The following is a 288,358-nucleotide window of genomic DNA, read 5'->3' on the forward strand; positions in this document are numbered from 1 at the left end:
GACATTTGGAAAGAAACTGAAACCATGTGAATCAAAGAAGATGGGAACAAGAATAATGAAAGTTGACTTATGTGAAACCCACAAATCTCTCCTAGTTTTAACCCAAAGAGTCATGTAAGATGACTGCTTTCCTCTCCAACCCCTCCATTCCCCGCCCCCCCAGCACACCACAACACCCCTACCAGTAGATTTTGCTGTTTTATGTGATGGCTACTAGACTGAAAATTCTTACCTTTATCCCAACTTTTGAGAAAATGAGGAAACACTAACCACCTGGTCTAATAATTACCAGTTCCAAAGAATGATATCCTTTGCAGAGAGTGCCCAATTATTATTGATTAAGTCTACCAACTCCTACTGAGGGGATTACTTTTTCTTGAACGTTAGCAAATCCTGCCTGTATCTACACAACACCACAAACCAGTTAATAAGAAAATTCAAACACTTAAAAGCTATTTTGTCCATGTAGTGGTATGCAAACGGTTTTTGGTTTCAGGAGGTTTTGTTCTCTTTTCTCTTCATTTCAAATATTTTTTTTTTCCACTGAATTGACCCTGAATGGGGTATCATTTAGACACAGATTAGGTCAATAGAAAGTGAGTATCTTTTTTAAGGTCACACAAATAACGGATAGAATTCAGATAGCAAGGCAACAGCAAGTACAGGGGTGAGGGAGGCTACTCTCCACAGAGCACTGCATAACAAACAAGAAATAGGAGTCAAGAATCTTATCCTCAAGGAATTTAACTGGGGAGATAGAGCACATAAAACCATGATGGGTCTCAACCCTGTTACCCTTGTCTGTTTGACTTTGGGCTTGTCACGTCACCTCTGTGGGCCTTCACGTTAACCTTACCTGTAAAAGTGATAGAGTGGGATTTAATCAATCCAAGTTTAGCTCAAAAACAGGGACTAGGAGGCAAAATGTAAGGGGGTGCCAAAAAAATGCAATAATCAGGATAAATAATCGTTTATGTGATTTTGTTAATGAACAAACTATGCCCCAAAGCCTACCCGCCTTTTTTTAAATAAAGTTTTGTTGGAATCAGGGCCAGAATCAGGGTGAAGTGAGTGAGGCAGAGTTGTTCAAATGCAGGGTCAGATCCTGTCTTCATTGAAAATTTCCACACAGTGTTTATCAAGGGTTTTTTTTTCTTTGCACTAATTTTGATTTTTTTAAATATTGCATTAAAATAGCATTTATCTTTATTACTGAGGTTTTTGAAACTCTGTTAAATTCTGTGCCCGAGATGAAGGGCTCACTCACTTTACCTTAAATCCAGCCCTTCAAGACTCTAAGAAATACTAAAAATAAAATACTAGGAAAAATATGAAATGCATACATAATAAATTATTGAAATCATTGGCCAGCAAGTACCTTTAGTATCTAATAGATATACATTTTATCTTAAACATACAAATTCCACAAGCAGCCTGATACTATAAAAGCTCAAAGCAGGAAAATTATCTCTACAGGCAGAATGGCAATATATGAAAACATTTTTACTCATAAAATACTGACAAATCCAGAAGCTAGTGCTTGGTTTTCTTCCCCTCATGGTATGGCTGGGCTGTGTTTAGTCTGGCCATTCCATTTCATAGCCAAATCTCTGCATGTTAGAAAATGCAGACCGAGACACCTCAGCTTCCACCTACTGCTTAGTGTTGTTGACCTGAAATAAACAGACTACCAGATATCTCTCCTGCAAAGATGGGTTTATTCAGGATCAGCAGAGAATTGCAACTCGTGGTCTGCAACCATGGCGAGCCACATGCAAGTCCCCACGTGGCAAGGGCAGGAGAACACTTTCATAGGGAGGAAAAGGAAGTTGGGAGGGTTATAGTAAAGCAGGGTCCATGGTTTTTCATTGGCTGATTCCTTGCCAGGAAAGAAAAGGAGTCTTTCTTCTTCTTCTTGGGCTCTGCTATCATCACAGGGTGTGAGAGCTCCTCATTCTATTTAGTTGGGGTTTCTGTTTATTATTTTTTTTATAGTATGTTGAGAAGAATAGTCTTTTTAGAAAGGTACAAATAGTGTCAAGTATATCTTTTTTTAAAATTTTATTTATTAATTTTATTTTTGGTTGTGTTGGGTCTTCGGTGCTGTGCACTGGCTTTCTCTAGTTGTGGCGAGCAGGGGCTACTCTTCATTGCGGTGCATGGGCTTCCCATTGCAATGGCTTCTCTTGTTGTGGAGCATGGGCTCTAGGCGTGCGGGCTTCAGTAGTTGCAGCACACTGGCTCAGTAGTTGTGGCTCATGGGCTCTAGAGCGCAGGCTCAGCAGTTGTGGCACACGGGCTTAGTTGCTCTGTGGCATGTGGGAACTTCCCAGACCAGGGATCGAACCCGTGTCCCCTGCATGGGCAGGCAGATTCTTAACCACTGCTCCACCAGGAAAGTCCCTCAAGTATATCCTAAGTTGAATTTCTCGCCTTTCTTAAAAGGCAAACCCTTCCTTGACTCCTTAGAAATGCCTGATTTCCCTGGTTTTGCTTCTGTCCAGAGCTAGCTTTCCCACCCTGCATAGGCCTGTCTCACAGGCCATACCTGTGAAACTGGTCCACTCAGAAGTCAGTAAAGCATGAACTCTAAGGCCTAACTTAACGGAGGTGTCATGCTCACACTGGAGGGATGGGGAAGCATGGGGTTTGTGAGATGTGAGATGTAGAGCTCTTGAGAACACTGTGTATTTCCCCTTTATATTGATACATGCAAGGCCCCAACTGGTATTTCCCTCTTTTAATTCATCTACCATAGGTATAAGTCCCCTGATGTACAGTTCAAGGTTAAAGAGAGTAGCTTGAATTAGTATTTACTTACTGCATAAACAAAATCAACTCCTGTTGGAATTATAAGCAGTAGAGCATTACCATCAAAATTACAACAGCTTCTAATGAACAAACAAGCATGTGTGAGAACTTACAGAAACCCTCATCTCTAAACACAGTTGAGGGAGAATTAAGGGGAACAGTGTCAGAGCAGATCAGATTGAAACTCCACATCTTGTCACAACAAGAGAGAAAATGTGAACATGTCCTAAATAAAACAGTGTATCTCTTTATTTATTGATTTATTGATGCTTCTTCAGTTGCCATTTTCTTTTTACCTTCTAAATATCTGAAAAGTAGATAATGAAAGAGGTAGAGTGAATAAAGAAGTGGCTGGAGTATATCTAGTTATTGCCAATAGCTATCTTCCAACCTCTTGCTCAACCACAAGTCCAAATATTGGAACAATAATTATCTAGTATTTCATTAGTATACTCTAACACAAATCCCCTGCAAAACTTACAAAGAGTGGAAGGTAAAATAAAATTTTCTTCAAAAACAATTACCATTTCACCTCCTAAAAGATAATTCTTCTATCATGTACAGCTCTCAAGTTCAATCATCCTTACTTTTCCAACCTTACTAAGGTTTATCCTAAGAAATCTTTAGATCAGAAAAATAGTCATCAGTCCCCAGAGAGATAATTAATGAAAACTAAAATATTTTATCTGAGGATACACAGACCTATAACTTTCTGTAAATTTATCTTAATTTCACCCCAATATTTTTCTTAGATATTAATATAATTTCATGCCTTTTATCTTTATGAATATCTATATGAACCTAGTGAAAAAAGAAAAATTATGGGAAAGGTAATGCATTTGTTTATGATCCTGCTGTAATTATTTTAAATGTCCTTAAAAAGCTTTCCACAACCTAAATGTCCATCAATAGAGGACTTATTGAATAACTATGGAACATCTATTCCATGGAATACTATGCAGCTACAAAAAGGAATGAGGTTGATCTCTGCATATTATTAGTCAGTGATTTCCAGAATACATTATTAAGTAAGACCAAAAAAAGGAGGAAAGTGTGTAGAGTGTATTACTGCTCATCTAAGAAAGGGTAGATATAAATATATTCACATTCCTGAAATAAAAGATGAAGGCTTAAATTACAATTTTTTAAATAAAAACTGATAAGGCAATAGAATTAAGGAGATATGGTACGAAGCTAAATTTTTTTTAATATACTGTGTTTTGTGGCTATGACTCTGGGGCCACATAAATACATAATTATAAAATGAAACTACAGTTTAAAAAATTGCTAAAAATAAAAGGAAACAAACAAATAGAAATTTGCATCCTTTTTTGACAAAACTACACAGAAACTATTTAAAATAACCCTGTAACACAATAGTATATCATCAGTGACGGAGACTCTAGGAATAAATATATAAACATGCAAAAATGAAACCAAAGGTGAGTGCACCTTTTCAATAATAATTTCATTGCTGGTAGGTTGCTATTGTTATCCTGAAATTATTATGTGTGTATCGTGGAATAAAAGAAACCAGTAGTTATACTGGTGTCATTGAGAAGAAACTAGATTTTCAATTTTAAAATATAAATAAAAAGCCCAATCAGAGGCAACCCTGTAGCCCTGATTTTAAATTGCATGTATCAGGATGAACTCACAATGCAGGGTTTTGTTTTTTTTTAATCTAGATTTCTAACTCTGTTTTTGTAAAGTCTAGAAACAATGACCAACCAAATAGCAAAGATCACCATAGTACCTAGATTATATGTTCTTGAAATACCATTGACCACTAAATGGAACCAGAGCATCTTAGAAAATGGCTAATTTCAGATATGAGGCATCATATGTCCAAGATGATCCTGAAATACCTGATTGCACACCAGAACGCCGTAACACTATCAGAGACTCGTAGGATCGTAGCAAGAGTGCTCAGGAGATAGTCTGAATAAACCCCCTCTGGTCAAGGATGAACCAATTTGAGCATAAACAAGAATAACTACAATAAATTAAAATGCAAATTATGACTACATAACAACAACAAAAAACACATGAGGATGAGGACGCATCACTTTTGGAGAATGCTAAGGAAACAATTTATTATTTTGACAGCTGATAATAGAGAGTAAGAATTAAAGAATTTTTCTGTCTTTTCTGTATAAACTGAAACTCATAGTAGCAACATAGCTGTTAAGAGGAAGTTTCTCTTTACAAAAATATTCCAGCTAATAAGTAAAGAAAAAAATAATAGAAATAATAGCATTATCATTTTGCAGCCTTTAATGAATTAGTGGGTCTGCAGCTATACTATCCAATATGGTAGCTACTAGACACAAGTGGCTATTTACATTTCAATTTACAGTAATTAAAATTTTTTAAATTAAAGATTCAGTTTCTCAATCACATTAGCCACATTTAAGAGCTACATGTGGCTAGTGACTACTGTATTAAGATATAGAACAGATATGGAGCATGTAGTACAGATATGGAACACTTCCATCACCACAGAAATTTCTGTTGGAAAGTCTACTCTACCCCTCAATGAACTTCAATTGCTATGAGACACTGAGTGACAGAAGTACACAATAGCACCTTGCAAAATATTAACAATGACAATGTTCTTCAACTGCTAGACAATGAACTTCAATTGCTACCAGATATTGAGTGACAGAAGTACACAATAGCACCTTGCAAAAAAACAAAAGAATAAAAACAAAAAAAGAACAACAACAACAAATAAAACCTGAATAAAATGAAGCCTCTGGATCTAACTACCAATTTCCTGTATTTACAGGAAACACAGGGGACAGAGGAATGAGTTACACAACACTATGGGGATCCAGTCGGCAAATTCCAGACCGTGGAACCCTGCTCAGAACAAATGATGCACTTTTCTTAACAAAAATAATACCCAAGAAAACGGATGGAGGAGGAAACAAATCTCATAAATTCCATGAAATGTAAGAAACATATCAAACAAAATTACAATCCATAGCCCTCATTAAAAGCCTGTTTCAAACAGACTGTAAAATAAATAATTACAAATTTTAAAACAAGCGTGGAAATTTGAACACTGACTGGATATTTGCTGATATTAAGGAACTATTGCTAACTTTGGGCATGCTTAAAAATAGGGATATTTGAAGCATCCTTACCTTTTAGGTACACACTGAAACACCAATGAAGTGATACAATGCTTGGACTTTGCTTCAAAGTGATCTGGATGTGGGACCTTGGGGAAGTAATAAATAAAACAAGATTAGCTGTGACTTGTTTGTTGGAGCTGGATGATGGGTACGTGGAAGCTCATTATATTTTTCTCTCTACTTTTGTGTATGTTTGAAATTTTCTATAATACAGACTTAAAATTTTTCATTGTGTCAGCCAATTATAATCCACTGTCATATAAAATCTGCTAATTACAGAGGAACTAGCAGAAATATTTAACCGTTCCTCATCTGTGATGAAACAATTTATACTCCAATGTACATTCCAAATCTTGGTAAAGCTCATTGCAACACAAACCTCCAATACAGGATGCTTAAACTTTAGATTAAGTATAAGATTTTTTTTTTTGCAAACAACAAATGAAAATATTTGTCTTAATTAAAACGTTTCTCAGTTAAAAGAAAAAAAAAAAGTTAGACATCACTCAATATGACACCAGTAGGGGGAGATAGATGCTGGATTTCCTCTGAAATTTTTTTTCAAAAAATAACCTAAATTCAATATGATAGTCTGGATTATTTGGGGGTTGAGGGGGTGAGGAGAGAACATTCTCCTGGGTTTTCAGTAAAAAGCATGTCTCCACCCTCAATTCTTTTCCCTTCATTTCCAAGAAAGGAATTGCTGTTCACTCTGCATCATTACAATCCATTTGCTAGCCTAAATACATGTTCAAATTACGGTAATAACACTGTCCAAACTGTCCTTCTGCCACTTTTATCTCTTTAATGGACTTTCTAGATGTTATTTAAGTGTTTTTTAAGTACCCCTTTTACTCTCCCATGTGTAATGCTAACGTTACATTTGGCTCAAACTAGTACTCTAGTAAATAATGTCATTCATCTATGCAATTATCTCTTGAATGTCTACTATGTGCAGGGTACTACGGTCAGAGCTGGAATTATCATGAAGAACAAGAATTAATTTCTACCCTCAAATAGTTTACAGTTTAGTAGGAGAGCACAGTACACAGTAGGATAAAATAGGGGAGTACAGGATTGTATGGGAGCCCATGGAAGGGCAGTTAACCCATTTGGAGAAAGACTTCCCAAATGGAACATACATCTACATCTTTCATTTATTCATCAATTTGTTTAATTACTCAACATATACTGATTTCATCCACCCAATACATGCATATCGAGCATCTTTTATGAACAAGATATAGTGTCCTCTTGATTCAGACCTCCATAAACTTTTCCTGCTCAGGATACACCATCTTTGACAGAGTGTACCTGCCTGCAACAATATTTTCAATATAAATTCTTCCTTCTGCTAGAAAACCCCAGTGGTATTCATATATTACTTCTGGGAATTGTGACCTAATTTTTAAAAAAATTTTATGTTAGACCCTTATATAAAACTAACCGGATACACTCTTTCTTTACTGATTACACAATTTCTTATGTTCTTTAACCAATTCATTTAAAATATTCTTCTTATAGTATGGTACTGGCACAAAAACAGAAATATAGATCAATGGAACAGGATAGAAAGCCGAGAGATAAACCCACACATATATGGCCACCTTATCTTTGATAAAGGAGGCAAGAATATACAATGGAGAAAAGACAGCCTCTTCAATACATAGTGCTGGGAAAACTGGTCAGCTATATGTAAAAGAATGAAATTAGAACACTCCCTAACACCATACACAAAAATAAACTCAAAATTGATTAAAGACCTAAATGTGGGCTTCCCTGGTGGCACAGTGGTTGAGAGTCCACCTGCCGATGCAGGGGACATGGGTTTGTGCCCCTGTCCAGGAAGATCCCACATGCCGCGGAGCGGCTGGGCCCGTGAGCCATGGCCGTTGAGCCTGTGCGTCTGGAGCCTGTGGAGGAGGCACAGCAACAGGGGTGCGGAGGAGAGCAGAGGAGAGCATAGCAACAGGGGTGCGGAGGGCAAAGCAGAGAGAATCCCGCACAAAGGATCGGTGCCGACCAGCACTCACCAGCCCGAGAGGCTTGTCTGCTCACCCACCGGGGCGGGCGGGGCTGGGAGCTGAGGCTCGGGCTTCGGTCGGAGCGCCGGGAGAGGACTGGGGTTGGCGGCTCAAACACAGCCTGAAGGGCGTTAGTGCGCCAAGGCTAGCCGGGAGGGAGTCCGGGTAAAAGTCTGGACCTGCCGAAGAGTCAAGAGACTTTTTCTTCCCTCTTTGTTTCCTGGTGCGCGAGGAGAGGGGATTAAGAGCGCTGCTTAAAGGAGCTCCAGAGACGGGCGCGAGCCGCGGCTAAAAGCACGGACCCCAGAGACGGGCATGACGTGCTAAGGCTGCTGCTGCCGCCACCAAGAAGCCTGTATGCGAGCACAGGTCACTCTCCACACCTACCTTCTAGGGAGCCTGTGCAGCCCGCCACTGCCAGGGTCCCGGGATCCAGCGACAACTCCCCCGGGAGAACACACGCCGCGCCTCAGGCTCATGCAACGTCACGCCGGCCTCTGACGCCGCAGGCCTGCCCCGCACGCAGTGCCCCTCCCTCCCCCAGCCTGAGTGAGCCAGAGCCCCCGAAGCAGCGGCTCCTTTAACCCCGTCCTGCCTGAACGGGAACAGACGCCCTCCGGCGACCTACACGGAGAGGCGGCGCCAAATCCAAAGCTGAGCCTCTGGGAGCTGTGAGAACAAAGAAGAGAAAGGGAAATCCCTCCCAGCAGCCTCAGAAGCAGCGGATTAAAGCTCCACAATCAACTTGATGTACCCTGCATCTGTGGAATACATGAATAGACAACGAATCATCCCAAATTGAGGAGGTGGACTTCGAGGGCAAGATTTATGATTTTTTCCCCTTTTCCTCTTTTTGTGACTCTGTATGCTTCTTTTTGTGACTCTGTATGCTTCTGTGTGAGATTTTGTCTGTATAGCTTTGCTTCCACCATTTGTCCTAGGGTTCTATCCGTCCGTTATTTTTTTATTATTATTTAAAAAAATTTTTTTCTTAATAATTATTTTTTTATTTTAATAACTTTATTACATTTTATCTTACTTTATTTTATTTTACTTTATCTTCTTTCTTTCTTTTTTCCTTCCTTCCCTCCTTCCTTCCTTCCTCCCTCCTGCCCTCCCTCCCTCCCTTCCTACTTTCTTTCTTTCTACTTCTACTAATTCTTTCTTTCTACTTTTTCTCCCTTTTATTCTGAGCCGTGTGGATGAAAGGCTCTTGGTGCTGCAGCCAGGAGTCAGTGCTGTGCCTCTGAGGTGGGAGAGCCAACTTCAGGACACTGGTCCACAAGAGACCTCCCAGCTCCACATAATATCAAACGGCGAAAATCTCCCAGAGATCTCCATCTCAAAACCAGCACCCAGCTTCACTCAACGACCTGCAAGCTACAATGCTGGACATCCTATGCCAAACAACAAGCAAGACAGGAACACAACCCCACCCATTAGCAGAGAGGCTGCCTAAAATCATAATAAGTCCACAGACACCCCAAAACACACCAACAGACGTGGACCTGCCCACCAGAAAGAAAAGATCCATCCTCATCCACCAGAACACAAGCACTAGTCCCCTCCACCAGGAAGCCTACACAACCCACTGAACCAACCTTAGCCACTGAGGACAGACACCAAGAACAATGGGAACTACGAACCTGCAGCCTACAAAAAGGAGACCCCAAACACAGTAAGATAAGCAAAATGAGAAGACAGAAAAACACACAGCAGATGAAGGAGCAAGATAAAAACCCACCAGACCTAACAAATGAAGAGGAAATAGGCAGTCTACCTGAAAGAGAATTCAGAATAATGATAGTAAAGATGATCCAAAATCTTGGAAATAGAATGGAGAAAATGCAAGAAACATTTAACAAGGACCTAGAACAACTAAAGATGAAACACACAACGATGAACAAAACAATAAATGAAATGAAAAATACTCTAGATGGGATCAATAGCAGAATAACTGAGGCAGAAGAACCGATAAGTCACCTGGAAGATAAAATAGTGGAAATAACTACTGCAGAGCAGAATAAAGAAAAAGTCTCGGAGACCTCTGAGAAATATTAAACACACCAACATTCGAATTATAGGGGTTCCAGAAGAAGAAGAGAAAAAGAAAGGGACTGAGAAAATATTTGAAGAGATTATAGTTGAAAACTTCCCTAATATGGGAAAGGAAATAGTTAATCAAGTCCAGGAAGCACAGAGAGTCCCATACAGGATAAATCCAAGGAGAAATACGCCAAGACACATATTAATCAAACTGTCAAAAATTAAATACAAAGAAAACATATTAAAAGCAGCAAGGGAAAAACAACAAATAACACACAAGGGAATCCCCATAAGGCTAACACCTGATCTTTCAGCAAAAACTCTGCAAGCCAGAAGGGACTGGCAAGACATATTTAAAGTGATGAAGGAGAAAAACCTGCAACCAAGGTTACTCTACCCAGCAAGGATCTCAGTCAGATTTGATGGAGAAATTAAAACCTTTACAGACAAGCAAAAGCTGAGAGAGTTCAGCACCACCAAACCATCTTTACAACAACTGCTAAAGGAACTTCTCTAGGCAAGAAACACAAGAGAAGGAAAAGACCTACAATAACGAACCCAAAACAATTAAGAAAATGGGAATAGGAACATACATATCGATAATTACCTTAAATGTAAATGGACTAAATGCTCCCACCAAAATGCACAGATTAGCTGAATGGATACAAAAACAAGACCCATATATTTGCTGTCTACAAGAGACCCACTTCAGACCTAGAGACACATACAGACTGAAAGTAAGGGAATGGAAAAAGATATCCCATGCAAATGGAAACCAAAAGAAAGCTGGAGTAGCAATTCTCATATCAGACAAAATAGACTTTAAAATAAAGACTATTACAAAAGACAAAGAAGGACACTACATAATGATCAAGGGATTGAACCAAGAAGAAGATATAACAATTGTAAATATTTATGCACCCAACATAGGAGCACCTCAATACATAAGGCAAATACTAACAGCCATAAAAGGGGAAATTGACAGTAACACATTCATAGTAGGGGACTTTAACACCCCACATTCACCAATGGACAGATCATCCAAACTGAAAATAAATAAGGAAACACAAACTTTAAATGATACATTAAACAAGATGGACTTAATTGATATTTATAGGACATTCCATCCAAAAACAACAGAATACACATTTCTCTCAACTGCTCATGGAACATTCTCCAGGATAGATCATATCTTGGGTCACAAATCAAGCCTTGGTAAATTTAAGAAAATTGAAATTGTATCAAGTATCATTTCCAGCCACAACGCTATGAGACTAGATATCAATGATAGTAAAAGATCTGTAAAAAATACAAACACATGGAGGCTAAACAATACACTACTTAATAACGAAGTGATCACTGAAGAAATCAAAGAGGAAATAAATGACAATGGAAACAGGAAGACCCAAAATCTATGGGATGCAGCAGAAGCAGTTCTAAGAGGGAAGTTTATAGCAACACAACCCTACCTTAAGAAACAGGAAACATCTCGAATAAACAACCTAACCTTGCACCTAAAGGAATTAGAGGAATAAGAACAAAAAACACCCAAAGTTAGCAGAAGGAAAGAAATCATAAAGATCAGATCAGAAATAAATGAAAAAGAAATGAAGGAAACGATAGCAAAGATCAATAAAACTAAAAGCTGGTTCTTTGAGAATATAAACAAAATTGATAAACCATTAGCCAAACTCATAAAGAAAAAAGGGAGAAGACTCAAATCAATAGAATTAGAAATGAAAAAGGAGAAGTAACAACTGACACTGAAGAAATACAAAAGATCATGAGAGATTACTACAAGCAACTCTATGCCAATAAAATGGACAACCTGGAAGAAATGAAAAAATTCTTAGAAATGTACAACCTGTCAAGACTAAATCAGGAAGAAATAGAAAATATGAACAGAACAATCACAAGCACTGAAATTGAAACTGTGATTAAAAATCTTCCAACAGCGCTTCCCTGGTGGCACAGTGGTTGAGAGTCCACCTGCCGATGCAGGGGACACGGGTTCGTGCCCCGGTCTGGGAAGATCCCACATGCCGAGGAGTGGCTGGGCCCGTGAGCCATGGCCGCTGAGCCTGCACGTCCAGAGCCTGTGTTCCGCAACGGGAGAGGCCACAACAGTGAGAGGCCCACATACCGCAAAAACAAAACCAAAACCAAAAACATCTTCCAACAAATAAAAGCCCAGGACCAGATGGCTTCACAGGAGAATTCTACCAAACATTTAGAGAAGAGCTAACACCTATCCTTCTCAAACTCTTCCAAAATATAGCAGAGGGAGGAACACTCCCAAACTCATTTTATGAGGCCACCATCACCCTTATACCAAAACCAGACAAGGATGTCACAAAGAAAGAAAACTACAGGCCAACATCACTGATGACCATAGATGCAAAAATCCTCAACAAAATACTAGCAAACAGAATCCAACAGCACATTAAAAGGATCATACACCATGATCAAGTGGAGTTTATTCCAGGAATGCAAGGATTCTTTAATAAATGCAAATCAATCAATGTGATAAACCATATTAACAAATTGAAGGAGAAAAACCATATGATCATCTCAATAGGTGCAGAGAAAGCTTTCGACAAAATTCAACACCTATTTATGATAAAAACCCTGGAGAAAGTAGGCATAGAGGGAACTTTCCTCAACATAATAAACACCATATATGACAAACCCACAGCCAACATCGTCCTCAATGGTGAAAAACTGAAAGCATTTCCACTAAGATCAAGAAGCTAATCAACAAGACAATGTTGCCCACTCTCACCACTCTAATTCAACATAGTTTTGGAAGTTTTAGCCACAGCAATCAGAGAAGAAAAGGAAATAAAAGGAATCCAAATCAGAAAAGAAGAAGTAAAGCTGTCACAGTTTGCAGATGACATGATACTATACGTAGAGAATCTGAAAGATGATACCAGAAAACTACTAGAGCTAATCAATGAATTTGGTAAAGTAGCAGGATACAAAATTAATGCACAGAAATCTCTGGCATTCCTATACACTAATGATGAAAAATCTGAAAGTGAAATCAAGAAAACACTCCCATTTACCATTGCAACAAAAAGAATAAAATATCAATGAATAAACCTACCTAAGGAGACAAAAGACCTGTATGCAGAAAATTATAAGACACTGATGAAAGAAATTAAAGATGATACAAATAGATGGAGAGATATACCACGTTCTTGGATTGGAAGAATCAACATTTTGAAAATGACTCTACTACCCAAAGCAATCTACAGATTCAATGCAATCCCTATCAAACTACCACTGGTATTTTTCACAGAACTGGAACAAAAAATTTCACAATTTGTATGGAAACACAAAAGACCCCGAATAGCCAAAGCAATCTTGAGAACGAGAAATGGAGCTGGAGGAATCAGGCTCCCTGACTTCAGACTATACTACAAAGTTACAGTAATCAAGACAGTATGGTACTGGCACAGAAACAGAAAGATAGATCAATGGAACAGGATAGAAAGCCCAGAGATAAACCCATGCACATATGGTCACCTTATCTTTGATAAAGAAGGCAGGAATGTACAGTGGAGAAGGGACAGCCTCTTCAATAAGTGGTGCTGGGAAAACTGGACAGGTACATGTAAAAGTATGAGATTAGATCACTCCCTAACACCATACACAAAAAGAAGCTCAAAATGGATTAAAGACCTAAATGTAAGGCCAGAAACTATCAAACTCTTAGAGTAAAATATAGGCAGAACACTCTATGACATAAATCACAGCAAGATCCTTTTTGATCCACCTCCTAGAGAAATGGAAATAAAAACAAAAATAAACCAATGGGACCTAATGAAACTTAAAATCTTTTGCATAGCAAAGGAAACCATAAACAAGACCAAAAGACAACCCTCAGAATGGGAGAAAATATTTGCAAATGAAGCAACTGACAAAGGATTAGTCTCCAAAATTTATAAGCAGCTCATGCAGCTCAATAACAAAAAAACAAACAACCCAATCCAAAAATGGGCAGGAGACCTAAATAGACATTTCTCCAAAGAAGATATACAGACTGCCAACAAACACATGAAAGAATGCTCAACGTCATTAATCATTAGAGAAATGCAAATCAAAACTACAATGAGATGTCATCTCACACCAGTCAGAATGGCCATCATCAAAAAATCTAGAAACAATAAATGCTGGAGAGGGTGTGGAGAAAAGGGAACACTCTTGCACTGTTGGTGGGAATGTAAATTGATACAGCCACTGTGGAGAACAGTATGGAGGTTCCTTAAAGAACTGCAAATAGAACTACCATATGACCCAGCAATCCCACTACTGGGCATATACCCTGAGAAAACCATAATTCAAAAAGAGTCATGTACCAAAATGTTCATTGCAGCTCTATTTACAATAGCCTGGAGATGGAAACAACCTGTGTCCATCATCGGATGAATGGATAAAGAAGATGTGGCACATATATACAATGGAATATTACTCAGCCATAAAATAAATGAAACTGAGCTATTTGTAATGAGGTGGATAGACCTAGAGTCTGTCATACAGAGTGAACTAAGTCAGAAAGAGAAAGACAAATACCGTATGCTAACACATATATATGGAATTTAAGAAAAAAAGAATGGTTACGAAGAACCTAGGGGCAGGACAGGAATAAAGACACAGATGTAGAGAATGGACTTGAGGACACAGGGAGGAAGAAGGGTAAGCTGCGACAAAGTGAGAGAGTGGCATGGACATATATACACTACCAAATGTAAAATAGATAGCTAGTGGGAAGCAGTTGCATAGCACAGGAAGATCAGCTTGGTGCTTTGTGACCACCCAGAGGGGTGGGATAGGGAGGGTGGGAGAGAGACACAAGAGGGAGGAGATATGAGGATGTATGTATACGTATAGCTGATTCATTTTGTTATACAGCAGAAACTAACACACCACTGTAAAGCAGTTATACTCCAATAAAGACGTTAAAAAACAAAACTAATATTCTCATTGTCAATACCTTAACTCCACAGAAAAGACTTTTCTGTTACAGTTCTTCTGCACTAAACCTGAGTTAATTAGCATGGTCACCTCATGGTCAGTAAGGGGAAATTTTCTCTTCAAGGAATTACATCCCTTGGGTTATGGCCTTTTACCACGTTCTGGTATTCCTAAGTATTATCCCCTCCTCCACCCTAGCCTCAGTCCAACACAGGCACATCACTAACGTGCACATAGTCTTTCTATTTTGTGAGGAAATTTGAGTTGCAGAGTAGCCCCTACTTGGCAATAGTCTTGAGTATTCAGAATGTTCCACAAGGGGCTCTCTTGTACTACTTTTCTTTTATGTCCCCAAAGGCTCCTCTTTCTAGACTTCTAACTTAGTCTCATCTCCCTCCTTCCCTAGGTCCAAGCTGATATTTCACTCTGAGATTTTAGAGGGAGTGAGCAAGGGATCTTTACCCATTTGGCCCCAGACCTACCATTTCACTTCAAGTCAAAATGGCGTCTGAGCAGCTCACCACCACAGCCTGGGCCAGCATCTCCCTGAGTTGTCTTGTTAAGGAGTCTTTCATTAGCCTTTCATGTGCTTCTGGGCATAAAGCCCTACACTCAGTTTTCCTCTCTCCAAATTCGTTTCCCTCATACCCCTCTTCCTGATTTCGGTTCATAATCTGCCCTTGCTCTCAGTGATGTCAGCCTTCCATTATGGAGTATGCCCATCTCTCAAGCCTCCACCTCTCGGTTTCACTGACATGCCCTCTTATCTTCTCACAGGTCTGTCCTCCGAGCTCTTGAACCTGCTGGTCTAGCCTGCAGGTCGCCTCCTCGGACAGACGGTCCTCTTAGTTAGGTTCCCAGATACTCCTTCTCTTGCATAACTTCCAGCAACCACCAGACAACAACTATTTAAGAGGGGTGATTTTCTCTTCCAAAGACCACGCCTCTGAACTTTTTCCTTTCACTCTGGCCGTTCACCACACCCAGCCTGTCTACTGGGATCTAGCACGCACAGCCCCTTCAAGTGTGCAACTGTTTTTACTACAATAAAAAGGTCTGTTAGGATTCAAACTATATCCAGATGCGTGAAGTCACAAGTATACAGTTCTGTGCGACTTGGCCTGGCAGAGGTTGACAGCGTTAGCCTCTTCCAAGGCCTCTCTGCATTTCCACCATCATTGTCTCAGGAAACTCTCCTAGCCCTGATCTTTGGGGCTCACTATCCCCACTTGTTTCTTCTATTTTCACTCCCTGCTGCAGGTCCTGGCATTCCCTGGAATTGTTGGGTCATTTTCTGCCTTTACTTTAAGGCCCCTTGCTCAGCCTTAGGTCATAACTGTCCTTCTCAGATCATATACACTTAGGAGCACCCATATTATTGGTGGTTCACTCCTGGTTCCTTCTGACCTTTGCTCTTCATTTCAACAGAGATATATTCACTTTCCATTAGTTCATACTGAGACTCTGTCTCACCTCGCTCTCTCCCTCTCCCTTAACTTTTTATTTTTCCTAAAACCTTCACGCTTATTTGCAACTCTGCTGCCAGCATCCCTAACCTCTTGGATGCAAAGTCACCAGGGTCAAACCAGACACATCAGCATAATGAACTTTCAACCAACCTCACTCCTAAATTCTGATCAGGAATCTGACTGTACTAATATTGTTTTGACCCTAATTACATGTGTTCTTCAAAGAGTCTATCTCCATTTTATCACACCTAGTTCATAAATCACAGTGTTTTGAAGGGAAGTATATTTTGATTTTTTAAATTATTTTTGAGAATCCCTTTGCTGTCCTTTCATTATGGTGATCTGGGTACTTGGTGTAAATATACTGTATTTATTTGGAATAGATAAAGAAAAACAAACAAACCCCGTGGGTCAAAGTCGGCTGTTGCGCATCAGAACCACCTGTGGATCATTTGTAAGATGAAAAAGCTCTGCCTCTCCATCCTCCCAGGGATGCAGACTCAGGAACACCTTGGGGAACCTAGAGCCACTGATGTAAGTGATTCCTGAGACAGTGCCATCAATAGGCACAATGAAGATGTGAACTAACGTAAGTGCTAAGATGGGCCTTCTGTGATTTTGCTTTGCCCTCCTGTTGCCTCTCCTCCAAGAAGTGCACTTCACGTGTTTTTTCCCACTCCTTCCGAGTCCCATCCTGATGTTCCAACGTAAACTAATTTTTTTGATGTGAGTAAATGACCTACTACCCTTTGCCAAAGGGAAAGAAAGTGTGGAGGGGTATCTACCCTCAGTGCTTACATTCTGTTTTGTCATGTGAATGCATCTCCTGGGAGGTGTGAGGGCTTCTCTCTGCACTGGATGGCCCTTTAACTTATTACTCATCTAATAGTCTTCTTACGGTGGGGATGGCTGAACCAGGATTGAAAAAAGTGTTGGGGGGAAGGGGTCCCCGGCAAGAATGGAAGCAAAGAAAGTTACCAAAGGCCTAACTGGTTCACAGCACGTTTAGTGCACAACCACTTCTTCTTGTCTAGGGAATGTCAGACACCTGTAGCCCTTGACATCTTCTATGGTCAAACTTACCAGCCCTTCATTTAATTTAAGAGTCTGAGTTTATCAGAGAGAAAGGAAGGGGCAGACCTCGTTTCTTTATGCATTTGTCAGGTCCAATTTCTCATTATTCTACTCCTTATCACCCCTATTTTTATCAATTTCTTTCTATGTCATTTGCAGAGAGCAAAAGAGGGAGAACCTCTCTCTCTTTAAGAAATAACAAGGGATCTCAACTAATTATGCCTGTCATGTGACAGGTAATCTTGTTCTATTTTGAGCTTGGCTGTTGGATGGCTGGGGGTTCTGACATTGCTGATGATTTCTAGGTAATTTACATTCTCTGCAAGTTGGGGAAGTTACTCCCTAAACACTTGAGAAAGTACGGGTTAGAGAGGCCTAGAGCAACCAATCTGGTTTAATCCTAGCCTCATCTAACCATCTATGTGACCCAAGGGAAGCCCTATGTGCCTGAGACGCAACTGACCCCTCTATAAAATGGAGATAGAGACCTCCGGAAAAGGTGGGGAGGATTTTACACAATGTCCATTAAGCACCTAGCGTAGTTTCTATCTCATGGTCCATCACAAGATTATTATTATTCTCTACAACTCTTAAATGTCAGCAAAAGTCTTTGAGACTCCTATAGGACCAGCACCGTATGCCATGACATTTTAGAAATAAAAGAGTTTTGTCAGTAAATATATCGATGGCTCATAGATGAGCACTTCAAATAATCCATCACACAGCCACGTCACTCCCTATCGTGCTGTCAAAGAGCTCTTATCAAGCAAGAGGATGAGTCATGCAAAAGACACCAGATACACTGAACCATCTTACACGACTACCCTGTTTTATTTTTACCACTGAACTATTTGTCAGACTGAACGTTTTGTTTTGTTTTGTTTTCTGTTATTACTTACAGCTGGTCCAGGAGAAGGAAGAAAGGAACCCTCTTCCTTTAAAAGCTGAAACTTTAACTTGCATCTAATTTTTAACAGAAAGCAAGAAAACATCATTTATCTTCTCAGACTCCATTTCGGTGCACCCCGATTGTCTGAAGGACCCCTTGCCACCATCATCCAGAGATCATGGACCTAGAGTTAGGAGAGAAGAAATCTCCCTAATAGCAGACGTGCCTGGATACAAAAGAAGGGTATATTATAAGTGGCATTCATCCATTTATTTCCGAGTAAATAATCCCCCAGAAACTGGGAGGAAAAAAGTTAACCTACATTCTTTTACTTTACAACATGGTTCCAGATAAGGTTTTTTGTTTTATTTTTTATAAATAAAATGTTCTTAACTGCGTTTCAGTAACAGCATTCATTTGTATGGTTTAAAATATTGATGTTTAGGATAAAACTGATATTTCTATGAATTTCCAGCTGTTAGTTGGTTTCGTGAAGGTTTCTTCTAGTTCTAAAATCCTTTAAGGACTTAGAAATGACTCTTGATACAATTTCTTTGTATTGCAGAGCATATTAAATCTTCAGGGAGGCCCTTCTCCCTGTCCTGAGAGAAGCTCATTGGGAAGGAGGTGCTGTGTCGTCCAGAGAGGATCACCTACTGGTAATGATCAGAATAGTAACACCCATGCAAGGAGCACCTAATGCACCAGGCTAAGCATGTTACATCTAGTTGTATATTTACTCCTTCAAACACCCTGTAAAACAGGTTTTCATTTCCACAGGTTACGAGAGAGGCTTCAAGAGATTCATTAAGCTGCTGCAGGTCACAATTTGGTAAAATCTGGAACTAGGAAAATCTGTATCTCCCTGGCTCCAAACTTGTGTTCTTTTCCTTCTGTCAGACCACCTAGAATAAAAAGTAAAATGTGTAACTATTATGCCACTTGACGGCTTTAGAATATAAGAAGCTGCGAAAGGCAAGGTCTACCCGTAGTGAATCAGGGGCAGAGCCTGGGGGTTGGACACTGGCGTCCCCAAGCGTTCAAGAGCCATGTTTTGATTGACCTTCACAATGTTCGACTTCAATTCAAATTAAAAATTGCCAACATTTAAAACTATGCAGAATTCACATAAAAATCAGGATTGGGGAACTTCTACTGACAAACCAGAATATCTGGCAAAACTCTCCACATTCCCACATGGTAACTTCGGGGGCAGCTGAGCAGCAGATGCCTTTTCCGACAGACCACTCCCTCCCCTAGACTGCAGCCGACTTAGCTTGTGTGCCTGAGCCCTAGGGCTTTTGAGCTTGTGACCCTACCCCCCAACCCCGCCTCCTTTTCTCCATGGCACTCAGTCTAGAGAAACTAGAAGGGTAAAATGTTCTCAAACTTCGTAAACATACAGTGTGTCAAAAGCTATAAGAAAGGAGGTAACTTGTACCTTTTCCTCAATGGTTTCCTCTTGGGGAAGACCCAGAGATTGTGAAGGTTTTGAGAACAGCCTAGAGCTTTCAATTAAAATGGTTTTGTCTTTGGTTGCTACCGGAATAAACCTGTACGCAGACAGCTGTTTTATGCCAGCTAAAATTCTAGTCTTGGGTGGGATGGCAGAGGTTTATGACTTCAGATGAGAAACAGGCGGGAACAGATTATATTCCTAAGCCAAGTTTCTCCCTTTATTGCCATGGAAGCAAGAAGACAAATGCAGAAAGGGGAAAGCTTTGCTAGACCCGTGTTTCACTGAGACTTTCTGCTAGGCATCAGCAGCTGCACAAGATTTTGCAAACACTTTTACAGGAAAATCATGGCTATAGAAAACCTCTAAAATTAAAACAGAGCTGGAAAAGAATGAAGACCATGCGTTTGTCTTTAAACTCAGAAGTGGAACCCCTGGGATTTCGTATTCTATAACAAGACTGGAAACATTATTAATGTTAATAAATAAACATCTGGATTGACTTGCAGTCTAAATTTAAGTGTCCAAAATATTTTGGCTCTATTATAACTATACTGCATTTTCCTAAATTTTCCAATGTTTCTTCTGTCCTCAGCTTACACTTGATTTTCTTCTGACTCTTTCAACTCAGGTCTTGTTTTCCATGAAAATAGACCTTGTTATATAAATGTTTAAACACCAAAGGTCCACAAAAAGATACAGAATTGGTTTTGATTTCATCCCTGTATTTGCACAATGTGGGTCTTTAACACGCTCATGTCCTTTTAATTGGAACCATGGAATCACACCATTTGCTTCTCTTTCATTGATCTAACACTTTGTGCTATATCTAATTCCAAGAGAGCCGAATTTTACCAACAAAATTTTCATTGAGCTAAAATTAAAACTCAAGGTCATTATGAAGCTATCTGTTAGTTCCATTCTTTAATGTAAAATTTAGCCAGTTGTTAGCTCAGTTTTGGACAGTATAAGGGGGAAAACATGTAAAATATGGTGGCATAAACCAGATTAAGGCGTACGCATCGCCAAGTTTCACTTGGATCCTCCAAAAGCAAGAGTCCACGTGAAAGTGAAGGTCAGCAAAACACATCTCCACCAAGAAAAGTGCAATAAAACCAATGCAGAATTAAAATAAGCCAGCTACAGAGAATCCTCCTCATAAACCCAGTGCTTAGACTTGATCAGTTCCTCACCACCTTCATTTGAGTGTTGGTCTCAGGTCCCCGGGCTGCTGTTGCTGCCTTGAGCCTTTTTCTAGTTGTAAGCCAAGGGGTTGCTATGCAGAGTCCCAATGCATGGAACCAGAGTTAATCATTCACAGGCCCTTTTGCCTGAAATAAGATGCTTTTCATTTCCCTTGGCTTATGTGAATAATGAAAAAAGAAAACAAACAAAGGAGATAACTGCACTATGTTAAAAGATAATCCCTTAGCATAACTATTGTCTAGAAGGCTGAGCACCACGGGCAGGCAAAAATCCAGTCTGCGTTCAGTGACTACGGTGACATTTATTTATAAGAGATTATGCCATGACAGAGCTTCAAGTCATTTAGAAATGCTCCTATTCCCCAAGGCCTCCGCTATATTTATATGCAGGATCCCATATTATTTTTCCTGCTGTTATGGCAACAAAGATTTCAATGTTTACAGAGCTATCAAGTTCTGACAGGCCAAGCTGGGGACTCTGCATCACTGGCTCGAATGAAAATGGAGCAAGGGACCCGGGGAGCCAGCACAAGCTCGTCTGTCTGAACACCGAATACCTGAGCAGAAGGGAGGTACAAAGCAGACAAACTGTGCTAATCAGCCCGCAGGGCCACTCTCCCCAGGGGAGTTTGCCTTCAGGATCCTGTGGTTTCGGGGATACATTACGAAGTACCTGAACCTAGTAAGTCACGAAACCCGAAAGAAAAGCAAACCCCCAAATTCCTACTACAGTTTTGTACTCTGCATGGATATTTAAAGCTCTTTTAAATATGGGATGATAGGGTCCAGTATTAGACCTCTGGGGTAGTGGAAGAGGAAATGAAAATGCAGTGGGTGAAGAAAGGGCAGAGCAAGTACTTTCTCTGTGCCCACTTTTTGTTTTTAACTACACAGTGGAGAGCATCCCTGCTTACCTTCACACCACGTTTAATCATTGCCCATGGCTTGGGAGTTTCTAGAATACTCCAGTGCTGGGGCTAATTACCGTATGGAGCCGGCTATAAAAACGTCCTAGAAATACTTGTATCTATCTCACAGACAAGGTTTTCTTTAGAACTTGCCACCTGCCCCATGGAAATAACTGTGTGTAAATGGGACCTCATGGTCTGAGGTTCTCTGCCTCAGAATGAGTTGCTCTTTGGAGTGGACCCAAACTCCTCCATACTCTGTGACTGAGACACTGGACTAGAAATCATGAAAACACAAGTCCTTCCAAACACGCTCCTTGGATATCTTGGTTCTAGTGGAAGCAGGAAATAAAAGTCACAAGCGTAGCCTCAGATGCAATCAGCCACCACTTTCCAGGCCTAGATGTGGACCAGGAAAACAATATCAAGTCACAGTGAAACGGAGCAAGAAGTTCTAGGCCAAGTTCCTTTCTTTTTTTCTTTTCTTTGTGTATGTGTGTTCATAAGGGTATTGGTGTTTATTTGCTTACAAAAGTGTAGGATGGACTTCACAAACGTGTCGAAATTTTTTTTTTTTAATTTGAGGTTTTGTTCTGTTTAAAATTGTAAATAGCAGGAAATATGCATAGTCCCTAATGCTTAAGATGAACATGGCAACAAATAATAAACTGAGACTTATCATATAATATTGGACAGGTGAAAAAAACTGTTTACATGATACGGACTTTCAACTTACATAAAATAAATGTTAAAGTATGGAGGAAAAGGTATTAATAATAATTGCGATAAATGCCTCTATATGTCTTTCTTGATAAACTAGAGCTAGAAATGAGTGATGTATGGCCTTTCCCTTTGGAAGGGCTGCTTCCCAAGGCCATTGTAAAGACTAGTTGGAAAGCCTGGGAGAGGAGAGCAGGGCTTTGAGCTCTAATAGACATCAGGCCATCCAGTGGTAGCAACTGTGACCACTATTGGCAATTCCTGTTGCCATCAGCGACTTGGCTTTTCTTTCTCCATGAACTAACTTTGCTCATAGTTTGCTCCCTTGGGATCCTGGCCCCCAGACAAGATTATCTGTGGCTGGGCTTCCCAGCAGTCAGAGATTAAAGGATACTGTTTGAAGCTGTGCTTCAGCGTGTCTCTCTGTCTCTTCTGGTCAACCCACTTCAGTTTACCCCACAGCAGCAGGAAAGGCAGCTCATGTTATCATCTTCATGATCACAACAGTCTTCGTCATCATCAAGAAAAGAATTTATTACAAACACAGTTAATGGCCCAGATCTCATTCCTAAGTACTCTTTCAAGATAATTATTTAACCGTGAGTCTTACCATGAGCTCTGCAAACGTACTATTCCTTCGTTTAACAAATATTTCTTAGCCCCTAATTTATGTGTGGCTCTGTACAATACCCTAGAAGTGCAGTGATATGCAAGATAAACAAGGTCTTTGCTTGGACTGAGCTTAAATTTTATGGGGAAACAGTAAATAAACACAAGTAAATCAACCAGCAATACGACTGTTAGCATCAAATATGATAAAAAGGAAATTAAGAGGCTCTGACAGTAGAAATCATGGAATATCTTCATATATTGGGTGCTTAAGAACTTCTTCCCTGATTGACATTTAAGAAGGGACATGTTGGATGTGAAAACAGTTCTGAAACTAAACACACTGGAAGTGTTCCGCTGATGGTAAACCTAATGATGTTTGGGGCTCTCAGTGACTCTACTTAAAAAGTCAAATAAAATATTTCTGGTACATTTTAAATCTCTCAGTCTTCTGGAAGACCCAATAGGATGACCTGGGGGAAACCTTATGTCTTAGTTTTAACTTGATACTACATTGTTAACTAATTCCATCTGTTGGCTTCTTGTGGAATTTTGGCTGCCACAACAAAACCAAGATCTTCCTTTAACGAAGGAAGATAGAGAAAAGGGTTTTAACGTGGCAGATTAATGAGGGATTTTTCCTTAGTATCTGTCCTAAATTTATTTGCAAAATAAACTATGTATGGTTCATATATACAATTTACTAGTGCGAACATCTTGCACTTTCATCAGATTTTTAAAGGGTTCTGTGACCCAAAAGAAGGACATGGCCACTCAGACAGAATGGATCTAAAGCAGTCCATTGATCTGGAATCTTTCAAAGAGTTGAGTTTTTCTATCCAGGCCTTCAGCTGATTGGATGAGGCCCACCTGTATTACAGAAAGCAATCTGCTTTACTCAAAATCCACCAATTTAAATTTTAATCTCATCCAAAAACAACCTCACAGAAAAATTCAGAATAATGTTTGACAAAATATCTGGAACCATGGCCTAGAAAACTGACACATAAAATTAACCATTACAAGGTATATACTGCATCCTGAAAGGCAGAGGCCCATACTCACAAGGTATCATTTCAAAGCTGATGCCTTAGCTATACCTATAAGAGACGATACCGAAGTTTTATCAGGCTGAAGCTTCTGGGTGATGGATGATGTAGTATGTGGTAGGATGGGGTACCATGGTCATTTATCTTTTGCTACACCTCCTTTTCTGTAAGGTGGGTCCCTTGGTTCAAAGAAATGTCATGCCAGATCTCATGTCGATAAATCAGATAGTCTGTGAGCCCTTGGATAACAGAAAAGCTGAGGAACTGCAGGCAGGAAAGAATATCCATACCTGGAAATACATGCAAATCCTAGTCACAACAGATCACTGCCCTCTCCATGACACAAAGTGTCCAATGTAAATAACTTGCCACTAAGAGGCTTGTTGGCTTCCTTGAGGGATAGCATTACATTTGGGGCTCAGCATCGTATTATATTAGGAGTCTCTCCTGCTGACAAGTTGCACATTCAGCAGCAGTAGCTAGGAGAACATATGCTTTTTGTCTCTGCCACCATGTCTACCCAGTTCATGGGCACATTTTGGTAGCCAAAGACAAGACACCGGGGTAGCCAAAGACAAAGGATGGCTGGCTTCTCCTGGATGAATCACCCTATCCACCTGCTGCTCTACCATTGGATGGTCTCTGGTGGGCATTAACATGCAATAGGAAGATTGCTTTGTGCCCACTCCCATTAAATCCACCCAACTGCCTCTCACCCGATCTCCTTGTCCCCAATCTTCCAATCTTGCTGCTTTCAGACCCCTGACTAAATAGGCAAACCAATCTCCACTACCTGGGAGTTTGTATATATCCTTACATTGGGCTACTCTTCTCTCCACACAAAAGGGATAACAAGCTACCCTGCCTGGAGTCCTGCCCACGGGAAGAATTTCTTTCCGCCACTGTCCTTCTGGGCCATCCAAGAATAGGCCCAACTGAACTAACGTACTGAGCTGACCTATCTGTGAACCAAGCTCAGGATTTTTTCCTCTTCTAGCAGTTGATTATGGAGCTGAAGGTGTAAACAAAGGGAGAAGCATCGGTGCCATGGGGGTAGGTGACATGGGGATTTGAACCACCTATTTGTCAGAATTACATGTGCCTTTAGGACCTGCTGGCACCTGATTCTGGATATACCACTTTCATTGTACAATGGATTGTTGCTGGGCCCACCTAAACTTACGAACTAGTGGGTCTGAAAGCAGCCGACTCAGGATGGGCAGCTCTGGTCGGGTAGTCATTTGATGTCCTGTGTTTAGATGGCCAGTACCTACCAGATCCAATAGCAGATCAGCAGCTGCTTCGTGAATGGTGTATAGTACTCAGTTGTAGATGGCTTCTCCAGAAACTTGGGTTCTGCCCTGTGATTCTTCTACTAGAACTTGCCAGAGACTCCATATAGTGTCTATATTAGTGTCGTGTAGGATATATAATGTATATTTATATTCAAATATGTATATTCAAATGCTAATCTCATCTGGAAACACCCTTACAGAGATACCCAGAAATAATGTTTAATCTGGCATCCCATGGCCAGTCAAGTTGACATATAAAATTAGACATCACGAGTCTACCCCTTGTCAGCTTGGCAGTCATACACATCTCCTTAAACCATACTTAATCTCCAAATAAAGACAATAACAAAATCACATTTCTGTCCAACATGATACAACTATCTGGCCTACAACCAAAAACATACTAATCTCTTCCCTAGAAGAAGACGTAGAGTCCTTCAATGATGCTTACCCTTTCCTTGATATCCTATAACTTAAATGCTATGATGTAAAATTAACAATACTTAAATACTGTGATATAAAATCAACACATCTTATATTACATAACAAAGGAGTAAGAGAGAAGAGAAAACAAAGGTCGTAGCTGGTATTTATAATGACCTTCTTCCACTATCCATTCTGTATTCCCTTTGCCTTCAGCAAGCACCTCAGCTGATCATGGTTCTTTACCTGGTGGGGTGACCCGAGCCTTCATTCCTGAAGGATCTGGGCTATTGGTAGTCCTGCCTGGGTCAGGTCGTTGTATTTTTCCATTGACCTTAATCACTAGGCACGGTAATACTAAGAGATGTCCTAAGGGATCTCCTGTATCCCGGACACACTCTTCCTTACCTTCACTGTGGAGTAGTAGTCCAATTTCCCCTTGGTAATCAGGATCAATCACCCCAGCCAGCACAGTAACTCCCTTCTTTGTCTGTTGATTCAGAGGCATCGGGAGCCCACAGTGGCTGGGCAGCAATCTTAACTTACAGTTCAATGGAACCATTGTTGTGTCTCCTGGTGGAATCATTCCTCCCTCTGGAGCTAAGAACTTTAGGCCAGCAGAGCATAAAGTTGCAGAAACAGGAGGCAAAAATTTTGCTAGTGGGTCACTAGATATAATTGTAAGTGGTACCACTCCCATTTCCACTCCTTGATTCCTGGACCTGTGAATCCTGCCTGTTGGAGAAACAGCAACATATACTGGACACCGATTCGGAGCTTATACAGCCTTCTGGAGGACCTTGCCCCAAACCTGAAAGGTACTTCCACCTAGTTGATGCTGTAACAGAGTCTTCAAAAGGCCATTTCACCATTCTCTCAAACCAGCTGCTACAGGATGGCAGAGAACATGGTAAGACCAAGGAATTCCACGAACATGGGCCCATTGCTGCACTTCTTTTGCTTGTGAAGTAAAGTCCTAGCATGTCCCAAACTGGTGGAGCCTTAAAACCTTTACTGGAATGACAGGCTCCTGAATCTCTGTAGAGTTTCTCTCAATCTCTGGAGTACACATGTCTTCCCAGGGCATCCCAAGTACTTGCCACTTCCTGCTTAGGTATGATTAACTGCCGTCACCCGTATACAGGACCAAAGTGGTATTTTGTGGAATGACCAGAAGATCAAGGTCCCTTCAAGCTCCATTGTGACAGAGCAGGAGAGTTAACTTGGGGCTAGGGCAAGCCTGTGAATATACCCTGTTGTCCACCCTGGCGAACTGTCTCTGATCCTCATTCATAACGGGTATTGGAAAGAACACATTTTCCTGTTCAACAGCCGCATACCACAAATGAGAAGCAGTGGTAATCTGTTCTAGGAAAAATACCACATGCAGCGTAGGAGCCACATTGGGGATGCCACTAGGTTACGTTTCTTCTAGTCCACGGCCACCTGCCGTGATTCATCTGATATATGCAGGAAGGAAAATGCTGTGTTAAATGGGGATATAATGGGGTTGCCCATCTATGCTGGTTTCATTAAGTCTTCAAGGATGGTGCTAATCGCTGCCAATTCACACAGGAGTTGGGGGACAGAATTATTTTTGATTTACCATCTTGGCCTGCGTGACCTCCACTTGGTCTTTGCTACTACAATAGCTCTTACTCCACAGATTAGGGAACCAACGTGAGTCTTCTACCAGATGCTAAATATGTCCACCCTGATTATTCAGTCAGGAAATTGGAAGATGATTACCAGATGAGCCCAGAGGCCCACTGGACCCAATCTGAGTTGGTTCCATTGACCACCTGACCTCTATTCTCCCTCACTGTAACAGAGAAGGCATGAGAGTGTTCAGGTTTCCCAAGGACAGTGTCTTATCAAATCCTCTATCCATCAGCTGTGTAAAATGTGTGTATTCCCCAGAATCTGAGACAAACATTCATGAGCAAATAACTTATTAAGAAAGTACCCTCAGTTTCCACTCCTGGGTATATACCTGAAAAAAAACAAAAATGCTAATTCAAAAAGATACATGCACCCCAATGTATACAGCAGCATTATTTACAATTGCCAAGACATGGAAAACACTTAAGTGTCCATCAACAGATGAATGGATATAGAAGATGTGGTATATATATGTATATGTGGTATATATATGTATATAAGAAATAATTATGAAGAATAGTTATTGGCAAAGTAGTTAATAATATAAGATATACATTTTATATATATATAATGGAACACTGCTCAGCTATAAAAAAGAATGAAATTCTGCCATTTGCAGCAACGTGAATGGACTTGGAGGACATTATGCTGCGTAAAATAAGTCAGACAAATAAAGACAAATACTGCATGATGTCATATGTGGAATCTAAAAAGTACAACAAACTAGCAAATATAACATAAAAGAAGCAGACTCACAGATATAGAGAACAAACTAGTGGTTACCAGTGGCGGGGTAGCGGGTGGGTGCAATATAGGGTTGGGGGGTGAAGGGTACAAATTATTGGGTGTAACATAGGCTCAAGGATGTACTGTACAACACGGGGAGTATAGCCAATATTTTGTAATAGCTGCAAATGGAAAGTAACCTTTAAAAATTGTAAAAAAAAAAAAATAAAAATAAAAAAGTTAAAGTGCCCTCAGAAAGAACTGCAAAGGGACTGGCAGAAGTAGAACGAAGAAACGGAAGAAGTGGAGGAGATGTGTAATTGCAGGCAAAATCCCAGCCTTGGACTAGTCTAACAGGGGAGCTTTCAAGTGGAAAATTATGACTGATGTATCCAGATGGGGGCAAGGGGGCTGGCCTGTCATATTCCTACATCAGTCAGTCACTGGTTAAATGCCACTGGAGGTAGGAGGAAGAGGGTCAGTGTAAGCTTCTGGACACCTCTGCTCTCTTGAAGTGGAGGCTTTGTGGCAGTCTCCTAAAGAGAGCTGCAGGTGTGGCTTCTTAGCAGCCAATGCACACACAGGCCAGGGAGGGTGGAACACAAACGAAAATACAAGAGAGCCAGCAGTTTCCAGTGACGCATGAGCTATATCCACTACAGTAGTTAAATGAGCAGACAATGGCCAAAGGGCAAGAAAAGGAGAAAAGGATGAAAAGGACAAAAACCTGGTGAAGAGGAAAAGTTAAGATAGGGAACGCTACGGCAGTGTAAACGGACGACCTAAGACAAAAGAAGAAGTGAGATCGGATCCCGATAGTCCAGAACGTTCACATCTCCCCTCCGCTTTCCCCAGCTGCTACAGACATGCCTGTGCCCCTCTCCCCTTCCCCGCACACACACCCCCTTAGAAAAATTAGCAATCACACAAGCACTGGCACTGTATTATCCCATTAAACTTGTTTCATTGGTTTACTTGCCTCTAAAGAGGAAACACTTCCTCAGTAGCACAGCAGAAACCCTGGTTTTCGGAAACTGAGTGGCCTTGTGCAAGTTGTTTAACCTCTTCAAGACTTGATCACATATTTTTAAATGCGGATAATAATACCCACAATACAAAGATTTCTGTAGATTAATTTTTTAAATCTACCAAGAAATTGCTAGCACAATGCCAGGCATACGATAAGTACTAAATAAACAATAGTTTCCTTCTTCCTTCAGATATGTTCCCAAACTAGACTGCACTTTTTTTCTGAAATTCTTGAGGACAACTGGATTCTTGGTGTTACAGTCCTAGCCTATCAAAAAAACAAAAAAACAAAGCCTGAGGAGTGCAATCTGGTATAACGCTGGCAGATCTCGCAAAAAGAAAGAACTCGTGGTTTTCCTTTAGTTCAGTTTCTATAATGAGAAAAGGCATACTTTTATAGAGTATTTGAACAGATAGAAGTGACTTACATTTTGAATAGGTAAAGCTGATTTCTTGTATGATTGTGTGTCGTAACCTCTGATATTTTAGACTGTTACCGTCGTTTTCCATTTGGACGTCAGGATGCTAAGTTTCAGCACATAAATGTCTAGGAAAGAGGTCTTGTAAAGTGTGGAGACGTGAGGCTGCTCTGACAATCTTCCCTAGGAATCTGTATTTCTATCTTAGTTAAGTATCTAAGTATCCGTTAGCAGTGAAGCAATGGTCCCATCTATAAAATCAGTCCTGAGAGAAAAAAAAGAGAAAGCACGTGACAAGGAGATGAAAAGTAAAAGTGTAAAAGACATACGGGGGGAAGGAACAGAGGAAATTGTGTGAATGAATAAGAAATAATTATGAAGAATAATTATTGGCAAAGTAGTTAATAATATAAGATATACAATTCAACTTACTACTTGTAATTTCTAATCTCAAAATCAGTCTGCCAGGGTGGATGAATGGATGGGTGGTAGATGGACGGAGAGATAGGCATGGATATTAAAGATATAACCATTGATGAATAGCTGTTGAAATGAATTATTAAGGGGGAACATATTCCAAATTTCTAAACGGTTATGCACTACAGTTCCCAGATGGAGGCTTTATTTTTCCATGTGTCTTTGTCATTTTCCTTCTCTGTATGACCACCTGGCACCCTTTTGTTCCCCAGCCTGGCCCCATAAGAATGCAAGTTGCTTAGCAACTGATCCATCCACTCAAGTGTCTCAAGGAAATAACCCCTGCTCCTAGGATGGGGCATGATCCGAGTTATTATAGTAAGCTCTAGTGTTTACACCTAAGCCCGAAGAGATAATCCTTGTTCACGGTATTTCCATTGCACTCTATGAAAACCCATGTACAAGCCAAAAAAGGTAAGTGAGAGCTACATAACCTGTTTTTTCTTTCAAGAACTATTAATTTGACAGTATATGAATAGGTGCTGGTGCAATTTGGTTGAATGCTGAAATATTCCATGGTCAGACATAACCAGGAAAATGTCTGGACATTTGTAGGCAACCAACCTGACAATGATTAGGTGTTTCCAATACCGTCACTAACAGATACCACTTAATCCATAAAATGTAATTGAAATGCTGTAGTTTTGTTTGGAATCTTCAGCCTTTCCAACCTAAATCTTACAAACACAAATATATATACACACGTACACTTCTAGCTGAAGTTGCTGTTTTTCATACTTTTAGAAAACGCAGTAAAGCACACAGAGGAAAGTGGTGTGTTGGCATTTGTTTCAAAGGTTTGAGGGCTCATGAGCTAGAGACAGAGGTGGTCTCTTCAAGAGCTACAGGCACGGAAAACGGAAAGCATCCATTTGTTTATATGGACATATTTATTAGCCAAAAGTCCATAAATCTGCACAGCAAGACACAAGAGGATGACTTAGAATGCTTCTGTCCCATTACAAAACAAATTATGTTTTACTATCCTGGAAGGAAAGCTCCCACACATAGCACAAGGGCCAGTCTCACCCCATTATACACATTACAATTAAAACATTGTCTATAAACTTATTCTTTCCCTTAAGACGCATGTTACTATGTGCAGGAACTCCTTATAAGATAATTATTCTCTTTCACCAAAATTTAAGCATTAAGACTCTCATATATCAAGCTTTCTTACAGCAAAGTACATATATCCTTATTATTTATTGTTGGTTTTTTTTCAAGCACAAGGGATTGAGTGAATAAAGCTCTACAAAAGCTTGTCCAAAACTAATGGATGCACAGAAGTATGGGGTCACTTGGAGGCAGTCTCCAGAAGTGATGTGATGAAGTTCTATTTTGGGAGGAGTAATTGTTTTATTTTTTATTTTATTTTTAACTAGGATGCAACAATGAAGTTTCCCTTATATTCCACGTGAGTAATATGATCCCGGTTCACCCAGAATCTAACAGAATCAGGACATTTCCGAGAAACCAAAAAGATTAGCATTTCCATGTACTATTAATAGAAGTATAATTCGATGTAAACTTTTTGAAGGAAATTTGTCCATATACATCAACTTTTTCAATATGCACATATTTTAATCTAGTAATTCTCTTTCTAGGAGTTGACACCTAGCAAAATTGGATACTAATAAAAAGCTGCAAAGATGTCCACACAAAGTAGTTTACAATAACAAAAGGGAACAAATTATAAGTTTAATAGGAGATTTGTTCAGGCATTCATTCAACAGTTTTTTTTGCACATACACCATACTTCTGGGGATATAGCAGTAAGTTAAAAAGTCATCTGCTTCCATGGAGCTTACATACAATGAGGGAAACACAATTAAAATCATATACAATTTATGAAAAAGACAGGAGCTGTTGATGCGATTGCTGAGGGGTATAAGAGAGGATTAGAGGGTGAATTCGAAGATCGTGGCCTGAGTAAATGAGTGAACAGCACTGGTGAATCTTGAAGACAGAAAATATCACTTCATCCCACCCGATGCTGTGTCCCCAGGAGACAGGGGTAATGAAAACCTCAGACAAGTTTGAGGGGGATCTAAAGAAAGAGGAAATGTGTGCCTAACTTCAGGGAAGCTGGTGGAAACAAGCTCCATAAGGAGGGTGATGAACAAAAGTGGAAAGGAGCACAATAGAGGTCAGCGGGTGCCCACGGAGGACAGAGGAAGGCTGTGGACGGAAGTCTGCTCCCCACGAGTGTCCTTGCACAGCTGTAAGCCCACCCCTGCCCCTATATTCAACACAGGAATAAAGACAGAAAGGACACCTGGACCGTGCTTGCCCCTGGAATGCCTGAATATCATTGAACTGACAGTTTACCAGAAATAAACCAGATCTACCATTCAGAATAAAGGCCCCAAAGAGACTAGATTAAGTTACAGAAAATTAATATTACTCCTTTTCTCTCCTTCCTTTCTTCCTTCCTTCTTTTCTTCCTTTCTTCCTTCCTTCTTTCCTTTTTCTTTTTTTTTCTGTCTCTTTGTATGGCTGAGTTGGAGGCTGATAAATCTCTACCAAAAATATAAAATCCAAATATCCTCTGGGTGCTCTAGCTTGCGGGCCCCAGGAGGGACCTGTTCAACAATTATCGCCTAAGACAAGAGTAAACAAATGTTGGCGAGATGTGGAGAAAAGGGAACACGTGCACTGCTGGTGGGAATGTACACTGATACAGCCACTATGGAGAACAGTATGAAGGTTCCTCAAGAAATTGAAACTTGAACTACCATATGATCCAGTAATCCCACTTCTGGGTATTTAACCAAAGGAAACAAGACCATTATCTCAAAGATGTATCTGTACTTCCATGTTTATAACAGCATTATTCACAATAGCCAAGTTATGGAAGCAAGAAATGTCCACCAACAGATGAATTGATCAAGAAAATATGATATATATATAAATATATCACATTATTCAGTCTTTAAAAAGAAAATTCTGTGATTTTCAACAAAATGGTTGAAACTGGAGAACGTTATGTTAAGTGAAATAAGCCAGACAGATACAGACAAATACTTCATGATATCATTTCTATGTGGAATCTTTAAAAAAACTCATAGAAACAGAGAGTAGAAAAGTGGTTGCCAGGGACTGAGGGGTGGGGGAAATAGGGATATATTGGTAACCTGGTATAAACTTCCAGTTTTAAGGTAAGGTCTGAAGCTCTAATGTATAATATGGTGACTACAGTTGATGACACTGTATTGTATAACTACAATTTGTTAAGACTGTAGAACTTAAATGTTCTCACCAGCAAAAACAGGGAGGAGGTAAATATGTGAGGTGACGGATGTGTTAATTAACTCAATATGGGGGAATCCCTTCAAAATGTGTACATATATCATCACATTATACATTTTATATATCTTACAATTTTATTTGTCAAGTATACCCTAATAAAGCTGGAAGTGTGGAGAGAAAGAAAGAAAGAGAGAGAGAGAGAGAGGAAGGAAGGAAGGAAGGAAGGAAGGAAGGAAGGAAGGAAGGAAGGAAGGAAGGAAGGAAGGAAGGAAGGGAGGAAGGAAGGAAGGAAGGAAGGAAGGAAGGAAGGAAGGAAGAAAGAAAGAAAGAAAGAAAGAAAGAAAGAAAGAAAGAAAGAAAGAAAGAAAGAAAGAAAGAAAGAAAGAAAGGAGGGAGGGAGGAAAAAAGGAAAGAAGGAAAGAATCCCTTAACCCTCTAACTCTTCAGTATCAACAGTTGTACTTCCAAGTAGTAAAATTTAAGCCCATGCCCATCTGAGTCTTTGGGAATTCCCAAGGAGGTGGCACCATGACACCAATGTCTATGTAGCCCTCTGCCCTGGCTGCTGCCCTCACCACACTGCACCACTGATCCCTTGCCCTTGACCCATCCAATCCAGTCTCAGTAGGGCGGTGTCAGTGCTCAGTTGTCCGTGTGCTTCTGATAAGGCAATGTTGGAATAGGAGGGAACTTTCATGACTCAATACCTGAAAAAAAAATAGACTGATTCATACTAGGAAGTGTCAACATCCTCAACACAAACTATAAGGTGCTTCTGCTTCTAGAGGATTTTCCCTACTTCTTCAGTATATGGAACGTCTATGGTGAGAGGGATAAATTTTAGGCTGTAATAGGTTAACAGAAATTCTCCCAAAAGACACCCCAGTGTTTTGGCTCCAGCTCTATCCTCACCTAGTATGAGGCAAGACCTTGCCCCAAGGTCAGATGTGCCTCCACTTATACATTAGAAAAGTGGGATTTTGATTTCTCAGTAAATCACTAGTAGAGTTAGCGACCATGAACAAATCCCTCAGAACCCCTGTTTCTGCAGAGCCAGAAACATCTGCAAAGATGAATACCAGAATGACCCACATCTGTCTTAGCAGTCAGGCTTCCTGGTACTTCACAACGGATTCTCAGAAGTTTTTGGAAAGGAAAGGAAAATGGAGCCTGATGGAACACCATCTTGAAAACAGCCTTTGAGCAGTAACAGCCCTGGAAGTTATGCCAATAACAGGCCTAAAGACTAAACACAATTAATTACAGTTTTGAAAGTCACAGACCCCAGTTCCCTCACCCAACTGTCAAAGACTTGGCTTTCCTAACCTTCTGAGAGAAAATGTGAAAAGTTCTCAAAATCTTAGTTTTTATTTCTGAGTTGATTACTCTAAAATCTCATCACCAAAAATAGAAAAGCATGAATGCTAGAATAGTATAGGTGAGTTGCACATCTTCCAATAACTCTGATTGCATTTTCACTCACCACGTATTTACAATTTGTAATTTTGTGCCAGATGATTCCTTTAGAAGGAAACAGATGATTATATAATCACTAAACCCTTTTTCCAACCTAGTATGAGATGTTCAACCACTTTAAGTTTATTTGGGGTGGGGTGGGGATATTTTTTTGGATTGATATTTGCTCTGTGCATAGCGTAACATTCTTTAAGCAGAACTTTCCACATGTTTGTTTCTGAGGTCCTGAAAAAGTAGAAAATAAGATTTGAAAAAGGTATCATAGGACACAGCTATCAGGAATCCAAAAATCACTTTGTACATATGTAGCACAATTTTTATAAGTATTCAGTCATATAGTCTGGTCGATGTTATAAGACTTTGTAAACAGTACAACCATTGGAAAGTTATGTGCTGTTGTGTGGTCTTCATCACGGCTGTAATAAGTTGCATGTAGGTATTTTTTGTTTGTTTGTTGATTTGTTCTTTTCTATCTCAGCTCTAACTTTTCATTTAAAGCCAAATAAGGACATCGAATTAAAACATTAACTTAAGAGACAGATCAGGCAGGAAATTCCAAAGTTAAGTTTCCCATTGTAATTTTAACTTTCCCATGATACACATTTTCCTCACTGGTTCGCATCTTGCATGTGCAGCTTTGTATAAAGAGCCAGATTCTGACCTCAGTCACACTCGTTTTATTTTTACTGAAAATGTAAGAGGGAGCAATGAAGAATCAAAGGAGGGCCAGAGGTCAGTAGACTGGAAAGCAAATGCTGAAGAAGAAGGTTGTGGGAAGCAGGCGAATATGGGAGGCTGGAAAAGGAAATACAAGGTGCAGATGGAGTTGTGTTAGTGGACGCACAACTGCATGTCAAGATTTCTTAATATGCATGTCTTCACATACTTCTTTTCAAATATCTGTTAAACAACAATTAAAACCACATTATTTTTTTATTTATATAGAACTTGAGCGTTTGGTTCTCTTTGATTTCACCTCTTGCTTTATAAATCTTCCAACCAGTCATTAACTGCTTGTAAAGCCCTGGCACCTCACATATTGTCACTTAATTATGTTATGCTACAGTGGGCTTCCTAGGAGGCAAAAATTCTACACAAAAACACTTATAAAGAAAGCCAGGGCAGACGGCCTGACTAAGCCAGTAAGAATAAAAAATTGTTGCTGACAAGGGAATAGAATTGACAACTAAAGCTTTCTGAACCAAAGGGGAAAATGAATAGCCAAGACATTTGAATTGTTGAAGGAAAGGATGTTTCAGATCTAGGCTAGGGGGAGGAACAGATCATAAAACTGGAAATAGAAGATTAACCACTAAGCCTGCTCAGAATGAATCATAAAGAGAGAAAAGGGATTATTAGCCCAAAGGATCTAGGCAGGAAGGGCCCAGGGCAAAGTCTCCTGGTGCATCCTGCCTTCAAATCTAAGATGTTGAAAACTGTACCCTGTTGGAAGAAGGGCTTCATTGCTGTGAGCCTGCCCAAGACATGAGGGAATAAGAAGGACTGGAGAAAAGACAGATTCAAATCACAGGGCACTATTAAATTGAAAAAACTATGATCATTTCCGTGATAACACTCAATGCTGGTGAAGATGTGGTAAAACTAGCACCCACATATTACTGGGGGCAGCATCAGTTGGGACAATTCCTTTGAAAATTAATTAAATAGCATATATCCAGAACCATAAAACTACTATTAGCTTTAATATAGAATTTCCTTTTTTGGTCATTTATCTTAAAGAAATACCTTAAGATACAGAAATATAGAAAAACCTCTGTTCATAGAAATAGTTAAGACAATACTATATATAAAGTTTTAAATGGAAACTAATTAAGTATGCAATAATAAAAGACAACTTAAGTATAATATTGTTGTATATACACTCAATGAAATAAAAAGTGACCATAAAATCATGATTATTGAAGTATACAGAAGTATGAAGTACTTCTGAAGTAAGTATGAAATACTCCTGCCCCCCCAAAACAAATTGTTGAACTTTAATCAAGCTTTTAGACAAAATTTCCAATTTACAGGAAATACCAGTTGTGAGGAACAACTTAAACTGTCCATAAGTAGGCAATCCAGAATTATCAAAAATTGACCCAATTTCTTCAATAATTCAGTGATCCTGGAGTAAGCAGGGTAAAGGTTCATCTTCTAGAGCCCAATGTCCAACAGAACTTTCTGCAATGATGGAAATGTTCTCATATGGCAATCGCTAGACGTGTGTAACTACTGAGCACTTGAAATGTGGCCAGTGTGACTTATGATCTGAATGTCTTAATGTCAGTTAATGTTAATTAATTTAAAATTTAAAAGCCACTTGTGGTCAGTGGCTACCATTTTGGATGACACAGTTTTAGATTAAAAACATTTAAGAGACACACAACCATATGCAATGTGTGGATTTTATTGGATTCTGAAAGCTACAAACCAATTTAGAATGACCTATCTGAGTCTTTGGGGGAAATTTGAATATGGCCTGAATTAGATGTTAGTTTTGTTCATTTTGATAAAGGTATTGTGGTTACGGTGACGTGGAAAATTATTTGAGAGACCCATGTTGAAATGTTTATGGATGAAATGGCAAAATATCACAATGTCTGGGATTTGCTTTAAGATGCTTCCACCAGAGAGAGAGAAAAGAGAGAGATGAAGCAATTGTGACAAAATGTGGATAATTGTTTAATCTGGGTGAGAGGTGTGCAGGGTTAATTATATTTTCCTCTTCTGTGTGTGTGTGTGTGTGTGTGTGTGTGTGCTTGAAATACTTTCAAAATAACAATTTCTAAAACACATAATTACATGGAAAATTCTTATAAATAATATTAAATGAAAAGACAGAATCAAACTCGCCCATTCAGTTGACGTTGCAAGTAATCTATTAAGATATTCAGATTTACAAATGATTTTACTTCTATTTCAGTGAAGAGGTAGAATATAGTCAACATATTAGGAAATGCTTATAGGAATATTTAGAACATGGTTAAGCAAACATCCATTAAGAATGGCAGGAAAGAGTAGTTTGCGAGTCACTGTTACTAACACATACACAAACCCGTACATGCTCATACACAAAAGAGGCTGGATGGAAATACACCATATAGTTTATTCCACAGTGGTGGTTTTGTTCACATGATTGAACTGAGTAAAGAACAGAAAAATTTTTGGATCATGGTTCTGTTACTTTTAAAATGAGATTAAAGCCACATTTAAAATAAACTTTTTAAAAAGTAAGGTCTATGGTTTACTACATGGAATTATTCTTAATAGCCCCAAAACCTTTTTCTGCCAAGACTCAAATCCATGCCTCCACACTTCACTGTCTTTTAAGTGTTTTCAGTGGCATGTAAATAGAATAAAATAAAGACATTCACAAACATTTGCAAATGTAATGTGAAGAGAAAATTTAATGTAATGTGAAGAGAAAGGGGCAATTTATTCTGCCTTAGAAGTGGAATAAATTTCTCCCTTCTTCTGACTTCAACAATAATATTTAGTATTATTTAATAATTAACTAACCGTCATTTTTAATATTTGCATTTATATAGCATATAATATACTGAACACAGTGAGGTGCTGTTTTAAGCACTTTATTTATTATTTATAGTAACTCTCACGACAACCCTTTCCGTAATGGGATATTACTGGCCCCATTTTGAAGCCGTTGACACACAGCTTTAGAGACATAGAGAAGTTAAGTAGCAAGTAAGTAGTGGAACCAAGATTTAAACCCAAGAATTCTGCTCCAGAGTCCATCCTTTTAAACACTGTACCACGTGAGCTCAGGAAAGAGCTCTACTGCCTTTTTTCATTTACAAGGAGAATCAAATATCTTTGTCTCTCACTGCAACCCACCCTCCTCTTTGCAAGCCAGGGAGCTAAGGACCTTCTGGCATTTTACGAAAAGCAAAGGTAGTGGAGTCAAAGAGACATTAGCTTGCTATTATCCAACTTACATCTGAATCAAATTCCCTCTCAGCGCTTGTAACTAAACTTCCCCTTCATGGGTGATCATTCTCATAGTCTCACCCTCAATGAGCCCAGGCTGTCCTTGACAGGTCAGTTCAGGTGATGCAACAGAGCAGACGAGCTTCTTGAATATGCTGGTTGCAGTGGTTTGTTTAGAAATAAAGTACTAATTTCAAACCTGGTCATGCAACAGATATTTCGCATGCGGTGATTTTATAAGAACACCTTAAGTCAACCTCACTGAGAAGAAAGGTTTTGGGCTGAGTCTGTTTTCTCAATAACTGAAGTTCAGTCCTTGAAGGAGACCCAATTCTTTTAGGTACATCTTTTTAAAGGATAGTAAGCAGAACACTGCCTTGTTAGACAAAGTATGTGGAATATACTACAATCTTATCTTATTACTGAGGTCATTTTGTAACAAAATATGCAGCATTGCAGCGTATTACCAATTCTTGGATTAGAGAGGCACACGGGGTATTTCAGCCCTACCTTGCATGGTCTTGGGCAGTTGTGTTTTTGAGTTCCCATAGCTGTCTCTTGTCACAGTTTTCTGGTGTCCTCAATGGAGCTTATCAATCGACATTCTTACTGTTCTTTCCCTAGCAGTCATCCCTCACCTTCTAACTTCCAGCTTCTAATTTGCTGTGGTTTTGAAAACCATTGATGTCACAAGCATGAATCTGTGAATGTACTAATGTACTAGTGAATTTATGAATGTGTGTATACATATCTCTTTCTACAAAGGATTTGTGACAGCTTTTTAAAATTATGCAATGAAAAATATAATGATTTTTGAGGGAATTTGAACAAAAGGAAAATAAGAATAGGCAAATAATAAAGCCAAGAGTCAGTAACATGCACAGATTGCCTTACGGTTGCTGGCACTAGGTAGCAAGTAGAGTTCTAAGCTTCCTGCAAGCAAAAGCAAGGATGGAAAGGTGATCAATTAGTTACAGGTTTACAACCATCAGAAAGTAAAAACAAGCCAGCTATATTAAAAAAATGCTACCACTCTTTTTTTTTTTTTTTTTTTTGCGGTACGTGGGCCTCTCACTGTTGTGGCCTCTCCCGTTGCGGAGCACAGGCTCCGGACGCGCAGGCTCAGCGGCCATGGCTCACGGGCCCAGCCGCTCTGTGGCATGCGGGATCTTCCCGGACCGGGGCACGAACCCGTGTCCCCTGCATCGGCAGGCAGACTCTCAACCACTGCGCCACCAGGGAAGCCCAAAAAAATGCTACCACTCTTGACATGAAGACCGAAGAGAATTTTTCTCATGGTGTTCATAATAAGGATGATGTAAGATAGAATAGATACCATCTTCAATGGTATTCTGACAGTTGCTAGTATAATACATTTCAAAAAGTGTTTCTTTTAAAAAGCCCTTAATATAAGCCAAAAGCAAATACCCAAGCAAAAAACCATGTCAAGTAAGAGTGAAAGCAATTGGACTAAGCAACTATGAGATTCTTAGGAAGGAACAGGCACAAATTTTAATATGTGAACTTTATGGTAACTATTTTCCTTGATCAGACATTGCGGGCACCTGCTTCCTGATTGATGGCCATGTTCCAGGTACATAGGTTTATAAACATTTTTACATGTTTTATGGGGAAATCTATTTCTTTTAGGTACTATCTAGTTAGAAACCATTAAATACCCCCAGGCATTAGATTTAGTTAATTCTCAATTCCAGCCTTGCTGCTATCTTCATTCTATTTAAAGGGACAAACAAGTCTTATTTGAACCCTCTTTACCGTCGTCAGCTTCCAAATGTTCAATAAAAAGATAAGATTGCCAGATTTTTAAAGAAAATTTCTAAACGTGTAAATTAGCAAGGTGAATTGAATAGACATACTCTCACACACTAACTAAAAGATATTCTTTCATTTTGAATCCTTCTCTGAAGTGAATTTAATCAAAGTTTATTCAGTGATTTTCAAAGCAAATCCACCAGCCCACTTTACTTTCCATTTAGGTCCCTAACAACAGGATTTGAGGACTGTTCCTTACTTTAATTCTTTACTTGTGCAGTGCCTACTGTATGTAGACAATGTTTGCAAGTTTGGACTCTGAACAACACAATGAATTCCCTATACCATACCACAACACAATTGCTCGGCTATCAAGTAAAGCTTTTTTATCCTGCTGAGTTCAAAGTTCAAAATTTATTTCTTAGCTTAATGCAAGGCTAGTGCAAGTGTGTTTAATATATTCATTCTAAATGCCATCAGAGGACGGTGGTGTCAACATTTTGGCTTTGTTTGGACAGCTTTTGTGCAAGTGCAAACACTGAGTGTATGAAATCTAATGAGATTAGGCGCTTACTGCAAAATTAAAGGCAGGCGACTAGACTTCAAAGATGTTACCGCAGCGCAAATTCCTTACTATATTTCTTAGGCCATTTCAGCAAACTAAAGTTTGAGAATCACCTTTACCAAAAGACTTTCTTCATAGCAACCCTTTAAGAGAACATTTGATATTAAATACCTCCTAAAGGGTACATGATTTTTTTTTTAGCTTTTTTTTTTTAACCCTCATTAAAAAGCACTACAGTTAAGGTGGATGAAATTGAATCAAGACAAGTAAGAATTAGCCAAAAGCTCTTTTACAGACCCAGACCTAAACATAACTCCTTTAAAAGCTGTGGATTTTGAGTGTGGTTTTGTTATGTTTTGTTTTTGCAGAAATATAGAAAACAGCAAAAGAAATTTGACCCCATCACGTGATAATGAATCTTCTCATTTTTTTTCAGCATAATTTACATTTTAAAAGGGCTTACTATGTCCCATGCACTGTTCTAAGTGATTTGTATGTATTAAATTAATTCAGCCACTACCTTATGAGACTGTTAATATTATTAGTCTCAATTTACAGATTAGGAAACTGAAGCTTACTGAAATTTAACTGTGGTTTATTATGCTAAAATAATAGACCCAGGGTAGAGTAGCAGACCTATGCTGAAACACTGAGCAAGAAAGAACCTTGTATCTAATCACAAGTATTTTTAACTTCGAACAAGAGATACAAAGGGCCCTCCAAAAAAGTGACAAGAAACAAACCCATATTACCCAAGAATCAGCGCTCCTGGACATAAATCAGGTTATACAAAGGGGTGTGCAAACTTCCTTATGGCATTCCAGGGATAACGTGGTTAGGAAGAAGAAAAAAACCAGAGAACAGCTATAAGCCTTCTTGCTTGCAGGGGAAACAGAGGAGGAACAGAGAGACAGATGAAAGAGAGTTCTGCTGCTACCCGTGTCTCCAATGTAACAAACCACCAAGCATCCAGAACTGCAATGGGAGTAAGAGGCTGGCTGGAGGAAATGAAGGCTGGGAGAAAGCAATAACTTCAGTTTCGGGACATAACTATTAGGTTGAATCATATAAAATAGTTCTCAGACCGTTTTTTATCTACTTTGGTTGCGTGGTGCAACAAAAGATTTTGAGATATCCAAATGGCGAGGTTTCCGATAACAGTGTATTACTCTGGATATATGTCTGCTACAGTAAGAGCTGCATATATGGATTTATGAGTCACCTAGACATGGCAGATGACTTGAAGCCGTGTCAGACGTTGTATTTCCTAGGGTAGAAAACAAAGAGGATGGCCAGGGATACTCACAGTTTGAAGAGAGAAAGAAATCAGTAACACGTGAGGATAAATAAGAAACTCTGCCATCACTAATGTTAGGCCAGAAGTGATGAACATTTCGAAAGGTAAAATCAGAAGCAAAAACTTTGGGCACAGACAAAAGATGACGATGGTATAAGGGATTTCTGTCAAATGGCAGATTGTAAGGGCTGGGGGTATGAAGGGTGGATGGTAGGGAAATACGCAGGTATAAAATGTATACATGCATTCCATGAGCTTACTCTTAGGAGGGAGATAAATACGCTTTTTTCTTTCTTAATGAGATGACATTATAAATAAGAAAGTGTGGAGATTGCTTGGTACTTTCTCGAAGACAAAAGAGACCCAGGTATTTTTTTTTTTTTTTTTGCGGTACGCGTGCCTCTCACTGTTGTGGCCTCTCCCGTTGCAGAGCACAGGCTCCAGACACGCAGGCTCAGCGACCATGGCTCACGGGCCCAGCCGCTCCGCGGCATGTGGGATCTTCCCGGACCGGGGCACGAACCCGTGTCCCCTGCATCGGCAGGCGGACTCTCAACCACTGCGCCACCAGGGAAGCCCGACAGTGGTATTTTAAAACATAATACCAGACGCCCATTAAACTACAACTCCCAGCCCCCAGAAGGCAGAGGCAACATATCCTGTCACCTCCATGTGAAACGATCATGTTCTTACCTGGACAGGAAAACACGTTCTTCACCTCTAGGCCCACCAAAACATCAAATATTTAATTATTTCACAGCTCTCTACTGCAGCTTCTCAGATGATGTTCAAATACCTCATAAGACTGAACTAGCAGCTGGGAGACATAACTGAGGAAGCAATGACCCTCCAGCCAGGAGATGAGAATAATCAAGCTCAAGATGCCAGGCCCTATAGGTGCACATCTAGTTACAGAATCCAAGGTCATTGCAAAAGGACTGTTGCATTTTAACTTGAAAAAAAAATAGATGAGTGGATTCTGCCCAGTTTGCCTGAAAACAAAGCACCTGCCCCCAAATGAAGAAGTACCCCACAAAGATAAAGTTCTCTTTTCTTCCAATGAGAACAAAGAATTGTAACTCTACCATATTTTTGGTATATCCTTATAGCAACACTATATTTAAGTGTAACCGGATTACACCTAAAGACTGTTAAAGGTTAACTGTCATCAACCAGAAAACTATTATTATTCTTGTTGTTTCCCACCTTTGAGCTCCCCCAATAGCTTAGGCTGGCTGAAATGTCCAATACTGCAACAATTTCTTTCGAGAATTCCAAAGCCTTTTTAAAACCAGAGGTTATTTTTTCTTCTCATTAGCAGAAGGGAAATCCTGTCCTTTAGTCAAAACCACAGAAAAGTATTTGGTGGATCACCATGAAACACAAGAAAAAAAAATGTAATGATTTCTCATCTGCAGAAATTACTTAGCATTTTGCTTACAGTTCAACTCAGAGAGAATTCTTTGCAGAAGAGCATAGGACAAGAGGTATATTTTCTCAGATTAACAGATGGAGGGGTGGGGGGGGATGCATACCACTCGTGTGTGTGTGTGTGTGTGTGTGTGTGTGTGCGTGTGTGTGATTTAAAGGAAGTCTCACTTTCACAGGAAAACCACCCGCGGTACTAATGATGATGACTCTGACCCACCAGGTTGGCAGCTGGGTGCCGATTCCTGGGAAACCAGTCTCTGTGGTTCACCTCACTCTCTGATAATGACAGGCCCTTGCCTTACTCTCAACCCTGAGAAAGAAAAAAGTCAACACTCTAAAAATAAGAAGAAAGAAAAGGGGAGTGAAGTTCTTGCCAATGCTAGTAACCAGGAGGTCTAGAAAGAGGCCACTGGATACCCTGCTATTTATTGCCCATTTCCACCCATAGGAAGCTGAGCTGAGAGCTTGCCAAAGGGAAAGAAAAAATGAAAATGTTCTCCATCCTTCCTGTTTACATTAATAGAACAGAGTCACGTACAGCATTCCAGCTCTATTATTTTCCCCTTCTACACAGAGCAGCTTTTTTAGGTCAAAGTTTTTAAGAAAAAAAATGTTAAATAATATCTTCAAGTTTTAAAACCCTACCTTTCCTGTATCTTATACTTTCTTCTATTACTCAGTTGAATTTATAGAAATAAAAGGTTGCTTTCATCACCTTATCTAAGGGGCCATGTTTGCTTATTTTAATGAATATAAGTTAAACAATTAGAAGTTCCCCGAGTCCACTGTTCCAGAGTGAACCAGCTAGTTAATGAAACTGAGTTTACACTTTTAAAGAAACTTCTTCCCAAAGGAAAAATAAGGTCAAATTCCTAGGATAAGAAACCATAAGAAATGTAACTTTACTGCCCAAGCCAGGGGTTTGAGGAAAGCTCAACCCAATCCCCTAAATCATTATATCTTTAAAACAAAGAAAGTAAACACTGTTACTGATGCACAATTAGTTGTAGAAATTTATAAATTATAAATTATAAATTTCTGAGTAGAAATTTTACCACATGGAAGGAGTCCCCTAAAAACAAAAGAATTTGACTTATTATAGACTGTAAAGCCTACAGAGAGATGGAGTGCTATCATGGGGGGCTTCCCAAAACTTTTTGTATATAGAGTATAATTTCCCCCAGAGTCTCAGGGCTCAGCCTTGCAGCCTTTTAGTCAGGTGCTGCACAGCATCTAGATCCTTGCTTCTAGAGGCTTTCACCACCCTGTTCCCTCAGCCTGGGTAGACCTTTCCTTCCCCCTTACCACTCCCTTGGCTTCTCCAACCCCTCTTGTCACTTCCTCAGAAAATTCTCCTTTGCCTCTCAGACTATATTAAATCCCAGGCTGCCCTGCCCTCACCTCCCTCCACCCCCCGCCATTCTTTGCTCTCATGCACTCTCACTTAGGGTCCAGAGCCCTTAAAACATTTGTGATAAATTAGTTCTTTGTGTAATCATGTAGTTAATGGCTATGTAATTTTTATGTAACGCCTGCCTTCTGCTCTTAATAAGCTCCCACGCAGCAGGGGCTGTATCTTGCTTGGTTACTGCTTGAGCATAATAGAGACACTCAGTGAAGTGTTCTGAATGAGGGACTGAAGTTTTGAGCAAAATATTCATTACGATTCTATCAACTCCGTATCCTTTTCAATTTTCCGGAAGCCCTAGAGAATAGGGTTGGGAATACTTCATCAGAAATCATCCTGTCTGAAGCAATAACATGAAAAAAGGAAAACAGGGCTTCCCTGGTGGTGCAGTGGTTGAGAGTCCGCCTGCCGATGCAGGGAACACGGGTTCGTGCCCCGGTCCGGGAAGATCCCACATGCCGCAGAGCGGCTGGGCCCGTGAGCCATGGCCGCTGAGCCTGCGCATCCGGTGCCTGTGCTCCGCAACGGGAGAGGCCACAACAGTGAGAGGCCCGCGTGCGGCAAAAAGAAAAAGAAAAAAGGAAAACAGTCCATGAATCTCTGACCTGTGGAAAAAAAGGATGGCCAATAAAATAAACCTTCCTGAACAGAGGGCCACTGATTGGGATGGATGATAAAGCTACAAATGCAAGTTGGGGGTGGGAGGGTCAGATTATGGAGAGTTAAATTCAGGCTTGAATGTAAACAAGCAAAAGTGTCTGCATAATAAAGTGACATGATAAAGTTGTGAGGTTTTTCCAGAGGTCAAATACAATATTGACTCAAGGGGTAGAGATTAAAGGCAGCAACCCATTAGGAAACTAAAATAGTCTAAGTTTGAGGCAAATAAGAACCTCAGTGATGGTGGCAGGTGTGGAAATGGGAAATAAAGACTGGATTATGAGAGATCATGAAAGAAAGACTGATAAGACCTGGTGAGGGAAGAGGGTGCAAAGTTCCTAGAGACATCAAGCCTGGGTGCCAGGGAGTGGGGATCCAGCACACAGAGGTCTTCCCTCTGTTCTCAACTCCCTGGGTAACCTTGAACAAGTCACTTAACCTCTTCAGCCTCATCTAATTAATGAAAAGATTGGACTAGATGATCAGCAACATTTCACATTCTCTGAAATCAGCTATTCACGGAAACCAGGGGACAGCAAGGGTCCTGGGCTGGGAAACAAAAGATTTGTGTTTCACCTTAGCTATGTTGAGCCCAAGGTAAAGTGAGACAGCCAGAAAAAGATCTCCATCAGGCAGCTGGGAATACAGGACAGATGAGCCCGGAAGGAAAGCAGGCTGGAGACACCGAGTTAAGAGTCAGGCGCCTCAAGTTTTAGTTGAGGTGATGGGAGTGAAGAAAGCCGCAGAGGAAGATTTTGAAGAGATGGGAGAAAGTACCCAGCTCAGATCCTCTCTAGTCCTAGGAACCTCAAGCTCAGGTCACTTGTGGCCATAAGTCTCTCCCGGGGGTTAAAGGGTTCATTTCTGCTCCAGGAATGGAAAGGTCAGGACAGGTCTTCTGAGCCCACTGTACACTTGGACCTGGTTTAATTCAGACAGGTAGTCAACTGTAACCCCTAAGTAAGGTGGGGTAGGGGGAAGAGTTAAGAGCTTGCACACCCTATTGGTCCTGTAGCAAGTGGAGAATCCCTGAAGTTGTGTTGCCAATGCAAAAGGGCTCTGTGGCCTTCAGTGCTCTCCACCAAAAAGCCAGTGAGCCATTGCGCCTTCTCGCTCCTGATGCCCCTGCCTGGGACCACTTCAGAGTGACCCAGCGGCACACCCGACCGTGGGGGAACAGCGGTGCGCGCACAGCATTCCCGCAATGCCGAAGGGGCAGTTCTGGGAAGAGAATCCCGGTCCTCTGCCTTTCAATCCAATTCTCTTTTCCAGTAATCATCCCGCCTATTAAAAGCATATGTGCTACACCTTAAAATTCCCATTGCCCTTAGCTGTGAATAGGGTTTCATTGTCCGCTGCCATCCTACCAGAGAGGGAGCATTGTGCACTTTGACAACACTCGCACCCTCGAGCAGCTGAGGGCTCAGTTTCCTCCAGTGATCCGCAGGCAGGCGATCATTGCCAAGGGCATGCTTGTATATTGGTTCTCCTTGAATTGAATATAGGAATATTGTTGCTATGTGGCCCGAGCCAAACAGTCCAAGTCACCTGACATCCTCCGTCCAACGTTTAGGAGTCATCAAACTTAATTTCCCCTTTGTGCAATAAAACACCAAGAGGAAGTTTTAATAGATTGTATTATGTAACGGTTCTATAAAAATAGCAGGCCAGCACTGGAGCACTTCCTTCCTGGGGCCCAGTAACCTATGCTGAAAGGATACACACTGGTTGCCCAGGCAACCATGAGAGATGACACTAGGGAAAAAAACAGCAACAAAAGGACCATTTTTTGGCTCAGTCAAATGAGGTCTGGCTTCAAGCTTGTGATACAGTGAATACAGACAGCCCAGCACAGAGAGAGGGAACCAGTTAACAATTCTACTCAGGCACCAGTAGCCTTGCAAAGCGGCCCCTGCTTTCATTTTTTCTTTTTTTTTTTTTCCCCTCTTGTTTCTTTAAAGAGGAAAAAAAAAAAAAAAGCCTTCCCCTAGTAATTTTTTTTTAACTTAAAAAAGCAAAATCTTTGAGTGGAGTTGAATTGTAGCAATCAGTAAACAATGATTATACTATTTTTTCTTTCTCTTTCCAGGGGCTTAAAAAATAATTTCAGTGACATGCAATTGTCTTTTCTCCTAGATTCTTGGGGATTTGATCATGAAGGAAACAACTAGTTTAGTGGCAGTAACCCTTATAAACAACCTCTAAATAAAAAAATAAATCAAGGACACTCAAGGAATAATGCATGATAAAAGTGAGAACCATTTCTGGAATCCCTCTTCACAGCAGACATCAAAGGACTGTTTTAACAGACTATAATCTCCTCTCTCCTGCTGTACTGAATTAGAACCCCTATATTTTATTAGCATCATTATCATCATCATGATTGCCTCGAAAAATGGACTGCCGTTTTAATTTCAGAAAATTGATTTTCCCAATATAATGAGACTAGTGGCAGAAGGTTCGTAAACTCCTGACATGCACCTAAACGTTTTTCCTCTTACACGGAGGAAATGGACCCTGAGGGATTTACAAACATGATTTGGAACCTCTGGAAAATAAAACCAAGGATGAATCAAATGGGATTAAGTTCAGATTTCTAATATAAAGCAACATCAATAGTTCTTTCAAAATGATTCTTGAAATCAGTGCTCATAAATATGTAATGCACTTTTTATCCAAAAGACCTGTTTAAATCCTCATATAGTAAATGATTTATTTCAAGATTAGGCACTCAGCACAAAGCAGGCACCCTCTGATCAAGTGGGAATAAAAATCTGTGAAAGCGAGTGGTAAAGCATTATGTAAATGTAAACGGCTGTGATGATGATTATCCTGTGAACTGGTATGTTTGAAGGAAGAAAACCAAAAAAAAAAAAAAAAACAAAAAAAAACACAGCTATGTATTCTTCAGAAAAATATTCACTATCTGTCCTTTCTTTTCAGGCTCTGTTCCTACCTCTTGCTGCCTTTCGTCCATTAATTCAAATCCTTGCAGCACCTTTTAATCATCTGCCTATTGGCAATTAACTAATTTTAAGACTGTCTCTACAAACCAAAGGGAAATGGAGATTTAGAAATTGTTCACTTATTTTTATCAATGTATGTTGCCAAACTGGAGATTTTTGTCTCCGAAGGGTAGGATTTGAGGCAAAATTCCAATCCTTCCCCATAAAGTTGGTTGAATCATCTCTATTTACTACATCTGGGCTCTCCTCAGGATGGATTTAGAGACAGATTAATCTTTAAACATCAGATGCTGTTGAAACACAAAACAGCCTTTATTATCAAAGTTGCAAACTTCAGGCTTAAGTCTTTTAAGACCCGAGACCCTGTATCTTTGGAGAAAACATATGCAGAATGCATGTGCCTTAAGTTACTTAGCCTTATTTTCCTTTTGTGCTAAGGGTTTTGAAATCAACAGGATTAAGTTGCAGATAGTTGGGTTTTATCCAGATCTTTATTTCTGACTCTAAAAAAGGATTGAAGAAGGCTTTGATGAAATGGACATAGAGTTAGCATTCAATAGGGGCTCAACTCCAGGGGAGAAGCCTGACTTCGAGGAAACAGAACAGTATATGTTGCTTGATTTTCTGGTCCGTGATTTCAATTCACTGATGCTTAAGCACATGCCACAAAATAAAGTGTACAGGAGTTATAAATCTTGGTATATGCCATTAAATCCATAAATCCTTTTCAGTTATTGAAGAAATACTAAATAACATGAAGCTAGGATAAGTATTTCCCAAGCTTCAGGTTTTCAATTTAGCGTCTCCTCTGATTGCTTCCTGAATGGACTACGTCAACATGAATAATGATGTTAATCATATGGCCATTCCTTTCAGAGGTTACAGAATCCACAGTACTCTACGTGTATTTATCTAGGAGGAAAAGTACATCATAAAGTATGAGATAAAGCGCTAGTGTTCATTGAAGCTTGCTATACGCAAGGCTGTTCTGCCTTGTAGGAGTTTACAGTGTAGATTTGGGTTTGGCACATAAACTTATACAAAGATAACTTCCACTACTAGGCACTCGGTAAGCCCTAAAGAAGTACTACAGCTAACAAATGCCAGAGGAGCTTTTCGGGTAACAGAGATCTCTGTGGGCTGGACGGACCAGGGAAGGCTGAGAAAAAGATAGAATCTAAGCAAATAAAGAGTAGTGAGAATGGGAAAGGACAATATACTAACAAAGGGGCCCAGATACTCACACTCATGGCATACTCACAGCACTATGGGGAGACAGAAGGTGTGGAGGTGAAAATACAGGCCTTGAGGGAGAGAAAGGCAGGAAATAGCATTAGTTGAGTTTATAGGAAAGAAAACGTAGACCATTCACCATGTAATACTGAGCTCCAAGGAAACTGAGAGATCATTTTCATGTAATTTGGGGCAAGAGTCTTAACCTGTGCTTGTCTCAATTTCCTTGTCTAGAAGACGGAGTTAATAACAGTAATAATGACACTATCTTATAATGCATTAAACAAATATTGGTTGTCATCTTACCCAGGCCCCTCAGCTTACATTTTCATTTCATTTCATTTCATATACCATTTCTGTGTTGATTTAATCAGTCTCAATGTGCGATGTCTACGCAGTGAGGCTAGTACCCCCGAATCCAGCCCACAACGTGTCCTCTTTAAGAGGAATTGAAGGCAGTAAATTCTCCCCACTGGCCGGGAGGAGAGAAGAGGCCCTGAGAGAACAGTGATCCAGTTTCCCAAAAAGATCACACCATTTACCCACTGAGGTTCTGATCCAAGGGTGGCCATGGGAGAAAAGCATCATGGCGTCAGATCAGAGGGAACGCCCGCCAGCACCTCCCCGCGGCCAGCCAGCTCTCTTACAGTTTGAGGTTGCTGATCAAATAGACCAAAGGCAGTGGATGCCTGGAACACGGACTCCCGCGTCTCGGGCTCCTCCAATGGCTCTGACAGCAGTAAAGTTACTCATTTTCCAACCTTGGCACCCTGTCAAGGGCCCCCAACAAGAGAGGAGACGCCCCTTTGCCCATTTCTTTCAGAGCATCTTGATTTTTTAGTAATGCCTCTCTCATCCCTGGAGCACATCAAGCCACAGACTCATGGAACCGTTTCCTTGCAACCCACTTCTTTTTGTTTACTTAAAGATTGTTTTCGTGACTTTTAAAAAGCCATGCTTGCATCTGGGATTTGTAATTCTAAGTCAGAGAAAGACAGTTGTTATGTATTGTTTAAAATTTGTTTAATAAAAAGGAATTTCTTTGAAAACATCAGGCCAAGCTTATGATGTAAATTTACTGTCTGTAAATTTACAGTGTAGTGACAGAAACTATAACACAGTATGTTAATTGATCAGTGTTGTAAGAAACATTCACTACAGCAATGAAAGAGTATAGGGTGTTTTGTTTAAAAGATATTAACTCAAGATGAGAAATAAGATGTTTTTCTTTGGGGTAATTTTCCCTTTTATGGTTTTTTATTTTCTTTTTGTCCATCTATATTTGCTAACTTTTCCATAACAAATATAAATGTCTTACATAATTAGAAAAGAAAAAGCAAATAAGATGTTGATAATACGACTTCAGACTACCCAGCAGGTGATCTTCAACTGAAAATTTCAACTGAAAATTAGAAATTAATCCTGGCCTTTGGCAACGGTTCTTTAGAAAAGGAAGTGACATTTCAAAGGAGCACTTCTCTTGATACACCAAGTCCGCAGTCTAGATTTCCATATGGCTCAAGCAAAAAGACAGCAGGAGACAGTAAGGTCTTTCAGAGACCTCACCTTGGTTCTGCATTACGTAAATGCTACCTAAGACTTTCTTTTTTCTTAATTTATTTCGTTGTACCAGGTCTTAGTTGAAGCACGCAGGCTCCTCGTTGTGGCATGCGAACTCAGTTGCAGCATGCACGTGGGATCTAGTTCCCTGACCAGGGATCGAACCTGGGCCGCCTGCATTGGGAACGTGGAGTCTTAACCACTGCGCCACCAGGGAAGTCATTCTACCTAAGACTTTTCGTCATATAAAAGCAAATCCTGGGACTTAAAACCTAAAATGCTCCCTAGCATTGGGGAGAAATCACTTGGCGTAGTCCTCTATTCAGTGAAACATGTACTGAGGATCTATGCTGATCATTGTAGGGAAAGGAGGGCAGAAAACACAGCCCTCATTCTGAAACCAAGGAGCCTATGTCATAGAAGGGCAGATAAAACATGAACTGTACCATGAGAAAATGGCCCCATGACACAAGGTAAGACCATGATTAGTGCCATTCCCAGATGACTCTGGGCCTCGTTCTTCCGAGCACTTGGTGGGATTGTTCCTCCCTGCCTCTTTGAAGTTAGCTGGGGCATGAGATTTGCTTTGGCTATTGAAATGCATATCACTTCTGAGCAGCAGCTCTAAGAACTAATGCACAGCTCACTCCATCCCCTTCCTCTTGCCACATTGACTGTGCTATTCCAGTTAGTGACAGTTCCAGCAATATGAACATTCAAGGTCCCTGAATATGAACATTGTAGAGCAGAGTTCCTGCCAGCCTGATATGGACATGGAGTGTGAGCAAGAAATAAAATTTTGTGGTTTTAAAACACTAAGATTGGGCTTCCCTGGTGGCGCAGTGGTTAAGAATCTGCCTGCCGATGCAGGGGACATGGGTTTGAGCCCTGGTCTGGGAAGATCCCACATTACGTGGAGCATCGAAGCCCATGCGCCACAACTACTGAGCCTGCGTTCTAGAGCCCGTGCTCTAGAGCTCACGAGCCACAAGTACTGAGCCCTCGTGCCACAACTACTGAGCCCTCGTGCCACAACTACTGAAGCCCGCACGCCTAGAGCCCGGCTCCGCAACAAGAGAGGCCACCGCAATAAGAAACCTGTGCACTGCAGCGAAGAGTAGCCCCCACTCGCCGCAAGTAGAGAAAGCCCGTGCGTAGCAACAAAGACACAACTCAGCCAAAAATAAATTTTTTTTAAAAAAACAAAAGACACTAAGATTTGGGTTTGGTTTTTCCAGTAAAATAACCTCACTCATCCTGATTAATGCACAGTTAATTGTCACACCAATTCTGTTAGTTACTCTTATTATCTCCATGTTACAACTTTAGGAACTGAGCCATAAAGAAAAGAAGCTTCCCCATGGGAGGTCAAATGGGGAGAGTTCCGAACCATAACCCATTTCATATTTAAGGAAACTGAGTATTATATATTAAATGGCCTGCCAAAGGTCACACAGACAATAAGTAAAAGGGTCATAGTCAAACCGGTTCTCTTCTCAGTGCCTCGCAGTAAGTGGTAATGGCCAAATGATTGGTTTAACAAGAGGTGGCCTAAGTAAGAAAGAACTCTAGACCTCAGAAATACGGCAGCTTTAGAAAAGAACTAGGATCTGAACTGGAGTCAGAATGGTCAAGTTTATTAAGCTGTGAACAGGCAGGAGAAACAGCGTCACGCCCAGGTAGAGATGTAGGGAGACCACTTGGCAACACTGGATCCAGGTCCCGATATAGGGGTGGTGGTAGAGGATTCTGAAAAGGCAATCTGGAGACAGATTATATAAATCCTTCAATGCCGTCCTTAGGAGTTTTGACCTATTTGCTGGCAACCGGGAGACACTGGATGACTTAAGGGAAGTGGTGGTTCAGTATATTAATTTACCAGTTAACCATTCAAGTGATACGTTTGAAGGGCCTGAATAGCATTTTAGCTTTTGCAATAGAGAGGAGAAGATCAATCTAATATACTTCATGGAGGAGGAATCCCAGGACCAGGCTAGTTGACTGATTAGAGGAGAGGCAGATGGGAATGAGCATGTAAATATCTGTGTTGAGTGGAATGCTGCTTTATAATTGCACCCATAGGGAATTTACTTAAATATCTAAGGCTATAAATTTACCAGATTCATCTATTTCACTAGCAGCTCAGACCTAGGAATTCTAGAAAAACAGACTGTAGGCATGGGTTTTCACGAAAGATTGGCTTGCCACTTACTACTTGTGTGACCGGGGAAACTTGGTTAAAGTTTTACAGATCTCAGTTACTGCATCTTTAAAATAGACGTAGTAAGACCACCTCAAGGGATTAAATACACAAGTACATATAAGGACCCTGCAAGGTTCCTGGTTCATAGCAGGCAACCAATAAACATCAGTTTCTTTCATTAGCATTCCAAACTAGATGGAGGTCCATTCTATTTTCCAACATTGTTTAATACTCCCTAAGAACCCACAATGTGGATTTTATAAACCTTGACTCAGCTAAACTACTTTGCAAAATTCTACTCATTTTTCTTATTTTTTTTTCTAAAATCTCTTACTATTAACTTACTCTGACTATTTGTACTTTAAAAATTGAAAAGTTTAGACATCATGGTAAAGTTGCTCCTTGACAACTTGGTGACATAGAAAGAACTGAATTAAGAACTACAAAAGGTCATTAAGCCTTTCTCCAATTTAGAGGATATTCCACAACAGACATTGACCATCCTGAGCAGAATGAGGACCTAGGAGAAGAGGCTAGAAGTCCTACAACTTCCTTCAGCCACACATTCAAGACTAACAATACGGGGCTTCCCTGGTGGCGCAGTGGTTGAGAGTCCGCCTGCCGATGCAGGGCACGCGGGTTCCTGCCCCGGTCCGGGAAGATACCACATGCCGCGGAGTGGCTGGGCCCATGAGCCATGGCCGCTGAGCCTGCGCGTACGGGAGCCTGTGCTCCGCAACGGGAGAGGCCACAACAGTGAGAGGCCCGCATACCACAAAAAAAAAAAAAAAAAAAAAAAAAGACTAACAATACTTCACTGTGAAAGATCAATCTCTCTCTAATATTTATGATAACCTATGACTGCCACCTCTTTCCCCAACCCTGATGCACATTAAGTTGGGCAGAGAAATGTTTAAAAGAGTGGTGGTCACACCATAGCAAAGGCGGCTAATACTCTGATCCACTACCATATTATCACACACAAAACCTCTTTCCAAGGAAGTGGTGTCTGGGGAAGACAGCCTTTCAACAGGAGAGACATACCTCCTGGAACATACTAAAACTCCTGTGCTAGAGAGTGAGTTCAGGCTTACATGTACTGAACATTAAGTAAATATACATTGTAAATATCTTGTTTTCCTATGCATTTTATTATTTCTCATAATAACATCAATGAATAACTGCTATTCATGTTTTAGACACTATTTTTAGCACTTACAAAGTAAACATACTTTTAAATTCTTTGGTATTGTAGGAAGGAGTTCCAGAAATTATGCTGACACTAGCACTGTATGTTGCTCTGTTGTATCAAGTATAACTTTCTCAAAGCCTTGAGAAGTTCTCAGTTTCTAGGGCTACAGCATAAAAGAGCGCCAAGAAATATTACAAGCTTAATTCATTTTTGAGCGATCAGTTGACATGGGGGTAAATAATTTTGCTAACACAATAATTTACAATAATTAAATAAGTTTATAATAATTTTATAACACAAATTCCCTGGCCAAATAAAATAAAATAAATAAATACCTCAAATACATTTCCATGCCTGAAGTTAAAAAGGCAACCAAACGCTATGGTGCATGCACCCAGAGATTCACTCACTGTGTGCATCTTACATCTTAGAACTGAGCTGCAATCTTGGTGCTGAGCTGCAATCTTGGTGCTGAGCTGCAATCTTGGTGCTGAGCTGCAATCTTAGAGCTGAGCTGCAATCTTGGTGGTGAGCTGCAATCTTAGAGCTGAGCTGCAATCTTAGTGCTGAGCTGCAATCTTAGAGCTGAGCTGCAATCTTAGAGCTGAGCTGCAGTCTTAGAGCTGAGCTGCAGTCTTAGAGCTGAGCTGCAATCTTGGTGCTGAGCTGCAATCTTAGTGCTGAGTTGCAATCTTAGTGCTGAGCTGCACTCTTGGTGCTGAGCTGCAGTCTTGGTGCTGAGCTGCAATCTTAGAGCTGAGCTGCAGTCTTAGAGCTGAGCTGCAATCTTGGTGCTGAGCTGCAGTCTTAGAGCTGAGCTGCAATCTTGGTGCTGAGCTGCAATCTTGGTGCTGAGCTGCAGTCTTAGTGCTGAGCTGCAATCTTAGTGCTGAGCTGCAATCTTGGTGCTGAGCTGCAATCTTAGTGCTGAGCTGCAATCTTAGAGCTGAGCTGCAATCTTAGTGCTGAGCTGCAATCTTGGTGCTGAGCTGCAGTCTTGGTGCTGAGCTGCAATCTTAGTGCTGAGCTGCAATCTTGGTGCTGAGCTGCAGTCTTAGAGCTGAGCTGCACTCTTGGTGCTGAGCTGCAGTCTTAGAGCTGAGCTGCAATCTTGGTGCTGAGCTGCAGTCTTAGTGCTGAGCTGCAGTCTTGGTGCTGAGCTGCAGTCTTAGAGCTGAGCTGCAATCTTGATGCTGAGCTGCAGTCTTAGAGCTGAGCTGCACTCTTGGTGCTGAGCTGCAGTCTTAGAGCTGAGCTGCAATCTTGGTGCTGAGCTGCAGTCTTAGAGCTGAGCTGCAATCTTGGTGCTGAGCTGCAGTCTTAGTGCTGAGCTGCAGTCTTGGTGCTGAGCTGCAGTCTTAGAGCTGAGCTGCAATCTTGGTGCTGAGCTGCAATCTTAGTGCTGAGCTGCAACCTTGGTGCTGAGCTGCAGTCTTGGTGCTGAGCTGCAGTCTTAGAGCTGAGCTGCAATCTTGGTGCTGAGCTGCAATCTTAGTGCTGAGCTGCAACCTTGGTGCTGAGCTGCAACCTTGGTGCTGAGCTGCAGTCTTGGTGCTGAGCTGCAGTCTTAGAGCTGAGCTGCAATCTTGGTGCTGAGCTGCAATCTTGGTGCTGAGCTGCAGTCTTGGTGCTGAGCTGCAATCTTGGTGCTGAGCTGCAATCTCATCTTTCCTCAGCACAACGTTTTCTTCCCTAGACCCCGACGTGTTGAAGAATAAAGAATCAGGTCACCATTTCCTCTGAATACCAAAATTTCACAGCCTAGCCACTCTTGTTCACTGTGGTCCAAAGCACAGTTAGAAATATGCAGCAAATTTTATCAGCATTTCACTCAGACATTAGTCTCCTCACTACTTAAACGAATGAAACTGTCTTAACCTGGAATTCACATGACAGGAAAAACAAAACAGTTCTGAATAGCCAAGCGAGTTATCCAATATCCTTATTTAAAAACAACAGCAACAACAGCAATAGTCAGGGAATCTAGTTAATGCGGGTAAGAGCATATTCTTTAAATTGTAAGATTCTTTTGCATAAACCAATTGCAGTTTAATGAGGTTTCCCTGTAGTTCATTTTCAGTGAGTTTATTATAAAAGAACATCTGCACTATTCCTACTTTTTAAGAATCCAATCGTTCTTATCTCTATCATGTTAGTTGTTTGTTATCATAAGTTTACCACTTTTTTATTAAAGATAATTGCAATAGAATTATTTCTTGAGAAAGGGAATAGGAAAAAATTAAATCCCAGGAGGAAAAAAGATTCTATCTGACTAACAGCATTATTATTAATAAAGCATGCAACAAGGAAACCAGAAAATATCTTGTTAATTAGAACTGCTCTCGAGTAAGAATTTTCCAAAGGATGTCATAGGCCTCAGTCATGACTGGTTCTTAAATTATATATGTTTACATGCACTGTGGTATTTTTTTAAAGTTTACCAATAACCCAAAAAGCTCTGGGCGCATATACAAAAAATAATTTTTTAAATACCACAATTAAATTAGATTCTGTGGTTAAAAAAAAGAAAATCTAAACCTTAAACTACCCCATAAAAGAGGAGGAAAGAAAAAATAACCCCACTGGATAGTCACAGAATGCCAAACCAAAACTAGATACTTTTGTCCCATGCCCCAGATGTCAAAAAACTTGGGATGAAAACAACCACAACCAGCCCTCATGCCACCTTCTATACCCAGCCACACTGCTGGCACACAAACCCCGCATGTGATGTTCCAGTGATAACCATATGTATACATCTGGTCAACTGCTTTCCAAACATAGGAATGACCTATAGACTTTATTCCATCTTTTCTGAGGAGAGAGGCAACATCCAGCTCTGAAACCACAAACCACACCCTAGCCACTTCCTAGCCTCAAACCCGCTGGCCAGCAAAACCTTTGGGAAATGGGCCAAACGGCTATGGAAACCGTACAACTTCAATGTTCTCTTCTGGTCCAGTCATTTACCAGAACTGTAACCCAGTAGCAAAACGCACTGGTTTGAGTCTCAGCATTTTTTGCTTTCCGTCTTCCACCCTCTGGTAGAGATGCTAAAGAGCAATCAAATCTCCAAGAGGCTGCCAGCCAGATAACAACACTGTCCCTCAGATAGTCCAGAGGTAACTGGGGCTTCTGGAGACAACAAAGGACATAAGCACACAGGATCCTACAAGAACAGGCTACAGCTGCAGCAGGACGTGAAACATCTTCGAGAGGAGATCACACCGTGGCACTGGGTATCGAAGGAATAAAATACATGCATTCTAAATGCCAAGAGTCCTTTCAAATATCAGATCAAGGTGTGACACGTCATCGGAGTTCCCTGGGGCTGAGGACACAGGAAAGCAGAGTGAAGAAATCTGGTAGTGGACAGCCTTCTTACATCTACCTTTCCAAAGTATAAGACAAAAATTGCTACATGATTTGTCCTTGATTTGTATCGTGATCAATACAATCCTGTAAATAGAGCTCTGGCACCACCTCTGGCTTAGGTAGGTGGTCAATAAATGATCAACTTGATTTATTCATTTCACAACTCTGACGGCACCTACTACCTACCTGGCAGTCCGTTGATCACCATGATTACAGAGACTAAAATACCTATTTCTTACCTTCAGGGATCTCCTCAGCTCTGTGATGCTAAAGGTCTTCCAGAGCAAAACCAGAAACTGGAGAAGGGCTGTAGAGTATGTAACTATTCCACCAACAGAGAGCTCGCCATCCCACAACTTGAATCCTCAACAATTCCAAAGAGAGTGTGAAAATGGCCAAACTCCAAGATTCCAGGAAATTCAGTATGAAGATGCTACTAAACAGAACAAAGGAGGAATCATCCCAGCACCGTCTGACGGTGGTGCATCTCAGCGTGCAAAAACCAGGTCTTTGTTGATTAACACTCCTGATAGTGGACTACAAATATTTCCTTTCATACTTCACGGTACTATACAAATTCAGAAGCAGGAGGGTCCTAGAAATTTAAGTTCTCATTTTAGAAATGAGACTCAAAGAAGTAAACACCCACCCTCAAGTACCTGTTAAGCAAGTGCAAACAGAGGAGTGCAAGGGAGGGAGATAGGAAGGGAAACAAATAGTATTTGCTGAGGGCTGACTGTTTTGCCAGACCTTGTTATATTACAAATATCTACTGCTCACAGCCAAATACCGCAAAGTAGGTAGGGATTCGTATCTCTATTTTACAGATGAGGAAACTGAAGCTCAGATAGTTTAAGAAACATGCCCAAAGCCACACAGCCAACAAACAGGAAAGCGTGTTCATTCAAAAACTCATGGCGCTGTCACAGGCCCCCTTGATCAAGGCTGCTCTTTTTACAACTGCCTCTTTGGAGTAGAAATCAGCTTATCATCCTTGGTAAACTCCCAGCTGCAGCTGACCCTGAATCTTGAGGACTGGTGTGATGTAAAAAAAGGAAAAACCATTCACTAAAGTTTAGTGATCTTTCCTCATCTAGAAAAGTTGATGTTGTTCGGATAACTGTCTCCCCTATAGGCTATCCTTCACAAGGTGTTCTATCTAGGTCTAATTTTCATCTTCACGGTCAACCTTGATATTCACCACGTGCAAGTATTTAGCTTCTAAACCACAAAATTATCAATCTCTAGCACGTTATTGTTCTTCAGCTGCCAGAAATCTCTTCAGAGGCCTTATCAGAAGTGGTGGTAATCCTTCAAAATGCCACCTGGCATCTTTTCCAAACTGTTCTGCAACGTTGTCTCAAGCAACATCCTCTCAAGCCACATCCTCCATGAAGACCTCCAGGAGGTAAGGTCAATACTTTACTGAAAGTCTTCACTACACATGTGGAACTAGCTACAGATGAGGGGCTGTAATATATTTAAGAGGTCACTGTAAGTGCAGAAAGGAAATAGCTGCGTATTCTACTCCCAAGACAAAGTCTGTTTATAGGAATTATTGATTAAAACTATTAAAACAACTTGGGTATCACAGAGTACCTTCCTTTCAGTGATAACAGTCACCAATAAAATTGGCGGTTAAAAGCTATCTTAAAATACGTCCCATGTTTAGATTTGAAAACACTTTAAGCAGAGCAGGAAATGTTGAATTGTTCTTAGGGGCGTTAAAAAGAAAAACCAATAAGAGGGTCGCATAGCGAGATTTCTTACCTTAACTGCCATAAATGAGACTGCATCTCAAAATCTTTTTTTTTTTAAATTTACCAAATTGCAGGGAGAATGGAGAAACTAGGACTCTGTTGTCCAGATTCTTAAACAACCTGTGCTGCAGTCATCAATGAATTGTTTAAGCCTCCACTTCCTTTGGTCTGGGTGTTGTTGGGTTGGGAGGGGAAGGAAAAGAGAAAGGGAGCACATCGAAAACAGATGTGGAAATAAATATTTATCAACACAAAATCTTGGCAAACCTTGATCTTTATGTTGCGCTTGCACTGTACCTTCCAAGTTCCCTAGCTCCCCCAATTCCCAAAGCATTTATAGCCAGAAAGGAAGGTCAAAACCTTTTATAGGTTTTCCACAGTGCGAGGGAAGCTTCTTTGGCGAATTCTGGATGCCTCTCCCTTAATCTAATATTAATAAATATTTTTGACCCAAGGAATTCCTGCCAGAGAATGGGAGGAATAAAAGGTTCATTTAGCTGGGTTGTCCTGTCCTTGGACTTCCAGGCAGAATAAACAGCACCTTGTGACAAAGGCGGACCACACGCTGGCAGAGCTCCAGGCAGACACTGGGGGATGCAGTCTGTTTATCAGGCAGCACATTGTCTTAACCAGGATGTGGTCGGCCTTTGTAACAAGAAGTATGCAAATGAGTTTCCCAGGGCCCCAGCACCCTGCCCCCCACCACCACCACCCCCAACCCCCCATCCACTTGTTCCTTCAGTAGACACAAGCCAACGGTGGCCGTCCTGAGAACAGAAGACAGAGCCACAGAAAGACAGGGGAAGAGGAAGCGGCCAGAATTAACCAGATTAGCCCAATGGCACTTTTCAAGAAACACACCGCAAAGAATGCACCTCCAAACCACCCTGCTTCCAAAAAAACAAAAACAAATTTTAAAACAGGATTGCGTGTTTTTTAAGGTTCAGGAACTAAAAGCATTCTGAAGCTGGCTGATTTATTCCCGGGGCAGGGGAATGCAGTGTGGCTTTAAAATGCTCCATTTTCTCACAGGAAAACTGCATCACCAGACTCTTTACGAAACAGCTGCAAGGGCATCCCTCTCACCTTCAGTGGTCTCGTATATAAAATGGTGCTGAGAAGAGTACCTGTGATATTTGGTTGCTGGGAGGATTAAAGGAGGTAATTAAAGGGAAACAACTTTTAGCACAACGCCCAGCACCTAATCTGGGCTCAGAAAATGTTGCCACGTTTTATATTATGCACATTGTTGAACCATGTATCATAACAGCACAAAGAGTGAGAGGAAAGTACCAAAGGAGAACAGGGGTGGGGAAGGCAATCCTGGAAAGGGAAACAGTACTCCGCCTTCTGGTTTAGAGAGTTTAATGAGTTACTAGCGGGGATAGACTCTGGATCCAGACAGGCCTGGTTTCACATACCCTTGGGAAAATTCCCTAACCCTATCTGAGTCTCAGTTTCTTGACCTGTAGTACGAGCACAACACTTCCTTCACGGGGTTAAACATATGAAAGTGCCTAGCGCTGCACCAGGCCAGTAGGAGCCACTCCACTGTGGTGATTATTTGCTTGTTTTAGTGACACAACGCTATGGTTGGGTTCAGATTCACACTCCGTAGCTGTGTGATATTCAGCAAATGGTTTAACCTCTCTGGGCCTCAACCTCCTCATCAGTAAGCCAGGGAGGATAATAATACCTACCTCACCAGGTTTGCAGTGAGGATTCAATAAACTGCAAGGCCCTTAGACTAGCTCCTGGCACGAAATGAAGGCTGGCCATTCTTGGTGGTGATCGTAGGCTAATTTATTACTTGACATGTACAGTTAATCTCATTTTACTGCTAAATTCATCGAGGCATGGGATGGCTACTTGGCATACCTGTGATCGAGCTGTCATTTCTGGCCATTAGAATTGCACCAGGTATCTTGGCAAACTTTCACATAATCCTAAACACTGACATTAATTATGCCTCATTATTTCAAAATGGTTTCTTCAAAGCAGGCAAATATCCTGATGGTTGGCCACACTGTCTTTACGTCCCTAAAATCCCCTTTCATCTTCTAAAACATCTCTCTCTTAGCCAGGGTCAAGGAATAGGAAAGCAATAACAAAATCATTTTGGAAAAAGAGTCCAGTCTTACAGACTTCTGTTTTGCAGTATGTTTTATACTGGAAAGCGTTTCATCTTGCTACCTCCCCGTTTCTACAGGAACGATGCCGGATACCTTTGTAAGCAAATGTAGATGACCCAACAAACACACGAATGAAGGTATTTCAGAATTTTCTAATGCATTTTAATAAAAGAAGATGTCCCACGTATATGATTTCCTAGCCCCCCTTTGATGCCTGGAATATAAAACTTATCAGGCTTTATTGTGGTTTTTCTTTCACTTGCCTATCTTTCCAACTACTGAGTATTCAAGAGGAGTGTCTCTGCCTTATTGGGATCTTTTAACTCCTGAGACTGCACAGCAGTGCAGAGTCTTTGCCGAGGTTCAAATCCCAACTTTACCATTTAATAGCCATGTGACCTTGGATAAGTCACTGAAATTCTCTGTGTCTCAGTGCTTTCAACTATAAAGAGAGGATAACAACAGTACCTCATGAGATTATAAGGATGATTAAAGACCTAATATTCGGAAAGGGCTCAGAACAGGACTAGACTGAAGGATCATAATAGATGCCATATTATTTTGCTGATATTATTAGTATTATTACTAGTGATAACTGACAGACATATTCCTACTCTCATGCAGCTTACATCTCACTGCTTGAGACCAATAAAGAAATATATCAAAAGAGTAATCAGGTAGTAAATGTACGGTAAAGAACATAAAAAGGGGAGTGTGATTAAATATCTTTGGAAGACTACTTAGATTGGATGGTCAGAAGACACTCTAACGACGTGACAACTGAAAGCAAGACCAGGGAGGAGCCAGCCTTAAGAAGTCTTGGAGAAAGAGCATTCCACAGATGGGGAAAACTAGCCCCAGAGCCATAGGCAGGAAGGAGCTTGTCTAGTTCCAGAGCAGAAGAATGTCAGTGTGGTTTGGCTGGAGTGTGATCAGCGAGGAGGAAAGGGGCAGGAGATGATGCTGCAGAGGTAGGTGTTGGCTAGAGAACAGAGCCCGTGTAGAATCAGGGAGAGAATCGGAATTTTATTTCAAGTGTAAAGAGATGTCTTTGTTGAGTCTTGCAGACTCACGTGATCTCATTCATATTTTTAAATAATCACTCTGGCTGCTCTGTAGATTAGAATCAGGAAGATAAATCTGGAGGCTCTTGCTTCAGACCCAAACAAAACAAACAAAAAAGAAGGTAGCTTATATTAGGATGGTAGTGGTGGAGACAGCCTAGATGGTGTTGGGATAGGTTTGGAAGATAAAATCAACAGGATGTGCTAATGGTTCAGCAACACAGGTCATTGAGGTAAATATACTTATTAAAGGAAAAAGATGTTCAGGTTACACGGTACTTTTCTTTACAACTCTGCTTTAGATTTATCTCTGACTTAAAGCACAAAGCAACTCAGAGAGTCAAAATTTCTAAAATGGACATTAAAAAGGGATAAGGCTATAAAAGCATTCTAATAAGTACGAGGAAAGCTGTAAACACCAGAGCTAGCAGCCCTCTTCCCCCGCCATGACCTACAGAAAGCTGCAGGCCTCTAGGAACACCCCCCTCATTGCCTAGTGCCATGTCAACATGACATGGGAAAATTGGCAACATGACTGATTGAGCGGGGGATGGTGGGCAGGGCTGGGCCCAGCAGCCTAGGATGGTGATGTTTCCTCGAAGTCTGCATATAGCTCGCAAGGACGAAGATGTTCCTATGTCCCCTAGTAGGGGACCCAGAAGAGCTAGACAGGCCAGTGGAGCAACAGAGATGGAGCATCAGAAAAAGTAGAGGCCACGGAATATGAAAACTTCTCACCCCAATGCCAGCACCCCCAAAAGCCCAGAGAGGACCAGTCCTACCTCATCAGACCCTTGCAACACAGACCAATAAGGATCCGGAGAATGGTGACGGATCCTGCCACGTTCCATAAAACAGCCTCTTACACCAAGATGCCGCCTTGAGGACACGCAGGGAGAGGCGAGGGGCATCCGAGAAACCTGCGCATTTACCCAAAAGAGCATGAGTAAGCAAGGGGCCTGGGATACCATTAATTAACAAAGTTCTGGTTTCCTTCCTTTCTAGCAGGGTAAATGGCCTATGAAGAAAATTAGCTCAGGTGTGGAAAATAAAGGAGCTGTGGTTTTCTTTGCTCATCTAATTTATAATTATTGCATTCGTAATACAATCATAAATGTTGGTCACAGTATCAGTACTAGGTAAGATTAAATTCAATCAAACATGTTAAGCAAAACAAAGAGAAAACTTTATGATAAAGAATACAATCGACAATGAGAGTATAGTTTAGATGCACAAAATAGTTATTTTAAATTCATATAGAGACCATGAAAAATGCAAAGAAAAATAGACCAAAATATAAGATTAGGGGACTTTAAATCACAATTTTAGTCCACGGAAACTCAATTAGAGAAAAAATAATTAAGCATGTTGGATGTCAATTAGATAACTGATGAACATGAACATAATAGATATATAGAAATTACTATCCTAATTTTTAAAAAATACATCTGCTTTACAAGAATTTATGGGACATTTATAAAATTCTGACCATAAATCAAACCAAAAAGAAATAGAAATAGCACAGAATACATAATCTGACTGTGACCTCCAGTGATATTAAACTATAAATAAAGAGGAGGAAAAGGAGAAAAAGAAAAGAAGGACAGGAAGAAGAAAAAAATTAGATCTCATAGAAATTAAGAAATTTACTTTGAATCAACACTTGGGTCAAAGAAAAAAACAAAACTAAAATTTCAAAATATCTACAAAATAATAATGGAATACATTACATACTAAAACATATGTAACAACCTAAAACTCTTAGGGTTTAAACCACAATCATAAACACATTGTTAAATAAGAAAGAATAAAAATAAATTGAGCGTTCAAGTCAATATACTAGATAAAGAACAACAAAATAAAATTAAGGAAGTGTAAAAAGGATGAAAAAAGTGAATTAGGGAAATTAAATTGGTTAATTTTACAATACTAAAAAATAAGAGTACTAGTGATAAATAAATCTAATAACTGATTCCTTGAAATAATTAATGAAATAACAAGCCATTAGCTGGCCTAACCCAGAAAAAAAGAAAGTTAACAAAATTAGAAAGAAGAAGAAATAGCCACAAATATGGAGAAATTTGAAACAATCATAAGAGACACTCAGACGAACGAATATGTATTTATTCATACTTTTGGAGTTGGTCTAAGACACTTCTCATATACTGCATTTCTTTTTGGTGTTCCTATTATCAATGTCAAAAAATGTCATAGCAAGGCAAAAGAATTTTTACATTATTAAATCAAGAAAAACTTCAAGGTTGTTTAAATAAAACTTTTGTGGATTTTTGGTTTCTGCTGTTGTCAGCGGCAATTTTTTTTTCTCAGAGCATCTCTCCCTGACTGGACTGATTACTTCATGGTCATAACAATGATTGGGTTACATTTCTTAAGTGATTTTATCCTAAATATAGAATTCTCTGATGGGGCTAAATCTTAGCATCAGCAGGAAATGATATGCTAAGTATATTCTCAGCCTCCAACCATCCCCAAAACTACCGGTCAAATAAATTCCACCAATTTACTCTAAAAGCTAAAAAGTGTCGTGTGTGCTTTAAACGTCAGCCAATTTTGAGGTAATTATACCTGAAAGCAGGAATCCATCAGGGTCTCTTTTTTTAGAATTAAATTCAGATGGGAAGTAAAGGAGTCAAGGGATGTTTGCACATAATTAGTTCCATTCCTATCTTCCTCTGCTGTTTATTGACAGTACAAGAATTGGTGCATTTTTGGAAAGATATATAAAGGGTTTTTTTTCTCATCTCCATTCCATTTCCTTCAACTGGGTCAATTTCATCGTGAATTTATATGAAACTGAGATTTCAGTTTGAAGGGGAAAATGCAACCTAAAATATGGGAATAAACCCTTACACTTGTAGAATGCTTTACAGTTCTCAAAGTGCTTTCAGAGACACCATCTCATTCCATTCTCACAATAGCTCTTAAGGTAACATCATCTTTATTTCAGATAAAGAGGATGAGAATATGCCACCCCAAAACAGCCCACTTTGGCATAAGGATTATTTTGTGCTGAACACAATCAAGAAACAACAGACAAGGAGGAACCTCTCTGCCCTCCCCCTTATTTCCTAACAGCAGAGCATCAATTTGTATTTGCGAAGTTGTCCTCCTTCCCCTCTCCCGTGCCAGGAAGAGGAGAATTTCTCAGTCACTGAAGATGGCACCCTTGAGTCTGCATAACAAGCCTTATTAAAATAACTCTTATCTTCCATTAGTTTCCCCCATATATTTACCTTCTTACAATTTACCGCCCCCTAGAAGCCCAAATCCCTTCTCCTTTGTCATTACTTTCCACAATTTACTGCCCTTTGTTAAATGATGTTTAATCTCCCAAGCCTAACCACTTCTATGGGTTTTCACTTCTTTTCTGTGAAGCTCCCATGTGCATGCAAAATGGACCTTTTCTCCTGTTAACCTGTCTTTTGTCAGTTTAATTCACAGGCCCCATTCACTAAACTTAAAAGGGTGGAGGAAAGGATTTTTTCCTCTTCTACAAGATCAAAACACTTGCCACAAGATTGTACCTCAAGCAAACTTACTGTGTGCACAATTACTTCCCCCTCACACACCTACAGCAGACATTACTAATTCATCAAGTTGCTCTTTTCTGCTGAGGCCAAACATTCCCAGAATCCTCAACAGTTTCCATGAAACCCCTTTGCTATGCCTGCATTAGTCATTTCAACATCAACCATAAGAAAGAGTCGTGGCATAGCTTAGAATGTTTGTCACCTGACATCTCAAAATTTTTAAAACATGCTGTAGGACCAGCTGGATGTCTCCAAAAGAGAGCTTGAATACTCAGAAGTACTCAGGAGTTTGATTTTAATTTCATAATTTGGGCGGGATATAGAGTAATACAAAAGGGAAAGGTACATAATAATTGAAAAGGTATCAATTCCTGCAGATACTTTTAAAATTTTAGGTACAGCTAAAGGTACACCTGCAGAATCAAAAGAGAATCTGTTTTGATCTTCATTACTATACATTATTAGTTTTCTCCTTTAAAAACTGGTCTTTTTCTGATGGGTGAGTTGATACCGAGTTGTGGGCCACAGGTGCTCAGCCTTCCTTCTCAACTGCAACACTAACTCTACCATAAATTGCATAATAGAGGTGCAAGATGTTTGTTATTGATAACGATGTGGGTGATCCCAATAATTTAGATCAGGGTTCAGGAAAGTATGGCTCCAAATCTAGCCCATGGCCTATTTTTCTAAATAAAATTTTATTGGAACACAGCACACCTATTCGCTCACATATCATTTATGGTTGCTTTCATGCTACAAAGGCAGAGCTGAGTAGTTGGGACAGAAATCTCATGACCCACAAGGCATAACAACATACTATCTGGCCCTTTAGCAGAAAAAGTCCTACAACTCTCAACCTAAAAGATCCCTTAGGAGTCATTAAATAAGTGGTAATTGTCACAAAGTGTTTTCATGTACAAGTCACAACATAAAAGTGTTCTTTAGAATTTGGTGTCTTGTAAGTCCGTCAGTCTCACTTTCAACCTCCCCCTGTGTCCAAGGCCCTGATCTCCTTGTTTGCCTCCCCTCCATATCTGGGGTTAGTCACAGAAGAACAGGACATAGGGCGCCATAGATTTTTCTTCCTTAGTAACCACAATGTAATGAATATTGAGGGAAAGGCAATGCTAAAAAGGTTCTTAAAATGCATTAGAAGTAAACAGCAGGATTGTAAGTAAACTTTTATTCTCATTTTAGATGGGCTGCTTGACATAACCCATTAAGCATCCCTCTATGACATACCTAAAGGCTGTTACTTTGAAAACTGAACTAGTAAAATCCAGGATGAAATATGATATACAGTTCAGCCTATGATCAGAAAGGCTTGCACTTCTGCCTTAACTAACCTGTCCCAGTCAAATGAATGATAGCTGATAGCAGAACCAGAATAATACAAAACAAACAAAAATATATTGCTTAGAATATCAAAGTCAAATGCAACACAAAGCCAAGGATAATGTACATTCTCTCGCAAGAAATCTTATCCCTGAGGTGTAGTAACTTTCCACATGATATTCTGGAATTCAAAAAAAATCTAAATATTGATTTTATGGGGTGAATAGAAGGTTTTCTTCTTTCCTCTGCAGTTGTTCCATTTGACATTCAAAAAACTCTCGTCCTTCTCTCAGAAGAGTTGGAAAATATCAGAATTTTGAACCGGAAGAATCTTCATCCAACCCTCTGAATTTGTCTGATGAAATTAAGGCCCAAACCACACAACTAGCTAGACATGGAAAGTGAACTAAAATTCGGATCTCCTGTCTTTAGTCAAAAACTCTTTTCTCTACATCACATTAGTTTAATTTATCTTCGCCTCTTGGATGGGGCAGTAGGCAAGTTACTTGGTGAAGAAAGTCTAAGAGGAAGTGTTGTTACATAACACTTCCTCTGCGGTGACGTAAGTTAAATTCTGGGCCCCCAAGCAAAACTTTTAGAAAAGGTCCCATCACTCTTGATTAACTGCAAAATAAGTGAAGAGTAAACAGCTGTGTAATGAAAAGTCCTCCCCACACGGCTGACCTCACTAAGATGCAGACACCCGTTCAGGCAGTAGTTACCACCATCTGCCTCTGGAAAAAACTTTTAGTTCTTTTTTTGGTTACTGTCACGGCCCCTCCTGTTCTCTAGAGTGCACGGTAAAGACTAGATGCCTTCTGTATAATGACTGTGGTCAACTATAAATATAAGGAAAATGAACATGCGCCATCTTGATGTCAAGCTAATTTTAGCTTAACAGTTTCATTTTAAGGATGCCCAACCTAGACTGGGCACATCATGGCTCAGCCAAAGAAGTTTTAAAAATGGAAATTACAAAACCACAGCATGGAACCAAAATTGTTCAGATGGTAGTAACAGTGATTGAGATGCTCTTAGCAATGTTGCCAAGAGAAGGCCTCTCGGTGCACAGCGGTGGGCTCTTAAACCACACGGATAAATAGATTCGGTCATCGCTCTGAGGTGAACAATAGATCCTGTGTTGTGGCCTTGGCTTTGTTGTAATGAATGTAAATAGTTTCTCACCATTCAGATGTGTTCTAGAGCACGTGCCGCGGGCAGGTGTGATCAAGGTTTCTTACCACGTCGTACGTACTGTCTTCTCAATATTTCACCTTAGCTTTAAGCGTCAGCAGCGTCTGACTACTGTTTTCAATCCACAGAACAGCTACAGAATATGTCTGAAGATTCCAGCCTGTTATTTTTCTTCAAATCTGGGTTTCAATCTTGGTTAATGTTTACCCAGAAATATGTAATTGCGGACTTCCTCCTCATAAACCCTTCCAGAGCGCTGGCTGCCCGCGTGCATACTATTATTATCTCTTTGCCTGGGGGCTAACGTAGGGTGTGTCCACATAGTCACAGGATGGATAACCTGCTCTCTGCCAGGAAGCCTGTATGGTTAGCAGCTGCAGCTAAGAGAAAACACAGCTTGCATGTTTCCAATAATATTTGTTTTTCTTCTCCTTTGGATAAACAAAATGGAACTGGTTTCTTTATTAAAAACTCACACTTGCCTTTCCCTATATTTTTTGGATCACTCCTCATTTACTCTGTTTCCATCAGTCACTGTGATTTGGATGTACTTGACCTACTCCCTCTCCCTCATTCAACCAGTCTTCCTGGGGAACTTTTTTTCCCCATCCATCACCTGTAGCTTCCTCTGCAAGGCCCTCCCCGCTTACAAGCTCCCATCCTCAAAGACGAGCACACACACAGACACTATTAGAGTTTATTGCAATCTTCTGTGTGCTACCCGAGCACTCTTATACCTCCACTTAAAAAATCCTGCTCTAACTTGTATTTAACTGTGTCCATCCAACCTCCTTCAGCCAGACTGATCTTACTGATCTCTTCATTCTCGGTGTTTAGCAGTTATCTCAGTCCTAGGATGAAACTAAATAATTTTTCGGTTTTGAATTCAGGTACAACTGACATATGTAAACTTCACCCTTTTTAGTATATGGTTCTATCATGCAGTTTTGGTAAATGCATACAGTCATGTAACCACGACAATCAAGGTATAGAGAAACTCCATTGCCCCCAAAACTTTCCTGTTCCCCGTGTAGTCAACTCCTCCCCTCATTCCCAGCCCCTGGAAACCACTTTTCTGTTTCTATACGGTTTCTGCAGGCCCACAAATGAAACAACACGGTTGCAGCCTTTTGAGTATGGCTTCTCTCACTTAGCATAACGCATCTGAGATTCTTCCACGTTATTACTGTGGCCGTTCATTCCTCTCGATTGCTGAAGAGTATTCCATTGATGAATATACCACATTTTTTACCCATTCACCAGCTGAGGGACATTGGGTTGCTTCTAGTTTGGGGCCGTTGTATGTAAATACAGCAGCTACAAGCATGCACATTACGGTTTTTGTGTGAACATAGTTTTTATTTCATCTGGATAAATAATTAGAAATAGGATTGCTGGGTCGTATGGGAAGCGTCTGTTTTACTTTATAAGAAACGGCCTGGCTATTTGACAAAGTGACTATTTCATTTCACTATCTCAACAGCTATATATGAATTCTAGTTTCTCCACATCCTCACCAACACTTGCTATTGTCTCTTTCTTTCTCTTTTCACCATCTTAACAGATGTGTGGTGGCATCTCATTGTGGTTTAAATTTGCATTCCCCTAGAGACTAAAAATGTTGAACATCTTCTAATGTGTTTATGTGATAGCCATACATCTTTGGTGAAATGTCTATTGAAATACTATTCATTTTTGGAGGGTTCTTTGTTTTCTTATTATTGGGTTTTGAGAATTCTTTTTATAGTCTGGATATTAGTCTTTTATCAGATATGTGAATTGCAAATATTTTCCCTCAAACTGTTTAATAAATATTTTTAAATAAATTGAAATCTCATATGGAAAAAATAGTTCTTTTGAAAAGGGCTTATGAGATTTAAACCTACAAAAGATGCAGCTCTGTACCTTCACCTCCTCAGGTGAGTCAACAAGACGCTTAGAATATTGTAATAGAAAAGTTGGTAGTGGCCAATCTAAATTAATAAGTCTGATTGGAAATTATTTAACTGCAGCACACAGGGAGATTTTATCTAAGGGTTATGGACATCCCCCAAATCACTAAAACAATGATTTATCATTTAAGGACTTTTTTTCTTTGAAAGAAAGTCATAATAGAAAATATACATTATGCACATTTTTCTGAGCAATTAGGTATTAGTTTTTCCAATAATTTCTACCATAGAAATCAATTCTTAGAATAGGTATATACCTCTACCAAGACAAGTCTGATGGGCAAACCACTCAGTATTGAAAGCTTCCTCCTCACTCCCATTGAAATCAGTCTGTTGAAAAGTATATTAAAGGATGATGCAGTCAACTTTTGTGCATAGATACGTATAGGCTATTCTTTACTTTGAGGGCCATGGACTTAATGTTCCTAAGAGGATCTTCAGTCCTATAATAAAATATTCCATTGTCATTCCTTGCTTGAAGGGAAAATTTTACAGGAATGGGAGGAAGTTTTATTACTATTTCTGGAAATGAGGTATTCTAACATCGAGTGAATACCTACTGGATGAAAGGACCCACAAGTGCCACAAAATGCTGCATTTTTCAGGCATATTTATTCCCAACCAATCACTAAGCATATACTATTTGTTCCATATTATGGACATCACAGAAGAACTACTAGATATAGTTGCTACCTTCAGTGGGAATTCCTCCTAGTGAAGGAGACAAGAAAATAACACAAAATATTAGCAACAACACCAGACAGTGTTGATTATTAGGTAAAGACCAAAGATAAAGAGAACAAGGGGAGTCCGCTGAGTGGAAGGAGAGGAAGCTATCCATACAGACTAGATATTTCTCTACTAACGATTCGAAAGGGCCACCCAATACTATTCTACTTGCAACAGTTCATTGGGACAATGAGGTTCAGGTCTAATGATATGAAGTCAACTCTTAAATCTTAGGTTTTCACCACTCATTCTGGCTGTAACTAATGTAGAGGTTCAGAAGAGGAATAAAACCAAAACCTAGAGGCATCAGAGAAAATTTCATAGAGGAAATGGGATAAAAGCTGAACCCTGAAGCATGGATAGATTCTGCTTAACAGAAGAGAAACAGGAGAGCAGTATGAAGGGACCAAAAGAACCAAAAGGGCAGCTGTGGAATTTGTCATTCTTGGGTCTCCCAGCATCTAATGTCCCTGATTATCATAGAAGGTAAAAGTGCCAGGTGTTTGCTTTCTGAGTCTCCCCGACTAGCACATCATGGCATAGGCTCTGCCAGTTGAATCACCTGCCCCAGACTTGGAATCACCATCTGGTGCTGTGTCGGGAGGAAGTAGGTAGCATGCAGCATGCACGTGGACCGTGTGTGGCTGGATCCTCATCCCAGAGGCAGCCAGAGCAGGGGCTCAAATAACAGGACCCATGTCAGTGAGGCCAGTGGTGTGGTTAGCAGCAAAGAAGTGTCTTTAGTGGGTCCAGCCCACAGTATGATTCGGGGCATTGCTCCTGGATACGTGGCCTCCAAGCCTAGGATTTTTCTGGAAGTCTGTGAGCCGTTCAGTATCTTTTTAAGAATTTTCTTTTCTACTTCAATCAGCTAAGATCACTTTTTGATACTTAGAGTAGTCATGGGCATTATATTCTAAGAAGCTCTTTATCAATTTTCATGTCCCCGTGTAAAGCATCCATTAGGAGTCCACCTTCATTTTTCTTAGCAGGCAGCGTAGCACAGGAGTCAAAGGCATGTCTCTGGAGTCTTGTGGCCCTGGGCCTAAACTCCAGCAACATGTGAAAACAAGTCTGTGGGAAATTCTGGGGCCCTCAGCAAGCTGTATGACCACATCATATACTTTCGCACCTTCCTCACTCGTTCCCAGTAAATATGTGTTTGTTGAATATGCATTCAAGGGTCCAAGATCCTTTCCATTCATAACTTTCATTAGAACCAATATAGATTTTCTGCCCATGCATAACAGAATTAAAAGATAATAAGATCAAACTCAGTGACCCTTGGTATAACCCACCCTTCTAGGCTCATTAAAACATGGCCCAGGGGGCTTCCCTGGTGGCTCAGTGGTTGAGAGTCCGCCTGCTGATGCAGGGAACACGGGTTCGTGCCCCAGTCTGGGAGGATCCTGCATGCCACGGAGCGGCTGGGCCCGTGAGCCATGGCCGCTGGGCCTGCGGGTCCGGAGCCTGTGCTCCGCAACGGGAGAGGCCACAACAGTGAGAGGCCCGCGTACCGCAAAAAAAAAAAAAACAAAAAAACAACATGGCCCACATTTAGCCCGCATTAGCACATTGCATTTCTTCTAGTGGTGTTTAACTTCTTGTTTGCTATTTAACTTCTCACCAATTGCCTCACAAATAATCTTGTTTCCTGGAAGACAAAGACTGTCTGTATCTTTGGATTTTACCGCTATACCCAACACAGGGCTGGGCATCTAGAAGTTACTCAATACCTATTTCCTGAATGAAATAAAGTCTGGGGAAGTACCTCGGAACAACCATTTTATTGTTTCTCACGATTTTGTGGGTCTGTGATTTGGGCAAGGCTCAGCTGGGTGATTCTTCTGTTGCATGTGTATCGATGTAGGTAATTCTTTGGTGTCCAAATAGCAGCTGGGCTTGTCTGCTTAACTTCCATGTCTTGCATCTTGGCAGGGACAGCTGGAAGGCTGAACTCAGCAGTAACTGTCAACCAGAACACTTAGGAGAAGCCTCTCCAGGATGATAGCTGCAGAGTGGTCACCTCTTGCTTGGCAGTTCAGGGTTCCAGAGCAAGTGTTGCAGTCAACAAAGCCAAAACTGCCTGTTCTTACAACACCTAGCCTTGGAAGTCTCACAGCATCACTTCTTTCACACTCTGTTTTTCAAAGCAGTCTTAAGTCTGTCCAGATCCAAAGAGAGGGGACGAGACCCCTCCTCTCAATGAATTTGCAGCCATGTTTTAAAACTGTCACAGTCCTCCCTCTGGCCACAAATGCCAACATACCTCCCACATTAAAAACAGACTCAACTCCCTCCCAAAACCCTCCATTATGGCACCAGATGCTGGCCTAGGCTCAGGATAGAAGTCCAGGATCTCACCATCAAAATCAAGTACTTATCAGGAGTTTCCTATAGGCGCCTCATTGATAAATCTTAAATCTTGTTTCTATGAACTCAGCTGAAAGTCAGGGATTAATCTGAAAAGTAAACTGAGAATTATATTTTGCGTAAAAAGATGGAAGAGACTAGAAAGAAGCATTTCAAGGAATGCTTTCAATTTACTTCAAATAATATATCAAATATTACCAACAATAAAACTCAAGGAGCTAAGGTCTCCCCTGGGCCTGGCCATAAACGAGGCACTTAGAAAAGCACAGTGAATCTGGAGCCACTAGGGGATCATTTGATGTTCCATTTAAGGCACATTCCTAAGCATCTTTCTTATTCCCAGGAACGTTGCTCATCAACTAACATTTATTCAGTGCTTAAAGGTTCTGACCTGTCGTTGGAAGTGCTATGGGGGTTCATTCAAATATGTTTAATCCAAACATGTCTACATTCTCTCCTTCACTCAGTGCCAAGGACCATGAACAAGTGACTCATAATGCAATTCTCACACTGCCCGTAGAAGCTGAAGTAGACAACAAAGAGGTCTGGGGGATTTTTAACATTATTTTGATTAAAATGATGAACAGCGCACATCCACAAACAAATGCATTAAATGGCAAATTAATGGGTCATCAAGGACTGCTGAGGCGGGAGAAAAAAAATGGCGGGAAATGGACCTGGGCCCCAGAAGCATGGATTTAGTGTCTGATTTCTGCCACCTTTGTGCTCTGAGCGAGGCTTTTCCCCTCTTTATGCCTCAGTTTCTATAAAATGAAGACTCTAGAAAAAAAAATGAAGACCCTAGGAGTTACTTTACCAAACCCTTCTAAAGATCAAATGAGGTAAAAAGGGGAATAAATGTTAAAAACTGTGAAGTGCTGAAATAAAGTGTCATTAGGGTTTTTTTTCTTAATTGGAGTATAGTTGATTAACAATGTTGTATTCGTTTCAGGTGTGCAGCGAAGTGATTCAGTTATACATATACATGTATCTATTCTTTTTCAAATTCTTTCCCCAATTAAGTTATTACAGAATATTGAGCAGAGTTCCCTGTGCTATACAGTAGGCCCTTGCTGGTTATCTATGCTACCTATAGCAGCGTGTACATTAGGTTTTGATTGACTTTAATAATCAACTTTCACTTAAAACTCCACACAGGTATGTAAATTTGTGGTGGCAATCTCTCCTCCCAGCGACCTAATACACATGGATATTTATTGAACACATTTATTCCTCATTTAACCTTGGACTTAATGTCAGTCCTCCATTCTTTCTATTAACAGGCACACAGATCTATTTGGTGACGTATGTCACAGTGTGTTACAAGTGCATTAAGTGTAATGTGGCAGAATGAGGGCAATCTGTCTCCGTGTGCTTCCTGTCATCACTTCCCCCCAATTCAAACCTCATCACCTCTCCTCTAGATCACTGGCCTCCTCAGGAGTTTTCCAACATGTGTTTCATCAGATTAAAATTGATCCACATTGCCAAAAATTAAGTACCTATTCCTTATTCTGGCACTCAAAGCCTTCCACATATGTCCCCCCAAATACCTTTCCAGTATTCTTTCTCAGAAACCCCCTAGAGAACACCTATACTCTAGTTAAACAAATCACCTGGCTTTTCCTAGGACACGCTCCGCCTCATTTTCTTGCCTGCGCTATTTGCTCCACTTGAAAACCTCTATACCCGTCTCCTGTTAAAATCTGACCAATACTTTAAGGCAACTTACAGACTTGGGAAAAATAAAATGAAGCCACATCAATAATGATAATACTCATACAGAAAGTCACAGGAACTAATCTGGTGTGCCAGGCAAGACCACAACGTACAGACAGCTATAGAACTGGGAAGATAATGTCAGTGTGTTACAGCTGAAGTTTGCATGGTTCCTGCCATAAGAATTTTGGAAAAGTTCCTCACCCCTGGGACTTTACTGTACTGAACAAGTAGACGGTACCCAAAAAGCTGTCAACTATGACAATAACTGGCTGTCTTTTATGTACAGTTCTCATCACATAAGCCCAACCTAAATGGTGCCAAAACAATCCATCATTTTGTTTTATTTGGTATTTTAATGCAAAACAGGTCTCCCAAAAATCTATCCAAAAGTTGTATTTTCCAGACCTTTGACAAAGAAACTTCTTGGTTGTTTTGTTTTTATGTCTTCTGAAACCTTGGTAAAGCGATTGCAAGCACATATTATCTTGCATTTTTTATCTTCACAGAGGCTTTAAAATTTTTTTTAACTTCTTAGCTTTATAAAGTTTGAGCAAAGGATCCACACACAAGTAAAAGTGAACTTAGATCAGATTTGCAACCACCTATGACTCGCAGAGAAATTGCCGTCTACTGCCCAAGACAGATTTATTTCAAAAAGGTTTCATTGGCTCCAACCATTTAAGAGTATGCTAACAATTGGAGAAAATGTCTGCAAATCACACATCTCATAAAGGGATAGTACACAGAACATATTTTTTTTTTTAAAAAAAAACCTCTTAAAACTCAAAAATATAAGAAACAAACAAATAAATAATAAAAGTATGCTAGCACTGAGTGGTGAACTCAACGCATAAAGTACTACAAGCCCATAAAAGTAACCCTCAAACAAAGGCTACATGAAAAAAGGCCATCCTCTGATGTAAACTAACCAGAATCCGCAGAAGATGGTTGGAATTAGTGATCCGCTGCTGAGCCACTCAGCTGCTGAGGCGGCACAGGGAGTCCCAGCAAGGACCACTATAATTTTTAAGCCTGTAAAATTGGCCAGCAATGACAGCATAACAATCACAGCCCTTCTCAGAAAAATAAATGAGCTTTTCCTTTCCTCTCATGGTAGCTTTTATATTACATACAAAATATTGACAAGCACTGATTCGCAAGATGACTTCCCCGAGGCAACCCAACCTACAATGTGCTTTGGAGATAATTTGCCACCAACAAAAGGATCTCACGCTGCATCATCAAGGAAAGGCCCCCCTAATATGAAATCAATTACCCAGTGCGTCCTGAGGGCCTATTATGTGCGATGCCTTACAAAGAAGATTAAGACAAGACAGGCAAAGAGGTCAGCCTTTACTCAGCACGTGGTACTAGGTATTCAGCCCAAAGTGCTTTCATAGCTACATCACTCAATCTCCATGAAACCCTGGAGTTAGGTATTATTACTCATATTTTTACAGGTTAAAGAATTGAGGCTCAGAGTAATTAAACAACTCTCCCAGGTCACAGACACATAAATTGTGGTCAAAAGTATCCAGTTTGAACCCAGGCCTCTCTTCCTTAAAACGCATGCCTCTTCCAGTGCACACCTGCTTTCCTGAAGTACAGCTCTTGCCCTCAAGGAATTTACCTTCTGGTAAATCTGAAACCTTTGAGACTCACAACATGTAAAGCGTGTTGGAATGAAACAGTTTGGTGGTCAAATGATATAAGCAGAGGAGTACCTTAAATATAAAAGGGGGAGAAAATAAAGAAATTTAGTGGTGTTTTGCTGACACTGTGGGTGACAGAAATGGTCTTCTCAAACTCGCTCTAATTAAAATAGATTGTCTACTTGACAAGTATTTCTATTTAGTGGAGAAAACTGATTCCAGAGAATAGCAGAGCTGGAAGAAAATATACTTTTAAAACCATCCAACAAAACTTCAACTATATTTACTATATTTCTAAGTGAGATTCTCAAACAGGAATGCATTGGTCAGCTGACCCAAACATCCAATTCATCAAGAAGTTAGATATTGCATTATAAATTCATAAACTGACCTTTTAAAAAGTAACACCTAGTCTCAAAAATTATATAAATAAGACTTGGGCTTCCCTGGTGGCGCAGTGCTTGAGAGTCCGCCTGCCGATGCTGGGGACGTGGGTTCGTGCCCCGGTCCGGGAGGATCCCACATGCCGCGGAGCGGCTGGGCCCGTGAGCCATGGCCGCTGAGCCTGTGCATCCAGAGCCTGTGCTCTGCAACGGGAGAGGCCACAACAGTGAGAGGCCCGCGTACCGCAAAAAAAAAAAAAATATATATATATATATATAAAAGTAAGACTCATATGCCCCTGCCCTATTATCTCTGGAAAAAATAATAAAGTCAAATATCCAAATCTGCTCAGTAGTGACCCCCACCAAGGCTCAGGAGTCTAAGCTCCACCAGGCAGAGTCCCAGCCTCAATTTTCTTGCTTCCTTCAGCACTGTCAAGGTACTCCGTGGAATCTAAATCTTCTCCTAGTTGCAGGGAGACATTCATGCACAAAGGAACAAAATCATCTCCCAATTAACATTCTAAGAACCTTAAGGAATGCGTATGCCATACATAACACTCTCAGTGAGGGAACAGACACTCAGAAGATCATATATAGGGCTGTGGTTTAAACCAGGATATTATAATTTTCTTTTCCAGTAGAGTGCATTTCCTCACCCATTTGTAACAATTTTTACTTGACTGTACTCCCTCTTAATTTCACACTCATAAGAGCTTGGATCCAAGGATGGCTGCTGAACATGGCTTTAAATTAGAGAGGCTGAACAGTATGAAATAGCCAATAACCATTTTTACATACAAAAAAAAAAGCAGTATCATATGTACAAACTAATAGAATGAAAAATCCCAAGGGTTTCCGGTGTGCTAAAGGGTCTTTAAGTAGAATCTTTTCTTTCTCTGGAGGATTTCAATGTTTCCCTGAAAGGCATCTCTAGGTTTCTTCCAACCCTCATAGCTATTTGTCAAAAGTCAATCCTCTAACTGCCTTGGGAGGTTTTGTTTCAGAGAAATTATACAGCAGAAAAATCCAGGCTTCTTTCAGAGGATAATTCCGAAACCATAGGAAATAATCCGATAAAAATATAGGACCTTTTAACTTGTGAAGGCAATAGAAATGCTTTCCGAAGTGTAAACAGTTTAAGACTCTGTAATACCTGGTTCTTCCACCTCAGCAAAGGAGTTTGTTCCATCTCTGCTGAAGAAAATCTCCATCAAGACATTACAGGTGATTTAGCTTGCAAACTAGTTTAGTCCTGTATGAGCTCCACCAAATTGTATTTATGGACTTTCATAACGTGAGAGCAACAAAGACGCTTCACCTGGGTCCCCAAGCTGGGCTGGCACAGGGGCCAGTGAAAGCAAATGCCTTATTTTAAGATCCCTACATTCACAGCCGTGCTGCTCTCCACCTCTCCCAGCCCCACCTCGCTGGGAAGTGTAGATGGAAGGATTTGGTTTTATCCCCCAGGAGGCCCAGTACAGACACACAGCATGAAAATAAAGCATACAGGATAATATGCTTATTCTCTGGGGGGGTAAATGTTTACACTACACTTGCTCCTTGCAGATCCTGCACTTCCTCTTACCTGCCCTCCTCAGGCCAGCATCCAACAGTGCTGCCTAAGAAGATCACCTAGGCCTTCTCTTGCAACAGCACAGAAATAACTCATCTTGACAACGATACGGATGTGGGGATGCAGGCGCAGGTAGACAGAAGAACGCATGTGCATAATCCTTTTTTCTCTAGGCTATGCCGGTTCTGGCCAGGATTGTGAAGGTTTTGTTACTATTTATAGAAGAGGCAACAGCAAAGAGGGTAAGAGGTCTGGCTGTCCCCAAAGGAAGCAATGATCATCGGTGACCGCTAAGATCACAAAAGGGAGACAACACTTACTAGGCACATCTTCTGAACTATTCTTGCTGAAAAAATAGAATATCTAACCTGAGTGAGGTCAACCTCTAAATCTAACTACCAGTTCACAGAAAATGGAGAGGGACAGAGGAACGAAAAGTAAAGCCACAGGTCCGACGTAAGCAGGAGGGTAGATGTGATGGTGGCAGCACGGGGAGTGCTCTCTAACCACTAGACAAACTACATGCCCAGCACGTGGATCCTTCTACGGTGTCTTGCCGTGCGGCCATTCCTTCACTGTGTCTAGAGGGATCCCACATTTGGGCAGATTTTATTTTATTTTTTTTTAACATCTTTATTGGAGTATAATTGCTTTACAGTGGTGTGTTAGTTTCTGCTTTATAACAAAGTGAATCAGCTATACATATACATATATCCCCATATCTCCTCCCTCTTGCATCTCCGTCCCTCCCACCCTCCCTATCCCACCCCTCTAGGTGTTCACAAAGCACGGAGCTGATCTCCCTGTGCTATGCGGCTGCTTCCCACTAGCTATCTATTTTACATTTGGTAGTGTATATATCTCCATGCCACTCTCTCACTTCATCCCAGCTTACCCTTCCCCCTCCCGGTGTCCTCAAGTCCATTCTCTACGTCTGCGTCTTTACTCCTGTCCTGCCCCTAGGTTCTTCAGAACCTTTTTTTTTTTTCAGATTCCATATATATGTGTTAGCATACAGTATTTGTTTTTCTCTTTCCGACTTACTTCACCCTGTAGGACAGTCACTAGGTCCATCCACCTCACTACAAATAACTCAATTACGTTTCTTTTTATGGCTGAGTAATATTCCATTGTACATGTGTGTTGGGCAGATTTTATATCACCCCTTTATTTCTTCCTCTCATTGAGCAAACGTCTACCTCTTTTTGTGCTGAGAGTGCTATAGTCCACGTGGTTAGACTGCCAACTACTCTGCCCGGATTCTCTTCCCTCCAGGGTTCTAGGTTGGAGTCACCAACAGAGACTTTGGACAAGACCTGAGAGGCACAAGTGAAGTCTTCAGTAGGACGTGGTGACAGAGGAACAAGTCCCAGGGGACCTCGTCCCCTCTTCTTCACATGTAGCTCTTTTTCCCAGTTGTGAGCCCTGCCGAGCACCAGTGTCCCACTACCAATCACGTGGTCACAGACCCTCTGCAGCTACCCAGAAGCAGCAGCTTCCCGAGGAAGCTTTCCACCAGTTCCCCCTTCCCAGTCCCACTTCAGCAGCCACATGGCCTGTCTCCTCAGATCTCCCCACAGCTCTGACTTGCCCCCTGGGCCAGTACTCCGCCCATTTCTTAAGGAAGTGACTCCTCTGACCTTCCAACTCCCCTTTCTGGACCTCCCCTTCCCCTGACCCTCCCACAGTGTGTAAGGTTTAGTTCCTATAGTAAATACCTCAGCCCACACTCAGAGGGCACTGTTTCCCCGGGGAACCCTGTATGACACACACCTATCAACTCCAGGAGCTGGATCGTCTTCCCAGAGCCTCCCAAGAAAGACAGTTCTAATCCTGCTCCAGGAGAGCCTGTGAGGCCTGGAGGGTGCCGGTGATTTCTCACCGTCGACCTCACTGCTGCCGGTGATCACACCCAGCACCTCAGCGTTTCTGCTGGGATGCGGCTTCACCCCTCTTACATCAGGTCACTCTCTCTCCGAAGACCACCCACGGCATTTAATCGGATTCTTTTGTTTAATTGGAGCTCATTTACTCTAGCTTTTAGAATCATTTTTCCAAGTGCTTTATTCCACACATTCAGTGTTTCTTCTAAATAGTCACATTTGACCAGCATGTGTTTACATCTTTATCTAACCCACTGATCCATGGGAAAGGGCCAAGGACAAATGGCTACTGTTACAGACTCCTCTCAAGGAGTCTCTTTTGGATATGACGGTCATGTCCAGGTTTCCACGGAACCCCAGGTAAATCAACATCTAATGCAGGAGACTTGGTCAAATGAGGTAGTGTAAAAGTTAAACAAATAAAGAGATATACCACCAGTGGCTTTAAATCTGGGAAAATAGTGCATCACTGAAAATAGGAAGAGACAATAGGGCAGGTGTTTTCACACTGTATGCAAGATATCCAAGATGATACATTTAATTTTAGATGCCTTAGGTTGGAGGTCTGTGGAGAAATACCTGAACTCAAATGGACACTTGCATAGGAGTGATACTGTATTTGAATACACAAGGGTAGATTCATTCTTTAAAAGGTAATAAATAGGTAAAGACAGAAAAAAGGGGGAGGCCAAAACTAGTACATTAGTAATGTCTGTGTCATATGCACATATGATCTCCTGAAAGTTAGGAGCTGCTCCTAGCACATTTCCATTTACATATGTAAATATGTAGATACCTGTAAAGTTAATTTACATACTTATACCAATTTGGATCTCCAGGACTAGGAACCACATGGAGAGTTAAGAAACCCCATGATTCTCCTATTATCACCTCCTGAAGCCCAGTATTGTTGAACAAGGAAGGTTCTCTTAACTTATATATACATGATGACCAGGAGAGTGACCCAAATTGTAGAACACATTTTATCTAAGTTTGCCCCTTTGCTGGAATGGGACTTTTTCCCCCCATTTAAATATCTTTAGACTTTGATCCACATATGGACAGAACTGTGAGACTGCCCATCACTCGGGGACTGGTTGAATAAACTCTGCAGCTCTCAAGGGGATGAGAAGCGTCTATATATCTGCTAAGTAGTGACTGTCAAGATACATGGCATAAAAATGTGAAAAGCCAAGTAGAGAAAATATGTATCTCAAGCTAACATTTATCTAAGAAAGTGGAGATGGAGGAGATACCCGTCAGCTACAAATTGGCCCTCGCCATCTACCTCTACAGGGATTAAATCACGTGCTGCTGCAGCTGCTGATTTTCAACACCCCCTGAAAGGAGTTCAGGGTGGAGAGCAGAAGTGAGGCACTCTGTGCTCTGGGAAAAACTGGCAGAACAGGTCTTCAGATAGATATTTTCAGGAGAGAATTTTATGAGCCCAATTCTTGTATACTCATATCTAGAAAAGCACTAAAATCCTTCATGGTGACATCTGCTCCCTGTGACTAGCAGTAACCTTCATGACACTAGCAGAAACCTCTGCAAAAAATATGTGCTTGATTGCATGCACTCTCCATTCACCAAAATCACCTTCCCCCCGCCTCTTTGGAGCAGTTTCTCCGAGCTATCTGAGATGCTGTCTCCCAGGCTATAGTCCTCATTTTGCCCCAAATAAACCTTAATTCACAACTCTCACATTGTGCATTTTTTTAAGTTGGCAACCAATAGCTACACATACTTGCTCCTATTAAAAAAAAAAAGAATGATAAACAATGAAATTTTAAAAATTACTTAATGGTGGATGGGGAGACAAAAATGGAAGCCAGACGTCTCTGAATAGACCTTGTTTTACATGACTTCAAAACAAAATTAAGAGAAATTTAAAATAACTACACTACAACTCTAAAGCAGAATGAAACAAATAAATTTAACCACCAAGCACATTTTTAGATTATACAGAGAACAGTTCATTTCAAGTGACTTTAAAAGACAATAATTTGACTGTACATCCCTAGTGGTATATACTCTAAAGATGAATTACACAATAAATTCAAACTGGTTTTGATAATCATATTTTAATACTATTTTATATTTTTATTCTGAAATATTAATTATATATATAGTTATATATAAATTTATAAAGAAAGAGAAAACAAATAATTAAGTATTGGTAACAACTCAATAAATTGGGTTACACAATAAATTCAAACTGGTTTTGATAATCATATTTTAATACCATTTTATATTTTTATTCTGAAATATTAATTATATATATAGTTATATATAGATTTATAAAGAAAGAGAAAACAATTAATTATTGGTAACAACTCACTATTTAGCTTCTCTTTATAAAGAAAGAAAAGGAAGAAAGGTGCAAGGGGGAGAGAGGAAGGAAGCAAGGAAGGAAGGAAGGAAGGAAGGGAAGGAGGGAGGAAAGAAGGAAGGAAAGGAAACAATGACCACCCTAGTAGCAATAAGCACCCCCCATACCCAGGCTGTGGTCTCTAAATAATACTGTTTCCCATGAAGGAATGCCAGCTCCTTGGAAAAATGCTTAATTCCAGGTTAGGGCAAGAAATACACAAGATAAGCCTAGAACATCTTGTCATACCAGAAAATAAGGGGGCTGCTGAATATGACTGAAGGACTCATAAACCAAACTTGAAGAGGCTCCCACTGACCCAAACGGGACAATCTGAGCATTGATAAGAAAAATCCATCAAAGAAGTACCAAATACGTTTACTACAACCATTAATATGTTTAAACATCCGTAAGTTCAATATGCTCCTTTAAACACATGAAGTGATCAACTTTGGCTGATGTGAAAAAACCAACTCACTGAAACTAGTAAAGAGAGAGAGAGAGAGAAATAGAGAGAGAGGCGCTTGTGAATCTAGCATCTATCTGGGCTTTCCTGTGCATACGATACATCAGGATAGCCAAACTGTTGGTATTGGGAAAGTATTACAGTAAATAAATGAAGAAGAAATGAAAGAATATCACAGATCTAGACAATCATCTTCCAAGCTGTTAATGTCACAAAAATAGAGACAATGTGCGTCTTATGGAAAAGTGTGTTTTTTTTAAGCCATTATTTTTTTAGCAGTACTTACTAAAATATTTATGGATGATATGTTAGGATGTCTGTGTTTTCTTGAAAATAATCCAGGAAGGGGGCTGGGAGACCACTAAGGAGGTTGAGATACAGATAGAACAAAATTGGCCAATGGGGCTTCCCTGGTGGCGCAGTGGTTGAGAGTCCGCCTGCCGATGCTGGGGACGCGGGTTCGTGCCCTGGTCCGGGAGGATCCCACATGCCGTGGAGCGGCTGGGCCCGTGAGCCATGGCCGCTGAACCTGCGCGTCCAGAGCCTGTGCTCCGCAACGGGAGAGGCCATGACAGTGAGAGGCCCGCGTACCGCAAAAAAAAAAAAAAAAAAATTGGCCAATGGTTGTGACAGCTGGGAGATGGTAGATGGAAGTTCATTGCACTGTTCTCTCTACTTTTGCATATGTTTGAAATTTTCCATAATCAATTTTTTTAAACTGATGAGGCTCTGAAGCAAAACTGCCTGGGTTTGAATCCCAATTCAGCTACTTAATAGAGATGTAATCTTGGGGAAATTATAGCAAGTTGTGTAACTTCTCTGTAACTCGCCTTCCCCATCTGTAAAAAGGGATGATACAAATGGCCTGTTATGAGGATCAAATGATATAATACATATAAAGTATCTAGAGTAATTCCTGATACACAGTAAACACTTAAATGTTAGCTATTATCATTTTTAGGATCCACAAAATTGGATGAAGTCTGGGCTTAGAGTTTCTGCATTGTTAAATGGTTACGATTGGCTCATGAGAAATTGTTATTCCTTCTCCTTACTGAGGAGCAAAACAGGCATCCAACAATCCCCTTTCCTCCGCACAACAGCTAAATAGACTACAAAGATTGACCAGTCTTTCAGTCTTCACCATTCTGATGCACTGCTGCTCCCAAAGAAGGAGAGGCTTCAGGTCAATGCCGCCACGTGCTTCTCTCCACTCCCCAAGGGACTCCTCTCTCTCTCCCAGCACCATGTCCAGGGCCAGCCCACAGTCTCTCGCTGAGACCTCTAGTGGTGGTGCAGTTTAGCAGAAAACCAGTAGACTGGACCTTCATCTTGTCTCTGTCCCTGAATAGCTGTGCAACCTTGGATAATGGCTTGATCTTCCCAGAATCTGGGCAACAAGATGTTGCCAACATTTTTGGAACTCTTGTCTTGAAACTCCCTTGGCAGACTATTAGAAGATTCTCGTGAGCCCCCTTCAATGACAGCAAACCTTCAGCCTCTGAGGGTAAAATCATAACCATACACAGCCAAGATGATGTGAATGAAGTACGTCATAAAGCTGGCTTTGGTTTAAAACCTGATGTAACTATTAATAAGGGAGATCAAGTTTCCTTTTAGGAAGCATATACTGACTTTTAAAAACAGTCCTGAAGAAGAGCAGTGACCAAATTCCCAGATTAAACATAAATGGCTTCTTCAGAAGATGTCTGCCTTACAAAACTTTCCTTGCGCTATGTTTGCTAATTTTTCTTTAAGCCAACTTTGTTACTTTTAAATCTCACCTTAAAAAGAATCATAGTCATGCCACCTACAAAGTACTTGAGTGTGTGGGCTTTGTCCTTTGTATAGATGTATTCACGTAGGTAAATTTACAAGTCAAAAAATCAGAAAATTATTCCTATTTCAATTTAACAGCTTAAAGAAATTCAGTACCAGTGGGAGCTTGACTGATTGTGTTTCATCCTCTGTAAAATGGGGCTCAAAGTAATATGCCTACCTCATAGGGTTGTTTTAAGGATTAAGTGAGTAAATATACGAAAAGTATTTAGACAAACTAGCTTATAATAGAAGCCATATATGTGTTAGTTACTATTATCCTTATTAATGTTTCACTGTTTCCAGTTCTCAAAAATAAAATGTCTCTCATTCAGTTTCATTTTTCATTCATCTTGTTTATGGCAAATGTATTGATAGATTCATACCTGAGTGCACACACATTTCTGAGGATTTGAAAGGCTCTTAAAATTTCTTCCTATATTTAGGCAGGCATTCTTATCTTGATAGATAAGCTTATATGCAAATACATGGGTTTCTACATAAGGGCTCCAACACAGACACTGATTATGGGATGACTACCTACTTCTGGTTTTCAGAAAATACCTATACATACCTATCAATCAGCAAATATTTACTGCATGCCAACTCTACCCAAGTTAATGTGGTAGGAAGTATGGAAATACAGGGAGAAAGAGGCACAAGCCTATTCCTGGGGAGGAGAGTATCCCAGTTGAAGAAGGAGAAACATTTGCATATGAATCTGGTGCACCAGTTATGGTTACAGGTCACCTGTGAGTGCTAAGTGACTGGGGCAAAGGTAATGATGTTCTTCCACCTGCAGTGGAAGAACAGCGGTGGGGAAAAGGCCAGAGAAGGCTCTAGCGACCAGGATAGTTCAAAATCCTTTAGGAGAAGATGGACCTGAGCCGAGGCTTTAGCGATGAGTAAGATTCAGAAAAGGGAAAAGGAGGGGGAAGGGCATGAACAAAGGGAAGGAGAGATTCCGAGTGGACACTGGGACGACCACACAGACTCAAGTAGAGAGCTGGGGTAAAGAAATCGTGGCAGAGAGAGTTAGCACAGGTATCCAGACTCTGACACCAGCCTAAAGAATTTCAACTTTATGTCAGAAAATGAAAAACAAATACCGTATGCTAACACATATATATGGAATAGAAAAAAAAAATGGTTCTGAAGAACCTAGGGGCAGGACAGGAATAAAGAAAGACACAGAGGTAGAGAATGGACTTGAGGACACGGGGAGGGGGGAGGGTAAGCTGGGACGAAGTGAGAGAGTGGCATGGACGTATATACACTACCAAATGTAAAATAGATAGCTAGTGGGAAGCAGCCACATAGCACAGGGAGATCAGCTGGGTGCTTTGTGACCACCTAGAGGGGTGGGATAGGGAGGGTGAGAGGGAGACACAAGAGGGAGGAGATATGGGGATATATACGTATATGTATAGCTGATTCTCTTTGTTATACAGCAGAAACTAACACATCATTGTAAAGCAATTATACCCTAATAAAGATGTTAAAAAATCTAAAAAAAGAATTTCAACTTTATCTCATGAGTGATACAAAGGTTATAAGGGTTTTGAACAAAGCTTTGACATGAGTCAAGTAGTATTTTAAGGAAATTTCTAGAATTGGGTCCAAAGAGCCTTCTGTGGCTGAACTATTTGCAGATATGGGCATTTGTGATTCCTTTCTCTCCCATTTTCAAGAATTCTGTGGCCCATTTGCCTGTGTTTACCACACTGTCGATTCATATAATCCCTCAGAGTTGAGTTCCCCTTTCCAAAACAGGACAAGACTGAGGTAGCAAGCATGTGATTTGCCAAAAACTAAATCCATCTCGTACTCAGACTGCATGGCCACGTGATCCTTCTAAATTGGGTACTGACAACTCCTCAGGCTCTGAAACTGTTAGAAGAGAGACACATGCATTCAAATGCCGGCTCTCTTCCCTTAGTAGATTGTTATGGAAATAGAGAAGCATTGCTTTTTTCTTTTTTCCTGACAGTAAAAATTTTTTCTTGTTTTTCCTGATTATATAAATAATACATGCTTACTGTCAAAAATTAAAATACATCAAAGAATAAGGAAGAAGTCACCTGGAGTCCCAATCCTTCTGAGACAACCATCATTAATATTTAGAGATTCACTTTCTAAGCACCTCAACGTGTACAAATACCTAAACCCACATATTTTGTAATTTAATCATGGTTTTCAGTAACGTGCTGGTAATGTAAATGCCTTACTATTTAGTCATTTTGTTGCCTTTCAACTTTCCCTTCTTCTCTTTCCCACCCCTCAGTCCTGCCCTTCCTATACCCAGCTTTACATACTTAGTGTGTATCTTCCTAATTTTATGCCCTTATAAACATACTACATATACATATATAGGATTTTTACATTTCATTGTTAAATTTATAAAAGTAGCAGCCATCAAATACATTTCTCTGCACATATGTCGCCCACTAAACGGTGCATGATGAAAATTCCTCTGTTAAGTGATATTTAATTCATTCTTTTCAATATGTCATGAGATAATAATATTTATTGAGTACTCACTGTGTGCCAGGGACTCTTTCCATATTATGTTGCCACTTTTACTTAATTCTCACAAAAACCTTCTGAGATTGGTATCGCTGTTGTCCTCATGTTACGGCTGAGAAAACAGAGGCATAGAAGCTTAGCACCATTCCCGAGGCCATTCATCATACATGTAAGAGGAATATAGGGATTAAAGCCCAGGCAGCCTGACACAAGAGCCGTGCTGTTCACCCCTATACCACACGGCTGAGCCAGGCATGGTGGGTCTCCCAACCAGCCCATCACTAATGGGCATTCTCTTGATTCCAGTTTTTTGCCACTACAATAATACTTCAATAAATATCCTGATCTATGGGTGCTTTATTTCTTTTATCCAACAAATATTTATTGAGGACCTACTCTGTGCCAGCAACTATTCCAGATGCTAGAGTTCCAGTGGTAAGGGAAACAGGTGCAGTACTAGTTTTCATAGAGCTCACATTCTTGCAGGAGAAGACAATAAATGAATGAATGAACAAACAAGTGAACAAATGAACAAGAAAAATAGCAGATGATGCCATTGAGTCATATGTAGAGAATTAAAATAGGGTAATGTGATAGAGAGCCACTTGGTGATAACTACAGATATTTCTTATATGACACAGATCCCCAAATGGGAGATTGCTGGGTTGAAAGATATGGGTTTTTTTAACTTTAATAATTACTGCTACTTTGCTTCCTAAAAGGCTTATTTCCAATAAATCTCATTTCTAACAACAGAAATACAGATTTAAAAAATAAACTTTTCTTGTCTTCCTTTTTGACTCACTAAGGAAAGTTTTTAAAGATTTTTCTTTCTCTGCTAACTCTGCTGACCTATTTCAAATTCAACATATATAAATGTACATCAGTTACAAGGTAAACATCAAAAATTATATTACTTTACGTACTTTTTAAAGCTTGTGTACTTTTTTTTCACATCTTTATTGGAGTCTAATTGCTTTACAATGTTGTGTTAGTTCCTGCTGTACAACAAAAGTGAATCAGCCATATGTATACATATGTTCCCATATCCCGTCCCTCTTGAGCCTCCCTCCTACCCTTCCTATCCCATCCCTCCAGGTCATCACAAAGCTGTGTACTTTTATATCATTTCGTGTATACTTTGTGTACGTGTGTATGGCTATTCCTATGAAATCAAGAATATGGGTCTCAAAGAACACTCTCAAAGGAAACATGTGGATTTGTCAGTGAGCTGGGGGTGGAAAACTGTCTTGCTCCTATTCTTAATACAGATAGTGAAAGCAAACATTTTTAAAAGCTAGTTGAACACCACTCAGCTTTACAAAATAGCAAGGAAGCAAGTCTTGTAGATTGAAAAGAGACGCCTATAAAAAAAATCTTGATAAACATTAAAAAGCAACCTTGAGGGGCTGAGGTATTTCAGGAGCAGCAATCAAAAGAATACCACTGAATCTGCCACCCATAGCCTAGGGAGCTAGACTTTCCCACCACATCCCTTTCCTTATTTATAGGCCTGTCTGGTTATCACAAGTTCTCAGGGACTGTCATTATTTAAAAGACTTATAAATATGCAACAGGTATTTCATGGGAGAAAATGCAACTGAATAACTTCCAATCACCCTGAGATGCAGGAAGGAGGAGAGCCTGTCCTACTGGCTCTCACCAGTTCCATGACCCTTCAGCCATGCCAGGGAAAAGTCAACAGCACTCGGATACCTCCTTTCTGCAAAATGCCCTGTCGGATCAGAGTGAGGGCATGGCAGCTTCCATACCTAAACCCAGCCCCTCCATTTTAAAGGGCTACACGCTCTGATTTGTGCAGGAAAGCAGGGTTTTAATTTAACCGTGTTCTGTAAGCAAAAGAAGTGGAAAGAATTCTACGCCTAATCGTTGTGGGGGTTTTTTTTCCTCCCTTGAAATTTGATCATATTCCTAACTTTAGTCATACTGCCTGGTTTCCTTTCCTTAATGGAGTGAAATTTATGTCTGTGATTAGAGAATTGGCTTGGGAAAACCATTTGAGTTTTTTAAGTTACATGTTTTAACAATAATAGATATGGGAACCCTGGAAGAAAACCAGTATGTTTTGGATGTTAATTCAGACATCATAATGACTTGCTATTTCAATCCACAGTTAGTAGGTAATGGTGGTATTAGACATATTCAAGGGGGGAAAAATTGAGTTGAAAGTTTTCAGAAGGATAGCATAGTGATAAATTTAAAATTATAGCCTAGATGTATAGCTTTTGGGCTGAAATGTCTGGAATTATTTTGAAAATAAAGAATAAGGCGACATGCATTAAAAGAGTAGCTTTTCGGGAAGTGCATTTACTACAAGCATGACATGAATTCTAACTTTCATCGACACAGGAAAAAAGAAATCAGATGTTCTGTGCTTTATGCAATAGATACGTTCCTTAATTCAACCGTATTTTTCAATGTATCAGGGAAACTCACTAGAAATGAAACGATGTGGTCAGACCTTTAGGGGAAGAGGAGCAAGGCCACGAAATGCCCTTTGCCCAACACAAACACGCTAAATACCTCCTGGCTGGAGGCTGCTGGGGGTGTCTAGGAGCTCTGTCCTCAGAGCTGCACAAATCTGCATGTAAATGTCTCTACCTTCTTGCTGTGTGACTTACTGAGCCTCATCTACAAAATGGGGTGTTAGCAGTACCTCAACTTCAGAGGACATTATGAGAATTAAATGAGATAAGGTACTAATGTACATAAAACAGAGAAGACATTAATTACATTTCAGTTCCTTCTTCCTTCCCACCCAGTTTTTATGTTGGCTCTGCGATACTTGAGTTGGAAGAAAGGACTCCCAATGGAAAAAAAAGAGGTGGATGTAGGGGTGAAAAGGAAGAGCTGCCTGGGAGCAGCCTGTACTTCACTTGGAAAAACAATCTCAATTAAAGAACCAAAGAAACACCACCCGTATCTGAAGCATAACCTGTGGCCAACCCTCTCTTGTAGCACAGAATGCTTTTTCTATATGAATAATTGCCTCCTAATGCTTTTTTTGGTTTTTTGGTTGTTTTTTTTTTTTTTTTGCGGTACGCGGGCCTCTCACTGTTGTGGCCCCTCCCGTTGCGGAGCACAGGCTCCGGATGCGCAGGCTCAGCGGCCATGGCTCGCGGGCCCAGCCGCTCCGCAGCATGTGGGATCTTCCCGGACCGGGGCATGAACCCGTGTCCCCGGCATCGGCAGGCAGACTCTCAACCACTGCGCCACCAGGGAAGCCCGCCTCTTAATGCTTTTAATTTCTAAGTCTTTCTGATCAAGGCGTACTTAGTCATTTACATAGCTGAGATGTTATAAATATGTAATTTATGTCACCCACTTCAATACTGTTCATTTAAATGCTACGGGCCTAGGATACTGTTTGTCCCCAAACAAGTATTAAAATAGTTATTAATTCTAACAGCATGATAGCCAAAAAAAAATTTCCAAAATATCATAAGCATAGCAAAAACGAAAAGCCAAATCTATGCTCGCAAGCGGTTATTTAACATACAAATTCTAAATTCTTAACTATCACGACAGCATATAGCATTCTCCATAACATGTAGGAAAGTACATTTGAGAAGTCTAAGTGACTCCTGAGGCTTCTTAAGAGGTTAATGACGTTAAAAATACAGGATTAAAAATTGTATAGAAGTATTTTCTGGCTAAGAACTTTCATTTTCGTAGACCCTCACTTGCCATTTCCATCAGTCTCTCGGGTGACTTTGGGTGAAGGTCCATTTTTCACAAGGGACCAAATGTTGATCACTTGACAAGAGCTGCGGGCTGCATCCGTCGGGACGCGTGAAGAACCGCAGAATCACCCTGAGGCGCTGGGCACTTTATTCGCTGCAGAAGCCACTTGTTCCCACACACGGGATGAAATGTCAGAGCTTTGGGCCTGACGGAGATTATACACCATCATGGGCTTTTAGGATACCTCGTGAGTAGGTGAAATTGCCAATATTATCTCCCTAAATGCCAAAGGCCAGCACTACAGATAGAGGAATCAGGATGCAATTAATCACACCTAGCACAGACAGGAACTGAGAGCAAGTAAGAAATGTTTTAAATCAACTTTAAACCTAGTGTCTTTTGCAGGCATCTCTCTTTTTTTGAACGCGGATGGGTAATAGTCAGACACCTGTGGGCCATCCATGCCCTGCCTTAAAGAGACCGGTCTGATGATAAAGCGGTCTTGACTTCATTCAACAATCTAAATTACCCAATCTCCTTACATGGTGTGAGAAGTCATTGGGCAAGGAGAATTTTCAAGTTCATTTCTTTCTTTGTTCTCCATGTCCCTGAGATCTACCTACAGAGCCTGGTTTTCTAGACCATTTGCCACAAGTTGTTTCTTTGTTTTTGTTTTGGTTTTTTAATTATAACTAAAGACTACTGAAATATTTGAGACTCTTTTTATTCCACATTGTAAAAACAAATAATCATTCACGCAAGTTACAAAATCAATTCAGTAAAGGGGGAAAATTATACAAACTCGTGATTTGCGTAACACAAGTCCACACAACTAGACTGTCTCCCATCTTCTTTTAAGCTTTTAACTAGTTCTTTTGGCATCATATTTAGATGGTTTTACATAGCACCAATCCTCTAATTAAAATATTTAAATAAGATTTCATACTAACATGGCTTTATCCTAACATTTCTTAAACGAATACAGAAAAAAAATCCATTAGAGTCAATTCTCGGCTCCCCATTTCCACCAACATCCACTCCATCACCACTGCCAGCCCCAAACTGCTTTATTGCAGTAGAATTATGTTATAATGTTAAATTGCTATAATTCAAGTTTCCAGACTAGAGGAAAAGCAGCCGTAGAGATAGTCGTTCTCAGGCGAATTAGCAAATGAAAAGAAGTGTGTTGTAGGAAAAGTCAGGGAGCTGGGGAAGGAACTCCCACAGGCTGTTTCCAGGCCCTTTTACCCACCTCTCACCCCCATCCCTCTGTGTCTTCCTGGGGTTTTGTTGTTGTGGATTTAAGCGTGTTTGAAGTAGTGGGAGGACAATTGAAAGGTGATGGCCACTTGGTGCTGGGACTAAAGAAACTTGAAGAGTTCAACTCGGGCTCCCACTACTGCCCACTCCGTCTCTCTCCTCAGCTCCTAACGCCCTCCATGCTCAGCTGGGTCCTTTCCAAGTAAAGAGTGGCTGAAGCAGGGACCAGAGAAAACATTTCTGGAAGATAATTCCTTGCTGTAGAAAATGAGCTGTAATCAAATCAATAAAGCATCATTCCTATGAGCCTCTACCTGACATAGAAATTACATTGTTCTACCGAACACTCCTTTGAAATGAGATGCCATCGCTCCCCACATCCCTTCATTGAATAAAGATTCATTCAGAATTATTACGTGTCAGGTCCTCTGCCAGACACAGGGGGGAGACACAAAGATGAAATGACAAAATGATGAGCCCTGCCCTCAACGTGCTGGGAAGGGGGTGGTGGAGGGAAGGAGTATAAACCCTAACTTCTCTTTGTAGCTCTTTTTCCCCTTTAATCAAGCCCACATGTTTAACGCAGGGGAACTGAATGTGGTGAGGAGGGAAGGATTATAAAAATGTTCACTTTCATCCTACAGATATGAGAAAATAAGAACATATTGCCATTACTCGACAACTTTATGGCTCCGAATAACGCCAGCACACAGTAAATCAAGGCAGCCTCGCATGGGCTTCACCGAACGGGCACCTCACGTTTGCTCGGGGAGGGAGCCCCGGTGATGCCAGCCCAGTGCCCGGCTGCCCAGGGCCCCAGACGGGAGGAGAAAGGGCCGAGGAAGACAGGAGCCCCATCTGCTCTCAGAGCCAACAAAAAGCCCACCAACCCCCAGGCCCTCCACAAACCTTCCTTCTCTTCTTAAGAAATGACAGAAATCAGGAAATATTACTTCAGCTTGCAGGCTTCTGTCCTGGCCTATCAAACCCACAGAGAAGTCCCAGCAAATTACTGGAAACTGCACTTTGAACTTAGCCCCTGGCAAGGAGCCCAGTCAAACACAAATGTAAAAAGTTCCTCTCCTCCGAGGGGCCCCTGCGCCAGGGTGTCCCTATAGACACTCGGAGAGCTGATTGCAACAGGTTGGAATGAGGCCCTGAGTCAGGAAAACAAGCCCTGACCAGTATGATTTCCTACTGCCTGTGTTGTTTCTCAAAAAAGTTTTTTTTGGCTTCCTCTCCCTCGTTTTGTTGGACTGGGTTACAGGCTCAGGTCCCATCGAGGAAAAGATTGGCACCATTTTCACAAAAATGCTGGATCGTGTTTGGTTCCCAAACTGCTCCATCAGCCCCGCTGGTAAGTCGGGTAATGTCAGGGGACAGCAGGGGTCGGGGGACCGGTCAGGCCAGTTGCTAAGCAAATTCTCTGAGCTCCTAGGGCCTCCAGAAGTAATTAGCTGGTAAACCCTGAGGATATTTCCACCTCCCACAGGGAGACAATCTTCCTCTGACCACTAGACTTCACTCCACGGTGTTAAAAGACACCAACAACAGGGGCTGTCAGAGCACAAGCACCTTCTGCGGTGCCAGGTCCCCTGGCTGCTTCTCCTTCTTCAGAGGAAACGACTAAAACACGGGCCTCTTTCTAGCTCTGTTCTATTTCTAAGAAAACTCAATTTGCACACACAAATAAACTGACTCATTATAAAACTAAGAGGTCGAAGAGAGACAGATAACACTGAAGGTTAGACAGCTGGAGAAACAAGCCTCTATTCCAGCTGCAGTGGGAGCTCCTTGGAGGAAGCAGTAAATCCCCGGGGGAGCCAGCAGCGACCTGCGAAGTGGAGAGGCTGCCCTCCTCCTCCACTTTCTGTCAGATCAAACATTCCTTTCCCCGGTACTGAAGCGGATGCAAATCACCGTCAGATCGGCCAGCAGTGACCTAACTCTCCTAACGTGCAGTTATTCTAACTGCTTTCTCATAATGGGGCTTTTCCCTATGATACTTGTATTGTTTCATAGGCAGGGTATGAAGAGTGCAGTGATCTACGCTTCTGATAATTTTATAAAGAAAATTCCCCAAAACGTGTTTTTTAAAGCCCTGTGTTCTCTCTACGGATCTCGCAGGGATTGCTAGAACTGCTTGTTCCATCTCTAAGCCCACAGCTTCCCCCCTTCCCTGACCTCTGACTGACCCAGTGCTACAATAACCAACAGTCAATGAGCACCACACCATTCCCCCCCAAAATGCTATTGGTAAAGTCTCCCTTATAAGGCACTCCTGGCTGGCCCTGGCATATTCCAGGGTGCTTCCCAGAGCTTGGGCACTGTGATTGTTAAAGCTGAACGCTACCATTTGCTCCCCCTCTCCTACCTCCCAGTGGTTCTAGGAGAAGTAACTCAAGAAGAACAATACACCCAGATCCCATATAAAGTCTATCAAGATGGTGCGTTCAGGTGAATCGCCCTCTCATCCATGCACTCAAAACGCATTTATAATGATTCTCCCTAACAAAGCCAATCTTACCACGTAGATCGCTCTCAGGCGCTGTGTCCTCATCTACAAAGTGACCTGGGAGAACAGTACCTAACACTTCGGGAGGTTGCCCCAATAGATGGCCAGGGTGAGCGGTCACACTCAGCATAGGGGAGAGGCCCAGGGAATAGCTGGAAAGAGGAGATTTGACGCAGGACGGGAAGGGAGCCTCTGGTGCCTCCCAGGAAAGTGAAGCCTGCCAGTGTATGAACCTCCCCCCATGAGAAAAGGGCAAAAACAAACAGCAGTGTCAGGAACTGAGTTTGGTGGGTATCAGGCATTAGAGCAGCGTGTCTTGAACTCAGGTGTCACAAGAAGCCCCAGGAATGCGTGATCAGCGGGCAGACTCCTCAGCCGTCCCCAGCTTACTCCCAGAGGTTCTGATCCACTTGTCTGGTCAGGCCCCAGGGGATTCTGATGCTGGACATTCATAAACCACAATTTGAAAAACACGAACTTAGAGAATGAAAGGAAGAAGAGGATCAGGAAGGGTGAAAACAGAGAGGCGTGGAAGGCAGCAAGAGACAGTCTAGAAAATGGAAGAACCAAGATGGTGTAGCGGTAGTTCAGAATGTAAAAAGAAGACAGGGGCTTCCCTGGTGGCGCAGTGGTTGAGAATCTGCCTGCCGATGCAGGGGACACAGGTTCGTGCCCCGGTCTGGGAGGATCCCACATGCCGCGGAGCAACTGGGCCCGTGAGCCACAACTACTGAGCCTGCGCGTCTGGAGCCTGTGCTCCGCAACAAGAGAGGCCACGACAGTGAGAGGCCCCCGCACCGCGATGAAGAGTGGCTCCCGCTCGCCGCAACTAGAGAAAGCCCTCGCACAGAAACGAAGACCCAACACAGCCAAAAATAATTAATTAATTAATTTTAAAAAATCTTTGCATACAATGTGATTTAAATAAAAAATAAAAAAATAAAATGAAGAGAGTTTGCCAAGAAGCTGGGGCAGGGGGGCGGTGGTGGGAGGGATAACGGGGTGGCCAAGGACATTTTTTTTTTTTAATTTATTTTTGGCTGCATTGATTCTTCGTTGCCACACACGGGCTTCCTCCAGTTGCCACAAGCCGGGGCTACTTTTTCTCGCATGCGCGGGCTTCTCATTGTGGTGGCTTTTCTTGTTGCACAGGCTCTAGGCACGTGGGCTTTGGTAGTCGTGGCACACGAGCTTCAGAGCACAGGCTCAGTAGTTATGGTGCATGGGCTTAGTTGCTCTGCGGCATGTGGGATCTTCCCGGACCAGGGATCAAACTCGTGTCCCCTGCATTGGCAGGTGGATTCTTAACCACTGCGCCACCAGGGAAGTCCCCCAAGGATATTTAGATCTCCAGCAAGGCCTGAGTCTCTATAAGACCAAGTCTCCATAAGACAAAGATAGGTAGTAGATTATTTTGGTTTATTCTGTTAAATGCTCAAAAATACAATAAACAAACAAGCATTCTTAAATTCGTATGATGCCAATATGATGTTCAAGTGAAAATATTCTAAAACTCAAATTAACTTTTTCAGAAAGACAGCTTTATTCAAGCAATATGGACAGTTGGCTGCCTGGAGGTATACAACTAAATCGCCAGGATCTGTATACGAATAACAACAGGTGATGCAATAGTAACCATCCACTTCTTCAATTCATTAGTTACATTAAGGACCCAGACACATGTTCTAAGCCAAGGAGACACAGAAAGCTGGAAGAACTGAGGCTGCAAAGAAGGCCTCCATCTCCATTCAGAAATCCAAGGAACCAATGAATTTCAGTTGTGTCAAATCACATGGAAGACTAGAGCCATGTGGCTGATGATTTAGTGAGGGGAAAATTCAGAGCGCTTCCCCACCAGAAAACGTCCTGGTGCCAAAAAGCCTTCCCACCCTCCCCCACTCCATCTCCATTCATTGGACCACAACCACCTTTTGAGGACAATAGAAAAAATTATTTTTACTTACCCTATAAAGAAGGCAATACAAAGATCCACAGAATATAAAGCAAAGGGATGAAAAACAGGAGAGAAAAGATGTCCAGGAGATCCACCGTGTGACTAATAGGAATTCCAGAGAGAGAGAACAGAGAATGTAGCATGAAGAAATTATCAAAGAGATAATACGAGAAAATGTCCCATACCTGAAGGACACAAGTGAGGGCCCATGAAGGGAGCATCACACTGAATAATAGAAGATTTACAGCAGAACACGTCAGTGTCCAGTTGAGAAGATCCTAAAAGCTACCATAAAGAAAAAAAAGGTCACAAATAAAGGACCAGTGGTCAGGATTGCTATCTCACTCCTCAGCAGCAACACCTTCACCCAGAAGACAAGAGAACAATGCCTTCAAAATTCTGAAGGGAAGGGATATCCAAAATCTAGGTTTATATAACCAAGCATACTAGTAACTAACACTCTATAGGACACGGAGGCTGGGTGGACAACTCTCTCTTCTCTCACTGAGCATGGCTTTTTTAAGGTCCCCCCCCCCCCGCTAGGGATTATCTGGCCCAGGTTTTCTCTATTAAGGACCTGCTTTTACCCAGGCAAGGTGCACTGAGAGCCCTCCCCATAATACCTGATGCTCAGTGGATTTAAACTCTGCTGCCTGACCTCACAACCCCTTGCCTTAATCTTTACTTTCTTGACCACCTTTACTAGTAACCTTGCTATCTGTCCCCACTCCCCATGCAATCTGGGCCCTCACCTCCACTTTTTTTTTCTTTTTCTGGCCACACCATGTGGCTTGTGGGATCTTAGTTCCCTGGCCAGGGATTGAACCTGGGCCCTCAGCAGTGAGAGCACAGAGTCCTAACCACTGGACTGCTAGGAGATTCCCTCCACATTTTCAACGTAAGCTTTTCTCCAGGACCCAGAGGTGCTGCACACGGCCCTTCACGTACACTCCTCCTAAATGCAAGGGCAGCCCCACCTAGCCTGTGCCACCCTAACAGTGGACCTAAAACAGGAAAGGTCAAGTGGGGCCCAATGGAGGCTCAGAGCAAAAGGGAAATAAGGGCACCTGCTACTAAGACATGCCCCGGGACGACAATGGAAGAGTGTTGTGTTTTGTCCGTATGTGAGCTCTCCAGTGTGGAAGAACACACAGGGATTCTGGGAAGAAGCTCTTTTAAGAAATAGGTATTTTCCCAGAACATCATCCTTGTCATAAATCTCAGGATCCTTAAGCCTAACGATGGAAAAGAATCTCTGTGGAGCTCGGGTTCAGCAGAGAAGACGTAACCCCGTTGCCTTACTCCATCATATTAACAGAACGTCCCTAAATAACAACATGTGCCCCAAAAAGCATCTGAGGCTTTAGGACATCCTAGATATTAGGATTTTAAAAAATTAGGTGAACTTCCTTTCTATTTGGAAATGTACAATACAAATTCCCCCAAAGCTCAGTCCTGGTGTACCACCAGCACCGTGCTCAACTTGTCCAAAACCTAATTCATGACCTCCTTCCCTAAAACTCCTCCTCCAACTTCCTTATTTCATTTACTGGCATCACCAGCATCCCTTTCACGTGCTTCTAAAATCGGGAGTGTTCTTTGCATCCTTCCACGTGCTCACACCCAGCTGATGAAATCCCGTCAAACCTGGACAGTCCTGTTGGCCCTCCTCTGCATGAGCTCCCCCTCATTCCCCTACCCGCCTTTCCAGGGTCACTCCAGTTTCAGGTTCTCATTCCCTCCACCTAGTCCATAGCTTCCCAACTACTGCCACTAACTAAATGAATCCAGGGCAGAGTTCTGATCATTTTCTGTAGCAGAGACCACACAAAGCTGCCTTCCAATAGCCACTTTCCCTTCTCTCTTAGTAACAGAACCCCGACTTTCAGCTAGTCACATCCCTGCCCAGAATAAAGTGTACATTTCTTAGGTTCCCTGAAACTAAGTGTGGCAATAAGACTCAGTTCTGGCCGATGAGATGTAAAAAACTGGGTCGTGAGGGACCGCTGAGAAGGCTGATTAAAGGGAGCTGACTCAGCTGGGATGCGTGCCCTTTTTCCTTTACACTCCTTCCAGCCTGCAATGCAAGCATGGTGGGTGGAGCCCAGCACCCATCGTGGGCCATGAGGTAACTGTGAGAAGGAAAGCCTGCTTCGCTAAACAGAAACGCAAAACACTAGGAGGGGTCTGGGTCCCTGATGGCTGCATGGAGCTCGCGTGCCTGCCCCAAGTTTGCCAATCTTGAAGGATCTTATATAAGGAAGTAACTCTTCTCTGCTTAAGCTACTATTTTTCAGGTCTCTGTTACTCACAGCTGCATGCAAAACATAACTGACCAAATTTTGCTCTCCAAAATCATTGTTGGCACCTGAATTCCAACGAAACAGTGTCCAGATTGGCCAAGCTCCCATGGCAATCCCAAATCTGGACTGAAACTTCCTTTCCAGCCTTGTCTTCCAACTTCTGTCCTTCGTGCAATTTATAATCCAGCCAAACGAAACAGCTGTGATTCCCAAGGAGCAGGGCCATTACCCACGGCCTTCAAGAGAACTGTAGAACTTTAGAGCTGAAGACCTCAGCGAGCCTCTAGAGCAGTGGGTTTGTAACAGTTGTTGTCGGTGAGTCTCCCTTTCCATTTAGTAAACAAATATCTTTCACAAAACTGCAATACCTAAAAGATGAGAGCAGAGCCGCTGTGATTTGAAAACCACTGGCCTGGTCCAAGTTTTTATTTTTTTAAAAGTGAGGAAACTGAGACCCATATGGATGGGAGTTGGTATCACGGGTCCCAGGCTGGCTAGCAGCAGGTCCGAAAACAGAACCCAGGCTTCCCAGCACCTACTCTGTTCTTTCATTATTTCTTACCGATAGGTGATGCAAAGAGAGGTGCTCAATAAAAGCACAACAAAGTGTAGCAAGTTTTCAGATAACTATTATTTCCGGTTAAAGGAAGACGAAATTATACTAAACAAGGATTTCTGGGCCTTCTCAATCCCCATGGACTAGGCTGACTAGGGATACAACATAAAGAACAGGGGACCCTGGGTTAATTCCCGTCAATCTGGAATTTTCTGAACACCATGTTTCCCATTCGGACCCATGGCCCAAGGAGCTGCTGTAATTAGCCCAGCGCCCAGAGATGTGGGATTATACACCAGGTCAAAAGACGTGTCTCCCCGTGATACTCATAAAATCCCATGGACCAGTGTTTTACACTATTAGAAATGATCAAGATGCTGGCTTCCCTGAGAAAGCCACATTCTGTTTCGTCCTTTAGTCCCCATGAGTGGCAAACTGAGTTGAAGATGCTAAACTGTGAGCCCCGCCTTTGCCTTTGGGGTACTGGTAAAACCCTGACTCTACCTGACTGTGTTTAAGGAAGGTCACTGCTCCATGTAAAACAGAGAGGGAAGGAATCACTGAAAGGAAGGAACCTCAGAGACCATCAAGTTCCGCTTCATGGAGGTGAAGTTCTGCTTTGTACACTTACTCGTTTTGAATTAGGTCCCTTCTATCTACTTGGATAATAAAATCACGGAGGACAAACAAGAGGCATGTACAAGGTTAATGTCGCCTAAGGAAAAAAGAACTGGGCTGTGATTGCTGAGCAGGAAAAGACAGAGGAAGGGGAAGAAACAGAACCTGTGTAGGGTCCCAAAGGGTACTGGGGGCTAAAAACGTTCCTCCGGGCAGTTGGCCTGCTCTCCAGAGGGAGGGCAAGGAGAACAGTCTCGGCACCGGGGCGGAGAGGATGAGGCCAAATGCAACGGACCGCTCACCATCACTGCATGTTCAACAGACTTGGGTTTGCAAACGCACCTCTCTCCTCCGGAGTCACCAGATCTGATGCACACACAGCCTGACTGCGCACACGGTGTGACCGGGGGCACGTGATCTCGCTAAAACATCTGTAACATGGAGATGATAACACAGTACCTATTTGATGGGCTGTTATGAGGAATAAAGGAAAGTACCACACAGAACGTGGCACACGGGAAGTACTCAGTAAATGTTAGCTATTACCGCGTCGTACACTCAGATATATTCCATCTCCCCAGCTAAACCGTAAATCCCTTAAAAGCAGAGACCATGCTCTTACTTCTCCAATGCACACAGAATCCACACTTAGATGCTTTCGGTGTTGGTTGATAGATTAATGGGCACTGGAAGAGGAGGCCAAGCTCATTAGATTACATGTGACAGCATGTTTCTTCCAGAAACTCCCTATCAGCCCTTTATTTGGGGGAGAAAGCTGCAAATCCCCGCGCCTTTTAAAAAATATCAAAGTGTCCCCTATCTTCTCCTATTTTCCAGATCAAAGAAGAGAGCTGTCAAGGGCACGCTAGGGACGGCAGAGCCGGGGAAGTGACGGAGGCATGCGGTTCCAGTCTGAGGCCTGCAGCTCGGGCTCCTGCCAGGGTGGCTCGGCCCTCCCCGCGTGCTGCCTCCGTGTCCAGACTTGTGCCGCAGCTCCTGGGACACCCGCTCGGCCTTCTCCTCCGCAGACCGCGCTGCCTTTGTCGGGCAGTTCGGTTCACGCCAGAAAACCCCACGGCCGGCCGTGCCTTTTCACTGGTAATGATCAAAGTGGAGGCCGTCGGGGTCGGAGGCAAGCACCCTTTCAGGAACTCTGAGTGCTTCAAATTCAGATTCAAAACAGCACTCCGGGCTCGCCCTTCCCGAGTTTTCGGACACAGGGGCGCCTTCCCGGGGTGGCAGGTGAGGTCACGTGGCTGCCTTCCCAGAGGCCCTCGCCCCTCCCATCTGGGGAATCTGGTTACCTGGAAGGTCGGGCCACTTCTCCCAGTCTGGGTAGAGGCCGGAGGGACTGGATGCGGGGGGTGGAGAAACCAGAACCCTAGGAGGAGGGAAACAGGTTTCCTTTTTGGGGGGCACCCGTGCTGCAGGCGCATGTGGCTGGGAGGAAGAAAAATGCCAGTTACCTTTGTTCGTCTTGAAACAAAGACAGAAAGGGGGTGCTTCCCCGCAGCCTTGCCTGCAAATGCAGGTGACATGCGTACCTGAAGGTGTCCTGGGTGGGCACCAAAGACGCTGGCAGCCACACGCTGATGGGGCAAATCACAGGGTCATTGTGTAAGCAGTGGCTACTGAGGATGGCTATATAATAGGCGTATGATGGACAGCACACCTGGCTCCTGCAGAGCCGGGGAGTGAAAAATTGCTTTTACGGAGCCATTAAGTGAGCAGTAGGCTGACGGGCTTCCACTGTGTCAGAACGAGGTTGTGCACCGTATACAATTGCAGGTATCGTGCGAGGTCTTCACGGAGCCCCACGTACAAACAAGTGTACGTGCCAACCGTATGGGTCTTAGGAATATCCCCGCTATTTTTCCTTAAGACAAAGGAGGAACCATTTCCCTCCACTCCAGTATTTGGGGAAATCAGACTCTGCCAGGCCAGTTCCTCTGTCGGTATCTTCTGAGTTTACAGTCAGCAATCTGGAAGTTTACCCTCTAGGAAGGCAGACACCTCCACGGGGGAAATGGGACACCTTCGAGATTAAAACCACCAGAAAAGGAAGAAAAAGCAGATAATATCCTTTCTGCCATCCCCTAATACCTTGAGGAGTTCAAAGGTTTTCGAAGCCTGCGGGCACTTGGCAATTATAATTACACAGTAAAATACCTAAGGTTAATGAATAACCTCTAAAGGAAGTTACTTCACATAATGACAGCAATTTCTCTGAACTAAATGTTAATAATAAGGCCTGTAATACTATGAGAAGGAAATGGTGGCAATTGGCAAATGGAGCTATGTTGCTTGGTAACAAGACCTGAGGTATGAACATTCTCTTTACCTCATGGGAAAGGGGTGGGTGGAAAGATTGCAGCTCTAGCCTGAATGGTTTGAAAGGCAGGCAGTTTATGAAGCCACCGGCTGTCCAGGGGTACGTAAAGTGGAAGCATATGTGGCAGATCACTCTGTTAGCGGAGAGAAGTTTGAGGGGGAATAATTCCCTGAGAATTACTTAGCAGCACAGTAAAGGAAATGGGGTGTAATCTGCAAAGAGACTGAGGGCAACCTAGTTCACATTACCTGGTACAAATCGCTGCTACTCAAATAGAACAGTTCAGCGAAATCCACCCAAGAGCTGAATCTTCTCCCGTGCCTCTCTGCCGCTGTTTGCTCCAGCAGAGACATACACTTTGATCCTCTTGTTTGTTTTTTCTGTTTTGCAGCAACTGTGGCATTTGAGAGATGAATTAGGAAAGGAATGCAATTAAGGCAACCTAAGAGTGCAATGTTCCTCACAGAGGAAAACGGGACACATTTGAACTGCAGGCGTACCTTTAGTTGGGTAATTATTGGCAGTCTGAATTGAAAGATCCTAGAGACAACTTCTTCCAGCTGGTCATTAATCAACAGGAAAGAGCCTCCAACAAGGTCATTATTACCTTAAACCATTACAGGAGCATATTCAGTGAGAGGCTGAGATAAGACTGAAAGTTTTAAATCCCTGTTTGTTTTATGGCAGTGGTTCTCAGATCCGTCAAAGGCCCCATATCACCTGGACAGCCTTTAAAAATACAGCTTTCGGGCTTCCCTGGTGGCGCAGTGGTTGAGAGTCCGCCTGCCGATGAAGGGGACGCGGGTTCGTGCCCCAGTCCGGGAGGATCCCACATGCCGCGGAGCGGCTGGGCCCGTGAGCCATGGCCGCTGAGCCTGCGCTCCGGAGCCTGTGCTCCGCGACGGGAGAGGCCACGACAGTGAGAGGCCCGCGTACCGCAAAAAAAAAAGAAAAAAAAAATACAGCTTTCTGGGATCCCACGCCTGGATATTGAGAAAGTAGGTCTAGGATAGTACCTGAGAATGTATACGAAATTCTCCATGGTATTCAGATCATTGGCCAAGTGTGAGAACCACTGCTCTATGTTAGGAGGAGTTTCTGGCTGGACAAAAGACAGAACGTGAGAGTGTATACTTTCTTGCACTTGGAATTTAATGCAGTTCAATTATTTCCCTAAGAGAAATTTTTAAAATTTTTAAAAGAAACTTAAATATACTCATTCTAAATGCATTGTTTCATCAAGTTTCCTTTTTTTAATATTAAAAACGTTTTAGAACGGATTGTAATACCAAAAATAAATTTGCTTTCTGACTATAGCAGCATTTAATTTGTGGCCATTGACTGTAACTTCAGTAGCCAAATAAAATCATCTGCCCTATCCGCCTTAAAAGGCTCACCCTATGCAAAACCATAAAACGGGCCAAGTTTGCCCCCAGCCTTGGTTATTTTTTCACGGGGCTCCTTATCAAGAGTTGGCCGGTGCTTTCTAGAAGCCCTCAGCAGATTTCCCTTTCCCAAATTTTCCTTCACCACATGCTCCCTCTGACCTCTACCTTGGGATCTCTGATTTCTTTAAAAGCAGGAATAATCCTATGTTATTTAGCTATGGTTCTTAGTGGGCTAATGTTACAATGGCCAAATTACACAAACATATATTTACAAAAATTGGCAGGTGGGGGGAGAGAGGACTTCATTCAAAGGACTCTTGTATAGTGAGAAGATGTTTGAAGTAGATTGGGCTTCTGGCCCTGAAAATGACGATGTCTTACACTTAGATGGAGCCCTAAATCCTTCGAATCTCTGCATTTACTATGCACGGTGCAAGGAATCACATACGATTCAGACTTTCTATGTTCAAGGAAATTAAAAGCCATCCACTAAATAATCAAGAGAAACACCATCAAAACAATTAAAAATAAGCACCAGTGGAATGTGTGGATCTCTTGAACCACCAGAAATGTTCCCTCACAAAGCGTGGAATTGACAACTAGACAACAGTCATTTCCACATCTCCCAAATTGCATAGGGGTCATTAACATGATTGTTCTGAAGCCGGAAGCAGTTTTACCTTAACCTCAAATCCTAATTTATTGGAAAGTTCTTTAAAAAGAAATCACTAGCACCATTACATCCATATTCTGGGATGAGTAGGAACCTCTGGAAAGCTCCACTGCGGTGCATCTCTTGATGTTTAGAAGAACAACACCTCTCAGTCCTGAACGCAAGGACACATGCCTAAAAGATCACAGGGACGTGCTGATTCACCAGCCAGCTTGAATTGAGGTCGCCTAACGTAGCTGAAAGCTGTGAGAGCTATTTACCCTCACGTCTCATGGTCTGAATAATGTCGGTCGTACAGAAACGTGATGGTCAGGCAAAAGGAAGCTACGCCTTCCCTGTAACACTGCCACCTCCCCCCTCCCCCCTGCCACCTCCGTCTACGCTCTGGGCACCTGTGCATGACTCCAGTGATGCCTTTGCCATGCTCCCATGCTCGTGTTGACCTATCTGTCTTCTGTGACGGAAGACAGGCTCGCTGAGGGCAGGAAGTGGATTTTACTCAGTCTCACTTTGCAGGGTTGAGCACGGTACCATAGGTACTGTCGGGGCGGGGGGGGGGTAGGAATTTTACTTCTACCCTCTTTGAGTCCCTGGCTGGGCCTGAGAATTAAATTGACATAAGATAGATTAACGGGAGAAAGGCATACAGGTGTATTTAATACAAGCTTTACAGGATACAGGAGCCTTCATAAGGAAATGAAGACCCAAAGAAGAGGCAAAATCTAAGTGCGTTTATATACTAGGTTGAACTAAGAGGCAATTGTGGAAGAATAACTGAAACATACGGGGAGAGCAAAGGAAGATCAGAGTTATTTTAACAAGGTCTGTTTGTACAGAGTTCTCTTGGCCTCCACTCCCCGCCTCTGGTGATAAGAATGTTCCTTTCCTTCTGGTACCGGGAGGGCATCTTTCACATGAGAGTTTTATCTCCTGCTTTGGGCAAGAAAAAGGAAGATCAGAGTGTCCTTCTTGCCCATATGCCCAAGTGACATATTTTGAGGAAGCACATTCTGCCATCCTTCAGTACCAGGTACATTCAAGAGTTAGGTACCAAAGACTAATGAATGCATAAAGATCTGTGCTGCTAATGGTCGCTTTCTCTGGGTTAGCCATTGTCTTCTATCTTTTTTTTCTTTTGAAAATAAAAAACGTTTAGCGACGCACTTAGCAGTTAAACCTTGGTATGAGCCATTACAGTTGGTGATTCTTGTCCAGATTGGAAGCACTGATGGACTTGAAAATATAGGTAGAGAACAGGGAAACCAAAGTCAGAGTGAAGAACCACAACTCTAAGGGGAAACCTTTTACTAACATTTCACTCTGTCCGCTGGGCGATCCTGAAGTGTCCCCATTCCAGTGCCTTCCCAACCCAAAGCAGAGATGGTGATGAAGTGGCTTGGTGATTAGCTGAAATGAGTTTGTCTCGTGAGCTACCTCTAGGATACTGAAGATACAGTGAGCGTCCTAACTGAGGCCTGAAATGGGTAGCAATAGTTTCTCGGTGAATTACTTGTCCTTGCAAAAACGCACCCCTCAGAACCATCCTATGGCAATCCTGGTGCGCACTTGTAATGGAGTCACGTGGAGAGGGAGAGAGGTGTGGGCAAGGTACAGAGGTTTGATCTTGGAATCTGGAGTCAGAGAGACCTTTGTTAAATTTCTTGTTCCGTCGTTTACCACTTGGATGACCTTAGACAGGTTATCTAAGCCCCAGATTTTTCATTTGTAAAATGGTAATAGTAATACCCTTACTTTCTTGCAGAATTGTTGAGAATCAGAGATTGCATATGTAAAACAACAGGCACCCAGGCACGTAACCACAGTAGGCATGATATTACTATCATGTGCTTCATGAATGTTCATGAAATGGAATGGAATGGAACGGAACGGAACGTACTTTGGAATCCCTCTGGTCCAGATGCCGTAACCCATGGCTTTTACTTCTAGGACACACAGCCCACTTTAGGCTTCCCATTCTTAATGCATGAAAGAGTGTTAAGTTTTGCTAAAGACTGAGTCTTTGTAACACAAAATGAATACGAGATTCAAATATTTTCCAGTTAATTTGATCAGTAAACATGGTTAGACCACAGAATTCAAACTCTTTTTTGGTGTGACTGATTGAATATGCTCAAAACTGTAAAACTGCATCTGCTGGTGAGCATAGGGACATAGCACTAAGAAACCTTATTCTTTAAAAATCATGGCCCGGGCTTCCCTGGTGGCGCAGTGGTTGAGAGTCCGCCTGCCAATGCGGGGAACGCGGGTTCGTGCCCTGGTCCGGGAGGATCCCACATGCTGCGGAGCGGCTGGGCCCGTGAGCCATGGCCACTGAGCCTGCATGTCCGGATCCTGTGCTCCGCAACAGGAGAGGCCACGACAGTGAGAGGCCCGCGTACCGCAAAAAAAAAAAAAAAATCATGATCCTTGAGAAACCTCGCTTTTTGAAATCCTATCTGGGATTATATGACCAAAATGAAACAGCTTTAAACTGAGTAGAGGCTAAATCAGCCCAGCTTTGGCCCAAGAGCCGATCAACATTATTCCCTGATTCTGTTAGAATTAATAAAAAGGTTTCTCTCTTCTCTTAGAACGAATCAAAACCCTCTGTACTCACACAGAAACGTATATATAAGTCCTGCTCAAGCAATCTTCAAGTAAATTGTGTTCCAATATTCTATCTCCCTTGCTCAACAAGATAAATTCAGCTGCTTTTTCAGAATTGACAGTCTTATTATCTGAAACATAGAGCCCATAGGATTTATAGTTCTCAAAGCCTCTGTGAAGAAGCCCTGATCTTCTGAATGTCCATTTTTAGGTAACTTTATGCCATTATTACCTCAAGAATTGAGGGGTTTCTCCTCCAGAGACCATGCTCCTGAAATATTCTTATTCCTATGGTACCTACCCCTGTACCATGTCCTCATATGGTCACTGCTTAGAGAAAATTCTGAACACTGAGGTGATATCACAGGATACAAATTAGGTAATTTCCAGATACCTAGGCTTATTGAACTTGACCTAGGCGGGCACACATCAGGATTGTAATGACACTGGTTCACCTTCAAATCTACTTCCCAAGGACTGAACATGATTCTCTTGGTCCTCATGGCCTCTGGAGGGGGCTGGGAGTGAGGGATAACTCTCTGTACCTCAATTCCAGGCCTACCCCCTTGTTTCCAGTTGAAACCATCTTTCTTCTAGCCACCCAAATCAAAACACCCAGTGGATAAGGGGGACAGAGATAAATTGGGAGACTGGCATTGACATATACACACTACTATATATAAAATAGATAACTAATAAGGACCTACTGTATAGCACAGGGAACTCTACTCAATACTCTGTATTGACCTATATGGGAAAAGAATCTAAAAAAGAGTGGAGATATATAGAGAGATATCTATATATAGATATCTATATAACTGATTCACTTTCCTGTACACCTGAAACTAACACAATATTGTAAAGCAACTATACTCCCATAAAAATTTTTTTAAAAAGAAAAAAAAAACCTCTGCAGCTTTCCTGGGTTACAGTCATTTTTCCATTTTTCAGGAACAGAACTCAGGTCTATTACCAATGCTGCCCCTGCTGCATGGCTTCCGCATGCTGTCCCTGAGCCCAGGTTCTTTCAAGCTCCAGGTCCCACCCCCTACCCCCTGCCCCCCAGCTCTTCTCTCTAGTCACTTTCCCACCATCACCTGCCTCTAACCACTTATCTAACGTTTTAGTCTCACGTCTTTTTCCTGACTTTTGGGAACCACTTCTTTTAAGGAGATTACCAATATTAGCATAAACATTTCTAAAACTGATGACAGTATTAGCATAAACGTGACTAAAACCAATCACATTTCATTATTAATCAAGGATGGGTGACTCTCTAACTCCTCATGACTTTTAAGCAAAGCCATGATCCTGCTTTCCTGAATTGCCAGTGGGTACTGGTAGTTTCAGGTGGTATCCCAGATATAGCAACAAAATGCCACAACCTAATTCACTCGCAGGTTGTTTGCTAAAATCAACATAAGAGGTTTCAGATTTCCATTTAGTGTCTTGCAGACATAACTGGTATCAACACTGACTAAATGAAACACTTTTTATCTCTTTAAAAATAATATATTTTGTCATTTATAGACAGTTATTGTAGCTGATGCTGTTATTAAAGTGCTTCATCTTCAAGAAGAGTCATAGGAAGGCTACAGAAGCAGTTACAACAGCTCCATATCAAGACGATGGCTACTCGAGGATTCAGGGATTCCAACCCTCTGACTCGAAACAAGAAGCTGTCCTGCCCCTGGGGCCCCTAGATCAGCATCCAGAGATTTTTACTCCCTGACAGGCAGGGTTGACGTCCCTACTCAGCCCTGAAGCAGCTACAGAAGACAGACCGTCGCCCCTCTGCTTCCCATAAGGCTATGGAAGTAAAATCTCTGAGGGGGGAATGAGACAGGAAGGCGGCAGGGCACAACCTTTAAAAGAATGACATAGCCGTTGAGGACACGACATAAACTGATTAGAACCAACCAGGTCCAAGATGGCAGACTAGTTGACTTCCAGTAGACCTTGAGCCTCACTGTAATACATCAGCTAAATGACACACCCACAGGTGCCATGACAGTTCCAAGGCCGACCATAAAAGGCCAAAAAGTGGGCAGTGGCCCAATTCCTGGAAATCCCACCCCTTCCCCAAAATAGTTGGAATACTCCTCCCACTCATTAGCCTATGAAATTTCCCACCCCTATGAAAACTAACAACCCTGTACCCTGGGGCCTCTCGCCTTCTCAGATGGCCCATACTCTGTCTATGGAGTGTGTATCTCCCTGAATAAACCTTCTTTATCTTTAAAAATAAAAATAATAATAATAATAATAATATATTGGGCATATGCTGCATGTAGCACACGGCAAGCTGTGTGTAGGTGAGGAAAAAATCCTTTCCTGTACTCTCTCAGGTGCAATGACTAGAGTCTGAGAATTAAACTGACAAAAGACAGATTAGTAGGAGAAAAAAGGTATTATTTCATGTGCATGTGGGGACTTCACAGGAAAGAAGAGAAAACCCCAAAGAAACAGTTACACCCAGTGTCTTATATACCATTTTAACAAAGGGTGATAAAGTGGGATGAAGGGAGTAGACAAAAAGGAGAGGGTGGCCAGTCTGGGCTTCTGGCCTGGGGGTATGGTTTAGAAGACTAGGAAATGTATGATAAATAAGGGTTGTTTAGGAAGGTTTGTTATGCAGACTCAAGTTATCTGAGGTGATAAGAGATATCTCCAGAGATTTACAAAAGAGGAGAATAACTTTACAAATGGAAACTTTCTTTACAAATGGAAATTGTCTTTACAAAGGGGGAATTTATGCCCTGCTTTTAGACAGAAAGGGGGAGGGCAGAGAGATCTTCTTGTGTTCTCTGTTTCTTAATCGCCTTAAGCTCAAAATGGTCCTTATGCCAAAATGGCATACTTGGGAGTGGCATTTTCTGACCCCCTTCATATGCAAAGATGAATAGCACGGTGGCCTTCCCCTCAAAGAATTTATGCAAAACTGAAATCATTACATTCCTTTGGATTAGATATTCTAGGAGAAAGAATGATGGGGTCTGGGGCATCACACATAATGCACTATACTTCAGCTATGAGGCATTTGCTGTGGTTTAGTCAAAATAATACCCAATTTTAATTAGTTTAGACAGGAATGCCTCATTATCCAATCCTGAAAAATATGTTGCCTAGTAAGTTAATGCTTTCCCCAAAATGGGTTAGCTAGTTTTTGGATGATAGGAACTATATACATCCATTATTTTTAATATGAAAAAGAATATGTTCCCAGTGTGTCTGAAAAGCCCAACTAATTTTCCCAAACATCACTGAAACACTCTTAGACATCTACATAACAGTGCATCAAGGGTTCCTGCACGCTACCAAACGTGTAAAAACACCAATTATCTAATTATTTAACACTTAATGAACTCATTAGTGGATATATTTGTATGCAGTACTCCCTGATATTATACAGAATCAGATATGAGTTATGTTTTTCCTTCTGTGCTGCCACAAACATGCACTGTAAGCTAAATGAACAATGAAGTAATACGTTAAAGATACACAAAAGTTCAAATAAGACTCAGCGAAATAAAATAAACAAGACAACTACTTTGGAATGGCTACTGCTTGAAGGTTTGGTGGCAAGGGGTGAAAGGCAGTCTGTGGTTGCCATTGCTTTTTGGAGGTAAGAGAAGGTGAGAAGGGATCGAGAAGGCATGCTTCATCACCTGAAGCTTTTCTCCTAAGATATAGCTTTTCTAGTCTTCTGGGTCTCAACCAATTTCCTCATAGGCTTTTGCACTATCTGGAAAGATATTTCGCTTAATAATGTGGTTAAAGTGAGAGCAGTAATGCACAGTACGTTTCATCGACACACAACCTGATTCTCTTGAGAGAACAGATGAAAGGAGTCTCGCTCAGACTCCAGGACAACTTAAAGTGTTGCTTGCTTCTCTGTGGACCGATTATAGCAAGTTGTAATTCAGATAATGAACTTCCTAATGCAGGAAGTTCTTAATTCAGGAAACAGGAGTTGGTGAAATTGAAACCAATTTATTAAATAAAAGGAAAAGCACATACAGCCAAGTACTTAGAAGCTAGAACACTCAGTTTTTAAGGTCCGAAATAGAATAGTGTGGGAACTAAAATTCTTCAGTTTTTATACTGTACTATCACTCTGATAATTTGTTCTAATCCTCTGAAGTTGTTTAGAAAAATGCAACAGAGATCTGGAGAAATCTGTATTTTTAAACTTTAGCTCAATGTTTAGCTATACACACAGATATTTAATGGCATAAACTGGTAACAGCCTACATAATGGACAAGGCTTATATTTACCTAGAGAGCACCATATTTTCCAGTTTTCTGGGACGAGCCTCCCCCAACTCCCTACGAGGAAAAACTGTGCCTCCCCCCCATTTGAATGGGTCTATAAATCCCACCTGTCCCCTTGACCACAGGGAGGTCCATGACCAAGGCCAAGGCAATTGGAGTAATGCCTGCTGGCACTAGCGATTGGTCCAAGAGTGAGCACCTGCCCAAAGGTGAGCCTTTCTGTTCCAGAGATTTCCCCAACCTGAAGGTGAGAGAAAGAGCTTCCTCTCCTCTGGCATTGTTAAGCCTTCCCCAGGGACTGTCCTGTAATTCTGGAGCTGCCTGTGGTCGGCTGCATTCAAGGAGCCATCTGAAGTGACAGAGAATGACTGTACCAAAGAAGCCAAGACTTAAGGCAGAGAAATGGAAAGACAGTCCCGATACTTCCAGTTCTGGATCCAGATGCCTCTGAGGCCAACCCTACCTCTTCCCTCCCTATATCAAGAGACACCAAATTCCCCTTTTTGGATAAACTTTTGATATCAGTTTCCAAAACTGCAACTGAATGCATTCTGACCAATACACCTATATGTCCAACAGGATTGGTTAAGCAAACCACAGACTCAAAATTGTGTGGCCATTAAAATTATCTTACCAAAGTGTAACTCAGTAAAAATTAAATGAATAGATGGCATGCAAAGATGATCTGGTGTATTAAGTGAAAAAAAGCTAGTTATAAAACAATATTCATAAAATAGATGAACAACAAGGACCTACTGTATCACACAGATATATTCAATATCTTTTAATAACCTATAATGTAAAAGTATATATATGTATATATATATGTATATATAACTGAATCACTTTGCTGTACACCTAAAACATTGTAAACAATAACATGTCAATTAAAAAAATATTATTCACAGTATCAACAAATTATGTTCAAAATAGATGGATAAATAAAGATAACATTTTAATGGTGGCTTTTTTTCTGAGTATTGGGGCATATGATTTTTTTAAATCACTTTCCTTATTTTATAAGTTTTACTTTTAGAATAAGAAAAATTATTCTAGAAACTAAGCCTTTGGTTCCATCTTTTTACAGGTCTGTGTACAAATTAAAACATAATCACCCACCGATTCACTCTGAGCTTTACCATGCCCCTTTGTTTCGAAATAAGCTTCCTTTAACATGGTGACACAGCATCCCTTTTCTTTTTCAAGCACTGGGACTTTAAAGATGACATTTATAAGGACGGTAAATAACCAGCACCGTCCACCAGCATAGTTCATGGCTTTGGGGCTAGTACAGCAATGCACAAAAGAAACATTTTGATCTAAATGAAATCACTCAGTAACTTTCTATTTTTCTCCATAGTAACACATATAAAATATGAAAAATGTTTATTCAAGTTTTTTTCTCCTCTTTCATAACTATTTCAAAAGGCCTTAAGTGTGTTTTATACCTCCTTAAAAATTTCACCTTATAGATGGGGTTCCTTTTAACACTGAAGTCTGGGGCTTTGCTCCAATAGCTTTGACTCTATTACTGCATTCCTGATGAAAAGCACTAATAGCTTAAAATGTTTCTTTATTGAATTTTTTCTTACGAAAATGACTCTGAAAGCTTTGGAAGGCATTTCTAAAATACGATCATCCGAAAAGTCAGCCTTTTATGCGACTTCAGACCGCAGAAGAATCCCATGGACTTTTTACCTAATATAATTTAACCCCTTCATTCAAGCACTTAAGAGCTGGAGTGTGGTTTAATAGGTAGATTTAGAGGATTCTGTGCCTCCGTAATCCTCCTTTCATCAAAACAACGGCTATAGTTCACATTTATGATTTTGCCTTTCACATCAAATGACTTCACATATTGTTACCACAGGACTCATGACACTCACTAATGATGTACTGTAGAGAAAATTACAATCACCTCAAATTTACTTCATAACGATGTGGCTACAAAGGAGGGGTGGAGATGACTTGACCCATTCAACTCCCTTGTCACCCAAAGAATGACTCACGAATAGGACATCAATCAGGCTGAGTCCCCAAAGCCTGCCTAGCAAGATCACATTTTTTCAGTATGTCCTACTGTGATGTCATACAGGGATGTAGGCAAATTACAGCCTGGGGGCCTCTGCCCTCAATCTTATACACGACCTCTCACTTGACACCTCCCTACTCCCTTATCCCCCAGTGAATGAATTTAACATTTTTAAAGTATTGTTCTTTATAAAGGAAGAAAGGGAGGGAGGGGGGAGGGAGGAAATAAAGAAAGAGAGGGAGGGAGGGAAGGAGGGAGGAAGAATATGTGGCAGAAACTGTATGTAGCCCGCAAAGTCCAAAGTATTTATTATTTGGTCCTTTACAGAAAAAGTCTGTGACCCCCTTAGAATCTAAGGCATGTGAGAAAAGTCCATCCTTAAAACGTTTGCAATTCAAGCTGTAAACATTGTCTAACATTCATGAGCATGTCATTCAGGAACCTGGGCTTACTGCACACATAAATAGACTCTGTTGGAGCACATTGCAGGTATCACTGGACTTTTTTTTTTTTTTGGAGTCAGCACATTGCTCTGGATGAGGGGATACAGACTAACAAAGATTAAGTTCATGCACCAACATGTATATATGAACACTAAACACACACACAGGATATTCATCAACAACTGGGATCATCAAGTACTCCTGTTGGATTACAGCATCACTCAACAATAGCCCTGAAAGGGAAGAATAAAAAGGAACAGAAACCCAGCTGCTGGTGCACATTCGGGAGACCTACAGGCAAGACTGAGCCCATTCAGGTCATGACTGGACCAAAGAGAATGCCAGCGAAACAACAGCATGACAGCTGTACATCTTTTGTCTAGCTTTTTAGCTAGTTTTATCAGCTATTTATCTGATAGTTATTCAGAAGTCCAGCCTATCCTTACCAACAGTGAAGATATATTATTAGGTTCCAAATTATTAGTAACAAATGTTTTTTGTTTGAGGCATTGTGCTAAGTGTTCTACATATATTATGTCCTTTAAGCCACCAATAAGACAGACGTTGCTATCCTTTTACGAGGACTTTTAGTGGCACACCCCACACAATGGAAACCATCTGAAGTAACTTTAGCGAGTCTCCTGGGAACAGCTGCTGATTCATGTCAATCTTCCTGCCAAGTTCATTGGACATAGATCCCACATGACAGATTTTCCATCAAGAATCCCAAATAGTATTGAAAATTAAATGATACAATTTAGAAATTGTTCCTTGTCATCCCCATCTTTGGAAAAGGACAGTTTAAAAAAAAAGAAAAATACTTAACCACAAAAATGTGGTGAAAATGCTATTTGCATCATGATTTATAAGCCCATGCTCCTCTAACCCCCCCAGTGGGGACATGAGCAGATGACTAAAGGTGAATGGAAGTCCGAAGAAACTGAATTAAACACAGGACCAGAACCAAACTACTAGAGTTTCTTACATACTTTAAGGGGACCTAAGACCAATAGTTGGTGAGTCTGAGGGAATACCCACTGACCCACCCAGTTTCTGCTGTTTCTCCTATACAGACATATGTCAATATTCACATGCATGTTTGCCACACACCTGACAGCACTCCGCATTGTGAAAGTGTGGTCCGTTTCTTACTCTGGCATATTAAGTGAGTCTTTGTGCATCTCCGTGCATGTGGTGTGCTGCCCAAACATGATACCTGCTATGGTGTTTGCCTGTTTTCAGCTGCTACTGGATAGCTCTTCAGTTTTCATGGGGAATTCATACAGAGATAAGAGTTTCTTCAGTGACATGGGAGATTTGGGGGTTAGCTACCAAATTCCTATTTAATTCATAATTTAGCTGTCCAAGAAAACGAAGAATAATAACAGGAATTTTTGACTTTTAGAATTAATGCTACACCACTCAAGAAAAAACAAATTTTAAAAGGGAAAGAGATTCCCCCCACCTTCTTTTCTGAACATGAGGCCAGTACAAAGGAAAACTCTAAAATGGGCAAAGCTTGCTTTGACAGACACACATCATCCTTTCTACAACCCCACCCACTTCCGGAACACTAGAGTAAGCCTCCTCACTCTGAGGCTGCCATGTTCTCCAAAAGTTCCGTTTTCTCTCCCACTAACTCAGAGCTCCTTAAGAATAGGGACCAAGTGAGAGGGTGGGATCAAGACGGTGGAGTAGGAAGATCCTGAGCTCACCTCCTCCCACGGATACACCAAAACCACAGCTACATAGAGAATAACTCTCTCTGAGGATGACCTGAAGACTAGCCGAACAGCTCTTCTACAATTAAGGATGTTAAAAAAAAAACAAAACACCATCAACGACAGGTAGGAGAGGCAGAGACACAGTCTGGTCACCCCCACTGTAGCAACCTACAAGTGGGAGGGGATATCACAAACTTGGAGGTCATCCCTAAAGAGTGAGGGGTACGGCCGCACAGTGGGTACCCCAGCCCTCAGGACCAGCACTGGGAAGATAAGCCTCCATAATTGGCATTAAAAACCAGTAGGGCTTACAACCAGAAGAGCCAGAAGTCTGTAGGAAAGCAATTCACTGCTTTTAAAGGGCTCGTACACAAACTCACTTGCCCTAAGTCCCAGTACAGAGGCAACAGACTGAAAAGTGCCTCACCCTCTAGCTGGCCTGCCAAGACTGTCCCAGCACATCCTTAGACCCACACCTGGCTCCACCTCCAGCCCTCCTGCTAAGGCAGTGGCCCCTGGTGCACCCTGGGAAAAGCCCCAGCCCATGCCCACTCCAGCTCCAGCCCTTACACCAAAGCCACCAAGCACACACAGTCTACATAGGGTCCTCTGACACAAGACCAGGAGAGGTAACTGTTTTGCCTTTGTTTCATAGAAACAAAGACAAAGTCTAACAAAATGAGAAGGCAGAGGAATTCGTTCCAAACCAAAGAACAAGATAAACCCCCAGAAAAAAAAAACAAACAAAAAAAACAGTCTAACGAAACAGAGACAAGTGATTTAACTGATAAAAATTTTAAGCCAACGGTCACAAGAATGCTCACTGAACTTGGCAGAAGAATGGAGGTACACAGTGAGAACTTTAACAAAGAGTTAGAAAATATTTTTCAAAATCAGAGCTGAAGAATACAATAAGTGAAGTAAAAATACACAAATTGAGGGAATCAACAGCAAATTAGATGATACAGAAGAATGCACAAGTGATCTGGAAGACAAAATCACCCAATCAGAAGAGCAAAAAGAAAAATAAATTTTTTTTAAATGAGGATAGTTCAAGGGACCTCTGAGACAACATCAAATGTACTAACATTTGCATTATAAGGGTCCCGGAAGGAGAAGGGAAAAACGGGCAGAAAACATACTTGATGAAATAATAGCTGAAAAACTCCCTAACCTGGGGAAAGAAACATAATGATCCAGAACCTATGGGATGCAGCAAAGCAGTTCTAAGAGGGAATTTTATAGTGCTACAGGCTTATTTCAGGAAACAAGAAAATTTTCAAATAAACAACATCACTTTACACCTAAAGGAATTAGAGAAAGAAGAAAAACAAAACTGAAAATTAGTAAAGGGAAGGAAATAATAAAGATCAGAGCATAAATAAATGAAATAGAAAAGATCAATGAAGCTAAGAGTTTGTTCTTTAAAAAGATAAACAAAATTGACAAATTTAGCCATCAATTAAAAAAGATAGAGGGCTCAAATAAATAAAGTTAGAAAGGAAAGAGAAGTTACAACCAACAACATCAAAGAAATACAAACAATCACAAGAGACTACTTAGAACAATTATATGCCAACAAATTGGACACCCTAGAAGAAATAGTTAAGTTCCTACAAACACACAATCTTCCAAGACTGAATCAGCAAAAAAATAGAAATCCGAACATACTGCTTACCAGTAATGAAATTGAATTAGTAGTCAAAAAACTCCCAACAGAACCAGATGGCTTCACAGGGGAATTATATCAAATATTTAAAGAAGAGTTAATACCTATCCTTCTCAAAGTATTCCAAACAACTGAAGAGAAGGGAACACTTCCAAACTCATTCTATGAGGCTAGCATTACCCTGATGCCAAAAACAGGAAACACACTACAAATAAAGAAACTTACATGCCAATATCCCTGATGAACATAGATGCAAAAATCCTCAACAAAATATTACCAAACCAAATACATTAAAAGGATCATACACCATGAATTTATGGAATGTATTCCAGGGATGCAAGGATGTTTCAATATCCACAAATCAATTAGTGTGGTACACCACATTAACAAAATGAAAGATAAAAATCACATGATTATGCCAATAGATGCAGAAAAGCAACTGACAAAATTCAACATACATTTATAATAAAAACTCTCAACAAACTGGGTATAAAGGGAATATACCTCAACATATATGACATATATGTCATATATGACAAACCCACATCTAGCATCACATTCAACAGTGAAAAACTGAAAACTTTTCTGCCAAGGTCAGGAAAAAGACAAGGATGCCCACCCTCACCACTTTTTTTTTTTTTTTTTTTTTTTGCAGTACACGGACCTCTCACTGTTGTGGCCTCTCCTGTTACGGAGCACAGGCTCCGGATGCGCAGGCTCAGCGGCCATGGCTCACGGGCCCACCCATTCCGCGGCATGTGGGATCTTCCCGGACCGGGGCACAAACCCGTGTGCCCTGCATCGGCAGGCGGACTCTCAACCACTGCACCACCAGGGAAGCCCCCTCACCACTTTTATTCAACATAATATTAGAAGTCCTAGCCACAGACAAGAAGAAAATAAATAAAAGTCATGTAAATTGGAAGGGAAGAAGTAAAACTCACTATTTGCAGATGACATGATACTATAAAAGAAAACCCTAAAGACACCACCAAAAAAAACTATTAGAATAAATGAATACAGTAAAGTTGCAAGATACAAAATTAATATACAGAAATCTGTTGCATTTCTATACACTAATCAAGAACAGAAAGAGAAATTAAGGAAATGAGCCCATTTAAAATTGCATCAAAAAGAATAAAATACCTAGAAATAAATCTAAGCAAGGAGATGAAAAACCTATACTCTGAAAACTATAAGACATCGATGAAAGAAATTGAAGACAACACAAATACTGGAAAGATATACTATGCTCATGGTTCAGAATTAATATTGTTAAAATGACCATACTATCCAAAGCAATCTACAGATTCAATGTAATCCCTATCAAAATACACATGGCATTTTTCATAGAACTAAAACAAATAATCTTAAAATTTGTATGGAACCACAAAAGACCACGAAGCAATCTTGAAAAAGAACAAAGCCTTGATTTCAAACTGTATTACAAAGCTATAGTAATCAAAACAGTATAGTATTAGCACAAAACCAGACACATAGATCAATGGAAAAGAATAGCAAGCCCAGAAATAAACCCACACTCATATGGTCAATTAATTTATGACAAAGGAGGAAGGAATATACAATGGGAAAAAGATGGTCTCTTCAATAAATCGTGTTGGGAAAACTGAACAGCTACATGTAAAAGAACAACACAAGACTATTTTCTTACACAATACACAAAAATAAGCTCAAAATGAAGTAAAGACTCTGGAGCCAGATGCTGGAGGTTGTTTTAGCTCTGGGTGCCTTCAGGGTTCATGTCAGCACAGTCTTGCCTTGGTGCAGGCTGGCTTCCTTCCTGAAATAGACTTTAACCTCCTTGGAGGTATACAAAACCAAGCCAGATTGCAGGAAAGGAAAGGTGGTTTCCTTACTGTCACCTTTTATCATGCCCTTCCTTCCCATGCACATCATGCCCCAAGTTGCTTTTGCACAGCAAAGGAAATCATCAACAAAACAAAAAGGCAAGCTACTGAATGGAAGAAGATATTTTCAAATAATATGTCCAATTAGGAGTTAATATTTAAAATATATAATACAATTATAAACATACAATTCAATAGCAAAAAAAAAAAAAAATTAAAAAATGGGCAAAGGACCTGAATAGACATTCTTCCAAAGAAAATATACAGATGGCCAAACACGCATGAAAAGATGTTCAACATCACTAATTATTAGAGAAATGCAAATCAATCTGCAATGAGATATATTACACCTGTTAGGATGACTATTTTCAAAAAGACAACAAATAATAAGTGTTGGAGAGGACGTGGAGAAAAGGGAACCCTTGTGCACTGTTGGTGAGAATGTAAATTGGTGCAGCCACTATGGAAAACAGCATGGAGGTTCTCAAAACAAAAAGTTTTTGACTACCATGTGACCCAGCAATTCCACTTCTTGGTATTTATCCAAAGAAAACAAAAACACTAATTCAAAAGTTCATTCACTATATGCACCCCACTGTTCATTATAGCATTATTTACAATTGCCAAGATATGGAAGCAACCTAAATGCCCATCAATAGATGAATGGATAAAGAAGATGTGTACACACAAAAACACACTGGAATATTACTCAGCCATAAAGAAAGAATGAAATGTTCCCATTTTCAAAGACATGGGTGGACTTGGAGGGTATTATGCTAAGTAAAACAAGTCAGACAGAGAATGACAAATACTGTATGATTTCACTTATATGTGGAATCTAAAAAAACAAAACAAACAAAACAAAACAGAAATATACTCATAGATACAGAGAACAGCTGGTTTCCAGATGGGAGAAGGGTGGGGGATTATGTGAAATAGGGGAAAGGGATTAAGAGGTACAAACATCCAGTTATAAAATCATTAAGTCATGGGAGTGTAATGTACAACACAGGGAATACAGTCAATAACATTGTAATAACTTTGTGTGGTGACAGATGATGGTCAGACTCATTGTGGTGATCATTTTGTAATGTATAAAAATATCAAATCACTATGTTGTACACCTGAAACTAATATAATATTGTAAGTCAACTATAGTTCAATTAAAAAAAAAAGTTTAGTTAACATCCATCATCTGATATAGATACAGAGGAAAATGAAAAGAATAAAGACCAAGTCTTATCCACCTTTGCACCCCTAAAACCTACCACAGTCATTAGCACACAATAAAATTGATTTCCATTTCTACATTCCACAATCAAACTTACCATTCTTTCAGTGATGATACACCATTGACCTAGATATAATGGAAGGTGAGGTGGTTACACATACTAAATTGATTTGTGCTAGACATGGGATTAACACTTTAAAATCATTACCTTATTTAATCCTTTTATTTGTTACTTTTTATAATAGAAACTTTTAAACATAAACAAAAGTAGAGATAATAAATAATGAACCTGCCATACCCAATATCATACCATACCTCTCCCCAATACCTCTCCTCTCCCCTCTTGGTCCAATAGTGTATCTATATCTCTTACTCTCCCCACTCCCCTTCACAGTAAGTTATTTAAAACAAAATCCTAGATACCACATCATCTCATCTATAATTAATTATCTCCCTCATTTTTTGTTAACATTAGGCATTGATTTGTAAGTTAACTATAGAACTGGTTCTTTCATTCCAACTGCTATGAATTTCTAAGTATACAGTACCTCAGTCTTCAGTTATCAAGGATTAAGATATAAATACAATTAAGTTACTTTTAATCATCTCACAAATAAGAGGGATAAAAAAATTTTTGCTTGTATGTAACTGCCTAAATCTGAGATTTCACATTTTCCCATTACCACACTAACTTTACATTAGTTTTAAAGCTATTGTACAAATGTGTTTATTTTTAAGATAGGGAAAGAAACAAGTAGTAAAACAAAATGGGGGCTTCCCTGGTGGCGCAGTGGTTAAGAATCTGCCTGCCAATGCAGGGGACACGGGTTCAAGCTCTGGTCCGGGAAGATCCCACGTGCTGTGGAGCAACTAAGCCCGTGCACCACAACTACCGAGCCTGCGTCTAGAGCCCGCGTGCCTAGAGCCCGTGCTCCACAACAAGAGAAGCCACCGCAATGAGAAGCTCGTGAACCACAACAGAGTAGCCCCCGCTTGCCGCAACTAGAGAAAGGCCGTGTGCAGCAACGAAGACCCAACGCAGCCAAAAATAAATTAAAAAAAAAAAAGGCTTAAAAAAAATGGATAATACTATCTTTTATATACAAAGTTTTCACTTGTATTTAATACTGTATTTTAATCTTACATTCTAACAATTTTCTGGTGGGGAATTCCATTACTAAAGTTCATGATGATAAGTATAATATCCAACCTAAAGAGACAAAAATAAAAGGCACAGAGCAATAGTCTTTTCAATGTGTCAGATTTAAAAGCACTTTAAAATGCCTAATCAGAAGAATTTAAGCCCAAATTAAATTGTCATTTTTATATCTACAATTCCTTAAGCTTTGAAAGTTATTTTTAAAGGCCAATAGCTGAATTTTATTCACATGCTATTCAATATACTTCAAATCATAAATACTACATCTTAACCACCTGTATTCATTCTCTAATTTTTTTTTAAAAAAGGTTTTATCATCCTGGTTTTACAAAAGAAGAGAGATTCTCACGTGAGTAAAATCACTCATTATCACATGACCATTATATGGTGGAAACAGATTTGAACCCAGGGTGAATCAGGAAAAAATCCTTTTTTGTCCACATGCTGATGATTCCCCAACCTTCCAAGAGCCGGCTGCTTCCTTAAAATATACTCTTTTCTAATCTAAATAAATCTCTAACTTGGGGATCTACTTTCTCTTCCCAGGTCAGTTCCTTTAACACCATCTCACTTCTGAACCCACAGATTTTCCAGGATTCTCCAAGTTTGTCACCTAGAACAGAAACCGTGGCAGGAGTTAAAGCCCTTGGGCAGTTGTGGTGGCCTTTCCTGTAAATACACAATCCCACAGGTAGGAAGGGAAAAAAGCCTCATTCAACAGCTATACCTACAGAGGATTCAAAATAATAGGATTCACAATCAAAACTATAAATTAAGCAAGTCATCAGAGCTGAAAGTACTGGAAGAGAAAAATTCATCGCAAAGGAACTAATATCTTTAAAAAATTAGATTTATTTATGCATCTAATCTAACCAAGCATCTGCTCCATGGTTACATCATGAATCCTCGACCGGCTCAAAAGCCCAAGGTTGCTAACAACCCAATTCCATCCACAGCAGAATGGATTAAAATTCATGGCATATTTATACTGTGGAATATTATGCAACTACACACAATAAAACAGATGAATCTTACATAATGTTGAGCAAAAACAGAAAATCAAAAACAGAAGCATAATTCATTATGATTTTTCTTGATATAAAGTTAAGAGCAGGCAAAACTAAACAATGGTAGAGCAAGAAAGAAAAGAAAGGAAATGATTACCATCGAGTTATAATGGTGGTTACCTTTTGGTGGCAGGAAGAGGACTGCAATTCCATAAGGACACATACACGGGAGGGGTGAGGATGGGGTGTTCAGGTGTTAGTAATGGTCTGCTTCTTGAGTTGGATGGTGGTTACAACAAAAGTTCACTTTTTAACCATTTGTTAACACATACATACGTATTGTGCTCTTTCATGAAAGTATTTTATATTTCACACTGTAAAATGTTTAATTTCCTAAACTGCAGGATTGTTTTCCCATAGTTTGATTCTATAAAGCTATGGAGCAAGAAAAAGAAGTAAGTTACTAAAAATACTCCCAAGGCAAAGAAACTATGAACTATGTCTCTGTTCTCTTCCCTAGAGTCCAAGTTGCACCAGGGCTCATGGTTGCAATTCTTACCCACGGTGGACGTTAAGTAAATATTTGATGATGTTGAGGGCTTAAGTAATGATTTATGTAAACATCAGGAACTGCTGCACAGGACATATTCTCATGGCATAGTTTTAAACTGACCAGAGGGATCTCACTGTGGTATGTCTCAGACTAACTGTAGAATATAAGAAAGTCCCATTAACTGGTCAAGTTGACAGAGTTTGGGAGCTTGTTTTGCTGTTGCAAACCCACTGTTTGCAAAATGAGCATTCTAATATATGGTCAGTGGGTCTGCAGATTAGCACAACGTTTAAGAAGGGCAACTTTGGGGACTTCTCTGGTGGTCCAGTGGTTAAGACGCCACACTCCCATTGCAGGCAGCCCGGGTTCAATGCCTGGTCAGGAACTAAATCCCACACGCACGCCGCAACTAAAAGATCCCACACGCCTCAACCAAGATCCCACGTGCCTCAACTAAGACCCAGCGCAGCCAAATAAATAAACATTTAAAAAAAGAAGGGCCACTTGGAAATACTCATCAAAACCCTTCAAATTAATATGTTTTGATATTACACGTCTAAGAATCTTTAAAAAGTAGTCATGGAGTTTGTGTGCAAATATTTAACTATGAGGATATTTGGGTTAGCATTGTTTGCCAGAGTAAAACATGGGAAGCAACATAAATGTCCAATGATATTGGAGTTGTTAGATTGTGGTTCCCCTTCAATGGAATTCCAGGCAACCATTAAAATTGATGTCGTAGAGGATAATTTTAAAACATGAAAATATGTCCATAATATACTGTTATTTTTAAAATCCTCTGTGCACAGTTACAAAGCTCTGTGCACAATTTTAGATAGATAGATGATAGATAGATAGATAGATAGGTAGGTAGATAGGTAGTAAATAGATAGACAGATAGAAACAAACCACTCCAAAACTTAGTAGCTTAAAACAACTAGTTTGTTCTCTATTTCTTTTCCATTGGTTGCCTGGGATAGCAGTTTTTGTGTTAGTCTCACTTTGGAGAATACTATAGGCAACCAACTCATCCTGCTTTGCCCAGGACTTTCTCTGTTTTAGCACTGGAAGTCCCATGTCCAGGAAACTCCCCTCAGTACTGGACAAACTGGGACAGTTAGTCCAGGCTAGCTGCCACAGAGGTACACCCAAAATGACAACAGTGACTCTAGGTGGTGGGATTATGGGATTATGTGTGCTTCGAAAACAAAAAAAATAAAAATGAAATTTTAAACTAAAACTCTATTACCTATAATTCCAATCATTTATAACCATTTTAGTTCACCAGCCAGCTGAAGGTTTCTTTTGTGCCACATAGAAAGAAATTGAATGCTACAAATCAGATCGTCTGGAAGATGTTTAAAACTTTCCAATCTGGGTCAGTAGTTCCCAGTCTTGTTTCCTGCCCCACCCGAGTGCAGGTCTGACACACTCCCATCAGTAATCAGCTCACCTGGCAGTGATTCTAAACCACGTGCAGGAGGGTGGAGGACTGCCTGGTTAAAAAAGCCCCTAAATTAAGTCCAATGTGTTCTGGCTCATGTCTGTTTAGGGATAATTAAAGCATGTTTTTTACAGTCAGTTTTATCTATTTTTAAAAATAGTTTTTAAATATGTTTTACTATTCATACCCAAGTTATTCTTTCTCAGTTTAAATTTATGAAATTGTACTCTATTTTATGTACTAGCACATCTCATTCTAAGACTTCATGTCCCACAATACAAGAATAAAGAATAGGGTAATGTTTTAGGTACATGGGCTGACTGGGGTGAGGACTTCAGATGTTTTATATAGTTTAGCATACTTGTTATATGCAGTCTTCTTTCACCAGTTTGAAATTACCCTATTTTCGTTATTCATTAGCTGAGCAGCCATGGGCTAGACTTATTTCCTTTCTATAATGAATGTTCTTATAAGTTGAATCAGTCTAACTTTTTGATGACACAGGTGCAGAAATTAAGATAATAAACTTAGCTAGCATAATCCTCTCTTAGCAAACAGCCTTCAGCCTTGTTTCTCTCCTCTCTGAATTATGTGCAAACATACACACACAAGATTTTGTTTTCTGGGAACTGGACTTTCTGCATAAAGACTTCTGCCATAAGGCAATTGCATTGCCTTAAGAGAAATGCAATAAGAGTGAACGATAAGCTGTGATGGAGATGAGGGGAGAAGTAGGCATAATATTCTGGTTCTACGAGTGAACTAATCATTTTAGAGGGCATGAGCATTTTGATGCTAAAGCCGTGGTCTGTTCAGAATCAGCTATTTCCCTTCCTATGCGGGCAAGTCCTGCATAGGAAGAGAAATAAAACTCCAGGAGGAGCTTTAACATAAAGATACTGTATGCCAATAATTTAAAAACTAACAGCAACGTTGTTCCTCACTATCAAGGCTATGCAAGTTGTACCCATGTGGCAAAGGCATGTTCAACATTATAAAATGGAATGTTCTCTTCTCCAAGGTCCCTGAAAGAATTTCATTCCAGATGCACTGTTAGCTTCATTGGGGTTCTATCCTTACTGCCCGGGCAACAGAAGGTTAAATTAGAAAACCGGTATTTTTTTAAGTTGACCCTCCCACCTGGAGTTTTATTTTACACTGCCATGTCTTACGGATCTAATTTCCACTAACACAGAAAACAGGTCCTAGCCCTCTGGAAAGGAGCAAATAGAGGAATGATATCTCCTTCCATGTGGGCTTTGGCAGGACAGTCTGGCTTTGCTCAGGCTTGGGCCCTCAGCCTCCTAAGGTCCCTGATTTGAATCCCCTGCAGTTTGCTATGACCGTAACTAGGTCTAAGCAAGGGGTAGACCTAGTAGACCAACCTTTTCAAAAGTAATGAGCACCAATCTTTTCAAAAGTAATGAGCACTTTCACTTTGTTTCACAAAAACCTTCTGATCAGCTGTCAGTGGACTAGCCCCACCCCTTTTCAGGTGGTGGGTTGACACAACAGAGAGGAAGGGGGTTGAGCCCTAAACTCTGAACCATTTGATAAAGCTTATCTTAAATGCCCTTAAACTTTGTGTAAGGCATGGGAATCACATGTAAGTAGGATAAATATAGACCGTGAAGGGTAACACAAAGTCAGTGGGAAGAAAACCAGAAACAAAGAAGAATGACTAAAATGTTGGTTTCCTTTATAAGAGGTTTTCAAAATGTGTTAATTATTTTCCTGGATTGACCTTCTCTATCTTGAGATATTTCAAGACACATAGAGTTGGGCCTTCCGTATTAGCAGATTCCACATCCTTGGATTCAGCCAACCGTGGGTCATCTCTCGGATGCTGGAGCAGAGGATGCCAAGGGCCAACTGCTCTAGAGCATTTTATAAGAGGGATGGAGCATCCGGGAATTTTGTTGGGGGAGGGGGCGGGGCAGGATTGGCTGGGTGAGGGTTGGTCCTGGAACCAATTCCCCCCGCACCACCCCCTGGCGTGATACCCAGGGATCATTGCATTTGCCTGTTTTGCTATATAAGCTCATACAACCTTAGAGTTGAAAAAGATCATATAGGTCACCTATATGAGTATTTCACAAATGCTGATGCACGCCAGAATCACCTAGGTGAGCTTGGTCAAAATACAGATGCTCTGGGGCCAGGACATCTGTGAACAAGCTCCACCGCAACATTTGAGACTCACTCATCTAGTCCCAGGTCCTATCTCTCACAGGAACCTTCATACAGTTACTGAGAGACCATTCCTCACTGGCTCTAGAGGACAACTTCAAGAAATGTGAATTAATAGTGGATGGTTGGTAAATCATGGAAGTTCACAAAGTAACCTAGTGGTAACCTAGTGTGCAGGATATGCCTTTCCTGCTAGGTATGTATACGCCTAATGACACCTTCCTGATATGACTAAACAAATAGAAAATTATTTAAATGAATAGAATATGTATGAATTGTTTTTGGTTTTACTTTTATTTTCAAAGCAAATCTGTTCTTTTTTTAATTTATTGTTTTATAGAGCAGGTTTTTATTAGTCACCCATTTTATACATATTAGTGTATACATGTCAATCCAATCTCCCAATTCATCCCACCACCCCACCACCACCACCACTTTCCCCCCTTGGTGTCCATACATTTGTTCTCTACATCTGTGTCTCTATTTCTGCCCTGCAAACTGGTTCATCTGTACCATTTTTCTAGGTTCCACATACATGCGTTAATATACGATATTTGTTTTTCTCTTTCTGACTTACTTCACTCTGTCTGACAGTCTCTAGGTCCATCCACGTCTCAACAAATGACCCAATTCTTTTCCTTTTTACGGCTGAGTAATATTCCATTGTATATATGTACCACATCCTCTTTATCCATTCGTCTGTCGATGGGCATTTAGGTTGCTTCCATGACCTGGCTATTGTAAATAGTGCTGCAATGAACATTGTGGTGCATGTGTTTTTTTGAATTATGCTTTTCTCTGGGTATATGCCCAGTAGTGGGATAGCTGGGTCATATGGTAATTCTATTTTTAGATTTTTAAGGAATCTCCATACTGTTCTCCATAGTAGCTCTATCAATTTACATTCCCACCAACAGTGCAAGAGGGTTCCTTTTCTCCACACCCTCTCCAGCATTTGTTGTTTGTAGATTTTTTGATGATACCCATTCTAACTGGTGTAAGGTGATACCTCATTGTAGTTTTGATTTGCATTTCTCTAATGATTAGTGATGTTGAGCAGCTTTTCGTGTGGTTCGTGGCCATCGGGATGTCTTCTTTGGAGAAATGTCTATTTAGGTCTTCTGCCCATTTTTGGATTGGGTTGTTTGTTTCTTTAATATGGAGCTGCATTAGCTGTTTATATATTTTGGAGATTAATCCTTTGTCCATTGTTTCGTTTGCAAATATTTTCTCCCATTCTGAGGGTTGTCTTTTCGTCTTGTTTGTAATTTCCTTTGCTGTGCAATAGCTTTTAAGTTTCATTAAGTTCCATTCGTTTATTTTTGTTTTTATTTCCATTACTCTAGAAGGTGGATCAAAAAAGATCTTGCTGTGATTTATGTCAAACAGTGTTCTTCCTATGTTTTCCTCTAAGAGTTTTATAGTGTCCGGTCTCACATTTAGGTCTCTACTCCATTTTGAGTTTATTTTTGTGTATGGTGTTAGGGAGTGTTCTAATTTCATCCTATTACATGTAGCTGTCCAGTTTTCCCAGCACCACTTATTGAAGAGACTGTCTTTTCTCCCTTGTATATCCTTGCCTCCTTTCTTATAGATTAGTTGACCATAGGTGCCTGGGTTTATCTCTGGGCTTTCTATCCTGTTCCATGGATCTATATTTCTGTTTTTGTGCCAGTACCATATTGTCTTGGTCACTGTAGTTCTGTAGTATAGTATGAACTCAGGGAGTCTGATTCCTCCAGCTCCATTTTTTTTCCTCAAGACCACTTTGGCTATTCGGGGTCTTTTGTGTCTCCATGCAAATTTTAAGATTTTTTATTGTAGTTCTGTAAAAAATGCCATTGGTAATTTGATAGGGATTGCATTGAATCTGTAGATTGCTTTGGGTAGTGGAGTCATTTTCACAATATTGATTCTTCCAATCCAAGAACATGGTATATCTCTCCATCTGTTTGTGTCATCTTTAATTTCTTTCATCTTATAGTTTTCTGCATACAGATCTTTTGCCTCCCTAGGTAGGTTTATTCCTAGGTATTTTATTCTTTTTGTTGCAGTGGTAAATGGGAGTGTTTCTTTAATTTCTCTTTCAGATTTTTCATCACTAATGTATAGGAATGCAAGAGATTTCTGTGCATTAATTTTGTATCCTGCAACTTTACCAAATTCATTGATTAGCTCTAGTAGTTTTCTGGTGGCATCTTTAGGATTCTCTATGTATAGTATCATGTCATCGGCAAACAGTGACAGTTTTACTTCTTCTTTTCCAATTTGTATTCCTTTTATTTCTTTTTCTTCTCTGATTACCGTGGCTAGGACTTCCAAAACTATGTTGAATAATAGTGGTGAGAGTGGACATCCTGTCTCGTTCCTGATCTTAGAGGAAATGCTTTCAGTTTTTCACCATTGAAAATGATGTTTGCTGTGGGTTTGTCGATTATGGCCTTTATTATGTAGAGGTAGCTTCCCTCTATGCCCACTTTCTGGAGAGTTTTTATCAGAAATGGGTGTTGAGTTTTGTCAAAAGCTTTTTCTGCATCTATTGAGATGATCATATGGTTTTTATTCTTCAATTTGTTAATATGGCGTATCATATTGATTGATTTGTGTATATTGAAGAATCCTTGCATCGCTGGGATAAATTCCACTTGATTGTGGTGTATGATCCTTTTAATGTGTTCTTGGATTCTGCTTGCTAGTATTTTGTTGAGGATTTTTGCATCTATATTCATCAGTGATACTGATCTGTAATTTTCTTTTTTTTGTAGTATCTTTGTCTGGTTTTGGTATCAGGGTGATGGTGGCCTCATAGACGGAGTTTGGGAGTGCTCCTTCTGCAATTTTTTGGTAGAGTTTGAGAAGGATGGGTGTTAGCTCTTCTCTAAATGTTTCATAGAATTCACCTGTGAAGCCATCTGTTCCTGGCCTTTTGTTTGTTGGAAGATTTTAAATCACAGTTTCAATTTCATTACTTGTGATTGGACTGTTCATATTTTCTATTTCTTCCTGGTTCAGTCTCGGAAGGTGATACCTTTCTAAGAATTGGTCCATTTCTTCCAGGTTGTCCATTTTATTGGCATAGTGTTGCTTGTATTAGTCTATTAGGATGCTTTGTATTACTGCGGTGTCTGTTGTAACTTCTCCTTTTTCATTTCTAAATTTATTGATTTGAGTCCTCTCCCTCTTTTTCTTGGTGAGTGTTGCTAATGGTTTATCAATTTTGTTTATATTCTCAAAGAACCACCTTTTAGTTTTATTGATCTTTGCTATTGTTTTCTTTGTTTCTAATTCATTTATTTCTGCTCTGATCTTTATGATTTCTTTCCTTCTACTAACTCTGGGTTTTGTTTGCTCTTCTTTCTCTAGTTCCTTTAGGTGTAAGGTTAGATTGTTTACTTGAGTTTTTTCTTGAGGTAGGATTGTATTGCTGTAAACTTCCCTCTTAGAACTGCTTTTGCTGCATCCCACAGGTTTTGGATCGTTTTCATTGTCATTTGTCTCTAGGTTTTTTTAAATTTCCTCTTTGATTTCTTCAGTGATCTCTTGGTTATTTAGTAATGTATTGTTTAGCCTCCATGTGTTTGTGCTTCTTACGTTTTTTTCCCTGTAATTCATTTCTAGTCTCATAGCGTTGTGGTCAGAAAAGATGCTTGATATGATTTCAATTTTCTTAAATTTACGGAGGCTTGATTTGTGACCAAGATGTGATCTATCCTGGAGAATGTTCCATGCGCACTTGAGAAGAAAGTGTAATCTGCTGTTTTGGGATGGAATGTCCTATAAATATCAATTAAGTCTATCTGGTCTATAGTGTGACTTAAAGCTTGTGTTTCCTTATTAATTTTCTGTTTGCATGATCTGTCCATTGGTGTAAGTGAGGTGTTAAAGTCTCCCACTATTATTGTGTTACTGTCGATTCCCTCTTTTATAGCTGTTAGCAGTTGCCTTATGTATTGAGGTGCTCCTATGTTGGGTGCATATATATTTATAATTGTTATATCTTCTTCTTGGATCGATCCCTTGATCACTATGCAGTGTCCTTCCTTGTCTCTTGTAACATTCTTTATTTTAAAGTCTATTTTATCTGATAAGAGTATTGCTACTCCAGCTTTCTTTTGATTTCCATTTGCATGGAATATCTTTTTCCATCCCCTCACTTTCAGTCTGTATGTGTGGTCTGAAGTGGGTCTCTTGTAGACAGCATATATACGGTGCCTGTTTTTGTATCCATTCAGCGAGCGTGTGTCTTTTGGATGGAGCATTTAATCCATTCATGTTTAAGGTAATTATTGATATGTGTGTTCCTATTACCATTTTCTTAATTGTTTGGGGTTTGTTTTTGTAGGTGCTTTTCTTCTCTTGTGTTTCCCACTTAGAGAAGTTCCTTTAGCATTTTTTGTAGAGCTGGTTTCGTGGTGCTGAATTCTCTTAGCTTTTGCTTGTCTGTAAAGCTTTTCATTTCTCCATTGAATCTGAATGAGATCCTTGCCAGGTAGAGTAATCTTGGTTGTAGGTTCTTCCCTTTCATCACTTTAAGTATATTATGCCACTCTGTTCTGGCTTGTAGAGCTTCTGCTGAGAAATCAGCTGTTAACCTTATGCAAGTTCTCTTGTATGTTATTCATCATTTTTCCCTTGCTGCTTTCAATAATTTTTCTTTATCTTTAATTTTTGCCAATTTGATTACTATGTGTCTCGGCGTGTTTCTCCTTGGGTTTACCTTGTACAGGACTCTCTGCGCTTCCTGGAATTGGGTGGCTATTTCCTTTCCCATGTTAGGGAAGTTTTCAACTATAATCTCTACAAATATTTTCTTGGGTCCTTTCTCTCTCTCTTCTCCTTCTGGGACCCCTATAATGTGAATGTTTTTGCGTTTAATGTTGTCCCAGAGGTCTCTTAGGCTGTCTTCATTTCTTTTCATTCTTTTTTCTTTATTCTGTTCTGCAGCAGTGAATTCCACCATTCTGTCTTCTAGGTCACTTATCCGTTCTTCTGCCTCAGTTATTCTGCTATTGATTCCTTCTAGTGTATTTTTCATTTCAGTTATTGTATTGTTCATCTTTGTTTTTTTGTTCTTTAATTCTTCTAGGTCTTTGTTAAACATTTCTTGCATCTTCTCCATCTTTGCCTCCATTCTTTTTCCGAGGTCCTGGATCATCTTCACAATCATTATTCTGAATTATTTTTCTGGAAGGTTGCCTATCTCCACTTCATTTAGTTGTTTTTGTAGGGTTTTATCTTGTTCCTTCATCTGGTACATAGCCCTCTGCCTTTTCATCTTGTCTATCTTTCTGTGAATGTGATTTTCGTTCCACAGGCTGCAGGATTGTAGTTCTTCTTGCTTCTGCTGTCTGCCCTGTAGCAAATCTGTTTTCACTTGAGAACTTCTTTCCTAATTACAGTTTGCTAAGCATGCCAGACTTGGATAAATAGCAAGATTTGTGAAAATCATCCAGGCTTTCTTTTATTTACTACACGCTTTTAATCAACTTGAGTATTCTAACTTATGTAAATTAGACCAACAGTAGAATCCTAAACAATTTGATAAATTTCCAATTATTCTTTCCACCTATGGATAATGATTAGCATTTGATCTTTAACTCTGATAAAGTTACATGTTATTCAGCTACAGTTCTTGATTACATTAAGCCTTGTATCAATTCTGAAAAATATAAGAATTAAATTTTTGTTACGTAAATTAGCAATTATTTAACTTAATAAATGTGAATTTAAACCCATGGATCTGGTGTTTTGCGGTTACTACTTGCTGGTCGGACAAGAGTTGTTAATCATTTCATTGTCTGCAGCAATAATCTAATTTCTGTCTCTATAGATTTCATACAAATGGTATCATACAATATGTGGCCTTTCACGTTTGGTTTCTTTCACTTAGAATACTGTTTTCAATGTCCAAAGTTTTCATTGCCATTTATGCTATCTGGCTACCACTCACTCATTCCAAAACACCAAACTCCCCCTCAGCCCCTCCCCCCATTGTAATGTTGCTTTGCCAATGTTCAGAGGGCACATACATACTTCGAGAAGGATGTGATTATACAGTGCTGAACTTGACTAACTCTTCTTTTGACAATCTACGAAAGTCTTATTAATTTTTGTTGCTTTTATTTGGAATAAATACAGTAAAAATCCATATGAGAACCACAACTAACTTTTCCGGGGATTCAGTAACATTGTGGATTAAACCACAGCCCCAGAGTACATGGTAGTGTAAAGTGAGCTCTCTCTTTGTGACACTGGAACCCAGTAACATGGGTGTTTTCTCATCTCTGGACAGTAGGTTACAATAGAACTTTACTATCTCAGCACTAGTTGCCTTAACACTACAAGTCCTGGTTAAGCACAGGCTTAGAGCTGAGTCTGATTTTCCTGACCATTAGCTCTTTAGGTTTGCCTTTATAGCTGTGGACCAGGAGATCCTAGATGCCTGCAAAAGAGCAGTATATTTTTTTATAACATCCATATAAGGCACAAGTCTGTTAGCACAAACCACCTCAGATTTCTGCCACCATCTGTCCTCCAAAGTAACCTAAATAATGACAGCCAAGTATGATCAACTAAGCTCTGCTAGTAACCAAGGAAAAGCCCAAACAGAATGTGCTCTCCCAGTTGTGGCTTGGTTTTCTAAACGTGACCTTCTGGAGATGATGCCTCTGGTGTCTCATATGAAATACTGGCACTAAACCTGGGCTCATGGGCCAAGGAGTAGGGAGGAAAGCACCACGACAGGCGAGTAAAGGAATGGTTGGCAATATCCCTCAGTCATAACTCCTATCCTGATCTTACACCTCATATTGTCCTCCTTAGTGGGGGAATCTGGAGAAATTCTTTCAAAAATGCTATCATTGTGTACAGCCACTGTGGAAAACAGTACGGAGAGTCCTCAGAAAATTAAGACTAGAACTACCATATGATCCAGCTATCCCACTTATGGGTATTCTTATCTGAAGAATACAAAAACACTAATTTGAAAAGATATATGCACCCCTACGTTCATTGCAACATTATTTACAATAGCCAAGATATGGAAACAACCTAACAACGGATGAATGAATAAAGAAGATGTGGCATACATATATATAGCTATATGTATATATCTATATATATATATGCATATAATCTTAAAGGAATTAATTAGTAAGATGTCAATAGGAAGAGAAGAATGATATAAAACAATTCTAGCCCAAGGCTATAATATAAATAATTAAACTATAAAAATGCATAGAGGTAGGGGGCCAAGACAATTTAATGGAAGAAGAACTGTCTTTTCAACAAATGGTCTAAGACAACTGGAAATCCACAAGCAAAATATGAATTGGGACCCCTAACTTCACATCATACACAAAAACTAACTCAAAGAGGATCATAGACTTAAATGAAAGCTCTAAAATTATAAAACTCTTAGAAGAAAATTCAGCAGTAAATTTCTGTGACCTTGGGTTAGGCAATGATTTCTTAGATATGACACCAAAAGCACAAGCCATCAGAGAAGACTGGTAAGTCAGACTAACCCAAAATGAAAAAGATTTGAATTTCAAAGGACACCATCAAGAAAGTGAAAAGGCAACCCACAGACTGAAAGAAAATATTTAAAATCATATATATGATAAGGGACTTAGACTATATAAAGAACCTTTACAACTCAATAATTAAAAGGCAAATGACCTAATTTAAAAATAGGCAAAGGATTTGAATAGACATTTCTCTAAAGAAGATAAATGAATGTCTAACGAGCATTTGAAAAGATGCTCAACATCATTACCTATTAGGGAAATGTAAATTGAAATCACAATGAGATATTACTTCACATGTAAGATGGCTATAATAAAAAAGACAGACAATAACAAGAGTTGATGAAGATGTGGAGAAACTGGAACTCTCATAAATTACCAGTGGGAATATAAAATGGAGCAGCAGCTGCTTTGGAAAACAGTTTGGCAATTCCTCAAAATGTTACACATGTAGTTAGCATATGACCAAGCAATTCCAATCCTAGGTATATACTCAAGAGAAATTAGAACATATATCCACACAAAGACTTGTACACTAATGTTCACAGCAGCATTATTCATAGTAGCCAAAACCTGGAAACAATCCAAATGTCCTTCAACTGATAAATGGATAAATAAAATGTGGTATAGCCATACAATGGAACATAATTTGGTCATAGAATGGAATGAACTACTGACACATGATACATACTACATCAGAAACATTCTGCTAGGGACTTCCCTGGTGGTGCAGTGGTTAAGAATCTGCCTGCCAATGCAGGGGACACGGGTTCAAGCCCTGGTCCAGGAAGATCCCATGTGCCACAGAGCAACTAACCCTGTGCGCCACAACTACTGAGCCTGTGCTCTAGAGCCCGCGAGCCGCCAACTACTGAAGCCCGTGCGCCTAGAGCCCGTGCTCCGCAACAAGAGAAGCCACCACAATGAGAAGCCCATGCACCACAACGAAGAGTAGCTCCTGCTCGTCACAACTAGAGAAAGCTCGCACGCAGCACCGAAAAACCAACACAGCCAAAAATAAATAAAGAAAAATAAATAAATTTATTAAAAAGAAAACATTATGCTAAGTGAAGGAAGCCACACACACACAAAAAAAACACATATTGTAAAATACCATGTACGTTAAATATTAAGAATAAGCAAATCTGTAGAGACAAAAAGTTGATTAGTGGTTGCCTGAGGCTGGGAGATAGGATGGGGAGAGTGGGGGTAAGATGCGAAATCACTGCTGATGGGTACAAAGTTTCTTTTTGGGGTGATATAAATGTTCTAAATTTGCATTAAGGTAATGGTTTCACAACTCCATACATACACTAAAAACCACTGAATTGTACACTTTAAGTGGATAAACTTAATGGTACATAATTTTGTCTCAATAAAGCTGTTTAAAAATACCAAGGAGCGGGGCATCCCTGGTGGTCCAGTGGTTAAGACTTTGCCTTCCAATGCAGGGGGTGTGGGTTCAATCCCTGATCAGGGAGCTAAGATCCCACATGCCTTGCAGCCAAAAAACATAAAAGCAGAAACAATATTGTTACAAATTCAATAAAAGACTTTAAAAATGGTCCACATTAAAAAAAAAAAAATCTTAAAAAAAAATATACCAAGGAGTGCCATATAATTTATTAACAAACTAAGACACCTTTGAAAGTGCTAAAAATGTTAAACTAGACAGGACCCCAGGACAGCAGATGTAAACCCAGACTGTTCCAGGCAAATGGAAATGCAGGGTCAGTCTAAATTTTAATACCTGGCTGGAAATAGGATGTATGAAGAGGACAGAGAGAAGAAAAGGCTAGAAAAGTAGAAGAAGACCAGACTGTGGAAAGCCTTGAATGTCATGTTAAGGGATATGGTCAGGAAAAAAAAAAAAAAAAAGATAATTTTAGCAACTGTGCAAAGAATTAATTGTAGGAGTATAATAACCGGGCATAAAACTAATTGAGAAGGTGTTTCCATAATCAAGATTGAGATGGTAAGCATCTAAATTAGGACATGGGCTGTAGGGATGACAATAAATGGACAGATTTGGGAAATATTTTGGGTTAGAAAGTTTAAAAGCATTTCCTAGAGAGTTCCAAAAACAAAAAACAAAAAAATAATCTTCAGTAATAGCAGCATCCCTGAAATAAGTATAGAGCTCTCCAAAGTCATTACTGTAGAACAAACACATTGTGTTCTGTTTAGTCTCCTACAGACTCTGCACATGTGCTGGACCGGACCTATGTAGCCCTGGGCGTGCACCCTGAATGCACTCACTGTATATAAACTTGTTTTCTGTTTAAAAACTGACCTGCACTGTTCATGTTTCTGCATAGGACACTGTTTTCTCCTGCCAGAGAACTGGAGGAAAAGGAGGCAACCCGCAGTCCAACTGGGTAAGTTGGGTTGTTTTTGGTTTGTTTGTTTGTTTGTTGTTTGTTTTTGATTGACAGTGGTTTAAAACTCAGCTGTCTCAAGCAGTTTAAAAAATACACCGCGTGGAAGTCAAAGTGAGAATGGATTTCCATGGCTATGGTTCTAGGTAACTTTTTAAGAAACATATCTAATTTTGTAAAATTAACCAGGTTCAAAAATTAAGTAATTTCATGATAATGTAAACCAAGTTTTGTCATCCTTATACACTATCAATGACTTTACCTGAAATACATTGCAGCTATGGGCTCATGGAAGTGGCTAAACAAACTTAAAGTATGCCTTAAATCAGATCACCTGAGTACTTATTAATTGAAAGCCAGAGGATATGAGTAAAAATTATTAACTACTCCCCTGGCAGATAGGGATCAGGGGCTAGAGAACTAGAAAGAAACAGACTTAGAAGAGAAATCAATGAACCAAATCATCTCCCTGCTTCCAACTTCAAGGCTATGGAATGAAATCTTTGCCCCAGGGGCTCATAAACCCCTTCGCTTAAATTAGAAAGTTTAGACTCTATTCCCAGCACACACACAAAAAAAAATCACACAAAACTAGAGTTAAAATAAGCAAGGCAAAAAACAAAATGACTATGATTTTAATCCCTTAATACAAACAAGGGGATGAGAAAGGCTGATGACACAGTGAACACTAAGCCCAGACTCCCCCAAGGTTATGGCCCTCTCTTTATAATCGGAGTTTCGGGTAGTGTGCGGCATCCTGCATTAGATAAACAATAGAAGATTAATCATGTAAAATGTTCAAACGGTTTGTGTAAAATTTATGGATGTTTAGAAGGTCTCACAAAATAAATGTTCAGACAAACTGAGCTAAAGAGGCATTTCCCTGTTACCAGTTGAAAGTATAAGGAAAGTTTGTAGAAACGGGATGATGACCAGCTGTTTCACGTCTCCACTAAGAAAATAGGATGAATTTGTTTTCAAATACTAGGATTGGACAAAGGGAAGAATATTCCACCCATAATATTCTATCTAACACTGAAATGGTACATGAAAGACATTGCCTATCTCAGGGAGTTTTAAAAGACAATTAATGTTAGCTTGCTGGACAGGTCATATATTCCTGGGAAGGGAAGAGCATATAATGACATGAGAAGCACGAGGCTATGAATTCTGTCATGAGGAAGTAGAGTGATTCGCTTAAAAATGTGGCTGTCACTTGACACCAGGTTTTGGTTGGTGTTTTTTGTTCGTTTTGGTTTTGGTTTTGCCGTGCTCTGTGGCACTCAGTATCTAGTTCCCCGACCAGGGATTGAACCCAGGCCAGGGCAGTGAAAGCCTGGAATCCCAACCACTAGGCCACCAGGAACTCCTTGACGCCAGTTTTGTGTGTGTGTGTGTGTGTGTGGTACGCGGGCCTCTCACTGTTGTGGCCTCTCCCGTTGCGGAGCACAGGCTCCGGACGCGCAGGCTTAGAGGCCATGGCTCACGGGCCCAGCTGCTCCGCGGCATGTGGGATCTTCCCGGACCGGGACACGAAACCACGTCCCCTGAATCGGCAGGCGGACTCTCAACCACTGCGCCACCAGGGAAGCCCTGACGCCAGTTTTTGATGTGGTTTTTCTGTTATCTGATTACTCTTAAACTAGCAACTAACCAACCTCACAATGAGGTTAAAATGAAGAGGAGTTCTGTTCTTTCAAAATTAATTTTCAGTTAACTACTCCAATTAAAACTCTAACTGGAGTTTTGCATTAAAAAAAATCAATAAAACATCCGATACCAAAATGTATTTAGGAAAATAAACACGGATGAAACCCAGGAATATTCTGGTGAAATAGTGGCTGAGGAAGTCTAAACTTGTTACTGATGTAGGAATGGATATGTAAATCAAGAGGACAAAAGGGAAAACTGGAATTGCATACAACTATTTGGAAGAATGTAATATATGACAAAGTAAGGTCCTCAGCAAGGGAGTAAGGAAGGATTTTTTAAAATAATGTCGGAATCAACAGATACCAAGTAAGGAAAAAGTCGTTTAGAGCCATACCTTACCCTACATGACAAAATAATCTTGAAATGAATTTATACATTCATTCAACAAACGACATGAAGGGTCCACTCTACACTGGGTGTGCAAAAACGAAAGACCCAGTTCCTGTCCTTAAGGTGTTCTCAGTGGGACGGGGAGCGGGGTAGGCAAACAGAAAATTACAAAACAACTTGACAGGCAGAGGGAAGCTCAAATTGCCCATTCCGCTGAGGATGAATGGACAGGTAGAGGTTAGCCTGGCAACGGCAGAGCAGCAGTTAGGAGGATAGAGTATTCCAAACTTCCAAATCCTCGGTGACTGGGCACCGAGTGTGTGCCTTGCGGTGTGTGGGGGGGAGGGTAGATCACAAGACCAGGAAGAGAGGTCGGGGCACAGCAGGAGACTCCCAGGCAAGAGTCAGCAGACCGATGGCAATCTGAATGGTATCTTCAAACCTACAGGGCTACAGGGAAGGATTTGAAGATAAGGAAGTGGCATGATCAGATAGGTGGTTCAGAGAGCTCACTTCCCAGCAGCGTGCCAGAAGTTTTAAGCAGAGAACAAGAAGCTATTTGCCATGAGATCAGTTGGATGGGACTGCCAGTTTTTCCAGGAGGGAGGAGAGCCCAAATTAAAGCAGGGCAGCAGGGAGGGAGGTGGAGGAAGACACGAGTTATTTAGGGAACAAACTTGATAGGCCCGAGTCACCACATCTCTAGCATTTTAATCTGAGCTAGATGCAGCTACTAAGAAAATTTAGGTGGGAGGTAGGTTTGGGAGTGAAAGGTGATAAATGCAGTTTTGGACACAATGAGTTTGAAAAGCTTGTGGAACACCCAAGGGGAGAGGTCCATTTACAAACTTTGTTTTTGTGCATTTGAGCGTTCTTTTTTTTTTTTTTTTAATTTTATTTATTTATTTTTGGCTGCGTTGGGTCTTTGTTGCTGTGCGCGGGCTTTCTCTAGTTGCAGCAAGCAGGGGCCACTCTTCGTTGCAGTGAGTGGGCTTCTCATTGTGGTGGCTTCTCTTGTTGCAGAGCACGGGCTCTAGGTGCACGGGCTTCAGTAGTTGTGGCTCACGGGCTCAGCAGTTGTGGCTCGCAGGCTCTATGGCACAAGCTCAGTAGCTGTGGCACACAGGCTTTGTTGCTCCACGGCATGTGGGATCTTCCCAGACCAGGGCTCGAACCTGTGTCCCCTGCATTGGCAGGCGGATTCTTAACCACTGCGCCACCAGGGTAGTCGCTGTGCATTTGAGTCATCAATAATATGAGTGGTAGGCATTTATACACTATATTCATTTAAACATAAATATATGATGAATACCTACTACATTCTGAGCTCTGTTCTAGGCTCAGGAGATACAGCAAAAACCAAAACAGATAAGGGCCCTCCTCCAACATGGCCCACATTCTAATGGTGTGAGTGGGACAAGGGTGGAGAGACATAAAATTATCAATTTTATATATATATATATGTTAGTTACAATAATATCTGTGAAGAAGGATAAACTAAGAGACTAGAGAGTGACAGTACAGGTAGAGGGTCAGGACCGGTGAGGCAAGATGCCCAGGGTACCAAACGTAAGGAGGCACACATTCTCAGATGCTGACCCTGAACTTGCCTCCTTAAATTGTGTGCCCTGGGCACCTTGCTTGCCTCACCGGTCCTGACCCTGACTGGATACCTGCTATTTTCTATGGATAACAAGGGAAGCTTCATTTGAAAGGTGACACTTGAGTAGAGAACTAAATAAAGAAATAAGCCAGGTATCTGGAGAAAGAATATTCTAAGCAGAGAAAACCACATGTTCAAGGCCCTGAGGCAGGAGGACACAGTGTATTTAAGAAAGGTCTGAGGATATGGGGAGGGGGAAGGGCAAGCTGTGACAAAGCGAGAGAGAGGCATGGACATATATACACTACCAAACGTAAGGTAGATAGCTAGTGGGAAGCAGCCGCATAGCACAGGGAGATCAGCTCCGTGCTTTGTGACCGCCTAGAGGGGTGGGATAGGGAGGGTAGGCGGGAGGGAGACGCAAGAGGGAAGAGATATGGGAACATATGTGTATGTATAACTGATTCACTTTGTTATAAAGCAGAAACTAACACACCATTGTAAAGCAATTATACTCCAATAAAGATGTAAAAAAAAAAAAAAGAAAGGTCTCCTAGAAATCTCACAAAGGAGAATGTACAGAAGAGATGAGAACCAAAGACAGAACCCTCACGAGAGCACAATAAGGGATGAGCAAAGGGGCAAAGAGCCTGCAAAGAAGCCTAAGAAGGAGAGGCCGGAGAGGTAGGAGAAATGCCAGGAGAGAGTTCTGTCATCAAAGCCAAGGAAGGTGCTTCTCAAAGAGGAAGCAGTCAATACCGTCAACCACTGCAGAGATCAGGTAAGACACAGCACGAATCGTATATGGCTGGCATCTGGGAATGTGTCCTGCTTTGGGGGAAAACAGCTTATGACTTGGAGAACTTTCCTAAACTAAGTCCACACCCAAATGGAAATTTTGGTGCACTTCTAAACAATCCTCTGTCTGGTATGGAAAGTCACCATAAGTACTTTCACTTTGGACAAACCCAAGCGATGCAGAAACGAAAAGTAACACTTCAATTTGAACACCTTCAGCCCAGCTGTGGTAGTCTCATAGGAACTGATTCATAACGAAAGCCTCTGAATTCATGTCCCCTGCTGGCCAAATCCTCTCCCATAAATAGGGTCAGTTGCTGAAGCTGCCTTTCCCTATGGGAATACACAGTCTCATTCTCTGATCTTCAACAGAGGCCCAGGTTGGTCCCATACAACACACTGGTCTTAGAAACATTCTAAGAATCCTTCATCCAATTGAATGTGGGTGCCCCCAATCTCATCCCCCTGGGCTAGGTGAGTGGGCATCATTTGTGAACTGTGAGTGAGCATGAAGCCTCAGGTTCAACTTAAATCAAAATCTTTGCCAGATGGGGTACTTTCCTTTTCACTGCATTCCAATGCTTTGGGGAACTTGTGGCTTCACACTTTTATCGCCAAAATTCACTTACCAACCAAAACGAAATTACAAATATCAGAGAGTATGTGGGGTTTCATGGTTTAACTCAGGATCGGAGAGGGAGACCATCACTGTAATGAAGTCCAACGAAGGCTCATTATATAAAATCAAAAGAAAGCCAAGAAACTTAATATGCCCAAGCTCACACCTGCCTGTGGAATAATAATAATATCATATTGCATTTTTCACCATTTGGAAGGAAAACCTACAAAATTTTCAAACTCCAAGCAAAGCTCTCTTTTGACTTTTGAACTTCTAAACAAATTTGTTTACTGAGCAATGCTTAAGCATGTAAAATCACTGACCCTCCCCCCCCAGTTTTAATTCCTACATCTTTTTAGAACTTCTTAATTTCTATGTCTTTTGATAACTTGAAACCAGCTTAGGCAGATTTTTCTTCAAAAAATATAAATTATAAGCTACACCTGCTGGCTGACACCTGATTCTGGCTCTTTTCTCCTCTAAAATGGCTGAGTGAAATCGAAATGAAGCAGGAATTCATAGTAAAGTGTCAATTCATGGACTTGGGGCTTTGATACTTGGATAAGAAACAGAAGATCCTTGCACTTGGCCACTTGGAAAGGCTCTTGGTGGTGGCCTAGGTAGTAATTAATTCACAGATCCAGGTGTTGTATGTACACTGTCTATGTTCTTAGAGACAGCATGTCAGAACAACTTGAGGGCAAAGAGTCTGCAGTCGTGGCAGGTAAGAGACAGCTGGATTATGAGCATTTCAGAGTCAAACGTTTGATGTCAATTACACACCAAAAAGACATCTGCTTCTTTATATAAATGTATTAAGATGCCCAACATTTAAACACCTCAAGATTAAAATACTTCAACAATCTATTTTCTAATGTGTCAGCTTCATCCTACCTTCAAAACCACAAGACAATAATCTGCTTCCTGTATAATCTGTGCTGAAATGGAAAACTATCTGATTTTTTTTTTTTTTTTTTACCAGTTACCTATTCAAATTTCTTCCTTTAATTGATTTGTATTACCGTGACTAGAAGAGTCCGGCAGGACCATGACTGCCATGTTTTGAACAAAAGCCAGGACAGGAAAAATAGGTCACATGTGTGGACAGTTGGTTGACCTCATTTCCGACTAACTTGGGGTGCGCTCTAATGTTCCCAAATGTGCCCCGAGACCCGATAAAATGCAGTCCTCTATGTCGTCAGGATAATCAGAAAAGCCATCTTGTGACATGTCAGCAAGCTCAAGGGCTCTGTAGGCAGAATCTTCCACGTTTCTAATATACTGCACGCATGTGTGCACATTTCCAAAGCCTGATGTTGAACACACTCTAAATTATAGCTGTGGAAGCGGAACCACATGTGCGGCCCGAGCCACAGCATCCTTCCGGCTCTGGAAACCCAAGTGGGTCACCCTTCACTGTGCTTCATGGCCCAAGAGGTCACGGCAGAGCAGCAAGAGGCACTGAGAACAAGACATTCTCCCTCCGCCCGTCGCTGCACGTGAAGCACCCTGAGACCTCTGAATTTGATGCTTAACGGGGAAAAAAGAAAGGGAGGGGGCCTCTGAAAAGAGATCTTGCAAGACTTTTAAACAAACTTCCCTGGGCTGCTCTGTGCCCAACTCAGAAGACACCAGCAAGGTAAGAGGGGTTCTTACTGTAACTATGCCAAACATAGCAAACTCACTTCCAGCTACTACATTAAAAAAAAAAAAAAAAAAAAAAAGCGGGTCCGCTCGGGCAGGGCTGACCAGACCCATTAGCCGGTTCGGGTCTCTCCTGGACAATGCAACACGGGGGAATAGCAACAGTTAAAAGAGCGGGGCTACCTTAAGTAAATGAAAAAGCCTATTTCCATATTTTTAAACAAAGGGGTCCTGCACCATCTGTCCCTGTCTGGGTGCCCCCTGCTCCACACTGAGAGGATTTGCAAGGGATTCAAGTGCACCTTCTAGATTAAATAGTCACTCGGCTGCTTAAGCCCGGTTGCCCAGACAATGGCCGCGCGGAGCACCCCTTCCTCCTTCCTTCCTGTCGAGTGTTCTGCCTGACTACACAAACTCAATGAGCGCCGCTCCCCCGCTGCAAGAAGTGGACTTGACCGGAGCTAAAACCAACAAAGGCAGATTCTGGTGGGAGCTGCGGAAGCGCCGGGCACTGAGTCAACAGGCGGGTTTCATTGAAATGCAAATGGCGCGGCCGCGGCCTCGGCGCGCCACCTCCCGCCCCTTAACTTCTCAACCCCCGCGCCGCGCCGCGCCCGCCTGAATGGGCCCATTGACGCGCCCGCCGTCCCCGCCGCGCGCTGGCCCGGCGGCCCCGGGGCCTCGGCGGCCGCGGGACCGGCCCGGCCACCGAAGCGCTCAGGCCTCGCGAGCTTTTGTCATCGCTTTCATTTCTGCACATCGTCATCACATCCTCCACAGCATCATCGCCCTCCGTCCCGGACCCAACAAGGTGTCCGCAGCCTTGCACACAGGTTCGCCCGATTACCGACCAAGGAACAGAAAACTTAACGCCGCTGCTGCGTTTCAAGTAAAAAACAAAAGTTCCAAAGTTCCACAAGGGTGGTTACCTCCTCCCCCCCGCAAGGATTTACTCACTTAACCTTAAGTATGTACTCACTTAAATCCTGTTCTCTTTTATCTAGAAAGAACCAGACTTAATTTTTTTCGGGTGCTAGATATTTTTTGACTTTGAAGGAGGGAGTTCTCACCGATGCTCCATAAGTGCTGAAATAAAAAAAACAAATCCCATTTGGCATTTGATTACTGCCCGCCCCTCTCTCCCCACGCGCCCCTCCCCCTTGTTTTACTTTGACTAGATAATATTATCAACTTGCTGCTTATTTTGTGCTTTTCTCAAGGTTGAAAGTTAACGCACGCTCTGGGTGTTGAGGTTTTTTCTTCACAGAAATAAAAGGCTAATTCAATTTTTTAAGCAAACTGAGTTACTAGCAATAATCTTAAAATAAAGCCAAACGGTATTTAAAGGTCACGTGAAGACATAAGATGACCTACCGGCTACATAATTGGCTGCTATTGCAGACTGCTAGTGTAAGAGAGAACAAACCTGACTCCATATTGGACCTATTCCTTTAGCTCCAACATTGTTCTCTGTTGCCTGTGCTTAGTCATGCAAGCTGTGCGTCTTTGTGAAACAGTGTTGCCTATATCCTGAAATATACTTGATAGCCCGCCCTCAAGGCTCTGACCTTTAAAGATATAACACTTTTCCCTTCATATAAAGGTACCCTTCATGTAAAGATACAAAGTTGCAGAACGGAAAATAATTGTGCGAGGTTGATAGGAGCATTGTGAGCACACCTACAGGGACAGCTGCAAGAACAAAGGATTCCGCACCAAGACGTTGGGAACAACCAGCCACGCCCCCTCCCCTTTTAGTGTAAAAGAAGCCTGACTTTTAACTGGTTAAGATGCTTCTTTGGGCCATTTTCTCGGTCCGCTGGCTTTCCAGATAAAGTCACTATTCCTTGCCCCAACACCTGGTTTCTTGATTTATCGGCCGGTCGTGTTGCACGCAGTTCACGCTTGGACTTGGTAACGTTAGGAAGTAAGGACTGATATAACAATAACAAATATAATCGAGTAAATATTTATTTTTAAATCCCTCAATTTTTTAAGTTTACCAGAGTGTAATCATATTTGAACATATAATAGATGTGTAATTCACTTAAATACACATGATTTTTCTAAAAAGAAACTAAAGGAATATTTACACTCTACCATCTTTGATTTTGCACGAGAATTTTTAAGTTATTAGACTTTAAAAAGAAAAAAGAAATTTCATAGTTTCTAACAAATTTCATAAAGTTAGAATTTTTTTTTAGAAGGGAGTTTTTTATTTTTTTATTTATAAATTTGTTTTATTTATTTATTTATGGCTGCATTGGGTCTTCATTGCTGCGTGTGGGCTTTTCTCTAGTTGTGGCGAGCGGGGGCTACTCTTTGTCGTGGTGCTCAGGCTTCTCATCGCGGTGGCTTCTCTTGTTGCAGAGCATGGCCTCTAGGAGCACGGCCTTCAGTAGTTGTGACACGTGGGCTTCAGTAGTTGTGGCTCCCGGGCTCTGGAGCACAGGCTCAGTAGTTGTGGCTCGTGGGCTTAGTTGCTCCATAGCATGTGGGATCTTCCCGGACCAGGGCTCTAACCCGTGTCCCCTGCATTAGCAGGCGGATTCTTAACCACTGCACCACCAGGGAAGCCCAAAAGTTAGAATTTTTGATGCTCCTAAAGGAACAGTTTTCTTCTGTCCATTGCTTTTTTGTTGTGGTTTTGGTTTGGGTCTTGGTTTTTGGTAGTGCCTCCTTACCCATCTACCCAACACACACACACAGACACAAACACGCTTTTTGGCCTATACGAGATCAACAGTACACCTGAAACTAACACAACATTGTTAATCACCTATGCTCCAATATAAAATAAAAATTAAAAAAAAAAGGATCAATAATTGTTGGATTGGATTAAACTGAGTTGAGTAGATTTAAATTGAGCTGAGTTGGACCTACAAGACGTTCAGACTTACGCTAATGGTAGTCGTGTGATGGCATTTTTTCTGTAGTGTGCCTCTGATAGCTGTTTGCCCAGTGTCCATTTTTCCTTAGTATAGAAACAGCACCTGATTTTCAACCAGAGGACTACCCTCTCCCATTCACTGTCCAAGTGATGCACATCCATGGCTCCAGGGCCACAGCTAGTCCATAGGATGCCTTTGTGCAAATTCAAGTAATACACCCCTCCCCCCAGGCAGACGAAGCCCATGTGCACCAAAACACCAGGCTTGCCCAGCAAGTAGCTGGGGCTGCACCGCCTGGTCAGCTGGAGGCTTTGTACAGTTCACAGTTATCCTCAGTCCTTCCTATTCGCAGCACTACGCTCACTCACACTGGCAAATCAGCCTATTCAACTTCTCAGGCCAGAGTGAAGAGTTTCAAAAACATGCATGTGAACCGCCTTGAGCTCGTGAAAGTTAGCCAGAGAAGTTTAGCTGGAATTATTAGAAATGAGGCATTCTTACTTTCTAGTGGAGTGATTAAATGGTGGCATTTAGACTTGGAGCTGCACTTGACTATCACCATCATCAATGAGGAAGAGTCAGCCAAAGGTGCATGAGATAGAATCAGAGAGATGGTTAATTGTATCATTTGAGCACCCAGATTCAGCCATGTCTGAATCAATCACCTTTTCAGTTATGTATAAGAGCCAATAAATTCTTTCTTTCGAATCAGCCAGTTTAACGATTCTCTGTCCTTTGCAATCCAAAAGAATCTTAACCAGAACGATTGCCACAGTGGGAAGAGGTAAATCTCACAGTTGATGATATTTATGTAACTGAATTTATCTGGGGTTTCGATATCAGTGCAGTTTCATAATCCTTTCAGTTACAGGTACATCAGTATAAATCAACCTTATAAATAACCATTGTACTTCCCCCTGTCTTTTCTTCTTCAGTATATAATGCATTAACATAAAATACATGAATGAATTTTTATTTTCTTTGGGGATTTGAACACTTTTCTCTTAGCAGTGCCCATTGTTTAATACAGTTAGAGAACTAAATGGGAGTTTAGGTGGGAAGGTTGGAAACTACCCAAGGGGCTAATCCTCTTAACATGTTTAATTTTGATTATAAGTAGAAGATATCTGACACATTGAAATTAATTTTTAAAAATCTTTTCACCCCTATTGAGAAGTTTAATAAGTTTGCTAACTACATTAATAAATAAAAGAGCAGATCACATAAATTATGAGAACTTAAGAAAACAATAATCACTGGATAACAAAAAGTAAGACTTCACTAAGAAAAAGTTATACCAAATCAAATGGATTTCTCATTTGATAACCAATTCAGCAATTTGTTCTTTGTTCCCAGAAATATTCAGGTAGATGATAGAAGATGAATCATGTGTGAGGGGACAGTAGAAAGGATTCTGCCTTGCAGTGAAAAATTAGATTGGTTTTGAGGTTCCTTTTAATTTTCATATCCTGATTTTATGATTCTAACTTTCTAGATGTAGCCAATAGGAACTTGCCCCCCAAATAATTACCATCTTATCATCAATTTAAGATGTCCCCCTTCCACTTCTCATTCATTCATAATTATCATTACATTACTTTGAATTATATTTATTTGAACCTTAAAAAATTAAATCTTGTTTTCAAAGAAGTATCAATATAACCACGTGAATTATTTCCAGTTTTTGCCCAAAGCTAAGTTCCTGTTGCTGTTTTTATTTTAAAATCTAAGAACAGGGCTTCCCTGGTGGTGCAGTGGTTGAGAGTCCGCTGCCGATGCGGGGGACACGGGTTCGTGCCCCGGTCCGGGAAGATCCCACATGCCACAGAGCAGCTGGACCCGTGAGCCATGGCCGCTGAGCCTGTGCGTCCAGAGCCTGTGCTCCGCAACGGGAGAGGCCACAACAGTGAGAGGCCCGCGTACCGCAAAAAAAAAAAAAAAAAAAAAAAAAAAAAATCTAAGAACAGAGGATTTATATATGAATGAAAATTAAAAGAAACTCATTCATTTTTTTCTAGTTCCCATTCTTTGTTATTCTTGGTTGTACCATTGTCATACCTTAGAAGATTGGGAAAAAATGCCATTAGTTCTTTGTTTTGTAAATATTGACTTCTTTTCCTTCCTTGCTGTAATGCTTGATATATCTGCTTTCTATTTTATATCTTAATTCTAGTGCCTTGTTGATAGCTCCACTCTTCCTTTAAGATTCCTAATATTTAAGAAGAAATGACCCACAGCTAGTTCAGCCACCTTGACTCTCACCTGCCCTGCCTATACTATCTGCTGAGTTTAATCAAATGGAGAAAAGGGTCAGAGGTTTGACAGCTGCTTTAACAAGTATGAACAATAAGTTGAGCACGTAAGCGTTTATATAACATCCTTGTAGCTTGACTTCTTGTACTATAGAGTCCAGAAGCTGAACTCCACATTTCCCAGACTCCCTTGCAGCTCAGATGTCCTCACGAGATCTAGCTTCTGCCAAGCAGACATGACCACTCAGAACTCAAGGGTGGAAGTGAACAATGTGAGCGGTGGACATGAAGGGGGAGATCAGATCTTCTGGAAAGCAGAAACATCCAATTCTTCCAGGGCAGCTATGGTAGAGTTTCTGGAGTACAGTTCCTATGGTTACAGGTTCCAAATGACAGAAGGTAATACCAGGAGTGTTTTCTTCAAAACATGTCTATGTAGGACTTACGCATTTCTCAAGGCTGCTGTGTTCCTCTCTATGTAGCAATCATCCAAGCCTGGTTCTCTGGCTCTCCTGAAGATTCTTTAAACTACCTAGTATCTTCTTAAACTGATTAGAGTGAATTCTGATGGATAGAGTAATTGGTAATAGAGGTGGCTTTTCAGGCGAGGGGAGTAGAAATCTGAGATTGGTTGTCTGACTTGGTTGGATTTGAAGACACAGGATCTGATTATGATCAGAGGATGGGGCTCAGTAGTGAAAGTTGCCTAAACATTTACATGTAGTCACCGGATGCACTAGAATGCTGCTAAAATAGAACAGAATAGAGAGACATAAGAAATATAAAGTCCCGGACTTCCCTGGTGATCCAGTGGTTAAGACTCCATGCTTCCACTGCAGGGGGCACGGGTTCGATCCTTAGGGGAACTAAGATTCCACATGCCACACTGCGTGGCCAAAAAAAAGAAAAAAAATAAAGTCTATGTGGTGGATTGACTAATTCTAATTGTACTGGAGTGCTTAAAGAAAGAAAAAGATAACACCAAGGTTTTAAGTTCTTGGCTGCAGGCATGGTCAGAGACCAAGAAGTTACTGCAATTGCCCTGAAGACATTTGATCTCTTGACAGCCACATTTTTTTGTGCAACATAACCAAAAATGAGAGGTAGAGTCTGATCTTATGAGTCTCTGAATTATGACATAAGTGAATTTACATTCATATTAGTTCCCGGATGTGAAATTTTCGATTGCTTGGTACCCTGCCGCCTCCACCCGTAACTGGAAAGGGGATATTTGGGAGGATTTCACTACAATGAGTATCTCAAGTGCCAAGTCCCGCTGAGCTACCCCAGCATCAGCCTGGGCTCTCCTGTATGTTGAAGTTGTGACTATCTTTCTTTAAGAGTCTGTAATAATCTCACCACAGGTAAATAACTTGCAGTAGATGCTAATTCTCCTTACCCTCTTCCCTTTCCACCATTCATTGCCTCCAGACAAGGAGCTACAGTCATATTCCAGCATTCCTGAGTTTATGAAGCTTAAGAAGAAAAGACAAACACGATTGTAATAGTTTCCTAATTTAGATCGTCAAGAACATAGATAGTATATGGGGGAATGGCATCTAAGGTTTCTAGATCAGAGAGGGAGGAAAATAATTACAGGTCAGGTTGAATTAATCAACATGGCTGCACTTACCAGTGATTTTGGCTTAATGAGGTGGCGGCCTTGTTTGTTCACTTGCTTTTCTCAAACATGGACTCAGAGGTGGTGTACATGAAATGAGGTTGAGATGCCAGAAATGTCTTGACACAGTGTTCAGGAAGGAACCTAAAGACTTAAGGAAGTAGGTAGGTTGAGATGAATTTTCATGTGCAACATGCTTGCCCACTCCCTAACTACACCCACCAAGAGGTCCCAGAGAATACTCACTGAACCTTGACATTAAGCAGTGCATTGGCAAGGGACAATCGTCAACAGGTTTTTAAAGTGCAGTGGTCGTTGTTCTCTACAGGTGAGAAGTGAAGGTGGGAGGAAACCCTATTGAAAATGGCTTTCTTGTTTAAATGAGGATGATTAAATCCTGGGATGGCAGAGACCAAGTAGCAACATTTAACTGCCAGCAGTGAGGTGGATGTGGTTCCCAAAACAGGCATCAGAATCAAAGTAAGAATCAGAATTGTTTGAACAGTAGGAATCTCTGAAGGTAGCTAATTGAACACTGAGCTTTTAAGATCCCAATAGATTGTCCACTTGCTGTTTTCCCCCAAATAGTTGTAACAGTTACTCCAGGCAACTGGATGGATCCCCGACATTGGAATTCTGAGCAGGGCTATCCTAGAAAGGAAAGGATAAGTGGAAGTTCTGGAACCTCTCCCTCACTTTCCAAAATGTAAACCAAGATGAATACTGTTACCACTTAGAGGATCATAGAGAATAGTACCATCATTAAAGAAACGAAATATAAGGTATAGTTATTCCCATGGTCACCTCCTTTAACTTATTTGTTTGACTTAATCTCTGGAAAATATATTTGTTTTTGAGAATAACAGTAGACTACTAAGCTTTCTCAGTTGATGACTCCATAACAGGTATGTTTCATGTGTGAACTCATCATGGGAGCAAATCGACATCTGGAATGTACCTACTTATCCTGAAAAAGCTCCCCCCGCCCTTTATGTCTACAGAAAGTTTGCTATCACCTGGAAGGTTTAGCATTATTCTTTCACCAACTTCCTTCAAGGCTATGTCAACTCCCTGGTGCCCTGACATAATTTAGTCTGCTGAGACCTTGATCATCACCATCCCACAGGACATCTCTCTGGACTTCTACATTGATGGTAATGTGCTAATAGGACTAATGAATTGGAAGTGACAGGTACTCTAGATGTCTTGGAAAGATGTGGACATGCCATAGGGTGGGAGCTAAAACCCAAGTACATTCAGAGATCTGTTCTTTATGAGGTTTCTGGGGTTTCAGTGGTCCAAGAAAGTCAGTATCTTCATTCCAAAGTAAGAAATAATTCGCTAAACATTTTGTTCACTACCACAGTGCTTGGTAGGTCTCTCGGGATTCAGGTGCTCCATTCTAGCCCATTAACAAAATAGCCCCTACAGCTTGTAGTGAGAGTCCAGAGAAACAGAAGATCCGGCAGCTCTTCCAGGCTAAATGGCAATAAATCCTATTATCTCTTATGACCTCGTGGATCAGGACGGTATATGGAAATTGTGGCTATAGGATAATTATAATTTTTAAAAAAGCTCCAGGGACTTCCCTGGTGGCACAGTGGTTAAGAATCTGCCTGCCAATGCAGGGGACACGGGTTTGAGCCCTGGTCTGGGAAGATCCCACATGCTGTGGAGCAACTAAGCCGTGTGCCACAACTACTGAGCCTGGACTCTAGAACCCACGCGCCTATAGCCCGTGCTTCGCAACAAGAGAAGCCACGGCAATGAGAAGCCTGCACACCGCAACAAAGAGCAGCCCCCGCTCACTGCAACTAGAGGAAGCCCGCACACAGCAACGAAGACCCAACACAGCCAAAACTAAATAAATAAAATAAATAAATTTTTAAAAAAAAGCTCCAAGGATTTTGGAGCAAAGTCTTTTCAGCAAATAGATATTTTCCTTTTGAGACAAACAGATGCTTCACACTCCCAAGGTATTACCCCTGTCTCCCATTTATCCTTTCACCAACATATATCCAGGACCTCATTGGCAACTCCCCATAACCAGGTGACTGAGGATAAAATATTCAGCCTTGTTTAGAGAAGGTCCTATAAGTATGCTCACTCAAGCTGTAAATGTTCTACTGCAGTCTCACCCAAGACTGACTCAAAAATACAGAGGATGGAAAATGCTTACAAGTGGGTAGAACTTTGGGCAGTACATCCTATTGTGCACTTTGACTCTTAGGAGAAATAAGTGGAGGTAGAAATCTCTTCAAATGATGGACATAGCTAATAGTTTGGTCAGATGTATGGGAAAAAACAAGTTTGGAAGATTGGTAACAAGGGGACTTGGGAAAGAGTCAGATAGATAGACCATTTGGAATATATACCAAGAGAATGGAGATAATTGTGTTCAATGTCAATATTCACAATGGATTCTTCTACAAAGGAAGCATTCATTAATCAGGTCATTAAGATGACCTATTTTGTAGATATTTCTCAGTTCTCTTCACTCAGCCATGCTTAGTTGGTTTATGAAATAAGAGATTGTATGTATGGGGTTATATACGGGTACAACATGGTTTTTCCTCCGCCAAGCCTAAACTATCTCCTGCTATTCCAATCTCCAACCAACAGAAACCAACGCTGAGCCCCTAATAGGACCACTTTAACATAAGGAACTAGCCAGCCACCTGGCAAGGCCAGTTACACTGAATCCCTTACATCATGAAGTGCATAATTATTGTCCTCACAGATGTTTATTTTGTACATTGATTTGTCCACCCTGCCTGCAATTGCTTCTTTGTGTGATCATTTACATCTGTTAAGTGAATGCTTTATTCACCAGCATGGTATCCCACATACATCATTGCTTCTGACCAAGGAGGTAAATTTATTGAAAAAAGAAAAAAAAGTAAGACAATGGTCACATGCCAATAGGATTCACTGTTCTCACTATCTACTCCACCCCCAAATAGTTGGCCAGATAAAAATAATTGTGGGGCTTCCCTGGGGGCGCAGTGGTTAAGAATCCATCTGCCAATGCAGGGGACACTGGTACGAGCCCTGGTCCGGGAAGATCCCACATGCCGCAGAGCAACGAAACCCATACGCCACAACTACTGAGCCTGCGCTCTAGAGCCCACGAACCACAACTACTGAGCCCGCATGCCACAACTACTGAAGCCCACATGCCTAGAGCCCATGCTCTGCAACAAGGTAAGCCACCGCAATAAGAAGCCTGCACACCACAACAAAGAGTAGCCCCCGCTCACCGCAACTAGAGAAAGCCCGTGCACAGCAACGAAGACCCGATGCAGCCAAAACTAAATAAATAAATTTACTTTTAAAAATAATAATTGTGGTATGGCTTATTAAAGACTCAGTCACAGTACTGTCTGGGAGATGCTTTGTGCACTTGGGGAGCTGCTGTACAAGCAGTGGTATACTCTTTCAGCTAGTAGAGGTACTGTTCCTTCAGTAGCCAGGACACATGGCTCCAATAAAAATGGAATGGAAAATGGGGTGGTCTCCCTCTGTTACAGCTAATGACTCATTTGCAAGATGTTTTTATTTCCAGTCTCCTTGACTTTATTTTTGTTGGATTAAAGGTTTTATTAACCAAAGATAGAATGTTTTATTTTCTAGGAGGATATAACAATATTCCAATCAAACTGGAAGTTGAGACTGCTACATGGCCATTTGGAGTTCCTGAACCTCTGAATTAACAGACAAAATTCGGGTGTCATGTTGGTTGGAGTGATTGTTCCATAATCCAAAGGGGGAAAAAGATAGCTGCTACACAATGGGCATAGAGAGGGGCACATTTGAACCCAGGATATCCTCTAAGGTTCATTTTAGTCATGTGGTAAAAGTTAATGGAAGATGTGAAAAAGATGCTCAACATCCTTAGTTATTAGGGAAATACAAATCAAAAGTGTAATGATTACCACTTTACATCTATTAAGATGGTTATAATTTTTAAAATGGAAAATATCAAGTATTGGCAAGGATATGGAGAAATTGGAACACTCATGCATTGCTGGTAGGAATGTAAAATGGTGCAGCCACTGTGGAAAACAGTTTGATAGCTCCTCGAAAAGTTGAACAGCAGTTCCACTCTTAGGTATATACCCAAAAAAGCTGAAAGCAGGGAATCAGTTACTGGTACACCGTATTCATAACAACATTCACAATAGCCAAAAGGTGAAAACAGCCCATGTCCATCAACATATGAATGGATAAATAAAATGGATACATACATACAATGGAATACTATTCAGCCAGAAAAAGGAATGAAATTCTGATACTTGTTACGACATAGATGAACCATGAAAACATTATGCTAATGAAATAAGTCAGACACAGAAGAACAAATATTGTATGATTCCACTCATATGTGAAGAATCTAGAATATGCAAATTCAAAAGACAGAGGTCGCTAAGGGCAATTGTTGGAGGGTGGAATGGGGAGGTATTGCTTAATAGGTACAGAGTTTCTGTTTGAGATGATGAAAAAGTTCTGGAAATAGTGGTGATGGTTACACAACATTATGAATATATTTAATTGAATTATATACTTACAATTATATACTTACAAATAGTTAAAATGGTAAATTTTATTTTATGTATAATTTACCACAATTAAAAAGAAAGAAATATCCCTCAAAGACTACAGCAACCCCATATAAGCAGTATCACCAAGACCTCAGAGTTCTCAAGCATGAAAAATATGGTTGGAGCACCAGAGAAAGGACTCCAACCAGATGAGATGCTAGATGAAAGCATAGAAAAATGGAATGATTAGTAGGGGAAAGAAAGTATAAAAGTTGGTAACAAACTTATGACCAAAGAAAAATAAGAGGATGGTTTCACTTCATTATTTTCTTCCTAATTTTTTTATCCATCTCCCTTTCCCCATTTTCTTAGATAGATAATTTTATAATTTATCTCCTATGCTATAGGAAGCAAATGGGATTGTGACTGAATTAAAGTAGAAATGAACATCACTCAGAGTAGGTGTGGTGATTGGCTTTTTTCCTTCCCCCTTTTGTGGAGAGGATGAGGGTGCATTTGTAAGAGAAATCATTGCATTCCGTCGGTCAGGAGCATGTTGCTCTTGCTATTATCATTTGGATGTTTAAGTATGGGAGGATAAATAGGTGTTTAATAATATAGGGGTAGACTCTGGCAGATACTGTAAATTGTCTCACCCAACTGAAACCCATTCCAACCCTTTTCTAGGATGGAAGGCTAAATACTAAATTTACAAGAGTCTCTTTAACTACAGTTTCTCCAAGCAGTCACCCCAACCTGAGATTTGGATGTAGAAGTAAGCAGTGTGAGGTGGTGGCCATACACACAGATATCAGATCTTCTGGCAAGGACAGTGGCAGATCTGGTTCTTCTAGGCAGCAGCTAGCATCTACTCCTGCTTCAAGTTTCCCCGAGAAGCTGACTCTGAAATGGAGGTTAGCATGTAGGGAGTTATTAGGGAGTGCTCTCGGGATCAACATCTGTGGAGGGAAAAACGGAAACAGGACTAGGCAGAGGACAAAGGAGGGCTTCCATTCAGTGTCATCTAAGGCCTCAGCTGACTCTAGGGGGAAGCTTTGAAACTAGGGTGGCTCTTCAGAATTGTCTTGAGTTGATGCAAGGGAGCCAGGCATCTTCAGTCAGGGCAAGGGCTCTCTTCAGTCAAGGGCAATTCCCACCACAGCTTCCTCCAATATTACAGGGTCTTCTGGAGCATATGGTCCAAATGGCAAGGTCCACTTGTTCTGCAGCCTGGACCTACTGCAGATCCCACTCAAAGCTGGAGGTATTTAGGGGTCACCTAATATATAGACAGGAGCAGCATTGCCAGACGTGAAATATGATCCCTCCAAACCCAATCAGAACTACTCGGTATTAGGCTTCCTTCTTTGTGATGGGAGCTGTGAGATGCAATAATTTGTCCTTTGTTTTGAATTTGGTACAACTATTAAGCTGTTTAAGCGCGCACCAGACCACTGGACTCCTCAAAATATCACTGACAAGGCCAGCCCCTGAATCACTGTAGTGTTTATCTCCCATCTTTTGAAGGAAATTTTTCTCGTCACGATTTTCAACATACTTGCCACTTATTGACCATCAAGTCCAATTAGCTGATGTTAGCAGTGGAGTGAATCAGTGTGATGTTCTGAAGGATGTCTAGATGGTCCAAGCCTCTTTGAGTTGTATTATAACAGAGGGTGAGAGGTCAACACAGCCTTCGGGCACCACTGTACTATACTGTTCATTCAAAGTGTGAACTGTTTCTAATTCTTCTTTCTGATAAGGAAGGAAAAGAACACATTTACCAAATCAATGGCCATGTACCACATATTTGAGGGAGTGTTAATTTGCTCTAGCAAAGGTACCACATCTGACACAGCAGCTGCAATTTGGGCTACTACATGGTTTGGTTTGTGGACATCAACTGTTATCCTGCAGGACCCATCTAGTTATCGTAAGGGCCAGACCGGTGAAATGAATGGAGGTAGAACGAAGACCACCCGCCTGCATCCATTACGTTTTCAGGGTCAGATCAGTTTCTGCCATTTTTCCTGGGATGCTATATTGTGGCTGAGGCGGAAAAGGTGGTAAGTTCAGAGCCTTCCACTTGTCCTTCTGCACTATAATAGATTTTACCCCATAGACCAAGGAACTACCAAGCATGGCCATGCACATCACACATTTGGGGACCAGTAAAATGATCATTAGTTGGTCCATGGAACCACTGGACTCACTGCGGGTCAGATTTGAGCCAGCACATATATTACCTGATTACTATGTGCCCCTGTTCTCACAGGAGAGTCATGATGACTTCAAATCCCTAGATGTCAAGGTCAACGTGGATCCTGTATAAAACAGCCCTTGGGAGGTTTGGGCATTCCCTTGCCTCAGTGTATGGTTTCCTAAGTAGGACGTGACTATTGGGGAAGAACGAGGAGGAATCACTCTACGTAGTCTTGCCATCTTGTTGCAGGGTGCTTCCTCCTGGAGACCTGTCCTCCCATATAGTCAGTGGGTTAGAAGTCAAAAAACTGGCTCAGGTCTGGAAACTGGCAAAGGGATTGTAATTTTTATTGGAGTGGTTCCCCTCAGCCTCATAATTATTCACCTTTAATTTCTTTTCTGTAAATTAAGCATATCTTTGTTGACTTTCCATTGATATTGGCCCTGGAATGCCCTGTTGTATTAACCATCTCCATTGCTCTTTGTGGGTGCAGGCCCTTGGACGCCACCCTGATCTTGCCACTCTTCTATACTTGCAACCACCCTGCTTTTGATTTGTTCAGCATCACCACTTAAACTCTAGTATTTTAGATCCTGTCATCTTCATTGCTCTCAGAGAATCCAGTTCTGTGAAGCCATCTCCTCTCATTAAGCCTCCCCTTTAGAAGAGAGACATCACTAAGTTTCCCAGTGATGCTACTGCCTGCTTACCAGTGTATACTGAATTGCTTTGGTAATGTAATGTCCTACAAGCTCTCCCGTGGAAATAGTTGTGATGTTCAGTTTTATGTGTCAACTTGGCCAGGCTACAGTCCCCATTTATTCAGTCAGACACTAATCTTAGGTGTTGTGTGATCATTGAATGGGAGAAGGGAGCCACAGGCTAGAACATGGCCAGGAGGCTACTACTCTGGAATTAAACAGCATCCTCATGTTTGGAAGTATTGGAAGAAGGGTCAAGCTATTGATACACGGTGATTGACCAATTGGGATACTGCAATGGGCCATCCAGACCCATCATTGTTCTTGGGCTGGCAATGTGAATAAGGGTCTCTGCCTCCAGGCAGAAACAGTCAGTGTGGGAGTTTGGATTAAAGGAGAAAAAAAAGATAATAAAACTAGCTGGAAAATCTGGGTGGATTAAAAACTCCACTAACCAGCAGATAACCTGTTTAGCTCAACTGGGGGTGAAGGTCTATCCCATATATTAATAACCATTAGTCTACATCACACATAACTACAAATTGGGTTTTGTATACTACCAATATAGTCTCAGAACCCCAAACCGTAAAATTAACATACAAATTGCCCCCAAGCCTTTAAATCCCTGGAATCTCTGGCAGGGGAAATATAAACTCTATGGAGAAATACACCCTCAACTCAAGATGCATAAAATTCACATAGATAGAGCCCTACTGAAAATGATTTCACACAATTCACAATCACAAAATATTTAAGGAATCTATCACCTTTGGGAGTCAGCAAACACAACAAGCAACAGAATTAAACAGCAAAATTAAAATAATGGAAAACTCTAAGATACTATTAAATAAATAGATTTAAATTGATTACAGACATAAAATAAACAATTTAAAACATTAAAATAACAAGACTCTATAAAAAACTACTCAGAATTCAACAGAGAGAAAAAGATTTAAAAATATGAGAGTTTAAGAGACACAGAATATAGAATGCAAAAACTCATCCTAGGATTTCCAGAAATATAAGAGAGAATGAGGGAGGGGTAAAATTTGAAGACATAGTGGCTAAGGCTTTTCCAGAATGGATAAATGTTATAAATTCTCACATTCAGAAAGCATGGTGAGTGTTGAACTGAGTAAATAAATATAAATTAAATCTAGATAAAGGGAAATCATAAAAGCAAGCAGATATTAAAAACCTGATAGGGGGGGCTTTCCTCGTGGCGCAGTGGTTGAGAGTCCGCCTGCCGATGCAGGGGACACGGGTTCGTGCCCCGGTCCGGGAGGATCCCACATGCCGCGGAGCGGCTGGGCCCGTGAGCCATGGCCGCTGAGCCTGCGCGTCCGGAGCCTGTGCTCCGCAGCGGGAGAGTCCACAACAGTGAGAGGCCCGCGTAACGAAAAAAAAAAAAAAAAAAAAAAAAACCTGTAGGGGAATGATAAATAGACTTTTATCAGACTTCTTAACAGAAGAAATGAACTGATAATGGAATATAATTTCAACATGCTGAGAAAAAATACCAGATAATTCAGGATTCTATTCCCAACCAAATTTTTATTCAATAGTAAGGATGAAATAGACATTTCCAGACACACAAAGAATCAAAGCCTTTACTATTAGCAGTCTCATTGAAAAACTTCTAAAATGTGTACTTCAGAAAGAAGTGATTGAACTCAGAAGGAAAAAATAAGATGCAAGAGATAGTTTTATGCCAGGAAATGGTAAACATGTGTGTAAATCTTAAAAATACTTTGTAGATTAAGACTAAAAATCAAGATGGAACTAAAAGGCTACATGATGATAACTTTAAGTAAAAGTAGGCTTTTCAAGGATTTTATATACATACACACACATGCATTTATATGCCTACACACATATGCGCACACACACAAGTATATATATGCATATACAGTATGTATGTATATAGAAGGCATCACTTCCAAACCAGATTTGGTGGAGAATTGGGGGAAAAGTTCAGTCAAGTGAAAAAGGCAGGAAAGGAAAGGGGGTGGGAGGAAAGGAAGAAAAGGAAAGAAAAATGAATGGTAAATAAAAGGCATAAAATAATATGTAGAAATAAATGCAAATATGCCAACAATCAGATGGAATGTATACAGTTTAACCTGTTAAAAGACTGCGATTATCAAATTAGACAAAAAGACCAAATCCAATTATATGCTGATTCCAACAGACATAATTTAAAGACATGAATATTTAAACCAACATGATGAAAAAGATATACCAAGTAAATATTAATCCAAAGAAGGTTGTTGTAGCTAGGTTAATAGCAAACAAAATAGGCTTTAAGAAAAAAGGAATTTTTAGAGATAGATACTATATAATGGTTAAGTGAAATTTTTGCCTACAAAATATAATAATTTTAAGTTTGTATGTACTTAACAGCCACAAAATGTGTAAAACAAAATTTACAGTATTACAAGAGAAATTGACAAAACCACCCTACATTCATACCTCTCTTAAACTGGTGGATGAAGGATACACAGATCAATCAGGATGGGAACAGAGATCACTGCACGTGGGCTGGAGGGATATTTTTAAGGAGAAATGTTCTAAAAGTACTATCATGATATTTGCATGATTTCATAAATTTACTAAAAATCATCACATTGTACAATTTTAAATGGATGGATTTTATGGTATATAAATTATACCTCAAAAAAGCTATTAAAAACCAATCTATAAGGATATCAAAAATTTTATGAACATCTAGTCCACCACATCTGCCAATTGAAAAACAAAACTTTTACTCAAGTACAAATGGAATATTTAGAACATGTGATTTCACATGGAACAACAAAGTAAGTCTTAACTAATAAGAAAGATTTGGTATCTGGTAGACCATAGTTCCTGAAGACATATAAAATTAGAGGAATAAAAAAGTGATTTTTAAAATTCATGGTTGAAATAGTTCTAAATCACAGGCTTAAGAAGAAATCACAATGCAAACTAGAAAATTACAGTTGACCTTTGAACAATGTGGAGGTTCAGGGTACTAACCCTCACTCACTCAGTCGAAAGTCCGGGTATAACTTTTGACTCCCCAAATCTTAAATACTAATACCCTTCTGTTGACCAGAAGCCTTACCAATAACATAAGTAGTCGATTAACACATATTTTGTATGTTATATGTATCATACACTGTATTCTTACAATAAGGTAAGCTAGAGAAAAAAAATGTTATTAAGAAATTCATAAAGAAAATACATTTACAGTACTGTACTGTATTTATCGATACGGTTAAGTTCATTTTGTTTGCAAGATGAATTGTCTGTTTGCAAGATGAGTTGTCTGCCAGTACCTACATCAGTATTGTCTTATATGATACAAAACACTGCAGATGTTATACATATTACTAACACTAGACATCAAAAATGAAAAGATAATGTGAAAAAGAAGTTCATATTTATTTACAGGTATAATGATTCATGAGTTGATAATGAAGAAGCAGCAATATGACTGCCTAGTGGAATCAATACGGTTGCTTCATGGTAGCCTAGCCTATACACTAATGAACAAATCATTATAAAAGTTTTATGCCATACAGTATAGCAGTCATATTGATAATACAGTATTGGAAACATTGTTACATGTTTTTTTAAAACCACTTACCTGTGATGATAGGCTGATAATGCAGTTTCTCCAGTTAAGAGAGAGAGAGAGAGAGACAGAGAGGGAGGGAGGGAGGGAGGGAGAGGCATACCGCATGGTAATGTAACTCTTTGAAAGCAAAGTTGTAAAATAAGAAAACTAACACATTATTAATTTTATATTAAATACCACTCACGCATGCCTATGTGAGGATAGACCAGTATCTACATATATCTTATGCATTCATGACATACCTTTTTCTTAATTTGTTTTTTGATATTTCTAGGCTACACAGTTCATCTTCAAGTTTTTTCAAATTGTCACAAATCTCAAAAAATTTTTTCAATATATTTCTTGAAAAAAATTCACGTATAAGTGGACTCACACAGTTTAAACCCATGTTGTTCAAAGGTCAATTGTACTTAGAACTGAAGAAAAAGTACTGTCATTTATATCGAAACATGCAGGATAAGCTAAGGTAGATACTTAAAAGGACATGTAGGTCTTAACTGTCGATACTAGAAATACATTAAAAGGGGACATTACAGGTACAGTAGAGATTTTTAATCTGAAGAGACAAATATGAAAAATTAAATTTGAAAACTTAGACACAAGCATGGACTAGAAATGTCCCTACCACAGCCAGAAGGGAAAAAATAGTCATGGTTTGCAGACGATATGACTATATAGAAAATTTAAGAGAATGTATACCCTATTAAACTGATATAGAATATACTATCAGAACTAATATGATGGCAATGTTACTTGTAACAATGTATAAAAATCAATTTCATTCCTATACACCAACAATAAATAGTAAAGAAATGTAATTTTTTGAAACACGATTTAAGAGACTTTGTAATAAATGTTACAAAAGATGAGGAAGACCTACATGAAAAAGTTTGAAAACTTTATCGAAAGACAAGATGATTTTGAAAATATATCTGTATTTATATATATACCTAATATATCTAAAATTTTATATTTATATATATATAATGTTAATAGATGGGAATACCCAACATCAGAAATATATTTATTTTCCCCAGATTAATCTTTAAATACTATGCAATGCAAATTTAAAAATCACAATAGATTGTTCTTTTTACGCATTTAACTTGTTCAGCTGACCTGAAAATCCATATGAAAGAGGAAAGATCCAAGAGAAACATTTTTTGACTAAAGAACAAGAAATATCAAGGTTACATCTGGTTGCAAAGTAATAAAAATCATCTGCAGTGGCTTAAGTTAACTGGGTATTATTAGCATCACATGACAAAACTCTATCTACCTATAAAGAGAATCTGGATCTCTCTGCAAGTTATTTCTTCATCTAAATTAATAAACTGACATTGTGATTATACATCAGTCTCTATGAGCTTGACAGATGAGTCAGCTTCTATAGAAAGGACACATTTTCATCTCCGTGATAAAGTCAAGTTTCTGATCCTACAAGTTCACATCGTTATGAATTTATGAAAGTCAATCCCACCTTGTGAGGCTACTTGACAGACAATCATCTGACCTTCTTCAGGTAACAGCTCTTCTACTTCACCACATTTGAAGTCTTCTATTTGAAACTATTTCCCGTTGTGCCAATTCCATGTTTATTCACTATCCTGAACTGGAAATTCAGCTTCTCGTATTAATCTCTGTAAAGTAAGATTATTTCTCCATACTGTAAGACACTCCCCTATCAAAATTGCTTACAGTGTGCTCAACACTGCTCTAAACTCGAAGCAGGGGTGGGGCTTTGCACACATCACAGAAAAAAAGAATCTAATAGATAGCTAGGTGATCACTGCCATTCCAGAGTGTGATGTAGATTTCACAACAGCATATGGCACTCGATAAACATTATTTATTTCTTTTAATTAATTAATTAATTAGTTTTATTTTTGGCTGCGTTGGGTCTTCGTTGCTGCGCGCGGGCTTTCTCTGGTTGTGGCGAGTGGGGGCTCCTCTTTGTTGCGGTGCGCGGGCTTCTCACTGCGGTAGCTTCTCCTGTTGTGGAGCACGGGCTCTAGGCGCGCAGGCTTCAGTAGTTGTGGCTCGTGGGCTTTAGAGCGCAGGCTCAGTAGTTGTGGTGCACGGGCTTAGTTGCTCCGCGGCATGTGGGATCTTCCTGGACCAGGGCTCAAACCCGTGTCCCCTGAATTGGCAGGTGGATTCCTAACCACTGCGCCACCAGGGAAGTCCCTCAATAAACATTTTGATTGATAGGTTGTCACAGCAAATAAAAACACAGCAATTCATAATTTTCAAATATTGAAATCCCCTAGAAATGTTTCTTTACCATAGTACTTCCATCATATACTTAGTAGAGACAAATTAAGTGAAGCCAAATTGATAGGTTAAATGGTTCAACATGCTTGAAAGAGACATGCAGACCCTGACACAAGGGCCTACTCGGGTAACACTGCTCTTGTTGTCTAAGCTGATCTTTTCTGTAATAATTATCAGCCCATCTTAACATGACACTGAGAGGTAATTAAATGCACTTTGGTCTGAATTGAGGAGAAGGATGTGGGAGAGGGAATAAGTTTTTATTTTTTTTCTTTCACAGTCAAAAAATCAAAGAAAACTATGGTTTAATGCTCCGGGACACTACCCTGGTGGGATGGGGGGAGGTCGTGTGGCTTTCCATCCGGAGCATCTCTCTCTTTGTGTTGCTGTCACAGACTTTCTTCCTTAAAGACACTACATAAATCACTACTGAAGAAATAATTTATAGTGGCAGAGGAGGAAGGGGGGTGTGGAGAACACTCCACAGATCACAATGAGAAATCTTAAATTTTTAGCAGACCTTATGAAGACGGAAGCAGGAGGCAGCTGGGTAGAAATATGAAACATATTGTCCCAAACAGATTTCCCATCTTCATGCTGTGGCTGAGATCCATCTGTTTATCATTGGATACAACACAGGCTGGGGCAAAATGTGCCATTAATAGTTTTGGGGAGATTGGGAAGCAGAAGAGGAAATGGTGAGCCACAGAACGGTCCCCAGAATTAGCTGCCTTCTAACCAGCCACATTTAACAATCTGTTTACAGACAGCAGCAAAATTGGCAACTTACTCTTCCCAATCAATCTCGGGTTCTTTCTTACCAGGGAGAATCAAACACAGGGAGAAGAGATGATTGGGGATATGTTTCTGTGGAGAGATAGCCAAAGAGATGAGAAACTTAACTTGGCATATTTCTCCTTCTGATTGCCTTTATTTTGATAAAATAGAGTAAGAGATTATAAATCTCATTTACATTTGCAAACAAGAGGTGAGAAGAAATAATTAGCATAATTCACTAGATAATCTGCTTTTCAGGAAGATGTGGGCTTTTGACATTATCCTCCATAGGTAACCTTGAACAAACCTACGTCTGTGCTATTTATAAGTTTCGCCCCATGGGTCGTTCTCCTGAGAGGTATACAATTAGTCCACCTACATGTCAATTGCTGCGTAGGATATAGATGTTTAATCAGAATAATTCAAAGAAAAATATTTATTCTCCTGAATTTGTGACAGGCTTTAATTTTTCACTTGCATCTTTTAGGATGCCAGTGTAATGGAATACTAGTGTAACATATTAATCAACGTGTTTTATCTTCTGATAGTTTCTGTTACCTTTGACTCTGCCCCCTTCAGGCAGTTAGACTGGAGGAGTTCATCCCCTCAAAGGAAGATTGTTTTATCAGAACTCTGAGAACCAGAGTGTTAAGGCTTAGATCCCAGGTAACTGACAAAAGAATCAGAGGAATATGTGACCAATCCCTACCATGAACCCTTGTCTTCATAAGTAGGTGAATCACACACAAAACTAAAACATTGCACCCATCTGATTCGCCCGGAACCTCCTGATGCTGTATGCAATTCTGAACTGTGCCCCACCTTTGTCTAACTAATATTACTTGTGCCTACTCTCCTATGCAAGACCTGTAGAGTAAAATTATAAGTAGGCTAGTTTTCCTGTTCTCCAAGGGCTTAAAACCTCACAGAGGAAGTAAGAAATATATCCAGATAAGCCCAATACAAGGCATCATGTGAAAGTGCACCACTCAATCTAAAATGCCACCTCCCACAGCACCTATGTCCTTCACACCATCAAAACCTATTATTATTTTTTTGCGGGGGGTTACTTGCATGTTAATGGTCTTCCCAACTAGAATAAGCAGGGATTAAGTCTGTCTCTATACAATAAGTATTCCAAGCATACAACACATAGCCTGACTATTCGAAGCGCATTTTGTTGAATGAACGAAGGAAGGAAGGAATGAACTCATGCCAGGGTCTATTTTTGTTCTGTGATTATATCAAATTTTATTTTTCTGCAAGAGTTTAGAGAAGTAGGCACCACCACCAACCGCTTCTAAGCCTAGGAACTGCCCCGGAATCTTCCTGCAGTTTTGGAGAGGGCTTGGAATAGATGTGCAAGGTGAAGCCAGCTCTCTGATTCTCTGGAGGCATTTGCACACAAATGCACAGGCAAGCCTTTGAGAACCACCCACTTGGCCCAACAGACTGACACAGTGAGAGTGTCTCAGAAATTCCCAGGAAGTACGGCAGCTTGCAGACAAGCTTTTGAAAACTGCTCCAGTGGGCTTCAGTGTCAACTCCTCTGACCTTCGAGGGCAGCTTTACAAGCTCCGCACTGGTGCACCCCACCTCACCATCCCCAGCCCCAGCTCTTGCAAAAGTTGTGTAAGTTCCTAATTCTCAATTAACCTCTTTATATCTAGGACACAAAGAGGCGTTTCTGTTTTCCTGGCCAAACCCTGACTTGTACACTCAATTAGGGAGTGTGAGTTTACCCTGCCCCTACATACATGAACAGTGTCTATTTCTGGAACATTCCATCTTAGTGATTACAGATTAACTTTCCTATAGCACAAAAAGAAACCAGTCACATAGAGACTGGTTTATTTTCACATAAGACACATAAGACACATTGACAAATCACATAAGACAATTGATTTTCAGTCAGTCTTTAAGATACCAAGCTCGTTCCGCTTATTAAGCTTTCAATATTTCTGAATAATAATGCATTTTAATTCATGATGATAGTTTAGTTGGGCATCAACAATAACTTAAAATGAATCCATACCTCTTAGCAGGTATCTTTTTATTCCCATTTATAGGAAAAGCTGAGACATGTAAGAGCCAGTAGTAGCTCTGATATATCACAGTCCTTAGAAGTAATATTAAAATCCCAATATCATTTGAAATAGAAGCTTTCAAAAATAATGGTAATTTTGGGGGGCTTCCCTGGTGGCGCAGTGGTTGAGAGTCCGCCTGCCGATGCAGGGGACACGGGTTCGTGCCCCAGTCCAGGAGGATCCCACATGCCGCGGAGCGGCTGGGCCCTTGAGCCACGGCCGCTGAGCCTGCGCGTCCGGAGCCTGTGCTCCGCAACGGGAGAGGTCACAGCAGTGAGAGGCCCACGTACCGCCAAAAAAAAAAAGAGGTAATTTTTTATATGAATGTTATAAGGGACACCCTTTGAAACTTAACTTTAAACTTAAGAATATGAGCCACACATATTCAAGCGATTTTTTTGGGGGGGATGGGGGAGGCGCCATGCAGGCATGTGAGATCTTAGTTCCCTGACCAGGGATCGAACTCCGTGTCCTCTGCAGTGCAAGTGCAGAGTCTTAACCACTGGACCGCCAGGGACGTCCCCACGGTTAATTTTAACTCTCAGGAATATTTTATTGTATTTTCCTGAAATTTTTTACTCAAATTTTCCACTTGTGGCATTTCCCAATGCAAGTTGGTCCCGACGTCTGCCAGGTCCACAGGATTGCTCACAGATAATGCCAAGGGTAGAGCAGTAGCAACAATATTGAAAAAATAATACAAATTTTTAAAAAAGATTACCCCCAATTGAGAACAGAGCGGCCCTTCCCTTTGTAGATTTATGGAACAGGCTTCTCCGGGCAATGTGTTCAATAACCTCAGGGTATTATAAACACAGAGCCATGCGGCTCTGAGACCCTGACTTTTCTGGGGTTCACACTGGCCTCTCCCCCTTGGGAGCTGCCACACTGCCCACAGACGGCTCGTGTCTTCCTCGCTTCTCATCCCAGGCTGCATCGGTGTCCCAGTGCTTGGTTTCCCACGTGTACGGTTCAGAGCTCCTCACTGTGCATCCCTGTGGCAACCAAATCTCCTCCACTGACGTCTTGTGCCGATGCATTCACTTTCTGTCACCTATGTTATCCTAAAGCAAGATGATGGAAAGGGGAAAGGGTCTGAACATTTAGTGAAACACAGGGTGATGTCCGTGAGAGTGCTAGAGGTTAGAGAGTGCCAGAGGTGCTGATTCCAAGAAGAAGACTGGGTGACACGAGTCTCATATTCCTCTTTTGTCATGATTAATGCCAACTCTTACAGTAGCAGTGAGTAGTGACTGAAATAACGTGCATGAAACACGAAGCACAGTGACTGTCACATGGGAACAACCATAACACTAGTGGAAACTAGCGCCGATTCAGCAATAAATGCTTTGGGGGAAAGGAGCCTTGCTATGCGACTTACCCACTGCGACTTGGGCCAGAACCCTTGGCCTCCCAGAGCCCTGTGGCCTCATCTGTCAGATGAATCTAGTGACACCAGTGCTGCTTATTCGTCAGCTCTGTGTAACGCAAGTGAGAACACCTATGTGAAGGTGCACTGTAAACTGTATACCCCTAAACAAAAGACAGCCAGTGTAAGTCGCTCCCCTACCGGCCAAGCTTGCCTTGGTGAATTGGAAATCTTACGAGGCCACAGAATTAGAAGTACTGGGAATCACTGAGGTGGAATAATGATTATCAGATAACTTGTATTCAATTATAATGCCTTAAACCAGTTTGAATTGAAAACCTCTAAATAGAGACAAATCAAAGCATAACCTATTTTTGTCAAAAAGAGAAGTGGGCAGGAAAAAAAGAAGTTCCACCAAACATGAGAAGTTGCACATGCTGTATGTAACTCTTTCACCGGGGGCAGGAAGTGCCTGGAGGCAAATCCCCCATATTCCTGAGCAGCAGTGTCCCCTACAACGCACACACGGTGATACCTCCCAAACTCCTCTAGCTAAACTCCTACCTTGCAATTCCAGAATCACACAGTATCCTGTATGCTTTAAAAATATATCCATTTTACACGTACAAACAATTTAAGAATACATTGCAGAGACTGTTCAATCATAAGATTTGGCTTTTTTTTTTTTTCAATTAGATAGAATTACAAGAGGAAGGAGGAATGTCATTACAAAATCTGGGTGTATGGGAGGGCCGGAGAAGGACCGCAAGCAAACCTTAAGCTATGCTATCGGGCAGAATTGAAACAGGTCGTCAGGTTTCTGAGTGTGGAAAGGAAAGTTTCACTTGGACTCTATTCAACAGGACATGGGCCTGGAAGGACCGCTTGAGTATTATGATAGAAAAAGCAGTTATATAAGTTGAACAAATGCTCCTTTTTTTCAGGAATGTCTTCACACAAGTTGAACAAACTGTCAGCAGCCTCAGGGAAACAGCCACTGGTAAAAAAGTTTGTTCAGTGCTCAGCTGATAGGCATGTGTTGCAAAACTCTCCCCGGTATTTATTACCGTCGCCCTGCCCCCAGTGCACAAACACACAACCACACAGCAATGGGCCTGAAAGCGAACCAGATCAAAGTGGACTGCTCACTACCCTTTTGCCTTTCTGAGTTCCCGCCAGCAGGTCGGGCCGGTACAGGGAGGTGTGCCTCTTCCTCGTTCCTCCCAGGGCCATACCTGCTCTGGACAGAAACACAGGCCTCCACCTCCATGACCGTTCATCTGATAAAAGCCACATTGTTCAAAGCCACGCTAGGCAAAGCATCACAGATTGTACCACGGGAATATCTCCGCAGCAGAAAGATGGCTTCGACGACCTCATCTTTCTTGCCTCTCATTCTAGGATCCTTTAGAACTATTCAAGGGAAGAAATTCCAGGTGGGCTGAAGAGATGGAAGGGGTGAGAGAAAACAAACAAAAAAAGAGAGTAAAAGTCTTTTCAAATCACTTGACCTGTGTTATTAGTATCCCCACCCTAAGAATTGAATCTTCATTTACCGAAAATCACTTTTGCTTGTGTGTCACGTGAAATCTGAATTTCCCTTGCCGGCTTGTTTCAGGGTGCCAAGACCAGCATATTCGGATTTGTCATGTCATAGAAGTCAAAAAAAAGAGCGCGTTTCCCTCCCAAGGGCTGTCCAGGAGCTATTTGCACAAGTTATGCAAAGGTTCGGGTCATTAGGTGAATGGAGCAGACACCTCCACAGTGGGATGTTAATGGGGGGCTGATTAATCTAATTCTTACCTCCTCTTTGAAAGAGGCTACTGTTTCTGTCTTGTGTGTCTGCGGGAAATGGGCCACATGAAGGGCATAACAACAACGACGATAAACCACCTGTGCTGAGCGCCCTGCACTTCTGAGGTCGCTTGGTGCTCACAACAGCGCTCGGAGGGAGGCCAGTGATGCCGCGGGTCCTGCACTTCCTTCCTGTGCACGCCCCGCAGCTGCCGGGTGACACACACGTCTTCCCCCAGCAGTGCTCTCTCCTCGGCTGGCATCTGTGGCCATTGTTCGCAGCGACTTCCGCCACCACTTCCTGACGTCACAGGATGTCGTGCTGCTGCTGCTAGGCTAGGGCTCCACAGCCACAAGGATTCTACCCTTTTCTATTTTTATACATCAACACAGATGTGCCTTTCTGGGAGTTGTTTTTCAGGGAATTTGTACCTCCTTTCTTTTCCTGGGCTGTTCTCACGCGCTTGTCATTCATTTCCCAGCCGCACGTAGTGCAGCTCGACGAAGGGATTTCTGAACTAGTGGCTAACTGTGCTGCAGGGCAACACTTCATTGAGGCAGTGTGTGTGGTGTGTGTGTGTGTGTGTGAGTGTGTGTTCTCAGATGAAGCTACAGTGTATAAAAGCACAGGCTTTGGAATCAAACAGACCTGGGTTAGAATCCCAGCTTTATCGCTGGTTCCTCTGGACCCTTAGAAAGATTACTTCATTTCCTTAAGCCTCGGTTTCCTTATTGGTAAAATGGGAATAATGATAACACCTAACTCAAATAGATGTTGTAAAAATTAAATAAAATTTTGTATAATATAGAGTTATTGTCACTTGAAAAATACTAGCTACGATTATCACTATTTTTTCAGACTTTTACCCTGCAAACATCACCATCCACTTAAATTGTACTCTGTTATATGACCTCACCCTTCCATACTTAAGTGGATTCCCCAGGGAAACTTGCACTTACGTGTACAAGGAGAACTTTGCTTTGAAGCATTGTCTATAATAGTTGTTAGGGGCTGAATTACGTGTCCCCAAATTCGTATGTTGATGTCCTAACTCCCAGTACCTCAGAATGTGACTGTATTTGGAAACAGGGTCCTTAAGAGGTAGTTAAGATGAGGTCATTAGTGTGGACCCTAATCCTGTATGACTGGTATTCTTATATGGAAAAGAGATTAGGAATCAGACACACACACACAGAAGGAAGACCATGGGAGGACACAGGGAGGAGAAGACAGCCATCTACGAACCAAGGAGAGAAGCCTTAGAAGAAACCAAACCTGCCAACATCTTCATCTTTTTTTTTTCTTTTTTATGGCTGTGTTGGGTCTTCATTGCTGTGCGTGGGCTTTCTCTAGGTGCAGCGAGCCAGGGCTACTCTTTGTTGCGATGCCCGGGCTTCTCATTTCAGTGGCTTCCCTTGTTGCGGAGCACGGGTTCTAGGCATGGGGGCTTCAGTAGTTGCACCACATGGGCTCAGTAGTTGTGGCTCACGGGCTTAGTTGCTCCGCAGCATGTGGGATCTTCTCAGACCAGGGCTTGAACCTGTGTTCCCTGCATTGGCAGGCTGATTATTAATCACTGCGCCACCAGGGGAGCCCAACATCTTCATCTTGAACTTCTAGCCTCCGCAATTGTGAGAAAATAAATTTCTGTTGTTTAAGCCACCCAGTCCATGTCCTTTGTATGGCAGCCTTAACAAACTAATACAGTTGTCATTTTTTTTCATAATCTGGTGTATCGTAATTGGATTAATCATGATCCTTGGTCCATGATGCCTGTTCAGCTTATATTCATTTACTTATTTTTAATAATGTAATAAACATCTGTTTAACCCATCTCCCAAAACAAAAATAAAACTAGAAAATCACTCACATCTAATCACATATTCCCCCACCAACCTTACCGCTGTCTCCTAAATGTAAATAAATTACAGTATATTCATAGAGTGGAAAACTACACATCAGTGAAAGTGAATGAATTAAAGCTATAATTATTAACATACGTAAATCTCAAACACATATTACCCCTGGGGAAAGAGGGGAGATGGGGACAGGATTGGCGTGGGTACAGAAAGGGTTTCAATTGTATTTGCAATGCTCTATTTCTTAAGCAGAATGCTAGAATGCCAACAAATATTGTATCACTATCTATGCTTTTCTGTATGCCTAATTCTTTCATAATAACAAGTTTTATAAAATAATTTTTAAAGTACTTTTTCTGCAGCTTTGGTGTCATCCTCAGTAAAGGGGATTAAAGATAGGGAAGGAAGAGGTGCTGTGGCCTGGGAGGGACCTCATCATTCACTGCCATCCTCACCACTATGTCCCCCTTCTGAACAATTTGCAGAATTCTGTAGCTCTGGTATCTGTGACCTCCCTGACCTTGAACTTCACCAAGACCATCCTGATGGATCCACAGCCAGGCGGTTCTAGAAGTTATATTTCAAATCCTTGGTCCGTAGTTTGCCATTTGCCATGGAGGGCGGCTGTAGGTAACTAGGTAATATGTAACCACCAGGAGAGACATATGGCAAAATAAGTAAAGTGAAAACTATCATTGTTTTAGGAGTTTTAACTCACTGTAAACCAAGTCAACAAAAAGTAAATTCTGTCTAATGGAAAGCTTTAATTATATACTAAAAAGGCTAATTTTAATATGCCAGATCAGGTTAAGAAAGAACCAACTGAGCTTTTATTCTCTAAAATCACAAAACAAAACTGCATTATGCAGCAGCACGAACTCGGAGAGAACTGAGATCAAATCCAGTCTGATGTAGACTTGCTCTTTGACTGGCAAATTACCTAAGCTGTGTGGGTCTCAATGTCCTTTTCCTAATATAGGAACAAGGATCACTACTCGGCAGGGGTGCTGTAGAATTGCTGGAGGTGACACATGTAAAGCACCTTGCACAGTGCTGCCATGTGGCATGTTTCCAGCAACTATAAATCCATCCCTTGCACCCTCAGACAGTTACATTATCCAAGATAAACAAGAAATTTAAAAGAAACCAAATTGTTATTACTGCAACTATTCCTGCGATTCCCTTAAAGTCTTCAATGTCCCAGCAAAGGCAGGAAATGAATGTGAAGGAGTAGAGGGGACAGGGGTTCACGACAAGTATATGAATTTCTTTTTACTGCAAGTTCCTAATCCTTCTTAAGGTACGAGCTACCAGTGAATGTACAGGATCAAAGCAGATTAAAGGGAGAAAAAGATGTTTACAAAATGGTAAATGCTAAATAATGAGGAAAATATTATAATAAAGATATTTAATCTGATAAAAAGAGATGTCTAATGTGGTTTTATTTGTGTCTCTACATTTTCCTTTAAGAAAGAAAAATGTCAAAAAATGTTCTTACAGTTTTGAAGACCAGACAGAGCAAGAGGATGTGGATTTGAATTAAATCAGAGAGATTTCAGTTAAACTTAAGAAAAAAACATTCTTCACCATCGGAGATAAAAACCACTACAAACAGTTACAGAATTTCCATCCCTAGAGACCTTCGAATGGATTATTATTTGTGCTGAATATTTTGGAGTATTCCCTGCTAAAAAACAAATAAATCCTTTTCAAACCCTATGGTTTAAAAATATCTATCTAAAGATATAGATATATATAGATCTGCATTGCACATGGTAATGGATAGCTGTATATAATATCCTAAAATGTTACTTTGAATTATCAAAATACTAATTAAACAATTTTTAGATCCTGCTTATTTTAAGCACAAATACTGTACCAAAACCATTTCCCCATGTTACTTAATATTCTCTGAAAATATTAATAGTCCCTCATCATTTGGTTGTTTCAGTTTTTTCTTTACTATAAACAACTGTGTGATGAACATTCTTGAACATAAACATTTTTGAAACTCTTTTTTGTCTGTTGCCCTCCAGAAAATGTATACCAAGTTACACTCCAAACAGAGCTACCTACTTCACTTCACCCTCAATTGCTCTAAGACTAACATGTATAACCTCTTTGTCTTTATGTTTAGCAGGGAAATAGTATCCCATTGTTGTTTTAATATGCATATCTTTGATTACCAGCGAGGCTAGAGAGTTTTTTAGTAAGTTCATTCACAGCCAGCTTTATCCTGAAAAACTTTTATAAATAAAAGCCAGCCTTCTGAAGAGTCCTCTACTTATTTGTCTCTGCAGAGACCCTTGAGCAATAGTCTTAATTCAAATTTAGCGTCGGAAATCAAAGTTAGGCAGTAATTTATTGATTCAGAACTCTTCATACTAGGTCCATGCCAGTTACTTACACCAGGTTTTTCAGTTCTCCTTAGAAACATAAAAATCCTGGAAGTGAAGGAAGGGGGAGCTGGCTTCTTAAACAGACCCATTTTCACAGTGAGGCTGAAAATCTTCCCTGAAACAGTGGAATAATAATTTTTTTTTTTTTTTTTTTGCTTTACGCGGGCCTCTCACTGTTGTGGCCTCTCCTGTTGCGGAGCGCAGGCTCCAGACGCACAGGCTCAGCAGCCATGGCTCATGGGCCCAGCCGCTACACGGCATGTGGGATCTTCCCGGACCGGTACACGAACCCGTATGCCCTGCATCGGCAGGCGGACTCTCAACCACTGCGCCACCAGGTAAGCCCAATGGAAGAATAATTTGATGAGAGGTTTTTAGGTACTTTGGCATCAGAAGGCCTGTATCTTACCCAGTTGGAAACATTATGCAATCTATATTGCATAATGCAATACATTCAATTACAGCACACCTTTATTCACAAAAGAATGACCTTAGCCTTTATAGAAACTCTCATGTTTAATTTAAAATATTTAATTGTTTTTTCTTTATTAAATAATATTTCTAGAACAATTAATGAGGGCACCAGTAAAAATAACCTAGATAGAACATTACCTATATTAGAACATGCTTAAAAGATAATTTTGAAAAGTTCAAATCCTAAATGGAGTATATACATTTTAATAACAGGAAGCTATTATTTCTATTATCTTATAATTATTAAACTCTAGACATCAAACATGAGCTTTAATGAACAAAATTCTGCCATTTTTTGGTCACTCATCCTTAAATAACCATCAGGGTAGGGAGTTTTTCTCTCTATTCCTCAATATAAAAACTATAGGAGCTTTAAGCCATGATGGAGTAACTAGAATCAAAATAGCTCTTCCTCTCTCCAAAATAATTATAAAATTGAACAAAATAAATGTTTCCAGGAAATGGTCAACAGGCAGTACAAGACAGTAATCCCAGAGGGAATATTCAAAATTTCCTCACCAAAATGAAGAGAAAGGGAGTCCAAGCAGACCATGGTATTTTGGCTAAGCTGAGAAAGCAGAGAGCAGAGATTCAGGGCAGCTAGAATGGCTGGGATTTTCAGGGCAAGGCAACTGGACAGGAGGGAGCTGTGCAGAAGGAGGGCCTTGGAAGTCTGTGTGGGAGTCTCCAATGAGTCTGTTTGAGGGTTGTGTTGTAGACACAGGGTGAGTGAGTGATCTCACTCAAGGCTTACCAGATAGCAGCTGCTAGAGTTGAGAACAAAACAAAGATACTAGAAATTGAAAGCTGATGGGGGATGTGAAAGCCCCAGCCCTGCCAGAATGGAGATATCTAATTAACACCCCATTAACACCCTTGGAATTCATCTGAAACAGTGGAAGTCCATGTCTTAGTAAAACCTACTGTAAACCTGCTTTAACCAACCTAAAATCTAGCCTAGGCAAGATCTGTAGGGAAGACAGAGATTAAGCTTTACCAATTAGAGGAGCTTCAGATATACTTTAAACTTTCCAAAGATACAAGTTCAAGGTAATTGGCCAAAACTGAACTGCCTGCAAACACAAGAATTAACATACTTTACAGAAAGATAAGAGAATCCAGAGTCTTTACAACCATGTCAATAATTATATTAAGTGCATATGGACTAGACACCCCAATTTAAAAGCAGACATTGTCAGACCAGATAAAAATGCAAAATCCAACTGTATACATATTAAATGTAAAGAAATAGATAACTCGGGCATAAAAGGTAATTAAAAAGTCATACAAATAGTGAATGTAAGAAAGCTAGAGTGGCTATATTAATATCAGACACAGTAAACTTCAAGAAAAAGAGTATTATAAGAAATAAAGCAGGATATTATATAATAATAAAAGAAGTTTGTCAAAAAGACATAACAATCTTAAATACGTATGCACCTAATAACAGAACACCAAAATTCATGAAGCAAAAACTGACAGGCTCAAAGGGAGAAACAGGCCAATCCACATGTTCAGAGATTTTAATACTCCTCTTTCAGTATACTTGATAGATAAACAAACTCATGATGGGTAGAGATTATCTAAATAGCACAATCAATCATATTAACCTAATTAACATTTACTGACACTACACCCAACAACTGCTGAAAACACATTTGTTTTCCAGAGCACATAGAATGGTCACCAAGATAGACCATATGCTGAGCCATAATATAATTCAATGAGTTTCAAAAAGTTTAAATCTTACAGCAAACGTTTTCTGGCCACAGTGGAAAAGAAATAACATTGAGTGCTTATGTGGGCAGGTAATGAAAAAGGATTCAAGATAATTGTGTCTAGGAAAAAAAACATTCATCAAGATTAGGATGAGCAGCGAAAATAATTTATGTGAAAAGAAAGAAGAACTAAAAAGACTGAGAAGTCTTAGAAAGAAGAAAATGATAACAATCAGAAAAAAAGAGAGGTTCTGTGAAGGAGATACAAGAGCCTTTATTTTTATTCTTCTCAAAGTGATCCCAGTAATGAGACAGCTGTTAGCAATGCAGGTCACTGGACCCTCTAGGTTCTTCAGGAACATTTTTAAATGAATATCTTTGAAGTTTTATCAGTGTTCCTGAATATGGGAGACCTGGGGCTCTTGCTAAACTACAGATTCCTATTGAATACATCTGGGCTGGGGCCTGACATTATGCATTTCTAAAAAGGCCCCACTTGATGCTGACACTGCTAATCTGTAGACATTTTGTGTAGGAAGCTTTAGAAGAGACTATGTCTTGCCGTCTGCCCATCCAATCATGTAAAAAAATTGAATCACATGGGCAAAGCCAACAATATTTTCTCATTCTGCAGCCCTTTCATCATTAATTAAAGCTGATTTTATAGAATGCATAAAATATATATTTTAATGTGTTTGAATCTTTAAAGTGATTTTTACCACAAACAAGGAAAAAATAGGAAAGAAATGGGGAGGAGATAGCTGAGCATGGAGCAATTGGTGAAACAAAAATAAAGTAGGAAACTAGGTAGAGTGGCCCTTTATTTCCTATGTCTTGTAATGGGGACAACACTCCCTACCATTATTTTCCAGGAGAAGGACTTTGGGTTTCTCAGGTGGCAAATCCGATGTAATTAAAAATACTTAAAATTTGCACTCATGAGATATGTTATAGGCAAACAAATTTTTGATAAAATTGTGAAGAAGATGTGACCATATGAAAAAGGATCTATACATATCTCCTGGAGAGAAATTTGATGGCTACTAGACTCCTTCAGGACTTGATGACCAGCTGAGGGAAATGACAAAGAGAGATCCTTTGAAACTCACAGCATAACAAAAGGAGGTGTATAGTACAATAAGCTCTTTGGTCACTGAAAGACTGTATCAATGCACTCTGCTTTTTCTTTCATGTCAGTTACCATGGAATTTAAAACCAAAATTTATATTAATTCAAACCATGCCAATTGTATTCTTTCCTTCAGTCATAGATTCATTCAACCAATGTTTGATAACACCTAGTGGTTGCAGGCATGGTATTTTTACAACAGCATTTATCTAAAAAAGAGTTCATGTTCCCCAGAAATTCTTTTCCAAGTAAGGTAATTTTTAACTTTTATTTGGAAATAAATTTAGACTTACAAAGAAATTGCAATAGTACAAAGAGCAGCATATGCCCTTTACCCAGATCCTCCTATCGTTAACATTTTGCCCCATTTTCTTTATCATTCTCAACCGTTTGAGACTACATTACATACCTCATGGACCTTTACCCTAGACGCTTCAGTATGTGTTTCCCAAGAATAAGGATATTCTCTTACATAGCCACAGTCCAGTTACCAACTTTAGTAAATTTAACATTGATGCAATATTCTAGCTAATCTATCACCTGTATTCCAAATTTGTCACTTGCCCCCAAAATGTCTTTTATAACATTTTTTTCCTTCAGAACTGAATTCAGTCTAAGGTTAGGTGTTGTATTTAGTTGTCATGTTCCTTTAGTGTCATTTGATTTTGAAAATTCCTTTAACCTTTCTTTGTCTTTTATGACATCGACATTTTTGAAGAATTTATTCTTTTCTTTTTAATAGAATGGTCTTTATTTACAGTTGTTTGATGTCTCCTCATGATTAAGCTCAGATTATGCATTCCTGGCACGAATTTTATATAAGTGATGTTATGTCCTTCTCAAAGTATCACATCCAGAAAGGACAATACTTTTTAAGTAAAAAAAGAAAACAAAAAACATAGGTCTTAATAGACTAAATATTCAATATAAAAATAATCTCCTGTTAATTTAATATGCTTTTTCTAAATGAAGTAAAATGTTTTTATTACATAAAATAACTCTTTATGTTTAGAACAAGTAAGCAAGCCAACATTTTATGCATATATTTTCTGAGATTTTCTGTTGACTACCTTTTCTGTGATTTTGTTTTATCATCAAGCATTCAATAGCTGTGGGCTATTCAGTAGCCTACGATAGCTGTAGGAGTGAAACATCCAGAATTATTTTTATAATATTCATTAAATTACTTCAAGTGAGTTTTCAAAAATTGTCTTCTTTTTCAAATATATTTGAAATTAAGATATCCAAAATGAAAATATTTGCATTTGCCCCCATCTCACTGGCTTTTTTAATCATAACCTTCACTGAATTAAATGAGCCATTTAGGTCTTGTTGCAACAGACATTAACACTTTGTCTCTGAATTGACACTAAAACTACCATTAAATATGGTATGATTTCATGAGACTGAGGCTCTGGTTCACTACACGTCTGTATTACAGATGAATTCTAGAGAAAAAGTGCATCCTGACAGATGGTTTCAGTTCATTGTACTTTTTCTTAAAGAACATTTGTTTTCGATTTGTCTATAAATAATGAAAGAAAACACAGCTGAGGAGCCCAGTGTGATTTTCATAGAAGGCTCATTTTTGGAAATCTGATAAGCTTATAACCACATATGTTTAAAATCATTCTAGTATAAAGTTAAGAAACTTGGGGTGGGGGAATCCTACTTGTCAGGCAACTCAATGTTTACTTTATCTATCGATTACTTAGCACTATTTGTCAAACATTTTGTGTTTTTAGAAATTTTAGGGAAAAATTTAAATACATGTTAAACTTAACAATGCTTATTAAAAAATTTGAGCATGCAGATAATTATTTATGAATCATACTTTAAGGTTGCAAGTACATAGGCAAATAGAAACAAAACATGTATGTGTTAATAATGTAGAATAAGAGAATTCTGCATGTGCACATGGACATGCTGGAAATAGAGAAACACATCTGCACATGTGGGCACAGTGGGCATAGGTATGTTTGTGTCGTTAAGAGGATCTGTCTTATACAATTCTTCTTAGAAAGGCATAAACTTAGCAATACAAATCAAACAAAAAAAGAAATTTTAAAAGGTCTTCAAAAAAAAAAAAAGGTCTTCAAGATAAAATATACTTTTCTTTCGGGTAACAGTCTAGCCAACAGAATTTAATTTTATGTGTTCTATAAATTCTTCAGTAGATAACAATTGCGACCAAATCCTTACTTATGTCAGACAAAATGTTCTGCTGTGGAAACTCAACAAGCAAATTCCAACCGGAAATAAGTTTGTTACAGGCATGTATTAATCATTCTGGAAGGTAGTGGGAGCAACTCAAATCACAGTTTCGTTAAATTAATTTCGAGCTGAATTTCAAACACTGAATGAGATATTTAAGAGCCTTCGGTAAGAATTTAAACAATAGCTTTAAATAGTTTAAGAGAACTATTCTTTAACATACATTTTTATTAATATTATGCCTCCTACTATCCAGTTTATAAAGGTAAACTTTAACAGACCACAGTGACAAAATACACACTTCACATTAATGTTCAAAACTAAATCTAAAAATTTCTCTTCATCAACTTTGAGTAGTACATTTAGGACTGGAAGAAGCCAAAAGAGTCCTTCCTTGGTTTCTACCTATTGCTCTAAGAAAATATACATAAACTAAAAGCTCTCCTTCAGAACTACCCAGCATGTCATCTGTCCCTTGGACATACAAAGATAATCCAAATGTATGATTCCCCCCAAATTGAAATCCTAGATAAACATGGCGTACTTCACAATTCTTTTTTTTTTTAAGGATTAAAAAAAAAATTTTATTGGAATATAGTTGCTTTACAACGTTTTGTTAGTTTCTGCTGTACAGCAAAGTGAATCAGCTATATGTATGCATATATCCCCTCTTTTTTGGATTTCCTTCCCATTTAGGTCACCACAGAGCACTGAGTAGAGTTCCCTGTGCTACACAGTAGGTTCTCATTAGTTATCTATTTTATACATAGTAGTGTATATATGTCAATCCCAATCTCCCAGTTCATCCCACCTACCCCCTTTCCCCCCTTGGTGTCCATACATTTGTTCTCTATGTTTGTGTCTCTATTTCTGCTTTGCAGATAGGTTCATCTGTACTGTTTTTCTAGATTCCACATATATGTGTTAATATACTATATTTGTTTTTCTCTTTCTGACTTACCTCACTCTGTATGACAGTCTCTAGGTCCATCCACATCTCTGCAAATGGCACAGTTTTGTTCCTTCTTAAGGCTGAGTAATATTCCATTATATATATGTACCACATCTTCTTTATCCACTCCTCTATAGATGGACATTTAGGTTGCTTCCACGTCCTGGCTATTGTAAATAGAGCTGCAATGAACATTTTGGTACATGACTCTTTTTGAATTATGCTTTTCTCTGGGTATATGCCCAGTAGTGGGATAGCTGGGTCATATGGTAGTTCTATTTTTAGTTTTTTAAGGAAACTCTGTACTGTTCTCCACAGTGGCTGTATCAATTTACATTCCCACCAACAGTGTAAGAGGGTTCCCTTTTCTCCACACCCTCTCCAGCATTTATTGTTTGTAGATTTTTTTTGATGATGGCCATTCTGACCTGTGTGAGGTGATACCTCATTGTAGTTTTGATTTGCATTTCTCTAATAATCAATGATATTGAGCATCTTTTCATGTGCCTCTTGGCCATCTGTATGTCTTCTTTGGAGGAAATGTCTATTTAGGTCTTCTGCCCATTTTTGGATTGGGTTGTTTGTTTTTTTGATATATTGAGCTGCATGAGCTGTTTGCATATTTTGGAGATTAATCCCTTGTCAGTTGCCACAATTCTTCTAATAAAGAATTACTCTTTGGTCAAAAGGTACAAACTTCCAGTCATAAGGTAAGTAAGTTCTGGGGAAGTAATATTCAGCATGGTGTCTATAGTTAACACTACTGTACGGCATGCTTGAAAGTTGCTATGAGAGTGAATCTTACATATTCTCACCACACACACAACTGAACTTACATGAGGAAACGGATGTGTTAACTCGTCTTATTTGTGAATCATTTTGCAGTATATACATGTATCAATTCATCACGCTGAACACCTTAAACTTACACAATGTCATGCTACTTATCTCTCAGTAAAGCTGGGAAAATAATTAATTCATTCATTTTAAAGAATCACTTTACAGTGGTCATCAGATTAACTTCCTTTTTAAAAGACTTCTCGCATACCATTTCCAAAGCCAAATGAGTGGAAACTGGTCAAAGCTGAGAGAAAGGTGAAATCTGACAACTCACAGACTCAACCTTGCTGTTATTGATGGAGAAACATATGAAGGCATCCTTTGTCATAGTAGTTTTCTTTAGATTTTGCACATTTTTGCCAAAGAATCACTGAGATACAAATGTCACACGAATGAGTAAGACAGAGGATTTCCTTCTGAACACAATTGACAGAACAGGTGCTGTCTAAAATGGAATTTATCCAACCGCCAAGGAAGGATGCACTTCACATTTGTCAAAGGTTACTCACATTTCTCATCAAACACGAAGAAGCTGCTTGTACCATAAAATAGAAAATGTCGGAATTTGGAGAATGGCAGAGGAGTTAGGAATGTGGACGTGGGAGCCAACCATCAAGTTTAAATTCTAAATTTGCTGTTAATTTGCTGTGTATTCTTGGGCACTTAGTTTCCTTTATCTGTACAATGAGAATCATACTACTTACCTCTAGAGTCATCATGAAGATTAAAGGAACTAGTGTACGTGAAGTACTTAGAACACTACCCGGAACAAATCAGTGCTCAAAACTATTCCTTATTATTATCTTCTTTCCTAGAGCAACACAACATGAGGGAACACATTAGCCAAAATCTTCTTTCACCAAAGATTGGCAATTTGATTTCTCGCAGTTGGCCTGATCCCGGCATGTCTATTCAGCCAGTCTTACCTTCACGAAGAGCTTTATTGTTGTTGTTATTATTTTTATTAAAATCATTGTTTGGCTTGATCTCATCTTAATAGGCAAAGCACACAACTCTAAAACAATGTTGGGTCTACTTAGTACAATCTCCATTTTAATCAGTTTCCACAGTGTTTTATGTTGATCAGCCCACAAACAGCTACTGAGTATTGAATCAGCTCTTAACACTCTGCAAGGCACAGTGAGAAAACATTTCGGAGGCTTCCGGTCTTATTAAAGAGGCTAGATTTAATGACCTGAAATGATTAACGAACAGCCCCTTCAATACTGTCCTTGGTCACATCCTCCTTGCTTCAACTTCCTCTACCACACCAGGTACAAAGTCTGGATTTCCACAGCTTTTTGTTTCCTCTGTTTTTCTCAGTCCCAGAACTTCTCTGCCTCGATGGTAAACAAGTTCAAGTTCACTCACCCTTACAAGACCCTCGCTGCCGCTCAGTATGTTTCTTCATCTTTTAAATCCTTTTCACACTTCCTAAAACTGCTCTAATAATGGGTATACGGAAGGAAATACAGGTTCTGCAATCTTGGACTTGGAGTTTAATATGAGCCTATAAGTAAGTGTGTTACTATTTAAGCCTCAATTTCCTTATCAGCAAAATAAGTAGAATAAAGACTTTATAGTGCTGTTGTGGAGCTTAAAAGAGAGTGTATGTGAAGTGCCTACACAGTACCTCTATCACAGAAGACACTCAATGGCTTCTTCAGGCCCTGCCATCCCTCCCACTCAGAAAACCCCCTGGGGTACCACTTCACTGAGGAAACAGAAACCATTTTGCATGAGCGGTCTCTTACTTTGATTTAAACTGTCAAAAACCATGGCTCTCCATTCCTCTCTTCTCCTTTCCCTCCTGCCTTGCTGGAAGACAGATCTCTCCCATCCAGAGCTCACACCTCCGCTCGCTCCCTAACTTATTTAGCAGGCATTATCATCTGTTTATTTTGTGCCAGGAACATTCACGGTACTAGTGATTCAGAGGGGTGCTGCCTTCAAGAGCTGGGGGCGGGGAGACGGACAAGGAAACAGGGTCACAACACAATGAGGTCCGCATAAGGAGGGCCAGGAACTTAAGAGAACAACAGCAACAAAACAAAACAAAACAAAACAAAACCAGCTAGCAAAGCAATTTGATTTTCCGTCCTTCGATCTCATCACACCAGAAGATAAAACCACCTAAAAATGAAACTTTTGCCTTCTAGGGTCCACTCACCTGGATTCTGTTTACAGTTTAAGAACACAGCAGATTCACCAGTGTCACAAGGCCCTGGGAACCAGCACCTGTGGGCACAAATGAACACCTTAGCCTTTCCAAGCTTAGACAACCTGCTCGACCCACCACTGAACATTCCTCTCTGATTTATTCAGCAGTGACACCCATCCCTACCTGCATCCCTGTCCCCTACACACACGCACGTGTGCGCACACACACACACACACACACACACACACACACACACGCCCCTGCAGGGACAAACTTCAGTAGTCACCTCAACCCTCACATATACCCAGTTACACATCACATTCATTCATTCCATTACTCATATGCAGAAAATAGTCACTCAACTTGCTTTCTCAACCCCCAAGCTGCTTTCTCTGACACCTCCAGTCCTTTACTTCTCCTGGCTTTTGATACTCTGACTTCAAATAGCCACATGCATGCCTCCCCCAGTGTCCTCCACATGAGCTGAGTGTCCTGTTCGTAACCAAAGTTCATAAGTTTTCATGATTGCTGCCTCTGCTTTCTCTCCTAAGGCATTCATAAGGTGGCTTCTAACCCTATACTTTCAAAAGCCCACAATGGTCTTCCAGTTTACAGATGCGGTGGTCTATTCTCAGGCGTCCTTTTCTCTGCAGTGAACCTCTCTGAGGATTTTTTTTGTCTTTGTTTGCTCCATCCTCCTTTCTGCCCTGTCTCCTTTTTTTTTTTTTAAATAGAACAATGCTTACCCTATTGCCATCTACTTCTAATCTCCTTCCTTACTTTCTCGTTTTCTTTCCCATCTCAGAAAATGAGTAGTTTCCAAAATCTAGTCCTTGTTGAGTGATCTTATTCATTTCCAGGCCTTCAGCTAGCACTCAATATCATTCCCAAATTTCCATTTCTAACTAGGGCTCACTCTGGAACCCAAGTCTTGCAACCCAAGCCACCTATGTGACATTACCAATGCAATGAACTGCAGTCATTTCAAACATCCCATCTAAAAAAGTTCACTACTTATACACAAAACCCCAGATTCTTCTCCTGGCTCCTCCATGTCTCCTACTCATCAAACTTGAAATCTCAGAGTGATTTTTCAATCTGTTCCCTTATAACACCTTAGCCTTTCCGAGCTTAGACAAATTTCCAAATCCTGTAAGTACTCCCTTGCCACTGTCTCTCACATCTGTCTCCACTTTGCTCTTCTCACTGTCTTCACCTCATCAAGGCCTTTACACACACCTAGAACACAGCAACTGTCTCCTAACCAGTTTCTCTGCCTCAGATATTCCATCCCCACCCGATCTGTCCCGTACGTTTCCTGTAAATGAGTCTTTCCACGTGATAATATCATCACCCTGCCCAAACTTCTTCCACGGCTTCCCCAAACATACACATATCTATAAGCTGATCATCAGGGCCTAACACACTTTTTAGATTCACCTGCCACAACTCTTCTTTCGGGTCAGACTGCTCCGTTAGCCAAGCTCCAAAACACTTTTGTACCTTTGGTCACCGTTCCCTAGAAGACAACACGTGTTCCCTCACCATTTCACTTCTAGCCAAATACTCCCCATTTCTTCAAGGCTTGTTTCAAGCCCACCTCCCCCCGATTCTAAGATCACTCCCACTTCCAGTGATCTCTGAAGCATCCTGAATCCTAGCACTCTTTATCTCTCCCACTCACCTCTTCACTAGCTTGGTGGCTCCTTGTGAAGTCAGTTACATTTTTATATTTATCTCTTGGGTTTGGAGGTCTTTGAGGAAGAGTGTCATGTTATCCTTTAGGACGATTACTCTTGTGGTGGCTTGCAGGATGGATTGGGTGGAGATGGGTGGCTGCAGGCGAGGAAACCAGCTAGTAACCGATCCCAGGGTCAAGACGTAAGGTGATGAGAGAAGAGTACAGATACATTTACTGAAGAGCTGCCTCCCAAACTGGATTTGGGAGCATAGTACAAAATGAAAGATAAAATGCATTTGTATTACAAGATTAGAGAACACCACGAAGGCTTTATTTCATAAGAAAAAAAATGAAAGTTAGCAGGATTTTAGGAAAAAATAGTGAGAACATCAATATGGTTCACTTGGGGATTTTGTGGTCAATGTGTTATCAAGGAAAACTGTTGATATTGAACTTTATAGTTTTACCAGTGTTTCAGTGTGAATTTTTCCCTCCTGGTTAACTTTAAAACAAATGCGGTATAATGGCAAATTACATATTTAAATTTGGTTAGGATCCAATAAGCAATTCTTTGTTTATTCCCTACTACTTCCTGTGATAGGAAATTATAATTCAACTCAAGCACTGGTGAAAAGAACTGATTCTTATAGAACATTATCTTTAAATGATAATAAGCCTGAATGCACAAACCTTTTACTATTCAAATCATCTATATTCATTTAGTGCTTAATTCAGCTCCCCAGAGCATAATTGTTTGAAATTCTACTTTGGTAAATAGGCAAACCAAATCCAGTCGCTATGGTAATTTGGGCTTCCTTGGTTATATTTCCCACAGTTCTTTCATGTTAATAATTGTTTTCCCTACAGGTGAAATGTCAATGACACTGATTTTAGCATCCTGTATTTGCAATAGCTGATCCCTTATCAGAGCCCCTATTTTATCAATTGAAAAGTTCAAGGGAAGGTTAGCCCTGATATCTGTAGCAATGCAATGCAATGCTCCTGCACGTTTTTTTCTTTTCCTCTTTTCAGCTTTGCTGATTTTTGTGTTTATTTTCTCATGGTTTCAAAACTTACTCTACCAAATTCCCAAGTCTGGAGTTATTTTCTGTCACTGCAGTCATTGAAGCATAGTATTGTTTTGTTCGCCATCCGGAACATCCTCCAGTTCCACGCAGAGGGGAAGAAGAGGAGAAGAAAGGGGGAGCAGGTGCAGAAGTTCTATTCACAAGGGCACTGACCCTCAGCAGGGGCGTGACAGGGCTTTAAAATAGGATTAGACACCCAAACAAGAAAAAGGTCACACTTGACATTTCCACTGGAAATACCAATGCAAATAGAGCTGATCCTAGGAACATTTTTCACACACACACAGACACACATACACACACACACACAATTTTAGATAGGTCCAAGAGAAAAATGATGGATTTCAATTAATTATTTCCCTAAAAGCTCGAAAAAGCAACTATTGGAAACAAGGCTTGACAACAACAGCAAATATGATCAAAAAGCTCACTTGAAAATGTTTTTTTTCTCTTTAACTTATTCGTTATTTCTAAGAGTTGCTCTTTATCATGGGAAGAAAAATAAGAATGGAGTTGATGGGGAAAATGACATAATGATTTGGAATCTTTGATTATGTTGTATTCAAACTCATTTGTTTTTAAAAATTTAGTCCCTAATCACATCAACCCCATTTCTACCTGCAGTTGTCTCATCTGTCTTCTGCATAGTTGATGATAGATTAATAACTTTTTTCTGTCTATTTTCTATTTGTATATTCAAAAGTAGCTGACTGGAGCATCTAAGACCGAAGTAAAATTTGGAGACACCTAGAGGACGAAATCTATCTCATGCTGCTTCAGGATTCACCAATACATATTGAAGATTTCCAAATCATTCACCAAAAAGCAGATTGTCCATTGAACTCGTAGCATTACTCTGAAGGACTCATGTACCTTCCAGCTTCAAAAACGTACATCTTCATTGGTGCAACTGAGATTGAGACATATGTGACCATTAACGATGCCCCCAAAAGTAAGCCAGACCAACATAGATTTATTCCCAATACAAAGAATTCTTGGAGGAACAAGTAAATTCTAGAGCCTTCCTGAATACTGTCACCCAAAGCCAGTCCAAGAAAAATGTACCTGCTGTGTATACTCAGATGTTAACATATTAGATATATATTAAAGGAGGTTCACATATACACAAATTGTTTGTTAAGGTTCTTGAACGTTTGTTTATGGAAAACATGTAAGTCAATTCTACCACAGAGAAATTAAAACCCTTTAAATGAAGAACTTTCCTGACCTGTATGGTGGGACACGGGGGAGCAGGGCCAAACTCCACTCCCGTCCAGTGACCACAGGTTTTGAAATTGTCTGTCAAACTCAAATGATGTCCTGTGCAGTCTTTTAGTAGTCAAAGTTACGTAGAGCTGCCACAGTATCTAACTGGTACAAGATTACCTGGGCTAAATAACTGAGTTTCAACCAAAAGTAAAAGCAGAAAAAAGAAAAAGAAAAAAGTAATCCTTCCATGGGAAGAGGTATGATTCCATTGTTATTTGAAATTATAAAAATAAATTCAAGGACTCTCATAAATACCTAAGTCAGCTCCTAAGGACTCCATATCTCAACCTACGAGACCTTCCATAAAAACTGACGCAGCTCCCACGAAGTCTGGCTGACTTTAGCCTGGTACATGCCTGACTACATTCTCGTCTCACAAGTTGAGTGTATTAATCTAAATTGCTCCTTTACTCTTAATGAAATCCAAGAACCTGTCATTGAGGAAAATATTCTTTATTAAAGATCAGCTTTAAGGTCACAATGGCAAGATTTTTTTAAAATCACATATGGTATTCAGAATGTGTGGATATTAACTGTAATGGAGACCGTGAAGAAAGTGAGAAATAGACTTTAGCTTAAGCTGAATTTTGGAAAGCCTCTTCTTTGCTGAAATTATTGTGATTTACCAGTCAAGAGAAAGAATTTGTGTAAATTACCTTTAAAAATATTCTAACAGCAATATCTAATTTTACCTTCCGATGTGTGGCAAAATAATCCACCGAAGTACTTATATGGCTATTACCACTGGAACCAATTAAGAGTTTAGCAGAAGATGCAATATTAAACTGAAATGTGACTTGGGACTCTTGATGACCATATTACGTAAAGAAGTTAAGGCAAAAATTCATAATTACAAGGATATCATTTATTTTTCTTTACTAAAGAGCTATAGGACTTTATGAGAAAATGTAAAATGTGTCTCGGGAGATACAGGGAGACCAGAAAAAAAGGGATCAGATCACTTATTCAAAACTCTTAGATTACATGGAAAGGGACGAGAATACGTATTTTTTTTAATAAATTTATTTATTTTACTTACTTATTTTTGGCTGCATTGGGTCTTCATTGCTGCAGATGGGCTTCCTCTAGTTGCAGTGAGCGGGGGCTACGCTTCGTTGCGGTGCACGGGCTTCTCATTGCGGTGGCTTCTCTTGTTGCTGAGCACGGGCTCTAGGCGCGTGGGCTTCAGTAGTTGTGGCGCACGGGCTTAGTCGCTCCACAGCATGTGGGATCTTCCCAGACCAGAGCTCGAACCCGTGTCTCCTGCATTGGCAGGCGGATGCTTAACCCCTGCGCTACCAGGGAAGCCTGAGAATATTTTTTAACTTCTAAATATAACGTTCAATTTTTTGTCCAATTACGAAAGTAAAACATGCTGATAATGTAAACTTTGAAAAATACAAAACTTAAAGTCTTAACATCTGTAAATAATTACTGTTTCAGGGGTTTTATTATGTATATATGCATAAATAAAGTATTTCCATTAAAAGAAGATTATACCATTTATATAATCCCATGCACTTTCCAGTCCCTCTCTAGTTACTTCCTCAGGATCAATTTTTAGGGGAGTTAAAATATATAAACATTTGTAGTAGGGCTTCCCTGGTGGCGCAGTGGTTGGGAGTCCGCCTGCCGATGCAGGGGACACGGGTTCGTGTCCCGGTCCGGGAGGATCCCACATGCCACGGAGAGGCCACAACAGTGAGAGGCCCGCGTACCGCAAAAAACAAACAAACAAAAAAAAACATTTGTAGTATATTGCTACCTAAAGCACATTTGCTTTCCAAAAGGATTATCTATGTATACTGCCACAAGCAATGTATTTATCTTGCTAATAGCAAATATTAGGTATTTTAATCTATTTAGAGATATAAAACATATAGATACTATATACACAAATATTTTAAACATATCATTATTGTTTTAATCTCTATTTCTTTGATTACTAGTGAAGTTGAAAATTTTGTTGGCAGAGTAGTCATGGTTTTCTTTTTGATTTATAATAGCCCTTTTAAAAATGTTTTTAACTACCTGTGATGGTAATTTTTTTTGCAAATATTATTTTCATCATTTTACTTATGCTTTTGAACAAGTTTTCTTTTATAATTTATTCCACTGCATTGATTACGTTGCTTTATGCTTAGAAAATCCGTCCTCATCTCATCATTAGTTAAATACATGTTTTCTTCTAGAATTTTTATAGTTTTAATTCATCTAATATTTATTATAATTTATAGTAAAAGAGTGAAACTCTGGCTTTATTTTTTCTCCAGATTCTTGGTCTGATCTCCCACCCAACTTGTCCTTTATCAAAGACTTTATTTTTAAATCATGAACTGTAGTTATAAATATGAGGAACTTTTCCAGACCTCCCTATTCTACTATTGGCTTGGCTGTCTATTGTGTTGGCCCCATGCTATTTAATTTTTGTCACTTCTCTTAGGAGAGATAGTTATCAGTCACTCTTTAAAACAGTAAGTCATGGACATTTTCACATTTAGTCTTCTAGATAAACTTTAGTTTGTTCAGGTTTCTAAAGGAAACTGTGCTGGCCCTGTGATTAGGAATGCATGAAACCTGTAAGTTAAGCTGGAAGTAACTATGAACTTTATCATATTCAATCTTTCCAGCCGGAAGCAAAATAAATCTTTACACTTTCCTAATGTTCTCTTAAAAATTTATTATTATTATTGGTCAAATCTTTTCCTTCATTATATCTTCTTAGTTTTTTGTTGTTGTTGTTATGTGTTTGTTTTGCCTTGTTTTTTGCTGCCAAATAGGAAAGCTATTGATGTGGGGATATTTATCTCATAAATCATTCATTATTGGTCTGTTACCTGGCATAACTTTTTCTCCTCCTTTTCTGTAAGTCATACTTCCTATTTCTACTTCATAAGAATACTAGTAAATAATGAGTTGTATTCTTGTCTTCTCCCTGATTTTGCCTTCAGGTTTCCATTGTTAAATTTTACCTTGCGTTTTGGTTGGGATGGACGTTCTTTATCATTTAGGGTTCCTATAGAGTTCGGACTGAAACTCAGGTATACTTACTTCATGATGGTATCTAACCACACCATCTGATTTATGCCGGGCCTAGGAGCCTCATTTTAAAATATTTAAATTGTTTATATAATTGAGGTTAACCATATAAAACATGCCTGAGTGAAAGAATTGGAAGGAGGGAAAGTTAAACAACAAATCCGATTTCAAGGAGAGGCAGTAGGGCTCCTAAGATTAAAGAAACTCACAAAGAGGGAGAAGTCTGACATGGTGGCTAGATTTAATAACAGTCTCTCAGGAAAAGGAATGGTGGTTCCACTGCAAAAAGAAACTATTCCTGAATAAAGTACTTAGTTCATTTATTTTCTTCCTTCCTTGTAAAAAGCATTTTAACATTATGAATACACCTCACTGTATAGCTTTGGCCATATACCATGGTCATGTTAGTGTTTTTGTTTCCTTCGTAAATTTTCCATTTTCTCTTTGACCCAGAAGGTAAAGCATTTCATTAATTGTAAAACACTTTACAACTCGAGATGTGTGTGACAATCAAGGTGTCTTCCAGGACAGTTAATCAATTGGCTTAATCTTTTGTTATTAGTTTTTAGTTTTAGGGCATAAGATCAGACAATACGGCCCATTTGCTTTCTACTTGAGAACAATTTATTGAGATTTTCTTTATTCTCAGTTTCTAAAAATAGTTCACCTACATTTAAAAAGAAGTATATTCTTTGTTTAAATTTCACTAAGTACAACAATTAGCTGTAAATTCAACTTTTCTATGAAATTTTCTGTCTGAATATTACCTACTCGATTTGTCAGAAGCTGAAAATATGTGTATTACCGTCTACTATAATTATATTTGTATTCATTGCTCTCTATGTTTCTAGTATTTTCTACTTTATATACTGATTTGTGTTCCTATCAGATATCTATGTAATTCAGTTCATTCAGGTTTATGACTTCTTTTTCCATAGGGTGGGTTGTACTTTTTATCAATGACCCCAAACACCCATTTTGATTCTTCATTCTGCTCCACAGGTTTTGTAGTGTTTGTAAATTCCCCCCAGATTCTAACACTAGGATGGCTACCAATCTTATCTTTCAGTAGTTGCTACAGAGGTTTCATTTTATTCTGAGCCTCTGGATACATGTTTTTCATGGGAATTTAGAAGAGGCTAGGTCAGGTTTAATTTAGAACAGAAACCATCCCAGAACAAAAACATACTGAATGTGCACAGTCTACCAATCTCTACGCTGAGCACCTGACCTACGTTAGCCCAGTTTAAACATCACAGTAACTTTATTAGATGGAGAAGCCCACTTCTAACATCTGCTGGTGTGGTCCAGAGTACGAGTGAAGGGGTCTTTCTCACACCCAGCCTCTGTCCCACACCACAGGCATCTCACATGTGTGCAGACACCACAGCCCCCCACATCCCAATTCCATCTATTTCAACCCCCTCTTCTTACCCCTTGCCTTGATGGCAGCATTAGGACACCATTGTCTACCCTCTGAAGGTAGATTTGAGAAAGGCAAGCCCTGCTGTTTTGGTCCAGGGTACCCAGAATGTGGAGAGGCACAGGCACTGGGAGAGTGGCCATGTCCGCTTGGACCCACAGACTCTGAGTCACATGGGAAGACAAGGTCAGAGAAAGGACAGAGCAGGGTCCGCTAAGGTGGGATGGGACAGTGTGTCAGGATCAGCAAGGCCAGGGTGCCCAGGTCTAAGGGCAGTATTGGAAATAAAGATTGTCCCCTGCAAGTTCCAGAGACTGGCCTTGAGCCTATATTTGTCCAATCCTAAACCCACGCTACTTATCTTTAACTTATGTGCATTATAGGGGTACCGTGGTTTCAGACGATGGGCTATGGTGTTCTGGAGAGGACTTGGAGCTTCTTGAAGTTAAAAAGGAAGAAGTTTAAGCATAGATAACTTCTCCTCCTCAGAATGGTTGCATTATTTTGCCAAAGAAGAAACCTGAGCTACTGAATCTGCTTTCATCAGAATTAGCCTTACCTAACCCACTTAGAGGTCCCCTAGGAATGTAGATTTTAGGTGGACTCAGAAGTGTCCCCATCACCTTTTGTGTCAGAAAACATGACTGGACATAGAAACACAAGGGTGCTGCACTGCCATTGCAACACTTCCTTGTAAATCTCCAGGGTACCTGGGAGGGGCAGGAATTCCTTGTCCCGTGGGGCCAATTTCCTACAGCAAAAAATGATTCTAAATAGGTTTGCCGACAGCGTCTCACAAGGGAGCCTGGCACAGAGCATGGGCTCCAGCAGGACCTTCTTAGCCTGAAAGATGTACCATAATTTCTCTTTTGTGAGTAACAGCAGTGCCCTGGTGCGTCACTCAGCATTTCACATGTAACGATGAATGGCTCATTAGCTCCCTCCTCTTCAGAGCTGTGTGTAAAGGATTCCTCCTTCAGCCTGTGTTCATTTAACTTTTTCCCTCTTTTCTTCACTAAGTTGGTTTTTTCTTTCATCTTCATTCAGATGTCTTAAAAAAAAGTCATCCTGTACTCTTGTCATTCTAAAGTCACCACAATTTCTTCATTCTTATTGTTTAATAAAGCCAGTTTCCTTTTTGTGGGTGTTTCCTCTCATTCCATTTATAAAATACTCATCTCTTCTGCTCACCTTTAGGAGGGCAACGTTTGCCGCTATCCGTTGACCTGGCCTTTTCATTGTGGGCATCTTTTCCACTTGTGACTGCAAAACACTTTATCACACACAAAGTATGTCATACATTTTAGGTGGAGACAACTGAAGATTGTGATAGAGGCTGGAGGGAGGCTTTTGTTTGTTTTAGCCAAGATGGTCAGGAGCAGAAGACCTCAGGGTGTGCGTGCTTAAATCAAGCATCCAAAAACGCCTACAAAGACTGAAAAACCAGCTCCAACAGACCAGCACACCTTTGTGGTTAAGGGGATCAGAGAGAATGGAGGAGCGCAAAAATGCCAATGAGAGAGTTGCTTTTGTTTTTGTCTTCTTACCGGATATACAAATTACTAATGATGAGCAACTCTACAAGCAAATCTTTTAATCATGCCTTTTTCTCACTACCAGTGATGACTGCAGTGTTGGCAGCTCTCCCAGAATGGCACATGTGTGGGTTCCTCTATTGTACAGTGAGCAGTGGATATCGCCTACTATCTGATGTAGCAAAGCTCTTTTTCAATTGAGGAAATTATTATTTTATCAGACACGGTTTGTTCCATTCTGAATGGTTTTTTTTTGCTCTTGGCTGATTTAATGGATTCGAGTAACCCAGGACACTAAAAATCTAAGCCGTGAAGAGATTTAGAACTGCTTTCTTTTTAAAGACCTTCAAAAGATTCACTTAGAATTACCTACTTTAAAGATTCAAAAAAAAAAAAAATGAAAGCTAAATTTAAAAAGTACATGTGTGGTAGAAATTCTTGTGATACAAACGTCATTTCTGTAATGACTTTCATCTGCATTTTCTTCCGCCTAACTATACATGGATTCCTTAATAAACTATTTTTAAATTAAGAGAATTTAGTAATTACACACAGGGTTTTTTCCTTCCTATTTAGAAAAATCATTATAATCCAAAATAATCAGAAAAAATAACCCAACAAATAAAATTGACACACTTTCTTCAAGATAAACGTTACTTCTCTGATATCTTTAACAATTAATGTGACATATTTTATAGTTCACATTCATTTATATTAAGCTGAGGATTTTGAATCTTTTAAAATTATTCTTTGTTCACTCTTATTGATAATGACTGTCATTTTCTTCCCCAAATATCATTAGAGTTTAAAGTTTATGGATTGAGAGAGGGCTTTTCTCCATTTGAGAGCATCAAAATCTGAGAGAAGGAATATTGTATTCCTCTTCATCTGCCTCCCATGCAACCTGTCTCGTAGTGTGTGATCAGTAAGTACTTTTTTGAAATCCATGAAATTGAAAATCAACTTTAAGGTCTCAAAAGTTGCCGCTTGTGAATATCAGGCTAAAACAAAAATAAGATAAACAAGGTCCTACTGTATAGCACAGGGAACTATATTCAATATCCTTGATAAGCCACAATGGAAAAGAATATGAAAAAGAACGTGTATATACGTATAGCTGAATCACTTTGCTGTACAGCAGAAATTAACACAACATTGTAAATCAACTATACATCAATAAAATAAATTTTTAAAAAAAGAAACAGGGCTTCCCTGGTGGCGCAGTGGTTGAGAGTCCGCCTGCCGCTGCAGGGGACACGGGTTCGTGCCCCGGTCCAGGAAGATCCCACATGCCGCGAAGCGGCTGGTCCCGTGAGCCATGGCCGCTGAGCCTGCGCGTCCGGAGCTTGTGCTCCGCGACGGGAGAGGCCACAACAGTGAGAGGCCCGCGTACCGAAAAAAAAAGAAACAAAAAGAAAACTCCACTCTCCCTATGACTATGTAAATCTAACTACCTAGTGCCACCAAAGTATGTTTAACATCTTAAACGCCTAAGTTATTATTAAGGTATAACTCAGATACCAGAGGAATACAATGCATGGCAAAAATAAAACCTCACTAATTTAAACCAATTATGCTGCTGGCCACCTTGACTTAGCAAAATGACTGATTCTTTTAATATAGTCGTTCTAATTTATTCAGCATCTGCATCTGCTGGCCTTCAGGATTCAATAGTTAGAAAATATAACTTCCTAACTTTTAGAATGTTGTTGATTTGGATATATCTAGAAAACAACATTGGTTTAATGAATAAAATAATACCTCTTTTATGCAGTATTATCAGAAATAAGACATTCCAATTTTATTTACTTTGGCCATTTTTGAAAGAAATCTTCCGAAATCTAAAGTGACCTACCTATATCTAAAAACACTGACCTCATAGAAACAGAGACTAGAATGGTGATTGCGGGGGGCTCAACAGTGGCGTAAATGGGGAGATGTTGGTCAAAGGGTATAAACTTTCATTTATAAGATGAATAAGTTCTGGAGAGCTAACGAACAGTATCATAACTATAGTTAACAATACTGTATTGTATACTTGAAAGTTTCTATAAAAATAGAACTTCAGTGGTCTCACCATAACAACAACAACGGCACGGTAATTATGTGAGGTGAAGCATGCGTTAACCAACCTTACTGTGGTAAACATTTCTCAATACATCCGTGTATCAAATCATAACACTCTATACCTTAAACTTTCAATACGTTATGTGCCAACTATATCTCAATAAAACTGACAAAAATTCAGTCCTGAAAAAAATATATTTTTTTAAAATAAAGTGACCTACATACTCCCCACCGTTGTTAAGTAAACATAATTTAAGTTTCTTGACGCCTCAGGGATATCCTTACGAGCACCCACCACTAAACAATGAAGTAGGTAGGCTGCTTCCCCCTTACATAACACCATGCCTTTGTGTGAGGTTGTACAGATCACAAAGCTTTTATGCACACAACATTCCACTTGATATAGATTAAGTGGTCCCAGACTGCCCCATTTTTTGAGTTCCTGTAGCAGTTTTTCTGCTTCTTAACTCACTCAGGTGGTTGACTGTTACTTCTTGCTGGTAAGTGTCTCCTTTGGATTCCTCCTTAGCAACTCCTGACTGCCAGCCTCCAGTTTCACATAAGTTGGGAAACTAGAAAGTCAGGTTTGTTCAAACTCTCTAAAATAAACTTTGAGTTGGAGAGAAGGTTTGAGAAATCCTACAAATATTCATAATGTTCATTAGCTTTCATGCACGGATTTTCTGATATCCTTTGGGACTTCGCAAAGTTAATGTCCTTGAGGCTATTAATCGTAATCCATCCATCCATCCTTCCAACATATATTTGTTGAGTGCTTCCCAGAGCCAGAAACTATACTACAGAAGAGGATGACAGTGGCTAATACAGCAAACATGGTCCTTTTGCTCCAATGGAGTTTACGATTTAGTTGGGGAGAATGGCAATAAACAAGTAAACAAGCAAATAAACACTTAACCACCACCGTGGTACGAGTGTTCTCACTGTAACTGTAGCAACCACACATCCCCAACCTGATCCGTATAGTATAATTACCTTCTATTTATATTGCTTTGTACTTCAGGCCATTTTCACTTATTTTATTTCATGTTAGCAGAAAAGTTAGGGAGTAAAACCCTGTGACAAAGGAGAAACTGAGGTTAGGAGAGTTTTACATGATCAGTGGTCCAACCAGGGCTTGAACAAAGGAAGTCTACCCTCCACGTCCATCTTGGGTTCTTTCCATTAAATGAGAGGACATTGCTTGGGATAAGTGCTACAGAGGAGCTATATCTTTCTCACCCTCCCTAGGTTTTATCACCTACAATGTCCTCTACAATCTTCTGAGGCTTTTCATCTATAAGCCAACAAGTCTGTGGGGTTTTTTTCCCCCACATCTTCCCAGCAAGTTATTTAACACCCTTTACAAAATCACCCGATAAATTCTTATGGTGGTAAGTAAGAATAGGTTCTCGTGGGAACCTGGAAGGGCAAGGAGGTGAAGGAAAGCTTAGTGCCATTTGAAAAAAGATGGTAAGGTACTTTATTTCTGAATACCACAACGGAGAGATAGCAGAGGAAAAGGGAAGAGGACAAGGATTGGGGCTTTGAAAGTCTTGAGTATTAATAGGTAATAGAAAGTACAGTACTGAAGAAAGACCCCGTGAATGTGTGGGCTGAGTTATATAAAGAGGCAGAGACCCTGGTGTCCCTAAGACCCAGCTCAGAGGGGTGAAGACAGAGAGATCTAAAATTGCACCAGCAAAAGGATTTAGGAGAACTTCAGACACCCAGTTCAGCAAAGGGAATGAAACTCAAATTGTAGAGTGGCCTGGGTGAAATTAAATATTAGGAAATATTGGGATTATAATAATTCGACAAGTTTTTTTTTTATTTCATGACAAATCTAACATCCAGTCCATTGGTTGAAGGCTGCTATTTCTATATGATATTTTACCATGACTTTACTTTTAATTCATGCTTTTGCTTTTTTTTATTTTTTATTTTTTTTTGCAGTACGCGGGCCTCTCACTGCTGTGGCCTCTCTCGTTGCGGAGCACAGGCTCCGGATGCGCAGGCTCAGCGGCCATGGCTCATGGGCCCAGCCACTCCGCGGCATGTGGGATCTTCCCGGACCGGGGCACGAACCCGCGTCCCCTGCATTGGCAGGCGGACTCTCAACCACTGCGCCACCCGGGAAGCCCCCATGCTTTTGCTTTTAATCAATTTTTAATAATGGGTTTTAATTTTCTTCCTACTCAAGAGTCTACTTTGACTTACTCTAATGATTTTTTGTGATTATATACATAATAATCAGCAAACCTGCTCTGTGGCCTTTATTACCCAGACTCTCTGCCCTCCTTAAGGTTAAGCTCATCAATAATTCGCTAGTACGGTACTTTTTTCAGTGAAACTATCATTTTATCTTTGCATTTATATGTCATTCCCTTTAAAAGTTAAAAGTAGACATTGCTATGTTAAGTATGCAGAAAGTCAGCTTTTGGAGCATGACAGGAAGAGAATATAGTTTACAGCTTTAATATATATTTAAACTTTTTATAGCATTGCTGTACTAATATTGAGATAATTAATAAGTATTTGTTGACTTGGACACTATGACTACATAGTTCTTTTTGTTTGCTGGTTTGTTTTTGCCTCTTTGTTGCTAGCGTGGGGCTGTCAGAAACATCACATACAGCTCACTCTTTTAAAATAGTGTAAGTTGGGGAACGTTTTTAGTCTTTTTAAAAGATAGTCAACAGAAGAATCTTGGTCTGCTGAATTCTAGTCTCTCTACTCTTTTTCAAGTTCCTAAATAAGCTAAATTCCTCTCATACAGAATTTACTATTCTATTTATGAAACTATTAGATTCTACAACAACCCCATTAAATAAATAAAAAGAGAAGTATCCTTATTTCAGACAGGAGGGCTTTAAAGAAAATAAAGTAAGATAACCACTACAATGACCCAGTCATCTGTTGTCTGTAAGCCACATTGATAAACACACTCAGCATTTCCCTTGCTCCGACCCAAAGGCCCTAAAGGAACCTTCCAATATTTTCCCCTGTCATTCACGTAATCTGACCAATTCTCAGAACCATACCAGAGCTGAGGATGCCCTTGTTCGGAATAAAAACAAAAGTGGAAGAAGAACTTAGAACCATCTACTAGTTGGTTTGAGCTTTTTAAAAGCTCAAATGCTACCACTCAGACTTACCATCACACGTCTAGAGATATTCAGAGGTCTGTCCCTGCTAATGACAGACAATTGAAACCAAAAGAAATCTACAAACATGTGAATGGCATGCTTTCTTTTCCCTAAATGATGTCTCAACATCCAACTTGCCTCCGTCATTCCCCACTCATTTCCTAGGCTCAACCAGGGAAACCCACCAAATGGCAAGTTATCTGGCAAACTGTTTATCTAGTCTGCTAATAAAATGGATCAACAATATCCACTGCTCTTTTAAAAACATGGAGATACACACACACACACACACACACACGTACATACACACATATACACATGTATCACCATATCCTCAAAATTATTCATCAACATGTTTCATGTTGATTTTTTGAGAGAAAGATATTTAATCAATAAAGCAAATAACAAATAACAAAAACTGAAAAAGGCAGAACACACTAATCATTTTTCTTTGTGACACCCATACAGACAACATTTATGAAAACAACCATTCTTACAGCATGGAAACAAGGCGATTAGGAACACTGGAGTTGGTCTGGGTCCTCCTAGAATATTTGCATGACCGAGAGTTACTGCTGCTTCATTTATAAAATGGAACTGGTAATACTTACTCACTCTGCACTTTACATCTTTAACTTCCTTTGTGGTGAAGGCTGATATACATATTTCCACACTGTATAAAAAGATAGTCCCGCCGTTGACACTGGAAAACAGCTGCAGTAACTTCTCAGGTATCACCACCTACCACTACAAATCTCTGAAATAAGAAATGGACTAGACCACCTGAAATAAACCAGAGAGGTGGCATTCATTTTAAGCCACCACAACCGGCAGGCCAAGAGTTAAGAACAGTATGGCCATTAGCATTAAGAATCACCTGCAATAAAAATTTAGGTTTGCATGAGTTGTAGGAAGGTAGGAATGAGGAAAACAGGACATTTTCCTCCCTCAGGTTGAGGGCTAGGACACTTCAAATTTTCAGTAATATGTTAATAAACTTCAAAAAGAATTGCAAAAATTTCCCACACCTATCCAGGAGAATATTCACCTCTAGAGTAAAACTGAACGTTTTAAAACATAAATTTTAAACTCACCCACTCTAAGAGTTCTAGCAGATGTTCCTGGGAACCTGAAATCAAAAGAATTTGAGAACTATTATGAACGATACAAAATCACAAATTCCTGTATTTAATTCAGGAAGCAAGAAAAGTCATGGACATTTTCCCTAATTTTTAAAAGAAAAAAATGAGTTAGCTTTCGGTGATTAAGCACATTCTCTATTTCATGGTTTATGACACTTGTTACTTAGAATAATTGGGAAAATTGAGCAATTCAGTAGCATGTTTGATGAATATTTTAATGTAAGACTATACCTTCCAGTCAGTGTAATAGTATCTTAATATACTTAATACTGTATAATGAAATCTTGAAGTAATCTATTGCTCTGAAATGCATGGTTATTAAACAGGAGTGAGTTAAATATATACAAATGAATTTTAAAATATAGCATTTATTTTTCAGTTTACTAGAGAAAAGATATTTTTTCCACCAGGACCCACCAGGCTGCTTTATATAACCCCCAAACTCCCCACCCCGACCTATTCCACCCGCCTGAGCTATACTAAAATTTTGCAAAGCCTTGCATTGTTCTCCCTGACACCGGATCAGCCGACACAAAAAAGCAACTGGCAACTCAAAAGCAATCCGGTGATAGAGCCTGGTGCTCTCTAATCAAGGGCAAAAGGTCACTTCCGAACAACTGGGCAATAAAAGATTATTCCTAGCAACAAAACAGTGAGGCCCAGGGGTGCGGGGTAGAAAGTGGGGAGGGGCCGGGGAGGAAGGAGGGCAAAAGGGCTCCTGTCTGTGAGAGGAAGTGCATTGACTCAAGGCAGCAGACGGGAACCATCTGCCTCCTTTCGAGGTCTGTTCTTAAAGACAAGAGAGAAAGTCCCCTTTAAAGGGGCCAGTGACTCTGGGCCGTGCGATTCTAACTTTTTAATAGAATAAAACCAGCTTTCTCAGGCATAGAAAAATCAGAGAGAGAGAGAGAAAGGTGGGGAAGGAGGGAAGAAATCTTTTTCCAAACAGAAGGATACCTCTCCACAAATGCTAACTAGAGAATGCATTGCTTTTCACCTCATATCAGTAAATAAACCCTCTTGATAACTACTAAGCAGATGATCCAGCAACTGGTGTTTAATTATTATTTGAAGTTAACCTGAAGTTAAAGCACACACCCAGAGACACATCGTTCGTAAAAGTATATCAAATCCTTTTTTAATGGAACAGTTGTACTAATGTCTTCCTCTGCCCTCCCAGGACCACTAAATTCTTCCTCCTTCTACCTCACTACTCCCTCCCTTCTTCCCAGCCTCTCCCATCTATAGCCTTCTCCCTTGTTCTTGTTGAAGCACCTTGGAAAGGGTGCAAAGAAAGTCGAGAGCCCTATTACATTCAGCCTAGATGCCTTGGTCCGAGGAAAGCTAGAATTACAGTGTACCCTATTTTCCCACCACCCAAAAGAGTCAGTACCAAGTCAACTATGTCCTCAATTCCCTCATCTGTGATTTTTTTTTTTCTTTTAACCACTGAGTAATTACCAACTGAAATAGAAAGCGCCCAGGCTGAGAGACCAGGGCTAGCTGTGTGGCTGCAAACATGAGATCCTAATTACAGTAATTCAAAATCCACAGGACAGGAAGCCTAATCATTTTTAGGCTTTTTTTTTTGGAGGGGTGCAGCATGTCTAACAGACCAGCTGATCTGAAACATTTCAGGGCGGGCCTCAGGATGACATTCATATTTCTAAATGTGAACATCTTTTCAAAATGGCTGTGTCCAAGAATCGGGGTCTGGAATAAATGTCTGCCAACCACTCCAGCAGTCGTGTTAGGAAGAAAATTGAGCATTTAAATGTCTATTTCTCCTAAGACAGCTAACCCTTGGTCCCAAGAGAACACATTGAGAAACTGGTCTACAGAGGAAATTTCGTGTAAGTAGGAAACAGAAACGTAGATAAGAAAATTGGAACTTGTTTTTCGACGTGCACATAAGCAGGAGAAAAATATCACAAAGAAATATTGAAATGACATTATAAAAAAATTTTAACACAAAGATATATTTATGAAGATTTCCTCTCAAGAAGAATACCATAAGATAATTGAAATGCCATATTGTACATAAATAAGTAACAATGACGACGATGATGATGTTGGTGGTGGTAGTTATCAGCAACTTTTATTAACTGTCCACTGCACATTGACCTCTGAACAGTAGGTATAATGGGATTGCCACAGAAAGTTACCCGGGGTCTCTTCTTCAAGAAGCTTATAAGCTAAAAGTGGGTGCCATAGACCCACTTGGAAAACATGCCAAAGAATAAATAAATAAGCCTAATACTAATTGTTCCTTAATGCTTAAGGGACACTGGAATAAAATATACACTGGATTAGGCCAGATTCCTTTGAGGAAGACCTTTGAGATGAATTTCAAACAGAATTTTAAAGCAGGGTAAACACATGCTTTGGCAGAGTGAAGAAGACATTGGTCTTTTCTAGCCAAGGATGTTTAAAGGGGGAATGACAAAATCTGAGAATGGTCAACTGGAGGTGATGCTCTGAACTAAAGAGATATGGTAGATGATGACAGTTCAGAGAGGGAGGACCTGTGGGAGAGGTGGGCACCCAGAAGTGTCTTGTTTAAAACTCATGGGCTTCAAAGGCAAATCAAAACCAGAACACAGGGCTTCCCTGGTGGCGCAGTGGTTGAGAGTCCGCCTGCCTATGCAGGGGACACGGGTTCGTGCCCGGGTCCGGGAAGATTCCACATGCCGCGGAGCGGCTGAGCCCGTGAGCCATGGCCGCTGAGCCTGCACATCCGGAGCCTGTGCTCCGCAACGGGAGACACCACAACAGTGAGAGGCCCGCGTACCGCAAAAAAAAACCCCACAAAAAAACAAAAAATAAAACAGAACACACCCATCAAGATGGATTTTTTTTTTTTTTTTTAATTAAAAGTGTCGGTGGGGATGTGGAGAAATTGGAACCTTTACGCACTACTGGTAGGGAAGTAAAATGGTGCAGACACTGTAGATAAAAGTGTGGTAGTTCCTCAAAAAATTAAACATAGAATTACCACATGATCTATCTATTCAGCTTCTGGGTGTACACCCAAAATAATTGAAATGAAGGGATTCAAACAGGATTTTGTACATCCATGTTCGTAGCAGAGTATAACGTTTCCATTTGGAATGACGAAAAACTTCTGGAAATGGATAGTGGTAATGATTGCACAGAAATGCAAATGTACCTAATGCCACTGAACTGTACACTTAAAATGGTTAAACTGATAAGTTTTACGTTATGTATATTTTACCACAGTAAAAAAGTGCGTTAAGATAGAATTTTTTTTAAAAAAGATGATCTTCATTGAATAGCCATCTGAGCATGGCCAAGGGCACTTACACTTTGAGACCCAATTTCCTCAACTGTAGAACAGGGAGATGACATCCACAATCTAGGTTTATAAATACAAGAAATAATGTAAAGTGCCTACCTCTTGGAATATGAACTAACTAGTATTCTTGGTTGCAAGAAATGGAACCACAAATGATGTAGCTTAGGGAATTTATTGGCTTATTGAAGCAAACTGCTAGAGGGAGAAGGCTGGAAGTTGGTCCTAGGAGCAATGGAAACTAAAAACTCCAGTGCAGTCAGGTTCTTCTAATTTGGCCTGTCATTTCTGCATGGTAATTTCTCTGCTGGAGACTATGACTAAAGGGATTCCAGGCATACATTCTTACACCTTCACAACTGGACAAAAAAAGAGGTTTTCCTTTGGTCCTGCTTGAAAGACGCTGATTGGACTATCCTTGGTCACATGCTCATCCCCTGGACCAATCACTGGGGGTAGGGAAGTGAAAAGTCCCCATTAAAACACAAATTAAAGAGGGAGGATGGAGATTGCCACTGGGAGAGTAGGTGTGAGCAAAGTAGCCATCTGATTGGGTGACTATAACAGCAAACTCAAGAAATGGTAAGCCAGATTTTATACACAACATAAACAGAAGCCACCTTAGATCTCTGAGCAGAGAAATGGTCATTTTATCTAAGAAATATGCATTTTGTGTTATTTTGAACTAATCGATTAATTCAGTTGCTCATTTATTAACACTATCCTGAGGTACGTTACTATATATAGGATAATTTTCTGAATAACTGAAATCGACTCTCCCAAGTATTAAGGTTTTTATTTTATCTAAAATATATTATATATATATATTATATTCTTTTTATGATGAAATATAAAGACACATTTTTTTGTAAATTGAAGATCACTTGTTGTGAAGATAAAACATCATACTGTGTTGTAATACGCCAATACTCTCAGGAACAGTTTTGGTGCTTAGAACTGCTTAAATCCTTCACTCAAGGCCCAGACGGCATCTTTCGATCAACAGTTGTTACTTCTCTCTATTCTCATTTTTCTGCTTCAAAAAATCCCTTCCTTCCTATCATCCTTCATCCTGCTTCTAATTGCTGAGTATTAACCATCCAGATAATCAGTGACTATGAGTAAAATAAGACTTTCAGGGTGCATTTTATAGGGAAAAATGGATTGGCTTTGCGCCAAAGAATTATTATAGGTGTTCAAGGATTTGTTCTTCAGGTTCACAGAAGTGTTTTAGAAAATTAGAAGCCAACCTCTGCCTGAAATCCTGCTACTTCAGAACACTGAGTCAAGAAGTACTAAACCTTATGGTGGAATCAAAGATCACTGAGGCATTGAAAGTTTCTAATCTAGTTACTGAAACACATTTCATGAAAATTAACTGTGTAGAGAATATCATCAAGTTTTAAACTTGTGTATATAATAAGGATTCAGAAGAAATATGTTAGAATATTTGCAAAGCGAGTTTATTTGGCCCAGGATATGTTGGTTATTGAATTTCTCAACTAGATTTTCTGAAGCAGTATCAACCAGATTAAGAAAATCTTGACACTATGATCTTAAAGTCACTGTCAAAGTAGCTACTGAAATAGAGAAATCTCTTACAGTCAGTACAGCAATCCCTACTGACAGTTATCGATTTCTACAATTTCTCTTTAAGGGAACTTTGATTCTGCTGTCGATCAAACTACTGATGGTCGTGGCAACAACAATGTATCTAAGGGAAAGACCTAGAAGGATCCTGAAGGACGTGCGTGCTCTCTTCACCTGTTTCACCTGTGAACATAATGTACACAGTCTAGTATTTTCAGTAGCAAGTGCTCAAATACCTAAAGAGTCAAATCAGTGATTGCACATTCTGAAAAGAGGAACTGCATGTTGAATGGAAGGTTAAGGAGGACAGGAGAAATCCAAAAGAGCTCTCTTTCTTGTTTGCTCCTTCTGAAAGCCTAGTGGGCATCTGAAATATCGTTTTGGCATGTGATTAAAAGGAGAAATAAGTGATAAAACATCGAAATTAACCCATAGGCCAAAATCATGCAGTTCCTACATAAACTAACTGCCTGCCGTCCTAAGAGGGAAAACCCACAGATAAAATCTGTGCCCCCGGGACTTCCCTGGTAGCATAGTGGTTAAGAATACGCCTGACAATGCAGGGGACACGGGTTCGATCCCTGGTCCGGGAAGGTCCCACGTGCCGCAGAGCAACTAAGCCCACAAGCCACGACTACCGAAGCCACAACAACAGAGAAGCCGCTGCAATGAGAATCCCGCGCACTGCAATGAAGAGTAGCCCCCGCTTGCCACAACTAGAGAAAGCCCAAGCAAAGAAACGAAGACCCAATGCAGCCAAAAATAAAAATATATATATATAAATAAATAAACTTTAAAAAAAAAACCTGTGCTCCTGCCAAGGCGTTAAGTCTCTACAGCTATGTAAACTGCAAAGAGTTTGCAAAGGAACAAATCCAGGACATAACCCCTTGAGAACAACAAAAGGGATGCTTGTCCAGACATTCACATCGCAACACGCCACTTCACAACTTACAATGAATCTAGAAAAAGAGGCATGATTTTGGCATGGCCCGGTCCTGTTACTCTCATTCCATAAGACAAGGCAAGCATATCCTTATTTTCTGGTTTACATTTTACCTACTTGAATCCACCTAGTGAGACACTGACAAACCTGTTAAACCAAACTAAGCCAATCAATGCAGAGCAGCCAAATAACTTACAACATCCTAAAAAAAAAAAAAAAGGAACAAAATACTATTTTGCTATAAGCTGCAAAACTTATTAGCAATCAATCAAGGCCTGATACTCAATGTTAGGGGCTTATCTAAGCACCTTTTTCTTTCCTTCCCCCTGTTATCTCACTGATAACTGGCTTCTAGTATAGAGTCTGAAGAACTTTTGTTGCGTTTCCTGTGTATTCAGATCACACTGCTCTAGCTTAAGTTGTAAGATATTTTACTATGGCACAAATACTTAAACCCAAACCTCTTGCAGTGAGAAACAAGAATTTTGTAGATAAAAACAGAGAGAGAGAGAGAGAGAGAGAGAGAGGGAAGGAGGGAAGGAGGGAGGGAGGGAGGGAGGGAGGGAGGGAGGGAGAGAGAGAGGGAGGGAGGGAGGGAGAGAGAGGCTGGCTAGATAGGTAGATAGACTAACAGACAGCTGATCAATGTGCCTTTGGCCACCATGAGATTTAGGGTATAATCTTCCACTCCTAGATCTTCCATATTTACCCATCAGACCAAATATTTATAACCTGTGCATTTAAAATAGTTGCTATATGGAAAGAGGCATATCTGACACTCACAACATTAATAAAACAGTCTCTAAAGTGTCAAAACATGTCCATTTCATGAAATTTGTTCCCCTGGCATTCTTTTTTCTTTTTAAATAAATTCATTTATTTATTTTTGGCTGTGTTGGGTCTTTACTGCTGCACGTGGGCTTTCTCTAGCTGCCGTGAGCGGGGGCTACTCATTGCAGTGTCTTCTCTTTTTGTGAAGCACGGGCTCTAGGCGCACGGGCTTCAGTTGTTGTGGCATGTGGGCTCAGCAGTTGTGGCTCGTAGGCTCTAGAGCGCAGGCTCAGTAGTTGTGATGCACGGGCTTACTTGCTCCGTGGCATGTGGGATCTTCCTGGACCAGGGATCGAACCCGTGTCCCCTGCATTGGCAGGAGGATTCTCAACGACTGCGCCACCAGGGAAGCCCTCCCCTGGCATTCTTGAGTTTGTCTAAATTTTGCCAGATTTAATACAATTTTAGTTTCAGGTTTGTATACATTTAGACTCAAATTCTTCTACCACAGGTAAACTTGGGAAAATTTACCCCACTACCTATATGTGCAATGTAAAATAGTAAAGGACACAGCAAATTATAAGATTTTTAAAAATGTAATATAAGAGATTTATTGTATACTATTTATTCTTATTTCCTTGAATCTGTTATTCAGAGAATTAGAGGAGAATTCAGAAGACTGAAGTCACATCTTTTATCCCACAAGCTTTTTTCCTGCCATCTCCTCTTTGGCCTCTCTAAGTACTTACACTGATGAAACTATGGGAGGAAAAATATATTATTCACCATCTTAATACTTTAGCAATGCAAAAAACATGCAGCTCAACCATCTTTCTCTTGCTAAATAGTGAAAATAAAGATTAGTTATATATGGCCCAAAGTCACTGGCGAGGAGCTTATAAGCTAGTTAGAGAGTCGGAACTAACCGACAGTAAGCAACACGTTGCTGACTGAAAGCAATCCATTTGCTTTGGAAGTCAGGAGCCTTGGTAAGGCTGGCAATCTCTTATGAAAGTTACAGAGCTGCCTAATGGATGTTTGCTATAAAGCCACTGCCCAACTTTGCATGCAGCTAAGTCACTGAAGTACCTGCAGACCAAGGAATCCTTATTGTAACGTTTGAAGAATTATCTTCTATCCAGAAACCATACTGTATTAATCAGCTAGGGCTGCCATAGCAAAATACCACAGATTAGGTGGCTTACACAACACAAATGTATGGTCTCACAGTTCTGGAAGTTAGAAGTCCAAGATCAAGGTGTGGCAGGGTTGGTTTCTGGTGAGACCTCTCTTCCTGGTTTGTAGATAGCCGCCTTCTCACTATGTCCTCACATGGCCTTTCCTTTCATACAGTCATATTGGGGGTTAGAACTTCAACATATGAATTTGGGGGGAATACAATTCAGTCCATAACACACACCTTACATTTAGAGAGTTATGGAAGACTACCACCATCAAAAGATTATGACTTGCAGGCTTCCCTGGTGGCGCAGTGGTTGAGAGTCCACCTGCCGATGCAGGGGACACGGGTTCGTGCCCCGGTCCAGGAAGATCCCACACGCCACGGAGCGGCTGGGCCCGTGAGCCATGGCCACTGAGCCTGCGCATCCGGAGCCTGTGCTCCACAACAGGAGACGCCACAACAGTGAGAGGCCTGCGTACTGCAAAAAAAAAAAAAAAGATTATGATTTGGTCCACAAAGTTTAGGCCCTTGTAAATTTCCTGGGGGGAAAAAGAAATCAGTTCCCTTCACCAAAATATGGCTTAGTTTTATATCTCTGGCTTTTATTGAAGTTTGCTATGAGAAATAACTACAGGAACTCTTTCTACCTTTTTTTGAGGATACTGTCCATTCCCAAAATTCAATTCCCTCTACATAAGCTCTGTGTGAGAATTGTCTTCTAGAGTTTAGTGCCAGGGGCAAAAATTGTCCTCCACGAGAACTACCTATAATTCCTAAAAATCTCAAGCATCTCAAACTACAATTTTTTCACTTTTTCTTCTAGTCTGAAAGGAAACTTTGGATCATATTGGAAGCTCAAACATAGCAAATTTATTAACTGCTTATACTTGTAATCATCCTCTTACATTTTTTGCTTTTTAATCCTGATTCTCTTATTTCTTTTTTTAGTAACAATTCTTTTACTATGTTTTTTAGCTGGCTCAAAAATACCTTTTTATGAACAAAGATAGCGTTTAAACACATTAAAGTAAACCCCTGGTACTACAATTATCTTCGTAAGATTAAACTAGATTTTTTCGGCGGGGGGGGGTGTACACGGGCCTCTCACTGTTGTGGCCTCTCCCACTGCGGAGCACAGGCTCCGGACGCGCAGGCTCATCGGCCATGGCTCATGGGCCCAGCCGCTCCGCGGCATGTGGGATCTTCCCGGACCGGGGCACAAACCCGTGTCCCCTGCATCGGCAGGCGGACTCTCAACCACTGCACCGCCAGGGAAGCCCTAAACCAGATTTTTAAAAAATCAGATGGCAGCTATTGAATTCTGTGAAAAAAATACCTGGCAAATTAAAAACAGAGTCACCACCAAAAAAGAGAATCTTGATTGCCCCTTAGGTTTTCACTCACCATACCCAGAAAAATGAATACCTAGCAATGAATATGAAAATAAAACTTTAAAAGTAGCAAAGCTCATTTAAAAGTGGAAGATAAAGCTCCCAAAAGAGTAAATGGATAATTTTGAGCCATTATATGTAAATTAACTTTCATACTGTTTGGTAGTTTTTAAAGTGAACCTTTATCTTAGCTAATAGTAGTTGCTAGGAGATAAGTCCTATCCTGTGGTTGATGTGAGCCCACTGTTTTTTTGCCCTGGACCTCTATCAGAGGTAGTCCACTGCTGGATGACGCAGTTTAAAGATTAAACAAAAGCAACAGCAGAGCACCCAGCAGGCAAAGGACAGATGCCCCTTCTGAGTCTGCCCATGTGCTAGGATATGACTTCAAGGCCTCTTGCTGATAAGATTAATGCCTAGGAAAAAGCTGAGCTTTTTAAGGTTTAGAAAGAAACTGTAGTTTCTGGAAAGGGAGCTTGTGAAAGGAGAGGTCAAAGAAATCAGAAACAAAAATACTTAGTTCTTTTATTATGGTACAAAAATAGTGCCTTCAAATATCATGTTGCACTATGTTGTACAAATGTTTTGCACATGCTGTGTAAAAATCCAGAGGATGCAATTACAAAATGTCAGCAACATGTGTTAAGATAATATTTAAAATCTATCAATCATGTATGGATGTCAGAAAACAATATGCTCTGGGATCTGTTGAACAAAAGGAAACTAATGCAAAAAACTGGATAAGGTCTTCCAGAAATTCTACACAAATAGGACAGACCTCCATAAAAACTCTGTCTTATATTGTGGTTTCAATTGAATGAGAAAAAAAATTAAAGTAACTTACTTTCTGATAGGGAAGTGTTAGGAGGTCTCTGGAAAAACAAGTTTTTACAAAGTAGGGGAAAAAGACTGGGCTAAACCATGTATGGAAAATTAGACCAAGATGGAGACTGAGCACAAGCCTCTACCTTCCCTATCTAAAGCCCTCTGAAAGGATAGGAGAGATCGTATGGGAGGGAATAACTCCTGAAGAATATTAGAAAACAAGAAAGGGTACAATTAGTAGAATACCAAATGCTGGCAAGGATGCAGAGCAATAGGAATTCTAATTTATTGCTGGTGGGAATGCAAAAATGATATACTATTTTGGAAAAGTTTGGTAGTTCCTTATAAAGTTAACTATACACTTACTGCTATGGACTGAATGTTTGTGTGCCCCCAAAATTCATATGTTGAAGCCTAATCTCCAACATGATGACAATTGGAGGTAGGGTCATTGGGAGGTGATTAGGTCATAAGGGTGGAGTCTTCATGAATGGGATTAGTGCCCTAATAAAAGAGACTCCAGAGAGCTCCCTCACCCCTCTCACCATGTGAGGACACAATGAGAAGACAGCCTTCTATGTACCAGGAAGAAGGTGCTCACTAGACACTGATTCTGCCAGCACCTTGATCTTGGACTTCCCAGCCTCCAGAACTGTAAGAAATAAATTTCTGTTGTTATAATGTACCTAGTCTATAGTATTTGGTTATACCAGCCCAAATGGACTAAGACAATATGTTTATTTTTCCATATTTCATGACAGAAAAGCCAAGAATCTCAGAAAAACTGTTGTTCATCTGTTTAGCAAACTCACATCCCACACTCTACTACCACTGCACAAGGGCACTTTTATTATAACATATTAGTATTGCCTGTTTATAACTGTCTATTTCTCTTTATTGAAGCATCAACTCTGTGAGGTAAAAAATTGTAGTTATCTTGTTCAATGCTGTAATTCCCAGAACTCTAGCAAAAACCTGATAAATCTGTCGAATTGAATGACTTAATTCCAACTTAAGTGATGAAGTAAGTGCCATATCTGAAAGAGTGGCTATAGCATCAGTACATCGCATATCTATCTTGCCTCTCCTCACCGTCGTAACCTAAGTGAACATTTTACAAATGAGCTCATCACTTAAATGTAGTGATTCAGTACTAGGAGTAATGGCAGTGTGCCAAACTAATCTACATATTCATAGTAATTCTGGAATAGCTTTCCAACGGAAACCTGGAAAGAATAGAATTGTATATACTCTGTATTTTCCCAGTATTCTTTGATCTGGCAATATGGAAAACCCAAGACTCAGTTAAGCAATTGCTGAGCATCAAACTTTATGAAGCTTTTAAAAATATCTATTTCGGTTGGAACATTAAAAAAAAAAAACTACAGGTAGGGGCTTCCCTGGTGGTACAGTGATTAAGAATCCGCCTGCCAATGCAGGGGACATGGGTTTGAGCCCTGGTCTGGGAAGATTCCACATGCCACAGAGCAACTAAACCCGTGTGCCACAACTACTGAGCCTGCGCTCTAGAGCCCACGAGCCGCAACTACTGAAGCCCACGCGCCTAGACCCCGTGCTCAGCAACAAGAGAAGCCACCGCAATGAGAAGTCCACGCACTGCAATGAAGAGTAGCCCCCACTCGCCGCAACTAGAGAAAGCCCGTGCGCAGCAATGAAGACCCAGTGCAGCCAAAAATAAATAATTAATTTAAAAACTACAGGTAAAGTCAACTTTTGAAAAAGGCACAGTTGTATTAGAATGCAAGGATATCTTGCACTTGTTATTAAAAAGTCTTGAAATTGAATTTCTTTTTCAGTAATAGAAGACTATTTGGAAACTGGAGATTCAAGGGGATCAGAAACAAAAATTCTGGACCCAACGCAGCCACAGAAAAAAATGGTGAAGTACTTACCACTTGACTGCTACATGATGATAATCCAGGTGGAATCATTTAATGGTCCCCCTCTAGTTTCCAAATGATAAGGGGCAGCATTTAAAAACCTTATGCTTATCTTTGTTATAAATTATCCAATCTTCACTAATTGCCTCAAAAAAGGAGGTTATGCATAAAAAATAAAGTGCCTTTTCTGTAGGTGGGGCAGTGGGTTCTTATCCCTTTTTTGGGACCGATTCGTTAATAATCTGAAAAAGCCCTGGACTCTTCCCCAAGAAAAAAACACAAACACACACACGTACACAATTTTGCATACTATTTCCAAAGTTTTATTGGTCCCTGAAGGCTCTCCATGGATGACTGTTCATCTGCTCCTTAAATTCATGGTTTTAAAATTATTCTGGGGGTGTTCTGGGAGGGGAAGAAAGGAAAAGCTAAGGAGGTGGGGAGGAAGAAAGGCCACCCACCACCCCTCTCTCTTCAGTTGAAGTGGCTACCTATTATCTCTTTTATCAATATATACCAACTTAGGTAACATTATTTGGTCGAAAAAGAGTTCTACTAGAAAATACGTTTGGCAACCTGGGAACTAGACTAGGGAATCCAAACCTGGCTTATCACAAGAATTACCTGGGGAGGTTTGTTTTAAAATTATACTTCACTAGATCTCATACCACAGCATATATTGGTTGTTTTCTGTGTATTGGTCTTATTCAATTAGATTGAAGGATCCTTTAGAGCCGTGTCCATTTATCCGGTTGATAATACTTTGAGGACTAACAACGTTCTCTGGGGTCTCTTTTATAAGGGCATTGATCCCATTCAGAAGAGCTTCACCCTCACGATGTAATCGTCTCCCCAGAGTCCTACCTCCAAATACCATCACACTGGGCATTAGGATTTAACAAAGGAATTTGGAGGCATCACAAATATTTCTAAGGAAAAGTAGCAACGGCCACTCTCTTGGAAGTCTGTGGCTAAAATAATCAAAGGTAGATCTTAAACGCATGCATTAGGCACAGGCTTTGGAGTCAGGTAACCAGAGTTCAAATCCTAGTTCCCCAAGCCTTAGCCATGGGAACCTGGGTTAGTTACTTCACTTCCCTCTGCCTGGGTTTCCTCATCGATAAAAGAGGATAATAATGGCACCTAGCTCATACAATTGTTGAGAAGATCAAATAAATTAATGCACGTAAAGTTATTAGAACAGTTCCCAGCTACCCCGGTGTATAGTAAGCACTCAATAAATTTGAGCTCAGAATATAATGAATGGATATGAAAAGAGAGATCTATCCTTTGGAGAAACTTATGATACAGTGAGAAAAACAAATCACAAAAAGGTAAATTATCTGGGAATGAGTATTAATACACATAAGAATAAACATACAGCTTCCAAACTGAAAATTCAGGAAATGGAGATTATAGAGAAAGGCAAGTAACATTTCACGGAGGAAAAGTCCATCACATAATAAGCGAAGAGTTCAAATGCCATATTTGGTAATAAGAACTGAAATGACAAGGACCCCAGCCTAGGGTTCCACTACTTTGTGACCTGGGTTCCTATATGGAACAGGTCTAGTCTTTCTGAGTTTCACAGAAGAATAAATCCCAGAAGAGAAAGAAAACTTTCACCTCTTAAGGGTGGCAATATCTGAAATACAGAGCTAGTAGGCTACTAGTGCTGAAACTGTGATGGTGCCCCCTACCCTTAAAAAATCTTTTTCTTCCTGTAATTAAGAGGAGAAAAGAAGATACCAAATTGGAAGCAATATATGTGTCTCATTCAACACCATGACCTAGGAAGCTGGCCCACGGCTCCTCTCCCAGCGTGTGCTTGCTACCTCAGCCCAGTTAACAGTCATTCGTTTCTCCACAGACTCAGTATTTCAATTTGCTTCTCTAAGAGAATTTAGTGCATTCCAATTCCTTATTATGGATGTGCACAGGTTGGGCTTACAAAACATTTTTGCTGAATTGCCCAATTATTTCAAATTATTGTATTCCATCTTTTAAAACTCTCATACTTTATAACTTTAATTTGTCACATGGTAGAACTTCCTCTCTAGGAATCTTAAGTTATCAGTGGTTTATGCAGGTTTCTGAAGTGTCTTGTTTTCTGTAATATGTTCCTTTGTTGCCTTTTTTTAAAAGTCATAAAATAATTATAAGTAATTATTGCACAAGAGCAATACACAATGCCAAATATGTTTTTTATTCCCCAAGGAGCAGGAGAGATTCAATAATTTTTCTTTACTTAACCACACTAATAAACACTTCATTTCCGTAGCCACCATCACTACATTCTAACTCCGAGTGACTGACTGAGCCTAAAGCTTGACTCTCCCTTAAATGTCCCTTTCTCAATTGAGAAGACAAAACAATTTTGCCAACATGCAAAGTGCTAGGCTAGCTGTGATTAGGAAGAAGGAAAATATTTTCTTTAAGAAAAACCTGTGAGCCCTTAAAAGTGAAGAGCTTAATTACTCATTTGCCTTATTCAATCCTCTATTTTCACTTTTACCCTTCTTTTGGGGGGGCAGGCAGGAGGGAGGTTGTGTATTTCTTTGGTTCATCAGTACTGAGGTTTTAATACTGTTAAAAGTTTAAAAAAGCTACTGTGCTTCTGAAGCTTCTGGTGAGGGGCTTTTTGTCCCTAGAGTTTCAAAACGTAGGGCAAATGGTTTTCTCCAACTCTGCTTAACTCAAATATGAAACAGGAAGCTGTGATGTCGTGTCTAGTAAACCATCAAAAGCACTCTTTAAAATAGAGAAATTAAGTGAGCTCATTGCTGCTTTCAAATACCTTAGTTTTGGGCAGAACACTTACCTATCTAGGAGTCATGGTAAAAGGTTAAATGAAATCAAAATCGGATCATCACTTCTTCCTAAGGGCATCAGTTGTATCAGCAAATGAGTTCTTTCATCGAAAGATCAAAGATGTCAGCATTCTAGTATGAGAATTGTGCATGCTGAAGAAGTTACTTTGCTTACAACTCCAAACACTTCTTCAATCTGTGGAACAAAGGAACAAGAGAACTTGAACATTCTAATAGTATCATTTTGGCTCTGCTATTTTAATATCGATAGCTTTGTGGGTGTACACGTAGCTAATCACAACTGTGTGCAACCTGGCAGCCATTTAGAGCCCTTGAGGAAAACAAAATATTACTCTGAGGCTTTGACATGATAAACATACAAGTTCACTATCTAAACATTAAGTCATATTTTAAATGGATACTTTAAGTAATCACTTCCTGTACAACCGGAATGAAATATACACTGATTTTAATGACAGTGATAATAAACTTGGTTACATGATTCCAAGCCAGTCACCGTGGGGAAAATGATGAACATTAGTCTTCAGAGACACAGTTTCTTAAGGTCACTTATTAGCCCCGTTAGCGCGGTTAACATAAAAAGTGGGAGATGCGGAAGAGAAGGAACAGCTACCTAGCTCTCACAGCAAAGCCACGGTCGACATTCTTTTAAAAAGTCCTTTCTTTACAAGACTATTTTGCTGTAATTATTGACAATATCAAATAATTATAGTTTATTTTAAATAAAAATCCTGGATTCTTGCCACTGAGCCTCTATGCTTTCACTGGCAATCCGAATTTTCTTAGTTCTCTTTTTCTTATCTTTTCGAGTACCTTAGTTTTCCTCCAATAAATGTGCCTCGCTGAGTAAGTGCTGGAGAGCTGAAAAGGACAAGCTGAGTTTTTCCCCTTCTCCACGCTCTGAAAAGAGCTCCACTTCACTAAGAAGATAGAAAGGAGGGAAGTAAATGAAGTAAAAGACAAATTTTGGTTCATTTCAGTGACTCTTTTCTGAAAGATTGTTCTGGTCTACACCATGTTTTGGAAACAATGCCTCTACTCTGAAAGATTCAATGAGTAATGCAAGACAATAAAGGGAGAATAAAAGTAGAGGCATGTGTCTACTTCTAAATTTTTTTTATTTTAGAAGGTAAAGAAAATAGATAGGTAAAGAGAGTATGCAGAGAATTGTCCCTTGCTAACTCAGAAATGGGTGGCAGGCTTGTGTGTTGTTTTCTGCCTTATCCTTTTTCTAAATTTTCAAAAACAGTGTTACAATAAACACATGTTACTTGTATCAGCAGAAAAGAGGATTTAAGTGCTTTCCTATTTCCGGTTGCCAGGTCAGCCTCCTGATCCAGCTCTTAGTGGAGATCAAGAGCTTATACTTTTTCCTTAAACCCACAGCCCTGGCACAGGGCTGCACATGGTCTGGGCATTCAGCAAGTCTGGACTGACTAATTAATTGATGTAGGGCTCCTTCACCTTTGTACACCTCTGTACTTAAACACGGTTCTCCAGGGTGTCTAAACACACTTAGAGCTGCTCTGGCTTTAAATGATATATAAATTCTCTGCTAAAGCCACTTCTCCATATTCATCATCTCCAAACAGCAGATGAGTAAGGTGACATTTTCATGTCGCTAGCTAGAGGTGGCTTGGAACGAAAAGCCACTAACTTTGGGTTTAGAGTTATGTTCACTCTAAAAATAAGTTACTTGGGGATCTCAGACATGACCCAGTCTTCAGATTTTTATCAACAACGCTGCCTACACATTACAATTATAGGTGTAAATTTTAAGTATTAAAATTGAGATTAGTTTTTTCCAAAGAGAAGCCTCCACCTTCTCTTGGCAACAATGCTGGGAAAAAGATGGCCATAATCTCTTTAAGGACAGGGCCCCAACCGTCTTTTTATCCTTAGTGCTTCTGCCAGTATGTGAGGGCAGAGCAGGTATTTTATAACTGTTGAAAATTGAATAAATCAATTAATCTGTCAGCATGGCTACAAACCTACTTTGTCACGAGGTGGACATAATATGTTTCAGGGAGAAGGGTAGTCTAAGAAAATGTTATTTACTCAGAGTAGAGTATTAAAATAAAAACGCTATCGCTACCAAATATCCAATAAAAGCATAAGATACACTGTTTTCTACAACATATTAGGCGTCTAAGACCATTTCATAAGGATACCTGTGGCTAATGATTAAATGTGATGGCAAATAAAAACTTCTTAAGCTGGCATTATTTTAACAAACAGTTGGATTCTAGAGTTGAATTTATAGAACATAAAAAATTATCTTGACTAAGTATCAACAATTGATGAAAACTGTTCACCTCATAAAACAGATATAGATATAATAAATGCACCCTTAACCAAAATGCATGGCTTGAAGTGACAGTTTCTTTTGCATCTCTAAGGAGTGCTTTCTTGCTTACCCATCAGTGTTTTAATACTATTCATTTTTCTTCTACTTTTTAAAAGTTTTGTGCTCAGTCATATATGTGACCCAGATTTCAATGCCACCTTGCTGATGCTAAGACAGCTATTGTATCCATAAAACCACTGCACGGTGTCTAAATCAGGAGCTGAATATGTTCTTCTACCTTTTATCGGCTCTAAAAAATGCAGAGCAAACATTATCTATTGTTAATTACCTGTAAAGTAGGGCTTTAGCCACTTCCCCTGTTTCTAAGAGCCCTGAAGTGAAACCTAAAAGAAGTCACCCATTGTTTTCCGCTGTGCAAGGGCCAGGAGCAAACAGAGCTCAAATTGCAGCTCTGAAAGGCCACAGGAAATTGGCATACCACTAATCTGCACTCAACTATTCAAAGAAACAAAGCGCGCATTCCTGCTGAAAAACTCACCAGCAGAAACCCAAGGCAGATCTGTTCAGTAAGGACCACAGAATAAATCTGCAGAAATAAAAGTTTTAATTAGAGTGCCATGAGACCTGGCTCTAGTTTCCTAGCTCTCTTCAAGAGTAACATGCATCATTTAGATTTCTACCTACTCTTCCCAATTTTCCCCAAAATGAGATTATATAATTAGAATTCTTTCCACTTAATAATTTGAGCAGGGATAGAGTTGGAGGGGACAATGCAATCAGAGGCCAGTGGTTCACTACAGATTGCTGAGTTATGGTAAACTAGTATACTAAAATAATCAAAATCCAAAGCAATTTAAATACGCTTTTATGTGTTTGGGCGATACACATTCCTTGTAAATGCAACAACATTTTTTTTCTAAACCATAGGAATGGAATGCAATTAAGAAATTGGCCAGATTATCTTTCATAAAACATAGCACAATTTAGAATGAAACTCCATGTAAGATGCAAGCATAAAAGTAGGGATTGTTTTTTCAACTGGATGCTTCACCACAGCTAAAGTCAGAGGCAGAACACCGATGCCTCGTGAGCTGGTGTGGCAAACCCACTTGTTCTTACATAGTGGATATTGGAAAGACAGCAGAATGAATTAACAGAGTCAGGGAAGTTAGGTTCCCATCCTAATTTTATCTAGAAATGGGAAAATCGTATTTCTTCCCTGGGTCAAACTGCCTTATCTATAAAGCTAGGCTAATAATTTGGTCCCTCCTTAACTCACAAGTCTGTTGAAATACCAAAAGTTTATACACCTAGGTACTTACAAAAATGCTATGTGCAATATACAATTTGAGATATTACTGTATTTACTGACAACGATACTTCACTTTGAGTGATAAATTACGTGTTATTATCATAGATCTATCCAAAGAGCATTCCAAAGCATATATAGTATAGCCACTGTACATTTGAAAATAGGGACATTTTGGAGAGTTTCGTGCCTAGGCCAAGTTCAGCCTAGAGGAGTAAGCAATAGCTTAGTATCCAGGAGACAGAGCATTAGCCCCTAGGAAGCTGAGAAGGGTTCTGGCGTCCTCCAGGACTCCCAAGTCAACTCAATATTAGTTACTCTTAAGGATACTTTTGACTCTTAACGGAAAAGACCAAGTGGTTTGCGTTATGAATAACTAAGACTAGATTAGTAAAATGAAGGCGCAAATAATTCCAGGGACTTCCATGTCAGGGCCTATCTGGGATGTTATAGAGAGAATGCATTGCTACAGTAGGAGAAAGGTAGGATGATTCAGTGACCTCTACTGTCTATCTCTTCCAGTGCCAAAACGTTACTGCCCCAATTCTTGAAACAGTTCTTTTCTAGAAACTTTAACATCATCGATGATATTACCAAAATTCTCCACAGTAAATAATTACGTAATTTTTAAGAACTCTATTCGCTAGTATATGCAAGCCTAAAATGGCTTAAAGCAGATTACAGATCATATCAGAATACACATTTTATTAAGGTAGTAAATGTTCCTCTGCTCAGAAAAACAAGATCCAAACATGGGCTTTTGTGACTCGATTGTAAAATGCAGGAAAATATCCATAAATATTTATTCAGCGCCTACTACGGAAAAAGCACCTTCGGGGAACAGATAAGTCTACAACACAATCTCAGTCTCAAAGAATTACAAAATCAAAGGAGAGATAAGACATAAACTTTGAACAGTGGCAGAAATTCCCCCCCCCAAAATATGCCACTTTAGCATACGGATTATATCGAACTAAAAGCACTGAAAAGGGGACTTCCCTGGTGGTCCAGTGGTTAAGAATCTTCCTTCCAATGCAGGGGACGCAGGTTCGATACCTGGTTGGGGAACTAAGATCCCCCATGCCGTGGGGCAACTAAGCCTGTGCGCTCTAGAGCCCGCATGCCACAACTAGAGAGCCCGCATGCTACAACTAGTGAGCCCATGCGCTCTGAAGCCTGCATGCCACAACTAGAGAGAAGCCTGCGCACCGCAACGAAAGATCCCGCATGCCTCAACAAAGATCCTGCGTGCCGCAACTACAACACAGCCAAATAACATAAATAAATTTAAAAATAAAATAAAATAAAAGCACTGAAAAACAGCAGGTACAAGAAGGGTGCTCCGACCTCCCCTTTTCTTTCTGAAAGCAGGAGATAAAAATTCACATATGAAGGATGCCCTCTCTGTACCAGGAGGAAAGGAACATTCTTACCACCAGAGATGGGAAGTGGAGGCCGAGAGAACTCTGTACAAACAGACCTTGTTAAAATATCTCAACTTCCTTTAGTCTCTTCATATATTTTAACTACTTTTCTGTACCTGTCTCTCTTTGTGCAACCTAGTATATAAACACTTAGACTTGGCCACATCTTTGGGTCTTCATCTTCCTATGGGGTTCCTAGGTACATGTAAAAATCTGCATGCGGGACTTTCCCGGTGGCGCAGTGGTTAAGAATCCACCTGCCAATGTAGGGGACACGGGTTCGAGCCCTGGTCCGGGAAGATCCCACATGCCACAGAGCAACTGAGCCCACGCGCCGCAACTACTGAGCCTGCGCTCTAGGGCCCACGAGCCACAACTACTGAGCCCACGTGTCACAACTACTGAAGCCCGCGTGTCACAACTACTGAAGCCCGCGCGCCTAGAGCCCGTGCTCCACAACAAGAGAAGCCACGACAACGAGAAGCCTGCGCACCGCAACGAGTCCATAACGAACAGCTGCCTCCGCTCGCTGCAACTAGAGAAAGCCGGCGCACAGCAACAAAAACCAAAAAAAAAAAAAAAAAAATCTGTACACTTTTCTCCTGTTAATCCATTTTATGCCAATTTAATTCTCAGGCCCAGCCAGGGATTTTAAGAAGGTAGCGGTAAAGTTTTGCATCCTCTCCAATATTAAAAAGTAAACGTTAAAAGTAATGAGCGGTTTACAAAATGATGTTACTAAGGAATTTCTGGGAGAGATTACTTGGGCATGATTTAGTCAGAGAAGTAGGATTTAAACCTAGCTATAAAAGAATAAGATTAAGAAGGTAAACGCAGTTCCTGAGGTCAGGATTTGAAGGTGTGTTTCGGGGACAGAGAGTGAACCAGTTCCACTGGATAGAAGATATATGTTGCAGAGAAGCAGGAAAGAAGGGCGAAAGGGGAGCCTGGGAGTCTGAAAGCACAGCCATGAATACCTAGCGCACGAGTTTTTAACTTAATCCTATAGTTAATGTAAAGGGTGATGACAGGAAAAGAGGATAGGGCAAAAAGGAAAGAGAAAACTTGGGGCTTCCAAAAGACGTACAGTCTGATGTAGTGGAAAAGATTAATTTTTAATATGGTTATTTGTTATGCAGCCATGCTGTAGGCCAGTAACATCATATGATAAATGACACAAATGTTTCCAAGTGTAAATCATCGTATTCCAACTTGGTAGCCACCAGCAGACACACATTTTCCATTGGGTCAAAAGGACCCCAAATTTTATTTGCACACAGAAATACAATTCTGTGTTTTTTCCCCTTGAGAAACGGTCCCATAGGTCACATGTGAACGGCCCCCGTCGTGAAATCACCGCACTATGCTCAGCACGGCCTGCGGTTGAGTTAGTCATCTTTTGTGCCATAGGAAGGAGGTGACAGTTACTGCTTGGATAGTTTGTAGGGCATAACCTCAAAGGAACTTCCTCACACCATATAGTAGAAAGGAATAAATGTTTGTTTTGAAAGATAAGCATGGGTAAGTAGGAAAAAATGCTCAAGGGCAAATACTTTTGAAAAAAATGCTTTATGAAAGAATGTTGGGTTTTGTTTTTTTCAAGAAAGGCAAGTTCAAGCAGACCATTTTTGTTTTTCAAGACTACTGCCTGCTTTTCTTCTTTCCAAAATTTGCCTGATTTTACACACCATATGAAGCATATTTTCCATAAGGATTAAGAGAATCCCCTTAATTGAAGTTTTTACTTAAGAAATTAAGGGACTATATGGTACCCATTCCAGTGCCAAGGAGAAAAAAAAAAAAAATCCCATTATTATGTGGACTTTCACACTTGACTTTTTTTTTTTAACTAAACTTTTGAAATCAAGCAATGCCAGCTTCCCACAAATTCAAGTTATTCTGCTGTATAATGATCACTTCTCAAAAAAGCATTTCCAAGTCTCTACATGTGCCACATACCACTTATAAAATGCAGAAAATGTTTAACTCCAATACTCTCATTTACAAGCATTTCAAACTACAAGAAAAAAAATGACTGATTCCAATCCCCAAATGATCTTGTACTTTTTTTTCTACAGCTTCTGCAAGATTCTGGGTTTCACTAACTGGGCCTATTGTTATGGTATATTCTATTTAGGAATTGTAAATTAAACTCCCAGGCTTCAAGTATAGATAAGGTCTACATAATAGAAATAGTATAGGACTTTTAAAAGTAGTTTTCACATCTTTTTCCCATTCAGCTGGTTCTCTTTCCTGTTAGCTGTTTATCCTTAAGTCAGTCATTTCATCTTTCTGTGGTTCAACAGTATTTACTTTAAAATGAAGGAAAGGAACTAAGTAGTCTTTAAGGTCCTCTCAGATTTGACTTTGAGTGGCCTCAAACTATCCTCTAATCCTAATTCCCAATCACCTAATATACATATTCCCCAACCACCCTTCTTCCTTTGTCCATCCTCACTACTGTTTCTCACTTTGACCAACAGGGAAAAACAAAAGGAATAAGGAAAACCTGGACACTGAAGTTGCCAACATTATTTTTAAGATACTCCAATGATTTAAAATGTAATGTCTGGGCCGGGGTGTGTCCAGGGTGCAGAGTGGGGGGAGTAGGGGAGTTAATGTTTTTAGATAATCGGGAGAAAATAGTTGGCTTGCTGAATTTTCTATCCTAGAATTTGGTATTTCTGACAACAGTGTTCAGATAGATACATAATTCACTTTTCTCAGTGATATACAGTGAACTCTGTCTGGGGAGCCAGGGTGGAAGAAAAAATTAATAATTTAGTTTGCTTGATTTTCAAAGACTTTGATTCTCTGCCTCCTTGCTTCCTGCCTTTGGTCCACTTCATCACTCATTAACTGTTTGGAGACAGATGTGTCCTAGGGGGAAAAAAGATTCCCAAATCTGCACAATTAGTGGAATGTTCAATGTACAAAATTTTGGTCTGCTTATGCATTTTATTTATACAAATGTTCTCTCTGCCTTATGTTACCAGTTATGGACCAGTTACGAGTTGGTTCAGTGATGAGTCACCTAGACCCATCCTCACTCATCTTCCTCAACCCATCATCTCAAACCCATCCTTCTTGCCTGTCTCCACTGTCCTTGAATCATCTTGACAGTTATATTAATGATCTAGCTGGTCTCCGGCTTCCACTGCAGTCTGTCCTCCACAGCGCTGCCTGAAGAATCTTTCTGAAACTCTAATCTGGTCACGTCACTCTCTTGTTTATAATCTGGCCTCTCCATGACTCCTTCTCACTCACAGGATGGAGCTCAAACTTTTCAACTTGACATTCACACCTTCCATGGCTGGCTCCTCTCCTTCCCACAGACACCTTACTTTCCAAACTTTCTAAATTACTTGCAATTTCCCCATCATGCCATGATCATTCCCGCTAACATGCCTTTGTACTGATCTGGTAGGCTTTTCTCTCCCTTGTCTACCTGATGAATTACTACTCATCTTTCATGACTTCTCTATGAAGCCTCCCCTGACTTGCAGAGACAGATGTGGTGCCTCTTCCCAGAGTGTCTCCATAGACCCAGTTACCAGCTGATATGGTAACACCAATCACGTGGTTAAAAATGTATGCAGTACTAGTCAAAGACTGGGATTCTCAGCACCTAAAATATGATTGTTAAATAAATGACTAAATGGTTGACAGAGCCAAGCAATTTTAATTTTCTCTCAAAATTGCCAATATTGTTAACATTAGAAACAGTATCAAAAACCTTGCAAAAACAAAAATTCAATTTGGTCATTAATCTAAGCATCTTTCCTTCTCTGAAGCTCTTATGAATAAATCTAGCCTTAGCAAGGCAATCGACAACAAATATTTATTGAGCTCCTACTCTGTTGTAACAAGCACTGTTCTAGGTATTAGATAGCGAGAGGTTAAACTGATAAATTTTAGTTTCATCTTTGTGTTTATTATCTTCCCTAATTGGATTCTGTTTCTGGTACCACTAAAGGGCAATAGCCAAAAATGGCCAAAGGCAGATTCGAAGAGGAAATTACAGGTAATTCCAAAAGCAGGTTTATAAACCACAAAGTAACCAATTAGAACTCCACATGGTCTGTAAATACCTCAAACACCCTCAGTTTTCTTTATAAAGATAGGCCTCTCTACATTTGGAGTAGAAGGCAGATTCTGGGTGGCCCAGGAGAATAAAATGTATTTCTGTTAAGGAGTCAATTCACTCGCAGCTTCTACTGCAAATCTGCAACATGCAAACTTTGTGAAACAGACAGGACTCAGATCCTGGACCCAATCTCTTTGCTTTCTGAAGTGCCTCTGAAGTGTGCAAAAGCTTAAAGAAGGGAATGGGGAAGGCAGAAGGTCTCCTGGCTCTGTGTATTATTTTGACGGAATTGACTGGTCAATCAATTTTCATGAAGATATTTTCTTTATTCAGTAACAGATTTTGTTAACAGATCATCTGTGCTATAAATGGAGCATGTCCCATTTGAAATAAATTCTACTCCACTAGTTCATTCCTTTTTAAGAAATCTTACATTTTTATCAGATCATAATTACTTACTTTATAATCCATTAGCTTAAAAACAAGTTAAAGTGTCCAAAAACATCCTTTCCAAACATAAACACCAGCCTCTAAATTTTCCTCTCCAGCTCCAACATTTTAATACTTAAATTAACAACTCTTAACACATTGGCCTGTTTTCTCGTCCTCTTCATCTTTTGCTCCAAAAATCTCCTCTCTGCCTCAGCAATCCATGAGCACAGAGAAACCCCAGATATCCTCAGCATTTGAAAATGGCCCACCTTCTAAGATCTTGACTTGAAAATTCTCCTCTGTCCTCAGCTGTCTACCTTTGCTCTTTCTATACTCTCTGTAAGCCTGTATTTCATCCTCATTGGAACTCTTCTGCCCAGTCATTTCATCAAATACTCAGACTGCTGCCCGAAAATTCCTGACCTCTTTCAAACTCACCCTTTTTTTTTTTTTTTTTTTGCGGTACGCGGGCCTCTCACTGTTGTGGCCTCTCCCGCTGCGGAGCACAGGCTCCGGACGCGCAGGCTCAGCGGCCATGGCTCACGGGCCCAGCCACTCCGCGGCATGTGGGATCCTCCCGGACCGGGGCACGAACCCGTGTCCCCTGCATCGGCAGGCGAACTCTCAACCACTGTGCCACCAGGGAAGCCCCACCATTTCTTAATGGTCCCTTATTCTCTGCCTTAACTGCCCCTCTAACCAGCTACAAGGACTGTCTTGATAAAACCTGGAAAAACTTAGTGGCTCCCCCCAAATTTCCGGTTCCATGTGAGCTGAGCTCTAAGCACTGCTCTTCATCAGTTGCTGTTGACCACGCGTTAGCATCCCCACCTCTAGCCATTCCAGACTCTGCTCTCAAGAACCAGGTCAGTCCCTTAATGCACCTTAACTTTCAAGAGAAGTCCAACCTCTATTTACCAAAATCAGGGTACATTTCTGTAACGTCCCTCTTCTGCCTCTTAAAGTGCCACTGTGTCTTCTTCCTTCTCACCTTTTGTTCTTTCCTCTGGGAGAAGAACCATTGTTGCCAAGGTTAAAGAGCCCTCGTTGTGCTGTCTTCTGTCCCCTCCTCTCTATTTTGGAATTGCGTTCCTTCAGCTCTTTCCTCTGCTCCGTCTTTCTCAATTGCCCTTGTTCTTGCCCTACAAGAAGGCGCAGGTTTCTGTTATTCTAAAAATCCTCTTCAGCTGTTACCTCTCTAGTTACTTTCCTATCATCTCAAAATTTCTAGAATAGTCTAAAGCTGTTACTTGCATTGTACTCACCACCCACTAAATCCCATGCAATCTGGTTTTTATTACCACAATTTCAGCTAAATACCACCCACCAAATTTAGTTGGGAGTCTGCACAGCTTTTGACATTTAGTTACTAATTTCCATCTTGAAAGTCTCCTTTGGATTCTAAAACATACCAATCCTTCAGTGCCTATGCTTCTTTGAACATCCCTCTGTTGGTTCTAAATCCCAGCTATGCCTCCTAAATATAGGCATGTTCCTCAAGGTTTTGTTCCTAGCCTGCTTTTAGTTCCATTCTTTCCCTTAGAAAAAAATCTATGCTACAGGTTCCCTCTCACCCCCATGTGGGTGATGGGCCATCACCCACCTCTCTTAAATTCTAGACTTTTTTCTCAGTTACCTTCTGGCAACTCACCTGCACTGTAAGAGTTTATCCCAATAGAACTCATAACTTTCCCACCCCACATACCTCCTAAACTAATTCCACCCATTTCTCTTAACAGAGCTACCGTTGTTTGCCTATTCACCTTGGTCCAAAACCTCAGCATCATTTTCAATTCTTTCCTCCTTCTCAACCCCACATACAAATAACTGCAAAGCCCTTTAGGTTTACTTCTCACGTTGCCTCCTTCTTTCCATTCCTACTAACCTCCAACCTAGTTCTGACCCTTAATACTTCTTTCTTTTTCTAAACTGGCCTCTTACCTTAATAGCTGCCATTTTAATCTCCCATAATTCTTCTACACTTACCTATAATCTAATTCAGAGGCTCTTCACTGCGGCTGTGTCTTAGAATCATCTGGGGTGCTTGGAAGACAGACAAAAGACAAAGCCCCACCCAGGGCACAGGTTTTGTTTGTTGTTGTTTTACTTCCAGGTGGTTTTAATGTACAGCTGAAGTTGAGAACCGCTGCTAGCCAAACTGGAACTCAGTTTTCTCAAATACTCACCTTGCTTTCTTACATCAAATTTATTCAGCTCCTTTGGTCTGATTCCTTTCTTACGGCACTTATTTCTCTGCCTTGGACTACCGTTTGTCCATTGTGCTTTCACAAACTTGTTAAATTTTATAACTTACAAATTAACCTGAAACTTTGGTTTAGAGGTTGGTCTTGCCCCCCACAACCAACCTCTCCTTTCTTCCGATCTTCTACCAAACGTACATATGCAGCAAGCAGTTTTTAATAAAGTTTATTTTATTTTGGCAATTAGATCATGACTTTAGGTAAGCAACATCTCTGAACCGGGCTTTCTCATCTCTAAAGAAGATGCAATAGATGACGTCTAAGTTTCTTTCTACCACTAAAAGTATGGTTCTATGATTATTTTATCCAAACAAGCTCTCGGACTACTTACTAGTGAACGACAGAAGCTTTTAGTATATTTTCCCAAATTACCTAGTTCAAAAGAGTTCTAGGTTCTCTGATGGCTTTTTCTCTTAGAGTTATTGCCATACCTAGTATGACTCGACTATCTGACTTTAACATCAATCTTTTTAATAGTACAAAATAGAACATTTAAATCTGCTTTTTAATCACTGTAATCCTGAAACGACCAGAATAACAGTAAGAAGTACCATCACACAAGTTCTTAAATCTAGATGCCAAGTTACTATTATCTTTTACAAACTGATCGAATCCGTTTGTTCCATTATTACCATATGCACGTGGCCAGGGGAAGCACACATGCTGTTTTCAGAAGAAGCTGTTAACTTTAATAATAACATATGAAAAATAATCATGGAAATTAAGTCATTTGCTACTTATTCCTGACAGCTAAGTGCAAATAATATATGCAGAAAAAACATTCCATTTCCTAAATTATGGTCAAATTGATTAATTATGAAGGAAACACGTTCTGGTAAAAAGAACGAAATGGTAAAGGCTAACGTGTAACATAAAGGTACCAGGTTTGCTGCCAAGAAATGAAGAAAATCCTGTATCTGAAGAGTCCTGGTTCTATGCTAGCTATCATGAACATTTCTCAAGCCAGGGCTTTGTTTCTACATTCTCAAAATGAAGACATCAAACTAAAAAAGCGACTCCAAAATTGCCTGATAGAATCACCCAAGAAGCTTTTTGAAATTAAGAATATCAAGCTCCTCTCCTGGAGATCCTTCTGGTAGAGTAGGTCTGAGCTATGACACAGACTTCTGATTTTTAACTAGTGACATATTTACTTTCACATATGGTTGAGAAACATAAAGCAAGTATATTCTGATAGCTATTTCTAGCTCTAGAATTCTTCTGCATATGGAATAATGCACATAGTAGGGGTTCAATCAATGTAGCAAAATGGCTTGGTAATAGTCCAAGAGAATATCAGAAGAATCAATAACTTGGTCAATTAAGTACATGGCTGTCTTATCTAAAGTGAAATAATGGAAAAAAAAAAGTCCCCCAATTGTCAATTGGCCAAAAGGGGGATTTAAAGTTTTGTTTTCAAGATGTGTAAAAAATGATGCCAAACTTTCTCTTGCAATATATATACATGTTTAAAAATGGGATTGTACTTTTTTGCTAAAGAGCTATACATAAAAACTGCCATGAAATACATTACTCAACAAAAAGAGGATTTAGGAAAAGGAGACAGTTTAAAAAATTAAATCAATCTTCTGGAAATGAACCCTCTGAGTTTGATTCCAATATTAACTTTAGGGTAAAAACATTAGTTTTTAACTCCCTTTCACTTTAAAAACCACTGTTTTTTATTTTTCTTAGTCATAACTGGAATGTTCATTCTATGGTTTGGATTTTGAAAACCATATAATAATTATAACAGACTATCATTTAAGGATTCACCTTAGGCCTTCACAAAAAGAAGCATATCTGTTTTTTCACATTCCATTTTTCTGCTGAGTGACATTTTATAAACTGTTGACGGGAAACTACTCAATTACAGCAATCCTGCATTGGTTTTATTCACAATTAAATTATCTAAATAAAACTTCTTGGAATGAAAAGAATGGCACTCAGAAAATATGCTGGAAAGGAACTATTTAACAAAAATATTCATTCTGTCAAGCTGTAGTGGCTGAGGAAGAGGGACAAAATTGTGGAATAAAAAAGGAAAGGTTAACCCCTCTATTTGGTATTTTTCACTGGGCAGTATCAAATAAATGGCAGTGGAATTTATAAGAAATTTCAGCTTTGCGGATGCTTTCAAAGCCATGGCACTTTAAAATGATCATCAGTATTAAAAAGCATAGGACTCATAAGCATTCATGAAGACACACCCTAATATTTTTTCCTTCTAGGTTTAAACCATCACAATGGAGGCAGTTTTGAATCAAAGTATTTACGCTTTGCACCTGACAAGCATGTTAGACGTCTGAACCTCTAACCTATTGCTACTTCCAAATACAGGCCTGAGACTACCGTCTTAATATTGTCATTTTAATGTATTCCCCGTATAGCCTGAAGTTAAAACTCCACAGCATACCTCATTTCTCATAAAAGTTATAAATTTCTTTCAGTAAAAGCTACAGCTTCTTAGTCTGGTTAGTATAGCTACAGACAGCTCTTATACCAATTCCTAATTATACGAAGGGTCTAAATAACAGAAAAAAGTTATACACAGTTATTTTGAGGGAGTCTGTCTATACACTTCATTAAGGAGCGAAACGTCAATGAAATATTCAATATTAAGGAATCGGTGATATCATCACATAACTTGAGTACAAGAGGAAATAAATTCACATTTTGAAATACTGTAGATTATGAAATGGCCTCCAAAACACAAATACTCATTAAAAAAAAAGTTTCTGCTTTCAGAGCGCAAATACTTGATTATATCAAACGTCACAATGCCAACTAATAGGTTAGTGGCTTGATGGAAAAGCATTAAAACAAGTTTCTACCACTTATGTCTTGTCAGACTAAACCAAAATCAAAGCCTATTTACAAAGAGTAAGTACTCCAAAACTAGTAGCCAAATCATGTAAAGAGACAACCAAAACAAAAACGCTGGGTAAGAGTTTTGACAGCCTAAATCCTGGGCTCATATTATGTCAACATCTTATTCTCAAATGCAGATTATTCTTTGACACATCACTTAGGCATAGGGAGGAGTTCGTGAAACTGAGTCTGAGGGGTCACATGCACAAAATTTTATCAGACCCAAAGATTCTAACCATGTCGTAACTTCAGCAGACTAAAAACTAAAAATATTTACTTTCTTTATATAAAGTTTCAGGGCCCTCAGATTCCTTATTCCACAAAACATGTCAAAATGTTATTTGATCAGGTCACATTAGAGACTTATGAAACGAAATGAAAAGGTAGGGACTGGAATGTTTTTAAAACATCTCTTTGATAATGTTAACTATTCCCTTGGTGCACTCTTAACTTTTAGAATGTTTTATTAAAGTGACAGTGCCAGAGACTCCAAGCATGCCTGCAGAACTAAGTCCTTTAAGTTTTGTGGATGAAAACGAATTTTTGACTAATCCAAGAGAATTAAGATAAACATTTTTTAAAACTTACAAATACGTCCCATTGCAAGAAACTATGACATACACAAAACCCCTTGCTTACAAAATAACCAAAAGTGGCAGGAATTGTTAACACTAATTACAAAGTTTTTTCACTCTGTAAAGTGATTTACTCAGGCATTTGTTGAAACACAATTTGGATTACAAAATCTTGATTAATGCATTTTCCAGGAAACATCTAGTTCAAAATTTGAGCTCACTTGCATCTAGATTTGGTATGTTAAGGGAAAGAAAGAAAAGGGGTATGCATGACGAAAGAGTCGAAGCAAATGACAAAAATCACCACAACAGTACAGGCTAATAAATGAAGAAATCAAGAGACAGGTTCATTAATTAATATATTTTCTGCATTATAGTTAACATATGTACTTTCTTGGTGTCACCTTATTTTCCGTTATGTATTGATATTTTGTTATATTCAGACATGAGTACATTTCAACATTTTGCAATAAATATCATAAAATAATAGATTCGCATAATAAATATTCTTTACAATAAAAAAGTTTAACAGACTTTTGTCTTAAAAATAGTCAGAATTCAACTTTGTGATTTATACATAAAATATACAAAAAGCACCACAATTTGTGGTTAAGGCAATGAAAACAGAAAAGATTAGAACTACTCAGCTGTTAACTAACCAAAGGGTCCAAAAACCATTAAGGAGCCAAGATCACTTTAGGCAGCATAGTTCTGTGACACGTATAGATCGATCAGCTATAAATATCAACTTCAGTCATCCAAGTGCCCTCAGTGACGAGAGTAATTTGGTGAAAAGTGTGGGGGTACGGAAGGGAGCCGAGTCCTTCACAAATATGAAAGCTTTGAATGAGGATGAACAAGATACAACTAATATATCTCCAATGTGAAGATTTATATCGTAAAGCGAATCTAAAATTACACGGGAAAAAAACCCAGAAAACAAAACTGGCATCTCTAGGATAAGATAATGCCAGAACTGAGGGGAGAGAACGTTGAGGGGCAAGAAGGAGAAGGCAGTGGTTAAAGGAGAATTTTAATGTTATAACAGCAACATATCCCCCTTGCCACTTAAGGGTCCAATGCTATGAAGAGCGCCCTAATTGGAGACAGATTTAATACATAGCTTATTTAAGCAATTAAATGGTTGCCTCTTTAAAAAACCAATTTCCCTGCTCCCAGAGTACCCAATCAAAAACAGCTCTAAATCACTGTAGTCTGGGTGTGTGTGTGGGTATGTTCACGTGCACAACTTTGGAAAGTTGCTTGCAGAACAAAACGGCTACACAAAAGCCCACTGGCTCTCAATATCCTCTCGAGCGGATGGCAGAGGCTCTTGTCATAAGGGGGAGCCAGGTGCAGTTTCACAGTTCACTGTTACTGAAGATCAACCGTTAGAGTAAAATCCATGAGTCAAACCTTGGGAAGAGGGGGAGAGAATGTGGGAAACAGGGAAAAACTGCAAAGAAAATAAAACCAGTATCTAACAGGATCTTTTCATAACAGCCACAGCTTGAAAGCTAGAAGTTCAGGAGGCCCAACCCACCTCCAAAAATCATGATGGTTTACCCTGACCCCGGGAGGGGCAGCCCTCCAGCTTACAATAGACCGTGTTGGAGTTCTTACATCTGCACCCTGGGCGATGGATCCAGTCATAACACCCCCTGCACAGCTTCAGGCATCCCTTAGCAGGAGGGTAACAGAGTAAGCAAGGTAAAAACAGAGACATGGCTCCCATACACAGGTACCTAGAGCAGCACTGTGACTGTGAACAGGAGCAAGGATTATCCGAGTAAGAATCCCCTTCATCGTCATTGGAGCAGTGGTAGAAGATGCCCTTGACCAAGCACATGCAGGTTCCATATTCCACCATGCTCTCAGCAGAGCAAAGGCACTGCCGGTTACAGGCCAAACAGGATGGCAGGGTCCTGGGAGCTGTGCATTCTCCGCACTTGCACTTCCCACACTGTTCACAAATGAACTTGTGCTGTGTCAGGTCCTCTTTCAGGGAACCCTTTAAGTCATCCACAATCAGTTGCTTGGGCTGGGTCCGGATTGCCCTTTCAGACCTGTGACCAGAGACTGGTCTGGTTGGCGGTGACCTTCCTAACAGCCCCTGCTCAGAAGAGGCGCTGCTGTTGCTCCCAGAACTGGCTGCACTTCCAGTGCTGGTTGATCTGCTCAATATGGGGCCTCTGGTATTATTTGAGAGTCCCGCATGTCCCAGGTGGCTGGTAGGTCTATGCTCATAGTTATTATTCACATTAATTGGTATGATTTCATGAGTCCTTTCATGCTTTTCTTGTCTTGGTGCTGTTCGAAGAGCAGGTCTTTTCACCACTGATGGCCCTTCTGTGTACTCATTGCTGCCTCTGATGGCCTTGATCTGGTCTAAGGACAAAATAGCGGCAGGCTGAATCTCTCTCTCATAGTCTAACCTCTGACGGTTATCCAAAGCAGGCTGCTGGATCACAACTATTGAACTGCCACTGCCATGTTGATTTTGGGGATCCATGTGTAGTGATCTTGAATTCCGGCAATCAGTGGAAACCTGGCATGCATCTGAAATCCTAAAAGGAAATCAAAGATGAAAAAAAACAGGGAAAAAATAAACGAGGAGAAGCGTTGGGGGGAGGGGGGATGCGAGAGATCCCGTCAAGTCACAAATTGCCTAAACCACCTGGTAATGATCTCCCTCATCAGTGGATTACAATGATGTTGGGGTCCTGGCCAGAGTCCAATTCTGAGAGAGGCTGAGGACCACATCAGAGAAGAAGAATGTAAGCAAGAGACCCCATGCCATAAGAATTAGAAGTTTTTTCAAGTTTTAAAAAGCAGAATCAAGAAGTAATGTCTTCCTGTTTGTGAATCTAACACACAATTAAAATGGAGTATGCCCTCATGGGGAATATTGAGTATAAGCACTAATAAACAGCTCTCATCTAAAGAGAGCTCAGTATCAGTTCATGGGTGTTTTCCACAAAGGAAAATAGCCACTCTTTAAAAAAAATTAAGAATGGCTTTGGCACTGTTGCCTTCTGTTATTTGTTTGCTGTTACAAGCATTAGATTAATGGTGAGGAAATTAGTCAAGGTATACTTCATGCATTTAAAAAAAAAATCAAAGAGATTCCAAACTAAAATGGAATCTCAAAATAAGAGGTCATTTTTCAGGAGAAACCAGAATTTTAAAGCTAGCTCATTATTAATGTACAAGATGCAAATGTAGACAAATACAACAGCTCTTGGTGTTTTATAGCCTCTAAAGCACACACACGAAACTTAATGTACAGTTCAGTGAACGTTAAGAGTATTCACATTTGAAATCATGAAAGAATTGTTTTTTTAAGTTTAAATAAGGGCTCACTCACCTAACGAGATAACTTTCACACACAAGTAAGTGTTAGGCCTTTAGTAGTATAGGGAAATCCTGGCCATTTTAATTATCCGTATTTCCTCTAATTTAAAAATCTGTATTTACATGACAGATTTTGATTTTCAAAGGTACTGCCAACTCTGAATCCATGTGCTTCTTGTAATAAAGTACAGTAATATCCTGATAAAAATAAGCATTTGTTTCCACACCAATAGTTAACAGTTTCTAATTTATAATGTCTTCTTCATAAAACAATCAAACATTAAAACGTTTGTTTTCAGTCAATGGTAGACTAAAACATTTCTCACACAAATTCCTCCCAAAGCCTACAGATTTGATCCAATTCAAGAATGAAAAGAAAAAAATGCCCATTCCCCACTACTACCTTGAGCCAAAACATGTTAGCTTAAGGAATAAAGCGGAAAGAAGTCCATTTCACCTCTTAACTTCACTCAATGTCCCCGGACTAAGTCTTACATGTTAACTTCTTGGCGTTCCCCTCCCTCATTCTCCCAACTCAGATCCTCGAGTTTCTACTTTCTTCTACCTTCTCTGTACAGAAAGAGAAACATTCGCAACCTGCTGGGTTTAGTCCTGGAATCCTTAAGGGCTGTTCAAAAGATTCCATCGTTACTCTGCACAATATCATTCCTCCTCGCAAAGCACTTTTTAACCCAATGCTTTTAAAGCGAAGAGTACCTAAAGGTAGTAAGGCGGATTCCACACGAAAGGAAAAACGGTGGATTTGAAGAGGGCAGATAAAACACCAGGCACTTGAATCTGAGTTTTAAACGCTAGCTGTGGCAAAGTTCACGCTGGCCGGTGGCGGAGACCACCGGATAAAAGGAAAGAGCGAAGAGACTCGGCCGCCTCTGATCTGAAGCAAAGCCCCTCTTCCAGCAGTGACAGTCCTCGATCTAGCCCCAAACACGCTCACACGCTCTCGGCGGACTGTCTTCCCCAAGAAACCCCCGAATCGAAGTCGAATACCTTTTCGGACAATCCCATCACATCCTAAGGATCACCGTGGATTTCCAAAACCTCTTGGCGTATGCCACCAAGGAGGCTCACAAATCGGTGAGAGCCTTCAGAGCGAACGCGGGCGCCAAAAAGCAAGCCCACGTCAGGGAGGGTTATAAATAAATAGCTGTCTACACTTTAAAGGAGAAGCCGGATTCCTAAAGAGCCGGGGCGCAGCGAGCCAGGGGCAGGGGCTGCAGAGCGGCGTCGCCACTTCGCCGGCTACCGCGGTGGAGCTGCGCCCTCTGCAATCCGCGCGGAGACAAGCGGGAAATAAAGAGTTGACGGCGAGGAAGGAAAAGGAAAAAGTTATGAATGAAAACAAGTTTGCTCGCTCGCTCTCTCGCCCGCTCTCGCTCCCTCTCTCGGGCAGGAGGAGGGGAGGAGGCTGAGGTTACCATTACCTCAGGAGGGCGGACTTCCCCACTTTTAAAGTGGCAGTGCCCTCTCCCCTCCCCTCGCCGCTCCACCGCTCTCACTACAAGAATACAGTGGCAGCTCGCTCGGGCGCACGCAGACCCGGGCCAGGGCGTCCCCAGCGATTTGGGGCTTTGCTCAGGCACACGCGGGCGCAAACACGCCGTTCCCGGCCCCAGTCCCAGGGAGCCTCCGACACAGAAAACCCGCCGAACAGCTCCGCGGCCCCCACCCCCGCCCCGCTGACCCCCTCAAAAGCCTCCCTGAAAGCGTCTTTCCCCCGGGGGGGGGGCGGTTCCTCCGAGAGGACACCCCGGGTCATGGCGCCACCGCTGCAGGCGACTGAGGACGCGGGGCCCCGCTCGCCGTCCCGTGCGGAGGCGGAAGGTCGCCCGCCCGGTTCCGGAGCTCCGAGCGCCCCGGCGGGAGGGCCGCGCCGCGGGAGGGGGTCGCCTCCCTCTACCTCCTCTGCCCTTCCTCCCCTCGCGCGGCCCCGGCCCCCGCGCAGCTCCTCCGGGCCCGCACCTGCTGCCCGGCCCGCCCCGCCCGCGCGTCTCCCGCCCCAGCGGCGGGAGAGAGGCCGCCCCACACTCACCTAGGCCGAAGCGGGGGCGGGGGGCCAAGCCGTGCAACCCGGCCCGGGTCCCGGTGCGGGCGGCTGCGTGCACGCCCCGCATCAACCGCGGCGAGGAGAACGGGGAGGCATGGCCCGAGCTGCGGCCGGTCGGCCCGCGGCCTCCACCGTCCCCGCCGGGCAGGAGCGCTCCCCGCGGCCCCCTTCCGACTGCGGGGGACAATCCTCCGGAGACTCCGCGCGGCCGGGCGTAGACTCCTCACAGCTCGCGTGCGCCGCGCAGCTCAGTAACATCCACCTCCGGGGCTCTTCTCCTGCAGCCCCCTCCGAGAGCCAGAAAACAATTCCCTTCGGGAGGGCTTTCCGGGTCTCTCCGGAAAGCAAGCGAGGGAGCGGCGGGGATAAGGGTGCGTGCTCGGACCACAGTTCTTCTCGGGTTCCAGTCGCTCCTCGCGGGAAAGGCGGGAGTGGCGGCCTCCTGACGCGTGAAAATCCACGTCACGGACGTTCGAGGCTCCGCGGCGCCCGGGACGGGGCTCGAACGGGCGTCCGCGGGCGGGTCACGGAGCCGCGCAGGCAAGCTGGAGCACACGCCTGCGAGGCCGAGCCGCCGCTCTCCGCGGATGGCGGGGGTTGGGGGGGGAATTTTTTATTTTATTTTTTACCGGCTTTTTGAGGGGTGGTGGTGAAGGCAGCGAGGTTTGGGGGTTCTCCTCCGGGGAGGAGGCGGGGCGCAGGTCCCCCCGCGCAGGTCCAGGCACTTTCCCGATCCCGCACGCCGGGCAAGTGGGGGCACGGCGTCCCCGGGAACTCCGGTGCTGGCAGTCAGCGTCTCCCGGGCAGCGCTCACTCCCAGCCCTCCGACCCTCCTCTTCCACGGCCGAAATGCCTGCTACAGACGATTAGAGAGAAAAACACGTTAATTTCCCTTTCTTTCCAGGCACTTGGCCGCGCAGCGCGCTCCGCCGCCCGGGAGGAGAGTGGAGCGGAGCGGGCCGCTCGCCAGCCGCCCGCACCCGCTGCCATGTGCTGGCTGTTGCTCTCCCAGTGATTGACAGGCGGGCGCACAGTCGGCGTGTCAGCAGCGAACCAAAGTAACATGCAGTCTTGCACGTTTTTGCCGAAGTGCTTTTGCCCCTTGGAATGCCTAGGAGTTCAAACAACGTTCAAGCGACGCCTCTGCGCATTGGAAATCAATACACAGAGACGGGAAATTCAGGTTTTAGACAATTGCTTCTCGGGATTCGGTCTCCAACAATGCCTAAACAAACACGCATTTGGTCCACACACCCGAGTGCCAGCCCCTCTTCGGCATAAACCACCCAGTTTTTCACACATCCGACCGTTTCAGACTTTAACCTTGTTAAGTAGTTCGCTTACGGGGGGAGGGGGGGAGGGAAAGGGGCCCTGCTTTTTCTTTTGGTGGTAGCATTTATTTTAAGAGCATTAGTTTTAGTAGTGGGAATGCTACTGGTAATTTGAAATGCAACCAGTAATCTTAGATCTAAAGCGGGTTCAAAGAAATAACCAGTTCCTTGCAAAAGCCAACATTTCTCACCTGACCTTTCCTAAAATGTCTGCGGAAAGAAAGGAAACAGTTCTTACCTAACGCAAAGATTGGAAATTGCTTTTCAGGCACATTTACAGCGACTGTAGCTGCTCCTTATCCAGGGCAGGGAGTTCTGTCTGCAGCTATCACTCTGCAAACCACTGAGTGCCTTACAGAGCAGTCCCACTCCGGCTCCGCAGAATTTCAGCTCGTCGCGGGCACCTCCACCTCCACTCCAGGACACGCCTCCAGTGATATCATATGTCAATCATACGGGCGGCCTGAAAACCTGGAGCTGGATTTCCCCAACAGTCGTTTCCTCTTTCGTTCATGAGTTCTCGCTTGGAAATGTTGCCCTATACCCTCCTGTGAAAAACGTCCTCTAAAAATGTGGATTGCCTCTAAAAATCCTGCAAATGCTGTTTGTCATGAAAGAATACCTTTAAATCTAGTCAGCAGTCTTTAGTCATGAATCTCAGTAAAAGGATTGGTGGACTCTATCCTTAAAGTTGAATTAGAAAACAATTTTGAAGAATAAAAGAAGATTAAAAAGTTGTATATCAAGCCATCACTTCTGATCAGTTAGTGAGAGAATGTATATTGATAGAAAAAAGATGATAATATAACATTAGTTCCTATTTAAAGCAAAGTTCAGAATATGTGGAACCTCAAAGTTCAAAAGGTGGCACTCCTTACTGCAAATGTATGTAACAATGTCATTAAGGCACAATCTCCTGCTGTAGATTTTATAATAATTGCTCTATCTTGATTTGTGATATAACTTCCCCAAAATCAAATTTTAAAAATCCCAAACTCCTTCAATTTTGTAATATATTTATAATTTTGAAAAAAAAATATTTTTTAAAATCAGCTAAATGGCAATCAATTAAAATAGAAATAATTTTCCAAGAAGTTGTATAATTCTTAAGCATAAATGATGTGTCACTGAAAAAAAAAAGCATTTTAATCAGTAGGAGACTTGCTTTTGTTTCCTTACAAACTATTGGATTTTAGACATTTATTATCAATCGTGTACTTCTTGCTGCAGTGAGGGTAACTATATGTGAAATTTGAGTTTCCACAGAGACTTTTAAAAGATACCTAAAACCCAAAAACATATAGTAAGTGGAAAGGAAATATTTTCTCCAGGTACTACATATCAGAAATAGCTTAAAGTCTTTGACAAAATAAAGCAAACAAAGCAAAACTCCAGGAAAAAAAAAAATCATATATAAATTTGAGTACGGACATTTTTGGTTCAAAGTAATTTTTTAATCTCCTTCTTTAATAGCAAGTGATTCTTTTGAAACTGGTTTTTTCTATTCTAGACTTTCAAATGTTTGAGCACTTTAAAAAATTAAAGTTGTATTTGGAATGACCTCTCAGGACCCTAGGGCACTGCTAAGACCATCAACAAGAAGAAGAAAGCATCACTAGAAAATAACATAGAACAAGAATTAAAGCAAGAAGCTACCTATTCAGTCAATATAAATTGTAATAAAACAGTCTGTTTCAAAGGATAAACTCAACATTATTGTACATATTTTCTATTTTTTCATATATCATTATATTTGGGGATGTAATGAACTTTAACCAGTGGATAAGTTTCTTGCCCAATTTGAATGGGTGTGGAATAGTCAACTCAGAAATAGAACATTCCATCAGAGTATCTTACATGGGTCTTCAAAATTGTCTTCTCCGCCATCACCACAATTTGAGGATGAGAGGTCAGTTCACCAATATGATAAAACCAGGAGAGGGAACACTGAACATTTTACTTCCATAAATCCTACAACAATATATTTGAAAGATTTCTGTTGCAAATAAACTTCAAACTATTTCAACCACGGGTGCATTATTAAACTACAATTTGCATGAGATTAAGTATTTTTAAATTACAATAATAAAATCCATGAAATTTTATCTATAACACCATCATCATGGGTCATGTTCTACTTAGAAATCAAACAGTATGCTGCACGAAGTTGACCAATGACCCTTTACATCATCTGGCACTAAAATGCATCAATGTTTTTCTCTAAATAGTACATTACAAATAAATATAGGTATAGCCTTGCCGCCCTGGATCTAGAAGACATTTAATAAAACCTGCTCCTTCTTCTGATTGCCTACAACTCTAAGACTTGGTAGAAATTCTAAAATTTTAGCTTGAAATAGACATTGTTCTTTATTTAGAAGGTTTAATTACAGTGTACCTTGGCTAGAAATGGATAGCTAGAGTATGAAATTTTCCCAAAAAGGAAAAACAATGTAAATATCCATGAGAAAATCTTACAATAATTTTCAGTTTACTATATTAAGATCTAAAAAAATAAGGTGGAATGGAAAGTGAACCCTGACATTCTTCATTTTCATGTGAAAACAAGATTAGCCATTTCTTCTACTGATCTGACTTTTGAGAAAATAATAAAGTAAAATGAAAAAAAAAGGTCTGGTAACTCCTGGCAACTGCTAGTGATTTAAAAAAGAAGAAAAAATGTAGTACTGAGGCTTAACTTACTCATTTACCTACTTTATTTGCCAAACTAGCAGAACCACAATATGTTCCAAGCTCTTGAAAAATAATAGCTTATTAATCCTCCCAATGTTTCTGTGAAGTCACGATAATAAATATAATCTTTTATCTTGTTGAGAAACAATAACAGAAATTGATGAGTTACCCTATAAGTATCTAATTAAGTAATGAAGAACCAAGAATGGAAACTAAGCCGTTACTTTCCTTTTAGGACAATAGTCACTATATTACTATACTTCCCAAGAAAAGCTGGCAAGGATAAGCCATTTTATTTTCAGTTTCCTTTTGTAAACAATCTTTGTAGTTGACAGAAATAGACCAACCTATTCTGTAAATTTTCCATAAACATTCTTTTCATTTTCGTAAGTGTAATTCTCATCCTTCTGCCCTATTTGAAATATTAATGTTCTGTGTTGGTTTCAAATCCTGGAAGTGGGCAAATCAAACAATACATGGAATAAGTTATACTGAATGATTTGTAGAGTTTCTGTCAGCTCTATAATTCTACAACTAACCATTTGTGTTCTTTGTCACAAGTAATTCTGTTTTTCTACAAGTTGTAAAAAAAGAAAGAAATGCACATGGAAGGGCTCTGAATTAGTGCCCTTCATTCCTTAAGTGTTATATTCCTTTACAAAGAATCAAAGCAGCAAGAGTTCAGACAAACTGCATCACTACTACGTATCAAAGATGTTGCTAATTAGATCCACATGGTAAGGTCGTCTAAGGAAACATCTTTGCCCTAGTACAAAACAGTCTTCATTTCTTATCTACCTAGTTGAAGAATAAATCCTGTTTTTTTTCCTCTTCCATATTATTAAATGTTCCCTTCTAAGCCTTGATTGCTCTTCATTTCCGCAAGAAAACAGGATTAGCCATCTCTTCTGCTGGTTTGATTTCTGAACCTAGAAATGGAATGGTCCTTATAATGATCACCTGGTATTCGCTTTGATTCTGGTCAACAAAAGTTATTAATCTCTCATTTCCACAACTATGTACTGCTAACTTCATCTTCAGAGACAAGTGCATAAGAACCTAGGTTAATTTAAACCTTTAACTGCCCTCATAGATACAACAGGAAGAAAACAAAATCATGTTTTCATTAAAACAAAAACAACTTAAAACATCTCCTGGGGCTTGTCTGCTTTAATCTTTATTTCCTATTGAAATAACCTATGCCAAAGGCTATAGTTTATCCTTTGGGAAAATAAAAGTAGAATATTTATTTGATGAAATGACTCTAGGCATATAAGAATGCTTAATATTGAAAAAAGAAAACAAAAAAACTTCCAAGAGGTTTTTTTTTTAAAGAAAGAATTTATACCTCGGGTTTCTTTGATTTGCAATTCTCTTGGAGCATTTTAATTTCATTTATAAAAACATTTCATGTGGTCTATCATATTTGATAGGATACATGTATTGAAAAATCTGTTTTGATTATATCATTCTTCTATATCATAGTCTATTAATTTAGCTAATATGCCATATTTGCCCATAATGTCCCCATGTCCAATATTACAAATATGAAAATGGCATGGTATAGAGAAAAGAGTTCCTGATGTAGGGTCAGATGATATGAAGTTCAAGTCCCAGCTTTGCCACTTCTAGCTTGGTGACCTTCACTTAATTTCTTTCAGCCTGCTTTCTCATCAATAACCTGAAGTTAATAACAATACTTCACTTTCCCAAATTGTAGTCCTACTGTGGACTCAATGTATATGCAGTGCTTTGTAAGTTTTAAAGCCCTGTATAAATTCTTGCCATACAGCGTGTTATTGCCTCAAACACACTGCGTGATGAAGAAATGTTTCAGGGCCCCCTCTTTCTGGGTGCTTCATCCCTAAATACTGGATTTATTTGTCTTATAATTGTTTCGAGTTAATTCAGTTTAACTTTTGTTTTTCTAAGGCTGAACTCAGGTTTGAATAATTGTATTGCTGTGTGTGTGTGTGTGTGTGTGTGTGTGTGTGTGTGTGTGTGTGTGTGTGTGTATGTGAAGTGGGATTCTGGAGCAGCTATCTGCTAATAATTTCAGATTAAGGAATTTAATGAGCCCTGATCACCTTAACGTTTATCCAGAATTTTTAATTGTTTACATTTTGCTTCCCATTAAGATAAAGGTCATTGCAAATATTAAAAATCCCTTCTATAAAATCTGTAAACTCTTCATGATCATTAAGAGTAAATAAAGAAAATACATGTTTTTAAAAAGTAATTGAATTACATTTTAAAAGTTGAAAATCAGTAGAAAAGTAAAAAACTGAATGATCCTTCTATATATTTTAAAAAAGTATGTTTATTGCTGCTTCTTTTTGATAATCTCTTAGAATGTTAATTTTGATAATAAATACAGCAGATTTGGTAGCAGATATAGTTCCTGTCAATTACCAAAGTACTATTTGAATCTTAATGTTTTGTATTCATTTTTTAAATTGATAGCAGAGATATTTCATACAGCCAAAGCATTTCAACTAAACAAACAAAAAACCCGCGAAGCGCCACCTATTGTTGAAAATAAGTCATTTCAAATTTCAATCAAAACTTGCAAAAGGCGCTTGAGTCTTGGGTTTGGGTATTCACATTGGTCAGTGTTATACATTTTTTTCCCTTACATTACCATACTGTGATATGAGTTTGTGTGTCAGTTTTCAATAAAAATGCAAAAGATGCATTGTATACACTGGATGCTTTCTGAGGAATCTAAAAGACATAAAAACACTGTGTCTATCTGAAGTTACAATATCAATGGTAAACATAATAGAGAAGTGATACTGACTTTTGACTAACATATTAGGATTAATAGATCCAAAAAGGTGTTTTCCTACTCAAAGTAGTTACTTAGAAAAGCTGTATACACTTATACCAATTGGTGCCACAATTGGATGGATCTTTCTTTAAAATCCTTGATTGAGGGCTCCCCTGGTGGCGCAGTGGTTGAGAATCTGCCTGCCAATGCAGGGAACACGGGTTCGAGCCCTGGTCTGGGAAGATCTCACATGCTGCGGAGCGACTAGGCCCGTGAGCCACTACTACTGAGCCTGCGCGTCTGGAGCCTGTGCTCCGCAACAAGAGAGCCGCGATAGTGAGAGGCCCGCGCACCGCGATGAAGAGTGGACCCCGCTTGCCGCAACTAGAGAAAGCCCTCACACAGAAACGAAGACCCAACACGGCCAAAAATAAAAATATAAAAAATAAAAAAATCCTTGATTGAAAACATCATCTGGGCCTAAACATCACATTCGTTTGAATCTCAATCTTTTATACCAATATTGTATATGGATTAGTGTATATATCATAAATAATATCAATATTAGAGAAACATTTCCCTTTTGAAGATGGATTTGGATTTTATTAACCCATAAGTCAATAGGAGCCATTTGTACTGAGTAAGATGAGGGCTCAAGCTGAGTAAAAGTCTGGGGAGAAAAACATAAAAATAACAAAACTGTTCAAAATTGTTAAAAGATCACTGGCTGCTGTGGGGAGAATTAACAGTGAAAGGAAATGATTTATGTTGACACATAGTATAAAGTATATGCTGCTATAAAATAGAGAGTATTAATTATGACAGGAAGAAGAAGAACCCTATTCTAGAATAAATAGAATTCATAAGAGAGAAAAAGACAATGTACCCTTAGGACATGGCACAAGGAAACACCAGAGGGTGGAAATAGGCAATTGGCACATCACAATCACCTTTGATTTACAGGACTAGCATGACTGGAAAAGGAGATTTCTTTTGTAAAATCGCAGTTATCAAAATCACGGAGGGACTTTAATGCCTTGATGAGGATTTGGGCTTGATCCCAAGGAAAATGAAGTTTTAGAGCAAAGGAGTTACCTGATGAAATAATCTCTTTCTAGAAGATTCATCCAGCCTTGTGGATTGCAGCAAGAAGAGGCTGGAGTCAGAGGGTTGCCTTAGAGATGAATATGTTAATCCAAGCAGGGAGCAGGGATACCTTGGATTCGGTGGCAGTGGAGAAAGAGGGAAAGGACCTAACATAATATAAACATTCACTGCATGCCTGTTCATTAAATGATATGATAACAACAGATTGAAGTTTTGCCCACAAAGCTTTAATGAAACCTTAAAGAATGGTAAAATATACCTAACTGGTCAGTCATACTAAGGACACTTATTTTGGGAATAAGTCAGTCACGTAAGGAGACTTGAACACATGAAGTTTACAGGATTTACCCAATGTTATGGACCTTCAGAGTGAAAGAAGGAATCTACAGTTCATCAGTAAAGTTAGACAGGCGTTACTCATCTCTTCCATTCTCTTCTATCCAATTTTGCAAGAAACAGGAGGAGAAGGAAAAATGTTTTCATGGAGAAATGTGTTCATAAGACATCACTAACATTTATAGCTACATCTGGCCAACCCAAGGAATGGATATTGATTATATTATGCTGTTATATCATATAGATATCAAGCAGTATGTTATCCAGTTAATTAATTAGGTCATAGAAATGATAACTGAAAATGTTCCCAAGTCGGAAGAGTGTGTAGGTACTAGAAAAACTTAATCCATGAAAGATATCAAATACTACATTTGTAGAAAACTGAAATCAAATATTTATAATAGCAAGTTCGAGATACTATTGTGATTTTTTAAAAAACTTTTAAAAACTGTACAATTTATTGTTGAACTGTATGTGATAAGTGAGTCACGGACTTCTCTCTCTTACAAGATCATTGTGGTTTATACGTTCATTCAACAAACATGTATTAGTACTGTGCTAAGTGCTGAGGATACAAAGATGACAACAAATTCCTGGGGAAGCCCTAGCAGCTGTGTTCTGGACCGCATGACTCTCCCCCCATGGTTGACTGGATTAGGGGTTAGCACAGGACCTAAACCCAGCCATAGCCTAAGCGATGTCCTGGGTGAGGAAAAAAAAACAAAAGACAGGTTAGAAAAAAAGAATGAGCAAGTCTGGTTATTATGGAGAGAATAAGGCAGTTATTTTGTGAACTAGAGCTACAAAGTCATGAAGAAAAAGGCAAATTTTTTCTCACCACAAGTAAGTAAAACTTATGAGCAAACAAATGCTATTAGGTAATAATAACACAAACCACATTTCATCAAATCTAAGATGTCATTACCTGTATGATACACTTTTATTTTATGAACTATTATGAAAGACAAAAATGCTGCTAATTAATACATGACACTAATTTTCTTATCACCTAGAGTTACACTTATTGAAAGGGTTGTTAATGATGGTTTACACACAGATTTTATCATATTTGATTCTTGTGCACACATGAAAAGGAAAATAGAAGCAAAATAAATTGCTTAGGGTTCCTGAAACTTCCTCACAGAGTCAAATTCTTCTGAAGCACTGTTTTTGTTTTGTTTTGTTTTTTTGCGGTACGCGGGCCTCTCACTGCTGTGGCCTCTCCCGTTGCAGAGCACAGGCTCCAGACGCGCAGGCTCAGCGGCCATGGCTCTCGGGCCCAGCTGCTCCGCGGCATGTGGGATCTTCCCGGACCGGGGCACGAACCCGTGTCCCCTGCATCAGCAGGCGGACTCTCAACCACTGAGCCACCAGGGAAGCCCCTGAATCACTTTTTGATGCCATCATCAATGCTAGTGTTTTTCTACATAACATAATGCTCTGACCATCAAGGACCCTGGGCAACAGTTCTTAGAAGAATGCTCCACCATTGTTTTCAGGATTTCTTCCAAGCCATTAACACTCTGCAAATTTGGATACTGGAGTGTTTTTTACTGATGTCTTATCAATGAATGCCAGTGGAATGTTTTCAGCCAACAGCCAGGGTTCATAGACTTGCCTCATATGGTTCATAAATAGTTTCCCAAGTCAAACATGGAGAGGTTGCAGTTGTCCGGCCAGGAATAAAAACCACATTTGCTCATGAGCAGGCAATAACTACCTCATGACTTGACTCCTGTCTGGCCGACAGTCATTGTAAGATGCATCCTGATTTCAGAGGTATCAAAATGTGGATGAAAATGTGCATCTTGAATTGGTGATTACAGTGGAGAGCATTTCATCCTTAAAATAATCTGTGCTTTCCTTGTACATATGATGCACAAAGAAGTGTTGTAATTTGTCTAAGATTACCTAGCCGACACGTGGTAGAACAAGGATTTGAACCCAGGTATATAGAGTCAAGGGTGAGGAAGTTAGTTGCTAGAAAGAAACGTAGACCAGAAAGGATAGCTGAATTGCTGTGATAATAGGATATTTCACCGAAGATCTGCCACCAGCCTACTGTTGATGTCCCCAAAGCTCCTTGGCTTTCAGGGTAGCCCAGCCATGCTAAGGTTTCTTTTCTTGGATTCCCATGAGATTCCTAGCTCTCTTTTTACCATCTTGGCTTGGGGTGGCCTCAGTCTCTGCTGCTCACAACTCGTGATCCTAATAAATATAAGCACGGAAATCTGGTTGGGAGAATTGGGAATATTAAACAGAGAAGGGCGCACTGAGCTTAGATTTATTGTATGGCAGACACAACTGGGGCGGTGGGAACGGAGGCAGAGGCATGACATTCTAGAAGAGCTACATATGTGTGCAAAGGTACAAAGGGCAGAATAATCATGGCACATCTGGGGAATATCTTAAGGCATTCGAAGTTGCTAAAGCAGAAAGTTAGGAGGTGGGAGAAATAAAGAGAAGACTGAAAGCAGGGATCAGAACACATTGGGACACTACACCTAAAGAAATCGTATGCTATCCTGCAGAAGAGTGGTTCTTAAATTTGTTTTAGCAGTGACCTATTTTTTCCCAAAAACTGCTCCATGAAACTCTAAAATATATGACATGAAGTGGTGCTGTACCCAAAAAGCAAGGATGCAGCATGGGGAGGAGACACTCCAAAAGCAGCTTCATACAACACAACTTGAAATGCAGTTCTAGAGCTAAAATGCAGTACCAGAGGAGTAACATAAGAAAGATCATCTTGACAGTAATAAAGAGGATGCAGGGGCAGAGCTGATCATTGCTCTCAGCCACTAGGAAACCACTGCAACCACCCAGGGGAGAAGCTCAGACACAAAGAACGCCATGTCTTAGGGTTAGACTGAAAGCGAAGTTTAAGTGAAGAGGGATTTCTTATACACGGACAGCAAACAACCGCACAAGTATCTGAGGACAGAAAACAAAGTACAATTAATTATACACAAAGCAGAACTGGGAAGACACAGAGTGATGGTACATGTCTTTTTTGGCATGTTCTCTGACGGGTCTACATAATGAGATGATAATGGGCATGTAAGTTTATCTCCTGCTATATTAATGCTATAAGATAATGATAATCTATAATACCTCATACATTATATATAAGTTTATTGTGTGCCAGTCTCTCTGCTAAGAATTCTATATACAACATCTCTTTTAATTCATACAAAAATCATATTAGTTAAATATTCTGATTATAGAGAAAGACACTGATGCTCTGAGAGATTAAATAATGTTCCCAAAGCTACACAAGTTGCAAGTGACAAAGCTCAGGTTTGAAAATAGATTTGTCTGACTCTAGAACACCAGCTCTTGATTCCATTATTTTAAAACCCTCCAAAAACATTATTTAAATAAATGCTGATATTCCACTGTAAGAATCTTTTACAATTTACTTAAATATTCCAGTTCCAAATTTTAAGAAGAAAAAGCACAAATTTCGGGCTTCCCTGGTGGAGCAGTGGTTGAGAGTCCGCCTGCCGATGCAGGGGACACGGGTTCGTGCCGCGGTCCGGGAAGATCCCACGTGCCTCGGAGCAGCTGGGCCCGTGAGCCATGGCCGCTGAGCCTGCGCGTCTGGAGCCTGTGCTCTGCAACGGGAGAGGCCACGGCAGTGAGAGGCCCAAAAAGAAAAAGCCCTTTCTCTTGTGACATGCCACTGGTTGTGTCTTTATGAAGATGTGACCACAGAAATGGAGTGTCAGCATCCCCTGTGACAAAGACCCCCCCCATCTTTAAGTGCCTACCTTCTCACCAAAGCAAAATCATTAAGCATTTAGAACCATTGCGCTGGCCTTGAAATGTTTTATATTATGTGATCTGTCAAGCAAGAAGCATTTCCTGACTCTAAGGGATTTATGTTGAATAATAAAAACTATACCAAGCAAAATGCTGATTAAAAATGAGAAAAACACAAATGTCAGGAGATGTTATTTAAATTAGTGTGTGGTTTTACTTTTTCATATGCATTTGCATCTTATTCAAGCTTTATCTTTATTTTTATATGGAAAACCTCATTATTACAGGGCAGGTTAGCCTCCTACCCATGTTAATTTGCTTTCCCTCTAGGTACAGGTGAGTCTGTGAGGTCACATGCACTCTGGGACTTTGGGTTTGGGGATGAAGGAAGTGAGGGAGGGAAAAGAGAGGGGTGTTTTAACTGGTAAAAAGTCTAAACAGTAAATTACATTCAAAAATAAATGTAGGCTTATGCCTTGTACACTACATATCAAAAACTAAATATCCAAAAAGAGTAACATTAATCTCAAAATGGTTTATACTCCCATAATTGTTTAATACAGTCATTCTGAATTCTACCTTCTATTTTGAACTATGAACTTTCGACTGAAAAAGAATCGCATATACCAGGTCTGAATTTTTACAAGTTCCAAAATGGATTCTGAGCTAACGAGACTTTTTTACACTGTATAAGGGCTTTGATGCTGGGGTAGGAGTTTTATTAATGAGTGGCCCTTCACTCAGCGACAATGTGTCATTTGATGGGTGTATTTTTATAAGGCCCTTTCCAAACATCACTAATTGGTCTCCTTCTCAGTTCACTGTGACAGTAAAGATGGTGAGCATACCTCACTACAGCAATGTTTATTCTGTTAGAAGGGACTATAGGTTCAAACTGTTCATTATGTAACAGTGTCATGGAAAGTTTACATAGTTATGTTGGTTTAAAAGATGTCAGTTTTGTCTACATTGGAGTCCTAAGAGATATTCAGCACCAAGCTGTTATTTTCACTTATGGACAGAGTCTGTAACTTAATAAGCAACTGTTATACAGTTCACAATTTATCATCATTGTTACCTGATGCAGATTCATAATATACTTTGATATTTCAGAAAGGCTTTATGATCATTTTCTGTGCTCATTCCAATGGTATGAAGTTAAGCTGATGGTACCATCACATTTTACTCAAAAACTGAGACATGAAAATCAAAGTGAATTCAGTGAGTCTTAACTAATACAAAGGTTTAGGAAAAAACACAGTGATTGTGCTCCCAGTCTGTTGCTTATCTGTCCAGGCATATTAATGTTCTTTAACAGTGGATAAATTATGTTTTATCAGTATAAGGCCCACACAATATTCAAAATGATGATCACAGTCTCTTTACAAGAGAATAGCCTATCCTTTTTCATAAGGTCAATAAAATGGAGTAGGACTCCACTGCTCTTTCTATATAAATTATTAAACACGTCTCCAACTCCAATTTTATCAAGATGGATCACAGACCTAAACATAAAAGCTAACACTATAAAGCTTCTAGAAGAAAACACAGAATATGACCCTAGAGAAAGCACTGATTTCATAAAGAAGACATGAAAAGCACTAAACGTAAAAAGATAGATGGGACTTTATCAAAATTTAAAACTTCTCATCAAAAGACACTATTAAGAAAATAAACAGGCGAGACACAGACTGGGAAAAGATATTTGAAATACATGTATCTGACAAAGGACTTGTATCCAGACTATATAAGGTGCTGTAAATATATTGCAAAAAAGACAAATAACCATATTTTTAAATAGGCAAGATACTTAAATACATCATAAAAGACCATATATGAATGGCCAATAAGCTCACAAAAAACTGCTCAACATCATTTACTCATCAAGAAAACAGAGATAAAAACCACAAAATATACCATTTCTCACCTACTAGAACAGCTAAAGTTATAAAAGACTGACAATCCAAATGGTGGTAAAGAAGTGGAGCAACTAGAATGCTTACGTGTTGCTGGCAGAACTGTAAAAATGGTACAACCACTTTAGAAAACAGTTTGACAGCTTCTTATTTACACACACACACACACACACACACACACACACCACACACATATCCTATGACCCAACAAGTCTTCTTCTAGGTATTTCCTAAGAAGAATGAAAACATATGTCCACAAAAAGATTCTACATGATTATTCATAACAACTTTATTTATAATAGCCCCAACTGGAAAGTACCCCAATGTCCATCAACAGGAGAATGTATAAGCAAATTGTGCATAGCCATTCAGTGAAATATCACTCAACAATAAAATGGAATGGACTGTACATACATCAAAGTGGATCATTTTCACAGACATAATGCTAAACGAAATAAGCTGGACACAAAAGAGCTCATAACATATGATTCCATTTTTGTGAAGTTCTAGAACAGGCAAAAACTAATCTGCAAGAACAGAAATCAAAATGGTAACTGCCTGTGATAGGGAGTAGGGATTGACGGGCAAGGGGCATGAGGAAAACTTCTGGGATGATAGAAATGGTCTATTTATTAGAATAGTAGTTACATTGAAATACATTTATCAAAACTCAATAATTACACATTTACAATTCATGCATTTCACTGTATGTAAATCTTACTTCAATAAAAAGAAAATAATTCTGACATCTCCGACATTGTTAATTCAGTTCAATATTTATTGAATTTCTACTATGTACAAAATCCTGTACAGTGGCCAAGGATATAAAAATAAATAAGAATAAGACCCACTCCCTGACTTTAAGAAATGTAAAGTCTAAGAAGGGTTTACACTCCGGTGAAGGAGAGAGACAAGTAAATTTCACTGCAAAATGGCAGGAGCCTTAGTAGAGCTGTGGGGACAGAGATGGGCTAGAGGAGGGAACCCAATCTTAGAGGAAGAAAGGTCCCCGAAAAGGTGACGCCAGAACCTTATCTTGGGAGTAAAGAGGAAGATAGAGGGACAGAGATTTTCAGGCTGGGGAAAACTCGGAATTCTGGAAACAAGAAACCACACGGCTTGAGTGAGGAGCTAAAAGTAATTAATATTATTCCAGTTAGTTGATGTTACCATTCCTACAGTCTCCCCAATATACTGGCCAAGATGAGAAAATGATTTTGTAGTTTTAGTGTCTAAGCTCTATGTATTTTTTTTGGTACCAGTGGCACTAATTTCACTTCAGAACTGATCAGCATGGTGCCCACCTCTGCTTGCATTCCTGAACGAATCTTTGCTCCACCTCAGTCCTGTCTGAGGTTTTGGCTATCCTGCAATGCAATCATTATGGAATTCAAGAGCGAACTCTATGCAATGCCTGATGTAAAATTTTTTGAGGCACTGTCTTCCCTTGGCTTCAGCGGCATTGCTTTCTCCTGGTTTACTTCCTTATGGCTCCTTTCGTGGCTTTGCTTCACTCAAGCCTTAAACGTTGGCATTCCTCTGGCTCTGCCTTAAATAGAATGACTATATATCTATTGTCCAAACTGGCTCACTTTGGGAGTGAAAGGGATGCAATTAATAATTATACCCAGGCAGTGGTTGTTAACCAGGACTATTCCAGGCAAACTGGGGTTAACGGTCAGCGTGTTCCTGGACCATGTCCTTCTCCCACACCGCGCTCTCTCCCCAAGTGATCTCAACCATGCCCACGGCTTCTTTATCATATTTATCCAGATGATGGCCAAATATCTCCAGCCTGGACTTCACTTCTGAGCCATAGACCCATAGAGATAAAGGTTTATTCCACTTGGATGTGTTACAGGCACCTGCAACTCAGTAACTCCCAAACAGAATATACGATATCCTCTTTTCTCATCCACACTCAGATGTGCTCCTCGTCTAGCAATTCCTATCTCCCTAAAAGGCAGTTCTATCCAACCACTTGCCCAGATCAAAAGCCTTTTCCTCCCCCTTCACATCCAACAAACAGTAAGTTCTGACAGTTCCTACTTTCTATACCTCCTTTAAGCGCCCCCCTTCTCTCCAGGAACACCACTGTTTCCCCCGCAAGAACAAGGGCTGTCAACTCTTACCTGGACTAGCTTCTATACTGCTGCCAGCGTGATCTTCCTGAAACAGAAATCTGATCCCGCTTTGTTTAAAACAGAGTTCAGTTGCTTTCCATTGTCCACAGGCTCCAATTGCAACTTGGCCTCAGGTCACTGTGATCCAGCCCTCGCCTCTCTCTCCAGCCACATCTCCATCCCCTGGGCTGCCGCCACATTGGCAGTCATTTAGTGCCTTGAATGTGCCACGGCTTTTCTAACCTCAAGAAGCGTTGCACATTATTTCTTCCTCAGTTACATGCTGTTTCAACACACTGTACTTCTTTGCATAATTTTACACAGTTGTAATTATTTTTAATCATTTGTTTGAAACCTGTTCTTCCTTCTAGACTGTTTAAGCCTCCACGATGTGTATGTTCTAGTCACCATTATATCTCCGGCATTCATATAGTGTCTGAGACTCCATCAATGTATACTGTGCAGTTAAACAAAGGATTTCCCTCTTATATGAAAAACCTAATTCATTGACTGAGGGAGAAAATTCAAATTATTTCTGTTTACTCTAACAATCATATCAACAATTGTTGATACAACAATTGTATGTTACTTTATTCAAATACATTTTTGTGTCTTTTGTTGGGGGGGAGCCTCATTGTCTCACCAGCAAAAGAAGGTGAAGAAGATCAAACATATCCCTATCTCATACTATTTGCTCATTTGTATAAAGTTAAAACATAAAGGTGGAAAATGAGACGAACCACAGTCTAAATTCCAGATTTTGGGTTTTTCACCAATGGGAAGGACAAGATGTAACATGGTGATTGAATTAAGTCAGCTGTTTCCTTCCAGATTAGAGACAAATCATGAGGGGAGCTGCTTAAGACAATTTTCCAATCAAACATTACTAATCCCATTGATTTCTAACGTTCAAGAAACCCAGGCAAAATCTAACAGTGGAGTTCTTTGTCTTTTTTTTCTTTAATGAGTATTTGACAAAAACAATGAGGTGGGGGAAATGTTCTTGAAGGCGAAGAATCCAGTGTCACTTGCTTACAAAGCAACCATTGGGACGTGAGGTGACTGACCATCTGTTTTCAATCTTGCGACGAAATTTCTTTTAATCCAGGATATAATTGAATCCCTGGTAGGAACAGAGATACCTATTTCACATATATAATTCCCTAGATGTTTAATTATACAGGAGTTGCAATCATTTGCACAAATCAGTTTGTATTATGTTATTTCGACATCAGATTTACATGTTTTGGAAGGAAATGCATGGGGTTGTGATGGGGGGAAACTGGTATAATACATAGAAGGAGTTTGACCCGCTCTTTCATTTTCATCTACCAGCAAGGCGGGCTCCCTATCTTGCCTTCTCTTCCAGTATTAAAATAGGAAGAGGTAATTTTGTCAAATCTACCCTAGCTAGGCCTGAGTTGTAAGAAAATTTCTTAAATTCTTTGTTGAAATAGGAAAATCATTTTCTTTAAAGTATTAGTTATATAGAAAGAAATTATTTACTTTAAAAATAAAAATTCCTGGGGCTTCCCTGGTGGCGCAGTGGTTGGGAGTCCGCCTGTTAATGCAGGGGACACGGGATTGAGCCCTGGTCCGGGAAGATCCCGCATGCTGTGGAGCAACTGAGCCCGGGAGCCACAACTACTGAGACCCGCATGCCTGGAGCCCGTGCTCCACAGCAAGAGAGGCCACCGCGGTGAGAGGCCCGCGCACCGCAACGGGGAGTAGCCCCCGCTCGCCACAACTAGAGAAAGCCCGTGTGCAGCAACGAAGACCCAACACAGACAAAAATAATAAATAATAAATAAATTTATAAAAAAATTAAAAAAATAAAAATTCCTTAACACTGGGTAAGACAGGAGAAAATATAGATTATATTCTTCATGTTATAACATCTATACCATATAATTTCCTCTTGTCAAGTATCTTAGGTATATATCCTCTTTTACCATAGTATTCCATAGTTATATCCTTTTATTCTACACAAAGTAGAGAATCAAACAATATAACTGTGATTGTGGTAAAACTAGTAAGCTAACATCTTCCGGTTTGTCTGAAGTAATAGGAGTAAGAAATGGCAGTTGCATGAAAAATTCTTTTGCAAAGATAGTATCATCCAAAAGTCTTATTATCCATTGTGTACATTATTCTTATGTCTCGGTAGGGGATCTAGAATATCAAATTAGCAATGCATTCATGGATACACATTTCTAATTCCTGTCTCTATTGTACACACTGGATAGCTATTTCAAGAATCAATGTCTATTTTAATATTTTATAGTGATCTTACTTCCCACTATTTAGATATAGTAACTTCATGAAAGGACAAAAAAGAGACAGACTAATGTTGGTCTAGAAATAAGGAGACAAAATCTTTAGACTCTAAGCTAAAACTAGAAGCCAGAATAAAAAACTATTAATTAAAATTTCCAAGAGCCATGGAAAGGAGATCTAAGTTTTATCGTTTTTGCTTTCTTTTCTTGAAAAATTATTTGTCCCTTTTTAGTTTACAAATGTTATTTTTCTGTTTCTCTCTCCATCATCTCATGTGCAAAATCAGAATTTTCTTAGTACTCTAGTAAATAGTTTTCTAGTCTAAGCAATTTATCTTGATTGCTTTTTTATACTTTTCCTTCTGTCTTCTCATCAGTCAGTCAATAATTAATTTTAAAAGAATTTAGTTAGTATCTACCATATGCCAGGTAGTGAGCATTAGCTCCTCCATGCTTTACAAAGAAGTTTTTTTAAGCTGATTGTATCAGGCTGCTTCTCATGAAGTTCCTGGAAGAGCCTATTAAGTAGTCTGCATTTCATTTTCAAAGTAAGGGAGCAAATTAAGGGAGTGTGTAATAAAGAATTTGACTGACCTGACAATGCCAGTTTCCCGGAGGTAACCTGTAAACCCTGGGATTTCCTGAGTGATAGGAGTGTCTTTGTTATTCATGGTGGGCCCCTGAGGCCATATATGATATTTCACACTAATGAGGTAGCTTGCAGCAGCACTCAATAGTCTGTGCTAACTAGATGACTCACAGTAGGGCCAGCCACACCCCTAGTCTTAGGGGAGGGGGTGGGCCTCCTAGAAAGACCAATCCTGTGATGAGAGGTTTGGCGCTTTGAATCAGGCGGCATCAGCCCAACCTCTGTGGATGGGAGGGAGGCTGGAAATCGAGCTCAAACACAGGGGCTATGGTTTAATTAATTACACCTACTTAACAAAGCCTCGATAGAAGCTCTGAACACGGGAGCTCAGGTGAGCTTCCTGGGTTGGCAATTCTCCATGTATGTACCCCCACATATTGATGCCAAGAGGATAATGTGTCCCTGAGGACGTGGAAGCTTCACACTGGGCATCTTCCTGAGGCAGGAGATAGATGGGGCCCAGGCTGAGCAGCCGGAGTTTGTCCCCTGTGAACAGATACTCCGAGAGGAAGATAATAGCAAGAGAGGTTGAGCCCTGCCCAGATAAAAGAATAAGAGACCACATTTTTCTCATTCTCGAGGTCAAGGAGACCTTCCCGACTACACCTGCACAGAAAGGCTCCTTGGAGGTCAAAAAAGGGAGTGATGTCAACCTACCCATAGGCCTCTTCACTAGAAGCCATCTTGGCTAAGAGATGTGCATGCACACATGGGAGGACCCTGAGATAAACCAAATAGAGACTCAGAACCAGGCAAAGCAAGATGATTGGCCAAAGGAAACCCAGAAGAAATGCCCCATGTGAGTGATTCAAACTACCACGAGGGCACAACTCTCTCTCAGAGCCTGCCCATGTGTGCCTATTCACGTGTAGTCTTTTTTCCTGCTAATAAACACTTTACTTGTTTGACTACTCTCTGTTTCTTTGTGGAAACTCACTTTCTGCAAAGCGGTTCGGGCCAGGGCCTTGTCATCGGCCACTGGTCTAGTGGTTAGGATTCAGCGCTCTCACTGCCACGGCTTGACTTCAATCTCTGGCCAGGAACCAAAATCCTGCTTCAAGCCGCTGCAGGCCGAGGCCACCTGAGATCATTCCCAGTCCCAGATTCCACCCTGTGCATGTCTTTCCTTGGCTATTCTGATTTCTATCCTATTACTATAATAGAACTGTAATCATAAGTATAACACTTTCATGAATCCTGTGAGTCAGTCTAGCGAATCATTGAACCTGACGGGGGCTGTGGAGACCCCTGAATTTGTAGTCAGTTGGTCTGAAGTCACAGTGGCTCTGGGGCCCTGAACTTTTTTTTTTTAAATAAATTTATTTATTTATTTTTGGCTGCATTGGGTTTTCATTGCTGCGTGCGGGCTTTCTCTAGTTGCAGTGAGCGGGGTCTACTCTTTGTTGTGGTGCGCGGGCTTCTCATTCCGGTGGCTTCTCTTGTTGCAGAGCATGGGCTCTAGGCGCACAGGCTCAGTAGTTGTGGCACACGGGCTCAGTAGTTGTGGCATGTGGGCTCAGTAGTTGTGGCGCACGGGCTTAGCTGATCTGGGGCATGTGGGATCTTCCCAGACTAGGGCTGAAAACTGCCTGCCAATGTCCCCTGCATTGGCAGGCGGATTCTTAAACACTGCGCCACCAGGGAAGTCCCTGGGGCCCTGAACTTTGGACTAGTATCAGAAGTCTTGGCAGTCTGGAAGATTGTACCCTGAACCTCGACTTTGGCTGACTCCAGGTAGGAGTAAGAAGCTTAGATCTGCGTCTTAGGCAGTGGTATGACAGCTGGAGTGGAGGTGACTAAATTGGAGGTTATTGTAGTTGGTGGGATAAACAGTAAAGTATCCCTGAATGATGTGCCCCCAGATCAAGTTGCAGGAAGCCTCAGGAAAGAAGCAGTAGCATCTGAGATGAAACTTGGGGTGGATAGACTCAACCAATTGGAAACATGGGAAGGAGGCATGAAATCTATTAAGAAATAACTTGAACTATATTTCAGAACGAGAAAAACAGGTAGGTACTTGTGTTGGTTTCCTATTGCTACTGTAAAAATTTACCACAAATTTAGTGGCTTAAAAACAAAACAAATGTATTATCTTCCAGTTCTGGAGGTCAGAAATCTGAAGTGGGCCAGTAGGGCTGCATCCCTTCTGACCACTCCGCATTCCCTGATTCCTCATCCCTGGCCCTACTTCACCCCGGCTTCTGCTTCCATCATAACACCTCCTCCTCAGACTCAAACCCTTGTGTCTCCCTCTTATAAGGACCCTTTTGTTTACGTTGGGCCCACTTGGATAATCTCCCCACCTCAAACCCCTTAAACTAGTCACATCTGTGAAATCTCTTTTGCCCTGTCTGGTTACATATTCGTGAGTTTCAGGGATTAAGTCATGGACATTTTGAGGGGAGGGGCTAGTGATTCCGCCTACCACAGTAGTCCCGTTTAAGCGGAGGGCAAAAAAATGCAAATATGATAGTAGAAAGAGGGTTGTCCTATATGGAGAACCCACATGGCACAAGACAATAGGGCGGCATTAGAAGGTTTATTAGCAAAATAATGGTTTGATCATTGTCACATTTAGGAAGCATGTCCGGTGGTGCAGCCTGGATTAAAAGGAGGAACGACCAGAGGAGACTTGTTAGGAGGTTATTGAAATAGCCATGTACAAGATGATGAGGGCTGGAACTCCAGAAGAAATAAAACAGGGGATTTGGGAGACCGGTAATTCATGGGACTTGGCAACGGATTGGACATGAGAGAAAGTAAGGTATGTGAAAATTTCAAACTAATGGGAGATGAAAATAATATTAAATTTTAAATAGAGCTTATTTGGCAAAAAAAAAAAGAATTATATTTTGAACATGGTGATTTTGAAATTGTGTGGAGGGCTTCCCTGGTGGCGCAGCGGTTGAGAGTCTGCCTGCCAATGCAGGGGACACGGGTTCGAGCCCTGGTCTGGGAAGATCCCACATGCCATGGAGCAACTGGGCCTGTGAGCCACAATTACTGAGCCTGCGCGTGCAATGAAGAGTGGCCCCCACTTGCCACAACTAGAGAAAGCCCTTGGGGCTTCCCTGGTGGTGCAATGGTTAAGAATCCGCCTGCCAATGCGGAGGACATGGGTTCGAGCCTTGGTCCGGGAAGATCCCACATGCCGCGGAGCAACTAAGCCCGTGCGCCACAACTACTGAGCCTGAGCTCTAGAGCCCGTGAGCCACAGCTACTGAGCCCACGAGCCACAACTACTGAAGCCCACGTGCCTAGAGCTTGTGCTCCGCAACAAAGAGCAGCCCCCGCTCAATGCAACTAGAGAAAGCCCGCGCGCAGCAACGAAGACCCAACGCAGCCAAAAATTAATTAATTAAAAAAAAGAAGAAATTGTATGGAGAATTTCATGACGGTGGAGGTCCATCCAGCAGACACTAAAAACTTGGGAGAGAAGTAACATGTGAACCTAGATATGTGAGCCTCATACACAGAGCAGAGTGTTGACTGTATGGAGAGAATCCCTAAGGGAGAGAACAAAGAAAAGAACAGCAAAGTTTGAACTACAAACTTTAGGATTTAGGGGTTGTTTTTACATTCAGCAAAAAAATGATTGTATTATTATAGTGCCCGCTTTGTTCCAGGCATTGTGCTAGGCACTGGGGATAAAAAGAAAATAAAAACTCAGTCCCTCCTTTCATATACCTTATAGATCTAGCAGAGACGTTGGGCAGTAGACCAAGGGTTACAACACAGTGTGGAAATGTTAAACTAGCCATGGTCGTTCTAAGAGTGCTAAGGGTGATACAGGCATCTGCAATCAGAATCACGGGGTTGGGGGGTTGAAGGCGGAAATAGTGAGGGAGAGGTAGGCTTTCCGGATTAAGCAGAAGAAAGGGCCAGGAAGTGACCATCTAGGAAAAACAAACATCTTCCAAGTCATGCAAGTTTGGAAAAGCCTGATAGATTTGGAGAATTCTAATAGCCCTATACTGCTTACAAAAGGAGGTATGAGATTTACTGTCAAGAATGAAAAAGCGGGGCATCCCTGGTGGCGCAGTGGTTAAGAATCTGCCTGCCAATGCAGGAGACACAGGTTTGAGCCCTGGTCCGGGAAGATCCCACACGCTGCGGAACAACTAAGCCTGCGTACCACAACTACTGAGCCTGCACTCTAGAGCCCGCGAGCCACAACTACTGAGCCCGTGTGTCACAACTACTGAAGCCCGCACTCCTAGAGCCCATGCTCCCAACAAGAGTAGCCACCGCAATGAGAAGCCTGCGCACCACAATGAAGAGTAGCCCCCACTTACCACAACCAGAGAGAGATAAGCCTGTGTGCAGCAAAGAAGACCCAACACAGCCAAAAATAAAATAAATAAATTTATATTAAAAAAAAGAATGAAAAAGCCCATGGGGGTGGAGCCAAGTACTTCTTTGCAGCAGAGAAAACTTAGCTGAGGTTAGCATCTCATAGACTATCTGGCATATAGCTGATACTTGGTCAATAGTAAATGAGTGTGTTAAAATTTGCAAAACATTCTTACATACATTATTGTATGTAGATGGCAGGCAGATTACTAGTATTACTCTCATACAAAACCCAAAAATTGTACAAAAAAGAAAACTACAGACCAGTATCTCTCATAAACTCAGATGCAGAAATCCTCAAAAAGGATTAGCAAATTCAATCCAGCAATGTGTAAAAAGAAAAGAATGTTTTCATTTATTTGTTTGTTTATTCCATGACCAAGTGAGATTAATTCCAGGTTTGCAAGTCTGGTTTAACATTTGAAAATCAGCCAGTATAATCCAGGTTAAAGAAGAAAAATCACATCATCATATAAATTGATGAAGAAAAAGCATCTGACAAAATCTAACATTCATTTCTGATTAAAAACAAAAAAAAACTTAGGAATGAGGAGAATTAACCCAATTTGGTAAGGAGTATCTACAAAAAACCTACAGTTAACATCATACTTGGTGGTGAAAACTGAATACTTTTCCTCAAAGACTGGGAACAAAGCAAGGATGTCCACTCTCACTACTGTTATAACACAGTACTGAAAGTTCTAGCCACTGCAAAAAGGTAAGAAAGAGAAAGAAAATCCATACAGATTGGAAAGGAAGAAATATTTGAGATAACATGATTGACTACATAGAAAATCCCAAGAGATCTACAAATAAACTCCTAGATCTAGTAAATGAGTTCAGGAGGACTGCAGGATAGAACATAAGATCGACACACAAAAATCAATTGTACTTTTATACATTAACAATAACATGTGCAAGGACGCTCCCCGAGAGTCCACATGGGATCCCTTTAAGGTTAGACAGATCAGAGCAGGGTTTGAAACCAGTCTGGCATTAACTACCTGAGTAACCTTGACAAGTGACGTGTCTCTCTGAGCTTTGGTGGCTTTGTTTATAAAATAGAAAGAGCAATTACATCACTGTGTGGTTCTCAGAATTTAATGAGATATGTGTAAATTGTCTGAAGTATTATAGACGTTCCATCAATTCTCTTTTTCCCCCTCAGTGAAAACAAAACCAAAACAAAAACCTTTCCCCAAATCATTCAGCTAATGAGTACCAAAGCTTCGATGAGACTCCAAGTTCCTGGCTCTTAGTGTAGTGTTTTTCCAGTCTTCTGAATCAAAATTCCTAAATTTTAGGCAGAAAAACAAAGTTGCTTTAGAAATTCTAATACATAGAATATATTAATATGTACTGCCCTGCTCACATGAGACATAATTACTTGGTAATTTTTCCATATTCACTAACCACATTAATAATTTCAGGTATTATTATAGAAATTAGAAGACTAAATTATTGACATATATGCTATTTCTTTTCTTTAAATTTAAACAGAAAGGCTCCCTTTCTACTTCTTAAATATAGAATAGGAGTCTTGTGTGACCGATAAAATGACAGACGAAATGAATCTTTGCCCGTTGGAATGAAATTATTCATTCTACCCAAGAGGAGCAAAAAAGATTTGTTAATAGCTTCCAGTTCCTTTTGCTCATTTGATTCAAGGACAAAGGATGCTTTCATATTCCATTTTCTAGCTTTAATCAACTATCTTTCACAGATCTGCATTCTACCGTGAGTTTATTTAATGCATTATTTAACAATGTCATCCTTACAAACATTCATTATTTCTGGCATTGCATCTCACTTTTGCAAAAGTTAAGACTTTTAAAATGTATACTTAACTTAAACTAGATTACCTAAGGCTGCATGCGCATTTTTGTTTCCATTGCTCAGTAACATGGTAGTACTTAAATTTCATTGGCCATGGCCTTCTTTTAAATGTAAGTTTCAGTATTAAAGACATGTGCTTATTTATCGAAAGCTCCTTTAGGCAAATTACATGAGCTCCATGCTTATGACAATGCCTGGCGTCAACTGAGTTCTCAGTCAATATTAGCTGAGAGTCACTATTATTATTCCTAAAAAGGCTAGTATTCAATTCATTTTCTCAGCCTTCCATAGAGCAGAGATAATCAGAATGTGAAAGATTCACAGATCCCACTCGCAGAGATTATGATGATGAGGTGCGGCACAAAAATCTGCACTTCTATACGCACCTTCTAGAACCCGGATGCAGGGGGTCTACAGTCTACTTCCTGAGACAGAGGGCCAAGCCTGCATTAGAGCTGGACTTTTCCACCTTCTTAGGCAACGGGGCCTGGCATGGCCAATCAGGCTTCTTTGTTATTGAAGGCTTCCAGTTTCTAGCTACAAAGGCTAAAAACACAACTCATTTAGCAGTGCCCATACTCTACTCACATATAAGTTGAGACTCATTGATTTAGTTGATCTACTGCAGAGTCTGGGGCTGATCACCTATTTTATATGTGTATTTTATAAACACACCATGGGGGTGGATATCAGCTTATTAAAATGTAGAAAAATATAGGTATGCATCATGGATTTCACATAATGTTTATTCATTTACTCAAAATTATCTTATTTTAAGACAATGTCTAATCTTCATGTTCCGTCAAGAGGTCCACATCTATAGTTAAGCTTCCAGTTATTTAAATTATTACTCAGAAATAGCATCTCTGAGTCATAGAGACTCTGATCATGAAAGAAATAAATTTCAAAATGATTTGCTATGGAAATTTCCTTTCCCATAAAAAATATTAATTTTTACTTCAATCTAGCAAAGCAAATCAAACTCCAAAACTTTACAGTTAAAAAAATTATTACATTTTTTTTTTGACTAGATAATACTTTTACATGGTTCAAAACTGAAAAGTATAAAAATGTGTACCTCCCCTATCTACCTGGTTCCTAGCCCTCCCAAACAGGTAACCACGGCTATTAGGTTCTTTGGTTTCCTATTTAGAATTTTTTAGTGCTTGCACAAATTATGAATATATATCTGTTTTCCATTTAGTCCACTATTTTTATAGAAATGATAAATATTGTGCACATTGCTCTTTACATTGCCCTTTTCACTTAACATTATATTTTGGAAATCTTTTTATATCAGCGTACAGATAACTTTCTCCCTCCTGTTTGCAGCTGCATGGTATACTACTACATAGATGATTACAGTTTATTAAACCATGGACGTTTAGGTCTTGTCTAATCTTTTGCTATGAGAGGCAAAAGATAAACTTGTTCATCCTTGCATGAATGTTTCTGCAGGATAAAATCCTGGAAATGGATTGGCAAGGTTTATGAAGTTGTTTTGCTAGATATTTTCAAATTCTCATCAAAAGAGATGGTACAATTTTTCACACCCATTAGACCTGTTAAAGGGAGTTTATTTCCTCAAGGTGTCGTAGACACAGTATGTCATCAAGTTTTTGAATGTTTGCCAATCAGATAAGTAAAAAATGGTACCTAGGTGTGGTTTCATTTTATATTTCTCTTAGAACAGTAGTAGGGTTGAACATCTTTTCAGAATATCTTAAAAGACCCTGTAAATACATTAAATTATGTGTACACATTAAATTATATGTATATTTCTTTTCCTGTGAACTAGTTGTTCAGCTATCAGTTTGTCTATTTTATTGTATTTTCCAAAGACCTATTTTGAATGTAATTATATTTGCTAGTTTTTCTGTTTTCCAATTTATTAATTTCTATTTTATTTTTATATTCCTTTTGCATTTCTCAGGATATCATGTTGTCGTTAAAGATGCTTAATTTGTTTCCACTCTGTTTATTGATATACGCATGTAAAGCTATGAAGTTTTCCTCTAAAAACTGCTTTAGCTATATTCCATATGTTATGATATGAAGCTTTTCTATTCCTTGTATTTTCTGAGTATTTTCTATATATATTTCAGTTTGTATTTCCTCTTTGAGCCAAGAATTACAGATTGTTTTAGTTTGTTTCTTTTCTGCTTTTCATTTCCAGGTAGTAGGGGTTTTTATTATTATTAATTTCTGGGTTGTTTCCATTGTAATAAGAGAATTTTGCCTATACTCTTTTAACTTTTGGGAATATATGTTGAGGTTTCCTTTGTGGGCTAATATAAGGTATCAGTTCAGGGATACTTCAAACGAAGATATGTTCTCCATTATTAGGAGAGAAAACTTGATATATATTGTAGAACTATTTACTTATTAATGATATTTTAAGGTCCTCTATGTCTTGTCATATTTTAGAACCCTTGGTCTTTTATGAACTGAAAGAAAACAAATCTACTACTAGTATTTTTCTGTTAATTGTTCCTTGCTGTTTCTATGATTTCTGCTTTCTGAATGTTGCTACTATGTTGTTTGGTATATAAAAGTCATTTCTATTATGGCTTTATTTTGAATTGTACACTTTAAAATTTTTCTTTGCCTTAAATAATGTTTGTGTCCTGAATCCCACCTTGTCTGGTACTTGCAATCAGACAATGATGGTGCCTACTTTTTGCTTGCATTTGCCTGATGTACATTTCCTCATCCTTTATGTTCAACATGTTTGGAATAATCTTCTTTTAGATCTATCTCTCGTATACAGCATAGAATTGACGAAGTCAGTCACTTGCCCCTTTTTCTCTCATTTCTTTACTGTCTTCCCAGTTCCCCCCTCCTCCGTCTTTGGTCTTTGGTTAGTAACTGAGGCTACTGGATTTGCATAACCCTTGCAGGCCTTTCAGTTACACCACCCTCTGCCTTTCAGCCTTAGCTGCCAATATGCTCCAGGCTATGAGTCAGTCTTCTAGATATAACCTGCGATGTTCACTCATTCATTCAATTAACAAATACTTATCCTCTGCCTAATTTCCCTGGTGAGTACCTTTTTCACACAACAACAGCAAGTGGACAGGCATTCAAAGAAAAAATGTTTCATGTCAAATGGAAAGAAAGGTAATATATTTTTACCCCCAGCTGATCCTCAGAGATAAACTTTGGAGCCTGGTAAAGCCAGAGATGGATCCAGATTTCTTTCTTGGTGTGAATCGTTCTGCAACAACTCAAGCAACGAGAAAGATACTCGGGACAGGAAAACATCTCATGACTAGCAAATCATGAATATCAACGTAACGCCACAGGTTGTGAAAAACAAGATGATGCGGTGCCTCGGTCCCTCATCCCTGTTCTCACACCACACCCTGGGGACTCTTTGCTTTTGCTAAGGCACTTTTCACAGAGCTAAACCGAAGGTGCCAACTTTTATAATTCAAATATGCTTCCTACTCTCAGATTTCAGATTTACCAACCGGAGAAAATAACCTCTCGCACTCAGACAGGTCTCTGGAAATGCAGCAGCCACAGAGTATGTTAGTTGGTAAGCAAAATACATTTTTATAATAATTAGGCACTCTTGGGCTTCCCTGGTGGTGCAGTGGTTAAGAACCCACCTGCCAGTGCAGGCGACACAGGTTTGAGCCCTGGTCCGGGAAGATCCCACATGCCGCCGAGCAACTAAGCCCGTGCGCCACAACCACTGAGCCTGTGCTCTAGAGCCCGCGAGCCACAACTACGGAGCCTGCGTGCCACAGCTACTGAATCCCGCGCACCTAGAGCCCGTGCTCCTCAACAAGAGAAGCCACCAAAATGAGAAGCCCGCGCCACAACGAAGAGCGGCCCCCGCTCGCTGCAAGTAGAGAAAGCCCATGCGCAGCAACGAAGACCCAACACAGCCAAAAATAAAGAAATAAAAATCAATCAATCAATGAAAAAAAAAAAAATTAGGCATTCTTCCTGGGTGGGAGGAGGCAGGTGTAAGGAGAAAAGACTAGAGAATGCTGGTACTAATACTAAAAATGTTGAATGGGAAAAGTATCTTGAGGACATCTTAGGCTACGTTATGGAGGCCCAGGCAGGTGTTGTATAAGGGTGAAGGGGGTTTGGGGTAAGAAACACATGGTTCTCTCAGTTTGCTTTTATTTCTTCTCTTTTCATGAAGATGTGAGCACCAAGAAATTTTCTGCTCTAGGAAAAACAACATAAACACTCGAATGAATGGCGGTTCCACTCAGCCTCAAGGTCAGGTACCTAATCCGGAGGGTGGGCCTTGTGCTGAATTGAAAAGTGCGCTTCCCGCGCCCCCCCCCCCCAAAAAAAGACAAGTACGGCCCCTTCTACAGGAGGCAGCTGCTCCTTAGCTCCAGCCAAATGCCCTCAGGCGGGAGCCAGGGCCCAGTGTGGGCGGCTCTTCCAAGTTTTGCAGAAGAAAATGGACATCAAGGTTCTGAACATGAAGCCCCTTGATTTTTGAATGTTGAAGATTCATTTCATTTTGCAAAATACTGCACACGCCAGAGAAGACAGTGTGACCCATGGGCCGCTGGTGTGTGACTCAGACACGTAGAGAAGGAGGTGAGATTTATGTCAATGTACCCCAGTCATGCCAGCAATTTCAAAGACGTTGATCCTACTGCTAAAAGCACTGCACAAAAATGCCTCTGCGGCTAGAGTATATAAAAGAGATAATCAACAAGGACCTATTGTATAGCACAGGGGACCCTACTCAATATTCTATAATAACCTAAATGGGAAAAGAATCTGGAAAAGGATGGATGTATATGTATAATTGAATCGTTTTGCTATGCACCTGAAATTAACACAACATTGTAAATCAACTATACTCCAATATAAAAGAAAACCTTTAAAAAATGTATCAATTAAAAAATGGGGGGAAAAAAGCCTCTGTGGGTCCAGGCCCCTTTACAAGGATGGGGCAGTTTGCTGGCTCTGGCCCTTGTGAGCAACCAGTGAAGTTATCTCCCTGAAGATCACAGTAAGGGCCTGGCACTCATTCCCCACTTGCAAGCACAATGTTTACAATGGGGCAAAGGGTGGTTTTATTAAAAGAGAAGAAAACTCACCATCTTCGATTTTGTGCAACAACAGTCAAAGTTGCCTCGTGCTCCGAGTGCCTCTCACAGGCTGGGGGAAATGCTTAGTTCAAACAGGAGCTTCGGGAACTTTCAGTCCTAATGTGGAGGAGATGCTCCACCACGTGTCTCCCTGGGTGAGGCAAGCTCTGGCCCTGTCTTCTGCTGGGTTTCTCTGTGGCCTCAAGGTTCACACTCAGCTCTTATGTGAGATTTGGGTCCACTTTTGCTGCTTCTAGATGCCTTTCTTGGTTTGGCATTTTATGAGAAGTCTTGGGAGTTCTTCCTGAGCCGTGCAGCTGCGTGGAGATTGTACCAGTCAGCAAAGTCTCCCCCATCTCTCTCCCTAACATTTACCAAAGACTGTTCTCTTTGCGTGATGCTGATAAAACAGGGTCTCCTTTCAACTCCATCCTCTCTGCTTCCTGCAACTCTTCTGTGTTTTCTGCTTTCCACCACCCTGGGAAATCACATCCCTTAGGATTTCTGGGCAAAGAAGCTGTCCCCTGGTCAGGCGTCTGCCTCTGTCACTGACCACACTCAGAAGACACACAAATCCATCCCAGCCCCACTGAGCTTCCACTCTTGCGTTTAGTGGCCTATTTGCAAAAGATATTCCTTAATTTTCCAGAAACTATCAGAGTTCCCCAGTTCTCCTCCAAGTTACTTTCATGTTGTGCTGTAAAGGTGGGCAACACCAAGTTACCAGAGATGCTATGACTCTCAGCCCCATGAGAGTGATATTCTAAATACCCCTTTAGGTATGTATGTCTTCGAGGCGTGCACCCAACTCTTCCAAGTACAACTGCAGAGAGAGGTCAGAATTCCAAGGCCACACGCGCTCCAGCTAACTGCAGTTATAAAGTGTACATCCTGCAGCCATATAAAATCTATTTCAGAATTTCTCGTCGTCAGGAATGTGAACGCATAAATCACTGTAACTTGCTAAAACATCATTTACCTTTTGATAATTTCCAATTATTACTTTGATGAGTCTCACTTGAGTGACATTGAAAATGGTTTGTAGGGCTTCCCTGGTGGCTCAGTAGTTGAGAGTCCGCCTGCCGATGCAGGGGACGCGGGTTCGTGGCCCGGTCCGGGAAGATCCCACATGCCACGGAGTGGCTGGGCCCGTGAGCCATGGCCGCTGAGCCTGCGTGTCCGGAGCCTGTGCTCCGCAATGGGAGGGGCCACAACAGTGAGAGGCCCGCGTACCGCAAAAAAAAAAAAAAAAAAAAGGTTTGTAATACCTTTGGTTTCTTGAGTCTCGGTTGATCTCCATTCACAATTTTTGGTGGGACTAGAGGCATAGAGCTCAGTGTCCCTAAGGAGACAGCCTGTCTTCTAGCCCAGATCCTTCACTGAAGGAGTTTACCCATTTATCCATTCACTCCATAAATATTTATTGTGTGTTTACTATGTTCTAAACACCGTGCTAGATGTTAGGAATACAAAGATGAAAAAGACACAAGTCTTGCTTTTAAGATTATAACAATGACTTTTATGGTAGTCGGAAAGTTCTGTTTAAATGCTTAAATTTCATACTGAGTTTCAGTTATAACTGAAACATTTATATTAAATCAAAGCTGGCTTATAATTATTAAGGTGGAAACACTGGTCTTGGTAAAAATGTGAAGTCTGGCTTCACCCTTGTAATCCTTAATGATGAACAGCGCTCTAGTCTCTGGTCCCCTCTCCTGGTTTCCTGCCCAGTGACATAAAAACTTTCACGTGTATCATTTAAAATAAAATCAGAGGGACAGTTTCTAACTTTACAGAAGCTTAAGATGTCATGGGTGATTTTACAGATTAAGGTGAAGACATATTCATCTATCACTTAGTTAATATTGACCCAGCTCAGGGCCAAATAGGGATGATGGACAAGTGAGCTGGTGCTTCCAGGGTATGTGGGTGACACCCTGAGAGACAGATGCCCACAGAACCACAAACATGTAGGAGAGACCAGGGAAAGAGCTGGGGGAGTTTTGCGTCTCTTTTTTGCTCCCCAAGTTCTGGAATTCAACCGGCTTGGAGAGCAGAGCTCATTTCAACAGACATTGAGTTTATTAAACAAAGTGGGTGAAGCAAGGGGTGAGGAGTTCCATGGAGGTGGAGGTGGAGGGAGTAGCTCTCAAGGAGAGTTTGGGGTCCTTTCCTTCCCCTGGATGTTTTTGTCAGCTGTGTTCTCACACACTGATGGCATCTGGGACCCTTTTCCACATCAATGCATGCAGGTGACAGAAAGAGGCCATCGTGACGTAGAAGACAAGGAGGACATCTTTGCAAACAGTCCTGGGTTGGGAGGTAGGGACCATGTTGATTCTAATTTATTTTTAATAGCCAGGACAAAGTGTATTTAATTACATTTGCCTTAAAACTTTCCCAAACTACAACTATATTGGTCAAATCATTAGCAACTCAATGTACATTTAGGGAGGGCCTAATATACACCAGGTAGAGAACTAGACACGAGACGCAATGGTGAACGAGCTAAAATTTTACTTATTGAAAGCTTAGGTAGGGAAAAACAATACTCCGAGAACAGGTGTGTTCCATCCTCTGGAGCAGTGACTTTCAAACATTATTGTGCATACAAGTCACCTGGGAACCTTGTTAAAATGAAGATTCTAATTCAATAGGCCTGGGGTGGGGCCTGAGATTTGGCATTTCCAACAGGCTCTGGGTGATGCTATTGCTGCTGGTCTGAGGACCACATGTTGAATCACAAGGCTCTAGAAAATTTAGTTAAAAATCAGCCCAGGCTAAGCCAGGTGTGTGGAATCTTGTCTGTGAACCTGGGATGCCATCTCCCTCGCCTCTCCACTCTGCTCCCCTCCTCGACATCCACACACCTGTAGAACTAACTCCTTTCTAAAGGTTTTGTGGGGTATCCTGGACATGTATTAAGAGAGGGCAGGGACTTCCCTGGTGGCACAGTGGTTAAGAATCCTCCTGCCAACGCAGGGGACACAGGTTCGAGCCCTGGTCTGGGAAGATCCCACATGCCGCGGAGCAACTATGCCCATGCACCTCAACTACTAAGCCTGTGCTCTAGAGCCCACGAGCCACAACTACTGAGCCCACGTGCTGCAACTACTGAAGCCTGTGTGCCTGGAGCCTGTGCTCTGCAACAAGAGAAGCTATCACAATGAGAAGCCCACGCACCGTAACCAAGAGTAGCCCCCGCTCACCACAACTAGAGAAAGCCCATGCACAGCAACGAAGACCCATCGCAGCCAAAAATAAATGAATAAATGAAATTTATTTTTTAAAAAGAGAGAGAGGGCAATGTAGAAAACAGGCCTAGAAAACTCACTTTTTTATATATAATATTATTTTTTAATTAATTTATTTGGCTGCATGGGGTCTCCGCTGCTGCATGCAGGCTTTCTCTAGTTGCAGCAAGCGGTGGCTTCTCTTGTTGCAGAGCACAGGCTCTAGGCACGTGGGCTTCAGTAGTTGTGTCACGTGGGCTCAGCAGTTGTGGCTCACGGGCTTAGTTGCTCCGCGGCAGGTGGGATCTTCCCAGACCAGGGCTCGAACCTGTGTCCCCTGCATTGGCAGGCGGATTCCTAACCACTGCGCCACCAGGGAAGCCCGAAAACTCACTTTTGTGTCGACTCTAACAATGTCTTCTAGAGGGTATTGCTCATGACCTCACTCACTGCCTTCAACAGCTACCAGAGAAGAAACTCCTCTTTGATCTTCCTCTCAAGAACAGTTGCACTTCTAAGCCCTTGGTAGGTTTTAAGCTCAGGTACATTGTGAATCTAGGCAGAACTGCTTGGATTTCCCTTTTGCATAATAACTAAGAGAAAGCTTAAGTTCAATATTGTCTCCCATCTAGAACATCATCAAATATACATTTTTGCTTTCACTTAATTCCTCGTTCCAATTTGGGGCCTATCTTATTTTTCTTCTTTTACTCCAAATGTATGTGCTTTTGATATTTTATGCAACACTGAAAGCTACTTATATTCTTCTGGGGGTAAAATATATAGCTATACATTACTAAAAATAATAACCCTATATGAGAGTTTTTTTAATAGCTCTGAGTAACTTTCTGCCACCACTCTGTGTTGGCCACCGCAACTTATCTCTAGGACGAGATATGTCAGGTTACCTCCTCTAGAGGAATTCCTTCCCTGTTCCAAGCTAGCCCCCTACGGCTTCATAAAACACGGAATTTTCACATCATACCCACTCATGTAACTAGATCAAGAATTCCATTGAGGCAAGCATAACTCACACGTCTTGTTTGCCACGTCATCAAGCAGAATGCATGGTACACAGTTAGCACTCAATAGATCTTAGTGATATTGCCTATGGGAGTGACGGGTTATGATTCTAATCATTCAGAATAGGATGGGACTGCAGAACGTTAATGGAGACTTCCATAAATAAATACTTCATTAACTAAAACATAGTTTGGTGGGACAGGGATGGATCTCAAGATACCTAAATGTTCTTTTATCTATATTCTGATTGATGTGGTTGTTTGAAGTTATACAAATTGATAATTTGAAAAAATCAAACCTTGAAATTTGTCTTCTAGATACACTTTATTTTCCCTGTCTAGATAATTCCTTTACGGAGATTCGTATAATTTCCTGACTTTTGTACAGAATGATTAAGATATGTGTTCGATGTGTGTTTACCACGAGTCATGTACCATTATCTTCCTGTCTAATTCATGTAATGCTTTTAAAGTAGAAAATGTCAGACAGTCGGAACTTTTAAGTCCTGTTTTTCTCCTTTAGTAAGGAAAGTCACACATTGAGGCAGTTTTTAGAACTACTGCAAATAATCCCAAGTTAAGGAAAAAGCTGGTAAGCTCATCCTACTACTTATATTACTTGGCCAGGTTTGGGGAATCTTGTGTGGAATTTGGGGAGATTAAAGGTCTACGTGAGAAATTGCCTACTTCACGTTAAAGACATCGTGTGGGGTCACCTAGTTCGTAGGTATTGTTGTTGCCATGTCCCTTTATCAGGTTCCTGAGACTGTCTTTAAACTCTAGGTGTTTTAAAAGCCCGGGTCAAACTAGCCTCGTTTCCAAACTTTCCCGGAGTCTGTTCTTGAAAATCCTCCAACTCTGGCAGAGATTTCAATAGAGAAAAGAAGTAAAAAGTCCCCAGACCGTTATAGAAATCAGAAAGTCACTGATGCCTCAGGACCCACCCCAAGGAGCAAAATATCTAAGAAACTGAGACTTTTTTCCCCCAGATAGGTATGACATCTTGGACATCATTGGTGGTGGCGGTATTTAGAAAAGACGAGTTTTGGCAAGTGTGTTGTCAACAACATGCATATTCTCCAAATGGATGGCTCACCTACCACCGACTAGGAATGCTGAGGTCTTCCCTAATATGGTTTCACTCATCTTCACAAATATTAAAGCTAAGTCCATCGTAGTCAACTTAAGCCATCTTGCATTGTTTGTTCTTAATAGAATTTCATTTTAATAATGTCAGAGCTACAGACACCCCAGAGCGTGTCTGAGCCGCCTAAGGAAGGACGGGCACTAACACCATGAAGCATCTTCCACGGACTGCCCTGGTGGTCCAGTGGCTAAGACTCTGCTCTCCCAAAGCAGGGGGCGTGGCTTCCATTCCCGGTCGGGGAACTAAGATCACACATGCCCTGTGGCAGGGCAAAAAAAAAAAAAAAAAAACCAGCACAAGCTGCCAGGAGAGGCTTGGTCACCACCCTGGGCCCAGCCAGGAAAGCTGGTAGGAGGGGCTTGTCGCTGCCTTTGTGGTGGGATGGAACCCGCTCAGTGTACACGCTCGCAACAGCTCACCTGGCTGGCCCACCAGGCTGCAGAGCGTGGATAGGCAAGTGCAGGTACCAGTGACTTGCTGGGGCTCACGCTATGGAGCCTCCCGTGTCAGCTGCCAGAGGGGGTGGGTCATGCACCCGGGAAGTGTCGGGAGCAGACACCCTGTGGGCAAACTTTGACCACTGCAAGTGGGGACCAGCACATAAGTTTTTCTCCCTTCCTTTACCCAGACAGACTGTAGCAAGAGTTGCAGACTCTTGGGAAGCAGAATCATGAGAATAAGCAACAGCTATGCTTGGTTCAAAGTTGTGGCCTCCTGGGCTTCCCTGGTGGTGCAGTGGTTGAGAGTCTGCCTGCCGATGCAGGGGACACGGGTTCGTGCCCCGGTCCGAGAAGATCCCACATGCCGCGGAGTGGCTGGGCCCGTGAGCCATGGCCGCTGAGCCTGCGCGTCCGGAGCCTGTGCTCCGCAAAGGGAGAGGCCACAACAGTGAGAGGCCCGCGTATGGGAAAAAAGAAAACAAAAACAAAGTTGTGGCCTCCTGATAACGCACTGGCAGGTTTGTCTCTCTCCCTCCTGGCCTCTCTACCCTTTAACCCTCATACGTGTTTCCCGGGGATTGCGTCCCCTATGAAAGTGTTAGCGCATAAGCTTCTGCCTCAGGCTCTGCTTCCTAGGGAAATTAGGCTAAATCAGGTATAGAGTTTACCTCCAAAAAAAAAAAAAAAAAATCCGTGAACAAACCTGAAAAGTAAGTGGTTGTCATCTTCATTTATATGGATGAGAAAAATGAGAATATTGGTGGTAAGTAACTTAGCCAAGCTATTAAAAGGCTGAACCAGAATTCACCCAGGTCCGACAGTATTATAGAACTCAGAAAGCTGCAACGAGCACCTACAAAGCCAGACCTTATACTTGCTTATTTTAAGTTCAAGTTCTTCCATCTGGAAAATGGAACCATAAAAAGTACAGTCTACAATATACTTAAAAGTAGCCTTTTGCATTTATGTTTTTCTTCCGTCATTACTGCCATTGCTATTATCTTACGTTTCTCATAGATTATGCTGGACCACCACATAACCAGATATTAGATACACTTTTTCATTGTAGCAATTCACTGCTAGTATAGCAAGGGGAGAAAGATATTGTATTGAATTACCTGTAATTTAGAATATAGTAGATGTCTCTGTACAACCAAATGTATGTATTGGCCTGCAAGGTGAAAAATATAAGAAATATACAAGACAGGGTCTTCAATTTGCACATGACAGAAACCTAACTCAAGCCAGAAAAGGGAATTTCTTGGAAGGGTAGCTAGTGGAATTGAAGGAAAAGCTCACAAGAGCCTGAAGAGTGAAGTCGTGGGAAGGTCTCCAACTCTCCCTGTGTAAGTCTTACACCCATCCCTTGACCATTCTCTGTGGCCAGGGGAATGGGGTTCTACCACCGATACAGCCTGGGCCCCATGTCCACCTCTGTGGAGTTTGATGGAATGGGGTGTGTGATGTTGTGATTTATAACAAGAAATATATATTTGGTAGCCCTTTCATTTCTGGCACAGAGCCCCTAAAACACTTGGAATTTCTTAAGTGATAATAGTAATAAAGGTGTCTTGATTTTCATAACAAGTCCTTTCAACCACACCTGAACTTATGTTAATGAGATGAATTTTGGAAAGTATTTAAGGATGGGGGCTGGTTGCCAGGGGAACCAACCCGTGATTAGAGGGTTGGAACTTTCAGTCCCATCCCCTGACTTCCTAGGAGAGGAAAGGGGCTGGAAATTGACTTAATCACCAATGGCGCATGATTTAATTGATCATGCCTCTGTAATGAAGACTCCATAAAAACCCAAAAGGAGAGGGTTTGGAGAGCTTCCAGGTTGGTGAAGATTTATGGAGAGAGCATGGAAGCTCTCCCTTTTCCCTTGCCTTACGCATCTCTTCCATCTCGATGTTCCTGAGTTATACCCTTTTATAATAAACCAGTAATCTAGCAATTAAAATGCTTCTCTGAGCTCTGTGAGCTGCTCTAGTAAGTTCATCCAAGCTGAGGAGGAGGTCGTGAAAACCTCCAGTCTACAGCTCACCAGTTAGAAGCACAGGTGACAACTTGGACCTATGATTGGTGTATGAAACAGCTGAGGGGGTGGTCTTGTAGGACTGAGCTCTTAACCTGTGGAATCTGATATTACCTCCAGGTAGACAGTATCAGAATTGAGTTGAATTGTAGGACACTCAGCTGGCGTCCAAGAATTGCTTGGTGGTGTGGGGAAAAGCTATCCACACATTGTAACTGGCAACCATCCCTTGACCGTTCTCTACGGCCAGGGGGATGGGATTCTACAACTGACCCATACGGAGCCTCACGTCCACCTCTGTGCAGTCAGGTGGGATACAGTGGCAGGTATATTTCTAGAACAGGTACGGAAGAAAGGAAGTTGGACATATACAGACAAACACATACAAATAATCCTGCAACTCAGAGAAACAAAATAGAACACATGAAACAATTACAGCCTGATTGGGTGCTAAACAGACAAAATGTTTAGATTTGCAAAAAAAAAAAAGGTCGTAGCATGAAGGAGAACTTCATAGACTGAGTGGAATTTTATTAATTCAAGTATGTATTGTAGGTGGAATTTTATGTATTAATTCAAACATGTATTGAGTGCTTACTCTGTGCCAGATATTATTCTAGACCCTGGGACTAGAGCAGTGAACAAAACAGTAAAAAGTCCCTGCCATCATGAAGCTTACATTGTATAGAGTGAGACAGACGATAAACAGGATAAAGAAGTGAAGTACAAGTATATGGGATGTTAAATAATGAAAAGTGCTTTGTGGGGGAAAAAGCAGCTTAAGATGTTCTTTGAAGTTGTTCTTTAAGGAATGAGAAAGGAAGAAGGAAAGGCATTAGAGGAGAGACTAACCAAAACAAAACCAAAAAGCACCATTGGAAGATGAGTTGTTGTATGTGAAGGCTGTAGAATTCCCAATGGTAAATTCAACATGACCAGAAAACAAATCATCATTCACAATTTCTTGCACACTTGGGGTAAGAACTGCATTCATGGGCGTCATCAGCAAAGCACAGATACCAGAGCCTCACTAGGAGCCAGTATTCATGGATGGCACACTGGATGACATAGCATCCCAGGTAACGACACGGCCAGAATGAAATAAGTGGAATTAGGAACAGGCAAGAAGAGTTATATTATTTCATGGTTGAGAAGAACCATGGCAATTTGTGAGTGACAGCAGCATTGCTACCCTTTCTTGTGATGGGGGATGTGAAATGAGCCAGAAACAAGGCACTTGACAACAAAGAACAGGAAGAGAGATTTCCTGGACCTGAAGACCAGTGCTAATTAAGACCCTCCAGGAGCACCGACTGGATAATAAGCGAACACATAAGTACTTCTTCTTAACCATTACTATAAATCTTCATGATAAGTCACTATACCTCTCATGACACCATTAATTTTGTCGTATACTCTTTAGATTGTTTCTATAGATGGAGTCCTAGCAAAAAATGTCCACCCAGACCCCTGCTTGCTCTCGGGGTGGCCCTGACCTCTGCACAGATTTCAACATCTGACTCAGTGATGCCCCCAACACACGCTCCACAGCTCCCAATCTCTAGTTGAAAATCACAAGTAAGGTAGAGTCTTTCTAGACAATTATTGGGAAAAAAAATCAAAACTTTGATTTAGAATCAGAAAAGTGAAATGAAAACTTTTCCAAAGAGGTGTTAGTGGTCACCTATGGGGACGTGGCACCCAGGTGAGCAGGTGGGAGCTTGTGATAATGTTAATTTCTTGCCCCAGGGAGTGGTTCCACGGCTGTATTCCCCTCGTAATAGTCCCTCGAGTTGTATATTTATGATCTGTGTACTTTTCTGTAGGCATCTACACTTAAATGAGAAGTTCACCACACAAAAATGAAAAATCACCCATAGACATAATTCAATTCTGAAGTAAATTCATTTTACAGTAGAGAGTCCAGTGCTTGGGAAGACAGTCTGTGCCCCAGCGTTGCCTAACGATGAACGTGGTGGATCTCAAGATAAGCTAAGCTCTTCCTCTTAGCTCTCCCCTAACAAGCCAACCTCACAATTAAACTCAGCCCTGTCTCACAGCACTTCTCCACCCTGCTTCATAAACTAGGAATTCCTGTAGGGGTTGTGTCCAGACATGCACGTTGCAGACTGACACACAGGGCTTGGAGAACTTCCCAGAGGTGGTTTAAGAGTGATTACATAACATTTTAAGCCTGTGTTCCTTTTTCAGGCATAACTGAACCTTTGCCAAAATAAGTAATTGCCTGTCCTTTCTCACTGACCCAAATACAAACATGGTAAATAAATTACAGTTCTGCAGCATATTCTCCAAACACACACACACACACACACACACACACACACAACCTGGCATTCACATGACATCACAGCCCTCTGTAAGGAGCACCTCACATCCACACAGTCACTGGCTTGATGCTGAATGATGTCTTGTAAAATCGTACCACCTGTTGCGAGAGTTGAGGAGGGTGGGGGAAGAAATGAATGTTGTGACGCAAAAGAAACCAAAAAACAACAAAAGAACTACTTCTCTTCTGCCCACCAGTTTTGGTCAGCAAAAGAAAACAAGGAATTTGAATAAGTCGACATGTTTTAGGGAAGCCATGAAAATAGGCATGTGTCTATGTGCCCGAAGGCCTAATGAGATGCAAGCAGCAGACCTGAAAGAGATTTAATACGTTCCTTCCTTCCCTTCCGGTTGCCTTTATGTCTGGACTTTAAAGAACTCTGGCTTTATGGAGGAACACAGTGCTTGCAAGAGGCAGATGTGTGGGTTCTCTTAGGTTATGTTTCTCAAGGAACATGGCAGTTGGGGGGTAGGGGCAGTGTGCGTCCACCGGCTCTTTGAGAGTCAGCAGCTCTCCCCAAATCCACATCCAGCGGCCTCGCTTTGGTGGCCTAAGTCAGCCATGGTGGGAGTATTTACACCCCTGAACTGGCAAGCGCTACCGATCACGGCTTTGGCGGGGGTGGTGAAAACAGCTGGTTACTAACTCTTAACTAGCGTCCCATGGCGCAGGAAGCTGGCAACATCTGAAGTGACTATATTCGGTGAGTGTAGTTAGCTAACTCATTCAACCACCTCCCCTAACAGAAGCTACCTCTTGGGCTCCAGCATGGATAGAAAGGGGTGGGGACAATCTCACTGTACCCTGTGCAAGTTCAATCATACCCAGAGTGTTGTACTTTAAGGACAACTTGGAAAAATTACTCTGTGCCCAGGGAGTACCATGAATACCTGAAATAACTGAGCACAGTTTGCCCAGGAAAAGAACAGACTCATGAGAGAAAACTGTCTACAAATGCTAAGAGGGCATTCACGCATTCATTCATTCATTCATTCGTTCACTCAGTAAATATTCATAGAACGCTTCCTATGGGTAAAGTGGGGATTCAGTGGTAAACAAGATGCCACAGGGTTTGTCTTCCTGAGTTTACATTTGGGGAGGAGAATGATAAAAACAGGTAAGCAGATGATTTGTTTTTAAAGCTCACATGAGCTTTAAAATCCTGGGAAGGAAATAAACAAGAAAATGAGATAGAAAATGCCCTAGGTATTGTTGTCAGAGAAAGCCCCTCTGGGAATGTGATACTAAGTTGAGACCTAGAAAAACAGAAGGAACTAGCATGTGAAGAGAGGTTGAGAGCACGCGAGGGAGAGGACCGGAGAGTGCAAGGGCTGTGGGCGGCAGAGAGTCTGATGTGTTTGGATCCTAGAGTAGAATAGTGCGGCTTCAGGGAACAAGCGGGGAAGAGGGCAGCTCAGGCCAGAAACGGGCAGATGGGCCGGTGAGTCACGCTGGCCGTAGGAACAACCGTGGGGCGGAGCCTGGCCTCAGGTCCAAGACCAGGGGAGGGGGAGAGCCACTGAAGGATCTGGAGAAGTTCAAGAATGAGCGAGACAGGCAGGGGTGTGTGTGTGTGTGTGTGTGTGTGTGTGTGTGTGTGTGTGGTGTGGTGTGGTGTGGTGTGTGTGTGTGGTGTGTGTGTGGTGTGTGTGTGTGTGGTGTGTGTGTGGGGTGTGTGTGTGTGGTGGGGTGTGTGTGGGGTGTGTGTGTGGTGTGTGCGCGCGTGTGTGGTGTGTGTGTGGGGTGTGTGTGTGTGGTGTGTGTGCGCGTGTGTGTGGTGTGTGTGCGCGCGCGTGTGTGTGTGCGCGCGTGTGTGGTATGTGTGTGTGGTGTGTGTGTGGTGTGTGTAGTGTGGTGTGTGTGGTGTGTGTGCGCGCGTGTGTGTGGTGTGCGCGCGCGCGTGTGTGTGCACGTGTGTGTGTGTGTGTGTGTGTGTGTGTGTGTGTGTGTGTGTGTGTGTGTGTAGGGCCACCCGGTGGAAGCGCAGAGGTAGTGAGTGTCAAGGGGTCAGATTTCCACTTTAGGGAGGCTTTACTTTGGGGTTTAGCTCCCAGCCCTCCCACCAGTCACCACGTGCCTACCTGGCTGGGTGGTGCCCATGAACTTGATGACCCCAGCACACAGGGTGCGGCACTGCACGCGGTCAGGAGCCACCACTCATGTCACGGTCTCTGTAAACGCCGTGCACTCGCAGTACAGCAGAGCTGGTGGCCCAGCATGGCACGCAGTAGGCGCTCAATCAATGTCAGCTGCTGTTAGTAACATTGTGTATTAAGCTCCCCATCGTGGGGCGAACTTGTACGGAGAAAAGACAGCCACTCTTCAGGCTCGCTGTAGAGCAGGGGTCCCCAAGCCTCCGGCTGCGGACCAGTACCAGTCCGGGCCCTTTAGGAACCGGGCTGCACAGCAGGAGGTGAGCGAGGGGCGAGCGAGCGAAGCTTCATCTGCCGCTGGCATTACTGCCTGAACCGTCTCCCACCCCCAACCCCTTACCGTGGAAAAACTGTCTTCCATTAAACTGGTCCCTAGTGTCAAAAAGGTTGGGGACCGCTGTTGTAGAGGACAGCAAAGGTAGAGAGGGTTGCCTTTGGAGTCCTTGAAGGCTTCCGACAATGAAGACTTAATAATTCTTTATTCCATCCCCGCTACTACCCTTTCTACCTTAGTCCCTATTCCCTCTTCCTATTAACACCTCTCTGCCCTTGAGCAAGGCACAAGCACGTTCTCGCTTGTCCTCCCTCGTCAGCTCCACGTGAATCAGGGCGCCATGGGCTTCACGGGGCTGCCAGATGCCAGGGTCTGCGAGCGCGTCTCGCTGACGGAGCAGATAGCGCCCCTGCTGCACCTGCTAGCAGTGCTGACTTTCGAGAATCCAGGGAACGTGCACGCCCTGCTTCTGTATTTAATCAGGTTCTGACGGAAGATTTCAGGTGTGCTGATTGCAAGACAAGCCTCACTGATTTCCTGCTCTGCGGTGTGTATTGACTGAGCTCCTACTGTGTACTAAGGCTGCTCCCAGGACTAGCGACATATTGATACCACCCTAAATGACAGGCAGTGAACATCTTCACCTTCATGGAGCTTGGATTTTCTACATGGGGAAGACAGAGAAATGACCATTAACAAATGGACAAAATAATTTCAGATAACGATAAGTGCTTCTAAAAATAAACTAAGGATGGAGAGTGATGGAGTACTGCTTTAGATAGGGTGGTTATAGACGTTAAAAGTTTGAAGCATCAGGTCTAGTGCTAGGAGACCTGGAAACAAAACAAGACTGTACAGGTGACAGAGAAACAGAACGACACAGATGAGAGGAAGCAGTTTCCATTTTTCAGTGCAAATGGAATTTGTGTGCACTCAAAGATATTTAGACAACTATTTGCTAGGTTCAGTAAGTGGGCAAAATCCTGGAATGCGGGTCAGAATTCCTGACTTTCCGTTTCCAGTTCCTCAACAGCACTAGGCATAGTGCTTTAGACATAACAGGCGCTTGGTATCTCAGTCAATTCGGGCTGCTGTAACAGAACACCATACACTGCGTGACTTAAACAACAAAGATTTATGTCTCGCAGTGCTGGAGTCTGAGAAGTCCCAGATCAAGGTGTCAGTAGATCCAGTGTCTGGTGAGAGTCCTCTTCCTGGTTTGCAGATGGCCATCTTCTCCTTGTGTCCTCACGTGGTGAAGGGCAGAGAGAGGGGTAGTTTTGCCTTCTTCTAAAGACACTAATCCCATCATGGGGGCTCTACCCTTTTGACCTAATTACTCCCAACGGCTCCAACTTTTAGTACCATCCTGTCGGGGGTGCGGGGTTAGGGTTTCAACTTATGAATTTGGGGAGATGTAAACATTCAGCCCAAACGCTGGGCTGCACCCTGCAGGCCTACAAGCCCTGTGCCGGCCCAGCTTCAAGACCGAGGAAAGAGCCCGGAGTCAGCAACAGAGACATCAATGGTTTAATGGATGGGGGAGCTTACATGTGTGAAGCCAGGTCCTGGAGGGCCTCCCCACCACGTGCAGCAGACAGCAGGCAGGACAGCCTTCTCTCCGGAGTGGAAGGGGAGGTTGCCAGTTATAGGGGGAACTGACATCAGGTGGTGTCATCGGGAAAGTAGCAGAGGGGCATGCCCCTCACTGCCCCTTTGATAAGAACAGCCACCAGCTGGCGCAGGGGCAAATACATAGGAAGGTCAGCCGTGTGAGTGAGGTGTAGGTGAAGCAGACACCGGTCAAGCAGGGGATTTACAGAGAGCAAGAGAACAGCCATTCTGAGTGGCCTGACCACACACCATAATACTCAGTACACAAATATTTGTTGTATTTGTTGACTCGAATTGCCTTCAATTAACCCAAGAAGCATAAGAGACTGGGGGGAAGGGTTGTTTGTATAGAAAAGTTCATGGGTGGCAAATGTATGAGGAGCACTATCCCCAGATTCCCCCCATCTCTGCTCATGTCTCTGTCACAGAGACACCTTTCAGGCTGGACCATAGCATAGTCAGGACCCACAGGGTGAAATAATGCAGCCCAAATATGGAAATAACCTCAGAAAGTGAAGGGTGGTGACGGGGATCAGCCATCTGCAGAAGAAAACCACCTGAAGACTGGGAATATCAAGTCAAGTGATCTAGGGAAGTACCAAGTGCAGCCCAGGCAACTAGAGCACGGGTGCTGGAAGTCAGGCCTGGAGTCCAGTTTGGAAACTTTCTTTCTATTCTCCCAATAGATTTCGTCTTCAGAGGGCAGTAAAAGGGGGTCTTTCGTAGGAAGAATGTTTTATTGCGTCTCCAGGAGAGAGGTATGTCTCCGTCTGCCAATGTTCTTCTATTTGGCAAGTCTACCCTTCTAGTGAACCTCACTAGCCAATGAAATTTCCTTGTTCATATTTCTTGCTCACGAAGCAATTTTAGGATTAAAATTTCTGGCTTCCATGCAGCTTCCCAACGGGAAGAGAGTGTACTGACCAGCCAATGTGACCATACGGCAAGCCTTGACATTGCTATGCTTTTTGTGTGTGTGTGTGTGGTACGCGGGCCTCTCACTGCTGTGGCCTCTCCCGCTGCGGAGCACAGGCTCCGGACGCGCAGGCCCAGCGGCCATGGCTCACGGGCCCAGCCGCTCTGCGGCACGCGGGATCCTCCCGGACCAGGGCACGAACCCGCGTCCCCTGCATCGGCAGGTGGACCCTCAACCACTGTGCCACCAGGGAAGCCCTCTTTCTTGTTTTTTTTTTCCTTTCTGAGTTGCCTTCTTTTTCTCCAAGACTTAATGAAAGACTTCCATTAAGATGTTTTTTAGGACAGTTCACGGCAAAATTGCCAGGAATACACAGAGATTTCCCATAGACTCCCTGCCCACACTCATGCATAGCCTCCCCAGGACCAACGTCTCCCACCAGAGTGATACATTTATTACCACAGATGAACCTGCATTGACACACCATAATCACCCAAAGGCCAAGGTTTACCTTAGGGTTTGTTCTGGGTGTTGTAAATTCTATGCGTTTGGACAAACTTATAATGACATGTAGCCATCATTATAGTATCTTACGGAGTAGTTTCACTGCCCAAAAAAATCCTCTGTGCTTGGGCTTCCCTGGTGGCGCAGTGGTTGAGAGTCCGCCTGCCGATGCAGGGGACACGGGTTCGTGCCCCAGTCTGGGAGGATCCCACATGCCGCGGAGCGGCTGGGCCCATGAACTATGGCTGCTGGGCCTGCGCGTCTGGAGCCTGTGCTCCGCAACAGGAGAGGCCACAACGGTGAGAGGCCCGCGTACCGCAAAAAAAAAAAAAAAAAAAATCCTCTGTGCTCTGGTTAATCATTCCCTCCACCCCAAACCCTGGCAACCACTGATCATTTTACTGTCCCCGTGCAGTTTTGCCTTTTCCAAAATATAATATAGTTGGGATCATACAGCATGTAGCCTTTTCAGATTGGCTTCTTTCACTAAGTAACACGCATTTCAGATTCCTCCGTGTCTTTTCATAACTAGATAGACCATTTCGTTTTAGTGCTGAATAATATTCCATTGTCTGGATGTACAACAGTATGTCTATTCACCTACTGAAGAACATCTTGGCTGCCTCCAAGTGTTGGCAATTATGTATAAAGCTGCTATACACATCTGTGTGCAGTTTTTTGTGGGGACATAGGTTTTCAATTCCTTTAGGTAGATACCAAGGAATGCAATTACTGGGTCGTAGTGTAAGAGTATGTTTAGTTTTGTAAGGAACTGAAAAACTGTCTTCCAAAGTGGCTGTACCATTTTGCACTCCCACCATCAATGAATGGGAGCTCCTGTTGCTCCAACATCCACACCAGCATTTGGCGTTTTGTGTGAGGTTTCTTAATGGGAGTTAATAGCTTTGAGCCTGATCACCTGAGTGCACTGACCAAATCAAGTTGCTCAGCCTGAATGCAACTGAGGACAGGATCTGGGTATTTTTTCCTTAAGAGGCTGTTCTTGTCATCTGGCCTGTTCTACAATGTTTCTGGTTTGTTTCTCTCCAATCTCACCACCTAGACTTGGGCCAGTGTAGCAACTGTCGTTTCTCATGTGCACCAGCAGAATGGTCTCTGCATGATGGGGCTTTAAGGGTTATAACCCAACTCGATTTCCAGGTGTTACCTACTTTAGGACAACAGTGTAAAGGTTTAAACATAATAGAGATTATATACAACTCCGTGGAACCTGATCGAAGAGTTCTGCTAAATTGCTATGACTTCCTTGGACCTAGAAGTTGGCCAGGATGCTCTAGGACAGCAATTCCCAAAGCCTGTCCTGGGGGCCACCAGTGTCATGAAACAAACGAGTACAGATCATCTGGGAAATTGTGGGTTCATCAAAGTTAAATCACATTTACTTTTGCTCCTGTGGCTGGTTGGTTCGTTCGTTACTTTTTAAACACAGGACTTCTCCCAGGCTTATTTTAACCTTGACTAACAAGGTTAATTGACTATCCAAAAGAAAGACGTTATGAAACTTCTCCCAAAAGGTCCAGAAACCCCTTTTATTGGGAAGCATTTGTCAGAACAAATGTCCCAAGGTAAACCCTTTGGAAAACACGACTCTCAAATACTTTGCCAAAGTCTGTCATGGTGTTCGAGTCTCATCCAAGGAGGGATGCGGTAAAGCTGGGCCTCAGGGACATACGTGGCAGAAGGGGGAAAGTTCCAGAGAGAGGAGGAAAGAAGAGCTACGACGGGTGTCGGAGGTCCTAAGGGAACGGGATAGAAAGAAAGGAAACTTCGCAGGAGAGGAGAAAGGCACTTGCTCTCACGTAACTTTACCATCATGTTCTCGCAGGGGCTGCACAGCCCCGAGAGACTCCGAGCGTTGAACCCAGAGGGAACACAGCCCCCAGAGTTGGCAACACAGTTGCCCTTCAGAACAGACAAGAAGAGGGCTGAGGTCAACATTTGAGAAGAGTCGTAATTGTAAATTTCTAGCAAAAAGTGCAGAAGGAGACTTTACCTTTTATTAATTAACACACCAAATAATCCCTACCGATTGGGGCGATGCCACCTCCGCCCACGGGTCACTCTCATGGTGAGGACTGTCCAGGCCGCTTCTGCTCCCAACACGAGCTGAGTGACATGAGGAAGAGAACATAGAGCTCCCTTTCATTCGGGGAGCAGAGCTCATCCAGAAGCATGCTTCCACGTCTGTAAATTCACGAAGAAAAGCAGGCTTCCCACCATAAGCAACTCCAGCATTGGGCCCTGTCAATCAAAACAAACTAAAGAAAAAAACTCAAAGAAAAACAAAGAAAACCCCTGGAAACCCAAGGGGACGTTTCTCTGTGTACAACAGGAGCTGGACATCTCAACCTTTTTCAAAATCCAATCAGAGAAGTTTTATAAAATATTTATAAACCAGTATATATGCTACAGAAGCTTGTTCCACACAGATGCTGTCTCTGTCACCCTCTTAATAAGAAGGAGGAGGTAATCCTGGAGGAAAGTACACCCTCTTTCTAATTTTGAAGCCATTAAAGTGCAAGTAAAAATGTCCCCACAGCCAGGACAGGACTTCACTTGTTTATAGACCAATAATTTAGGAACTTTATTAATTTCAGGGGGGAAAATATGATCTCCAGCTTGAGGTTTAGCAAACCACCTTTCGGACGAGTTCATTTTTATTCATTTGTTTGCTTTCGAGCAGTAGTCATGAAAGTCTTGCAAAGGGGAGGCGTGGAAACTGCTACCAAAACATACCATCGCGGTGCTCTTGTTCCCAGTACTTCCTGCCTGCGCTCGGCCCGTACCTGGTGCAGACAGCGGCCCTGTCCCCGCGGGGCCCGCCTCCGGACCGCTTTCGCTATCTTATCAGGTCCCGCCAGGACGTTTGCATCAGCAAGTCCTGATGGCGGGCGGGGTGCGAAAGCCCGGCGCACACGCACCCCAAACCTTGGAGGAGAGACTCCAGCTCTGCCCTTCTCCCGTTCCCCCTGCGCACCCCGCAGCGCCGGAGCTTGGCGCAGTGGCGCAGAGGAAGCCTCCCCTCGCCCCCTGGCTGCTGGCTTCCTCGGCTTGGCCTACAGCATCTCCTGGGAAGCCAGGGGTCGGGAGGCTCTGCAGAGCCCAGGGCTGCTGCGGGCGGCTGTTAGCTCCACTCCCTCCAGGAAGCGCTGGGCGGCCCCGCTCTAATGGAAGGAAAAAAGACCCTGGAGGAAAACACACGCTGCCCGCCTCACTCCGACTCTGCGTCCTGCATTGCAGGGGGCAGGGGCGGGGAGCACAGCGGGGGCGGGGCGGGGAGCGGGGAGCACCTTTTACTCAGCACGGCGCAGAGCTGCCGAATTCTGAGCTTTGGACAAATACTACTGTGCCCAACGATTATTTATTATTTAAAGAGTGTGAGACTCGGTACTGGGCGTTGAGAGAACTCAGACAAATTCAAGATATTCCTCTTGCCCTTAAGTTATCCATAAGCTAGCTAGACAAAACAAATACACATGGAAATGCTCTATTTCCTTGATTCTTAGATGCCGTTTATGCAAAGACATGCCACCAAGTAGTAACTTTTTAGGGAAAAAGCTAAAGTGTGTATATACTGCTTATATGATGGAATCTGGCTTCAGAAATGGGAACGTGCGAAGAAAGGGAGCAGCTTGCGAGCAGAGGAGACGCGGCGGCGGCAGGAATAGGAAGGATGCTCCCGACAGCGCTGCTGACGGGCACCCCGCTTACCAGGACCGGTGCTACCGGTTGCCCCCGTGGTACCTCACTTCATTTTCATAACAATCTCTATGAAGTCGATATTGTTATTCCCATTTTTTGCAAATGAGGAAATTGAGACACAGGCTTGAAGCCGGTGAGCTAGGGAGCTGGCGTTAGAATCCAAGTTGGAAGAACAGTAGAGAGCAGCGGTTGGGAGACAGCTTAGAATCCCCGCTGTCCTGCTTGCAAGCCACGTGGCTTTAGACAAATTACATAATGTCTTTGTGCTTCAGTTTCCACACCTGTAAAATGGGAACTAATTAGAGCACCTACCTTATGAGATTGGTTTTGCCTTTTTTTCTTTCTTCAGCTTTGAGGTATAATTGACAAATAAAATTGCAAGATATGTAAAGTCTACAATGTGATGATTTGATATGTGTACGTGTACATGGTGAAAGGATTCCCCCCATCTAGTTAACACATCCATCACCTCACATGTTTCCCTTTTTTTTCTGGCGGCTGGAGGGGGGAGCGAATATTTAAGTTCTACTCTCTTAGCAAATTTCACCTGTACAATACAGCATTATCAGCTAGAGTCACAAAGTTAAAATTTATGGCCTTTTACCAACCTCTTCCTATTTCCCTCTCTCCCCAGCCCCTAGCAACCCCTTTTCTGCTCTTTCCATGAGTTCAATTTTTTAAAAAAGGTTCCACATGTAAGTGATACCATGCTGTATTTGTCTTTCTCTGACTTTTTTCACTTAGCATAATACCCTCAAGGTCCATCCATGTTGTCACAAATGACAGGATATCCTTCCTTTTTAAACGGAGTAATATTGCAGTGTGTGTGTGTGTGTGTGTGTGTATATATATATATATATATATATATATATATATATGGCTGTGGGGTTGTTTTTAAGCCTAAAAACTATGATGTACTTAAAGCACTTAGCAAGTGCCTGGTACACACATTGAAAATGCACAGTAAATGTAAGCTGTTACTGTTGTATTATTCCTAAAGTGAAGTGGGAAAATGCTTCATCAATACTAGACAATAAACAGGTAACTTAGGTGACGGTGGAGACCAGTTTCAAAGGTTCAGATTTTACTAGAAGTCTTATTCTGCTAAAAGTAAACCATGTGATATTATATATCAACTATACCTCAATAAAAAAAAAAGATACAGGAAAAAAAAAAAGTAAACCATGTGGTAAGTCCTTGCCAGTCTTCACAATCCCCTCATCACCAAGAAAACAGAGGAAACAACAAGGGAACTTCTATTCTTGACTTAATTCTGATGAAAAAGCACTTGATGGCTATTGTGTAATTTCCAGGAACCTCGAGAAAAAAACGACTGCGTCATTCCTGGTCAAATAGAGGAAAGGGACTATCAGGCTGAGCTGACGTGAGTCCTGGACTTTGGAAAACAGGCTTTAGAAAGTTCAGAAAGATGATAGGTATGCCCGTGTTGGCCAGAAATATGATTCACAAGGAAGGGAAACTCTGAAGAAAAAAAAAAGCCAAAACCCACCAGTGTCAGATTGAACACATAAATAATCCCTGTGATAAAGAACAGGTGATGGTGGTTCAGAAAAACTTCTCTGAATTGTTCAAATTTCCACAGGATGTGTTTAAAGGGCAGAAGGATGTACACGCGGGGACGCCGTGCCCT

At 40.8% G+C, this 288,358-nt stretch overlaps 1 protein-coding gene and 2 long non-coding RNA genes across 5 annotated transcripts; all 3 read right to left on the reverse strand.

Annotated features, from left to right (window-relative positions):
- Positions 1-64,493: 64,493 nt before the first annotated feature.
- Positions 64,494-146,465, reverse strand: LOC137223424 (uncharacterized). Its single transcript, XR_010942866.1, has 3 exons — positions 146,340-146,465; positions 89,259-89,355; positions 64,494-64,632 (listed from the first exon to the last, which is right to left on the reverse strand). It is a non-coding gene; the product is annotated as an uncharacterized lncRNA (long non-coding RNA).
- Positions 146,466-166,401: 19,936 nt separating this feature from the next.
- LOC137223425 (uncharacterized) lies at positions 166,402-216,550 on the reverse strand. Its single transcript, XR_010942867.1, has 9 exons — positions 216,370-216,550; positions 201,581-201,615; positions 190,316-190,539; positions 186,923-187,093; positions 186,666-186,757; positions 185,248-185,315; positions 184,832-185,033; positions 182,247-182,419; positions 166,402-171,139 (listed from the first exon to the last, which is right to left on the reverse strand). It is a non-coding gene; the product is annotated as an uncharacterized lncRNA (long non-coding RNA).
- Positions 216,551-231,992: 15,442 nt separating this feature from the next.
- On the reverse strand, positions 231,993-238,805 carry SPRY1 (sprouty RTK signaling antagonist 1). Of its 3 annotated transcripts, XM_067735125.1 has the most exons (3): positions 238,635-238,805; positions 237,051-237,921; positions 231,993-234,213 (listed from the first exon to the last, which is right to left on the reverse strand). In XM_067735125.1, the coding sequence occupies exon 3, from the start codon at positions 234,156-234,158 to the stop codon at positions 233,199-233,201; it is 960 nt and encodes a 319-aa protein (XP_067591226.1). In that variant the 5' UTR covers positions 234,159-234,213; positions 237,051-237,921; positions 238,635-238,805; the 3' UTR covers positions 231,993-233,198. The 3 variants fall into 3 exon arrangements, with proteins under 3 accessions (XP_067591226.1, XP_067591227.1, XP_067591228.1); XM_067735126.1 differs by lacking the exons at positions 237,051-237,921; positions 238,635-238,805 and adding an exon at positions 236,009-236,665; XM_067735127.1 differs by lacking the exons at positions 237,051-237,921; positions 238,635-238,805 and adding an exon at positions 235,014-236,001.
- Positions 238,806-288,358: the final 49,553 nt, after the last annotated feature.

The sequence above is a fragment of the Pseudorca crassidens genome, chromosome 4, assembly GCF_039906515.1.
Source record: "Pseudorca crassidens isolate mPseCra1 chromosome 4, mPseCra1.hap1, whole genome shotgun sequence".
NCBI classification, from domain to species: domain Eukaryota; kingdom Metazoa; phylum Chordata; class Mammalia; order Artiodactyla; family Delphinidae; genus Pseudorca; species Pseudorca crassidens.

Excerpts from the sequence above, each read along its gene's own strand:
- SPRY1 (XM_067735125.1), bottom strand. The coding sequence starts at position 234,158 with ATGGATCCCCAAAATCAACATGGCAGTGGCAGTTCAATAGTTGTGATC.